The sequence below is a fragment of the Chelmon rostratus genome, chromosome 7 (assembly GCF_017976325.1).
Source record: "Chelmon rostratus isolate fCheRos1 chromosome 7, fCheRos1.pri, whole genome shotgun sequence".
NCBI lineage: Eukaryota > Metazoa > Chordata > Actinopteri > Chaetodontiformes > Chaetodontidae > Chelmon > Chelmon rostratus.
This window is the reverse complement of record NC_055664.1, coordinates 25,441,825-25,667,281: the sequence shown is the minus strand read 5'-3', so window position 1 is coordinate 25,667,281 and position 225,457 is coordinate 25,441,825. Positions and strand designations below refer to the sequence as shown.

The 225,457-nt window shown below is 41.6% G+C and overlaps 6 protein-coding genes across 10 annotated transcripts in view; 2 read left to right on the top strand and 4 right to left on the bottom strand.

Annotated features, from left to right (window-relative positions):
• Positions 1-19,418, bottom strand: part of LOC121609627 (RNA-binding protein Nova-1-like) — a 66,584-nt gene extending 47,166 nt beyond the window's left edge. The window contains exons 1-3 of one of the 2 annotated variants that reach the window (XM_041941308.1): positions 19,262-19,418; positions 16,623-16,691; positions 2,266-2,409 (exon numbers count right to left, since the gene is read on the bottom strand). In XM_041941308.1, the coding sequence (XP_041797242.1) occupies positions 2,266-2,409; positions 16,623-16,691; positions 19,262-19,418 (370 nt within the window). The remainder of the gene's footprint in view (positions 1-2,265; positions 2,410-16,622; positions 16,692-19,261) is intronic. The other variant, XM_041941309.1, reaches the window with a different exon arrangement.
• A 19,852-nt stretch (positions 19,419-39,270) lies between these two features.
• On the bottom strand, positions 39,271-83,196 carry gpr4 (G protein-coupled receptor 4). Its single transcript, XM_041940547.1, has 4 exons — positions 83,035-83,196; positions 45,844-46,588; positions 43,266-43,530; positions 39,271-42,493 (listed from the first exon to the last, which is right to left on the bottom strand). The coding sequence occupies exons 2-4, from the start codon at positions 45,970-45,972 to the stop codon at positions 41,772-41,774; spliced, it is 1,116 nt and encodes a 371-aa protein (XP_041796481.1). The 5' UTR covers positions 45,973-46,588; positions 83,035-83,196; the 3' UTR covers positions 39,271-41,771.
• An 11,464-nt stretch (positions 83,197-94,660) lies between these two features.
• Positions 94,661-120,087, bottom strand: eml2 (EMAP like 2). 2 transcript variants are annotated; one of them, XM_041940083.1, is made up of 22 exons: positions 119,992-120,087; positions 112,414-112,644; positions 111,668-111,785; positions 111,350-111,451; positions 103,458-103,486; positions 102,947-103,076; positions 102,646-102,795; positions 102,139-102,208; positions 101,845-101,955; positions 101,650-101,745; positions 101,422-101,556; positions 101,197-101,296; positions 100,730-100,884; positions 100,444-100,569; positions 100,197-100,328; positions 99,991-100,058; positions 99,320-99,408; positions 99,092-99,189; positions 98,648-98,735; positions 98,375-98,470; positions 97,332-97,462; positions 94,661-96,503 (listed from the first exon to the last, which is right to left on the bottom strand). In XM_041940083.1, the coding sequence occupies exons 1-22, from the start codon at positions 120,062-120,064 to the stop codon at positions 96,378-96,380; spliced, it is 2,454 nt and encodes an 817-aa protein (XP_041796017.1). In that variant the 5' UTR covers positions 120,065-120,087; the 3' UTR covers positions 94,661-96,377. The 2 variants fall into 2 exon arrangements, with proteins under 2 accessions (XP_041796017.1, XP_041796018.1); XM_041940084.1 differs by lacking the exons at positions 111,350-111,451; positions 111,668-111,785; positions 112,414-112,644; positions 119,992-120,087 and adding an exon at positions 109,569-109,649.
• A 3,145-nt stretch (positions 120,088-123,232) lies between these two features.
• Positions 123,233-128,507, top strand: rhbdd1 (rhomboid domain containing 1). 2 transcript variants are annotated; one of them, XM_041941012.1, is made up of 9 exons: positions 123,233-123,454; positions 124,060-124,141; positions 124,223-124,401; positions 124,804-125,083; positions 125,634-125,766; positions 126,249-126,337; positions 126,685-126,750; positions 126,901-127,044; positions 127,145-128,507. In XM_041941012.1, the coding sequence occupies exons 1-9, from the start codon at positions 123,413-123,415 to the stop codon at positions 127,249-127,251; spliced, it is 1,122 nt and encodes a 373-aa protein (XP_041796946.1). In that variant the 5' UTR covers positions 123,233-123,412; the 3' UTR covers positions 127,252-128,507. The 2 variants fall into 2 exon arrangements, with proteins under 2 accessions (XP_041796946.1, XP_041796947.1); XM_041941013.1 differs by having other exon boundaries at positions 123,399-123,454; positions 124,237-124,401.
• Positions 128,508-130,941: 2,434 nt separating this feature from the next.
• galnt17 (polypeptide N-acetylgalactosaminyltransferase 17) lies at positions 130,942-151,794 on the top strand. 2 transcript variants are annotated; one of them, XM_041940780.1, is made up of 12 exons: positions 130,942-134,421; positions 134,557-134,915; positions 135,981-136,164; positions 138,926-139,092; positions 143,758-143,932; positions 144,750-144,947; positions 145,544-145,661; positions 146,223-146,408; positions 146,660-146,797; positions 147,966-148,061; positions 149,459-149,620; positions 150,412-151,794. In XM_041940780.1, exons 2-12 carry the CDS (start codon positions 134,675-134,677, stop codon positions 150,544-150,546), a joined length of 1,800 nt encoding a protein of 599 aa, XP_041796714.1. In that variant the 5' UTR covers positions 130,942-134,421; positions 134,557-134,674; the 3' UTR covers positions 150,547-151,794. The 2 variants fall into 2 exon arrangements, with proteins under 2 accessions (XP_041796714.1, XP_041796715.1); XM_041940781.1 differs by having other exon boundaries at positions 130,942-134,915.
• A 5,486-nt stretch (positions 151,795-157,280) lies between these two features.
• On the bottom strand, positions 157,281-208,821 carry LOC121609577 (calcium-binding protein 8-like). The gene is made up of 6 exons (XM_041941244.1): positions 208,619-208,821; positions 199,928-200,049; positions 190,546-190,689; positions 185,356-185,468; positions 163,030-163,186; positions 157,281-157,408 (listed from the first exon to the last, which is right to left on the bottom strand). Exons 1-6 carry the CDS (start codon positions 208,819-208,821, stop codon positions 157,281-157,283), a joined length of 867 nt encoding a protein of 288 aa, XP_041797178.1.
• Positions 208,822-225,457: the final 16,636 nt, after the last annotated feature.

Here is a 225,457-nt window from a genome sequence, read left to right as displayed (position 1 = left end):
TAGCTGATTGTTAAAACTCTTTGTCTCATTAACTGACATTTTCAGCAGCTCTGTGTGCAAATGGCCACACAGAGCTGCAGAAAAAAAACACCTTGAATTTCCAACATGGATTCCAGGCTGAAGCTCTGAAACATATTTAAGAGCGGCACACTGTGTGTCCAACAAGTCTCTAGCAGCGCCGGAGAAACCTCATGCTGTGATTGGCTCGGGGGCAGCGATTACATCAGAGACTCCACGGGCGCTACGACAACACGGGGAAGTCGCCGGGAGTTTAACTGGAGGTGGGATTGTTAAGCACGACTGCTGACGCCTTGTCTCAGAATGAGCACGTGACTGTAATTTTATCTCTGGAGGTTATTTCACTTCGTGCAGGAACCCTCGAGGCTGTGAATATTATTTCAGAGAGGAAAGCGTGCATCGTAGTAATAGGCTTGGGTCACATAAACATGTTTCACCGCAATGAATCATTCTGCCACTGAGTACACACAACTGAACTGTATGCATATGAAGGCACTTAAGTCTGGACACAACGTTGTTTTTCCACGTGGTTTGAGGTTCTACAACGAGGAGGCAGAGAGCGAGTCAGACCACAGGAAGACGCACACATGTCGTATTTCACCTGATATTCTTCTCAGTTCTGGAAATGTCCGCAGGATTACACACAAATCCACGTGTGGTTAAAAACCTGCCAATCCGTCACTCTCAATGTGTTTTACAACAACATCCACTGCTGGCAACGAAGCAGGAATCAGATTTTATGGTTGTGTGTTTGGTTGAGGCGGCTCTAAGCACTTGGTTGAGGTTAGGAGAAGTCTTGGTTAAATACTGACTGACCAATCTTTTTCTAACTCACCAGGAATCTAGGTGGCCTAACCCTAATCCTCCCCACCGTCCTCTCTACTACCTCTGTTATTTATAAGGATGTATTTATGAGAATTACAACCAATAAACCGTGTTATCTTTAGTGTATAGATGTACTTGATAGCACACAGGGCAGCACTTTCACGTGTTTAGTTGGAAACATCGTGCATGCTGCTATCCATTTCGTCTTTTCCACAGCTCAAACAAACAACCCAAACCTTCGACTCACAGCAGGACAGCACGAGCAGACTGACACACACACACACACACACACACACACACACACACACACACACGCACACACAGATCACAGCCCCTCCTCACTGCTCCAGTCACATGTCACATCTTCACCTCTGATTCTGTAATCCTGATCTCTGGTAGACTGTGTGTGTCTCTGCTTGATACATAGTGAGGACCAGGACAAGGTTTAACCAGCAGAGTGAGGACAATTTGGCAGATCCTCACAACTTCAGAGAACTGTTTTTAAGGGTTTGGTTGGAATCATGTGCAACGAGGGTCTAGTAAAGGCCCCTCTGTCCACACAACCAGGGCGTGCATACACACACACACACACACACACAGACAACGTAGCCTTTATAAATTCAGAAATCCCACATTGTTGAAACAAGGCTCTAATTGTCATTTTAGTGCATAACAACAACTCACTCAGATGTCACTCAGCTTAAGACTTGTATTTTTCTATATATATATATGTATATATATTTATATACATATATACGGTGTGTGTGTGTGTGTGTGTGCATGTGTGTGTGTGCGTGTGAGTGTGTGTGTTAACTTTAATGAAAAGTTTCCTTAATGGTTCAAAACACTTTGCACTGATCCATCTATTCATCCTGACACATTCCCTCCATCCTTCACTTGCTTTAAAAGGATAAATGGATCGGTAGATGTTCTGCACGCATCTCCATCCATCCATCCATCCATCCATCCATCCATCCATCCATCCCTTCATCCCTCCATCCATCCATCCATCCATCCCTCCATCCATCCATCCATCCATCCCTCCATCCATCCATCCATCCATCCATCCATCACCCCCTCCTTATTGTTCTGCTGATGAAGAAACACTCCTCCTCATAGACACTGCTTAAACAGGGTTTCCTGATTCATCATCAGCTTGTTGTGTTATTTTTCTGTGTAACTGGTCAAATATGCACAAAATGACTGTACTGAGCAACATTTTAATGCTTCTCTGTTTTGGTCAGAATCTTCCAGAATACATTAGATTTACTAGAATTTGTCATTTCTAATGCCTAAAGAAAACAAAAACTTGATTACAAAGCCAGTGAATTAACAGTGTGTATAAGGATGAAGTGCTGCTTCACTTTCTGAACCCCTTCATCCATCCACCCATCGGAAGCGGCAGCAGTGGTGGTGTCTTACCGGGGTAGAAGTCTTTGGATTTGGACAGTTTGATGGTGGCTCCGGTCTCTTTCTGCAGCTGGACGATGGTCTGACCTCCCTTCCCGATGATCGAACCTGCCGCATAGCTGGGAATCAAAACCTTCAGGAAGTACTCGCCTTCCTCTGCAGCAGGAAACAGGAAACAGGAAATCAGAGAGAGCTACTGCAGGTTATGTTGGTTTAACTTCAAATAAAGCTGAAAAAGAAAAACATTATTCGTCTGTTTGAACCTTTTCCCTCATGCCCGCCTTGTTTCTATTTTTCCTGCGTTAGAAACAATTTCCAGCATTTTTACAGTTGGAAATGCAGAAAAAAAGAATTTCTCATCCAATGCAGGAATGGAATGAGCGTAAACTGTGAAGTGGAAGCTAAGTGTTTGTCAGTAATCACAGTCTGACAGAACAGATGTGAGTCGGTGCCGCATCACTACGCCAAAGCAGAATAATTTGTCTCTCTATCCCCCCCCCCCCCCCCCCCCCCCCCCCGCCGCTCCCTCTCCACCGGCCATCCAAGGCTTCCTGAAGCTGCATAAATCCACCCAATCACATCAAACGATGACTGATATCCATGACAACTAATTATTTCCATAATCAGATGATTCGCTGTCGGCGTTATCTCTCCCCTTTCTCTGCATGTCCATTTGCGCGAGCCTCTAAACACTCTCTCCAGATTGGTCTGATCTAATTTCAGCGCCGGGCACGAGGAATCTGGTCCTCGTCACTGCCTTGGCGCGAGGGGAGGGAGCTGAGGAATATGCTTCTCGTCGGTTTTGTTATTAAAGCTAATCAGATTCAACCAACGCTTGTGGATGCAACGCCTCGCGAATGCATAACACCACATGGCTGCCATGACACACACACACACACACACACACACACACACACATGCACTCATTAACATGTGCAGATCAGCTCGCATAAACAAACACAAAGCAGCCGAGCGCAGCAGAATCACATATTCTCATCCTGCTGACATGGAGCTGCACCTGCATTGAGGAACACAGTGTAAACTCTGGATGTGAGAGGAAGACGCCGTCTGTTTCATGTGGCCTCGCGCTTTGTTTTGACTGTTTTCAGCACTGAGCTCATCTAATTGGCCTGATGGAATAAATATGTCTCTGAGTGACTTCATGAGCCGAAGCTGAAGTCGGATTCATATAGAAAAATTATTTTGTGTAATCATCCCGAAGGAGGAAAAGGAGGACCTTGCAACAGAAGTGATGAACCATTCCATCCTTTAAAAAAAGTGCCAACATCTCACCACCTTTGTCCATTTTACCAAGACATCAAGCTTTAGTTTCCTCAAAACGCAGCTGCTAACCAAGAGAAGTAGAATTCATCAGTAACGTCTTTGCATTGGCTCTAGTTCTTTTTTGTTATTTGTTTATAATCTCTATCTCCCTTTCCATACTCCCAAATGTTGCCTCAGGTATTCAAGCACTGAACAATAAATGTGCGGATAAATTAAGACCAACAAATACGGTCTAAAAACTGTAGAACAGCATCTTTCATACTAATGAGTGGCAGCTTGCTGCACTTCACTGCACCTTATGAGTTTTAGATTTTTGATGCTCATTAAGAGCTCTTGAAGAAATAATCGTGAGCATCCTTAGCGGAGACTGTAGCCGTGCAGCTTCACAAACCATCCAGGCTAGTAAACATGAGCGCGTTCTCTCGTGGATCTCTGGAGAAGCTTCTGTATTTGCATATGAACTGAAAACAACCTCAATTACAGGTGTGTCGACTGACTTAATAAGGTTTGACATTTTCACGCCAATGCTCCGCTCCCTGGAACAAACAGCGTTCAACAGTCGTGCTTCAGGTTTTGCGAAAAACTACGAAGTGAAGAAAACTGAAAGGTCATTTTAATCATTTTGGGTTCATTCAGAGCGGAGACACATTCAGGGGCTTCAGTGACACGCTGACCTGAAGCAAGACTGGAACTGGACCCGCGACCTTTTGGTTGTAGCCTGCTGCTTCTTTAACAATACAGTGAGAGCGAGAGAGATGTCTGACCCTCGCAGGCCACTGCAGTTCTCTTCCTCCCACTGTCTGGCTCAGGAAGAACCACCGACCTGCCCGTCGGTGCAGAATCACAATGACTGAAACATGGAGGCGTTGTGTCAGAGGTTCATCAGCAGAGACGTATGGGTGTATGCATGTGTGTGTGCGTGTGTGTGTGTGTGTGTGTGTGGGTGGGTGTGTTTGGGTGTATAGCAATTCCACATGCCTTTGTTTCCATGGTGATGATACCAACAAGCCATGGGTCAAAGGCCAAATAAACTGCAGCACTACCTCACACTCAGTGCCTCATTCCTTCCCCTTTAAAGGGCTATTTCAGCTACGAGCCTGTTTGCTTCAGAAAATTATGGCAAATTATAGATCATAAGAGTCCCAAAAACTGCAAGAAATGAACCCAGTGAGATGTCGCGTCTTTCTAAATAAAATGCCATTATTGTCATGGTTCTGGGTTTTAGTTATTTCCTCTTTTATGTTGAAAGAGTTTCTCCTCATGTGTGCTTTGTTTTACTTCCTGTCTTTGTTTGTTTCCCGCCCTTGTGATTGTGGATTAGTTTCACCTGTCCCTCGTTAGTCTTCCCTCTCTTGGGTTTAGTCAGTGTGTTTCCCTCTTCCAGTTGTCAGGTCGTCTGTGTTTGTTCTCTTGTCCTGCATTTGTTTCCTGCTTGTGCCAAACTGGTTTGTTATTCCTTTGGTAATTTGTACTTCTTCTTTGTTTTTTTATTTTCCCCCTGCCTGCTCCTGCAGTTTTTTTCCTGCCTGTTTTGTTTGTCTGGATTCAGTTCTGGTTACTAAGGCTCGCTTTTTCTTCTTCGACCTGCCTGCGTGTTCAGCATCCAAAACTGAACCATTATGTACCAAAGTTAACTTTCTTTAAATTAAAGAACATCTTCACGGCTTATATTGAGGGCTCAATTCAACAGACCTGCTAAGAAACACTGCTTTTGATTTTTTTTTTCAGATATACTTTTTCATTGCTTTGAGCAGCAAAATAAACTTCCATTCACCTCCATTGTTTTGTGGTGGCATCAGACATGTCAGAGGTGAATACCTCAAACCGTCAGCAAATCAAACAAAACTACCTGCATGGCAGAATCCCACTGCCTGACCCTGTAAAGCCTTAAATCTTCAACAAAACCATAGTTTATTTGATAATTTTTTCACTGAGGAGCTTAAGAAAGAATGCCACCATGACTTCATCAGCGTGATTTAAAATCACACATTGTTTAATCAAAAATGAATTAAAATGAAATTCGACCAGACTACGCTGAAGATCTTGTGAGGACTCTGTGAGAAATCCTTAATCTCTTTAGCCTTGACATCAGCAATAATATATTTTTAAAAAGAATTTATTCTTTCATATAATTCTATGAAGAAACTGTTCCTGGAGGTTGTGAATCTAATAACAGCTCTTTGCACAGTGGTTTTGCGGTGTTATGTCTCTTTAAACTGCCACTGATTCACTGTGTCTCATCTTCCCTCCCTTGCAGAATTCTTCATATTTGATAATCCAGGACACATAACCTCAGGAGGCAGATTAAAATAGGATTATTATTACAGGGGCACACTTTCTCACAAGGGCAAGGCACCTCGTAACACAGCTGTTCCCTGTCTGTTACCCAGGTGAACAACTGGAGACACTAAACTGTAAAAACACACATGCATTAAAAATATCCTGCATTGATTGTGAACTAGTTGGATGATTTATGATCCAATAAGGTTGCACTGAGGATTACTAAATACCCTTTAATGGCTATAACACCCTTTAAATTACACTTACATTGCAACAAAGTGGAACTGAAGTGTTTGTGACACCTCACTATGAATACATTTAGTTTGCTCAGGTTGATAAGTAATTTAACAAAGAGATGCTGGGAGTTTGCCGAGGTCTCAAAAGTCACACACCTAAAAAAAAGGTGTCTGTACAAACCTCGAGTCCTGAGAAGATGTCTGACAAATGAATACTCCTGCATGGACAGAACATGGGTGTGAACAGGCTTTAAATATCTCTGACACACAGCGGCTTAAGAGCATCTGCTGAAACTTGAATCCCTGTTCTGACCAACAAATAGTGCCTAAAAGTCCCCAACTTTCCTTCAAGCTCACAGCTGATCTCTTTTTGAAAGACCTTTAACACAAATGTTGCACCCACACAGGTCTTTTCACTTATTTTGCATGGTTAGATTAGAGCTCCACTCAAGACTGCGGGTGTGTAAAGACTCAACTCAAGTGGGATAATTCCAGGTTCACGTCATGTGGGACGGAAAAGGTCCCCAATTCATGCTAGGAGCATGTTTGTGAGGGTTAGAAACACTGTGAATTGACAGTATATGATTAAATTATTATTATTTTTTTATGATTGGAAATATTGAAGAAAACACTAACTGCAAAAAAGTACACTCTGCAAACGTGTCCTAATGTTATGCAACTAGATAGACGTGGTTTCTTTCAAACACTGAAAATCTCAACTGATGACATGTCGCTCCTTCCATTCCCACCAAACGTTTGCTGTCTGTGCTCCAAACTGTTCAAGTTTGTAAAGGGATTGTAGCGGTACAGTGTTCAGAGTGAGAAATACTGGGTGGGCTCTGTTCTCATCTCTGAGTGTTCAGCCAAGTCAAAGCATGAGCACACAGACAGGAAAACCTGACACTCCCCTGCCCTTCCTCAGCTCTGCTAGTGATGAAACACAAGCTGCAGGGAGCTCAGAGGATGCAGAAACCAACCTTCTCTTACCCACTTTCTCATCTGTAACCATCCGTTGGCTCCTTCTCTCAATACATTGTAAAGATGTAGATCTGATCATGCTAGCAAAATGCTGAATGCTAACAAGCTGATATATTTAACTGGTGGTTAGCTTCCACCTCAGCCTCTTGCTCACTACGCTGGATTTCATCTGAACAACAGCTGAAGATGTGACACTTTGGCTGATTTAAGGATGCTTGTTGAATGTGTTTCACCCCTTCTTTCAGTTATTTTTTAGCGCTTTGTTTGCAGCAGACATACGTCTCCTCCAAACCTTGTGTTTGGGATGGATGTGGCGTATTTTTGGGGCCCAGCCCCGAGCAACTCATGTCAACCTTCAGCTGCACTGCGGCACGTCACCAAGCTCTTACAGCTTCCTGATGAGAAACATGACTTCATTTCAGAACAGGCTCCTAATCCTCGTTTTTAAAGTGCGAGCATGGTGACTAACTCTTGTCCATATTTAGCTATTTTTTCATTTTAGTAACAACACCCTTATCTTTGGGAACCTCAGGCGAGCTGGCTATCCCTAATTAGCTGCACAGTAACAACACTGATGTAATGTTTATTGTGCTGATAAAGTTTTTGCTCTGATACTAACATCGCTTACAGCAGCACTTTGTGTTTAAGCTTGAAAAAATGTCACATGGTTGTGGCCTAAAACTGTCTGTCTTCTCCTTCTTCTCCTCCTTCATCCTTGTTACCTCTCTCTTCTCCTCTCATTTCACCTCCTTTCCTTTCTGTTCCTTTCCTTTCGTCTTGCCTCCTTTCCTCTCAGTCCTAGTCACCTTCCATTTTCTCCTCCTCTCCTCTCCTCAGTGTGCTGCAGTGACCCACTTTAAGAACGAAGCCTTGGACTGACCTGCTTTAGATGGAGGCAAGCTAATTATAACCAGCCTGTATTAATAAGGCTGGGGAATTGGTAAATACGAAACACACACACACACACACACACACACATGCAGGCACACACAAACACGAACGCTTGTCTACAGCGGAAAACAGAGCGCACACACTCACAAACACCTCTTCGACAAACATAGCATTTCCGACGTCTTATAAACAAGCCTACACACCTTGGCAACATGAGTCATCGTGTATGTACGACGACCTAATGAGTGACTCGTGTTCATCGCTTGTGTCTGTTGCATGGTAACACTTGAATCTGTTACCATGGCGAGCATTAAAAAATGCATATACTGTCCTAGAACAGACGATTTCTGAGCCCCAGTGCGTCCTGTAAAAACGACTATCGATTATAGTCATACAGAAAATTTTTTGGAAACAGATGTTTATGCAAAACAAGGCTGTGAGATTCAATACCCTCCAACATCTGTATCATTAAAGACCACTGCAGACTTCCAGTGCTGAGTTTGTTAATATGGTTATGTAACAGACTGAATTATGCTTTGGAAATAAGCTTTTAGCAGGTTTGATAACTGCCATGACTCAATTTTCATAAATATGAACTAACTTAGAGGTATAAAAAAAGCTAAAACTATGCAGCACGATCTGCCTCTTCCTCCCACACTGCACTATGCTGGATGACACTGTTTACAGGGAAGATCTATCAACATTCCTCAAATTTCATCAGGTTTTTCTGCTTTTTTAAAAGCCTCTCACATGTATCAGTCCACAAAGTGATGCATCTTTCAAAGGTAAAGCTCTTAGTGTGCAATGATAAAGAGCTTTTTATCCATCTAAGACACATTAGCAGACTCTAAAGCCTGCTCTGTACTTAGGGATGTGATGTTTTGTGCACTTCATAGATTTGTGAGTCTATATGATCATACTAATATTGAAATTATAAGAATTAATAGAGAGGCTCCCATGGTATAACAGTTATTAACAGTCAACAGTAGAGTGGATGCATGAATTTTAAACATAATTGTTGCTTTCTGGAGTGAAGCTGCTAACTTGTTTGAGATATCTTGTTCACTATCATCCGTCCAGTTGTAACTGCTTTAATGTCACTACGGAGAACACAAAAGTAAAAACCTAATTTTGATGAATTATCCTGCCACCCATGTCACCGGTGTCATCCTGATCCAGTGTGGACCCCGTCCACAAAGAGCACAGTCGGGGTGCATTTCTACCAGTTTCAGAACAGCCAAGCCACATTTATCTACCTGTCACAGTTGCAAATTCTAATTATGTGCAATTATACCCCACACTCCCTTCGGCATGTCATCCCACGTCCCAGGGGTGCAGGTGATACTTATGCTTGCCAGTCTATCCAAGCATAATAAGCAGCCGGAGGCTCTGTTGGCCACGTCTGACCCATCAGTGTTAACACTAACCTCAAAATCCGATGGAGGTCACGTAGCGCTCACCCACGCAATATTCCCTCTCACTGCTGAGCACATCTAAAAGTGATGGTGAAAGAAAAAACGTCCCTTCTCTTGGGTGTTTGTGCGAAATGTCTTGGGGTAGCTTGAAATAATTCATTCTTTGGAGAAAAAAGCTGAAAAGACAAAGTCTTATTGATGCTTGGAGAAAAAAAACAAAAGTCAAACCATAACGTCAGGTTCATGGCTGCTTAGGCCAATAAAATAACCACAAATAACACACTGCTGTGTTAGCGGCAGAACCTGATGTCTTAGCATGATGTCAGACTCATTGTTCTCTGCAACTATTTTCTGCACTAGTTAATCTGAAGCATCATCAAAGATCCCGCGTCTCAGCCCCCCCCGTGTGCAGCGACTCTTTCATGCTGACAACATAATGAGCATGTAAACTTTCAGTCCAAATAAGAACAAGAAAAACACCATAATTACAGATGTGGTGATTGTTACTGATTACTTCTTAATGTTTTAGCTGTCAGACAGTGCTGAGGGAGTCTTTTGTGGGGTTCCTAAAAGGATGCAAGACACTTTAGGACACGGACAATGACCTTAATGTCATATAGAGAGCAGGAGGCTGTTGCACAAGAATAAAATGCTGGCATTGTACGACGGGTTAAATTTGTACATTTCATATGTTTTTTAGGTCTCTTATAAAAGAGGTTTTTATCTAAATGTGGCTTCCTAGTTACATTAAGGCCACCAAGGTCGGTTGGTGGTGGAGTATCAGATAGACCAGACTACTGCACCGCTGTTCAAGCCGTGTTTGTGGCTACAAACGTATATTTTTCTCAAGAGATCGGGACGTTTTCCAGGCGTGTGTGTTGTGACTAGAACATGATCTTTTCCTCGTGAAACCAAGTGGTTTTTGTGCCTAAACCGAAGCAGACCTCGACCACAGCCTTCTCACAACACACGGCTGAAGACTGAAATGTAAATAATCATAAAGGATGTAAAGAAATGTAAAGACATATCCGTGGCTTGCAGAAACGTACAATGCTAACATTTAATCTGGGTGGTGCACATGTTCAAACATTGCTGTGTTTGAATGTAGTACGGGAGTTAAGGCCTCAGTATGCTTCAGACAAAGGCTTGTTGGATCGTCTACCTCATTGTGTCGAGAGACACACAGAAGACACAGAGTTCTGTGTGTGTGTGTGTGTGTAGATGGTGTGTCTGCAGCTGAGTAACTACAGGGTTCCCTACTGGATGCTGTGATGAGGGTCTTTGTTTTCACTGCTCTAAGCAACACACACACACACACACACACACACACACACACACACACACACACACATACTGTCATGTTTTCAACACTTCAGAGGACATTGAATTGACTTACATTCATTTACCTGAACCCTAACCATAACCACTACTTGCCAAACCCGAACCCTGACCTTTACCTGAACCCTGACCTGAGTCAAAGCCTTCAGGCTAAACTCTAATGATGCACATTTAATGAGTCACATTGTGGGGACTTTTGTCCCCATAAGGAAGGAGATTTATGGCCCCACAACATGAGTAATATATGTCCATATACACACTGCAACTGTAACGGCTGTGTGTGTATGTGTGTGTTACGAAAACCAAAAACGGTGTCTGTTCACCTTTGAGGTTCTGTGGGTCAAAAATTTAGGATGAGGGAGAGCGAGACGTAGAGGTCGTTCACAATAAATAATAAATGGTCCTCCACCACGACATAACTGGATGAGTAAACAGTCCAATCTGTTGCTAAGGCCCCTGCGGACCCGCCAGGCCCAGAATAGGCTCTCCATGCTGGGGGATTGGAGGCTCAAATCCTAGGATCTGGTGTCCACAGGCCTGCAGGGGCGGGGCAGGGGGGCTGAAGATCACAAATCTTTTCTCATGTTCTGTTGCTTTTCCTCACACACTTCACTCTGACAAGCATGCCTACAGTCACTTCTTCACCGGGGAAACAGAGGAAATGCTCCGAGTACGCAGAGTTTTTAGAGTTTAAAGAGCTGTAGTTTGTGAAATACATGTGCAGTCACTTCCTTTTAGACGCAGTCTTTAGTCTATAGTATCTGCACATCATATAAAACCAGCAAAGAACGTTTGGCTGTGTTTAAGAAAGCTCTACTTCATTGTTCCAGACCACGAATGGTGGAAATCCAGATATTACACACCACCTTCACCAGCTGGCCAGAATTCAGAGAACCGTCATTACATAAGTAACTAGTCTCTCTGCTCTTTGTTCTATATAGGCCTATTACATATCTGGCCGGCATTGGTCTCTTATTAAAACAGATAACAACCTGCTATCAAACATCTAAAGAATTGGATATGGTGCATTTTTTATCATAATTAGTCAATCCACATGAGCATCAGAATAAAAACTATCCTGGTATTTCATTGGTCAGTCTCACTGTTTCATGACGGTATAAATGCTCTTTCAGAAATGTTTCCACCTTAACAGGACCATATATCTGAGGAAACCCCTGAACCGATAACAGAAATCAGCTCTCGATATGGTCAATCAGCAGTTTCATCCCAAAAATATCCCAATCCGTCTCTCAAACAAAATTGGGTCAGCTGCACCACAGCGGCCCAGACCAGAATCTTGAGCAGCTTTGTGTCGAAACATCAGACGCGAGTCCCACGTTAGGGAGAAAGTCTGAAGTGCAGCAGCGTGAACGTGGCCTCAGCTGAGGAAGGGGGGCTCTGACCTCTGGGGACTTGGAAAATATTCATCTCCCCTAAGCAGGGAGAGTTAAGGGGGGCAGGCTTTGTCTAACACACCCCCTCCAGTCCTCTGCTCTTTTGTTGGGAGGTAGCATTCACACACACACACACACACGCACACACACACACACACACACACAAGCATGTAAAGCTCTCCAGCAGTGAGGCTCTGACCAGCTGTCTTCATTCTGAAAGATGGGCGCCATCGCTCATAAACACAGAGAGCTCGCAGAGGAAATATCTCTAACTTCATCATTCTCTCCTCCGCAGTGTCTCAACGCTTCACTTTTCTCACACCGTTTATTCAGTGTAGATTAAAGGAGGTGACGTTCAGTGAGCAAAGGAGCTCCCATTTCTTCATCACTGGATTCAGAAGCTGCCAGCAGCCCCTTTAAATGATCAAATATTTGGAGAAGAATTGGTCTAATTCATAGATGCATGTAAAGCAACTTGAAACATCATTTTCATTTGGCCTGTTTTGCCAAATAACAGACAAGTGTGTTCTTAAAAAAAGAGCTTTTCTCCTCCTCAGTATCAAGGTGACTCATGACACCAGCAGCATCGAATGCTGTGCTTTGTTTTGATGCCAGCAATCGTTCTCTTAGAGAGGCTGTTTTTAAAATGGAGGTCATTTTGATGTGAAAATGACTCTCAACTCTTTATTAAGAAAAATAATAACAGTTTGTAGCAAAGATCAGAGTAAATTATGGACCTCTGAAACATTATTTATAGACCGGGTTGCCTAAAAACTGCAGAAATGTGGAATAGAATAGAAAAAGACATGAAGTTCTGGTCAGTAATAGACGAGGTAACACCTCTGTCTACTTATCGTAAACAGAAACCCGACAGAGTAATCTGATAGAACAACATCATGAAACAGACATTAATCTTAAAGAGAGAACCAATCAAATGCTTCCATACTAAAACGATGCCCATCATCAGGCCGTCTGCACAGAGATCGAAGCAGACATGGTGGCTACGCTAACAAAGATAGCTGAAGCAGCCGCCTCCTTTCTCTGCCTTCAGTGTGTGTGTGTGTGTGTGTGTGTGTGTGTGAAAACCGGTGTGTATTGTTCATGGACCAAGACTATTTCAGAGGAGGGGGCCCTTCCAGTCGTCCTCACTGCATCGGCCCTTTCATCACTCCCTTATCCATATTCATCGCCGCCCTGCTCTCCTCACCTATCAGCGACCAGCTAGCTGTGACTGGCGTCTCGCTCCACCAATCGCACGCCTCCCTTTGTGGAAATATTCCCACCTCTCATCCCCTTCACCCCACCCTGTACAATGGCTTCTTTTTTTTACTTTGACGCAGTGGCTTGAAAAAAAAAAAAAAGAGGAAGAGGAGAGGGTGGAGGAGGAGAAGGAGAGTCGCAGCTAGCACTGGCAGGGTCCCGCTGGCGGCGGCTGCGAATCGACCGACAGCCTCGGAAACGATTGCCGAGCGAGCGTTGTCAATGGCAGTCTGCGATTGATGGAGGGGGTGGGTGGAGGATGAAATGATGGGAGGACGGGGGTGAAGGAGGACAAGCGGAGGGTGCAGTCGTGATGGTTTGAAGTAGAGCATGATTAGTATGGATGAGGAGGAGAGGAAGGTGGAGAGAGTGGAAGAGAGGAGCGCAGCCCAGAAACGCTCGCGAATGAACAAAACAGGCATCTCACAGCAGAGGACGTCGTGTTCCACAAGATAACCAGAATAAAGCCGCGAACTCTGCTCATTCTCAACGTCTGAAAAATACAACTCTGTGTATTTTCTAAGAAAACATCTCAACAGTTCTGAACTTATCATTTCCTTCAATAAAAATATCGGGCTCATGCTGTTGCAGTTTTAGTGGTATTTAAGGCTCAGTCCTCTCTGCCTGGTGTCTATTTTTGAGCGTTCACAGCCAAACGTGGGGCTTCTTCCTCCTCAGCCCGGACAGCCAATCAATGTGAGGAAGGCAGCTCTCCTTTGTATGGATGACCCAAAAAAAGATGCTTCGCTCAGCTCCAGGAGCCGCAGAAAACACTTGGATCAATAGCATCAAAGGGCCCGTCTCACGCCGCCAAGGCTCTATACACAGCATGCACGTGTGTGTGTGTGTGTGTGTGTGTGCGTGCATGTCGTCCATCCGCAGCGCAATACATCAATTACACACCTCTTCATCCCACTCATTTAACTTCATCTCGGCTTTTTGCGAATAAAGTCAGACAGAAAACACAAAGACAACCACACACACACACAGAGGAATCTTCCGGCCTGCCGCTAGTCCCCTAATGTCACTTGGCAAGGGCATTTCAAGGCCCCCCTCCTCCTTCCCAACATCGGCTTGCCAGTCCATCCATTTGCTAAATGAATGCATTATATCTTACAGACAGAGGAGGAGAAAAACGAGAAGTGAATGCCTTTCATACGAAGTGATGAACGGACTAAAAGGTCTGAGCGTCCAGGTCTAAAACTTTTCCCTGACTCTTAAACCTGTAGGCCTCTACGCTCATTTTCTGGCCACCTACATGAAATAAAAAAAACACCCAATTTATTTAGTTTGCACTTACATAAGACTTCTTAATGGCTTATACAAGCAGGTTTTATTTTTCTCTGAGAGCTGCATTTGCTTTGAACGGACAGAATCTGAGTCATTTCAATTAGGCTGAGAAGCTGCTGTTGGGCACTGGGTTATCATTACTCGTTCTGCAGTACCCTCAACAAATATCACTCTGTCGTGTCAGTGGAGAGTTTTAGCCCCGCACAGTCTGAATGATGTTTGTTTTCCATCAGAAGACGTCAACACGGGCGATGAAAAAAGCAAATTATCATTTTGGGGCTTAGAAATGTTGAAATTTAAACACGATATTCCAAAATATTGCACATGCAAAAATACATGCAGTGCAAAAGCTGAGCATTAATTGTAAATGCTTTAACCTCTCAACCTGTGTGTTCCATAACTACTGTGACTGTATTTAAACTGTTGCTGCATGTCTGCAGCCACTACGGTACGGTTTTATGTGTGTGTGTGTGTTCTTGGGAAAAAATAATTTAGTAACAAATTTAAGGTGATTTAGGGAAATAAAATGTCTTATTTCTGCTCGGTAGCATCAGATATCCTCATACCCTGAACCATGTGACTACTCGATAGTATAAAAGTATTCAACACCACTCTCCTGAATAATATTCTGATTTTCTTTTTGGTTGTCTTTACTGGAAAATAATTCATTCTTTGTGGGTTTTTCTCTAAATAAATGTAGTTTCGTTTAAAATATAAAAGCCTACATAGTAAAAATACGGAGTCCTGATTGGCCGACAGCAGCATATCCTTAAATTATAAAATAAGTGCAGGACTTTTAGCCAATCATGAGCCAGTTTGGCTTTGAAAGTGATCTAACTTTAAACTTCTGATACTAAATGTATTAACAATGACCTCATTAAATGTCTCTAATCATATATGTGCACGATCAGAGGGGAATCTTAATTCCTTTAATGTGGGGGAGATCCCTGCTGGTCGGGGTGAGGCGTTGGTTTGGGGGTGGGGGTGGGGGGTGTGCAATAAGAATGGGTTTGGGTTGGTGGATTAAAGGGCTGGTGGGGGGTGCAGGGCTGTGAACACTGGCTACTGCAGCTAGTCATTGATCTTTTCTTCTTTAAGGCCTTCAGCTTTTCAGAAGATGTGTCTGTGATTTATGACCCTCAGGGGTTACAGTGGTCCCGTATCATCCCACTCCTACTGTCTGACAGCTGACCAGCTCTTTCTGTCTGATGTCGTGTTTTACACGCACACACACGCGCGCACACACACACACGGATAAGCGTCTACTCTCACGTGTTCATTTGTCTCAGTGACATGAATGGGAAAACCTTCGCTTGTTCCTTACATCTGGATATATTTTTAAACTGCAGCTGTTGGGTGATGCCTGAAAACTTTCTGCTCCAATAAAGAGAAAAATGTGTAAAATTAAAAGGCTTTCTTCTTCCTTTCAGAGCCCTGCATTAGGTTTTAAACTACCTGTGAAAAAGGAAAAACACTCATCACAGCAGTCATGTGATTTCTGCAGAGCAGCGGCTGCACAGTGCACACTGTAGCTGTCATATATCACACTTTGAGCACAATCGGAGAAAGAACATTTCAACAATACATCAGCAGTCATCAACCCAAATGCTTTGATGATATGGCTGGCATGAGGTCAAAGGTCATCAGGACTCATCTGTGCAGTAATGTTGGGTATCATGACAAAAGAAACACTGAATTTGTATAAAAAAGCATGAAAATGGATGTTATGGAATTGATAACACACAATATAAACAATATCAGCATGCATTATCCTGAACCATGAGTAGAATATGATGGTGTTACATGTTACTTTAAATCCTATTTAAATGTCAGGCCCTGCAGCAGTCAGACCTCATTGCCCTGAAATTTCGATTTCACTCTGCAGTTTGGCCATAGAGAAGACAACATGTATGTGCTGTCACTGCTGAATCAGTCCTGCATTGAAGAAGGTTACAGTAAAGATTAAAAAACAGGAAGAAGATCAAAATCAAAGTCTCTCTTACCATGAGTCTCAGTTTCTTGGTGAGGGAATACAATTCCTTCAGTTTCAAATAGGGGCTGCAGGAAGGCCACTACAGAGAGAGGAAGCACAGGGGTGGGGGGTGGGGGGTGTGGCGTAAACTAATCATACATAGAAACAACCATATGATCTCTTAGCAGCACTTTGACTTCTATAACTTTACAACTGCAACCTGAGCGCAGTTTAAAAATAGAAATACAAAAACATAATCTCAGAGAAAATATATGGCTTCTGAAAAGCAATTTGGGTGAAATCAACAACTACAAGGTGAATGTTTTCTTCTGCATCAAGGGCCAGAAATAGAAACAGTTCCCGCATTGTGTTATTAGTGAAATAAAAGAACCATTTGGGGTAATCTCATTTGTGTCAGCTGATTAATTCAAATTCTAAATATAAATCACAATGGAGATCACCAAGACCAAATTATTCACCCGTGTAATTAGTAAAAAATACATTTAAAAAGTAGAATTGATTTAACTGTCAGTGCAAAATTGTCACAAAAGACCTGCAACCAAGATCCGATTCCTCTTTCTTGTTTATTTTAAGGGGCTGTAGGGAAGTGTGTGTGTGTGTGTGTTTGTGTGTGTGTGTGTGTGTATGCGAGAGAATAACTTGTTCATTTTCAACCAAACGTCAGCTGATCGTCAGCCTGATGCTTCCGGCTGAGGGATAGTTGACCTGGTGGCACGGCGGCCGTCCTCCCTGCCTGAGTGAAAGCCTGGCTGCGCTCATCATCATCATCATCATCCCAACCTTTTCATTTGTCTAAATGGACGAGCTGTCTGACTGTAACGGAGGCGGGAGGATGGTCCCCTGAGGGGGAGCCTTGGGTTTTCACATACAGCGTGCAGGGGCCTTTAGTGCTCCGAGTGCTGCATCGATCTGCAGTTAAACGCTGCTCGCTAACCTGCAGCTCACCCCTCCTCAGCCGGACGCTCTCTCTGTTTAATAATTACTCCTGAAGATGGCTGTCATGTTTCCTGATGGGAGCTGAAGAAACTGTTAAAAATGACCGTCCTGTTTGTTTCTGTCCCGGCCTGGTCGCCCAAAATGTATTGATCTCAGGACTCTCTATGGTCTAAAGATTAGATTTTTAAATTGTGCCACTCACTGTGCACTAAAAGGAACAGACCACTCGAACTCTACAGGTCTGTTAACATTTTATGTTCTCAAAACATCAACCTTCATGTCCAGTTGGACTAAATCAGCATATCATGCAAAATTTAGAGCTTTGTGAGAGTAATCAGGTCAATAATGACACAGTATCTAATCTGATGGAGGTTCCTCTCTGATCAAACCTGCAGCAGGATCAATAAATGCATTTTCTTTGCATTTATTAGTCATTTAAATCAATCGTCAATCTCAGCATTAAAGGTGCAGGTCACCTAAAAATGTATTAACTTTTTTGTCAAAATCTATCTAAGGCCAAGACTTGAATGTTTGACTCTAAACTTCTCTGTACAGGAATATTTTCTCAGTCCCTACATTGACATATTTCTCTTTGTCCTACACACAGCATTATAGGCCGACGTGTCCACAGTGACAGTCACATTTAACAGTCTGCACTGGTCTAATTAGAACATTTCTAAGGGAGTCTTGTACACTCAGAATCTTTAGCTGCATATTAAAAATCTTCACCATCTCTTCCCTTCGTGCATGCAGCACACGTGTTGTGTAAATAACACATTTAAAAGTAGTGTATGTCCAAATGTCCATGATGGGGTGCATGGCCAGGATAGGCTACTGATGGTTGTAATGCTGGATGATGGGAATGCTTGGCGCATGACAGCATGTAAACAAAAACCAAATATGGTGATTGCCATGGTTACATATCCATATTTCATCCAACCAGAGAATAATGAAGAAAGATGATTGGACAATTTAGAGGAAAAAAATCTCTCCCTCCGAGCTGCAGGTAAATCAGGACAGCAAAGAATGATCAAAAATATAGAGGCACTGACATGCTGCAATAACAGAGACACTGTCGCATTCTGAGCTGCTCTGGATTCGCCTTGTTCTCTCCGGCTCGCCGCGGGCCTGCTGTTAATATGAGTCCGCTTGTTTATCCGCTTGTGTAATTGTACACAAAGCGGCAATGGTGGCTGATGTGTGAGATTATCACAAGGTCATCCGTCGACGGGATGAGAGCCTGCGATCACGCACCAGCCTGATCTGGCTTTCACTTGTTTACATCCTGATTTTGGCTCCAGCATGGCCGCTGTGGCTGCGCGTAAATCTTAAGACGCAATAAAAACACCCAATTCGGCTGATCTAAAGAGGCTAAAAGAGTCAGGATGTGCGCGAAGGGAACCGGCGGCTTCCCTCCAAATCCCCCTCTGTCCCTCTCATTGTTTCCTTTCCATCAAAAGCGGCGGCCCGTGATTATTTTCACGCTGATGGAAAATGACTGTCGGCTCATTAGAAATCGGACAATAAATCGTGCCATCTATTTTTGTATCACTGCGTAACTGAATCACAGATCTATGAATGTGCGGCTGTAACGTGCCGCGGCGTACGCTAAGAATCAGATCAACCTGCTCCGCTTTCTCTCTGCCTGCCTCAGGACGAAGCAACATTCACCGAAACCCGAACAGCTCCCCGCATCCCCATCGCTGCTCTTACCTCCCGTGTTTGTGCGTTTGGTGCTGCTGGCCTCCGTCGGAGTCTCCAGGGGTCTTTTACGTGAGTCCGGGGGATCGGACTCCATGTGTGGTTGTTGATTGTGATGGTGAGGATTTGAGAAAATCCCGTTTTGCTGTACTGCTCCGCCGGCCATCATTTTCAAGCTTGCTCTTGGATGCTTGGGCTGCGTTTGCGGTTAATTCCCCCCTTTTCCCGTTTTTTTTACGCAGCGTAGCCGTGCAGATGAGTCCTTAGAGGAGGCGAGAGCGATTTAGGAATTGGAAAATACGCCTGTTTCTTACGGACGGGGAAGGTTAGCTGCGCGTTTCTCTGTGGTGCGCCGTGCGTACAGAGATGCTGCGCAGGGACAGAAAGAAAGAAACGCTGGAGCGGCAAATGATCGAGTCAGAGGGGGGAAAATCCGAAACCTCTGCAGATGGAGAATGATCTAGGCTACTAAAAACGTGCAAATGAAGCGTCAATCTTCCATCAACCTTCTGATATGCGGGCTAGGATATGTGTGTCATTCCGCTGCAACCGGATAAAAGAGCGTACTCATGTCAGGCAGTGCAGGATGGTGGCGCTCCTCTGCAACGGCCAGCGAAACGGAACAATAAATAAAACAAAACAAAAAAACACAGCCGAGAGACAAAGAGGCGAAATCAACCGAAGAAAGAAAGGAAATTTCGGTGAAACAATAATAATAGAAAAAATCCGATGCGTTACTGGAGGGCTACTAGAATTTCTTTCTTCTTTTCCTGTCCTGGCTCCGATCGTGAAGACACCCAGAGGTGACGGGGTGTTCGAGGGGGGTCCGGGGACGCGGAGCTGAAGGAACACAGACACGGAGACGGTTTTTCCTGCTCGTTCTCTGTCGGTGAAGATGCTGCAGTCTTGCGTTCAGAGCATCCCTTCTCTGACTGGCTGCTAGAGGGAGCGCAGGGGAGCGGCTGACGTCACAGGGCCCAAGGTGCCTTCACCGACATCCCGTAAACAAAGCATTCAGAGAGTTTTATGGAAAAGTGGGACTTCTCTGTGTGTGTTTTTTGGTGTCGTTTGGTCAAGAAATAAATCCTACAATAGTAACTCGAGGAAATATGTTGTCTAGTTTGTTTCTTTTTGTTTACAAGACCGGGATATTATGTAGTGATTGAATTTGATTAACCTACAGTGGCTTCAACTATTTCATGCTACTCTTCACAAACAGATGTCTGGGTTAGGCACAAGATTTTGGTATCAAAACTGTTGTGGTTTCTGTTTGTAGTCCGAGAAATATTGACCAATCACGTTTCAGTGGCTTCAGGTTGCATGCAGGTAAATATCTGAATTTCCCCAGCTGGGGATTAATAAAGTATGTCTTATTTTATCTTATCTTGGGAGCAAGTGAGGCAGAATGCATTGGCTGAAATGCAGTCCTTGTACACATCGGCTATCATCTGATGACAATTTAGTTTTTAAAAATTTATTCGCATTCAAGGTTTGCTGAAATGCTGCCTGAAAGCTTCACAAGTTGCAATTTGGACCGTAAATAATAACCAGCACAGAGGTGAAAGTCTTGGCCTGGATATCATAGTGGCCCTGAAACACTGTTGCCACCAGAGTCTAAACTGTCCCCAGAAAATCTCTTGGCCCTGGCACTTTGCAGGTTGTCATGAAAAATATTTGGACAAAAGCCAAATGAAAGTAGCCTGCAGTGAAAGAGAAAGCATGTTGACGAGTCTAAGTCAAATACACATTTTATCTTCGGAGCTCAGTTCAAACATAAAATCCCGCCGTGCCACGTTGTAGTCACAACCAACTCATGGCTGCCTTGTTTTCGACGTCACCTGAAGGCATCACGAGAGAGAAAGCAAGAAAATGAGAAGGAGAGAGACGCCTCCGTCGAGACGCGATTGGCCGAGGCTGCATTTCTCCGGCACAGGACACAGATTTCTGCCGGTGGAGTCACATGACGGAGAGGAAAGGATGCGGCGGCGGGGCTTTACTCCGTTACAGCCGCGGCAAATGCAATTATGGTTTAACGGGAGCTTGAAGGTCCCGCTGCGGATGTTTGAAGGTCTGTAACGCTGCCTGCCAGCAGGCCGAGTCAGCCTTCAACACACCTGGAGATCTGCAGGAGAGCTCGCCCTTAGTCTTCTGGCTTGAATTGAAGTATTAGAAAACGGCAAGTGAATCAAACTGGTGAGAGTTTAATGAATGTGTTTTTATTTAGGTGGGAAAGGTACAGATCAGCTGCATTTTTTTTGAAAATCTAATAGACCTACATTTTTTGTTTATACTGGTGTTTTTTTCCCCCCTTACAACCTCAAATTTAAAAGATTTTTGTTTCCAAAGCACCTGAGCAACCCTGATGACCCTCAGGCCAGATGCCAGGCCTGTTCAGCTTCTACCTGCACCAAAAAAACAAAAACAAAAAAAAAACCTTTGATAGGTCTGGTAGTTTTGCATGATCATGACGCCGTGCTGAAACATCCTTATAACACAGGAAGCATGAAACCTGAGCACCCGGCCTGTCTCACCTGTCCCCTCAGCTGCTGTGTGACCCACCTGTGTGTGCTGCGCCTGACATCTCTGCGTTGCTCCGCCTGGATCTGAAGAGGGATCCTCCAGCACTGTGAGCTGTCTGAGAGAGCTATACCCGCCTCAGTCTTTCTCTCTCTCTTACACACACACACACACACACACACACACTCACACTCACACATTTGGCATATTCTCACACACACTCTGAGAGACACGCAATACCTTCTACTCCCTCTCTCCTCCTCTGTCCAGTGCCGTACGGATGCGATGCGCCCTCAATGCCTCCTGTAGATTGTAGTCAAGGTGACATTGTGCTGCCTGTGCACACACACACACACACACATACAAACACGCACACACACACACACACAGACAGACAGAGTCACACAGAGCAGCTCTCTCACACTATTTCACATCACCATGAGAAACGAAACATAGGTCTCCCGCTCTGGAAATACGTGGCAAATCGGAGGCAGATGGATCCCAAGCTGCAGTCTGAAACAGATTCTGCACCACAAATAGCAGACGCCGCTCAGAGGGACAAAAGGCCTGGATGCCGGCACCTAATTGTATGAGCTCCTCTGCATAGTCTGTAGAGTGTAGCACAGTTTCATCTGGACACATGTATTTATGCATTTGGAGCAGAGACAAAATCTGCTGGAAGCTGAACTGTGAGGGTCCCACACTGCCAGACCGTCCACGCTGCCGCTGCAGCATATGGAAAAAGTGAAGTAGCCCCATAAGCAGTAAAGCACACAGACTAGCAGCATTCTTGAGTTTTTATTAGGCTGGAGCTATGAGCAGATGTTAGTGAGATGGTTTTCAGAGATTTGGTTCTGCACACTCCTGTTCGAATGTGGACGTTGACCCCAAACAGTTAAAGCAGCTTTCAGAGTTGCCACAAATGATCCTGAACACCACATGCAATTTGGAAGAATAAGCAAGGTTAGAGCAATAACTCAGTTTTTCCCGCTATGTAATAATCTGAATGTAAAAGCTTCAGTTTAACCAACAGCAAATGTTATTCAGGATTCCACATGAGTTTTACACTCGTGGAATCAGTTAGGAAGAGATTTTACAGTTACATTCATTTTGGAACCAAAGTCCCAGTAACTTTACGAAAAATCTTTGGTAGAAGAGATGAAACTTAAGCCAAATGTACCAAATTTCAGACCTTCTATATAATCAAAGGGTTCTTACATGTGACCTGGTGCACAAAATGGGACAAACACCAGCAAACATTTCATCCCACCAGTTCATAATAAGCTTCTGTTACTATTTGTGTGCCCTGTTCAAATGAAGACTGTACGAAAGCTGCAGAAAGGAGCTTTCTTTAAGAACAAGGTCATTCTCAGCAGGTGTGACCTGCCCACACCTGTTTTCTCTGCAGAGTTCAGTACTGTACGTACAGTATTCGCTAACACAGGGTCAAGGCTGACTGCAGCTAAATGGATATTCAGGATGTAAAACCAGCTGTGCGGTTCACAGATGTTGGGCCTCTGCTGCCCCCTGCTGGTAGGTTGCTAGAAGATCAAGCACATAGTCTGTAAGAGTTCACTTTGGTTATTGTTTTCCCAGTCATCATTATCTTTTGGATTTCACTGGTGGAACTGACTTCTTCTCTTTACGTTTTTTGTCCTTTTCATTCACACATTGGCAAATAGGACATTTCTAACAGCTGAGCACAGATATACTGGTTTTGACAGGTACAGCATGTTTGCAGATATCCATTAAAATTGAAGTATATTAATGTTTTGTAGGCTGCAATTGTATGCCTTTTTACATAATTAAAAATGTAGCCTAATGTGTTTTTTGTAAATGCATTTTCATGTATTCTTAATTAAAAAAAAAAAATGATAAAGGATAGAGGCTGACATCTCTTACATTGGAATCATATAAAAAACGTGTCACTACTGGGCTGTTTGGAGAGGAGGAACAATTACAGCGACCAAAAACTCTTTCATGTACATTTGAGCATGTGAGTATTGGTCAGACAGACTTAAAAAACATGTCAACCTATCCTTTAAGTCACTATAACCTTTCAGGTGTATTGTTTATCTTTATTTAATATCCTGTGAAATAACAAACTTTAAAATTTAAGGGATCTTTAATGCAGTTTGCTATGATTTTTAATGTAATGTATATTACATTAACCACTACATGTTATCATTTGTTTATCTACTCTTAATCCCATGTCAGTATCAGTGCTGGCCTCAACATTCTGTCATCGCTGTGTAAGAAAAGCCATAACATGAAGCTTATTGTTTAGATCTTGTTCACGTCCAATGTTTAGCCAACCAGCCACCACTGCCCAGTCTGTCCCCTCCCACCTGCACTTTTGCATAATTGTCCTCTCACCTGGCACTCATCCAGTCCCAGGAATCAATGGATAAGTCGATGCACTCTGTGAGATTGGAAGGAGACAGATGTGATGTGTTCCTCTTAATGTTTGTTGTGCCTGACCACACTAAGATTTATGACTGACATCAACACGACGTGACTGCGACAGAGGAAACAGGATTACAAGTGTATGTTATTTAGAAAGATTATTATTTCAATCAGCACATGTGTATTTTTAGAAACGACTGTACCAAATGAGTGTGCCAGCTGTCTTTACAACAAAGCAGCCCCAGATATGATATCATTCTTTATCATTCACTATCTATGATCATTGAGAGAAGACCCAACCTATAATAATAAAGGGAAGTTCACCCAACTTATAAATATTAAATTATAAAGAATGTAATTGATGAATTAGCTGATTATTTTGAAAAACATAGTCACCCTCTGCGAGTCGCCTCTGGCTATATAAATCATCTCAGGTTTATGTGCTCAGGTGTTTAGGTCTGTTGCTGCCATAGCGATACAATGGAGGGGAGTGCATTTCACTCTGTGGTGCTTACACTTGAGAAATTAAACAGCAGCCTTTCTTTCCACAAACAGTCTCCTAACTCTGGCCAATACACAAAACACTGTAAAGACAAACTGCTGTTGAGGTTTGTGTGTAATTATGGTAATTGTGGACAGATGGCGGGGGGTCGTCTGGGTGAAAAACCCATGTTTCCACCACCGCTGGTGGAAGTTTAGGATTTTTAGCGTAAATCCACATTATTCTCTGCATGCTGTCTGTAAAATGTTGGTGTTCTCTGCACAGTCACATGATTGAGAGAGGCCGTTCTCCACTTTGTTTCTGTAGTGTTTAATCTTGGGTGAGTGTGAAGCAGAAGGTGACACAGTGAGAGGAAGAGATAACAGGTTTGCAAAAGGAGGAGAAAGAAGGATAAATTACATCTGCTTCTAAATCATTTGAATAACAACAATAATAATATATGAATTTCTTCCTCCTTGTGACCACCTGATGTGAATGAACTTGCACAGGACCAAGGATTTTGGTAGCAGAAAGCCAAGAAGCAGGTAAAACAGCCATTATTTCACAGTGAGATTGGAAAGAATAGGATTACATTTTCATATTAAAAAATGACTTTTCCATCTCCTCTCCTGAGAGCAGCTGATGAAGAGGAGAAGCTCCTGCGTCTGGCCAGCAGCCAGTCATTGTTCTGCTGCAGCAGACTGATACACACAGACTGACACACATCTGGTCAAGAGAGCCTCCCTGTGCTTTTGATATTACTCCCTTTGTTCAGTGACACTAAAATTAGGCTTGTGCTGATATCTGAGCCGGTTTCAGGATCAAATTTCGATAGAAGCTTTATAGTTACGTCACAAATCTCTCAGCGACCACAGCTGTGCAACATCTTGGGAATCCATTCGGGAATTGGCTGTGGATGGAAACATAAATGTCTCCATGCAGCAATAAAATTTGAAGAGGAGACACGTTCCCGGTGAGGAGATGAGAACAGCTGGATAAACTGAGTAAAGAGTTGGTTTTGTGTCAGCAGCCAGCAGGATCATTTTGCACAGTAGCTACGACCAGTAACTCCAGTGCCTCCAGATACTGCAGATGATATTAACTGTCAAAACTATGCTGCACTAACTAACAACCCTATCTTCTTGCTACCAGTCTGTCACACTTCAGCCATGTTTCACCAGAAAAGCTGTTTTGGATCACGTGGATTAATTCAAGTGGTTCTTTAATGACAAGTTGTTGTTATTGTTTCATATGTCACATGATCATGTGATGGATTATTTCGCACTTTAACACATCTCTCAGGATAGAAGCAAGTCAGGTTTAAGCATCAGGAGTTGTTGTCAGGGCAACAGTAACAGACAGGTGTGAGGGAACATGTTTTAGGTAAGGGGGGGCTGCCAATTGAACTTGTATTTTTAGTCCCCCCCCCCCCCCCCCCCCCCCGTGTGTTATCTTATTTTTTGTCACTCACACAGTAACAATTACGCGATAGTAACAACATGCAACCACTTGCTAGGCTAATAGCCTAGCACACACGCGCACACACAACAACTGTGTTCTCGTTTAGAAAAGTCTGTACAACTAACTTTGAAGATAGAACCCCTTAATGTTCCAACAGCCCACCCGTGGTCACAGGATCGTTATTGTTGTTTATTGTTCTTCTGTCTACTGACAAAAAAAAGTTACAGTCACATTTATGCTCATACTATACATCGCTGGAAAGCTTACAGTCACGTGAATCGACTGATGCAAACCGTCTCAAGATCCAATCACAACAGGAGGCACAATAAATGCCAACAGCAGACATACAGCCGTTTTTAACATTGACTCAACATTGAGGCAACTCACCGATTCCGTCTCTCAGTGATCCACAGATCCACAGTCTGGCAATATTGTCAAGAGAAGATCAATTCCAGTAAAAATATTCAGTAAAAAACATGATAATAATCTACAGAAAGATATTTTCTACTTTAGACGATGTGCTAGTCTTCCACTTCTACGTTTTCCTCTTTTCAACTTGTGGAAACATATACAGACGGGCGCCAGGTTTCAAATTACGGCTTCAATTATTATGTGCCTCTTCAGAGGATTATTTACAGCTCCAGACCCCTCAAGTCAAGGAGTTTAGTGCTAATGTGGATATTACACAGAGTTTGAAGTGATAAATATAGCAAATGGGCCCGATATAAAGGTGTATAGCCAAAAATATAGGTACAGATACCTTAAGTATGAATATAGATGAACAAAATTAACAGAGACATTCTGCTCATCCTTGCATGGAGAAGTGTGTGGGTGTGTAGTGTCTTTTGTCTACACTGGTCCCATTAGACCTGAGGCCTGTACTGAGCGCTATAGCTAACTGTCGCAACTGTGACAGTGAATAAGATAAGACAATTTATGTCATCCTTCAACATGGCTGATAAAATACTTAATATTATGGTTGAACTAGTAGATCGATAAAAACAGAAACATCTGCGCAGGAGAAATGAAGACCTTTAAAGCAAAGAGTGCAAGAGCAGATATTATAGCAGACAGTTGTAGTAAGAAGCCTCTGATGTGAGTGTGTGTAAGTGTACATGATTATGACTGTGACCATAACACTGTATTAAATGCTGAAATCTCTCTGTGACATCAGTAATTGGTAATATCTACAGTATTTTTATATCATCTATACATCAATCATTGTATTTATATTTTTTTTTATCAAGTTTGAACATGTTTATACTTTTATCCAGATTGAATTGAATGATAGCTTCAGATTATTCCATTTTTTTTTTTATTTATTTAAGTGTAATATTTGATCTGGTTTAACATTAGTTTATCGCCAGCTAGTGAGACTACACAGCAAAGATCATTTTATTGAGTACTGTCATTACTATGGAAACTGCTATATACATCAGCAGAGCTGCTATATCTACTGTTACTGCTCACCAATGACACTATAGTGCAATACTGTTACAATCCACTGCAAAGTCACTGAAACTAATACCTCAAATACTTCTATTGAACTACAAGTACTGCTGTTATTGTGCTCTGCAGACACCGGATGGTGCTCTTGTCCAAGTTTAAGTGAATCATGTATCCAAACTGCACAACTGGGTACAAGAAAGTTGCCAATAAATACAGATGTTTGGTGGTTTATTCCATCAGTATATGTTGGAGGATTCACCTAAATGTAGACTGAGCTTGTTTTAATGTTCAATAGAACACATCCGTCTTAAATTCCATTACTTTTCCTGCTCTGTTCCAGATGTGGGAGGTAAAGTGCTGCAGATCGCAGTGGAGAGGATGAAACTGTATTTTATTATAGTTCATGGGAAAGCAAAACTCAGAGCCTTATTTTTTAATTCTAAAGTCACAGTTTTACAGCCATTTAACCATTTTCTGTGAGTATAACTCCCTCAGATGAATGTAAAATGTGTTCAGCATGAAATTGATTCAGGAACGTAGTATTTTCTTATTTATATATCTTTTTTAACACTTTAACTCAAAGTAATAATTTAGTAAAATTTAATTTAATAAACCAAACAGCATTTTACAGATTTTCTGAATTATCTGTAAACTGACAGAGTAATCAGATTACAATCATCAGCCTGTTGTAATCTGACTCCTGTAATGGCCTTACATAAGTGCTGTTCATGCAGTGCCTGTCGGCCATCTTGTCTTCTGAGGGAAGGTAAACACGACGGTCACGTAGATGATATTCTTTTACCACTCCAGTTTGTTTGTTCAGCATCGGTCCAGTCTGGGTACCGTGAGAACGTCCTTTCTGATTGGTTCTTCACAGAAACACATAAAAAAACACGCATTTGTCCTATATGAGGCTGAGAGCCCCCTGCCTCCACTCACAGGCAACATTACAGTCAGAGTGCGTTTTCAAGTCACGATCACTTGCATGTTAAGATCCTTGAATAGTAAACTACATATATAAAAGTATAGATTTAAACACAAAACAAGGCCAAGAATGAATCTGCACTCTCAGAATTAAAGTGTTTCCAAACAAGTTCCAGCCATTTAATGACACATTTCTGAAAAAAAGGGAAAAAAATGAAAGAAAAATTAGATGATCTGTATTTTTCTGATGACCTCGCTTGTATTTTTTTATTTTTCTGTTATTAATAAAGCTTCTCCTCTTCTGTCTGTGTTTTACGTTTAATCTGCACTAATTTGACTTCTACTGAGGTCAAATTTGTATCAGCAGTATAAGATCATGTGGTGCTATTTTCATTTCACAAATCATCGTTAATGAATTTTAAGGAAGAAGAAAAAAAAGCCAAACTTAATCACTTAATGCGGGACTGAGCAAAATGTTTCTCCTCCTGAAAGCATCTCCACATCCAGAAATAAGAGACCGTAAAGCTGCATTGGCCAAACAATATAATTATATCACTTGCTGGAAATAAACCTGGTTATTGGTTTAGTGATTAGATAATTCTGAATAGAAAATAAACCAAAGCAGAATCACTGATCAGCGAATGGCTGGAGCCCTGTCTGTGGAGACGTGGGGGGAGAAAGGGGAAACTGTGCTTGTAAACAGACAGCGGGATGAGATTCTTGCCTGTCTCGCTTGCAGATGATGGAGGCAGTTTGTTTTCTCGAGCTGATGCAGTTTACTTTGGACATTCTCCTCTGTGCCTACTGGTTTACTCGGTTCCAGTCTGAAGACATTCGCGCTGAACCCTCTGCTCATAAACAAAGATGGCAGCTCTGCAGAGGTGAAACATCCTGGGGCTCAGATCCCGGCAGCGGAGAGGGATGCTGGGGGTCCTAAGTGAGACCTGAATCCCATCTGATTATCCTCAAGTTTATTCAGAGCAGATCTGTCTGGTAGATCATCCGTAGGTCTGTTTAAGATTACATCCAAAACTTAGACCCTAGAAAACCTCTAGATGGAGCTCAGAACAGTCAGCTCAAAGGAACTCGACATATTGGGTTAATTAGTAAAGAGGTGTTTGTCAGCAGATTTTTAACACTAATCTTTGTTTGTCACTTGAAAGGAAAGCCCAACAAATTGTTTTCAAACCTGATCTGAGACGGAGCCACAGAAAACCTGCTTGAGCCTAATGTTCACAAATTAATCTTTTGTAGAAAGAGACCTGGTCCACAAGGAACCCGCACAGCCTGACTGGCTGTTTCCCTCTGCCCACAGTCTTTAATGCTAAGCTAGGTTAGCCACATCCTGACTCCAGCTCTGTACTTAACGCAATGATATAAGATTATAAAAATCTTCTCAAATACAAATATTTCCCTAAATGTCGCACTATTGTTGCACTAACTATCTTGGAAATAGTCTGTGATTCATGATGTTCTGGAATCAGGATTCTTAGGACGTGACCAAACCTGACAGGAGGATTTAGATTTGGTCCAAGGATGGAGATGAAACACAGTCTGAACATGCGGATCTCAGTATTTCCTGCGTCATTTCCTGCCTTGGGAAAATGACTCAGCAGCTCAGGCAGGTTCATCTAACATAACTGATGCATCCTTTCTTACTTGTTTTGAGGGGAAAATCAATGGCAACGTTTTTAAAGAGGAAAGCTGGCAGCCAGGCTTCATTACACTACAGCCAGAACTGTATTAGCCATCGATCACTTCAGCCTGCGGATAAACCATCACTTCATCAGGTCTTTGTGTAGTTAGAGTTGACTTGAAAGCTAACTGCAGCTGCTTCACGCCTGCTGCTGCGTCCTTTAGCGAGGCGCTGAACCCTAACCTGGCTGATCCTCTGCTAACCTTTTTACCTCTTTGCTTTATTTTTATGAAGGATTATTTTGTTATGGCCATTTTTCAAAGCAGATATTTTTTATGTCAGACCAGGAGATAATAATAATAATAAGTGAAATGACTGGCCTTTAAATGTTAAAAAATATATGCCATCATAATACGAGTCTGTCGTGGTTTTTAGGTATTCTAGATTTGAAATATAAATGCCGATGACAACTGGAGCGCCCTTGAGGACTTTAAGGATCACACATTTCCTGTGTGTCTTCTGTTTTTGTTTTTGTTTTTTTGTGTGTGTGTGTGTGTTCGCTTCAGGAGGAGATGAAAATGGTGGCGTTTTCCTCAAAACTTGCTGCTATACATACTATAACACCGTTTTTTTTTTTTAGGAAAAACCTTGTATCTCCAGAATCTAAGAGTGCAGTGAGTGCATTCTTTAGTTTGTCTTAAAGCTGCAGCTTTTGCAGCTGTTCCCAAAGATTGTGGAGTTTTCTCATCTCACAGCTTGTGATCCCTCGAATGAAATAAAGGGGTTATGATGTTTTCATCCAATAACATGATGTTATAAAATCAACTTTAAAGAAATCCCTCAATCAGATTCTATTTTTAGAAGAGGTGTGACTCAGTAATGTTTCCGAACAATAACAGGGGCGTTCCCGTTGACAGAGTGTTACTGGATGAGATACCTTTGCAAAGTGCCACACCCGACCGTGTGTGTGTGTGTGTGCGCGTGTGTGTGTGTCTGTCTGTGTGTGTGTGTGCGTGCATGTGTGCGTTAAAGGAAAAGAAAACATTGAACACAATACTTCTTTGCCCACATATGTACGGGGAAAGCTTTGTTCGCCCCTTCTTGAAGCATTTTCAGTGGAACTGCTGTAGGTGAAATCCTATTTCTGTGCAGGATGTAGTTCCAAAGTTCAGCCAATACAAACATCAGGCTTCATCAGCGTGAGGTCGGCAAATCAAGCAGATGTCTTCCAAAGTTACGTTTTTAGTAGAAAATTCCCTCTTTTTATCACAGAAAGGAAACACCATGGAAACAAGCAGGAACTTCGGTGATAAAAAGACTAACTTTGGAAGATTCATGTTTGATCTGTTGAACTTAGACTGCTGAAGCCTCATATTAACCTCAGATGGGCGATACAATAAGATCACTTTAGGAAGGGATCTTTTGTTAGCACAGATAACCTGCATATGGGCGTATGAGTATACAGCCCTGCTCTGAGAACATGACAGCTACAGAAATTGATTGTATTTCTTTCAGTAGCATTTAGCATAGTTTCAGCATATTTGTTTATTAAATGTAGAACATTTATATCCTGAGGGCTGAATTCTTTTCTGTATTAATTGATTGATTGATTTTGTTGATGTTTTGTAATATGCTTTGAAGTAATAGTAATAGTGAAAAATGATCGTCACAATTTCCTTTAGCCCAGGATGGTGTCGTTAAATACTTTGTTTTGTCCACCAACATGGAAACTTTAAGATTATTATCATATTATCGACAGACAAAGGAATCCTGTGAAACATTTCAGTTCCAGTCACTGTTTTTCTGTCCTGCTCCACACTCAGTAAAAATCTAATTCTAATCTAATCCAAGTTTCTGTCCAATCATCAGTCCCTGTCACAGCCTCCTGAGTCCAGGTCTCCTGTACCTGCAGGTCCAGCCCTTAATCTCAGTCTCAATCCCTTGACCCCTGTCTGCTGTTCTTGTTTCTAATTTGAGTTCTTACTTCTTATCAATAATCACAGTCATATGTGTCCAGTCCCAGCTCCATCGCCAGTGTCAGTACCAAGACCACAGACCCTGTCCTCAGTGCGTGTCCCAGTCTCTAATCTCCAAAATTCACAGACCCTGTGCTGACACAGCTGGACTCTCACTCTGTCCCCACCATGGGGACTATCTGCTGACAGGAAGTGGGCTGGCTTTGCGCTTCAGGCCTCATTTTATTGTTTCCTCTCCAGGCCAACCAATCAGAGCAGGATTCCCAGTCGGGAACAGACCACCAGCTCAGCGGACTGTCGGGAAACATCTGCAGGGGTGAGTGAGGGTGTCGGACACTTTCTGAGCAAACCGAAGATAACTGGAGCTGCTGCGTCACAGCTGCTGACGGTCTGACCCCCCGACTCATACAGCGCTCTTTAAAAGACGCCTGTTCTCTGAACTGTATAAATTCTTTAGTCGTGGCTAAATGGTGTTGGTTTACATTCTGTGTCAACAAAACTGAATGTGTTGTTGATTTTTTTGACATTTGGCCCAGTTGTTTATGTGTTGCCACTGTGATAGATCACTGTGCTGAAGCAAAAGATGGAAAGGATTTTGGTAAATCTGAAAAATAAACACAGATTTCTATGAAAATAAATCAGGCTGTGCCATCACAAATGATCTTTTATTTGACTTAAAATGGTTTGTTTATTCTGCTAAATGAGGTGTGACAATGAAACGCCAAAGCAAACCGCCACATTTGGCCAAAAGGCAGAGAAAATGGATAGAAGTTGGGATTAATGTTTGGCTTTTTATGTTTTGTCCATTATTTCTATCAGTGATATTAATCACATTTTTAGTTGTACTGATCTGTAAACTATTACATCACCAAAAAAAAAAAAAAAAAACTAGAAATAAAACCCAAATTTTAACAAATCTGAATTATTCTTTAAGTCAGTAATAAATAGTAATCCCTACAATGATTTATTAAGAAGCGGTCAGGTCCATGGATCCCTGCAAAAACAGCTAACAACGAGCAAAAAGCCTAATGACCTCAATGATGACGTGACAGTCAAGGAAACGCATATTTCAAATTTAACCATTCAAACTTTTCTATAAGAGGCGACTGGGCTACAAAACCGATCTCAGGCAACGAGTCCAGCTCAGCCAATGTTCATTTCATACAACAAAGAAACCTCAGAGTGAAGCGTCTTCCCGTCAAGGAACCAGCTTTGACTGAGTCTGCAAGCCAGTTACCTCATGAATGTTGCTCAGAAGTCTGTGAGTTTAGTCGAGTGTAGTTATCTTAATGTTATTCTTTTTAATCTGCTTATCTTACTTACTATCTGTTCCTAACATGGGGGTTGCAATGAAAATTTCATTGACATGCTCAATGACAATAAAGACTCTTGAATCTTGAATCTACAGGCCACCTCTGGATGTTTCTGATGTTGGAGTGTAGCTTTCCAGTTCCTCCTCTGCTTACATTATTCACCTCCAGCTGGTTGATGGTGCTTCCAAACATTTAAAAGAATCTAGATCAGTGCGATGCAAAGTTAAGTAGCTTGCAGTGTCCTTAAATGTGGGGCACGTAACATGCAGTGGGCCTAATATAAGTACAGCAAGGCCAGTTTCTCAACATACATCCTCTCATATAAGTGAATTATTCTCATTTAACAGAGAGACAGTGGTGGCGTATTCTCTCTCTCTCTCTCTCTCTCTCTCTGGTTCATTGTTAAAGAGGCATTGAGGCGACAGAGGAGAGGTAGACTGATGTTTAACGCCAGACGTGAGTCAGACTCCAGAACGTTATGACTTCATGAAGCTAAAGCAGAAACAGCCATTGTTTCATTTCCCTTCTCCTTTTATCTTATCAAATAACAGCGTGACACGCGATAACCTGCACGACCACATAAGCCTGCGTGTGGGCTTATGTTTCCACACGTTACGATAAATGCACACTGCATACACACACTCTCGATAATCAGGTTTGTTTCTCATATCAGACCTTTAACACAGACTGTTCACACTGTTATTGCAAGATCGGATTTGTGTGTCCAGACAACACCGACCTCCTGTATCTGCACCGGTTGCTGTGGCAGCATGGAAAATGGAGATCCATCGTCTCGCCCTCCAAACAATCGTGCTGTAAAGTCACGGCGCAGATCTCCTCCGTCACACCAGACAAACTCAGCGGCAGGAGGCCGGTCTACGCTGCTTTGTGGCGTTGCAGGTGACTCAGAAGACACTTTGAAATCCAGTTTCCACGACCAGAGTTTCTGGACTGAGACTCTTCTATAGAAATCCAGCTGCAATCACATTTTAAAGCACCACCAAATGTGGCTTTGCTCTCATTTGCAAAAATTGCATTTCTTCAGTGTTTTGGTTGTTTTTTGTTTTTTGTTTTTTTTTTGCTGTCCAGACTTTCCAAAATCAATGTGGATACAATATGGATTCACAAAAAATGGATTTGGCTTTTTGCATATTTGCACATTGTTAGGACAATTTTAGCAGCTGAGCTAAGCTAAGTCCTAGTGTTTCCCCATTATCAATAAAAAAACCCCCAAAAACTGTAATTGACATACTGCGATCCCAACCCCACTCATCACAATTACCCACAAACCTTACCCTATGTCATGGTTGTGAAATCTTTGGTCTCCCTGCCACACATTTATGCTGTGTTTCTTTTGTTTCAGGCTGAAGCAGGAGAGGGGGGGCGGTGCTGATCACCTGACGGAGAGTGCTGAGACGCACCTGTCCCCAATTGGCTAATCACTGGCCCTTTATAAGCAGCCTCCGCTCTGGTCTCGTTGTTGGACTACTCCCTGCCTCTCGATTCGCTCTCTAGTGCCGCGCTCCTATTGATCTACGAACTTTGTTCCACGTTGTAAGTTTTTGGTTTTGGTTGGTACTTTGCCCCTCGTGGCTTCTTTTAGTTGTACTTTGTTTTTTGGAAAGATTTTTTGTGCTAAATAAACTTTGTTTCACGTCTCTGCATCTGGGTCCTGACCTCGCTCTTTGTGAACCGTTACACCCTAACCTCAACCTAAACCGAAGTCTGACTTTAATCCCTGAACCAACCTTCACACAGCTCTTTGAGGAGGAATATCCTTGCTTGGTCCTCACAAAGAAATTCAAGCTCTTGGTCCTGACAAAGATGGAACAAACACACACCGACACACACACACACACACAGGACATCACCCTGCCTCCTGTGAATCGTTGAGATTGCAGCTGCTTGGTGACTCACGGCTCAATACTCTGAGGGAAAACTGTAATTCACTGAGGCAATTTCACCTTGACATCGACACAGGTCTGTTTATAGCTGCAATCAGCAAGAATATATCGAGGCTTTGGACTTTTCCGTTGATGCATCCACTCTTTAAAAATATCTCTGCCATTTCTGCAGATATGGGACTATTAATTATTTCTACTGTCTTGGTGCCGTTAAAAAATAGATGGTGATGCTCTTTACTGTAGTCATTGCTTGCTTGTGATGCTGGTAAGTGACTGCACCAAATACAAAAGATCCACTCTTTTCTCTCAACACATGGAAATAATAGCTCTCACTGATGTTAATGGAAAGCGAGCCATCTTTAATCTCAGCCACACTGAGGAAACAGGCAGCCAGCAGCTAATCCACATCATCTGAGGATGGTTTAGGGGCCTTGTTCTTGCCGGTTGTTTCCTGCTCTCTGTTTTGGTTCCGATGTGAACTCAAGTTTCTCAACGACCACATTAACTGTGTTTGACAGCTGAGGGTTGTTCACAGTCATTCTGGGAAAAGTAAGGGATCATTAAAGTGGTAGTAAACAAGCTGGCCAATGGAAAGCTTGTATCACATAAAATTAACACGTTAAGAGGGTTAAGAGTATCTGCTTTAAGTTCCTGTGGGTTAGTGTGTTTGTCAAATGTTAGACAAACTAGCTAAATGCTAAATAAACACAGCTAAATTAAGACACAAATGTTGATGTGTTTAGTGCACTCGCCTGTAGATTCCTTCATGCAAATGTCTCGACCTTAAAAGCTGAGGAGCACAATCAGGTCTCAGAGCGCATTAATAATGGATGCTCATAGCACGTCTCTGTCTCTGTTTCAACTGACTATGAATCCAGACGCCAGAACCTAAAGCCTCTGTGTTATTCAGCTGCCATGAATTTGTATTTCAAATGCGCAGTGGCTCCGGATGTGAATTATGAGCTTGTGGATTATTTTAATAAACATGGTGGAGTTTATTGAGAAGCTCCTGAATGGCTTTGAAGAGCCTGATGTGTACAGGAAGCTCAACCTCACCTGACTCTTTGGCAGGTGATGTTCTTTTTGCAGCAAGGCAGCATAGAATATATACAGAAACCATGAACACATTACAAATACTAGACAAATGCATCTGAAGTGCTGCCATTATACATGCAATACAGATCCTTGCTTACAATAAACTGTGCAGGGATCCAACAGTTTATGGTTTATGTTAAAAGTAAGAGCATTTCTTGCACTTGAGATAAATTAACACTTAAATTCACTTAACTTGCCACCAGTCTCTCTATTTATATGGACTGAACAGCTTATATTTGTTGTTCTATAAAACTTCATGAATCTATTGTGGTGATTTTACACAAATTGAAACGAAAAACGTCTTTGATACGCCAACAAGGACCCTGAACGCCTCTCCAAACATGTGATGACATTTAAAAACATACACGCTTGTCAGTCAGGAATTAGGGCTTTTGTTCTGGACTCCTGCACAATTCATGATACATGATTTGCATCCAAAAGCAATGTGAGTCTATTTTTACAGTATTGCACTATTGTCTGGGCTGTTCAGGGGCTGGTGATCTGCTTCCTCTGCCAGGATGGAAATACGACTGAATGAGTTACTAATTAGATTATAAATAACATGCATCTTAAAAATGGATTCTAGGTCACATTGGTCACAGTTGTGGGAGGCATAAACAGCTCACCAGTGCTACTCAGAGGTAACATCAGATTGAAATTGTTTAAATTTTGTAGGAATGAAGGATTTCTGTATATTTTTGTGCCAAGTACTGAAATGCAGTAGGTACTGCGAACGCAAAGGCATTACTGTTATACTTGAAACATTAAATCATTTGATTTGATTTGATTTATGTAAATAAACAAACTTACATTAAATATAAATTTGTGGTTATTTTCTTTGACTGAGAGGTTTTGTGCATTTTGATAAAGCTTCTGTAAAGTCCTTTTTGCAGCAAGGCAGCAAAGTATGTAAAATATATAGAAAATGTAAACAGAATAAAAACACCAAGACCATTTACTTTAAAGGTGTTGCTAGTGTACATGCAAGACATATTAAGACAGTAAGAATACGGACAAGCAACAAGCTGTGCAGGGATCCAAGAGGCAGTTTATGGTATTTTAAAATCTGGTCTTATGGGTGAAAGTCATTTGACGCGCTGGCAGTGAGAACAGGCTGTCTATAGAAATCTATCAGACTCCCCTGCATGTTAAAAAATTACGCTAAATGAAATCTTAGTGCCTAAAAAATCAAGGGGTCCTGACCAGGCATCCATATGTGAGGAGTCTGGAATGAGAACGGGGTGACAAATCCGTGTTAAAGGCTGCAACTAAAGATTTTGTTGTGATTGATAATCTGCCTATTTCTTCTGCTTGTTTCTGCTGCCCCCATGTGGCCAAAAAGTCACAGCTTGTGCGAGCATCTGTCGCACAAGCTGCTGGTCTGATTTAACTAAATTATTTACAGCTGTTAGTTATTATTTTCAGTTACAGGGACTCTGTTGATAGATCCACTGACATCAACTCAATGAATAATTATCTTCCTGAATTTTAGATTTCATTTTAATTGTTTAAATTGAATGAGCTGTGAAACGTTTCCATCTCCATCCTCTGTTTTGCAGTTAGCTTCATACTGTGGAGGTGAACTGAATGCTCCAGTTTTTGAATATCCCGTGAAACTAACAGCACAATCATCCTTTATGTCCCGGAGGTGTTTATGTATCCTTACCTGGTAATAAATCAGTCTAATAATCAGGTGAGCAGCATTTGGTAATGACAGCATGGCCTCTGGTGAGCTGCTATATATAGACATATAGCAGAGGTGAGCAGTGAGGCGTAGAGGGTGACAGACAATGTTCCCTCAGAGAGAGCCAGTTCTGTCCTTTCTCTTTTCTCAAGAACATGAAGGCATGTGTGAGCACTCCCTTTTCCCCTTCGGCTTTCACACACATGCATACACAACAGCTCACACATACAGTCTACCTTTACATATCCTCATCCCTGTGTGTTATAAATGCATTATTTTTATTTCTAGCTCTCTTCTGTCTCCCTTTTCTCCCTCTCACACCTACACACACACACACACACACACTGTGCTGTCTTGTATAACACTGTGGAAACGTGCCCACCTCCATGAGACAGGTCGTAAATATAAGGTTCGCTCTAATGTACGGCGTGAGAATGGAAAATGCACAAGCACACACAGTGTTCCCATTGAAATACATGCATTAGACACACATGCACAGATCCTGCAGTTTGTCCTTCATGACATTCATTAGCTGTGTCGCTCTGGGAGTCAAGAATAGGACGAAGTGGAGATTGAGGAAGGTGACTTTGTGTTGGCAGCCTCCCAGACCTGCTCTCTCTGCTGGTCAGTACAGTGATCTGTAACCAGAGGATACTTGGAGTGTTGCAGGAATATGCAGGGCCTGTGATTTATAGCACTTAGCGCACACTAACCCAGCCTGGATTTGTCTGTTAGGAGGTGTTGCAGACTCCTAGTAAGAACAATGCACGAGCATTTTCCGTCACCTCGCTGATATATCTTTGGTTATGTTTAAGATCTCACGGTCCTTCAAACTTGGCATTACAGCGTATCATCCATCCCGTCTAAAACCCAAAGTGTTCATAGCTGTTCCGAATGGCCGCACCTGAAAGCGAGCGAACTTCCTGCCGTCAGGGTGCTCTCACACTTTCAGACAGTCTGTCCTGGAGTGAAAGCAGTAACTGTCTTTCAGACCTCCTCACACCTGACCAATCACAGGTCGTACAGGTCAGATTATCTTTTGAATTTATTTGAATGTAAAACTCAAAGTAAGCACATCCAGGATAGTCATTATCTGGTCATGAACTGCCCATTTGTTTCCATTTGAAAAGGCACCTCCACCCAGCTGCTGCTTCCATGCAGCTTTTTCAGCTTGTAGGTGCCAAACAAACATGTGTGGATGCAAAGTTTCATGTGCATAATTTATTTCTCACTGACATCGCTGATGAACAAATACACATTATGAAGCCTGGTACCTCCTCTCAGACCGACATACAGATCCACAACCAGAGCAATGGTACACAAAGCAGTGTTTAGGGCAACACTAACAAGCTGAAAGTGTCCAAATAATCTTCCTTAGCATCATTGCACTAAACAGGGGAATAATTTCATGCCAAAACAACATAAACATGGTTTTGCTGGGATCATCTAACAAACATTTCTCAGCTTTGACATAATTGTTGGCCAGCATGGACACTTGCTGTCTATCATCACGAAATCAGTGTCAGAAAAGAAATGAGCCATAATTCTCCACACAAGGATAGTTTGCATGTGGTTGTTATATATCTGAATATACACCAGGACGTTCTGTATGTAAACAGACAGTTTGTTAAAATGTGATTACCGCTGATTCAGCAAAAGGCTGAAGCTGAGAGCGACAAAGTTCACTTCAGAAGATGAACAACAGCTTTGAACGCTAAAGAAAGTGTGTTTGGTCACTTTGTGTTGGGTTTACAGTAAAAACAAGCTGCCAACTAGGAAAAGGACAATCGCACATGCCAGTGTAATGTCAAATTATGGTCAATATAAATATAGACTAACATTTTTTCCAGGCGGCTCTCACTTGACATCACGACTTCAGAAAATTTGGCAGCGGATTATAATCATCGGCGATATTTACATTGACAATCAGCTTCACGTACAAAAGGAGAGACATGCTTGCTGTACATTTTTAATGGTTGATTTTGAAATAAATCACGACAATCAGTGTCACATTGCTGTTTTCAATGCTGCCACGCGCCCTCTGACCACTGCGATGAGAAGAAAACGAACAGTTCGCTGTACGTGATTGAGGAAGTTCCGGACAGTTTAAGTTAGAAGGCATCTGTCTGAAATAGAGATGTAAACAGTATCAGGTCGACTGTGTGTGGCCTTTACTGAAGCCCAGCATGTAGGTTGGATCTGTGGAGGTCGAGAGACGCTGTCTGGCGACACAGTAAAGAACTTTTAAGCAATGAAGGTTTTCATTTAAAAAGTAATAAAATAACCATCATGCTAGTCACCCTACTTTAACTATTATTGGCAACTGCTGCATGCACTCACATTAAAAAAACTATGTACTGTGAGACTGTTTTCTGCTCCACAGTGCTCGCAACTGCAGTTAAAAGGCTTTGGTTTGGGATTTTTCTCTGCGATGTTGTTTTGCTGTCTGCACTAAAAATGAAAGAAAAAGACATTGCTCACATTACATAAGAGACACTTCTCTAAGCCTTCTAGCTATCACAGTTTATGAGCTGAGGTACTTCATAAAGCTTCATTATTACCTTCAAAAAAAAAAAACAAAAAACTAAGAAAACGACTTCCAACAAGCATTAAAAATGTTTTTGACCAACAACCGACAATCTTTTTATTAACCTGCTCTTCTTCCGTGTTCCAAAGTGATGCGTTTGGGTGTCAAACTCCAATCTCCCACATCGGCCCTTTGTCCAGTTGAATGCAACAGTGTCTCTTCTCAGACCACTAACAATACTCAGCCATGCAGAGTGTGGCCTGCTTAAATAATTCCACTTAAATATTCAAGGATTTCCTCCCAGGCATTGTAGAAGACTCCCAGAACAGCTGGAAATTGTCCAAATATCCAGTCCATCAAATTGTGTTTGATAAGATCCGTATTAGTCTCACCAGTGACATGACTGTGGGGAAGTCAGCTGGTCTGTTGACCTGTTGGTCCAACCCTTTGCTCCATCTATGGGATAGATTGGCATGGAATCTGGTAGACATTCATGGTCCAATGAGGCTGAATCCTGACGATCCTCTGACTTTCCATTCAGCTGCAGCAGGAGAGTAAAAAATTCCTCTGGTTCGACACTTCACTTCACCAGGTTCCCCCCTAAAGCTAACGATCGAATCCTTGTCAGCCACAGCTGCACTTTGGGATTAATGATAACATAGCAAGTTAGCATGCTAACATTAGCATGCATGCAGATGTGCAGAGGCTGACAAACCACAACTTGAAGTTATGAGAGTAGAACAACTGAGCCTGACAAGCCTTCAGTCTGAGATGTCCTAACAGGGTCACGCTATGATGGATTAACCTTTTTGATGACCTGTCTTCAGGTGCAAACTTCACACCTGATTTAGTGGTAAGAATCTAACAATAGCAAAGAAATCTCTCTTCATTTTTCGCTCACCTGACAATTTTGTTTTCTGGTGTGTAAGTATTACATAGGCTGCTACCATGGCTACAGATGATACGTCTTGTTTATTTCATCAGTCTCATTACCATTCTGGCTCACTAACATGCCGTTTACTGGAAGCTTTACTGCATCTACAGCCTCATAAATGCATCTGTTTTCAGGCTCTCAGGCCAGTGTTATAAGCTTCCTCCACCCACTGAGCTGAGCAGTTTGGACTTCTTGCAGCGGGCTCCAGGTAAAGGTCACTTCCTAACACTGAGGATGGTCATCTGTAGACACTCCTCCTTTAGAGCCACTAGTTCTGTTTTGTAACTGCTTGTCTTGCCTCCATCGGCATAAACACAAGGCTGCTTCTTCGCTGACAGCGGTGTTTCCATAGTCACTGAACCGGCGTTGAGTATGTCGGCATGTGATGGTGAGGAAGAGGAGCCCCTGTGGCAAGCTGCAGACAGTAAAGCAGAGAGAGCTCGGCCGACGTCGTGCCGAGCCCCCTCATTGACGAAACAGTACAGAATAGGGTCTGCAACGCAGTTGAGGCTGGTCAGCGCCAGGGATACATGGTACGCTGCAAACAAGCTCTCCTCTGAGCCGCAGTCACATGGCTTCCTTAGAAACATGACACTCCGCACCAGGAGGAGGATGTGGTATGGCCCAAAGCAGAGCAACACGATCAGGATCAGACTCAGCGCCAGACGCTGAATTTTAGCCTTTTCCTGACGCTCCGTTGAGACGTTGCAGCGCACTGCTGCCAGGATCCCACGGTAGGCAACGAACATGGCTGTCCATGGAGCGAGGAACCCCAGAAATGTCCTGTAGAGGTTCATCCCTGCCACCCAGTCCTGCATGGGATACTTCTCAAAGCAGAAGGTGTGGTTGAAGCGGTCCTGGAAGAGCTCGTCGTGGAAGAGAGGAGCGGAGTTGGCTACGATCTCAATGATCCACACCATGGCGCTGACCAGGATGGCTGCAGGACGTTCAACAGAGGAGAGGAAAGAAGAGGAGAGAGAAATATTAGACTTGGCAGTAACTTCCATTCCTGTAGCCTGGGTGAGTGCTGCTATAGACATTTGATTGATTGAGTGACACCATGTAACAACCTAAGTAATCATTTATTTCACCAACAGAAGGCCTGTATTTTATCCATGAGCACACTGTACTTTTTGAAATGGTATGGTAATTTTCTGAATTGCATCATCTTGTATTCAGTCAGTCTGGGGCATTGTTTCTGAACTCAATGTAAATTACATATCATTACATTCCATTAAAAGTGAGGACCTTTGCAGATATCCTACTTTAATTAAAAAGAACCTTCTTTTCACATGGAAGTGATCTTATCTCTGCACAAACTGAATTTCCTGTTGTGTCAGGGAATGTCAGATTTGAAGACGCACATCCTCTCTCAGCAGCAGCACAGTTTGGGAAAGTAATCGTCTAATGTAATATTTTTATCCTGCGAAAACAGGACGAGGTCAGATCTGACATTACACTGACCTGTTTTATTGGAAGATTACTTTATTTTAGACACACTTTAACCAAAACTTTACTGTATGATTGATTTTTTTATGGAGCAGCCTAAGAATGCTGTGAGCAAAGATTATATTTAACTCTAAGTTCAATAACAATTCCATAAATTAGATGCCTGATATTAACGACACTCATCTTTTAAAGGACCATGATTTGTTTTTATTTGAATGATATATATTTCAGAAGAAAAGCCCATCCTTAACCACACATACCTGTTTTGATTCGTCGAACCTTGGCGAAGCGCAGGGGATATGCCACAGCCAGGTACCTGTCCAGTGATATACAGCAGAGAAAGGCGATGCTGACGTAGATATTGGTGTAAAAGATGAAGCCGAACAGCTTGCAGCTCTCCTGACCGTGGATCCAGTCATCGTGCTGCAGGAAGTAGTCGATCCACAGAGGAAGAGTGGTGATGTAGAGGAGGTCGGCCACTGACAGGTTGATCAGATAGATGCCGAGCTCATTGCGTTGGCGGACCTGGAGGGACGAAGGAATGAGGAATAAAGAGGCGGGAGTGAGAGGTGTTAGGAGAGCATGATGAAGATGTGTGATTACAGGGATTTAAATAATCAGTGAAAAGAGAGTCTTTTTCCTTCATATGCAAACGTTGCAAACACTCTGTTGTCCGTGCAGCACTGATACTGCAGTGTTAATATTTAGACATGAGTGTTCTGGTAAATAAACTGCAGGCCAAGTGTGTTCATGCTTGGCACTCAGTTGAGGTGTCGTCATTAATGAAGCTGGTGGCTCTCAGTCAAACTGAACGTAGCAAAACAATAATCTAGAGTTGAACTGTCACTTTTAATAAAGTTGTGTCTGAAAACGTATGAGTTAGTGAGCTGGCTTGAATGAAAAGTCAATAGTAATCTCTCCTGCTGCTGCCAAAGCAAACTGTCAGTCTGTGGGAAATGCTGGAACTGTTTGATGCCGGATGGGAAAATATCCCCAGATCTCTGCCGACTGTATGTCACAAGCAGTGTCGGACGCGTTCCATCGAAAACCTCTCGTTAGCGAGGGACAACAGAATTATGTTACTTATGACTTTACAGTAACAGTAATCGGTTGCATAACTCGTTACAGGACTTGACGTTTAATGCGTCGATGTTTAATGAGCAGCCCGCCCACACAGTGAAGCTGTTGCCTCGCACACAAGCAGCAGAAATTATCAGTCACTTCAGTTTAGTTCAGTGTGACGACTTGTACACAACAACAACAACATGACTGCTCACTGCTTCTGTCTCTACTTCAGCATTGAACGTTAAAGAAGCGTAACGAAGGCTCATTTAAGCACCTTCCATCTAAATTCAAACCATTTTGCATCCCATATAGAAACTATTCAGGTTTAGCTTTTTACCGAAAGTCAAAATCATCTGAGAGCCAAAATGCATCACATTACTTATGTGGTGTGTGTGTATGTGAGGCTGGGGGTTGGGTTTTGGTGTGTGCTCTCTCTGACAGTATTGGTGTGGCTTGCGGGTTGGAGGAGGAGCTGGCTGCACACACCTGTGCCTGATCTTCATCAGGATCTTACTTAAGGCGGGTCTCCGGTGTTCTTGCTGCCAGATTGACACTGCTTTGTGGTAGAGTGTTCGCTAGTGCCTCAGAGAATTGCCGCTTGTGATTTCTTGTACTTACCTGTGTTCTCTATATTCAGGATCCAGCTCGCAACCCTCAAGCCACCCAACACCTGTACCTGTGCCACACGGCCAACCTTCCTCACCCTGTGTCTGGAGACACCACCTTAACCGACTCTTCCCCCTAACCTCAGCCTAAATAAACTTTTCACCTAGCCACATTTCCCACGTCTGATTGTCTGCATTTTGGGCCCTGCTCCCTAGCCGCGTCACAACTTATATGCTATTTGTCTAAATGCCAAGGTGAACATTTTTTTTTCGTTTTTCAGTAGAGAGAGAGACTCGTGAGATTAAGTTTACAAATCAGGATAGCACATTTACTCAAGCACAAATTTGAGGTATTTGTACTTTACTTCTGTATCTTCTTTTCAAGCCACTTTCTTCTTCGATTCCACTACACTACAATTATGTATTGCTACAGCTTTGGTTACTAGTTACTTTACAAATTACATTTTTTGGTTACAAATCAGAGTTAAAATACGATGTTTTGTTACAACATACAAGCAGAACTGAGATGATCAGTCAATTAATCCATTAGTGGACTGACAGAGAATGGCTCCAGGTGTGCTGAGGAGCATGTGGCTGAAGCAGCTGTTGATCATTTGCAGCCCGACCGGCCAGTTAGGAGGAGTGAGGAGTTGGCAGTCAGTACCACAACTTTTAATTTTGAGAAAATCAGCAAAAGAAAATGTGAATGAATGCTTGTTTTCATCCACTACTGTTCAGTGATTATTGATCAAACAGATCATATTTTGAGTTTGTCAGGTGTCATTTTGGTCTCTGGGTAATGGTGTTGCTATTTTAAGAATTTTGAAACAATCAGGTAAATAACAATAATCAGATTAATCCTTGATGAAAATAATAATTAGTTTGAGTCATAGTTCAGAATGTATGAATGAGACAATAATAATATAATGATATAAGTAACATGATCAGGATACGAGGACTTTAACCTGTGAGAGGGTATCTTTTACAGTGTGGTACTTGTACTTGTCCTTAAATAAGAGATCTGAAAATGTCCTCCACCGCTGTCTTGCTGGTGGCAGGTGTGTGTGTGTGTGTGTGTGTGTGTGTGTGTGTGTGCGTGTGTGTGTGTGTGTGTGTGTGTGTGTGCGTGTGTGCGTGTGTGTGCGCGCGCGCATGCGCCTCTCCTCACCTGCATGTAGGCAGCCCACAGAGCCATGCAGTTAGTGGGCAGCCCCAGAACGATGACGATGATGTAGAGCGTGGGCTGGAAGAACTGGTCCACCTTACTGTCCACATCACAGAACGAGATGTTGCACATTGTCCTGTGTGGAACGCTCTGATTGTGTTTGTGTGTATGCAGGTGTGTGAGGCTACTCTCAGCTCTGAGTGTCCCTCTGTAGTTTCACTATACTCCAGCTCCAGCAGTTTGACAGTGACATGCTGACTCTGGCGTCCTGCTCGGCTACCACACGGCTGTCCAACGCGGAGCGACAGAAGAAAACAGAGCTGTCATTTCCAGAGCATTTCATGGTTCCTCTTTAAAACACGGTCCTTCTCACCCAGGGGGCTTCATGTGTCATAATCCTCTCTCACACTTCAAAGCCAGCCCCCGTGTCCCTCAGCACGGAGGAAAAGAGGACAAGAAACGAAGGAATGAGGGATAAAATGTGGTGAAATGAAAGCTGCCTTATCGACGCTATGCCAGACCTCCCGCGCCTGTACAGGGCCTCATCAATCTTTTAGAGATTAGAGGTCTGCCAGGTCCATTGTGAGAGGGAGAGGCTGAGCATCAGTGTGTGTGTGGGTGTGTCTCACGGCCCTGATGACACATAAAACTCCTCTGGGATGCCCGCGCCGAAACACAGGAACGAGTTTGCAGAGCTTCAGCACCCTGCAGCCGACAGGCCGTCCATTTACTCTGGACTCCTGAGCATCTGCAAGAGAGAGACAGAGACGACTGTCAAAGCAACATTAAGTAACTCTTTCGCCTTAAATAACAGCTTCCAAATCATTTTCATCTGCCTCTTTCAGTTCCACTCTGCAGCCCGAATGCCTGTTTTGCAGTATGTACAGTAACTTTGGCTGATCTATTGCGAGAAGTGTGTAGTACTCTACGGCACTACGTCACATACAGACTGTATAAAGCATGGGTGCAGTGTCTGTGATGCCAGCCACAGGTTTCTGAAGAGCCACTGTGAAGCTCAGTGACTCCAGCCGTCATCTATATTTGCAACACCTGACTCCACCAAACTCGAGCTAATCCTAAATGAAGTCTGGGGGGCTTATTATTACTATTGTCTGACAGCATCATGTGTTCTGTATGAGATCAGTCCAGCTCCTTGTGTCAAGCTCTATACTAGAATTGGCCTCTAGTTACAGTTAGCCTGCAGGCTTCTGATTGGCCGACATGGCTTTCGGTTTGAGGTAATATTGCTGCCTGTTTGTTTGAAACGCTTCTGACAGCACTTCAATTGTGTTTTTTTTTTTTTTTTTTCATTTTAATTTGAACAAAGGAGGAAAAACCCTGTTTTAAGAAACACTCCTGTCCAGTCCTGCAGTTTTTAGGCATTTAGTTTGGCTTTTTGAAGTGAGAGGAATGCTTCTCTCGGTGAAAACAAACCACTCGAAGCTGCCTGGAGTGAACACACCCTCAGCACACAGTCAAACCCTTTTCTTCTAATATACTGAATGCTGCTGCTCTGGTGGGCTGACATACAGTAGAAATGGAAGAAAGGGGCACAGAGGGGAAGGTTTCATACAGCGAGCAGAATTTTATCTGGGTGACATTCGTAGACAGACTTTCTAACATCTGGTGCTGCACGATAACACAGAACATGCTGACACTGTACAGGCACAAAAAGCCTAACCCTAATCCCATGAGAGAGAAACTCCCTGCAGCAGCCCTGATGCAAGTTTAATGGCTGTGTGTTGTGTTTGGATATTTCAGTGTGCTTTTTTACTCACATTATTTCTGACAAATAAAGATACAATAGAAAGAAATCATCAAAATGCAAAAATTAAATTTGAGATTTCACTGAAAGCTAATTTTCATTTTGGTAAATGTTCAGGTATTTGAAGTAGATTGATGAAGTATTCTAATCTAGTGTTTAGCTAAAGGATATAAATATAATCCATTACAAGTCCTGCATTAATAATTAACACTACAATTAAAATTGCGTATCAAAAGTGCTCATAGTGAACTTTTTTCGAATCTGTGGTTTTGATGCTGGAATAAAAATCAGTACAATAATACAGCACTTGAGCGAATGCACAAACTTTTTGTCCTCATTTTGATGTTTTAAGCAGAGCAGCTTTCATTTGCAACATCATCCAAACAAAAATGAGCGTCTCTCTTCACCAGCCTGCAGTCACAGCGTGTACAAAGATAACACAACTGATGTTTGCTGCACGCTGGGAGACAAACCCATGTCACTCTGCGTTAGTCGTATTGCTTCGGTGAATGAGGGCCCACAATGTGCCCTTGAGCAAGACTCAACACCCCAAAACTGCTCCTCCTCTGTAGCTAATGGACAGGGTGCGGTCATAGCAATAGTTTGTCAAACATGACAAACTATTGTCATGTTTGACAAACTAAAACTGTTTTTAGCCCCTCAGGGAAGCTTCACTCCTCGGAAGTATTTAAGGGTCATTATTTGTACTTGTTGCTGAGTGTGTTGCTAATCCCATGAGAGAGAAACTCCCTGCAGCAGCCCTGATGCAAGTTTAATGGCTGTGTGTTGTGTTTGGATATTTCAGTGTGCTTTTTTACTCACATTATTTCTGACAAATAAAGATACAATAGAAAGAAATCATCAAAATGCAAAAATTAAATTTGAGATTTCACTGAAAGCTAATTTTCATTTTGGTAAATGTTCAGGTATTTGAAGTAGATTGATGAAGTATTCTAATCTAGTGTTTAGCTAAAGGATATAAATATAATCCATTACAAGTCCTGCATTAATAATTAACACTACAATTAAAATTGCGTATCAAAAGTGCTCATAGTGAACTTTTTTCGAATCTGTGGTTTTGATGCTGGAATAAAAATCAGTACAATAATACAGCACTTGAGCGAATGCACAAACTTTTTGTCCTCATTTTGATGTTTTAAGCAGAGCAGCTTTCATTTGCAACATCATCCAAACAAAAATGAGCGTCTCTCTTCACCAGCCTGCAGTCACAGCGATCCACCATCAAACAACTGAGATCACATCTGTCAGCACCGCAGACAGACCTCATGTCCTCATTAGATAAAACAGCAGGGCCGCATGCCAGTGACAAAATCACTACCTTATCACACTTAAAGTCTGCTCTATGTGTGAGTGTGTGTGTGTGTGTGTGGGGGGGGGTTCATGTTTGACAAACTATTGCTATGACCGCACCCTGTCCATTAGCTACAGAGGAGGAGCAGTTTTGGGGTGTTGAGTCTTGCTCAAGGGCACATTGTGGGCCCTCATTCACCGAAGCAATACGACTAACGCAGAGTGACATGGGTTTGTCTCCCAGCGTGCAGCAAACATCAGTTGTGTTATCTTTGTACACGCTGTCACCAGAAATGTGGTTCGTTCTGTCAATTACAGATATCTATCACGCAGCGTTTGCATGCGATGGCCCCACACACGCAACTCTCTGTTAGTGACGTGTGTGTGTGTGTGTACAGGTGAGTGAAAAGATGTGTGTGTTTGCCCTCCTGGGAGTTTCCTTTAGGCTGTCGGGTCAGTTAGCAGCAGCTGACGGGCTCCTCAGCAGTCAAACATTCAGCCTGTTTCTGAGTCATGAAGCTCAATCAGTCACAGAGGTTGTGTTACACTCACCTGCAGAGTGACTCGCACTGCCTCGCCCTCTTTAACTGAAGTGCCCTTCTATGTGATATAAATGCATGAAAACTATTACCTAATAGTTTTATTGTTGTCGCTGCTGCTGTTTTAATTATTTTGTGAGCTCCCACTTAACCAGCGATGACTTCGTCTTAATGTCAACATGCATTTAAAGCTTTTGCCCCTTGGTAGCACTAAGGTGGAGTCCTTGTGCAGGACTGCGTGGGTAGCATGATTCATATCCTGTCAAAGGTTTCACACTAGTCAACTAATGGAAGGTCACTTGCAAAGCAGTAACGCATCAACAAATTAAAAGGAAACTTACAGAATGCAAACATGGATGTAAACAATCCACAATTTAAATTATTTAAAAGATCAGCTTCAAAAAGAATATGCATTCAACACACAGTGTGTTTCGAAGTCTAACACTGAATGTAAAGAAAGCTTTTTTTGTTTATAGGGAAACTCCACAGGGCACCAAAGGCTGCCGCCCGCTGAGCTGCTTTGTTGCAGCCGTTCCTAAGAATATAATAACTGTTTTATTATCACTTTGAAATAAGCCCGTTTTAACACCTCAATGCTGACAACCACACTGAACGCATGGATCCTCATCACACCTGTCGCACTGCCTGCATAGAGTCCTCACTGCAGGACTGTTATCTGCTCTGTAAACCTACAAATGACACTTCTTCAATACAAGTGGCTGCTTTTGTGCTTGGAAGGATTAGTTTCTGCTAACAGTGTTCATCAGTGATATCCACATCTTCATAGTGTGACAGTGTGTTAGACCACGATCATATCAGCAGGCTTAAAGCAGGCAGGGGTGGTGCTGGTGATGGTGGCGAGTTCTGAGTAACTGTCACCTCCTGTGTTGTTTCGCTTTCAACTAACTTGATTTTTCCTTTGGCATTTTTAACACTGGCCTGTTACTGTGATCCAATCAGCCACTGAGGACGCTGGGAATCCTCCCAGTGCTCCTGGTGCTCCTGGTCCAGGCCTGGGTTGCTGGTCTGAAATATTGCCACAGATCTGCTTTCTGCTTTCTTTCCATCATGTCTTTCCATTAGTCTCCATGTGCATGTAATAAAGAGCTTATGTGCCAAAACGCACATAAGCTGTATATTTCTATGGAAAAAACAGTTTGTATTACATAAAATCCAGTTCTGCAGCAATGTACTGTAACTGATTCAATCCGCAGCTGGAAAGTGGTTCAAAAGGTTTATTAGTAATTAAGAATCAGGAATGTGTCTATGTGTGTGTGTGTGTGTGTGTGTGTGTGTGTGTGTGTGTGTACAATGGAGGCCTATATCAACCTGTTCTTTGCTGTCCGGTGCAGCACAGCAGTGTCTGATCTGCTGCCAGAGGAGATTAGGTCAAGGCAGCCGTGCACACATCATGTCAACACACACACGAATACACACACACACACACACATTTTCTCTGTAACACATCACACACAAACAGATGTTTTCTCCATCATTACAAATATCACACAAGTCCAAACACACACCCACACCCACACACATACACACACACACACACACACACACACTCACTCAATGCATTTCTCTCTGTCCTTCGCTGACGATGTACTTTTCTCTGTTTCATTTCTCTGCTACAGTCACCCTGTTGTTGAGACTTTTGCCTCTCCTGGTCTTGATCCAGCTAACTCCGAATATCACAGCTCCACCTGACTAAATCTCCAGAGCAACAAGGAACAATAAACAACATAATATGAGATATGAATGCAAGCCAAAGGTGCCTGAAAGATTTTCTTATTTGTACATTAGAGCAGCATTACAGGTCAAAATTGAGCTGTTATCGTCATTGAAAGTCATTGAACTCATGGTTTGATAAGGTTGAGATGAAGTTATGTGACTCAGCACAGACTTATTTATCATGAGTGAGTGACTGACATTTATTACCACATAATGTTCTATAACTTTGATGAAAAAATAATTTTAAAAAGAGTTTTGTTACATTATTCTCCTGTTAAAAGAATATTACAGAGGTGTTTCTTGTTATTTGTGTGGTTGTTTAATTCAAGTTTGTGGTGTTGAAAGCTGTGGTAAAAAAAAGTTATGCAATACAGTGTATTCAAGTTTTGCAGTATGTATAAAGTTACTGATGGGTTGTGTGCTTTGTTTCTTGGTGGAATGTCCCTTTAATTGTCTGGTTTTGTAAATAGTTCTGTGCCGGTGCAGAAATACTTGAGATTGTGGAGCCGAGAGGGAAGATAACACAAACAAGAGCCTGACCTGTGCTTAAAAAACGGAAACATCAGGGTCAGAAATGAAGTCACTGACCCTGTTAGGAAGTTGTCAGGAGGTGTGTGTGTGTGTGTGTGTGTGTGTGTGTTGTACTACTGTCCAAACTGAATTTCCGACCTTGCGAGCAAAGACATTTTTGGAATGTCATCTCCTCTTGTTAGGGCTGTTTGAGTGTTAGCTGCTAGTTCTGATTTATTCCAATTTTCATCCTCGTGTCCTTCAAGAACGAGAACGAGAACACAGTTTAGTCGGATTATCTAAACCTCTTTATTTCAGGTAAAACCCAAGTCAGTGTGAAATATACCTGATAATCTGTGTGGACAAACCTACAATAAGTACGGCGGCAAGTTGATCTGCAAACTGTGATGGAAGTTTTACGACGGGCAGTTTCGGTCACATTTCTACAGCTTCCCTTCATTTTCTCAAGTTTGTTTGTTTAAACCGTGTCTCATCATTGAACTGCTCGTGTTAGTTCAGTTGTGGAGCACAGTTTTACACCAGGTAAACTGCTGTGGAACTTTTTTAATGAAATTATTCTTAAAACTTTGGTTTCAGATGAGAGGTTCAAAATGAGGGCTCTAATTAGTATAGATGTACCAGCCTGTGTGTGTGTGTGTGTGTGTGTGTGTGTGCGTGCGTGTGTGTGTGTGTATTTGGGCAGTAACTGAATGGCTGTTTGCCAAACATTCCTGTTGACAGTTAAACAGAGGAAGCAGGAAGACAGTAATGCTACACTATCAAACATGTCAACACACCTCACACACACACACACACACACACACACACACACACACACGCACGCACGCACACACGCACACACACACTCCCGTAACCTCACTACCCTCATTTAAATCTCAAAACTGGTGAAGATGATCAAAACCAAAACAATGATAATCTTCAGCAGGTGTAGGTGGTATTATACTCGTTTCACACCCACTAACATCTGGCTTTAGTCTTCAGTGAAAAATGGGAAAAATCAGCTTTCATTTCCAGGTAAAATGACTTTGTAGAGGTAATTTATCGCCACCGGGGTGGACGCTCATTTTCGCCCCTTTTCTGGCACAATGATGACGGAAACGCCAGAAAACGCTTAAATATTGTTCAGTCGCTGTTGATTTTGAAAAAAAGCCTGAAGTAAAAGTAACTGCTGTAACATTGCCCTCCGTGCTGCTTCCTGCTGTTCCCTGTTTTCCGGCGCACCCCTGACCCTGAATGTGACACCAGTGAAAAAGCAGATGTGCTTTCCCATTACCAGCGCTGCCATCGTCAATGACCCTGAACGATCCTTCTTTGATATTTGAAAGCTGGATGCCAAATGATTGATGTTATTCTTTTAGCCTTGTGACCAAGCCTCATTAGCAGCACATTGACATCTGAGGGTCGAGCCCAGGGGGGGTCATCATTTCTTTCACTCTATATTTGAAGTTGGTTTGTTTAGATCTGCAATATGTGACTAAATAAACCAAACACAAGTCACATGGAGTCACAAACGTACCTGTCAACACTGGGATTTGAAAATAAGGGACATTTTCTGGGCTGTCCCACCACCCCCACCACTGCCCACATACCCCTTACATTAACACAACGGACGGCAGAGATGCTATAAATACAGTTGCATGTTTCTGTGCCTCTTGGGTGAGCTTATGTTTGGGAGATTTGTTGCTTTTCCTTCTGTGTGATGCACATATATTTCACAAAAAGCAGGACTTTGACAGACGTTGCTCTTCACATTTTTTTGAGACACTTGCCTCTACTCTGCCTCTTCTGTGGGAAAATATTTAAACAGGAGGACAGCGGGAGAGACGGGTAAAATACAGGAGAATCCTGGGAAAAACAGGAGGCTCGACAGGTGTGTTCACAACTCACTTCTTTAGGGGAGTTTTGGTAACTTGTTTGGTGTCAGGTTGGACTTTTGGCAGCAAAGAGAAAACAAATCTGATTACAGTTATTGCATCTGTACTGAACATGTTGGACGTGTCTGTGCTGTTTTTGTCTTGCAAATACTCAACTTTCACTCTCCCTTCAGGTCTCTGAAGCCCTTTTAAAAGTTGCTCTTGTTCTCTATGAGAAACAATAAGGACAAGAACTTGAGCTACAGCCAAGCAGTTATTAGAAAACAGGACAGCTGTCCCACCCACGGTCCTGACCTCAGCTTCCTAACATTTATAACATATTTTTGACATGTTTATCAGGAGTCTTCTCGCAGGTCTTCATTAAGTTTGTTATCCTTTAGTTTATGCTCATTTGCTCACATTTGCTGACTGTCACCTGCTCTCTGCTGACTGTAGTACAGTCAGCCTGAGGACACATCTGTTCACTGCACTGTTGGATGGCTCTGCAGGCTTCAAGCACACCAGATGACTTTAAACCTTCTCTACGATCCCAGTCTAAGCTCAACCCGATCACATTCTGCTTGTTTTATTTTAAGTTTGAGAGGCTTCATTGGAAAAGGCAAGCCTCACCCTCGCAGGACTCTGTTCATCCAAGCTGTGACATGTGCTGTAAATGTCCACAAATGATGAGATAATGATCCTGAGTGCTGTGTAACAGCCCACAGCTGAGATTAAGGTGCTTTAATTCAGTCAGCACCAATGGAACCGTTTTAAACTGTCCTGGGGACCAATAAAACATGAACTCATACTACTTTTTTTCATTCGTTTTTTATCAGATGTCTAGAAAATTCACTTCCTGAATTGTCAAGACCACTTCCACCTCACACCAGCTAGTAAAACATATACTGCACACCAGAGACTCAGATGCTTCCTCATTCCACCTAATAATAGGATGCAGTTTTATGTCCATCATTGTGACACCTAAGCTCCCTCTTCCAGTCGTATACACAGTTTCCTTTGGTGAAATATTGCATGTCTCCACCCTTCAAGACATCCTTTTTGAATTAAAGTTAAAGCTGAAGGTAAAGTAAAACTCCAGAGTCAGAACTGTCCCCGTGATGCACCACACAGACTCCTCTTTAGAGTAAAACTGGACTTTCTCTTTGAATTATTCACGTTTCCTTTTATTTGTATTTCTGCTTAAAATGATCCTCCACTCAACAAACTCCTCAAATGTTAATACATTAGTGTTCGAGGTAGAAGGAGAAAACTGTCTTGGATTAAAGGAACATATAAATATATTTTCATCCACATTTCAACACATGTACTCACCACTCACTCACCATATACACAAACTGAGGCAAGTGGGAAAAATCTGCAGGGCTATTTGTTTTGCACATGAAAACAATGCAAATATGCTTCACATAGTTAAATTAATATTCTGTTTTGGATCCTGTCTATTCAAATTATTCCGGCTACCTTGTCTCACCCATCTTGGCCTGGTAGTGTCCTCACAGGAAGCTATCCAAACTGTTTGCCTATGATTGCAGTACTCCTCAGAGGGCAGGAAAGACATATTCTGTTATTGAAAATGTCAGTTTAGTGGTAGTTGTTAATGATCAAAGAGGAGAATGATTTCACCAGCTCCTCTGGGGACTCAAACTGGCAACCCTCTGGTCACGAGCATGCTTCCCCTGGGGAAGAATGAAAGAATAAGAACTACTTGAGGACTTTTCGAACATCCGGAGGGAATTTAACGAAATTAGGACAAAGTTTTGTACAGAAACAAAGACCCGAGGGTGAGGCCTGCTCCCAAAGCATCTTATTTCCATCCTCCCCAACAATGGTGGTGGCGGTGACTAAAAGCTCAGAGAAGCCAGCAAGATTTCAGGTGTACAGGTATTAAACATAAGATAGTTTCAAAGCTAGTATCATATATTTGTAATTCCAGGCTGGGAGCTGCGGTTTGTTGTGTTCAGTTGACTGTGTGTCATTGATGATTACTTTTTAGGCAACTCTGGGTGCATATTTCACATCTAGGTCACAACCTGCACCTACAGCAGACACATTTTTCCATTAAATTGACAAATTTAATGGTTTAGAGGTGGACAGTGACAATAAAATACACTCACCCTTGTCTTTCACGTCCTCAGTCAATGATATCATTGTAGGGAACACCTAAAAAGCTGCAGTTTTCTAACATTTTTTTAAACCAAGCACAAATGGTCACTTGTAGCTATTGGTGAAAGGTCAAAAATCTTAAACTCTTAGCAGCAACTGCTAAATTTTGATTGCGACGAATTCAGTTAAAAGCAGAATGTGTCAGACTTCTAACAGCTTTATTGAGCAGCTGTGGCTCGATCCTCCTCACATCAGTCTGTGAGTGTGTGTGAGTGAGACCAAGTATCTATGGTAGCCTTTTGTCCCAGTAAACATTTTTACCTTTGCCCTACCTACCATTTGTGCCATCAAGTAAAGCAAATGTATGCACCCTAACCAAAATGTGTCCGATAATCCATCTTCCGATTTGAAATGGCCAATTACAATACAGATAACTAAAAAAAACCCTGATCCCTCACTGGCTTCCCACTCAGGCACACTTTTATGTTCACTTCAAGCTAAACTGGTACAAATTTGCAACTTGAACTATCCGAACCGTCATAGCTTTGAATGGTAAACATATTTGATGCAGCACACACATGATGTGGTGCATCTGTGAAAACGTATTCTCCCGTACCTCCGTTTGTGAGCGTGCACTAATCTATGTTCGAGCATTCAGGGTTTGATTTTCACAGATCAATGGCACATGTTCACGTCACATCAGTTGCTTATTTGCTTGTAAAAGCGGAGCACTGGCGGTGCACAGTTTGACTGCCATCCGAATGGCACAGCGGGGATGTTAAATTCATTTTTGAGGAGATAATGTGTTGTTCTGTTCCTCGTGGTCCGTAGATATGTTGGCAGTGAACAGCAGGAGGAAAGGGGTGGATGTGGGTCTTGGCTTCAGTAACCAGCTGCTGACAGCTACAGAGGGATGAAGCCGCCTCCACAGTTCTAGCTAAGAGCACGGACGGTTTGATTCCCTTCAGTGTTTGTTCTCTGTTTATCATGGCTCAAGCTGGATGATAATCATTTCCACAACAGCACCATGTACTGTACACATAGAATGAAAAATACTCCATGAGTTATTTTTTCCTACTGATTTAAATTACATTTAGTGGGCCGACATGACATCTCACAAATGTAGTTCAGCCTTTGAATTGTGTCTGTTTATGCTCATGCTGCTTGGTGAAAATAGCACTGAATGGCCTGTGCTTTGCTGTGTGCACGTTTTCTTGAGAGCATCTGAAGGAAGACCCTGTCTACACTGTTCAGACACAAAAATCATTTTTTAGCTTTGCTTTACACATGTACATGTAACTGCAGCAGTAGCACATGTACTGATTTTGGTATTGGGCTGAATAGAAACTCATGTTAGACCAGGAGTTAGTTCCGTCCATATCCAATATGAATGCAACAGGATATCTTACCGATTGTGACAGTCTGGCCAGTGAAATCTGATCAGTGTCTGTCAGCACTAACTAGTGTTGCTCAGAGGTTTATCTGCTGCCTCAATGAAATAAGCAATGATTGTTGTTAAGTTTCCGCTTACGTCTAGCTTTGCTCTTACACTCGCTCACTTTCTCTTGTGTGTGCTCTCTCTAGCTCTCTTTCTGTCACACTTTTTTCAAACGTTCCCATCTAAGAAGACAGTAATCGTGCAAGAGAGAGATTCTGCCTGAAAGAAAACATATGTGACTTTCAGACATGCAGTTTGCCAACACACTGCATCGTGTAATGTGCTGCCCTGTGTCCTAAAGGCCTCCGCGCACTGAGGTAAAACAGTGATAACAGCAACGTTGCAGGTTTGCTGCAACACTGCGTCGTTAAGATGGGGCTAATAAAATCTCGATCACAGGCGTGTCAGGGTGTTCGATTTCTCTGTTGAAGCATGTCAGATGGTGCCTGAAATGCCCGGAGGACCGCAGAGCTACAATGTAAATAAAAAACACATTTTCCAGCAGAGACAGATAATCGTCTCGCAACATTCATTAGCATGGCTCAACAAAATATAAGACAGCCTTTTAGCAATGTAAGTTTAACCATGCAGTCAAACTAACAGCAAGTCTGAAAACCGGTAAGGAAGAGAAAAACACCTCTGTGAGTATCTGTAAATATTTGTGGAATAAAAAAAGCAGCTTCACTAGGGAAAAGCACAGCCATCCTCTGTGCATCATCACAGAAACAACACAAAACATCCATATGAAACAGGCCTCCATCAGATAGATCTGTTCTTCTAACCCAGTGCTTGTATATTTACCCTCCATGATGCCACCAGACTAGTTTGTTATGAGATCTGTGTAACAGCTGCAAAGCAGAAAAAACAACAGAACAGTAGCTGCTGTGGTTTATGGGACATTTCTGAGTGGTTAACTACAGTAAGATTGTAACCGGCAACATCAGTGATGCTGCACTTAAAACACAGCTGTGGTCTCTCAGCTTTACACTTTTACTGACAACCTTTATGGAAAAGAAAACAGCAGTCTAACAGCCTTACAGCAGATTTTCCCATGTGGCTACACTGATGCAGCAGTAAAGATAAGAGATGAGATGCCATTAGATAAAACATAAACGATCTCTGTGGGAATACTGAGCTGTTACGGCAACAAATACGGTTATGACAGAGCACTGAAAAAGCAAAATATTACATCACAGATGGTTCATATACACTTGTTTTATCATGTTCACATGGTTAAACCTAATGCAGTCTAATACAGCAGTCCTGCAATAAAGTCTCCATCAAGGTTATAGTTTTTTGTTTTTGTTGAAGCTGGTTTAGAACCATGTTGATTCAACTTTATGGTCATTTTGCAGCTCAGGTTTTTATTTGTGCATTTCAGGAAATTAGAGACGATATATTGTAAAACAGTCGCAGTTGCCATCGGCGTCAGAGATGTCAGTTGGGCTGCGTCCTGTCCTTATGGCTCAGAGTTTGAGACGTGTCCCAGAGGACCCTGACTGTCATAATGAGTCGTAAACAAAAGGGAGGATGGCTCCGTGTCAGGTCCCATAAGTGTGGTGGGAAAAGCCCCAGCATCATCCTGCCGAACCCCACAACAATAAACACAGCAAGAGGAGAGGAGAGAGGAGGCAAGGAGAGCAGAGGAGGGAGGAAACATGGAGAGCAGAGGAGAGCAGAGGAGGGAGGAAACATGGAGAGCAGAGGAGAGCAGAGGAGGGAGGAAACAAGGAGAAAAAAGGAGAGGAGAGAGGAAATAAGGAGAGCAGAGGAGAGGAGAGAGGAAACGGAGAGAAGACGAGAGCAGAGGAGAGAGGAAACAAGGAGAGCAGAGGAGGGAGGAAACAAGGAGAGCTGAGGAGAGGAAACAAGGAGAGGAGAGGAGAGGGGAGGAGAGAGGAAACAAGGAGAGCAGAGGAGGGAGGAAACAAGGAGAGCTGAGGAGAGGAGAGGAAACAAGGAGAGGAGAGGAGAGGAGAGGAGAGGAGAGGATATAAAGGAGGAGGAGGTTTATTGAGGGCCCTTGTACTTCTATCTTTGTGAGGGCTAATTTGAGTTTTAGACCAGAGAGAGGACCGTTTTGGAAAGTGAAGGCATTTTGTTCAGTTGTCAGAGTCAAGTCTCTGTGTCAGGATTAAAGGAATGCTTTGACATTTTGAGGTGCGGCCACTTGAGGTTTGTTCACACCTGACAAGACACACAAAGGACAAGAAAATAAAGCGCACACACAGTTAAACTGGGAAATGCTGGCTATTGTATGTGTATGTATGTATGTACGTATATGAGGTATTGTATGAGGAGCGTTTGTTCAAGCACAGCAGCCTCCAGATGGCTGGTGCATGTTGTTTGTATTTTCTTTTCCTCCTGCGGGGCTTGTGGGAGTCTGCGCTGCTTCAATAGTTCTTACTGTAATTCCCCTGAGCACTCAGCAAAAAAAATATTAACGCACCAATAAACACCCACAGCTGAGGTTTATAAAGATGCTCCTCCCAAGCACTTTACGATAACCCCATCAAAATGTGGAACCGTACCTGTATTTTGATGTCATTAAAGCTGGAGTTGGTAAAGTTGGGGGAACCAGTGAGAGCACGATAGATTGTGAAACTGAAACTGATCCCAGATTCAGGCCTGCCTCCAGAGCTTCCCCCTCAAAACACATGACTGTGCTCTGCCTGATTCCTGCTGGAGGACGAGCACAGTGAGTGCACACAGGCAGGCAGGTGCGTAGGTAGACGGGTAGGTAGGCTTATTACAGGCCTGATACAGCCACAGATAGCAGATTTCTGTCCTTTTGTTGTTGTCAGAGCATTTTATCGATTGCTGTTGGGATGTAAAGAGAATAAATAAACAAAATGGTCTAAAACATCTGTGCAAAACCTCATTCCACCATCTCCGCAATATTTCAAAAGTCCGTCCCACTCTCTCCCTCCCAGCAGCAGAACAACTGGTCCATGCATTCATCTCCACAAGGCTGGACTACTGTAACGGGCGCTTCATCGGGATACCTGGCAAAACCATCCAGAAGCTGCAGTACATCCAAAACAGCGCTGCCAGGGTCCTGATGAGAGCCCGTAAATACGAGCACATCACCCCCATCCTTAAATCACTGCGCTGGCTCCCTGTTTCATCCCGGATCAATTATAAAATCTTGCTACTCACTTATAAATGCATCCATGGACTTGCACCCACTTACCTCCAAGAACTCCTGACCCTACAGTCCACCACCCGCACTCTCAGATCCACTAACACCCTGCTCCTCCAAGTCCCCAGCACCAGGCTCTTGCTCGGCCGCACCACGCCTCTGGAACAGCCTCCCAACCCAGCTGAGGGCTATTCAGAGCCTAGCTTCTTTTAAATCAGGCCTGAAAACTTTTTTATTCAGAAAGGCCTATGAATGTAGATTATGAACTGATTTTAACCTGTTTATTGTTTTTATTGAGCACTGCTTTAACTTTTTTCTTTTTTTGTCTAACTTTTTAACTTTGTAGCACTTTGAGATCGTGCCGATGAAAAGTGCACTAGAAATTAAATGTATTATTATTTAATATTATTATTAAAATGCTTCTAAAATACACAACATACCCGAGCTTTAAACCTGAAAATGTGAAAGAAATGACTGTGCTCCAGCGATGCGACTAGCTGCGATTAGCTGCAAGTGTTATCTAAATAAGTTCCAGCTCATTTAAGAGATGTTATTTTTGTAAAGAATCCAGAGAAACCAGTTATATGAGAAATATATGACTCAGTGTGTAGAAGAGGTGAGCTTACAGAGGGAAAGTCATCAGTTTAAATTTGGCATTAAGATGCAAAATATTAATGTTTTTGAAAGGGATGGTCAAAGAAAAGGAGCCTAAAGGGTCACATGGGCTTAAAAAAAAGATGTGAATGTCTCACCTGCACAAGCTGAATAAACAAAAACGTCCATGTTTCACTTAAACACATCATCAGCACCAAAGATTTCATGCATCATTGCTCCCAAACCGATTTCGTGAGTTTGTGTGGGTGTTGTTGGCTGCCCTTCACCGGCAGCTTGCCTGCGGCCTAAAAAAAAATATTCCTGCGACAGTCACAGCGTTAGCCAGTTTGGTGTGCTCGCGTAAACACAACATCTGTGGTGAGCTCAGACATATCTGCTGTGTCACATGGAAGCAGGCCAGCGGCTGTAACACCGGCGCTCGTATTACACAGAGACAAATGGCCGGATGTGGTGGGACTGCAGCTACAGAAGGGCGCTGACGATGCCACTGGCTGCAGTCCTAAACCAGCTGTAAAACATGTCACAAATCGGATTTAGACATGTCAGGTTTATAATGAAATTATCCTTATGTCAGTTATGCTGTAGGAAAAGCTGTACACCGAACTGTACTCTCACAAGATCCAATAAAATACAACATGATGCCACCAGGAACCATATAGTAACGCTTTAATATAGTCTGGTATAGAATGAGCTGGTTCCAATTGGCCTTTTCCACAGCAGGTATTTAGAATATCATAGCAGGAAAGGCACAGGTGTAACTACAAACAATGATGGCTGTGCTGCATGTGGTGAACCAGATGTTCTGTTTCAGTCAGACAGCATAAACAGCACCGGGCCCTGCCGGACACACAGGCGCATGAGAAAAAAACGTGAGGATGGAGCCTTATGGGCACATGCTCCACCAGGTGCTATCTGGGCACCCCTCACCTGTATTTTTGTAAGTGATGTTACACCTGTTTTGATCTAGTCTCATCATCTCTACCCAGCTCACAAAATTTGGTTCCCAAAACATTCTGGGAGCATTATTTTTGGTTGTGGGAACCTTTATTGAACATTCCCTCGATGTTAAAACGGCCCGTTTTTCTGCCGTTATAAACCAACGTTAGTGTTACGTTCTGGGAAGGTTAGTTGAACGTTTACCCTTAACGTTCTCTAGATGTTAAAATGGCAAAGAAGGTTACCTCAAAGGCTTCTACCGCTCACTGTATACCTCTGCTACTAATTCTACTATTATTCTTTTTGTCCTCCTGATATGCCTAAATCGAGCAAAGCAGCGCGCTGTGTTAGCATCGCGGTCCAGCTGAGGATGATCGGACTCAGTTTCAGAAACATCCTGTTATGAACTGAGGTCAGTTTGGACAGTTCTGATCTTGTGTTGACGGGAGTCCTGACATCACCATTATTTATCATTTGTGGACCATGGGGCCAAAGTCTCCAGTTCTTTTACATCTCCTCCATCCTTGTCTGATGCTGAACTCAGTCAAATTCAATCATTAAAATGTGATACCCTGCAGACACAAAATTTTCAAGGTTTGTATGTGTCAGCTGGCTAGAATAAGTACTGCTTGGCTGTGTTTTGTTGCTATGTGCCGCTTGCTTGCATGGCTAAAGTGTTGCTGCTTCCTGTTGTTCTGCATGGCTTCTGCACTGACTTGCCTTTTTTTTTGTTTTTGGTTTGCCGTTGCTGTCTTTGTGGCATCTTGTTGTCTTCACCTCACTGGTTTTCTTCTTGCCAAAAGACTGCAGCTGATAATTAGCCAGCAGGCTAACACTGTAACTATTGATACATATATTAAATGTTACAGTCCATTTGAATAATCTTGAAACTTTACGTAGTTTGCGACAGCTCGCCAGTCTAACCCGTTTTACCAGCAGAACACCGGGTGGTAAACGGTTAAGAAAGCTTGTTTCATTTGTATTTATTCTACTCAGATGAGTGAAATTTTCCGTAGATCTGTGCAGGTTTCTGTTTGCTGTGGTAATGAGATCACGTTAGAGAGAATTTTGAGAACTCCTTCTTTACTTCTTTAAATAAAGTTCACTCCAGTTTGAACACATTTTGCTAATCACACAGTGTGCTGATGATATAATTTGCTCCAGTTTCCATGATCTGTGCAGCACCTTGTTTAAATTGCTGCTCTGTTACAGGAAGTGCTGACAGACAGTTGTCACCAGCAGTGTGGCTACCGCCCAGGGTTACCGTTATTACAACGATCCGTCAAAGGTCTAATCCGTTTACAGGTGAGTCACAACAGACAGTGACTTCAGATTAGATTACAGTGAAGATGATTGGGTATATCTGGACCAAGCAACCAGACTATATTATTAGAAAGGCTCAGTCTCCAACAAGGTAATCAGTTTTTGTAATATCTTTGGAGTAAAATGCACTACTATGGCATCTGACTTCAATGTCCCTGCCGAGCATGAGTGCAGCAGTCAGAGTACGTCATGAGCTGAGACCAGAACATGTCTGTCACACAGTCTCACCTGTGTCATATTTGAAAAGCTCAGCAGGAAGTTGTTGCACACTGTGTCATATATACCGTGCTGGTCTGCAAGCTGACTGGAACATGTCACAGGCTGTAAGATGCGTCAGCCAGAGCTAGGCCTCTTCCTGGCAACTCTGATCAGTCATCCATCTGTCCCCCACCTACCGTCCAGTCAACCAGAGATTAGAACTGTAGATGTAGTGACAATATAGAGGAGCTGAGAGGAGGCTTTCTCTGCACAGACCGGGACAAGAATAGACAAAATCACAGAATCAATTACTGCCTAAATCTCTTTGTGTGTTGACTTAGTCGTTCCTAAGAAAACTGTTACGAGATATTCAAATAATAAACCCCATGTCACAAAAGACAGACAGCAGGAGACACTACTGGACAAAAGGACCGAAATCAGCACAGAAAGAGCACAGAGACAAAATGTGTCCAAATCTGACACAAAGGAAGGTTTAGATAAAGTCATCTGCAATGTTGTAATGACTATAAGCCAGTGGCTTTAACTTCAAATGTCATGAAATCCTTAGAGAGGATCATGACAGAGGTGCAGTTCATATGGAGGTGGAGTAACTGGTAGATCAGAACCAACTAGCTTACAAAAGAAACTACACCACCAATGATGCCATTTCTACAATACTGCACCTTTTTAAGCACTTTTTCTCTGCTGGTTTTACTTGATTTTAGTTCCACTTTTAACATCCACACATCTTGCTTAATAAATCAGTTCAGTTGAAGGTGAATCCTTTTTTGATTTAGTGTTGTTATTCTTTTGAATGAACTCAGCGCTCTCTGAGAATGAGACACAGGAGCTCCCTCACCCATTTTATTTACTCTGTATAAAAATGACAGTGGAAGCTCCATGAGCCATTCTCAGTTTACTCACAAGCAACACCAGCTATACAGTGGACGGGACCGTGGACTGGCGTGATGAGCATTAGTCATCGTTTGCACACCAGCGTACATAAAACAAAGAAAGTGTGTTAGATCAGATCAGTGGGAGATCATAGGTTCTGTTGCCTTACACGGTCCAAGCATCAGACAGGTCAGCGCCTCCTTTTGCTTAAGGGACTCAGAGGTTTTTAAATAGAGCTGCAATAGATGGTTTGGACGGTTGAGTTTAATCTTTAGCCTGGCTGAGACAGCAGAGAACATTCATGTGTTGAACTCTGACTACGTGCATATGAATTCTGGGAGGCACAGGATCTCCTTGTGAAGCACAATCGTTACAAACATTCATTTGTCCTGATATCAGTTAAACTGATCATCTCCGGGAGGACAGACGGAGGTCAGTCATGTGCATGTTTGGAGACATATGCCATTGATTTTTTTAACAGAGTAAATGGCTTTTGGGCTAATTTGCTTGGTATTTTTTATCACAGACTGTTTGTTATTTCTCACTGAATGTGTTTTATTGTGATGTTTGGCTTTAATGCGCCAATTTTCTGCTATGGGAGCCCCAACTGTTCGACTGACAGGTGATGCATCTAACACACAACACCAGGATGCACAAGTTTGAGAAGAAATGATGATAATCCTACATACGTGTTGCCACTCAGCTCTTCCTGTTAATAATCTGCGAAGAACAACAAAAGAACCTCTCCTCATGTGTTACTTTTTCCACAACAGCTCACCAACGAGAGAGTCAATGGCTACATGTCAGCGAACGTGTTACGCAACTACAATATCAGCGAAAATAATAATCAGGACAGGATGTGTTGCTGTTATGGCACAGCCCGAACACGACGCCTGTCACCACAATACAAGTTAGAGAAGATGACGGTGCTGCTGAGAGCAGCAGAGAACAACACGAGAGAGCGACCGCATGATAACAGCTTCCAGCCCATCATCAGCTGCTGACCTGAGTCATGAGACCGAAGCCCGAGGACCCACGCTGTCATCACATGGCTGTCCCACCTGTGTGTGTGTGCGTGTGTGTGTGTGTGTGTGCGTGTGTGCAGACAGAGAGAGAGAGTTTTGTTTTCAATTATAAAACCTGTATTAGTCCAATCTGATAACATTAACACGCAGACACATTATGAATAATAATAAAAACAGTGAGAATGAAAGAGTAAGAAAGGCAGACAGGAAGAGAAAAGATAAAGAAGGAATAAAAGAAAGCAAGATTTAAAAATACAGATAGAAATAAAAATAACACATAACGTCCAGTACAGTCGTGTCCTCCTCAACAATTTGTACAAACAAAGAATTTTGATTCCTTGTGAGGTAATTAATCAAGTTTGTTTGCACTAGTTTTTGACTGAATTGAAAATGTTTACATTTTGTTCTGATTTGATGCCGTCTTATTGCTTGGTCTTCACCAATTTGTTGCTTCATTTAAAATGTTCACATTTGAACTACAACTCCTGTTAATCCAAGTTAGCTATAAATAAAAATTCTCTTAATTTATATCTATGTATTCATAAATATTATAACACTCCAAAGGCCGTCACCCAGCTCCGGGTTTTCACAGTATTCTGCAACACATGCAGCAATGATGCCAAAAACATTCACATGGGAAGACATATCGCTCTCTATCCATCCCTTTGTTCCGTGACTTTCGAGCAACTCTTCAGCGCTATAGAGCGGACAAACAAACTTCCTGTGTGGCCGTTTTGTGAGTGATGCGTTTTCTCAGGGTCATCAAGTTCGCTGAGACTTTACAACCTTAATTTCATGGCTCCATGAGTCCATGTTTTTATTCACAAAATGTGCATTAATGTGTCTGTTTGTTGGTTCTTTATGGTTTTTTATACACTTGTTTTAATATTTGCTATGTCAGATTTTATGTCTTTATGATGTTGTTTTTATGGTACTGCACCTGCCCTTATATTTTCATTTTGTTTCCTGGAAAGCACCTCGGTGTTTAAACACGTGAACATGAAAGATCAGTTTTGAGGTCGTATATTTGAGAGAAACATTAGCTGTAACATGATGTTCCTGAGTTTCTGCTGTAAACAGGAATATGTGTGGAAACTGAATGTAAAGCACATTTTAGCAGCAGTGAGAAAAGACAGAAAGAGTCTCCAGGTTACACCTTCTCTAACAGGTTGTAGTAAATGAATGTAAAGCAGCTCACTTTGAACTTTCATACCTTTCCACCAGCAGTGGCTGAAAAGAAAAGCAGGTATGCAGACATAACTTTTTTTGCACTTCAGCACTAATTAGAATTTCCCAAACCTTCCCTGACTTTGCAGTTTTATACCTGCTCTTGTTCACAGCCCCAAAATGTTCGTCAGATGAATCACTCTGAGAAATATTTCAGGAATCTGAGATGCAGTGCCACACTCACTCTACAATGTACAGCAGCCCCTCTTTCATGTCTCACTTCCTGTTTCTATATTGGGCTCCAGGAAGCCTAAACTCAACCAACCAACTCCATTTTCACCCACAGCCCCTCTGCTGACAAACAGCCCGTTTACAGTAACACAAAGCCATGAAATGAAACAAAGAGAGCCTGATAAGCAAAAGGATATGCATCGAATGTGTGCTGGACACAACAGCTTTGATCCTTTGTGTAACTGTTTTGTTGATGAACCGCTAGAAACCATCTGCATTACGTGAACGTCTTTTTCTGAGTATTTGACCTTTTTAAAAAGTTTTGCTGCAGTTGAAAAGTTTTGCTGCTTCCAAAGCTATACTGGTTCATAGTAGACCTTCACTCTTCATGATGTTTTGTCTTGTGTTTCGTGTGATTCTGTCTTCATAATACAGTTGAGAAAGTGAGAAACAAGTCACAGGAAACAGTTTGGCTTCCATCATCCATCGAGAGTGAATCTGATGCAAATGCTGTTAGATCACAAATACAAAACTGGATTAGGAGAGAATCAAGTGTCTCTATTTTACTACCCACACAGGCTTATTAGGCAAAGTGGCTCCATAATTTTCATATACAAACACAAACACACATACACACTGTCAACGTGACCAACAGCCACTGCAGCACAAAGTGGGAGATTTATAGAAGAGCTGAAGACAGAAGTTCTTGTTCGCTTTCCGCTTCATCATTAACTCATCATTAACCTCCAAGTCCCATCAAAGATACTGTCCAGACTTACGATCAGTAGAAGCTGGAGCTCTGTTACATTAAACCTACACAGACGTTTCCTTTCCACCACACCATCATCACATAGCACTCTGAACTGCATGATCGGGTTATGATTCTGCCCTGTCAGCTTATTCTTAAATCCACCCACATGGCTCTGTTGTTAGCCATGCAGGGTAGTGTTATGTTCAGTAATGTGATTTGTTTTTGTTTCATAGAATTTCCTGACTCTTCAAAGATGTCGATGGTTTCATTTATGGCTCCAGCGTAACAGTTGATTTATAGTTCAGTGTTGGGTTTCTATGGAAAACACCAGTGAAACACTAGATTTCAGTGATGTCGATTATCAGGTGGTGCTCTAAATGGCAGCGGTTATTGAGGCAATTTGATGCTGTTTGTTTTGCTCAGACACCTCAGAACCATCCTGCAGCGCAGTGAAAAGGCTACCCAACTAAAAGTTAAGTTATGCATACAAAATATATATTAGCAAGCAAGTTCATTTTGCATACATAATTTAGCTTTATGGTTTCATCTGAATGTGGAGCCTCGTGTATTTACAGCAACGATCTTTGTCACAGACACCGTTGCTTTTGTTGACAAGAATGGATCATGTCTGCACACTGCACAATCCTCTACACATGTCCATGCAGTGCATTGTGGGACAGCTCTGGTGATTCCAACCAAACCAGATGACTTTTTTCTTTCATATTAGGGAGGACTTTGGATAAGGCCCTTGTCTTCCTTCCTCTCCTGCACATATCCATTTAAGTTTATTATTGTATGTCTTTAACCATGATTGTCTTCACAAACCCCTGCCATTACATACACCGAGGTAATTGTGTTTACATTCTGCTTTGCGGGATCACAAAATATGCTTGGTGTTACAGAAAAGGAGAAGAGCCTTCAGCGGTCTGTATAGCTTAGAGGTAAGACGCCAACCATGAACCAGAATGTCCTTGGTTTGAGACCTCATTCCTGTCATCTCGCTACAGTCTATAATGAAGGCTTAAAAATGCCAAAAAGATAAACTAACACTGGCATCAGAAACTAGCAGCAGCTCAAACTCTAGTGAAGCTTGATGTGTAGCTATAGAGGCCCTGTGCACAGCCTGCTCGCAATATATACAGCTTGTTTGTACTTGACACTGTCTGAAACTGTGGCCATCTGGTACATGGAGGTCAGTCATCAGCATGAAGGAGGAAAAGAAATGAAGACAAGAGTGTAGCGGGAGGAAAGAAGTGAGTTAAATAAAACACAACAGGAAAACAGGAAAGACAAAAGCAGCACAGGGGCTGCGGCAGAGAGACAGAGGGAAAGTCGAGGGCTGCAGGTAGTTAATCCTGGCTGTTCATTTCATGCTTGGGTGGCCGAGCAGCCGTCCAGGTTTCAGAGCCCTCGTAGGCTTGACCTGACGCCCTGCAGGGAAAATTAATGACTTCAATAGAAGTGCCACATTTTCCTGTGACATTTCCCGCATCGAGCTTTATTGGACAAATCTTAATTTGGCGCTGATCAGATCACCAGAGCTTGTTACTGTATGTCTGGAAAGAAATGAATGAGGCACTTTGTGTGTGTGTGCACGTTGTGTGGATGACTAACTTCTTTCCTCTCCGCAGCAGCCAGTACACTGGACATGATGTATGATACTCAGTCTTTTTAGCTCAGCACCTGTGTTGTTGTAAGGGCGGTGGATGACAGAGCAAAAGTAGTTTTTTCCAGAGAGTAATTTTTGTCCACTTGATCAGAGTTTTAGTGTCAGCAAATTAGATCTTTTTGTCCCTTTATTCCCTGACCTATGAAATAAAGCATTTGCGTTGTACATTGACAAATGCAAACTCAATTTGTACCACCAAGTTGTACAAAGTTGTGCTTGAAATTCTTTCCCACAGCTGAAACAAAAGAGGATTGTGTCAGTTTTCCCCAAACAGTCCATCTTCAACCACTAAATTCTGACCATATGTTGTTATGGCCGTTTTTGTGTTTGCTTTTGACCCTGTGGTTTGTGTGAGGTTGGCATTTTTTCATTGTTATCTTTTTTAACTAAAACAGCCGATCATTGATTCCCACCAATAAGTCACAACTGATCCTGACAAGTTGTATTTGAATATCTTTTAAATTCCACTCATAAAATGTGATCAGGGTGTTATTCCAGGAGCTTTCTGCCAATCATTTTATGTTACTGTATAAATCCCTTCCTGATTCTGTCTGATTGAACCGAAGAAACTGATCTATAACAGACCAAAACATTTCATCCCAAAAATCGTAATTTCAGATCATATTCACATTCCTTACTACTTCCACGCAACTCGCAGGATAAAATCATCCCTTTGTTTGCTGTCTTTTTTGTGCAGTGTCCGTCTGAAGTGTTGTGCACCGTGACAGCGGTTTGAACGGCGAGTCCTCGGCTGCTCACTGCACCTCAGACAAATGATATTTCAGTGGAGGTTTGGATGTGGAGGTGTCAGCAGTTTTAATGACAGGCTGCAGAAAACCTCCACTCATTTCTGAGGCGCTGCCTGCCAGACTAATCCCCCTGGAGCTCTGTGTGTGTGTGTGTGTGTGTGTGTGTGTGTGTGTGTGTGTGTGTGTGTGTGGGTGGATGTGGGTGTGGGTGTGTGTCAGAGGCACAGAGAGGGAGTATGCATATGATTGTCTGAATTTCTGTCGAGTCGAGGGTATGTGTGGGCGTCTAGATGAGTGAGTGTGTGAGACTTATGTGCATTGACAGATGGGATTTAACCAGAATGGCCACCCAACAATATGCACACACACAACTACAAACACATACACACAATTGAACACAAAACTTAAACAACAGAGGCCAAACCTGAGCCACTAAAATAATCATCTATCACAGTGTTATCAAAAAAAGACAACTATGCACATGGAAAAAAAATGGCTCGACCTAAAATTACACCTAAATTAAAGAAAACAACACCACTACACGATGCTGAGGCCTTCGGCCCACAGTTGAGTTTTATGTAAGTGTAAACACAGGAACAACAGGCGTGTGCCAGCACATGAACTCATCACTTTAATCATTTAATACAAAGAGGAAGAGAGAAAAAAAAAGGGGGAGTTATTGTGATCATGTTGAAGAAAACGTTTCACTGATTCACTTAGGTTTTAGTTGAATTAATAATAATACTGTGAGCAGAAAGTCACTGAAGCCTCTTTTTTTGTACGTATATGCTCTTGTACTTCTATCTTTGTGGGGACAACATCTTTGGACCTACAGAGTGAGGACATTTTTGAAAGTGGGGACATTTTGTCTGGTCCTCTTTTCATCAGAGGTCTGTGTGAGGGTCATGACTTAGTTCTGTGACTAAGGTCACACTCAATCGTTATAATAATTGTTTAATTGGTTTAGTTCATTGTGGTAACTTTGGGGACTAGAGGAAGTGCTATGCCAATGAGGGTTCGTTTGTGTACAAGTACAAACATGTGTGTATGATGATGTGTTTGCCTGCACCAGTCTGCTGCTTCCTGTGCCACGTCCTGTTTTGTCTCTTTCCATCTGATTGGCTGGTTCTATTCTGGTTAGTTGTGGTGAGTGACTTGAGGGCACAGAGGGTACAAGTCTTTTTCCTCTTTGAAATCCAGCTGTATATCTGACAATATTGCAATATGTGTGGTCCTGATTAATTGAACTGTAATAAACAGTTTTTACTAAACACTTTGTTCTATTGTTTAAATGATATAAGTCTTATAAAGGTCTGATAAGCCTTTTATAGCATCGCCTGTATCAAAACTATATTATATGAGTCTTCCAACTCTCAAATGCAAAGCTGTAATCCGACAATAACTGTAGAAGCAGATGAACTACTTCATCAGGTTTGTCCTACCAGGACATTAAATTCATTGAAATTATAAACACTTTTACACATCTGCAAGCATAATGTGACCAAATATAGAAAAGATACAAGGATAATTAGGTTGAAAAGAGAGAACAGCTGTGATGAAAGTCAAACAAAATCTGATTAACATTAGTACTAACATTCATATTCTGGTCTGAAACTAACTGCTAAAACACGTGTGGGGAAAAAACACATTGCTTATATGGTCTGTCTTCCTTCGGCATCACAGTTTAGGTCCTGCAAGCAAATATGACGTTTTTACATGATGAGGATGAAGATCTCAGCCTTGTCTTTTCATTTTTTTAAACAGCTTGACTCCTACACTGCCACTGCATTGAACAAGACATGATAATTAGACACTATAAATAAAACTGTTGTGTTAATAGCTTATTACCGTATCCATCTACTTCATGCAGATGCATCCTTACATCTGCTAGACTGCGGCACAAAATAAATAATGTGAACTTTGCTGCGATAAACTCAACATTGTTCAAAATCAGTCACTACAATGTTAAAAGGGGAATTTTCAGTTGAATGAAATGGACAGCTCATGGTTTAAAAACACTTTTAGATAATAAAAGCTTTCTTTAATGTAATCTCAGAAAAGTACAGGATATAAACAAAATAAAATTAAAGTTTAATAAAGTTTTATTGCCAGAACTGAAATCATGAAATCATGTTATATGTCATAAATGTGCATTTGCCTTCAGGCATCATATTGTTATACATGCCAGACATGGTGTAGCCAGCAAATACGATATAATATGAGTTATTTGCAGCTTGGTTATGCTGTTTGTCACATGAACACTAAAATAAAATCTGGCCAGAAAATAAAATGTGCAACAAAAAGAGGAACGCTTGAACCCTCTTCTCTGCAAAGCACAAAAGGTTTCTGAAAAATAAATGCTTCTCATACTATGCCTGAGTATATTTTCAGTGTGATTAAAAACAAACAGGCTTCTCTGTCAGCTCGGTTGAGAGAATAGCTGGCAGTGAGTCAGGAGCAGTGAGGTTAAATCATGAGCGCTCACAAATCTGCTGACTGCCTTTATCATTAAAAATATACAACAAATCAAAACTGACTTGGTAAGATTTTCATGCAGAACATTATATATATGATTATTTCAAGCACTTTTTCATTACTGTCACCTTTTTCCCCGTTGTCCACAGGACTCCAACACTAAGTATAACTTTTACACACCGACCAGGCAAATTCTGGCAGCCCGGCAGTCCAACAACAGAATAAATCCTTCAAAACTTTATGTGAACTTTTCTTGCAATGATCAAAAATAATCCATTTGCTTTAAATATCCCAAAAGTAATAACACAACAAATTTTCCTTGTGTCACTAGTCCTCCATCAATCTGTCAGAACGACTGGTCACCAAAACAGTATTTGTTTGTGCTGAGTGCGTTTTATGCCTCTCAGCTTCTTTAAAATCCTTAAGGAATAAAACCAAAAATATAAACAAAACAAGCTTTCTTTACTTTACTTCTGAAATACGTTTATAAATACTTTTTTATATTTGATGTATCTCCTTTCATCTTGCCACTGCAGCAATTCTGGTCTTTCTAATCATCTTTAATACTCCTGTATAAAAGCAGTCTATAGCTGCAGACCTGATGAGAGGCTGTGGAGGGAGAGAGGAAGATGGGAGAGAGACACTGATAGAGAGAGGAGGATCTCCTCTTCTTCAACAACACTTAAAATATCACCAGATTCCATCCAGACTCACTTTGGGCATCTTTAGCCTCTTCCTCAATAAGCCTAATCATCCTGACTGTGTCTCCTAAATTGTATTCATTAAACAGCAGAATATAAATAACTGTGGTAGCTTAAACAATAAGACTCTTTGTTCTCATGTCTGCATGTAGGTTTAAGAGCAAGACTCACATTTTTAATGACCGCTAATCTCATTTTGTACTAAAGCCTTTCTGATCCAAAGCTCTGTGCCCTCATACTAAGCAGATACGCACATTTGGTCAGTGCAACCGCAGAAGAAGTCAGTTCAACAGCACTGCATGAAAAAGTCAGCCCCTTCATTCATTTCATTGGGTTGTTGAAGCAGAACAGCTGAACTGGTGCAACTTCTGCTTAAAGTGTTTTGGCTTTGAATTCAAACCAGCAACTGGAGGGAAGAAATCGAAATCTGAAACTTTAAACCAGCTCTAACAGCAAGCAACCAGATTATAAACAAAGAGAAAGAAGAGTACAAATGTTCAACCAACTCACATCTTCTGCAAAAACTAAACAAGTAAACTCAGAGGTTTTAAACACAAGTGGAGAAAGAAAGGAGAGGAGAAAGGAAAGGAGAAGCAAACACTGAGAGGGAGAAATAAGAGCAGGAGCAACTAGAAGAAAAATATTGATCAAGGGAAAATAAAGAGAGGAGGGGTGAAAGAGGCTGAAAATGAGAGAGATAAGAGAAGTGGAAAGAGGGAGAGCCAAATGGATAGAGAGGGTAATTTTAGATCCAGGCAAAAAGAGAGAGAGAGAGAAGGGAGTGAAGATGAGAGGAAGAGGTGGAAAAAAGATCATGTGAGAGTAACACAGAGAGGATAAAAGAACAAGAGAAAGTCACTGATCTCAAGAAAAATAAAGAGAAGGAAATAAAGGGATAGAAAAAGGAAAGAGGGGAGAAGAGTGCACAGAGAGATAGGTTAGAGATGGTTATCGACCATCTGAAACTGCTTTAATGCTGGCCACAGGTGCTGCTGTCTCCACACCGGAGACGTGTTTGTGTGTGTGTGTGTGTGTGTGTGTCTAACAGGGCTAACAGTGTTTACAGACAGACAGCAGTGACCTCATCACGCCCTGGGTGCATTTAGACGCGGCGTCAGACTATCAGCAATTACACAAACACACAGACAGACACGCAGACAGACAGACAGACAGAGGGAGTCAAACACACACTTCTGGTCTCGGTGACCCGTCGTCTCTTTCTTTTGTTTAGATCTTCGTCTCAGTCTGCATCATTTCATCGGCACACAGAGATGTGCAACACTCCATTACAGTGAGAGGCTCACACTGCATTGTTCTAGGAGAGCCTTGAAAGCATGAGAGGACCGGGATAGCCAACAAACCGAGATCGTCAACAAATCTGGTGACAGTTCGCTTGAGAAAACCTCCACACAAAGCCCAGTTTGAGTAACAGATGAATACGTTTAAAGGTCGGAAGCCAAAACACTGCACAGCCGTTTGTAGAACTCAAACAAGGCCAAACGCTGTCTGAACGTGGGCAAAGCTGGCTACGTTTCAAATTCATTGTCTCCACTTTGGCTCTTTGTCCACACCAAGCGGACAGTTATCTCATCTGAAAACACAGCTTTTTGAAAATGGTCTTCTGAGTGGATAAATCTTCAAACACAGGCTTTGTGGTTTAATGTGGACAAAGACAACTATTTGAATTTTGCATAAAGAGTGACAGCCTGAGCACTTACAATCAATCTGCCTGCACCTCTTCCCATTGACTTTGTAAGCAACTGCACCACATCTAAAATTCATCTCAGTTTGAAAGAAAGAAAACACTTCTTGACTTTGCAGTCAACACAGGGCACTTCCTTAGAGACACTTTAACGCTATCAACAATGAACAGTGAAAACTAATTTAGTCTGGACTTTGTGAATCTGTTTAAAATCATATGTAATACCAGTCTCGATCTTAAGTGAATCAGTTTTTTGAAAAGAGTCCCAGCAGTGAAACAAGCTTTAGTTAAGTCATTTATACAAGGATTGATATTACGTTTGACAGCAAAGGAAAAATAAATTCACCACTAACTTTCTCTCAGCAAGGACAGTGGGTCTAAGTTTGAAAGATGTATTAGCTAAAAGAGAGCAACAATAGAACAACAAAGAAAATGTGCTTATCTAAGTTTTATCTCAAAATAAATGAAAAAAAATGTTTTGCATTAACTTCTGAGATGGTGAAACTGGCTTTAGAAAATCTAATGCTGTAATGATGCTAATTAAATATTTAATTCTTGGCCCTTTTGGTGTGATGAATTAGAAGCAGCTAATTATTTCCTTAACATGATTCAATCAATGAAGTGATGGAGCAGCAAAATGTCACCTCACAGATGTCAGGTCAGCTCTCCTTCTGGCAATGAATAGAACAGCTTTGCAGTGCAGAGTGAGATAAAAACACGGCAGAGTTTCAGAGTCAAACACATCGTCCAGAAAGTACGGCTGCTGTTTCTGATGTACTGTGAAGAAACAATTGTCTTGTCACCATGACAACAAACAAAGCAGATGTTTGCAGGGAGACATTGTTGCTGATGCAAATGAGCTCTCAACTCTGGAAAAACAAAAGCAGAGTCGCCCACGATGAAACACACCGGCACAAAAACAGCACTCTGCTCAGAGACCTCCAATTAAACTCGCAGCTATCCTTACCACTGGACTGTTTTGGATGTGTGCATGTGTGTGTGGTTGGATGGGTGCGTGTGACTCAAACCACTCTCACCTTCACTCACTTATGAGTCATCCCTCTAATTAACAGAGCAGAATTGTGACACCTCTCAGCATCTCTGCAACAATTATCCAAGCAGGTGAAGCGTGAGCCTGCAAGCTGAGCTTTCTCACTGCGAGCTGGATGAAAACAATCTATTTGTTCACCTCAGTGTGTGTAGGTGTCTTTTAGGTATAGGAAAAACTTGCCAAGAAAGCGTTGATTACTTCCCTGCTAGATCAGTTACTGTCGCACATCATGTCATCATGTCGTCATTTTTGCTAAGGTGCCATTTATGTTGAGGTTTGTTTCAGAACTTTGCGTCAAGTTTCTGCCACCCTGTGGTCAAACATTGCTGCATGCAGCTAAAAGTGTTTAAAGACAGTGGACAGCAACTTCTGTAGTCTTCAGGCTACATATGGACTTAAAGCTGGGACAGCGATAGGATGTTATTCATCATGAAAGGAACCTGGTGCTGCAGCATAGCACCACCTGCAGAGCTACAGAGATTCTAAGTTCCACTGGAGTCAATTGATGTTTAAGTTTTATCACATCGTCTTGCGCTGTACTGTATGAAAAGTTCCTTCTTGGCATTTTTCCCGCCTTTATTAGACAGCAGAAGCACACAGGAAATTGTGGAGGGAGAAGGTATGACATACAACAAAGAACGCCAGCTGGAATTGAACTGGCGACAGTGTGAAAGCTTTGTGGCCAAACGGTAACCAGTTGGCTACCAAGGTGCTTGATTTTCTTTATGGTATTTTAGGTTTGTCATTTCCTGGAAAACATCTAAAAAAAATGCTGATGACTCATCCCGCCCTCGGAAACGCTCTCTTGAATTTCAGAGTCTAAACCGGGGCCAAACCTCACTGATTACTGTCCAAAAACACAACTTCAAAACTTCGTTCACTGATTTGAGTGAAAGTGGATCATTTTATAGAGAAAATATTTTCTCCCTCTGACTGCTCTGCATCAATCCTCTGTGATTTAGGGAGTTTCTTGATGAACAGTTAGCTTTACTGGTTGCTACAGTAACTGCTAACTGTACCGGGCTCGACAGCCTCCCAGTGAACATGTCACGTGAGCGGGGACTAAAGGGGAACTGAACCCAAATGCAGACACACAAGGGGGCGCTAGGTTCAATTAATAAATTATTAAACTAAAGGAAACAAGACAACCAAACTCAGAGGGCTAATGGCTAACGACACACAAGGGTAACAGAATTCACACAACGACACAACGCAGGGAAAGACAACACATTAACACAAGACACATGAGAGCTAGGGACCAGACCATGAATAACTATCAAAGAATAAGATAACAGAAAACGCTCCCGAAGGAGGAAAAGACAAAGGCTATGGAAAACGGAACTGACTACTGAGAGAACTAGATAAGAAAAACTCACAACTCAAAAATACATTCCTAGAAAACAGAAGAATCTAAACAACAAAAGTAATCAAACAGAAAATCACTCTTACATGATCAACATGAACAATTCGGCAAGGCTATGAACTAATAAAAGAAAACAAACTAAGTTATTAATGTTTCAAACAAATAACACGCACAACGGAACTATGGCCTGGGAAACTAAACAGCTAGGGAATGGCAGACAACACAGGATGGGTACACTACATAAAAGAAGACATGAACACGAACGAAGACAAGAACAAGATGACAAACTAACTAGGACTGTGGCAAACTAAAGACAAAGACGAACCAAGGAACAACTCAGACATGAACAGAAACACGGACATGAACAAAGGTAACGCAACAAGAAACACAACTCGGACAGGACAAAGGAATCACAATGACAAACACTCACTTACTGGCTAGGACTGTGACAAAGAATCATGGGCAACAAGGTTACATGGACATGGCTAGGAAACATAGACAACGACCCGACAAAGACAAAGGGGAAGACACGGACTTAAATACACTAGGGAGGAACACTAATGAGACACAGGTGGAAACAATCTGACAATCACACGTGAGGGAAAACACAGGAAGTAAAGCAACCCAAAGACACATGACATGAACCTTCAAAATAAAACAGGAAGTAACCAAAACCAAGCAAAGACAAGACACAATGGGAAGCTTAACAAAATACAAACAAGACAGGGCAAGGATAGAGACTAATACAAAAACATGGCATGACTGAGACAACAGTAACTAAATGAGGCAATGGCAAGAATCAACAAGAGAAACTAAACAAAACCGCCGTGCATGGCACGGGTCATGACAGAACATGGTCGGACCAGGACCGAACACAGTCTAGACCGACAGAGACCGATTTAATGACATGAAGTACAGTACAGAGGTTGTTGTATGAAGTTTCCTGATGGACAAGTAGCTTTACTTGAGCTTAAACTGCTCATGTTAGCGTTCCCATTGGCTAAGTCAGCCACCTCGGTACTGTATTTCATCAGTCTTGGATGCTGTGTTCGGTTAACCTGATGTGGTAGATGGTTTATTCCACAGAACCGTCTGAGAAGACGTCTATGGAAAGAGTTTGGAAGAGGGCAGGCACTTTCATTTGCACTGTCGTCACACCTGAGTCACGCTGCCCATAGCTGCCAGTAGTTCCTATAGGATACTGATCTGTCTGAACGAAATAAATATACCTCACAAGGTAAATGTTCAATCCCAGTCCAGCCGTGTTCACTGGGAGCTGGCAGTCGGGATGAGTCAGCTAATAGGACCTCTGGTGGAAGGGAATAACACATTCAGCGCTATTGGCTACTGTAAATGCCAATAAATACCACAAGTCCTTCCCTAGCTGAACATTTTTACAGGAAAAAGGGAAATATGTGGAAACAAACAGAACTCTGCCATCTGTTTCATGAGAGCTTTAAAATGTGCCAAGTGGCGCTAAAGGGGTCAGTTGAGAAAGGTTAAACTTCCTGCGGTTGCCCTGTTATACAATACAGGCAACAACCACTCAAGAGCCAGTTCATTTAGATTCCCACAGAAACAGTTTAAACGACACCAGGAGCAAGGTGAAAAAAGACTGTCAACATGGCTTTTCTGTACACGGGAAACAAACTGCAGTAGGAAATGAACAACTTCCTCGTGTGTACAGAGGCTACAGCAGAAAACAACTGTCCAGTTGCAGCAGAGTGTGTAATTTATGAGCTTAGCACAACGCACTCGCAGAGGCCAGAGAGAGCCTACTGCTTTCATTCTGTGTGTGTGAATGCAGCAATATTGGGACCGAAATCTAACTCTCTGTCTTACATACACAGCATTTTTCTAAGCAGACACAAAAAGAATGAATGTTGTGTTTATTAGCCTATATTAGCATAAAGCAGGCTCCAACCAGGAAGCAGACAAAAACGCTCAGTTTATTATCTGGTAGGGAATGCAGCGAATGGCCAGTCTAGGGGCCGAGCAGTTTGATGGTGGGTCCACGGAGAGACGGAGTTGGAGAATAATCTGATTTTGTTGAATGTCTTTATGATGAATTACAGACTCTTAGGCCTGTTGCCAGCTTTGGCAAGCTAATCAACGATCACTCTCAGAGCAGACTGGACCTCTTCTACTGGTGAGTAACAATAATATTTTCTGAATTCATTCACATTCTGCAGCCTGGATGGGAAGCTCTGGCGGCCTGGATGAGGCCTGCAGGCCATTTAACAGTCATTGCTATATGGATTCTGTCATGTATGTTTAACATTAAGTATGTAATTTACATACATAGCACTAATTATGCAGGTATTTCCCACTACCAGACGACATATTCAGTCTTTTGTTTCAGCAAAACCACAAAAACATTATTTGACCATCAATCAAGCAACATCCAAACAGCCAAAGTCGATGGCATCACACTCTTTTACTACAATCTGTGGTTGTCACATTAAACAACGGTGATCTGGTATGTTTAGTTACGGTATAATGTGATAATGTAGTGCGATGGGTTGGTCATCCAGTCAGGCTAGCTGTTAGCTTCGCTCTCTAACACAGAAGCCATTCTGGCCCTTAATCACAGTGATTACTTAACCACAGAGGCTCTTAAGTGCTGCTTATCAGAACTCCTCTGGAGAGCAATTACACCATCACCGCTCTCTCTTTCACATTCCCCCCTCTTCTGAAGCTCCATTTTTATCCTCCTGTCCTCTCCCCCATCCATCATCCCAGCCTGTCTCCTACTGCCCCACTCTTGTCTTCGTCTCCTTTCTCCTCTGCTCCCCTACTTTACTGTCACTGGTTCTCTCTTTCCAGTTTTTTGGTTCTCTTCTTATCTCCTGTCCTTGAATTAGCTTTACTGATCCAATTTCTTTTATATCCATCTATTACATTTAGACATATTTCACAGAATAAATGAAAACTTTGACCTGCTGGTGGTGTTAGATGAAAACTTACAGGATCACCAAAGTTATCAGTATTCATCCTCTGAGCTCCATGGACATCTGTACATTTAGTGGCAATGCATCCAGTGGTTGCTCAGATATTTCAGTCTGGACCAAAGTGGTGGACTTGGCGGCATTGCCATCCCTTGAGCCCTTGGTAGCTAAAAAATCGGCTACTTTAAAAAACGAATTATTGAAAACTAGGAAAACAGACGACTTGCTGCTTAAATGTCCTGTTTGGTGCGTGCTCACGTTGGTGCACTTTCCAACTAACATGCAGTACATGAATAATACTCCATTCTGTTCCAATACACAGTGCAGCACTGCAGAGAAACTGATGATACAGTGAGCCGTGATGAAAAGTAAGCGTTCGTCTCCCAAACTTCACCCAAAAGTGAACACATTCTTCTAAAGGTTACACCACTGTCTGACCTCTGAGGGGCGCCGTGAACAAGGAGGGAGGAGAAAGACTTCTATGCGGGTTAGGTGTTGAGGAGGAGGAGGTGGTGTGTGTGTGTGTGTGTGTGTGTGTGATGGGCTGGGGAGTGGTAAGAAGAAGTGGTAGGTAAGTAAAGCTGGGCCTTTAGCTAACCACAGTCATCCTTCTGCCTTCAAGGTCAGAGCTAAAACAGCACAGATTATCTTTCCAGGAGTCAGAAATCGTTCAGTGCATGGGATGAGGAGGCAGGGGGAGGAGAGGATGGTTTACTTAGAATTTTGCAGTTGTTCTAAGTGATGAAGTCAAACAGAGAATAAAAACAAAGAAATTCAGTGTTGAATGTAAATCTTGCATTCTGCATCTGCCAGTTGTTGCTGTTTTACATAACTGGGTTGGAAACGTAAAAAGCTGGAAATTGTAAACACAAAAACAGGGAAATGGGAGGGAGGGAAGAGAGGAGAGAGAGGGAATGATGAAATGAAAGAAAAAGGAGGACAAACTGACTTGATCGTCATGGGAAGAAGGAGAAAGAGTGCAGACATACACAAGAGAAGAAAAGGAGATTCCACTCATTTTAATATTACTGTTGGAGTTGAAAGCAGGAATTCTGTAGGAGGAACAGCGGATTCATTGTGCCGACTGTTTACTAAAAAGACCATTAAGGTCTGCTGAAGCACTTCCCTGCAGCTCAATGAAGCACGATGCTTTCCCAGAGTCCCTGTCTCTCTCCCGGCCTGAGGTGCCTCATCTGCTCCGCCATTTAACGACAACATAACAAACTTACTTATCTATATGCAGCAAAACAAGACACTCCTTACCCCTGTGAACTGTCAGTTCATAATAAGAACTGAATGTCGTTCCTAAGCCAGCTAAACATTTCTCTCAGAAGAAGCAAGTGGCCGCCATTCATTCTTGTGCAGCATCAAAAACAGCTTCCATAGGGTGAGATAATCCATGACAGTAAACATGAATCCATCCATGCATCCTCCGTAAAGTTGTGTTTTCATATCCGAGCTGCAATTTGCTTCCCTCTGTTTCTTCCAGACATTCAGAAACAGACGACTCTCACCAGGAAATAATCCTTCAAAGACATGTCACATCATAAACTCTACTCTGCTCTACTCTCCCATCCATATCTTTAAATTCAGAGTGTCTGTGCCAGCCCACAGACCTGTGAATTTAATACTGTGACACGAAACAATTAAAGGTGAAACCATAGTGTAGAAGTTACCCAGCTTAACCTGATCAGCTTTGTGAGCCTGCAACCTCCTTACTGGCACAGTTTGCTTATCATCTGACAGAAAAGCACATGAACACAGCACTGTCAGGCAGCAGAATTAGGAGTCAGACATTTATCCGACTCCAAAGGCAAGTGAACGCAGCACAGCACTGCTGCAGCAAAACCTCTGGATCGCCCTCAAATTCAACCAATTTCTAAGGCAAACTAACTTTGAGCCATGTCTGTTTGTGTTTGAGATATCCCAGTGACAGGCAGACAGGCAGAGACTTGAAAACTGAACCTCCCTCATACTTCACTGGCAGAGGTAAAGATCTAAGATCTACAGATTGCTTTTCAGAATGCTGAAATGGCAAAATTTAAACTAGAAGTAGACAGGAAGTCAGCTACAGCTCTAACTAACTAACTAACTAACACAAATAGTCTCCTTTAACGTAAAGATTCAACACTTCTACATAATAAATTACGTACTAAAGGGGTTTTTTATAGCAGCAAAGCTGGTCCAGATATTATCTAAAAGAACAATCTCTGGTCTCTGCACAAAGTAAGACACAGTTATTTGTTCTGTGATTTATTAATTATCTGCAGTCAAAACTCCTGGAGCTGTGGCAAGGACACAAGTACCTCCTGTACTGTAACATCAGTGCCTCCAGCTCATCCCGTTTTCCATCTACTAATGCAGTTTGACTTGGTTCCTCAAGAAGTTGATGGGAGCAAAAAGCAGCCTGCTGTGCGAAGAGTGGAAGTGATGTCAGATGTAGAATACAAAGTGAGTTCAAAGTCAGGGGAAAGAGCAGAGGAGACGCTTATGAGCTGCGTGCTGTGACTTAATTTTCACTTTCTTTGATGTCATAAAACCCCCTTGACTGTGTATTATGTGAAGTAAGAACATTATGTTCACTTACTGTGGAGAACTTAATCCAGATCATAAACACTGAAGCAATGTGTGACTGAATGTTATGGGAGTTGAATACGCTGACATACTGACCTAATGATGCAAGTGCTGGGAATAATCCTGACAGCCACTGAAAAACTGGATAGATTTGTTAAAAAAATAGTTACAGTAATTCACATTACTGTTAATACACACATGGTTTTCTAGTATACGCTTATAAAGTACATGTTGCAGGTGAGCAATTAGTGAAAAAACTGCGTGTAATGAATGTAGGCAACACACAGCGCTGAATCAGACGTGTGTGTCTGCAGCAGGTGACGGTTTCACTTCTCTCTTTCCTCTGGAGAAAAGACACAGCAGAGTAAAAGCACAACGCTGTACTCACATTCACGTTCCCGGATTTCTGCTGTCGCCTCCTAAAACTGCTCCTATCCACCCAGAGACAATTCACTCAGGCACTTAATTTCATTCAGCCTCCGCGAAAAACGTTCAGCAGCGGCGGTGGTCGCGTCCAAGAGCCTCCAGAGCGCACAACAGTGCGAACAGTGCGGCGACAGCCGGCAGACTGAGAGACAGAGACTGAGAGAGAGAGAGAGAGAGAGAGAGAGGGGGGGGGGGGGGGGGGGGGGGGATAGGGAGAGAGAGACTGAGAGAGGGGGAGAGACAGCGAGAGAAGAGAGAGTGTGTGTGTGTGTGTGTGTGAGAGAGAGAGAGAGAGCGAATCCAAGTAAGTTGGACGCTGCATAAAATGTAAATTAATAGAAAGCATTCATGCGCAAACGAACTGTGTTTACCGACAGCGGTTTTACTAAGTGTTCCATCAATCCATCACATCCTTAACCCATAACTATAAAGCTTGTATGAGACGTGTTGCTGCATCAAATGTAGCGTTAACACATATTTCCAAATATCAGTGAAGCTGATGAGGTGAAACATTATTGTCTTTGTATGTCAAAAAGCATTAGATCACACTCTGTTGTATTTATAGTTTATTTCTGAATCGACCTCATCAACCAGTCTTAGAAAAAAATCTTTGATTTTCCAACAGGCTAAACAAGATGGATCAGCATCCCAATCAAAATCTAACAAGAGACAACGCAGTTTGAAGTTTTTCTGATTTTCCTTGTACCAGTGACTGAATGGGGTCTGTGCGCGTGCACTACTGTGCACGTGCATGATGAACGGCCGCAGAGGGCGTTCTGAGCCATGTCAGTTAGCATCAAGAGCAGCATGGCAGAGCTGAAGTATTTTGGGTTAAGGCCAGATCACAGCATGTGTTGCAGACTGTTGTCATTAATGTTTTGTACGTGTACTAGTAAAAATAATAACAGCCATTATTAATAGTCATGAATAGTTTGATAAGTGTTTACTTAATGTTAATATATAAACCAAAACAGGTCATGTGGTGCTTTTCTTACAGACTTATAAACAGTGCTTTGTGTGAAAGTTGCACCAGTCTGGACAAAGTGTGCTGTAAAAGATACACGCTGTATGTCATTCTAGTTACTATCTAAAAATACATGAACAATGAAAAATGTGAAGCAAATGTGATAAGTGATGAACATGTGTGTCATAAGTGTTATCTGGACAGCACATGAAGCTCTGTGGTGATAGGGTGATCTCCCTGGCTCCCTGAGATGGGAGACGATGGTGTCGTTTCAGTGGAGAAGTGATTTCCATTTCTCAGAATTAGTTCCATGTGTTTTGCATTTGATGATCACCCTATGAGAAAGCTGCAGGGTCTGGCTGTGGGCAGCTTCATGCGTTCTGCTGTGTTCTCTGTCGGGTAAATCACTGTTGTCTGCATGTTGAACCTCGAGGAACAAGGAGAGGGGTTTCATGTCGTTTTTACCTTACCTAATGCTGTAAATGTGAGCTGTGTGTATGTTTTCCATTCATTATTATGAATATTCGAGATGCACGTGTAATAAGTACTGTGTGTAAGCCTCCAGAAAATGAATGTAAGCTAATGTAATGTCCCCTGAAGTGACAGAAACACGACTGTGTGTGTGTTTGTACGTATGCATAAGTGTGTGTGTGTGTGTATGTGTGTGTGTAATCCTAGACAGCAGTCAGGTGAAAGCCAAGCTTGTTGGTGTAAAACATTTCCCAGCAGTGAACTCATTAAGTCCCATTAAAGCACCATCCAACTCATTTACTCAGTTTTTTATGGAAATTGAGCAGCGCAGACCCGCTGAGTGCTTTTGGCTTACTGCAGAGAAGCTGTCTCTGAAGCAGAGAAAGGGAACTTTGCAAGTGCTGGAGAGCATTTGGTCCGATCCGCGAGGTAATTGATACATAGAGTAAAGCAATTAGTTTACTTTATTTATTTATTTATTTATTACAAAAAGAAAATAACATAAAATAGTAGACTCAACGTCATGCGTCCCATTGATTTTACGTCATTGCATCCCGTCACCTAACAACAAAACGTGAGTAAGTGAAGAGTGTTGCACTTCCCAAGGTAAAAAAGGACAAACATTTAATTTCTGTTGTTATAGTTGAAGTAAAAAGCAAACCAGTGTGCTTAAGTTAAATGTGTTAATGTGCTGGCAGTGATAAAAAGGTTAATCAACAGAGTCATTACAGCTAAAGACATGCTAAACTGGACGAGCTGTGTGGACAAATGTGCTTGGATACAGTTCGTTAGCGGAGTTTGGATGCTCAGCAAGCAGCTTTCACAGACCACATCCAGTCAGACAGTGTTCTGTAGGCACATTTTGTGGCGAGTGCGCTAGTAGCTAAGAAGCTAAAACCTCATTCAGAAGAAGAATCTGTGCCTTGTTGTTGCTGTGGAGCTGCTAACACCAGATAACGTAAAACTGAGTGCCAGTTTGTCTGGAATAATTCATAGAGATGAAGGAAAACCTGTTGTGGAAGCTCAGTGACAGCTAGTGTCTGTGTGATTTCACCTTCATGGTGGACATCAACCTCACAGAGCTGAACCTCAAACTCCAGCAGCTTCTCAGCTCTCTGCTTTCAAATGTGAAATTGTTAGAGGTGAAATTAAAGCTAAAGAGGAAACACTGCGTATGTTCCTACTCAAACCCCCTTCAGGGATTTGGCGAGAGCTTTCAGGACATGAAATGTAACCAAAGGGAACTGAAGATATTTGCTACGCTGTTTGATGTGGAAGCAGCTGATGTACCTGACAAACTACAACACGAAATTATTGAGCTGCAAAGCAACGACCTGCTACTTAGAGCAGCACTTTTCAAAACTGACTCAGTTCAGCTAAAGACTGACGGACCCAAACCTGGAAAACTCGCTGCAAGTATCATCATCATCATCATCATCATCATCATCATCATCATCATCATCACTACCATCTGACGTCAGACGCCTTGCCAAAAAGAGGCAGGTCCAGCCATCGCAAAGGTTAGTGTGATATATGTGTTCAATAATCCTAATCAGCAGTTTGCTCGAGTGTGCAACTGTGTCAGTCTGCCTCATGTCACTGAAGTCTTTGCACGAAAAAAGTAAGCTTCTCCAAACCCCGAACCTTTTCTTTCACAGTTGTTAAGAAAATGGGTCTCACTTTATTTTATAGTACTCTTATAAGACTTAACAAACATTACTTGTCTGTCAAATTAGACAAAATCTACAAATACAAATTAGCATACACCTAACTGATGCTATAATTACACACCACATGTGATGCCACATTAGACCCAAAATAAACTATACTTAGACACTATTATACCACATTGTGCTGTCATTAGAAACCAAATATGAGTTCCTCATGCACTATTTACAAGATCATAGTGTAATTAGAAATCAAAGCCATATCAGATCCAAAATATGCAACAGTTAGACACTATTCTACCCTTACTATCAAATTATGCTATGCTGAAATCACATCCTGAATAACTCACCGCAGCGCGTCTACGTGTCCACACCCATCACCCTGAACCGACTCTGTTGAGACAGGTGGTGTCTGCTGAACACTGAGTGGATCCAGGCCAATGTGAAAAAGATGGAATCGACACCACGCAGAGATGAAAGATGCAGCTTCATCTTCATTTCTGGGCTACACAGCATTTTATGACTTTTTCAGGAAAACTAGGTAGACTGTGTGTGAGGTGGGTGAGCCTTGAACGCTACTTATAGTCATCTGCACTCCAGGACAACTGCACTGCTAAGTGTGAAGGTAGTTTAATCTCCAATTTCAACCTATGTTACGCACAGCATGTACCGTACAGTCGGTCCGTCCACCACTTTGGTCCTGACTGATACTTCACATACAACATTTGGAGTGATTGTCATAAAATTTGGTCCAATTACTGAAGTGTATGACCAAATACCAGCAAAACTAATGACATTCCCATCACCCTCAGCTGTACTTTGTGTTAGATGTAGTCAGTAAATTCTAGCATGTAAACAGGCTAAATTATGATGGTTAACATGATTAACATTGTACATGTTAGCATTGTCATTGTGAGCATGTTAGCATGCTGATGTCAGTATTTAGCTCAAAGTGCCACTGTTTTTAATTACAACCTCACAGAGCCACCAGCTTGTCTTGTTTAAATCTGTGCCACAGTGGTCAGTGTAGGTCTGTGTGAAGCTGTGTTGGTGCAAACAGTTTACTGAAGAAGTTTACTTTGTTGTATTTTTGCATTTAGTTTGTTTAGGTTCACACTGCTCAAGTTCAAGGAGGTCTGACCTCCTGGAAGTCATTAGAGATGAACTGCTGCCTTGACTAACATATTACATCATGTTGAAAAACACAGGCTATGCATCTGAACTCCTCTCAATATTTTCAGGCACCTGTGCTTTTTGCTGTTTGTGTTTGCAAGTTTTTTCTGGGTGCTTGTGAGTGATTTCTGTTGACAATGAAAAAAAGCCATAGTATAGATCCAGTGCTCTAAGGTTAAACACTGCAAATGGCTGCACCTGCATTTGTTTTTACCGCAGTACATAGCAGCTACACTGGAGGACAGCAGGCAATGGAAATATACTGGACATGAAATGATTCTCATGCAGGTTTTTTCCGCTCTGCAGGACGACTATCAGACAAACCGCTGTTATTCAGCAACACCCCATACATCAACACATTGCTCAACGGGCCATCGGCAGCAGCTCAGACACCCCGGTGGTACGGAGAACAGACTGTTAGACACAATCTGCGTTCTTGACCTTCTTCCTGAGCTCTTCCTCTCCTCCACTCCCTCTTTCTGACTTTTTATCCTGCTCTCTTTCTCAGCCCTTGGTTCATGCATTGAGGCTGAATGTTGCTTCTCCCAAATAACGCTGTGAACAGGGAGAAGTTAACACTCTTTCATAACTTGTTTGCAAACACTACAGCTTCTTCACTACACCTTGACCTCGAAGATTTGCCCTGCATCCCCAGTGTTAGCGCTTGTACTTTAAGCAACACAGAAATGGAATCCAAATTAAGAAGAACACCTGAAATTAAAGTATTTCACTGTCGCAAAAATAAATGAGTTTTACAATGTGATGAGATGTTACGTTGACGCATCCATCCACCTTAGCCTCTGTCTGCAGACCTTGTCATCTTTTTTTCCTCCCATTACTTTGGCTGCTAGAGGGCTTTGTCACTTGAAAATAAACTTAATGTCATTTTGGGGCATTTGCTGAAATGACTGATTCTGTAATTTTTCTTCAGTCTGTATACTAAAATATCAAAAATGTACATAAAAAGTTTTGATTTGATACATTAAAGCACATCTTGTCATACAGTGAGTACAACAGAAGTGTTTCCAATTCTCTGAAATTTAAGAATACTCGACTGCACTTAAGTGTATTATAGTGCAGTTTTTTAAAACTCAACTTCTCATTTAATCTTTCTTTGACTTCTCTCATTCTGCGCCTGATGTTGTTATGAACTTGTGTCCGGAATATTAATTGATGTTTGCATTATTCCAAACACAACATCTTGGCAGACGCTGTGGTGTATTAACTTAACTGCAACACATGCACAGATGATGAACTGCTGTGCGATGCCGACGTTCAGTGTGTGAGGTGCTAACACACCTCCCTCAAAGCAGGATAAAAGATTAGATGCTTGTGATTTAAATTCAAGTTACATAGATTTTCCTCGATTCCCTGTATATTGTATTTTAAACAGTAATGTTTGTTGTTAACTAAGAGGATTTTTTTTCACAACACCCCTGGATATATTTCCAAAAATATTATAATGAATAACTATGTGATATGTGTGTATTTACCTTTCCATAGCCATGTGTTAAATTGAGGAGAAAACGTCGTTATGATTGTGGTGACGTTAAAGCTTTACCAGTTCTCCAATGAAACCACTGTCCTCCATCACGTCTGCAGTGATATGAAGTCATCTTATTTCTACAATTAGCCATATTCATATAGGGCCAAATGCCTGATCTGGTCATTTTAATGAAGGTAAAAGATGATTCTTGTATCCGCCCAGTGATTTAGATCCACTCCAACATTTAATGCCTCCTTCCTTTGCACATGCAACACCCTTCCATCAGGTTTCATGAAAACCAGGCTTGTAGTTTTTCTCTAATCCAGAAACAAACAGCAGGAACTAAAAGCGGTAAAAATCAAACGATAATGACAAGACTAGCAGACTTAGTTTCTTGCTTATTTTATTGTGTTTTCCCAAACCAATCAGTATCAAACGTACAACCTGTATCTATCTGTGTGTGTGTGAGCCTCAGAGTTGTGGTTGGGACCCCACACAGTCAGAATATTCCATCCTGTGTTTTTTGCTGAAGTGTCTCTGAAATTAACTCGAACTGTTTTCTGTTCTCGCGACTCATCTCTCCTCAGAAAAAAACACAAATCTACAGCACTTTCACGCCGACATTTTCACATTTTTTTCCTTTAGACGAGATCGGGATGAAAAATGTGAAAGCTTCGTCAGCGCAGTATAATTTCCAAACAGCCTTTTTGTTAGAATAATTTATCATTGTAAAGTAGCGAGAGCGACATTTATTCATCTCGCATTTGCTTGGATCAATACTTTTGAAAAGATTAAGAGCTTGGGTGTCTGCTGCTTTGTCTACCCTTCAGTCCGCTCCCCTCCACTGAGCTGATTTATGCCAAGTATGTTGTTACTTCATTGGTCCCAGCAGAGAGAAACTTACAGCATGACTGCATTATTCTCCTCTAATATGTAGCCCACTCCATCATCCTGTTGTCTCGGTGAAGAAAATGCCAACCAGAGCAGACTGCTCTCTTTCAGTGAAAATCAATAAATTACAGCCCACGTCTTCACTGATTTGCATTAAATCCATTTCGCTGTTGAGTCTCTTCTTCAGTGTTTGGCAGGAAATAGAGCTTCTTCTTTCATCTGGTGCTACAGTAAGTTGCAACCACACAGTCTCCATCCCTCAGCTACAAATGGCTGCTGAGTGAAAACTTGTGCTGGAGCGATTTGTCAGTTAACTGATTAAGTTAGCTGACAGAGGTGTGCTCTGGTAGTTCACATGGCAGAGCGTGTACCGTGTATCAAGGCTGCATCCTTACCGCAGCGGGCAGGGTTTGCATTTACCAAGCAAAGATGTCTATCAAGATGTATTTACTTCAAAATCTAATGAAATTATATGCTATTACCGTTTTCTAGGTGACAGACTAGCAGAGCCCACTGCCTTTTTTTCAAACTGCCATGTCAGTAGACGCCACTAATTCAGTTTTTCTGAGTCGTCTTCTGGGAAAAAGAGATTGTCCATATCATGAATTCTGACAAGCTCTTGTCTGCGTAGTTTCTGAAGGAAAACGTACCCACTAATGATGGTATACTCAGTGTTATGTCTGATGGGCTGAGAGAGCATCGTGACTGGATGCAAGCTTGGAAACAGTTCTAGTTGGTGTGTTTGTATCCAGTTGTGTAGCCGTTTGGTATCTGAAGGGAATGTGGACAAACGTTTGTTTGCAATAAATCTCCCATAGATGATCATTTGTGTGAAAGCTCAGGACGCTGTGGAATGTGCTACTGCTGCTGCCTCTGAGTTTACTGGTTGTGCTCTAAAAGAAGTTGAAGTGAAACTGTAAAACTCCTGCTTGGACACAAACTGAACCATAGCAACCTTAAGCAAGACTTAGAAAAGCAACCTGCTTCTGTACAGATGAATTAACCCGGCCCTTCGAGGACATGCATGCTAGTTTCAAGCACTCGTAATTGACTGACTATGTGTTTGCTGCTGGCCTGTTGTTGATCGTTTTTACTGTGATACTTTGAATGTCTCTAGTTTTTTTCTAGTTTCTTCAAAGGGAAACGCTGAAGTGTCAGCCATTATGTTCAGCCCATTTTAAGTGTCAGCTTCAAAATGTATTTTACTGTGAATAACTGAGTAAAGTGACCTGATTTGAACAGCATAAAGATAAAGACAGCACAATTCAAGATTCAAGATTCAAGAGTCTTTATTGTCATTGCGCATGTCAATGAAATTTTCATTGCAACCCCCATGTTAGGAACAGATAGTAAGAAAGATAAGAAGACTAGAAAGAATAAAATTAAGATAACTACAATAAAATAAAATAAACCAACATGCAATAAAAATATTCGTAAAGCAATTAAAAATATAACAGAATGAAAATATACTAAGGCAATAAAATATACTAAACAATAAACAATAAAATATGGAAGTGAAATGTGCAAACAGAATAAAATATACAAGTTTTATTCATTAGTATTTCAAGCGAGATTACTTTTTATTCCCATTTTTTACAGTTTTAAAATAACAAAATGGAAAGGGGCCTGAAGTAAAGGCTGGGCACTCTGCATGGTCAGTACTTAGTAACACCCCCTTTGGCAGCTATCACAGCTTGTAACGGCTTTTCGTAGCCAGCTAGGAGTCTTCCTGTTCTTGTTTGCAGGATTTTCCACCTCTTTTCCTTTCAGAAGGCTTCTAGGTCTGTGAGATTATTGGATCTTGCATGCACTTCTCCTTTGAGGTCTATCCACAGATTTTCGATGATGTTTAGGTCAGGGGACTGTGAGGGCCACTGCAAAACCTTCATCTTGTGCCTATTGAGGTGGTCCTTTGTGGATTTTTAGGTGTATTTAGGATTATTTTTGTGTTGTAGAAGCCATCCTCTTGTCATCGTCCCCTTTATTTATTTATTTTTTTTTACAGATGCTGTGAAGCTTGATTGCAGAATTAGCTGGTATTTAATTGAATCCATTCTTTCCTCTATCAGTGAGATGTTCCCTGTGCCACTGGCTGCAACACAAGCCCAAAGAATGATCGATCCACCCCGTACTTGTGTATTTTAACTCCATCAGTCAACAGGACTTGTTTCCACAATGCATCAGCCTTGTTTAGATGATCCTTTGCAAATGTCTGACGCTGAATTTTGTCATCAGGAAAGTTTTCTCCTGATGACTCAGCTCATATTTGGCCCTTCTCTGGTATTTGATGCATCGTTTACGTAGACTCTATCCTCATCTAGAATCATTTCTGTGTTCTTGTATGGAGATATTCTGTAAAACAAAGGTCACATGGACAGATTTTATTTTTTCAAACCAATTTGGAAAGTATATGTTTTTAGATAATCTCCTTACACCTGTGGTCAAGACTGAGCTCCTAGTGATCCCAGCCAGCAGTCACATTAGCCTCCAGCTCAGCACCAGCTGTCCACAAGTCTGCCAGGAATACAGAACGTATTAAATGAGAAGAAGAAATGTGTGAAAAAAATGTCTTTAAAATCTGTGAAAAAAATATAGTTCTTGTGACTGAAAAATAAAATTCAAAATAAAAATAGTTATGTAAAACGCAAGTAGCCCACCTCTCACTGTCTCACCTATGCTTGAAGTATCCTCCACTTCTGTCTCTTTTGGCCATAATTAAATGACATAATAATCACTTGTGTACCTTACAGATGGAGGGAAGGAGGAAAAATGAAAGAATGGGAAACATGGAAGGGTAAACATGGTTGTAATACCACCTTACCACATACTGCTTTAAAATCTCCTTCCAAACCAATAATGATGAGAAAATCCATGCACTGTCCATGACCCAGCCCTTTAGGAGAGATATAGAAACAAACTACAGTTACCCTCTTAGTCCCAAACAATAAAGATATAGTTCAATCTTCCATCTTTGAAAAGCGTTAGCGTCCTTGTAAGAAGCCCCAGCGCTGCCTCCTCTTCGTCCTTGTCCTCTGTGTCACCCTCGTCCTAAAGGTTGATGTTTATTGGAATCATGTGTCTCGCACTCTTCCTTTGAGCTGTATAGACAGCCTGTTTGCTTTTGTAATGTTCGTGTTGTCGTCCTTTATTACAAATTCTTAACTGGTCAAAGTCTGTAATGAACAATGTCGGATAAATAGGACAACCTGAAGGAAATAATCATATGAAAAATTACACAAAACACAGAAATGAGCTAATAATTAAAGATATTTGAACAATATGAAATATAAGATTAGTTGCTAGAATGAGATGTCTTTTGAAGGTTTATTGGAGTTGATTTTATTCCAGTAAATTTTACTTTTTTACTTGTCATTTCATACTAGACCTACTCGTACTCATGTGTGTATGCTTTGTGATTAGTCTCTACACACCAGTACGGATCTACAGTAGCGTTACTTTTTATTGTTTGGCTACAAGTCATTTTGTTTATCTCATATGTGTAACTGGTCAATCCTAACCACTGTAATGTTATTTTTTTTTCCCCCATAGCGGCTGGTAATGTAACATAACTCTTGAATTGCACCCAAAACATGACACAGAAAGTTGACTTTTTGAGATCCTGTTTTGGCCTTTCCGTCTCACAGGAACAGTCATGCTACAAACCTCCTGACCACCTTTGACCTTCATGTTTTGGTTTATTGTTAGGAGCTCTGGGTTCTCCAGCCCCTCATCCTGACCTGTTGACAGTCAACAGGTCATCGTGACCACAGGACCATCATGACCTAACCTTGCTCACTGCCTGTTGAACATTGGATAAACACAGGAAACTTCCTCTTTGCCTTTGACCTCAGTCTCCCCCTTTTTGGACAGCTTAACTACAGTTTTAATGGGGATACTGATAAAGAGAGAGTCGTTGCAGCTCTAAGTGCAGCATTTTGCAATGCATTCTGGTCTACAGGCTGCAGCAGTTGTTGATGTATCCCTGTTGATGTCTGCCTCTTCTATAGAAGGTCAGATTACAGTGTCTGTAATTATCCTCATGGTTTTTGTTCTCACTAGTTCTTTGCAGTCTCATTATGGTACAATTGTTAGCAATATGTCAGTAAATGTATGTATTTTTCCAGTTACTCATGTGTTTGCATTCTTATATCCAAGGGAAATGTGACACTCGGCGCCCAGACGGTTGTGATTCCTAAAGTTACCAACTCTGATTCCCGTCGAAGCTGTAATAACTTCCAGTGTCCTTCAGGATCTTGGTTTGGTTTGCCCTCAAACATACTAGCCATTTGTTCTTTTCTTATCCACAGTACCATTTAAATTAAACACTATAACACTTCTGTATGAAATTGAAGAGTTTTCAAACAGGTGATTGATTCAGAAAACATTTTTGTCTGTGTCCTCTGTGGCTTTCTGTAAAATTCTCTGTGTTTTACTGTGGAATGTGGGTGAAAAGGTTTTTTAGCTGCTTATTTATGGAAACAGAGAGGAGGCGTCACACGTGGGATCTTCCGAACACCAGCGTCCTGCTGCAGGTCATTGAGCAAACCAAACCTGTTTACCATGCCCGCACCCAGATTACCCTGAGTGACCTGAGCATTTGAACCAGCAACCTTTGGCCACGCACTGACTCTCCTCTAACCGTCACACATTGACTGTCAATAGATCACAGAAGTGTCGCCACGACATCCTCCCATCAATTCACCATAAACTGTACCCGTTTTGACTTTTAATTTAAAACCAAAATATTTCTATAAATAATTTCCAGCTGTGTTAAGAATTGACAAAAAAACATATACAGTAAAACATAAAAAATCTGGATTATTACTCACGTATTGTAAACCTTACATCACCAGGAGTGTCTCTCAACATCAGGATATCTCTTTTCGCCTTTTTCCACCAATTTAAAGGAAGAAAAAAAGCCTCCACTGAGTGGTACCTGGGTAAAAACTTTATTAACAAAACAGAAGGCAAAGCACAGCTCAAGCTCACTTTCACAGCACAGCAGCCTACAATACCCTCTGTCAATCGCTAAAAGTGCCACTAGAATAATATAACATCCATCATTGTTACAGTTAATTATTAAATAACACAGCCACTCGGATATACTGCATAATACATATATTTACTTTATAGACCTTTGCGACATAAACAGCATCTACAGGAGGAGGGCAGCCTCGATCATGCTTTTTCTCTTGCATTGTAACGCCATCTAGTGCCCTCTCAGCAGAGTTACAGTAGTAGTACAATCAGGAACACTTTAGCCCAGAGGGGCGGGGGCGAAATGAGAGGCTCGGGACAAAACAGCCACTTCGTACCATTTACAATCTCCAGCAACAATCTGTAATACTTTGAAACAATCTGCACTTTAAGAGCTTGTAAATCAGGTGGAGGGATGTAAAAGTGGAAGCTAACAAGGCAGTGGGGTTATAGTCACTTTCAAGGGGAGTCCCACCCATTTTAGGATTCTAATACAATCTTCCTTTGACTGTCAGTTAGTTGTTCCAAACATGCATCACTTTTTCTTAAAGCTTGAAGCTAATGGACAGGAACACTCACTTAATATCACATCTTGACGAGGTTACATTCTGTTTTACTACATCCCTGCTCAAGTTTGAAGGCTTAAAACTGTGATTTCTGGCTTTGGGAATGCTCACGAGAATCAGCTACACTCACCTGGGGTGCAGAACTTACATGAACTTTTAAAAGGGTGGTGGTATTTTGCATGTTTTAACCCTGTTATTTCAAATAATGCATGCTTTACAACAGCTCAGCGTTTTGCAAACCGAGCCGCTGTTTTAAAGAAAGTTAAGTGTATTTTATTCTTTATTTTTAAGAATCCATTGGTTTCTATGGATTTAGTATAAGAAAATCTATAAGAAAATATTTCAGTTGTGTGGTCAGTTACAGTGAAAATCATTCTGGTTGGGTGGTGATGCTTTTCTAGTACAGGCTGATTTGAAAAGTCTGTACTGCATTAACCCATCTACCAGAAGAAAGTATCAAGAGTCTGCTAAATGATTCTCATACTTTATTGAAATGAATGGAAGCCAATAGCTGCTTGAAATTGGAGAAAATCCAACTTCCAACAAAAATCAAAAATCCAACAAACTCTAAAATAAAAATATATTACTATAACTGTGTAGCATGTACTCAAAAATGGCCAACAAAACTGAAGCGTACAGTACAGATTTGTAATTAAGGAACTTTTCTTTTCAAATCTCTCCTTTAAAATAGGTGGAATTCCCATTAAAGGGGGTTAGATAAATACAGTTCAGGCACAGTTAGTACTAATGATAAAATCACAGGTGTACTGTGTGGTCACCATCAGCAGCTTCTAGCTGAGTTGGTGTCGCAGTAGTTGATTTTTTGGGAACAGTTAGGATTCACTTCCTGCATGGCAACAAGTCATTTTCTCTACATTCTATTACAAAACAGCAGGACACTAAATAATATGTCATTTATTACAAGGATACTCGTCATCTCATCTGAGGGTCGGTCAAGTTGTGTATGTGGTTTTTAACTTATTTCCAGTAGGCACAGAGGAGATACTGCCCCCTGGTGGCAGGAGGATAAAACAGTGAAAAGGTGACAGGGGTCAGAGAGGATGCTGGCCCCTGACTGTGGGGATTAGCGATGCTGATGGCATGCATTGCCTAGGCAACCACCCACTGCAGGATGCTGGTGTCTTTCCCGCCGGTGGAGATCAGGTGACTGTCATCATGCAGGAAGGCAACATTGGTCACGTGACTGCTGTGGCCACCGTACTCGTGGCTCGGAGCCTGTAAATGTGAGCAGGGCAGAGGGGGGAAGTGAAGCATAGCAAAGTAATCAAGTTGTCTTAAAACGAGGCGATAGCATTAGAGTGACACTTCTTTCTCTCACTGATTTTAATAATTTTTCGAGAAATTTTATTGCAGAAATACATTTTTCTGATCTCATCTAATAACCCTTCAGATTTATCAAATGAGGAACCTTGGGTGGTCCTGACCCCAATTCTGGGCAACACTGACAGTACTCATAAAACATTTGATAGTGACAGAATTTTAGGAGAACCAATGTACAGTGTCAGTGTCTGCACCAGTATCAGTTTTTTTCCAGCTGTAACTTGCTGTTGAGTCACATAATGTGTGGAAAATGAGTTTAATTCCTTGAGAATTTCAAAGAATGTCAACTTGTAACTACTTGCAGCTTCTGAGCTAATGGCAGCCAGCTTGTCTCAACGGACAATTAAGTTTACAGCTCCAGTTTAAATGGCTTTGGCTGAAAACTTGACTTTGTAAACCTAAACCTAAACGTGTTTGTTAGCACAAAATAAACACCTGGCAAAAATTGTGTACATTATAGGTCTGGTGTTGATCCCGCAACACAAGCCTTGTGGCTGTTTTTTGTTTTTCTGCTGAGCTTTCATTATGTTTCAAAGTGTTCATTAACACTTAATGACAGTGTTGGCAGAGAAACACAGTGTGGCTGCTGGGCGCTGAAAGTGTAAACGTAGAGAGCGAATTTTAAAAAACAGACGAGCAGTGAACTGTTGGCTAGCTTCAGGTTATAAATATGTCAACAAAAAAGACACTGACGCTGATGTGCTGTGTGTGAACATGACTGACCCTTGGTTGAGAGCAGGGGAAGGAGAACAAGTGCACTTTGCCAAAGTCATCAGCAGAGGTCAGCAGGGATCCGTCATGTGACCTGCACACAGCGTTGATGTCTGTGCCGTCTGCTCCATCCGGCCAAATTCCTGAGAGAACGAGTGAGACACAGACACAGCAAGAGAAAGAGAGTTAGTGAAAGGGTGAGAAAGCAGTCAAACATTAAGATTCACGTCATGTTCTGTTCCATGCTGCATCAAAATGTGAAATGCTGTGCAGTGGCCTGATCAAAGGTCGATCTGGACGTTTCTCCACCAACAGAACTGAAAAGTCAAAATGTAAAAGAGAATACAAAACCTCGGGTGGATGCTCTGTCCACAGAAAGCTGGATTTTAGCAGATTAACACACAAAATATCAGGATGTTAAAAGAGTCTAAACTAACCCAAAAATACACAGTGTATACAACAACTGCATGAATTTGATAATTCAGGAGTAGTCAGCTTGTTCATTGCAGAGGTGTCTGATGTGAGATGGTGGAGATGAAGATGATGATGATGCCACTTGCAGCTGCTTTTCCAGGTAAGGGGTCAGTCAGCCAAGTAAAAACGAGTCTTAGTAAGTCTTAAAAAGAGCTGCTCACAGTCGTCGGTTGTCACAAACAGAGATGCAGACTTCAGTGCATGCAGTTCATAGAACTCCAGCAGAAGGAGGTTGTTGTACCTTGTTTTGAGCTCTTTGCAGCTCAGAGAATATGTTCAGTTCTTTTTGTTTGTTTTTCATGTCCTGAAACCTCTCGCCAAACGCCTGAAGCCGCTTTCACACTCAGCAGCATGATCAGATGTCATAGCAGCTTTTGTTCTTGCAGAGTAGGAACCGTGTTACCTCTCTCCAGTTGCCACAGTCTTAATTTCGCTTCAGATGATTCACATTTGCAAGCAGCGAGCTGAGAAGCTCGAGGTTCAGCTCTGAGAGGTACTTAGTAGAATCCACCATGAACCGCTGCTTTAGATGATCGACTCACAGATGGATAAAAAACGTGAGGTGACTTTTATCAACCTACCGAAGGTGTTGAAGCCCAGAGTGCAGGTGGAAGTGGCCCACTCCAGGTTGCGCACTGTGTCCATGTTGGTCACATGTTTACCACTGGATGCCTCCCCTGAAAGAACAACATGTCATCAAGCTCTTTCATGTCTGCAACAAGTCAAGATGTCACTTTAACGTTTTGTCTTGAAGCACGACTCGAGTTGACATATTTTAGCAGGGATTCCTATTCTGACAGAATGAAAGAGCAAGCTAAGAGTGTATGTGGACAGAGACGAGAGGGAGGACCTACAGAAGAGGATCTCGTAGTCTCCTGAGTTGGTGACGAGGTACTGGCTGTCTGCTGACCAGTCCAGATGGGTGACGAAGCTGGAGTGGCCCTGGGGAAAAGGGATCACACAGATTATGACAGTTTCATTCCGGACACTCCATTTTGGAGAAAATATGACTGAAATGTCTCAGTATGTTTTAGGTTAGTTCATACTGTGAATGAAATCTGGAGGAAAGCTTTTATTTCAGTGCTTTAAGTGAAAGTGGGAAGTTTAACAGTAAACAAAAAGAATAAAGTTATTCATCTTTTAACTTCAGTAATGTAATGGAGTTGGACATAAGCAGAAAACTGCAGCTTTAAACAGATACTGTCATTATTTTAATTTAATTCTAACGACATAATGCTCTTAGACATTAAAGATATGAATTGTGAAAGAGGGTGCTCATTGGACGGATGCATACTTACGGTGCATTTCCCCACTCGGCTGTACTTTCGGCCGTTCTCCGTCACAGCATAGATGTAAACAAAGTTGTCATGGGAAGCAACAGCCAGGAAGTTACCGTCTGAAGGCACACAGAGTCCAGAGTTAATACAATAGAAACCTGGCAGTTTCTGATGTTATACCAGCCACACTGGGCCTAGCATATGTGTTTTAGAGATCCAGGTGAGTGACCTGAACAGGTGATGTTTTACCTGGAGAGTATTTGACGTTGGAAATGATCTCATTGCCGTCAGTGTGCATAGAAACAAGATCCCGTGTGTCAGTGTCCAGCACCAACCACCTGCGACACACACATCAGAAATCCATGAAAAATGACCAACACAAGTTCACAGAAGCCAAGATTACATCTTTAAGTTGGTTCTTTTGTCCACCCAACAGTCCAAAACCCAAAGATATTTACACTGTTTTAAAAAGCAGTAAATCCTCACCATGGAGGATTTGTGTTTCATAAATGAAACCATTACTCCGTTATTGTTGTCCATTCTGTTGATGGACAAATTAACTAATTGTTTCAGGACTAATCTGATGTAACGTGTTTCCACAGTTTGAAAAAACACCATAAATTAACCAACGATGCTTCTGTTAATTGATTAGTTCTCATCTGATGTTTTTTTTAACTACAAATTTATTACCAAAGGTGTATAAATATAATAAGGACTGTTATCAGAGTAGTCGCCATGGCTACATAGGCTAGTATAGTACCATCATAGGTTGTATTTTTTTAATTTACTATTGCATAGTAGATTAGTAGATAACCTCAAGAGATTTATTTCAAATTGATTGAAATTGACCAGAAACAACAAACCAGGTCAAAGACTGTTTGCATGTTCTCAGCCTATAAATCTAAATAAGAGAGACCAACCTTCCAGTCATGGTCCCCACAGCCAGAACAGCCCCGCTGGGATGGAAACCAGCAGACCTCCCTGGATCCTGGAGAATGAGCTGGATTCAGTTATCTAATTTATGACTCATATTATTTGACTGAATTGTAAAATCTTCTTAAATTCTTTGCTAAGTTCTAGTGCTGTCAGGCCAGTTCTTCACACCCCGATGTTAAAGACCAGTCACCTCGATGGTCTTGCTCCAGAGGGGCTGATGGGAGATGGTGTCCCACAGGTGAACCTGTCTGTCCTGGGAGCAGGTGACAAACTGCTCCATGGAGGGATGGATGTCCAGACCCCACAGCTCATCCGTGTGACCCTGAAACGCATCTTATTCACTAAGCCTGACACTGATCTGGGCTTTCAAACTAAATTATGTGCTAGTCCTAAACCAGAAACATGCAAATTTTGTGTGTGTGTGTGTGTGTGTATACCTGCACAATAGGAGTTAACGTATCAGGGAAGGCAGCTCTGATGATGGCGTTCTTGGTGGTTCCTATGAAGAGTTCTCCAGGTTTACCTTCAGCCAGAGCCCGTACAGGACCAAAGGACTCGCCCACCTGAGCACACGCACCCACACACGCGCACACACATACACATTTAAATCTATAATTTAGGACTTTAAATTAATAATGCAAAAGTTTTTTTGTGTGTGGTAATTGATCATAACTGAAACTATAGCAATAGTTTGATGCACACAGGACACTTCACTTCTCTCACCTCCATCTCAGCTTGTTTTCTGTAGTCGTGGCCCCACAGCACCACCTTGCGGTCTTTCCCTCCTCCAGACACCATGGTGCCATCCTTCAGAACGCAAACGGAGAAAATCCCGCCCTCGTGGGCCCCCGACACCTGCTGACTGATGCGGTTACCACCTGTCAATCAGAACACAGAGCACAGTCTGATGGATCCTCTTACATTTTCAAGCTTTTGAATCAGTGAGAAAAACAAATGAAAACTGGACATTAATGTTAGTTAATGATGACACGTTTGAGTTTAAAATTTATGATGGTATGAGTGATCTGCTCTAAAAATAAAACATGTTTATGGAGGTAGCTCAACATTTCCTATGGCTGCATCATCACATGTTGCTTTTCAAACATCCACATTCTTACATGAAAAATAGCTTCAGTGAGCAACCAGTCTTTCAGTGTTCAGAGATTTAGATTGATTCATTTCTATTCTACCTTTGGCCCAGACGTAGATGTTTCCACTGGAGTCTCCTGTGATGGCGTCTCCATTCTCAGCAAACGCCACACACAACACATACTTTGGCTTCTCATGTTTCTAGAGAAAGAGACAATATAGGATTTATCGCAGGTTGTTATATTAGACTGCATTTGTTATCAAGCAAGCGTATTTTCACCACAGTGTGGGTTAATCTCGTTGACTTGATGTTGACGTGACTGTACCTCAAACAAGCCCTGCCTCTTGGTGAGAGTGTTGCCCTCCATGGTCCAGAAGTTGATGTGAGATTTTCCACAAGTGACAATCAGGTTGGCATCCATGGGATGAAACACAGCAGCCAGTACAGAGTCATTGGAGCACTGCAGAGACAGGAGACATGGTTCTCTACCAGATTCATTCATAATCAGCTGTACGAACAGGATCGGGATCAGGTAGTCACAGGGTCAGGGTACCTTGACCTCAGCCACTTGCTTCTCCTTCTGCCAGTTCCAGACCGACAGGATGTGATCATTGGCATCATCCACAGCGCAGAGGAAGGCGCCGCCGTTCTGATAGAAAAGCAAAGAGTTGGACCTTCATCAAGCAAAAAGACACGTATCTACAAACTGACTAAACTCTGAAACTCAGCAGGATGCGAAACTGCTTACCGACTTGGAGAAAGCCACGCAGGTGACCGCCCTGTCGAACACTCCCATCCCGATCACATGGAGCGTGTTGAGGCTCACAGAGTCCCAGACACGGACGTGAGGAGACAGAAGCTGAAGAGACGGGTGACACAGGAAGAAGCAGTGTTTCCATATGCAGAGACAGACATGTGGGATTAGATAAAAGAGTGAACTGTTTTATCCATTAGCCTGTTTAATACCTGCTGTAAACTGTGTCAACGTGGAGAGAGAACAGAGAAACTCTGTGGGAGGATGTGAGTGTGGTTTTCACAGTACCTTTCCATCCTTAGAGTTTCCAGCCACTTGGCCCGTTGCTATGGTAACCATGTCCGGATGCACACTCAGGCTGAGAAGAGAATATATAAATTGAGACTTCATTTGAATTATTTTCACACCGCTTCTGCCTTTTATGGAAAGACAGCGTGAAGTCGCAGATGAGTGTCCCACTGCAGATTCAAACAGCTGATTCAGATTCAAACAGTGAAAGCAAACGCATCAGTTTAAAGATGTGGCTCCAGTCACAGAGCTCATTCAGGATGTCAACTAGTGCTTATTAAGTAAACCAAAAATCACAATCAGCTGCAAACAAATGATAGACTCTGAGTCTGAGCGGTTTAAGCTCTGGTCTCTCTTGCCCTTGTCTTGGTGATAATATCTGAGTTTCAGGTTTGACTGAATAATAGAAGCATTGTGCACAAAATCCTTTCAGTAGATTGCTACAGAAGAATTGCATGAAGCATTAAATGTGTACTGTATATTAAAAAAACAACAGTGTTTTCTCACCATTTGACATCGTCGTTGTGGCCCAGGTAGTGCCTCTGCTGCTGCTCCTCGGTGTTGTACAGCACCACCACTGAGGCGTTGAAGTAGACGATCTCTCCTGTGGGCAGCAGGTAGAGGTTGGAGCGGCAGTCACGTCCGCGGTAGCCATACCTGGTCGACGCTTAAGTTAAAGGGAACAAGATGGGTGAAGCCGGCAGGACCAGAACTTTTTACATCCTTATTTTAGACATTTAGTTGGTGGTCGAGGTGACACCAAAGAAGCGGTTTCTCAGTTTGTGTCTCCCAGCAGTCTGAAGGATACACCCACTGCAGTTTGAGCTTGCGGTCAGGTAGCGCCACCTTGTGGTCGAGGGTGTAGCTCTCCCTCTGCTGATCAGGGATGTGCATGGTGACAGGACGACCTCGGAGGAACATCCTCACGTAGCCGTCCTCTGGAGGGAACGAGAGAGGGAAGAAGAAGAAAGATGGAGTGTTAAAAGGCAAGAACACTTTCCAGCAATAACAAATCATTTCTTTTACTACAGATTCAGATGATTCAGTTCCGTTCAGCTCTTCATTAATTTAATAGATGTTCAATACTTCCAAGGAGAAATATTTAAGATTACAGAATGACTAACAAAAATCCCTCAAGAGGACTTCAAGGACTCCTGAATGCTAATTAAGTTTCACACATCAGAGGCTGCTCATCCTCTTTACAGCAAATTAAAGTGTGCTAACAATGTGAGTCTTAAAGTACACACTCAGACACTCAGTCTTATACACAGATATAAAGCATCAGTGGCATCTAAAAAAAAAAAAAAAACTCCTCTTACCTGCGTTGAGGGTACATTCTTTGGATTTGCTGAAACAGAAGAAAGAAAAATTAATGAAATGTCTCCTGTGAAGATTGTTATGCAGCATAAGATGATTCACTCTTCAGTCAATATATACGTGTGTGTGTGTGTGTGTGTGTGTGTGTGTTTTGCAGAGCTCCTGAGCCTTTGTTCGCCCTGACGTTCCTAAACGATTCTGAATAATTTATTCTTTGCTCTACAAGACTGCAACCCTCACAGCTCAGTTTCACGTGAACTGGACAATAGGGATGTCAGTGGAGGAGCTGCAGAGCACAGAGTCAGCGAAAACACATATAATGAAGACATGAGGAACAGCTCTATCCTCCTGCAGTTCGTCTCTGAGACGACGGACTCTGGGGGCAGGTATGAAGTATTTAGTGCCTGGAAGTATTGTTTTCTAATTATTTTCCCCACTGATCGCAACAACAATTATTAGAAGACATTCGTTCAGGCTACAGAAAAATTACGACCACAATTTTAATGCATGTGTGATGCATTTTTCTGTCTGTGGCGTCATTTGTTTTTCTGTGAGCACCAACTGGGCAAAACAGGGGACTGCCCTGGGTGCATAAAAATGCCTCAGATTCACACTCTGGTTTGTGGTAATTTGATTCACTTTAGATCAGTTACATTACTTGACTTCACTCATCGCCTCTTTGGAAAATAATCTAGTGCAACAGCTCCAGCATTTTACATTAAATTTGAGGGCCTTTCCTGTGTCACAAATTTACAGCCTTTATTTATTATTTCTTGAGTTCATGCCAACAGTGCATAGTCCTGAATATATTTTCTTCTCTTCCTGGTAGAAAATAAAACTGTCATGTGTAGCTTGATTAACGTGAAGGACACAGTTCTGTTTGTCTTTGATGATTAGAGAAATGGGTCAGAGGCTAATGTGACTCTTTAATGTGACGTGTTCACAGGTTTAAAAAGAGGACAGTGTCTTTGATCAAGTCAGCAGACACAAAGTAAACAGAGACCTCTGTGATCTGAGTAATCACACATTGATGTCTATCAGTTAAACACAGTGGATGCTCAGTCAAACAGTGACAGAGGAGGATCAGAGCGGAGATGAGACAGTAAAGTGAGATGAAGAAGCACTGTTGTTACCAATTGTCACAAAGAAAAGCTGAATGTCTTTATATGACTATGCTGGATGATTACTTAAAATTCAAAATGACAAGCAGTGAGTCAGCCACTTTGCCAGAGCCCATAATTAGACCTGTCAATCAAAACCTGCACCTGCCTCATCAGTTTGCAGGAGCTGAGCTTCTCCTGAATCAGCTGTGTGTCACCAGAAACGCCTGCTGAGCTTTTCAGTGCATGCTGACCACTCAACCTAACCCATCAGCATGCTCTCAACCAATCAGATTATCAGGATGTTGAAGCACTGCCTCAGGTGACAGGTGGATGTCACCCTGGCAACAGCAGTAAAAGTAAGGCTGGATAAGATAAGAGATATTGAGGGCTTGTCGCTTCCTGCTCAGCAACAGTATCTGACTTTCCTGCATGTCTGCTTCCATTCAGGAAATAATGAACCATGTGGTGAGATGACATAAACTGACAGATGCGACTTCAGAATATACACCCTGGCCTATGGAGCGCTGCTACAAGTGGGTCCCTGCTTTCTTTGTATTGTGCATGCACAAGGATGCAGACTCATGCACGTAAATGCACCATTTTTGTGACTGACAGTTGGTGTCTGTATCGTGCAAAGTGAAGTGAAGAAGACAGCTGCTGAACAAATGGATGTAAACAAATAACAATTTAAAATATTCAAATAAATCGGCTTTACAGATGTTTTAAGAAGGAATTGCACGCATTCAACAGATTTGTTGGCTCTTATGACACAATGAACAATGTGAGCTTAACTTTTCCACAGCTAACAAGGAAACTGAACAGGACACCTTCACGAACCAGGATGAACCACGCGTCTACGCTTCCTGACATTTGTTTAACAGGGAGTAACCTGAGAAAAGCCTCAGACATCTCAGCATCATGTAGTTTTTTTTTTGTTTGTTTCACTAAGTAACGCAGTAAAAAGAAAAGAGAAAAATTATTGATCATAAAAAAAGATCACGCTAACACAAAGCAGCTGAAGAAGATCAAAAGACAGACTGCAAACAGGCGACTGTTCTAAAGACCTGACTGGCGTCTGTTGTGTCTCTGGGCAGCTGGAGGCGACCAAGCAGGCCACGGCTCTTTGAAATTACCACATAAAGGCCCATTTGTGTGTGTGTGAGTATGCAGGAAGATGAGGCGTGGCCCGGTTCTAGCCAATGAGAGAACAAGATTGATTCAGAGCCAGTAATTAGTGCAGGGCATGCTGGGCAACTACTGGCAGCCGGACAGGGCAAATAACTGGATCTAAAACCCATGCAGAGGCAGTCCCAGTCACCAGGTTTCCAGGGAGAGGGAACAAACAGAGCTCTCATTAACATGCAGCACTGAGTGTATTGTTGACCTTTTCTGGCTGCCTGCACCCTGAAAACACTGAGTTTTTGTAAGAACTAGAGGGGACAAATGAGCATCAAGACCCTTCAGGGTCCCTCTGAGAAATCCTGCATCATGTCAGAGTTTTTTAAAAGTGCCTTCAAGATGTAAGAGCTGTTTGTGGAGAGCTAGATTAAAATCTTCTTGCCTTTCAAGATCCCCCAATAGTTTCTGACCTGGTGCAGCCTGGTGAGAAAACATTTCTCAGTGTGGTCTGAAATGGCTCAACAGCCATTTGCCGCACCAATGGGCACGGAGATAGTTTGGCATTAGAACAGCCTTCAACCAGCAGGCAAATACCGTAATTAATGTGCTCTGCTTGTCTAAAGATGTCAATGCGAGCCCTTCCTGTAGCTCAGCTGTGATTGGGATTTGCTTCAGGTTTTCAACCCAGAAGAACAAGCAGATTTTACCAAAATTATTCAGCAAAGCAAACTTCTGAATAAAGCTGAGGTAAGAAAGAGGAGAGACAAACACTAAATGTGGAATAATTCATGTTTTTAGATTTCACATTTGGTGTTGAATCTGCATTAAAATTCAAAAACCAGTGCTGCTCGCGGCCCTGTATGTTGAAAACTGAGATGGGCTCTGGGAAGTTAGAAAGTTTCTCAAACACCTTTTCAAGTTTTGACTTCAACTGTTTGTATAAGGATTAAAGGACCACAGTGTGATTAAGTTATGAAGCTTTTATGTAATCTTGTGTTCGCTTGTCTGTTCATGAACGTACTGAACATGTTGAAAGATGATTTCAGTGGTTTTTGCTGGTTCTTCCACCTTAATTTGACAACTGAAAACATTGAGCCGGTGCCAGTTGGTTTGAAATGTTTGGATTGCTAAATACTTAAATATATAATCAATGAAATATTGTTTAAATCTCATGTGCACATTTATATTTATTAGGCCTTTAGTTTATAATTTTGTCCAAAACACCAGGTGCAATAATCCACTTGTCTTACATTACCTGATCACTGTTTTTCATTAGTAAGAGGAAGGTGCTTCATGCAGCTCGGAGACCTGCAGCAATGGATGTTTTTATGATGCAGACAGGGAGAAAATTGATGTTGCGGTCTGACTGATGGGTCGCAGCACCCTGAACTGTGGGAGTGGTCAACTGTCAGTCCATTTCCTGGTCCATTATGACTAAAGTACTGCAGTGGTTCAGTTAATGGACACAAACGCATCCCATCATCTTCAGCATCTTCACATCTTAACTCATAGAAAAAAACACTGAGAGAGTGAACTGTGTTATGTTGTTATTGCATTAGACTAATCTGAAGTAACTGTGTCAGACATATCAGACAAAATCCAAAACCGAGAGTGAAACAGATAATGAGAGAGGGAAAGAGACAGAGACAGGGAAAGAGATAATGACAGAAAGAGAGCGAGTGAGGAGGAGGAAGATTTGATTCATTGTAGATTTTATCCTCCATCAGAATTTGCATGGCTTCAATCTGACTGAGGGGATGTGGTTTATTCTAGCTGTTAAAATGTGTTTTTTTACTGTATGTCAAATATATACACATAAGTAGAAAATTAAAAGCAACCACATAAGATTTCCATCTGGATCAAAGCTCTCTGTTTCATGAGCAGATGACAGAGTCAACATGATAAAAATCTTTTCCTTATTCCTTCTGTTTGCATAGATCCAGACCTGTAAGCCAAAACTCAACTCTGTACAATGTCGTTATATTTAAAGGGTTGTTACTCTTACTAACTTGTTACTCTATGCTAAACTGTTTCACCTGGAATTTACACAAACAGCATATATGCTGTTGAACAGGAGGGCCAATCAGCGTTTTAATTGATTTTGTGTGCTGAGCAGAATTGGTAATCGTAACATCGGTCCAACAGCTGCGTCAGCCTCCTGTCTGTGGTCACAGCATCTTATGGACTGCTCTAAAGGTTTCAGATGAATTAATTAGAATCCCTTTGGAAAACCTGAGACTCAATGTTACAAGGTGCATACATCCTCAGATGCAACCCCACCCAATAACGCAGCATTAACCTCTTGCTGATGAGCAGGTAGGCGGAGGACAAGCGAAGTCAGCTGTTTAGTTGAGACAAAAGAAGAGCAGGCTGCAAACTATGCTCTGCTTAAATGTCAAGAGGAGAGGGGAAAAGTAGCTCCTCCTTTAACAAGCGATTTTAATACAACTTTGACAAAACCAACACAACGCAGAGTTCAAGGAGTTTGCTATTGCTAGCAGCAAGTGAGAGAGAAAGTCCTGAGACCGAACACATCAGAAGCTCTGACCCAGGACGCTGCTGTTATGAGCAGTAGTTATCAGTTGTAGTTAACGGGGGATGTGCCACCTTCTCGGTGCACCGGAGTCGAGGTTTGAGATTCCCAACCATCACATCACAGAAACCACATTACCAAACAGCCTCATCGAGCAGAAGCAGGCTATGGGAACATCTGGGTCTGAATACGAGCTCCCCAACAAACACTTCAAGAAAAAACTCCTTGTTCTGGCTCCGTTTGAGGAGTTCACCTGAAAAGTGAGCTCCTCTGATGCTTTGGCATCAGATGTGATTCCTGCTGCTTCACACACTTTTGACCAGAGAAACGCTCGAGGCCGTCGAGACATGGCAGTGACACAACAGTAACGATATTATGGTATTCGTGGAACTTGTATTTGGTCTGAAAGGAAAGCGGCATCGGTGCGTCCCTGTAACTTCAGTTTGTAGTATTAAACAGGAGCCGTCTGCTGTCAGACTCAGACTGAACTGACAGAACTGCTGAGCACAGTCTGACCGGTCTGCTGTCACTTCACATTTACTCATGCCATACATGCATGCGTGTATGCATGTGTGTGTGTGTGTGTGTGTATGGTTGCTTCACCATCATTAGAAGCCTGAAGACAAAAGACCCACTAATGACACTTAAAGAGGCGCATGGATTCATTCAACATGTTTGACAACGAGAGACCCAACACAGCACAACTCACATGTTCATTCCTTGTTTGAACAACACAATGAAACTAATTCGTCTCACAATGACATAATTCAGTATTTTTGTGTTCCTGTTGCCATCTGATCCACAGTCGGCTAACGCAGCTGGCTCTCGTTTCTGTTGTATTCATGTTGCTACGCTGCAGCCCCTCCCTGTAGCCACCCACAGCCTGCAGAAGGGGAAACTCACTGCATTAAAAAGTTTGCGTGACAACAAACCCCAAACTCAGTTCCCAGTTCCCTCAGAATGTTGTGCAGCCAGACCTTTTTTGAGATGTTTGAGAAAATAACCAAAAACTGAAGATGGTGACGCCTAAATGCATTTTTCCAAACCACACTGTGTTTCATTGTGCAACCTATAATCTATTTAAACTTTAGGCAAACAGCAAATGAGGGACTAGCTGGGTGTGACACACAAAGTACTTTTTGGAATTCTCCCATTTGACTTAAAACAGAGCACACTTGTTTTTAAAACTGCTGTTATCATGCAGTCATGCAAAGACTAAAGCTACACGTTTTCCTTCACAAAATACATATGTTAACTTCATTTCTCAGCTGTGAATGTTTAATCGATAAGCTTTATCAGCATATCCTCTCTGCTCACTCGGCTAATCATTAATTGTCAGCTGTAAAGCAACTGTTTACCTGGATGATCTCTTCATGGCTGCAAGGTTTCCGTTAGAGTAACAGCGGTGAGCAGTCAGAGAGGTTCCTGTCTGTTCAACAGCTACAGCAACACACAGACTTCCTCCTTCACGCAGCAAACTTTTAGCTCAGCCTGAGGACGCCCCATCAGCCAATCAGAGCGCATTTCCTGACTGTGCAGACCCATCCCGTCTGCCCGCTAACCACACCCCCCTTTTCACCAAGAAGAATTGGAAATATGATCCATCAGCAGAGAGACAGGCGAGAGAGGGGCAAGGAAAAGAAAGGAAAGGAAATGTGAATGTTAATTAGAAAAAGAACATCAAAGATAAGAAATATGGAGAAAAGAAGAAAGGAGAGGAAGGAAGTTTAACTGTTCATGACAGAGAAGAACACAGCACAAGATAAATCAGTAGTACTGAGGATGAAAACTGAGGAAAAATAATACAGCAAACAATGCAAGTCAGACAGATGGATGAAAAGAAAAACAAGAATAATGTGAGTGAGTATGTAAACCAAAGATAAACTTCCTCCAGTCTGTTTACTGATGGCCCACATGTTGTGACACGTGGATACTTCACTGTCTGCCAGGCTCCCAGCTGCAGCATCGCGAAGCCCGACAGCCCGTTAACTGCAAAACGTACCCCATGGTGACATCCAAGACTTACTACAGGAGAACGGGAAGTGCTGACTGTGGAAGTGCAACAGCCACAGATGATGATGAGACACATCAGATGACACTAACGATGATGGTGATGTGCAGATTCATCTCTCACTCTTCTCAAAAACACACTCTGGATAACTGAAGCCCCTCACACATCCTGAATGTGCATTAAACCTCAAAAACTCTAAACCATCAGCATCTGCAGCGGCCACACTGACGGCTGTAAATGCAAAACACCTTCAGCAAAATCAGATACAGATGCTGACTAGACTGGGGAGCAGAAGCAGTTCCTCTTTTCTTTTCCCATGTTGCACCATTTCTCTGTTTGCTTTACTCAATGTGAAGTATAAGAATTTATACAAGTGCAAAATAAAAGCATATATAAAAGAGCGAAATGTGGATAAACAAAATCAGCTGTGAGCAGGTGAAATTTAAGTACAGGAAATAACGACATACATAAACAAATACGATGCAAATATAAGAGATGATCTCATATACAGCACATATAAAGTGATGTCAAATAAAGCAAACAGAACGCCAAGAGAAGAAGAAACAGATAGAAGTGCAACATACAGCACTTGAATGATGATGAATGATGAAATAATATGTGGATATCAGACATATTTTGCAGAAGCTTTAAACAGCTGGTGTGATACGGTTACTTTGGCTTTGACACTAAGAAGATGCATTACTGTAGGTATAATGTGTGTGAAAGGTTTAAGATCCTAAAAACAGTATAATCTTGCCATTTCTTTTAATTGTCTGCACAGTGTGTTCAGACTGTCTGTGGTCGGACTGAGTCTGGTCTGTCTATAGAATGAAAGACAGTCGAGAGACAAGACAGCTCATTACAACAAGTGACCCAACGAAGTCCCTCGACGACCCTGCCGACCCGCGATACACAAACATGTTCTCTGAGCTTGTTAGAGGCAAAATGAGGCGTTTGTAGTTTGTTTTCATGGTAGCATCTGGTGCAGTATGTTCTCATTTGTGTAAAATGTAACTGATGATTGTTTTTCTTGTATGACAGAGTGATGAGAAATATGCCAGCTATGAGGAGGTGTTCATGATTTTTTTTTTTTTTTTTACACACCATCACGCCGGCCAAAGCTGTTACCTTTTGCCTCCGGAGGAGCTGCTGGAGGAGGTGGTTCGACTCCGACTCTCTGCTCCCATCTCTCTCCTCACCAGGGTGAGGCGCTCTGTGGACATACTCTTCCTGAAGGAGAGAAAAACTTAAGTGTGAAGCAATGTGGGAGGTTGAACAATCTCTACAAAACAGACCAACAAAAGGACACATTAGTGCAAATAAATGCATTACAGTCAGCACATGTTGTGTTTCCTTGCAGAAATCTGTGTTCATTGTAAATGCAAGAATAAAAATTCTAAGTAAAGGTGATATTTGTGTCTTTCCTTTCTTTCATGTTTCGTTTACCTCTTAATGGACTGTAGCACCTCCTTCTTCGGGGAGGAAGGAGAGGAGAGGAGGCGTTTCTGTTGAACGTAGCCGTTACTCAGAGGTCTGGAGGGAAGAGCCTGCAGGAGCTGACGCACTGAAAGGTAACAAATGATCACCAGCTTCAGCAAAAGAGGAAGTGACAGAATTTCATAAACTATCGCTGTACAACCAATTATCTAAACTAAATCTGTGACAGATACTTTGTCCTGCATGTGGGGTAACGTCCTCTGTGGCAGTATGTGCAGCAAAACTTTCATTTGCTTTGTTTCCAGATGCACAGGTCTACATGTCACCAGGTGTCTGCTTCACAACATGCAGCACACTGAGAGGACACCTACAACTTTCACTGCATCCATTTACTTTATTGTTTTTTTAAGGAGTGGTGGCTCATTTCCACTGCTGACAATGGGAATAAAGTGGAGCGTTGACAGGACGGCAGCTGCAGTTGTACAGTGACTAATTCTCCTTTTTGACAAACATCAAACAACAGCTACTTTGTTAGCTTTCAACAGCTACAGCTCTTATATGACAGCATCCCAGTGACTAAGACTCACGGGACACGTTTCTATTGAATGGTTCCTCAAATTTGACTTGATCTTAGAACATGAACACAAAAACTGTGGGAAAATGTTTCGGCTTTGCAGAAATCCTGATGAGAAAACCAGCTCGCTCGGAAAGAGAGCAGGACTTTCGCTCTCTTTTCCCCTGGCGACTTTTCTTACCTTTGGTTGGTGGTGCTGAAGCTGTGGTGGCCAGGGATCTCCTCCCGGTAGCATGGCCGCCTCCTGGTTGCAAGCCCAGGCTCTGCTCCTCGCAGTAGCCCAGCCGGCGAAGGGCGTCAGCCAGAGCTGATTTCAGCAGCTGGATCTCATCTTCCTGCAGCTGCAGCCTCTGCTCCAGGTGGGAAACCCGGTCCTCCATGTCCATGTTGCTGCTGGCCGACACCGTGTCATCTGGACATGAGGAGAGAGGGTTTAGGGTTTAGCTACCTGCTCCTAAAGCTGCAGCAGGTCGCATGAGGAGCGGTAACAACGTATTAGAAATAAGAACACAATGTGACAATGCGACAGTGTATAATCCAGCACAACACACACAGGCAAACTAAATTAAACTAAATTACAACCTGCAGGAGTCCAGGACAACACTGATGAAAGCAAGTTAGTTCTTTCCTCAAAAACATATCACGTGCAACCTCAAATACTGCCAATAGAAAAATACATCACACGTCAGCCCACAATGTTTGAAACACTTGATTTTAGGGACATGGAGTAGTGAGAGAAAACAGCGATGAGCACTCCATGTGTATGTGAGGGAGAGGAGATGATGAAGCTGTGGGTGTGCATCAGAGGGAGAGTAAGGAAGAGAGAGAAAATAAAAGAGAATGAGGAACTGCTGCCTGGGTATTTGAGCATCTGTGCTCATTTATTTGGATATAAACACCAACAGCTGCTTCAGGAGAGTGTTATGGATACGACGGCTGCTGCTGCAGCTTTGTGGTTCGATAGTTTTGAGTTTCTCGGGGCGCGTACAGGAAACTTGACTGGTTTTAATAATTCAGACTGTGTGTGAGTCAGAGCGTGAGAAGAAAAACAAAACAAGAGAAAAAAGAAAAAGAGGGGCAGAGACGGATTAACTAACAGAGAAACAAAGCTTTGTCATCCATGGTTTTGTTTGCATCACCCCTCCTGCCAGCTGCAGGGGGCAGCAAAGCAAAGCGAGAAGATCTGATCAAAGCGTGAATGCAAATGATGGCGGCTTTTTTCATGTGTTATGAGGAGGGAAATAGAGTCAACATGTTTGTTTGGCCTTGAGGACACACACAGCGTGTTCTGGTGAAAATTACAGATTGAAAACATAAATATTCACAAGAAAACTCTGCAGGGTAAAATGTCAAAAATGTTAGAATTCAGACATTCATAGAGCTACTCATTCCTCCTCCTCTTTCCTCTCATCTTGAGCTCCGTCCAGCCTAATCATCCACCATCCTCCCACCCATCACGGTGACATGACCAGAGCCCGGAAAGATTATGGAAGGCAAACTGCCCAGTGTGGATTATTAATCTGTGGCCCACATGAACAGATTACAACCTGATGGAGTCAAAACGTTTCTGGTTCTCGATTATTCGTGCATCCTAAATTAGAAAGTCAGCTCCACTACAGCGGCTTCCTTGTGATCACACATAGAGTTTCATTCAGAAAGAGCCGTGGATGCACCGTTTGAACATCACTCCAACCGAGACAGAGCAGGTAAATATCAAGACTCAAACAATCGTGTGTTGGGATGTTGGCTGCTCCTTGCTCACAGATACACAAATAAATACCTTGAACAGTTACTTTCTTTACACATGCATTTCATGAGGTCGCAAATATGAGGTGGGACATAAAAAGCTGCAAAAAATAAAGTTTTAATGTCCCGTCTCAGAGATTTTTCTACCCAGACAGGAAGGACACACTGAATACTCACTACTTTTTATGAAAAACGCCAAAATTGCTCGATCCTGTCATAAAATAGCTACAGTATCAGTAACTAAGCATATCAGTATCAGCCGTCAAACACTTGCAAGACTGATTGTGATTGTGCAATTAGCTTTACGCAGAAATATCACCATGTTAACTCTAAAGTTGACAGAAGCTTCGTCTCAGGCTGCTTGACAGATAAAACATACATTAGTTCAATCATTGAAAGAGACAAAGGTTAAAACAAAACTGACTAAACACACTAAAATAACTTAAAACAAAAGCACTAACTCAGCACACCTGAACTTCCTTGTCCTCATTATCTTTAATGCAAAGGTCACAATCATCATGTGTGCACCGTTCAGACAATTCCTTCACCTACAAAGGGGTTTTACAGGTCAGCTGGAGCCAACACAACACTCCCAGCGAGCATCAGTTCAGGGCTGTAAGCTGAGCCGCGGGACACAGGCAGCACTGTTACTGTTACTGTATCACATCTCGCAGTCAAACGAGACAGGAAGAGGAACACAAGCTTCACATTTACATACAGAAGTCAAGCTCGGGAGAGATTTGCATGGCAGCAGTGACCGATGGACTTGCAGATCACTTCTTCTGCTACTTTACGTGATGTAGTGGGATTAGACTGTTTATCCAAATGGTGTTAGCATTTTATTGAACGTTGTGTGGTCCACCACCAGACATGGAGGTTGTGCTCTGACCACAGGATTCACTAGACTGCAACCAAGAAAAACACTGATTTAACTGTTCATCATTTCTGCTTTTTACAGATAATAATTCATTTAAGCCTGGTACTGTATCCCAGACTTTACATTACTTTAAAAGGTGGGCTGGGTGTCCCTTTTTTCTGAATAGCTGCCAGCTTCTCATGCTTTTCATTAGTCTTCGTTAAGGTCTGAATGCAGTTTCAGAGCCATTAACCCATTTGAAAATGAAAAGTCAGATAATGTAAATTAATTAAGGAAAGCCAATTTCCCTTTATGCATTATTCCAATTGATTTTGACTCCTGAAGTGTTTGGGTACCAAAAACATTTGATCATCAAAGTGAAGTAATGTTACCATGATTACTCCTAGTATGTAACGTTCCCAACTTTATTTTCCCTGCGCGGAACGTAGAACTCACACAGACTTTAATATAAGATACATGAAATATAATAAGAGCAGATGTAAACCTGTGCTAACATTTAGCAGCAGAGTTCACCTTCACCTCTTCCACTGTCAGGACACCTGTTTAAAAACACTGCAGAGCCGGCTACTTTTCAGTTTGCCCTTGAATTATCAGACACACACACACACAAACACACACACACCATAGCAACGGCTACATCTCAGCAATATTACATTATTCTCCTTATACACCACACGACACACACACAAACACATTTTTTATTACAGGCTCGCTTCCCCCTCCATCCCAGCACGGACAGACAGGACTGTAAAGTGTTAGTTGCTGATGCATGAGGCTGATACAGACACATGGCTGCTATCAGGAAGCACAAATATGACCACAGAGAGGAAGGAGGACAAAAGAGAGGGATGGATGGAGAGGAGGAGGAGGAAGCCAATGAGGAGTTGGAGGGAAGACAGATGGAGCGATATGAATGATGAAATGCAGAGGGGGTGGGCTCTGTGTGTGTGTGTGTGTGTGATGCCGCCACAGAGATGGACAATGGGAGGTCGGCGCAGGGCAATAAGAAAACTGAAGGCTGCTGAAATATTCATGGTGAAGTGAAGCGATGATGAAGGTGGAGCTTGACTCGCCTACCTGCCATCGTGCCACGCTGAGTGCCTCCTCACTCCTCCTGTCAATCAACCAGTGTGTCAGTCCACAGAGTAAACACTCAGTCAGGTTGTCCACTCGCTCACACTCTTCCTCCCCTGGAGGCTTTCTGGACTCGGACTCCCTCCCCTCCCCGTCTGCGACCAGTGCTCGATCTCCCTCTCTCTCTCATGCACACACACACTTTCTCACAAACTCTCATTGCCCATCCTATCATGCTGGACCACTCCCTCCTCCACCTCTCTCCCTCACTTCCTGGACCACTCCCTCTTCCTCCTATCATCCACTCCCTTCCCCCCTTTTTCCCTTTTTCCCCTCCTCCTCATTCCTCTTCTTCTCCTCCTTCATTTCCATCCCTCCTCCTCCCGTCTTGTTCGCTATAGGCAGAGAGGACAGAGGCAAGAGGGGTGGAGCATGGCTCAGGGCCACACACACTCACTGCACCAGCATCTGTACAGCCAGGCACCACCAGGAAGAGATGCTGCAGAGCCGGACCAGGATCAATCACACACACACACACACACACACACACAAACACACACACACACACACACACACACACACACACACAAAGGTGACGCAGCACACGTGACCCACATGCTAACGCTTAATACACAACTGCATACGAGTAAAATTCAAAATGTACAAACAGGTCGACTGTCGAGACACAAAATATAAAGATGTGAAAACCTTCTAACACCAAAAATGCTGATGTATCCTGATATAACTTATATCTCTCTGTGTCAGAGAGCCGCAGTGTTAAAAACTCATCAGTGAGGGACACCATGACATCAGCTAACATGTTCTTTCAGCACAACAAACCACAGCCACACCGTCCTGCTGCCAGGAACACTCACTGCAGCAACAAATGTATATTAATCCACCGCTGAAAATAGTCCACAACAAATACACGATTTACTAGAATTTGAGTCACTCAAAAGGTTTTTAAATCAAAGTGTATTAGTGACGGATTTTAAAGATTTACATCTTCAGAAGGAACCAGTTGGTTCAGGCTGACTTCCTCAGACCGGCTGAGAGACACAGACTAACACGCTGTCGGTTTTGGTGTGTTCACGCCATTTGCTGACAATAAGAAAAATATAAAAGAACACCAGCGTCACCCTTTATCTTCTACTGAACGACCAAAAACAAAACCTTATTAAACCAAGTGGAAAATTGCTTTTAAATCAACAAAGCACTCTAAAGTTCTATAATATATAACATCCGTTTAAAAACCTCTTTAAAAATGGAAAAGAGGCTGTCTGACTGTTCCTCTGACAGTGATGTTTTGTCCCTCGTGTCCAGTAAATCACAGGCCTGTGCAGCGGGACAATGTGCTGTGATTGACAGCTCCTGTTGCAGCAACACTGCATGCACTTCCTCCTCATTTCATCTCAGTCTGCAGCTGAGAGAACAAACTGTACTCTGCATGTGCACACAATACATCTGAGACACCCTTTAAGCTGTAAATGTTATTTGCACTCTACAGCTGCGCCATATGTTGAAAATATAGTAAACAAGCTGAATCACAAAATCAGGCTTTAAAAGAAAAAACAAATTGCCTCCTGCTTTAATGAAGTTCTGGATGTGAGCACTAGTGAGACGTATTCACCACATCCTGCTGGTGAATGAATCAAATCTGAATAAAATACCAAGTGCACAGAGAAAACAGCAGCTGAGCCTGTCAAACCTCCTGCAGACACTGAAGACAGCACTTCACTGTGCTTTCATCATGTGGGGACACTTGCAGTTACCCCTGACTGCCACTTGGGGCTGCTGTTCTCATATGTCTCAGTGCTGATGTTGGGACAGTGAAGAAAACATGGGGTAATGGAAGCTTCTGATCCAGGCTACTCGTTTAGGCAACTGCCAGCACTGGAGCAGCTAAAATGTCTCGTTATATGGCCCCACAGTGCACGACACAGGAAATCTACCCTGCACCTGAGTACAACAAACTACAAAAACTATAAAGGCAGAATGTCTTTGGCTGAAGATGAGACCAGCTGGCCGAGGAGGAGGCAGATCGGATGAACGGTGGATCGCTGGTTGCCATGAGAGGACAGATGGCAGAGGAGGAAAGAGGGACAAACACAACAAAAAGAGGAAGAAAGAAGTTGGTGAAGCTCACTCGGCAGATGCTGCACTGCTCGACATGGCAGACGAGACAGTATCGGTGCGCTCTGTTAATCTATCCCCTGCTCTGCTCTGTCTACCTGCCTCTCACCTGCTGCCTCACCTGCTGCATGACTTCATGGCGTTCTCAGGTTTGGGTCACACAGGTCTATTTTCAGCATCAGTCTCAGCATCTATCATGGTGAATGGGTTTGCATCATAATTAACTCCACCAAGGAGGTTTGTTTGTCTGCAGGGAGATGGCTCTTTCATGAAACTTGGTGGACTTGTGGTCTGTTGGCCTTAGTTGAGGTCTGTGCTTTAGTCGGTTACCAGCTGCTCAACAGCCACCAGTGTCACAGTTTTACGTTTTCCAAATCTTTTAGCAATAGCAGCAATTCTTTTTCCAATAGGTCACGACCCAAAATGGCCTAAACTAGCTTCATAGCGTTGCGTCCCTGCATAAATGGCTGCAACATGTTGTTAGTGGGTCATTATGAAAACTGGTTGCGTGAGAAACCTGCAGACTCTTGAGCCTTGAGGACGCACAGAAAGGACGGTGGTCATATGAAGTAGGAAGAGTTCAGGCTGACGTGTCCTTGATAAGACGCTGAATCTCTTCCTGCTCCAGAGAGTTTGACCTCTGACCTCTGGGTGGAGGAAGGCAAGCTAAAAATTTTCTTCCCCTCAGGGCATCAACAAATATCTGGAAATGTCAGCGAACACATACAGACTCATCTTCATATACTTGTGCTGATGTTTGCTGAGACATTCACTCCCATTGATCTCAGTCTTAGCCCTAAATGAACCCTACATCAAAGCTCTGAGCCTAAACTCAACCCTCACAGATATTATTTTGCCCTTTCTATCGCCTGTGCAGATCTGCTGTGAAGCTCAGCGCGCAGAACCTGAGCTCAATCTTACAGTTTAACTGAAACCTTTGTCTTCTGGACCACAACGCTCAGCAGATGGTTTGAATGGCACCTGCTATGCACATCTTGAACATCACAGCTCTGATCAGACTCCCATGACCCCTTGCTGTCTCTGCACCTGCCACTCAATATGGCCGTCTGTGAAGTTTGGCAGGAACGGCGCGTCAATCCACTGACACTTCTCTTGATGAGAATAAGACGTGCATTCAACTGACCCCTTGATGATGTTGAAGTCTCTAGAAAACTGGCGTCGACTTTGCTTGAAACAGCTGGAAAAATCTTCAGTCCTTCATTCAGCTGACAGAAACACATCAGACTCAACCGCCCGCTGTCAGCACAGGTGTGATATGGCCTGTTATATTTGCATTCAATTTGTTAAGCAGGATGTGACAGATACAGAGAGGAAAGGAAACAAATGACCACCAGAGATAATCATGTATTCAAATCCAGAAAATGGATTGTGTTCACAAGTTGAAGATGGCAACACTGAAAACATAACAAGGTTTCTCACAGGGACAAATTAGTGTTTCAGGCCTCGAGTTCATTGTGTTTTCTAGCTTTGTATTTGGTGGATGTGACTGTCAGCTCGACACATTTCACGCTCTAAACCTGAAATATGACCAGAAACACAAGACAGAAAACAGCCTTAAATGTGCCTGGCGGACTGCATCACTACTTATTCCACAATAACATCAATAAAATAGGTGGAGAGCCAGTCAAACACATTCAAGACATGCACGTGCTCATCTGTGTTTTAAATTAGAAACATTTTCCAAAAATAAATGGCCACACTGCGTTAATATTTTTGTCTACTTCCTAAATGAAAGACATGTTCAGCGGATAAACAGCTGGATAATATTTTTCCACTCAGTAAACGTCTTTGTCAACACGTTTTGGGTTAATTTGCACATATTTAGCAGCACATGCAGGATTCCTTCCAGATTGAGCTGAGGACGTGTGTTGTGTTGCGCCTGCTGAGCTGAGAGGAGAAGCGGCTCACCGTTGTTGCAGTACTGTAGCAGCAGGTTGGTGCTGTCATACAGGCTCCCACACGAAGCTATCCTCTCCGACATCCTTCCCTCTCCTCTCACTCCTTCTGTCCCTCCTGCTCTTGCTCCTCTCAGTCGGGTCCTTTGTCCTCCTTTCACCCCTCTCCGTCTCTTCTTCACGCCGTCACCCCTTCCTGCCTGCCCCTCATTCATGGACAGACAAACACACACACACACACACCTTTACCTGCTCCTGCTCCCCCTCTGTTCTCCCGCTCCTGCCTCACCGCCAGCGTCAAGTTGCACACTGTGTGACAGGCTTCACTTCCGTTTTCCACTTTCAAAGTAAGAGTCACATCGAACGGCACCACTGACCTGACGGAAGAGATTATATTATGTTTAATGAGGAACATTCAAAAAAGAGTCTGCTTTAGACTCTGTTTCACACTTTTCCTCTGCTCCCACATGGAGAATTATTGCTTGACATGACATTAGACAAAAAACGTACAACTCTGCATCTGAGCTCAGTTCTCTCTATTGGGTCGATTTTGCGGATGTCAAATTGTAGCAGCTCAATATAACAGTCACACACTCTGCTGTAGATTGCATTTAATTAATTTCTTAATAGCAGTCTCAATTCCTTGCAGTTATTGACACTGATATATCTCAAATCGTTCTGTGCAATTCCAATTCCAGTTCCAATTACCTGAAATTAAGAATATCGTGATAACATTTGGCCTTCTATCTTTTGTGCTACAAATACAGCTATACACGCCTATTACCCTTACAATGATGTTAATGATTTCAGTGAAATATTTATTTATTTTTCAATTTATTTATACATTTTTTGTTATAACTAATGTGACAAGACTAGGCTTTTATTTTGAAGAGAGAACCGCCAGTTTTCCGGTAATAATCTACTTGACTGTCGTTGACCTGACAAAACATCCTCGCCTCCCGTTGTTGCTACAGCAACAGCCTCTCCACCAGCCCCGGCTGCTGATCATTGGAGGCGGGAGAGACACAGAGAAGAACATAGCTGTCCAAACTGCAAGCTTTCACGTGAATAAAGATGGAAGTTGTGGAGTCTGACGTCGGACTGGAGCTCAGGTTTCTGAAGAGAGGAAGGTGATCCTGGTTTCACAGGTGTGCTCCTGAATAATTCATTAGGAAGCGGTGCGCTATACTTGGTGCTCGTGTTCAAAATTGGTGCCAAAGACTATTTATGCAAAGCAGGAGGTTTAACCCCACAAGTGATTAAAGTGAAAAAATAAATGATTTCTTCACTTTCACTTGAATTAGTTTGAATTCCAAAAGATAGCGAGAGGTCACAGCTACGTAGATCAGTTCATGATCTTTTTCTGAAATTAATTGTAAATTGTCGCTTATTTATTTTTTTTTAAGCATTGACAGGAAGTCCTGACATGATGTAATGTCCGACTGGACATTTACCCTTGATGTAGTTCCTGAATGAAACATGAGGCCATCATCTGTAGACAATTAAACTGATATTAAAACAACTTTTCACCAAACGTCTTTTACTAAAACTAAACTTACTGTTTTTATCTGTAATAATCAAACTGATATGACTTGTACACATTCATGTTCATGAGCTTTGTACTGACGTAAAGGCTGTGTTGGTTTATACAGTCCCGCAGGTCCTCGCTGTGGCCACGGGAGGGCAGCAGAGAGCCATGTTCCTGATTAAAAAAAGCTATTCAAATGGTCATTTCATGATAGTTTATGCCCCAAACATAATTTAAGATTGTTTCAACATTGTAAATTCGTTTTCTTTAGAACGTATTTATTGGAAGTATTACCAGCAGTAGTAATAGTACTACTATTTTGTCATGTCAAACTTGACTTGATTTTATGTAATTCCTCACTGTGACCGCTAAAGGGCAGTAGATTTTAAACACTCAACTCCTCAGCACACACATGAATGAATGATCTCCAGTCAAGAAAGCTGCCATTAAAACTGCTCTTCATTAAATTCTTATTTTACTAAGGTTAACGTACGTTATTATTTGTAACAATCACACTGATACAACTAGTATGTATTGATATTAATAAGCATTGTACTGACAGTAGCGCTATATATATGTGTGTGTATATATAAATAATGTGTGTGTGTTTGTGTGTGTGTGTGTGTGTATAGCAACCTGTGTCAAGGCATTATTATTATATCATATTAGTAATATTACTAAAAGTCTCCATTGTGAGATAAATAAAGTCTATTATTATCTATTATGATTCAAGTTATATTGTCATTTATTATATTGTATGATATTAATTCTACTGGAGAATGTGGAGCTGGTGACCACTTGATAACAATTCCAATGGTAATTTCATGATCATTTCTATTAATTAGTTTATTTATTCGATTATTATTCGATTATTTCGAAAATATATGCCGGAAGTGGTACTATTATTTCATCATGTCTACCTTGACAGCTGTTGATTTTATGTAATTCCTGCCTGTGCCCACTGGAGGGCAGTAAATATTAAACTTTCACAAACTCCACAGCATCGAAGTTCACGTGAAAGAATGATTTCTAGACAAGAAAGCTTCTATTAAAGCAACTCTTAGTTAAAACGGGTTTCACTAAGGATACGCTTGCTGTAACTATTTTAATAATTACACTGCCATGACTAGAACATAACGATATTAATGAACTCTGTTGATTTATTGTAGCGCAAGTCCTCACTGTGACCACTGGAGGGCAGCAAAGTTCCTGAATACACAAATCAATCAGTTCATCCAGTGTTGAGGTAGATGGTACTACACTAATACTAACATATGACACTAAGCTGAGGACCACTAGATAACATTTCCAATGATGATTTCATGATGTTATGTTAATTTAAGATTGTTTCGACATGGTAACATTGATTTATTTAGATAGAAGGTCTAATTTGTTACATCTTTATTTTATGTTCTGCCTCACTGTATTGCCACTGGGGGGCAGCAATGAGTCATGTTTCTGAATACACTTGTCAGCCGTCAGTTCTATCAGTGTCAAATCAGACATAATTATACACTAATACTAACACTTCCGGTAAAAACTTTCAAAATAAAATGTTTATTGTATGGCTTGATTATTGTGTGTGTGTGCGCGCACAGAGTGTATATAAAGTGTATACATAAATATTAATTTGTTAATTTGATGAGGAGTGAACTGATAAGACTTCAAGAAGAAGATACACAATGCGCCTGCGCCTGCTACGTAGTTTGTTATTGTCACGTGACAGCTGACGCTACGCTACCACCGGCTGCCAAGTCACTAAAAGCTGCCAGAAGTGATGAAACATGAAGAAATACACTCACTGACCTGTGACCAAAATGTTTATAAGTAGAAATTCAAGACGACTGTGAACGCTAAGTCATTTGAAGCGGATTCGATGTACTAACCGGGTTAATACTCTCAACTAATGCTAGTGTTAGCATTAGCCGAAGCGTCACAGAAGGAGGAAGTAAGTAGTAGTTAATTTAAGTTATGCTGTGTTTTAAAGGTTAGTGTTAATAACAGACTTTATCTGAAGAGCAGAAACACAGATCGATGTAATCTAGAGAAATTTGACTGTCATTTTTAGACACGTGGGCAAAACAATGGAAGGAATTGTCTTGATGCCTTCATTTCACATCTCTAGAAATTCGTTTCGTTGCAACAAGCCTGAGACATTGAATTAACTGACAAATATGGATGAGTACACATGTCTTTCTTTATATTAAGACTTTAGGCAGAGCCCAAAACATCTGACTGTCAGTAGTTTTAATTGATATTTTTGCGCACATCCCATTTTTGCATAACTCATTTGTGTGTATATCTCTAACACAAATTTTCAGAGCCAACAGACTCAGTCACCAACTCCATGTAAATGGGCCAAATATAAAAAGTGTCACCTGATGACATAAATTCATTGATTTAAGTCTTGATTAGTGTTTTGAGACTAACAGAGTACCTACTGGACCCAGCTCATGGTCTTTGTTCTATCTACTCTAGAAACCCAGCAGCCGCAGTGTCTTCAGATACGTTTTTCTTTTTAAAACCAACATGTGCCCTGATTTGTTTTCTCAGACACAGTTTTCAGCCTTGACTTTGGAGCAGTCAGAAATCTGTGAGGCCTTTTCCCAGAGAGCAGAGGGCACAACAACTGCAGGTCTTCATTTGCCATCTGCCCTCATTCCTTCCACTGCAAATGTTCTGGTGATGCAGAAAAGACTGAAAAATAATCCTGCAGTTGTCTCTTCTCAGGCTGTTTTCAGCATGCGGAACCGACAGAGGGGATCCCACCTGGGCTTGCTGCTCCTGGCCTCCCAGCTGTTCCAGGTGGGTCTGGACAACATCCCCCCTGTCACCCTGGCTGTCCTGGGACTCAACGTGTACCTTTATCTGTTTCCTGCTGCTCCACTGAATCGGGTAATGCACTAACAAACCACTAATAATTGGAACATAGTTTATTATTTAGCTCATTTAAAAACACATACACAACGGTCACAATAATAATAGTTTGTAGTACAGTGTGGCTGAAATGATTCCGCTCACAGAAAAGTCATCAAAAACCATGTAAATGATCATAGAAAAGTTATTTATCAAGCAAAAATGACAAAGATTAGTTGTCTCTAACTTATATTCTGTGACATCCTGCTGCTTTCCTTTCATTAATGTAATAGAAAGTAATAGCTGAGACTATAATAGGTGAAAATTAAATGATAGATGTTTTACTTACTGACCCAGTCAGCACTTGGACCATCTTGCAGGAATGACAAAAACAACTGCTTTGTGTACTAATATGAATACTACTGTCTGTCCAATCCGTAGGCCTGTGTGAGTGTCCAGCAGGCATACTGGTATGAAGACTGGCGCCGCCTGCTGCTGTCTCCAGTGCACCATGTAGATGATTGGCACCTCTACTTCAACATGGTGTCCTTCCTCTGGAAAGGTATCAGGCTGGAGCGTCAGCTGGGTGGAGCCTGGTTCGTCTACCTGCTGTCAGTCTTCTCTTTGCTCACCGGATTGGTCTATCTGGGGCTGGAGGCGGTGTTAACAGAGCTCACCCAGGACCAGTCCTACAGCATGGCCTGTGCTGTTGGCTTCTCAGGTATAAACTAATGTATGAAACTCCCAAAGCATGTGCACTTTAATTGGTGGAGGAGATTTGACTTTTTATGCAATTCTGCTGGTATAACATTATGAAATGCCCACTTCCCTAAATGTCGAATGAATACATGGAAGTAATAAAGGCAGAAACGTCCAAATATTGCAAAACAAATGTGTGGAAAAATTGCCTAACAGGCTCAGTAAATCATTTTTAATTTGATTCTGCCTTATTGTTAACATTTAATGTTTTTTTTTCGTGGTGATATTTGATGACTTAGTTTCTTTTTGTTCTGTTTTCTCGAAGCAGCCTTGTTTTAGTCTGTCATCTTGGTTGCATCCATGTGTTCATTAACATCTCTTTGTTTTGTGAACTGATTTTTATTGCTTCTGCTTTTTCTTTTGTGAAGTTACAGCAATGTGATATTAGATTGCACTATATCAATCCATATAATGTATCTCCTCATACCTCATGGCCTACAGCAATTTTTAACCCTAATCTCACCGTGGTGACCTTTCCTAACCCACCTGTTTATTCATCTTTGTCTTTCTAGGTGTCCTGTTTGCTCTGAAGGTGCTCAGTAACCATTACCATCCTGGAGGTGTGACCTATGTGATGGGTTTACCTGTGTCTAACCGCTATGCTAGCTGGGCAGAGCTAGTGCTAATCCACATAACGTCACCTGGGTGAGTTACCAATCAGAAATCTGTAGAAGAAATTCACCAGGATTCAGGATTCACTAGCCAGACTTCCTGTAGAGACACCCTGACACATGTAGCAGGGCACCAGCACTGCAGGGTTAATGATTCTGTTTTCAAACCCAGGCTTAAAGGACCAGTTCACACAGATTGATCTACTTTGATCTCAATATATTAGCCATAGACTGACAAGCCTGTTGCATGCACCACTACAGTTGCCAGTACTGTCAGTGATTTGACAGCATTATAGATGAGCCAGACAACAGTGCCAGCACTTAGTAATCTACAACTGCTTCAGAGCTTTTTCAATTAGACAGTATTTGGTACCAGTCACTAACTACCAAGAATATGAGGAACCTCCATAATGTATAATAATAATTATGTATGTAACTGCTCACTACATGCTGTCCGATGTTATGAATTTAAGTGTTTCATTAGTTTCAGAGTTAATCTGTTCTCTGCTTCTTCAGGACCTCTTTCATTGGTCACCTGTCAGGTATCCTGGTGGGTCTACTCTACACTAGTGGACCTCTGAAGGCCATCATGAAGAAGTGTGCAGGTCAGAATTTATGTGAATGTGTGTTGCTATCGTAGCTTTAGCCTCTGTTACCTGTTAGATGCCCATTGGATGATTTTAAGAAGTCTTAAGATACATGTTTCCCTGATAAAATTATGTTTTTCATTAAGCCTTAAAGTCGTATTGCAGTTAGTTGTGATTTAGATGTGATTCAGGTCATGTACTGGCCTCATGGCAGCTGTTATTTTCAGTAACAATACAGGTTTGCTAAGTGACATAATGGAAATGAAACAACAATTCTAATACTGAGGATCGCTCTGAGTCCTCATTGTTAATCCATATGTAATTCTAAGTGCACATGAACAACACTCTGTACATATTTTCACCAGGGGCTGTGACATCAAACGGATATAACTCGCGGCCCAGCACATACTTCAACTCTTCAGGCTTTTCAGGTACCAGAGTATTCCAGCAAAGTTCTTGTATACACAGTAACAGCACAAAGGCTATCCCAGAATGGAAGAGGAACATAGAATACACCAGCCGTAACCTTTAACATGCTTCTTAAATTTAAATACGTATACCGTGTGTGTGTCTGTCTGCAGGCTACAGTGGCACACATGGAGGATACCAAGAATACCATCAGTATGCACCAGATCACACAACAAATCCTACAGAAACCTATACAGGTGGACTAACAGAAGAAGAGCAGATACAGGCAGCCATCAGAAACAGCCTGAATGACAGAGGCAAGTCAGAACTTTAAAACCTTTACCAATTAAAAAGTCACTGTAGGTAAGAGTCAGCTCAATCTAAAGTGCACAAATGTAATAACATTTTGTTTTGTAGGACAAAGCAACCCAAGAGGAGCCCCTCCTCCTTATGGTTTCCACCTCTCTGAGGAGGCCAGAGCCGAGGACATCAGGCAGAGGAGGCTGAGGAGGTTTGACAACTGAACGGCCAGAGAGGGAAGGAGTAGAAGGTTCAGGTGAAAAGACAGATGAGGAATTCCCTCCCGAGGCCTCGTCCATCTCTGCTCCCACAGGCTGAGGAAGAGCGTCCTGAATGGCAAGGTTCAACCACACAGTCTGACACATTTAACAGCTCTGACTGTGTGGACATTTATGTCAATGTTACGTTAAGTAAGCTTTGGAACGCTCCTTTAACGCTACTTAGATGCTGAAGTTGTCTCCCGATTTGCAGTTTCCTGTTGGAGAATTAAGAGGAAAGCTGAGAGGAATTTGTCATTTTTCTCAGGTAGTTTTCTTTTATTACACCATTTAAAGTTGTGAACGGGTATCAGAGATCACATCAGATGCTTTAAAACCCAATTACAAATTTGATAAACATGAATGAACAGAAAAAAAACAGTAATAGCACTTATTTTTCTCTATCCACCTGGTCCAGTTCCAAATATAAAAACCTGTCAAACCAGGACTAGATTCAAGATTCAAGTAGATTCAAGAGATGTAACATTCAGTTCCAGAAACCTGAAGGAAAAAGGCCATTCTCACTGCTTCCTCTCCAACTAGACCACGTAAGACCAAGTTTAGCTAAAACATCAAGAAACATGAGATTTATCAACCCGGGATTAGCTCGTGCCAGTCTAATCTAATGGAGTGTAAGTACAGTTGCTTAGACCTACACTGTATCGTATGTGGTCTGTTGGGGAAAAAGCTGTGAAATCAGCCTTTTTCTGTTCTCACAAATAGAATAAAGATTTTTCTCATTTTAAATTGGTTTTTAATCTGAAAACTAAAAGCTAAACCAATGAAGTGGTTAGAATTAAGTGCTATTAGCAAACTTCAGATGGCAGTATTGAGAAAACTTGAAGTGAAGCTGGAAGTTACATTTTTATTGGGGTTGCAAATTCATCAACCCACGATGACACCCATGTTAACTCTGAACCATCCAGTATTTTCAAAATGGGCTCAGCCAATAGACATCAGCGATACCAGAATGATGCTTTTGTGCTAGATCAGTGCTGTTGCTCTCTCTATGCTCTTTGTGATGTCCTGACTGATTCCCTTTTTCCTTTCAAATCTGTTTATATCATTACCAAAGCACAATACTCTATAGTGCCTAATAGTCTTACATAACCCATAGGCCACTGCTATAGCTGATGAATGTACATGAAAATGTCACACATCTGGTTTCAGGAAGGCCCAATAAGCTCATATATTTGTAATAAAAGTTCTTCGGAGCACAACAAGTTCTGTTCATGAACCTGTTTTTGAGCTGGTACAGTCTGTGCTGTCCAGTGGTAAACACATTCACCACCAAACACATGGCTGAGTTTCATCATGTATTATTAATGCCATAAATAACCACCAAACATGGAGTCAGGAAAAGCATGAAGTTGTGCGTAATCTCCTTTTTTATCAACCTCACCATCATATTACTCTCAACTATCCGAAAAGTCACCACGCGAAAGTGACACTGACTGTAAGCAAAGTTGCAAAAGCAGCGTCAAAGAAGTACATCGCTGGCCGTGTTTCCCTTAAAGCCCTGAGGCATGATGGGAAGTAGGAAGGCTTAAATTAGAGCCAAGAAACCCGACGAGCCATCAACCCACGTGGGTCTAAAACCATGCAGCGGTAGATCTGATCGAACTGCACATCCCTGCCCCTGACGTGCCAGCTGAAGTAGGAAGAAGGGGTGAAAAGGTTGCGTGCTAATTATCCAGACTCAGTCACAGTAGGTGGATGTGTAACTGTTGTGACATCAGACGGATCTGACAGTTTGCATAGTTCGGTTTTGCATTCTGCCAAGGGGAGCGTAGGAGCTGAGCGGAGCACAGGACCCTGGCGGGACATGAATGGGGGAGGATGAAGAGTGATGGAGGGGATGACAGGATGGGGACAGGAATGACACACACCGGACAGCAGATGCTGCTGTTGAGGCCTGTGTGTGTGTAGCATGAGTCCATGTCAAGGGTGTCTCTTGGCATGATGATGTTTTTATGTCTTTTTCTGTCCTCGCCTGTCAGTAAAGCTCTATCTCAGTTTGTCATCTCGCATCACGTCTCGTCCGTAAACCGATCCGACCGATTGGCTCGGTGAAGGGGCCCACCTGCTGTGGCACTGTCAGCGAGCGTTAGAGACGGAGCTGTAAGAAACACTCCTCTGCTGCACGCTTTGGAGGCTGACTTCATTTGACCATTTAAGGTGGCAAGGAGGTTTAGCTGTAAGTCACTCTTCAGCCAAAAGATTCTGGTTCAAGCCCTTTTGACAGGCATCAGATCTACTTATGTGCTCTTGAATCCCTGCTGCATACTGTAGCTGAAGCTCTGCTCGTTGGCACACTCATCTCTTAAAGTATTTTTCTTATCATTTTTGTTAACACGGGACTAAATTTGAATGATTAGTTTGCTTGGTTATTTCAGCCGTTCACTAATTGGACTAACTAAACAATTTGCTACTCAGTAAAAATGTAATCTGTGATTGATTACCAGTGGTTACAGAAATATGTCACCTCGGCAGAAAAATAAAAACTGTAAAGAGTGTAAACGGTCGTTTTATAGAGCTCTGCTCAGTAAACTATGATTTGATAGAGAGAAGACTTGTTAATGTTATGACGTTTGATTAGAATCCTTCCCACATGGTGACCTTTGGCACCGCTGGTACCAAACACACTGTGACAGGGCTGTATTTCAGTTGGGGACATACAGTATAGGTGGGCTGAAAACGTGGTAGCGGTTGACCCAAAGTCCCCCTTGGCTCTCTGACTGAGCTTAGCAGAGACATGCCACCCCACTGCCATGCGCCGCATACCCACACTTGATCCCTCCACAATCCGACATGAAGGTCAATTTGTCTTTGCATCTGCCAAAGCCAGCTGAGATCACAACAGACTCCCACAGGAACAATAAATGTACCATTGCATAAATGAAACGAGCGTTCGGTAAAAGACGGAGCCAGAGTTTGGGATCACATTTTTTTTCCCCACAGTGCAGTGATTAACTTAGTCATACTCAAATCCTGCTCAGCAACTCATAAAGTCTCGTGGAGAATGGTATTAACTTGTGCAGAGGTACTTAGCCCAGGGCTAATTTTTAGAGCAGTTTATCACTCGTGTGCCAGAGTTACATACTGCCGCTGATGACTAAAGAAACTCGCCACACTATTTATAGGATAATCTCATGAAATCCCCCATCACTCCCAACCGACCCTCACCCTCCCGTTTATACAGTAATTATCCTGCCGACTTTGTTCTCCCCTCTCCCTGTTCTTCCCTGCCTCATAGTGGAACTTAATGGAACTTCCTGTTTCACTATCAAAGGCCTTGCAAGCCCACACGGGTGTCTTCAGTTATTCTCGTTGATTACGGCTCTGTTCTAATCAGCCAGAATGACCAAACTCACTATAGCAACAACAGTGATAAAGGTGTAAGCTGTCCCGTCTCGAGGGCGTCAACAGGAAGATGAGGGAGTTGTCGGTCAAACACACAGTTTTCAGATGAGGTCTAATGAGGCAAAATTAGCGTAGAGTAAAAGAAATGTGAAGGTTTGCACTCCTGAATCCAGGCTTTTTAAATGATAGTGTCGTGTGCATGCAGTCAATAACAGCAGGCCCATTGGGCAAAACATCACCTGACGAAAAGGTGGAAGAGACTCTGAAGATGCAAAAATGTATTGCATGTGCAAAAAGTGACACGATGTGAATACGCTGTGACAAAAAGTGAGCATTTTGGTCAAAGTCAGCACAACTGGCTAAAGTGAGCACAAGTGTCAGGGCGTATCAGGGCGTTGTTTTTATTTCTTGGCTGAACTATTCTTGCATTTAGTTTAGTGTTGGTCGTACGTTTGCAAATTATTTCTGTGTGAATGTCCAGAGCTCAAAAACTGACCAAGTAAAATGTTATTTCATATTTTATTACAAGTTGTCCTAAATTTCTAGGAGGCTGAAAGTTCCGGCCATGAACCATATTTTGCATTATAGACTGCAGGAAACAACAGTCATTCATCTAGCTGCTCAAGATGCCAATGCAGATAATAATATGCAAATATTTATAGATATTTATAAAATGTATTTTGTTTTTTGCTGAAGGCTCTGTAAACAATCGTACCAACCTCCTCTGTCATCAGATGGTATGCAAAACATCACGTATCCTGACACGGAGCCAAAGGGGGATTTTCACAGCTACAACTGTGACCTGAAGTTAGTGAACATAAAAACACAGTCCAACAGAGCAAGACAAAAAGCTGAGCTCATCCTCCACCTGTCACATCTCTGATCGCTTGTACGAGTCTCATGTCTCGCCTCGTGTCCTTTCATTCAAAACGCTGCATGCACAAAACATCAGCAGCTGAATGTAGTTCAACTTGCCTGCTTCACTCATGAACTGTCCGCCACTTGACTAGCTCCTCTACAGCAAGCGGAGGGGTTGACGAGAGCGCTCAAGACTATCACGTTCGCCCCTTCAACAGATATCAATTCAAATCTACTCTTACACTTCTTTTTTTACCCACTTGTCTTCTGTGCTGCTGTCATGCAATCTCTCCCTCTTACATTTCTCCCTTTTGTTCTCTCCTGCATCTCAGAATGTCTCTCGCTACTGCTTGAGGAATTTTCCTTCCTTTGAATTTTGATTCCTCCACGGTGTCTCGGCTCTCCTCCCGCCTTTTCTAAAACTCTCTTTTCCCCTTTTCTCTTGGTATCTCTGCCTCCTTTTGTGCGTCTCACTGATGCTCTCCTCCTCTCCCTTGATGTTTCTTTTGGTTTCTTGATTCGTCTCACACAATCTAGCGCTGGTTTTGATCTCACTATGCCTCTTTCCCTCAGTCTTTCTCTTTCTTTCCCTCACACTGTCTCTTTCCACCTGGGTTGCCTGTAGATCACAGTTGGCATGTCTCTCAGTAAGCTGCAGAGTTACTGAGCTCCTTGATTCATTCCAGCTATCTGGGTGACCCATTTCTGCACAAACTCACACATTTTAATCCTGTGAAATGAAGCACTAATTCAACAATATACCTCAACATGTGATTCTTTCTTCTAATCTTTAAATTTAGCCTTTATACTTTAAAGAGTACCACAGACGTCCACTGTGTAGGAGCAGGTCTCCATACTAAACAGACATTAAGCCAACCAAAACCCAAGCAGGAAAATACATTTTCCTTCAACCTCTGGTACCAGATAATTAAACTCCTGTCTTTGCCTGCAGGAGATCAATCACACTGGCACCAGAGCTCTGCTTACAGCATATAATATTCTCACTGGTGAAAACATTACAAAGTTTCTAGCTTATGGAAAGAGAAGGTTTCATCTTAGTTGAATCCCTTAACTTTATACTCTAAGGAAACATAAGTGAGAAGAACCTTAAGTTACACTAAATATGGGATTACTCACCTGACGCACCCCCAAAAAATATAAAGTATACAGAAGTATCTCCTAATAAAATAGATTATAGGATCATTGAGTTCTTTCACGTGCAGGATTTTAATGATAAAGCTATTTATAGGCATTTTGCTTCATAGTGATGACATGCTGCAAAGTTTTATTTCACAGCATATAAGCTGCAGCAGCGGAGACTCCCAAGCTCCTGTACCCGATTAATACACCGAAACACAATTAAGACATACTGACCATTGTTTGCAACTTGAGTGTGAGATCCTGAGCTTTTTATTCATCTGAGGTCTTAGTTTCTCTGCTGATAAACATACCGGTACATTTCTCCATGAACAACATTTATTGAGCTCATTAAATGTTGTGCATTGCTATAACCGAAACTACCCAACTGAACACGATATAGCATATTAGTCGAGCACCACCTGCAGTTACAACATTAAGATGTTGCTTACACCTTACTGCATCAATTATTTAGTGCTTCACTTCTTTACAATGCCTGCTTTTACTTTGATACTCAAGTTCAATTTGCTGTTAATAGGCCTACTTGCATGCTGTACTTAAATACAATTAAGAATGAGGAACTTTTACTTGTTCTAGAGTATTTCTATGTTGTGGTGTGACTTATGTCACTTCTGTATAAGTAAGAGTACTTCTTTCACCACTCGTTTAGTCCACCAGATTCCAGTAGAGGATAAAGACAAACCACAGGATGTCACATTAGATGTTCTCAAACTCTTCCTTGCAACCTTAATCTGATGAGCTTCCTCCCTATGAGGAGGAACACAACCTGAGACAGTGTCTCATACCAGCTTTGTGAGGGTAATGACATTTCTGAACAGACTACTGTATGTTAAACATTATCCCACTGTGCTCATGGTGCCTGAAATAACACTGAATGAACTATAAACATTTTCTTTGCCTAAAAGGGACAAAAAAAAAAAAACTTCACCTTAAAGACCCCTCGTGGACCCAAGAACCCCCCTTTGGGAAGCCCTGAGAAATATTTGAATATTCTCCTAATTGTCGCTAATTGGGTGGCGGTAAGCAGACACCCCACCCACCACCCCTGACCTACTGCGAAGCAAAACGTCGCCGGATCCACTCCACGTTTTTCTCTGCGCCCTTATTAAGCGCCGTGTAGGTTAAGGAGAATTAGAGGAAATAACAAGGCACAACAAACAAGAAGGGCGTGTAGCATAACAGGAAAACGTTGGTATGTGCGGGCTGAAAGAGATAAATGTGACGGAAAACGAGAAATCAGGACGCATTTCTCTGCCGCTGCTGCTGCCGCGTTCCCGGATCATCGGTACCTTCAGCGGAGGATGCTGCGTCTCTTGAGCCGCTGCTGTCTGCTCACCATCCGCGCAGTCTCCTCAGCGGCATCTCACCGTGAACATTAGGCCTGAAACGGGTGGAAGGCGATGCGTGAACAGGCTTTGGGGGAGCAGAAAGGTTGACTGAACAGCTGGAAGGTTTTCCCTGAGTTGTCTTTCTGCGAGGATTTTCCTGCGCGCAGCCCTCTCAGTCGCATCACTGCCGACTTCTGTGAGACGCAAAGGAGGAAAAAAAAAAAATCGGACTTGATCATCTCCTCACTGGTGAATTATTTAGGAGTATTTGTTCCTCAAGATCATATGGTGGAGTCTTTGTCTAACACCCTCCGTGCATGATCTTAAAGCCGGGCTTGAAGTCGCGGTGACACGGATGACAGCCGATGGCCAGGCGCCCCAAATTTCCTCAGAAGGGGGATGCAACCTAAAATAACCCCGGTGCCAAATGGTGAGAGCAGATTTATGACCAGGAATCAGTGCAATGGCTAAAAACTGCAGTAATGTGTCTGTTGGTCGTAACTGTTTCTCTCTAAGGTTTGCCTATTTCACCTGAACTGTCGTTACTGCTGAATTATTCCTGCAGCTTTCCGCACATCGCAAGCCGAGGGAGCCCTGAATCTGTGACACCTACGGCTTCTCCGGAGACTCTCCCCCCTCCTGTCCCCCCCACCATTCGGAGCCCGGACACGGGCGACTTTTTAATGGCTTTTGTGTTCAGAAGATGGAGGGTTTTACTGGTGCTGAACGTGCTTGCTGTTGCTGGGTTCATGACTTTCTGGGCCAAGTGCAACACACGCAGCGTCCAAGCCGCCGGCCCGGAGGCTCCGGCTGACGGGAAGAGGCCCCGGGGTAACGGGACGGCGCAGGGGCCCGGCATCAGCCATGAGGTGCTGCTGAAGAGGCTCAGCTCGCTGGAGGACGTGGTGTACAGGCAGTTAAACGGTAAGAGCAGTGTAGCACAAAATGTGACAGCACTGAATATGACGTTTCTTAATGTTATCTAAAGTCTGCAGTGCAAACCCCTCAGAGCTCATTTCTGGGCCCCTGAAACAGCTGGTACATTATCTCAATCTGTTTCAAGCATGTTTGATAAGATTATGTACTACCTGCTCAAAATCTGAATCCACTTCACTGATCTGCGAATAATGTGTCACCAACTTTTACCCATATATAACAATTCATCTCTGCAGATAGGAAGCAAAGTTCAACAAATGCTAAATGATTTCCAATAAAACACTGAATGTGAAATACCTTCACAAGTGCAAACTTCGGGTTTAAGTGGATAAAGTTAATGGTTGAGTTTATTCCACATTTCTGGAAAAAGGAAACATTTGAGCTTGAAGCAGGCAATTTCCTGCTAACTTTTTCAGTTGTCTAAAGTGATCTTTAAGGTAAAAGTCATAATGCAGATGTCTTCTAATCATGCATTGTACCAAATTAAACCCTGAAGGAGTAACATGTTTCTAACAGCAGGGAGGTCAGAGGTCAAGGTCGACTGCAGAGCAGGAGCGTTTAGGGATCCGGTGCCTTCAGGACACTTCAGCAGTATGTTTGCCAACACAGAGGCTTGAATACAGCTTATCACGTATGGGGATAGTCACTTTAATCACTCTGCCACCCACAAACACACACAGTCACAGTAAGGAGAATCTTATTTGATCCCTAATTTGAAACCGTGAAAGCCTTGAAGTTTGCAGCTTGCAGCCTAGAAATTGAAATGTTTTTCACTTTTATCACTGAACATCGTGTTTGAAATTACTGACCTCAGTAAGAGTAGGAAGCCTTGGAATAGGCCTGCACTTCAGCACTTTTCATAATGTGAATTGAGCTCTGACGTTCACCTGTTTTTACAGCCACTGCGTTCTGCATGTTCACGTGAGGTTGGAGCTGCGACGGGGGAGCAGGCTATCAGCTGTAAACCACAGAGTGCGTTACTGAGAGCAGAGCGACTCAGCCAGACTAAAGGCTCCTGACATGTAATCTTGTCATCTTGTTTGCCTCACCCAGGTCTGTCCAAATCTCTGGGTCTGATAGAGGGCTTCGGGGGTCGGGGTAAAGGTGGCCTCCCCGCCACGCTGTCTCCAGCTGAGGAGAACGACGCTAAATACCTGAGGGAGAAATACGGCTACAATGCCTACCTCAGTGACAGAATCTCTCTGGATCGGACCATACCGGACCACCGGCCTGGCAAGTGAGTACATGAGTGGATAAACTTTAAATTTCACTTTCAAGGTTGATTCACAACAATTACGTAACACTCATTTCTCATGAACCTCTAGTGGTATCTACCCATGACAGAGTTTTGGTTTTGAGATGAGATCTGTCTGAGGTTTTTGCCTCCAGCCACTACAATGTAGATTAATGGAATTTTGTTTGTGGTGCTGTTCAGTAAAATCACATTTAAAGTACTCTTATCTTCACACGATGTTCCCGGCACTGTGGTTCATGCGCTGAGCACACTGTGAACCATTTAGTTACCATTGGAACTACCAAAAAAGTAGTTCTAATGAAAACTGTTCACAATGTGTTCTGTAAAACTGGGATACTGGTTATGGAGAGACATGTTGCTGATGAATTATTTAAATGGAGCGTAGCCATAGTTCAGGCAGAGCACTGAAGTCCCTCTTGCATTAGCTGATTGGAATCAGCTGGTCCATTCATGCTTCACAATAACTGGATCATTCACAGCTATGTGGCAATCAGCAGACGAGTCACATCCAATCATATTTATGCAGGTGTACAACACTGCCAACTTGACACTTCTCACTGCTACTCTGCTGATACGCTCAAAGCAGCCCCCTCCAGCACCCCAACCTTCTCCTTATGTGCCATCTTTTAGGTATTGCTGTTTTTACTAATATTTCATATTCACGTATGTGTTTATCAAAGGATCTGGATGAAAGTTGAACATGCACCGTCTATATGAAAGTCCAAAACTTGCATGCAGAGTTGCACAAAAATTGAAAAATTTGTTTTGGTGACCGTCTTCGTGGCATCAGCCACTTTTCACAGCACACATGTAGTGTTTGTTTGGAGGGATCTTCATCTGTCCCTTTTATTCTCTATCTCTTTCTCTCTCTGCCTCTTGCTAATATGTGAGGTAGTTGCAATGGCTGGCTAGCAATCTCCAGGCATGCATCATGCATGGACACCTAGTTCCAACTGCACACACACACACACACACACACACAGAGAGAGGCAGTCCTTGGATTAGCAGGTATGAAAGGTACACTTTGAATTGTGAGTGCATATGATTGATTAATGTGCACATCCTTGTGTATGTCGGTGACTGTGTGCATATCAACTCCTCCACGTAGCTCTGTGCAGCATATTGTATGGCCCTGCATGGTACAGGTTCTCTATAAATGCTCCTTTAAAGAGTATCTCTGGCCCACATTGCTGGTTAATTGAGTAACAGCCCTTCCATTTGAAAGTCAGTGATGATGAGAAAGCTCTCAGCCCATCGCAGCCACCAGCTGCATGTGTGTGTGTTGGGGTGATGGAGCGGAGGCATCAGAATCCAGTGCTCTCATTTGTCACTCGGGGGGGTCTTTTATGTTGCCGGGATCAAAGTGGCGTGTGAAGCGTGTTAGGGTGTGATTTCTTCAGGCTTAGCAGCAGCATGTGAGCTGGAGTCTGAGGAGTCTCCTACGTTCGGCTGAAGGTCTCTTTACACAGCACAGCCGGAGGTGGTGGTAAAAAGAGAGGGAGGTAGAACAAGAGAGGGAGATGGAAAGAAACAAAGATCAAATGTCAAGCTACAAATAGTATAAAGAAAAAACATCATTTTTTGGATGAATTTTAAAATCTGCTTACTGTCTTTTCAGGGATATTACATTTATTTACACAAACCTGCTTTTCCCAACATGTTACATATATAGTAGAAAGGGTCGACTGATACACAGGGGCAACGGATTTTAGCTTATCACAGATATGTCAGTATGGGCGTATATATCAGCTGATAAGTAACAAGAAATTGCAGTACAGAAATGCTAAAAGAAGCCATCAGCTGATGAGCTGACTCCTACAGTCACGATCACACTCACATTCAGATTAGTCAATGAAGCTGTACTTGTAATGTGACAAGTTCACACTCTTCACACTTGTAATCGTTCATGCTGCTGTCTTCTCTCTGCTACATGCTGATGTTACTGGTTTCGCTGATTTGCACCATCCCTGCCTCCTCCTGTTTTTACCTCTTATTACCATAATTGGCATGGAACCTCTTGCTTTGTGCATTATGCACATATATCCTCTGTATCGGTGTGATATCTATCAGCTGCTTTTTCCTCTGCAGAGCCCCGGGGGGCCCTGGCATACAGTGCCTTCTCTGCAAGTGTACGTCCTTTTGCAAAAAGACATTCGGTCTCTGAATTAAATATATTTCTAACATTCATATATTCCATCATCACATAATATGAACAATTAAAGCCTTTGTCTTCGATTTCCGACCACAATCCTTTAAAAAAAGTGTCATCTCATCTCCAATTTTCATGAACCCCTTGATTTATTATAGAATTTCTTCTAATTTAAATTGTAATTGTATATGGTAAATAAGATTATTGATTGAATAGTAATAACACAAGACATGGAGACATGTAAAGGAAGGCCTTTCCTCTCCCACTCTCACTAAGCTTAGCCTCACCGTGCTTCTTTCCTCTTCAGTGGAACTCTTAAAACAAAACGACAGTGAAAAAAAAAAACAGGCCTCCTATCTGCTGCAGACACACTATGAATAGGCCAATCTGGTTGGTTAAACAGGAAGTGGCATGTGCTTTGCCTTTCAGCCTCATCGAACAAGATGTCAGCAGCTCCATGGAGGCAGTTTGGTCTTTTAAAGCAATAATGGAGGATGAGTGGAGCGTGCAAAGCCCGGAACGCAGGCTTCACAGGCATGTGTGGAAAGGTTTCATTTTACAGATGGTGTGGTGTTTTTGCATGTCTCTGTGCAGATGCAGAAAGGTCAGCTACCCGAGAGACCTCCCCCAGATCTCCCTCATCTTCATCTTTGTCAACGAGGCTCTGTCAGTGATCCTGCGCTCGGTCCACTCAGCTGTCAATCACACCCCGGCTCACTTGCTCAAAGAAATCATCCTGGTGGATGACAACAGCGATGACGGTCAGTAAAAATGGAAGATTTCCTTTCCCAAATCCCAAATGAGGACAATGGCAATGTGTTTTTACTTGTTTGGACTTGAATCTCTTGGTTCTTAAGTGAAAATACAATATTTGTCTGTAGAGGTGGAACAACGAGAGGGTGAAAGAAAGCTCCCAGCAGCCTCTCAGTTTGATTCGTGGCCTGTTCTTTCCTTACAATAATGGGGGAAGTAACAAACCAAAAGTCAAGTAATCATTCAGCATCCTTGTAATAACATTAATTTGTGCCATCAAATACTCAAAAAGGTGACACTAGACTTTGAGAAATAAAGGATTTGGATTAGTTGATAGGCTGTATCATGCAGGTATTAAAGTTTGAATACACATTTTGAAAGAAATTCTGTTACTCAGTCAGCTTCAGAGGTGGCAGTTTTCAGGTTTTCATTGCTTCTGCCAGCGATGCTATGTTTTGATTCTGTTTTTTTATTTGATTTTGGTGATTCTGTGAAGGAGATGCTGTATGCAAATTGAAGTTATGAGTAAACTGAACGATATTGCAGCATTTGAGGAAAAGATTTGTTTTGACTTCGGTGTGACAACTTGGTGGCTGCTAATCTCCCCAGGCTGATCCACTGGGATGAAAGGGCTGAAAGCAGCACACAGATTGCACCAATTTTTACCCCGATTGTCTCATTTTTCTACAAGGCTGTCAGAATAATGTGAGAGATGCTATAATCACACAAAAACAAAATCTAAATGGCTTCAAAGGAAGAGTTTGAAGAGTTTGCCAAGAGCGGGTTGACACTGCTCTCCTGTCAACATGAAGACAGGGAACAGGGTGAACAGCCAGTCAGCTCTGTCCAACAGTAACAAAATCCATCTACCAGCACCTCTAAAGCTCACTTGTTGTATCTTGTTTGTGTAACGTGTACAAAAACCCAAGTGTCAAAGCACCAATTTGCCGTTTTAGAGGGTGTCTGTGCCAGGCTGTTCCTTGGCGCTGAGCAGTTGCCAGGCAACTTGCAGAGCCCCAAGGAAGTTTCTGGTCCTGGCCACTGTCAAACTATTCCTTTGAGGCCTCTTCACAATAACTAACAAAGTTATTTCCAATGGACAGTATATTGTTAACAGCTGTACTGTAGGAAATAATTTAAACATTATCAGCACCGCAGGTAACCTACCTGCTGAATCAGCATCCTAAACTCTGCTTAATCTCATCTCTTGCGTACAGAGAGTAGGAATAAAAACACATACAAACATAACTCATAGTCTGTGTTTGTACGTGTTGCTTATATGTTACTCATCAACATACCGATACATGGCTGTCTGAAGCGTTGTTATGTGGGATAAAGGCATCAAACCTGTAGTGTGGCTTCGTTGGCCTGACAAGGTGATGAGTATCTCCTTGACAAAAGCCGTGGTCATTGCTTTTGAGGAGCGGGGTTTGCTGAGGTGACTGATGGTGTCGAATTTTTGCAGGGCAGACGAGCAGATAGAGGCGGAGCGCCACAATTGGATGTCACGGGAGAGATGTCCCTGTCTTATTTATTGGGCAGCGCTGCCAAGCTGGGTTTTGTGAGATGAAGGGACAGAAAGAAAGACGAGGGGAGGAGATGAAACCAGGCAGAGCGAAAAGGAGAGAGGAGGTGCGGTAAAGAAAAAGAGCAGGGTGTTGGAGAGAAATTAGCTAAGACGGAGTGAAACTAAAAAGATGGAAAGAAAAGGTTGAGGAGTGAAGAGGGATGAAGGGTTAGGCATAAGAGAAAAAGAGGGAGAAGGAAGGAGAGAGACACGGCAGTGAAGAGGCATCAGAGAATGAAAGGAGAGGCTGAAAGAGCAACCAGGCTATTAGAGAAAGTGGCAGGAAGAGAGACGGGGAAAGAATGAGAGATATAGAGGCTCTAAGATGAACGAGGTCGGAGAGACAGAGAGAGAGAGCAAGCTGATGGGAATCCGGAAGAGAGAGACAGAGAGAGAGAGAGAGAGCAATCAGAAAGAACAGAAAACAAAGAAATAACAAGGAAACGGGAAGAGAGAGATGAGATAGTCGAAGCGTTAAAGGCTGCTGTTATTCCATTTCTCTTATTTTCACAAATCTCACAAAAAAAGACCAAAACCAACAGTCGATCACTCAAGGCCGTCTGACTGCCCTACCTCGTCTGTTTCACTCAGCCCCTAGCCCACTGGTCTCTGCTGAAGACATGATCATTCATTAAAAAACTGTCACAAATACATGTTGTTTTAAAAAAAAAAAAAAAAAAAAAAAAGGCTAATTTTACTCAGAAAATAATGCATTTGTTTTGGACTAGTTTCAGCCATGATTAAGGATCCGGATTTATTATGACTGTTATTCCCACTGGTAAAATGACTTTACACCGGCTGTGTTATATGCTGAGATCTGGCGACGTAGCAAAAACAGCTGTCTGATGAGGAGATAAACACGAGCACTCAGACGATCAGACAGGTAGATATTTTTTTCGGAAGAGAAAACATAAGGGAACGGTGAAAGCATTACCCACATTGTCCGCTGTAAACATCCATCACGCTGACTTTGTGGTTCTGCTCTTCCTGCGCAATGAGCCATTATTAACAACATTACGAGTGCACTCACTATAAGTTTTACCTTTAAATGAAGTAATTTAATTTAACTGTAGGCTTGTTTACAGCCTGAGTGCAGTTCTATCAAGCAAGACCGTGGTTGCAATAAACCAGAATTTGCCTTTAAGACACATTTGGTGTTGTAGTGATTCTTTTTGATTGCAGGATGGTGCATGTGGGACGGACTCAAACTGTTCATTGTAATAAAGGATCATGTGGAGGAACAACAATGGAGGCCTGTGGCTCAAAGGAATATGCACACAGAAAATACGTGTTGCAGGATCAGTGCTCTGTTGGTTTTGGTCTTTTCATGGGATTTGACAATAAGAAAAATAAAGAGTATCGCCAGGCTTATCCTTCAAAACAGTGTTTGAGAGGCATGGCGGGGGGGAAGGGATGGCACAAAAGGAAAGAGAGACAGCTGAACAGCATCACTCCTCTCTCGCGCAAAACTGCTGGTTGGCTGAGAGCCAGTTACCCATCACAGAGGGGACGATGTTGCAGCGGCACACACAAGACGGGGCACGCAAACAGTCACACTGCCTGCACAGGTCAGCCGGCCTCACGCTGCACATACCCGAGTGTGTGTGAGAGAGAGAGAAAACACAGCATGGGAAATGAGTTTGTGATCAAGAGCGTCTGTTATTGAGCAAGGAATGAAAAGAGGCGGAGAGAAAGAGATGGAAAACAGAGAGCATGAGAAATGTGTTTTTGTTTTAGGGAATTTTTAAGTGCATGTGTGTTTGTGATGCAGACGAAGAAGGGTTTCAAGTGTTTGGGTCTGGGGGGGGAGGAAGGGCTCATGAGTTGATCGAGAGATCAAAGGTGGAGCAGTCGGTGATGCTGAGGAAGCTGCAGACTGCGTGGCGTCTTTTGGAGCCCCGCAGGGACCTGAGAGAACAGATTTATGTCATCTTTCTGTTTCTGTCTGCGCCTCATTTGTGTGTTTTTCCTTCCATAAAAACTAATCAGTGTGTTCTGGTGGTGGAGTTTTTTGTTTGGTTTTTTATGTCTGTGTCAGGCCTGGGCGATGTGGCAAACAGCGACAATAGGTGGCGTACATCACATAGTCCTGTACAAGGGTTCTGCATGTCTGAGGTGATCCAACTGTTTACTGTGCAACAATGATGATTTGTGTTTAAAATGTGTGAGCATTTTCTAAATGGAGCTTAAGAATGGTCCTCTGTGGACTCTACTCTTTACTAAACCATATTGATGTGTAGTCCGCTATTGGTTAAATGCAATTAACTAGTAAAGAATGCACCAGTTTTCTTCATTGATTAATTATAATTTATTAAATGATGTACTCAGAAAACATTTTTCTTAAGTAAGTCCCCTTTATTCATTCCTTTATAGTATTTTATTAATAATTTTGAAACTTTTTTTCCCATAGTTTTATAAATACCATAATTTAAATGTAAATGTAATCACTTTGTAGAGCTCAGTTTTTTTAAAAGCATCAGTAATGTAATTGTTTATGGTGACCCACTAAAAAAAAAAAACAGGCTCCTTATTATAACTCCATACATGGTGCACAGGTTTTTAACATTTCTTCAACAATCTAAAAACAAAATATCCAGATTGGCTCATGACACATGAATATAAAGTTGTAGGTGTTGAAAACTTAAAAATTGACGGACGTTTTGCAAATTTTAAACATCCAGTTCAGTTGACACCAGCAGGAAGGACGATGCCGATCTCTCACGTTTACCTGTCGTTTTGTTTGCTGTGTAATCCTCGTCTCGGGCCAGAGATTTACTTGCTTTTAACAATGTGTTCACTTGTGCATGATGGCTGCCTCACGTATCCTGCGTCCAGTTGGAGCTTTGATTGTGTCTCACAGTCTCAGAAATCAATACTACAGGTATACTTTGCTTTTTCTGCTTTGATCTCAGAATAACCTCCTCAAGTGTCGCCATGTTTATTGTTTACATCATGCAAATCTATAAGTTCTGTGTGGTCTGAGTTCTCTGGTGTGGCCTCCAGTGGTCTCCTCCAGTAACTCATGTAGCACATATGTGAACAAGCTGGTTGTCTACCTGAACGGACGGTTAAAAAGCAAGTTTATCTCCGGCCTTACTGACTGCAGAGCAGCTGAAAGGACCACTGGAGGAGTACGTGAACAAGCGCTACCCCGGCCTGGTGAAGATCGTCAGGAACCAGAAGAGAGAGGGACTGATCCGAGCCAGAATCGAGGGCTGGAAGGTGGCCACCGCCGAGGTGACGGGATTTTTTGACGCCCACGTGGAGTTCACCCCATCCTGGTGAGTAAGTCTGGCATGCGTATGGAATAACTATGTTCCAGTAGTTGATTAGGTGTCAGTGATGTCTGGAATGAACAATCTTCTGAAAACATTTTAGGATCCCGTGTTGTCTTTCCCAGGAGAATGAACTTTACTTAGACACATTTATGAATATTGGTGTTCCAAACCAAATAGTGTGGGACCCATTGAAATACGAATCATGACAACAGCAATAACAATAATAGACTTTATGTTTTACTTTTAGAACAGAGTGTTCGCTGAAAAGGAGAGGACAAAATATAGCAGAGGAACTATAAACCGAACTCACACAAACCAATTTCACACCTGAGAAGTTTTAAGATAAAGAGCAAAGGAGAAAGGTAGAGCCTGTAAAATCAGGATTAAAAGATACCATAGGACATATAGCTTGTCAAATAACAAACAAGACATACAGCAAGCAATAAAATAGGATATTGCTCAGAAGCCTGTTCATAAAAGTACATTTCAAGTAATCGTTTAAAAGATGAAACTGATTTGGCCAAGACGTAAATACTTGACTCTGACACCTTTTTGTAGGTCTCCTATTCCTTCTCCAGCTCACTGTGTACTTTAGAGTATGTACACAACCCAGTTCACTCAGCATAAATAGACACATGGCCTCCAGAGCTGCACTGAGCGGAATCAAATAGAATTTGTAATAAAGTTGGTACAACTTGAGGGACTTTGTGACTGACTGAAGTGGGTGAGAGTGGAGATGTTAAGAGAAGCTCTGTGCCGTCTGTCTTTTAGTTTGTGTCTGGAAAGTGTGTACATGTCTGTGTGTTTACACTCCTGTCAGGGCCGAGCCGGTTCTGGCCAGAATAAAAGAGGACCACAAGAGGATTATTCTGCCCTCCATCGACAACATCAAGCATGACACGTTTGAGGTGGAGCGTTACGAGAACTCAGGCCACGGCTACAACTGGGAGCTGTGGTGCATGTACATCAACCCGCCCAAACAGTGGTGGGACGAGGGCGACATATCCGCTCCCATCAGGCAAGCCCACTTCTCCTATATAAACACACACTTAGATCAAAGTCAAAATGCAACAATGGACATACATGTTTGCTAAAAAGGACAAACGAGAATCTCTCATTTCCAAGGATGCAGATTCATTCATGCATTTGCACATTCAAATGCACGGGCTTATCTTTATCCGTTTGTGTCCTCACATTATCAATAGTTCTTAGGGACATCCTCTTGGGATGAGTGAGGAAGAAATGACAAGAAAACAACAAAAAAGCTACTGATAGTGCTAGACTTCCTCAAAGTAATTTAAAAAAAGTATAGTGTGTAAAAAACATGCTGTAAATGAGATTTTTGTAATCTAATTTTCACCTGGATATTTGTTTTAAATCCAATTTCCATCCATTATTTGAAATAAAAAATAAACCCTGATAAATAACCAGATTTTTTAAAAATACAAAATGAAAATATTTGCTGTACGTTATTTTTAAACATGCACCAAATTGTGCAGACTCATATATTGAACATCTGCATGCATACTGCTTTCAGACAGACATAAAAAGCCACACGCACACCAAATATTCAGTGTCACTTGATTTCATATTGTTGTGTGTTCTTCATCGCAGGACTCCCGCTATGATTGGCTGCTCCTTTGTGGCCAACCGGGACTACTTCGGCGAACTCGGCCTGCTCGACTCGGGCATGGATGTCTACGGAGGGGAGAACATCGAACTGGGCATCAGGGTTTGTGTGTCACCCAGTTTCCTCTCGTTCCTGCTCCCTCTTTACCCCTGCAGGTTTAAGTGGAGCAGTGGCCACCGTAGCGTGGCACTGCTGATAAATGAGGCCCCATTAGGAGTCCTGGAGGAACGGTCCTGTGTGTGCCGCTCGCAGCAGGGCAATGGAGATAAATAGGTCGCATAGAGTGGGAAGGTTAGGCAGTGTGTCGCTGCATATCTTGAGAGATTGGAGTCAGTTGTTGTTGCAGGGTTATTGTGGGAAGAATATCGACATTTTCCAAATCTCTCTCTGCGTCGATGTATGAGTAAGTCAGTAAGTCAGATTACGGGCCGAAGTAAACAAATGTGAAAGGGGACACCTGTCGTTCCCTAATCAGAAAATTAATACCCAACTCTGCACCTAAAAAATACTTTTTATCCATCATCAACTTTATAATTTGGGGGACATCATGGCGGCTGTGTATCTGTTAGCTTGTTTTGATATTTTCTGCCCTCTAGTGGCCAAAAAATGATTATTCCTAGCTTCAAGTTAATTTCCCTGTTCTTTAACACCGTCTACCTGCAGGTGTGGCTATGTGGGGGCAGCATGGAGGTGCTGCCTTGTTCCAGAGTGGCTCACATCGCACGGATGAAGAAACCCTACCACAGTAACATAGCTTTCCACACACGGCGTAACGCTCTACGTGTGGCTGAAGTCTGGATGGATGAGTACAAGTCCAATGTCTACCTGGCCTGGAATATCCCCATGGAGGTGAGACAGCGTTCCTTTACTGTGGTGGCTGGTCATGCTAACCACTGTGCTGTTCTTTTTTTATTGCACATGAACTATTGGTGCAGTTGATGGAGATATAATGAGCAAACCTCCATGTGTACCACATACGTTTAATCATTATTGTGCTAGTAATCACGCCAAAATGTTTTAGATCAACATTTCAGCTATTTATGTTGGAAAAAAACCTCAGTAAAGCAAATGCTTCCCATAATGTCTCCTTGTTCTTGCAGAACCACGGTATTGATTACGGAGACATCTCTCAGAGGGTTGCACTGAGGAAGAGTCTGCAGTGTAAAAGCTTTGAGTGGTACCTCGACAATGTTTACCCAGAGATGAGGAGGTACAACAACACGCTGTTCTACGGCGAGGTGAGTCAGCAGTCAAACTGACATTAAGGAGAAAGAGGCCGGAAAGAGAAGCTTGTACATCTAAGGTCTGCTGCATTTGTTCAAGGGGATGAAACCACTGAGAACAGATGGGGTGAGAGATAGGGGGGAAAAAAAAAAGTCCTGAGGGGTTTCTAAAAAATATCTAAACCCCAAACAAAAAGACAGCTAGAAAGAACTCACAGAGCCCGTACCTGCACACTGCCAGAGCTGTGTTGTTGAAAATACTCTGTAATAAATGTTAAATCTGCGTTTGGATGCAGATCTTTATCTTAAACACTGATACTGTGAGATTTTTTGAGAATACCTAAATACTGTTTGGGAATATTAGGACTTTGTGTTAATTTAAACACAAGATACTTGTGCTCAAAAAGAGGATTCATTCTCAGTGAAGAACCTTGGAGCTCTAATCTGCCTCTATACCTGCCAAAGAGCAGTGATTCCTAACACGTCTCTGGGGGTCATCAGGTGGAAACCTCCCTTCAACAGTGTTTCGCCTACTTAGTCCCACTACACCTCCAGGAGGTTAGGCAGTGAACTCCGGCGTCCCAGAGTCACCCCCCCTAGTGCCAGTTCACACTGCTCCTACACAATCCAAACAGCACCGCCACGTTCAACTGACCCAGAGATGCTCCAGGTAGTGGCCAGTACCGATGCTACCATTTAACTATTGCTAATGCTACTGCTAACCGCTAGGAAGAACAGAAGAAGACAATACAGTTCCGATGCTACCATTTAGCTAATGTTATGTGCTAACCGCTACCTGCTAAGAGGAACAGAAGAAGACAATAACGCTAGATTCACCTATACTGTTAATGTTAATTGCTAGCTACCAATACTAACTGCTAAGATACTATCATACTCTCACCGCTTTAGCTATTGTTAGCTGCTACAATGCTACCACAGGCCTAGATGCCACATGTAACTGCCGATTGCCACACTACCATCATCTACCCCTGCCTCTCACCAACTGCACCAAGAAAAAGCGGGGTGGGAATACAAACCCTGGTTCGGGTAGGGGATAGAAAATAAAGAGGTAGAGTCAAAAGATGAAAGTAGGGATTGGATACAGACCCTTGTTCGGGTAGGGGGTGTTCGGTGTAAATAACTGTGAAACTGCTTTGTTTTCAAAAACTCTTTTTGATTTCAGATTCGTAATTCCAAAGTGAGCCACCTGTGTATGGATCAGGGCATGAAGGAGAACCACACCGCCACCCTGCACCCCTGCCATGGTTGGGGTCCTCAGGTACAACATGGACACCTGATGCTCAACAAGAGTGCATCTCTCACCGCTATCTTTGCCTATCTCTTGAAAACACACACACACACACAACTCATTAGTGTCGTTCACCAGTGAGGTGATTTACAGCTGTGTTTCTCACACGGGCTCAGCTGAAATCCTCTTAGGAGAGAGTTCTGCTGTCGGGATAAAAATGTTTCTGTGCTGCACTTTTTGTGCTGAGGTCCTGAGTCAGCCAGTGTCAGTTCCTCAGCCCTTCAGCGCACGGGGCATCTCTTTTTAGCTCGCAGTGATAAACAGGTGCTTCAGGGAGCACAGGTCTCCGTTCCAGTAACAAAATGCTAAAAGCTAGCAGAGCTACAAATAACTTAAAATCTGTGTAGCTCAGTATCTTTCCTCAAAACATGCACTTCAGTTGCATTTTTACATTATTCATCTGAGGAAACAATCATTCAGTTTTTATTAGTGCAGCAGTTTCTCACTCACATTTTATGCAGGTAACTATGGCTCAAAGTGTCTTAAGAAGCAGCAGTGACCTCTAGGGACCGCAAGTGGGATTTTTAGGATTTTAAGATCAAAATATACCTTCAACACCTGGACTTTGCACATCCTCTGCATGTGCTTTAACATTTCTGCAGTGGTATAGAACCAGAGCCCTCAGGGGGGCAACGCAGGGAGAGACTGGGCTGCCTTGACATTTGAAGACTGGATTGAAGCACAAGTCAAAGCTGTGACAGCTTCATCTTGCTGTTGATAACTTTTGACCGCAAAGTGAGAAACTGCAGCTCACGCTTTGTGTTCACATATCTGATCAGTCTTTGCTGTTGACTCACTGTCAAAGCCTCTTTAAAGCTGTAGAGCTGTTTAACGCTAACAGAATAATTGCTGTTTTGCCTTAGTTAAAAACACAAAGTGCTCAGATTTTCCCATTCCAGTACAGAAGCAGATACTCGTTTATTTTGGAATATGAACACCAGTTTCCAGACAACACGAAATTGATATGAGCAAACTAATCTCTAGAATCTGATTGGGTTTGGACATTGTTGAAGCAGCACTGTAACTGATAAGACGGGTGTGGTTTTACAGGAAATTCTCATCTACAGTATAGCATTAGGTCGAGTGCAAAGACATGTTTAGCCTCTCAGCACAACATGTTGGAACAACATGCAAAGTTTCTGCCAGATTCCCAAACTTACTGATTCTGAAGTGTACAAGACTGTCTACAACATACAGATCATTAGCGCTGTGTTGTTCACTCAGGTGCTTCTTGAGCTCAGTGTTAATATAAATCTCAGGCACAATAGGTTTGTTATAGAAATGTGGGTACCTGATGGGAAACTTGACAGTAGACACGCATGTTTCTAATCCTGTTGCATGTGTGCTGTCTCTACGTTTTTCCTCAGCTGGGACGTTTCACCAAAGAGGGCCAGCTGTTCCTGGGCCCTCTGGGCAGCACCGGGGAGGACACTCGCTGTGTGGTGGATGATCAGATCAGCAGCTTTCCTCAGCTCCTCAACTGTGACAAGGTGACCAACGTGAGGCAGAAGACATGGCATTTCTCTCAGGTTAGAAGTAAAAACTGTTCATTTTGTGTTTGTTCATGAGAAAGGGCAAATTTCATTGATTTTTAAGTGCTAAATGAAGTAAACCTGATGTGAACATTGTAGAAGAGCAGAGGTGAGAATAAGAATGTAATTGGTGGGATGAAATCTGATTAAATCGTTACCTTGTGAGGCTGTTTCAAGTGAATTTAGAAAAAAATGTTCTCCCACCAAAATGTTCTCAGGATCTTCTATATCTGGTACTTTTAAATACCAGTTGTCAAACTAATTTGTCATTTTTTGCGGTGTAATTACCATAAACTAAACTAATTGGCCTACATTTGAGCAGACACATTGCTTCTCTCCCCTTGTCTGGCATTTATTTTCTCTTTTTCTTTACTGAAGACAAAACCCCCCAAAAAAGCAGTTTTTCATCAGTTCCGCCTTTGAGATTTTAAAATCGAACCTTTTCAGCTGTATTTGCACTGGAAGAAGAGAGCTCACACAGAGAACACAGCAGACCTTCTGCCACGTGGATCCTGTGTCACCCAGCAGGAAAAGCAGTGCAGAGTCCAGCAGGAGCAGGTTTTCTTTTCCTGTGATGTTTGTAGTAGTAGCATTTCTTTCTTTTGGGGGTGGGCAGGTTTTTGAATTCATTTTTCAAAATGAAAACACAAATACCTGAGAAGATGAAATGAGAAACATCTGTCCACATCAGGCCTGGCTCTTGTCACACCCTGTCACAGTCACCAGGTTCACGGTCCACCTGTTAAACCTGATAAAAGCAGAACGCTGTCTGTCCTCCTGCCCTGCAGAATGAATCCATCATAAATCGAGCCACAGGACGCTGTCTGGAGGTGGTGCCGGCTAACGTTTACTTCGGCCACCTTCTGGTCCTGCAGCCCTGCTCCGGGCAGAGGTGGGCCATCAAGAACACCATGAAGCAGTAGTTGACGGGATGATTTCACTGGGACCAATGACACCAGAGGCCATTTTCAAGAGCTCGCGCCTGACCTCAGATTGGCCGAGGGCGACTGATGAGGCAGAGGCTCCTCGTCTTCTCAAGAAAAGACTGAGATGGATTAAAAGAGTGAACATCTCAGAGATAGAAGTTTTATGAAAAAAGGTTGTTTTTTACAAACTGGACATTCAAAATGATGCAAGTTTAGCATGAGGACTGTTTTTCTCCATCTGAATTTGACGAACTTTCGATGTAACGTTGCCATAAATCTTATCTGTGCCACTTCTCTATGCTGTGTTTAGGTTGAAGGATGGAGATCTGATCAGCAAAAACTGTGTTCTGTCTTACGTGGGGAAAAATTAGGTTTCAGTCTTCATCCTCAAAATGTTTCTGCAATAATTATTTGATCCTGTACCATGTTAGGTCTTTTAAGATGAATAAAAGAATATAACACCTGGAATTACATTTTCAGTAATATGCACTGATCAGAATACTTTGGTAGTTTGTAATAGGCTTCATCAGTGGTTTGACATTTTATCTTAAGATACCTGAAAATGAAGGTGTGCCTACTGACGACAGGCATAAAGTGAGCTAAACATTAATGCCCAAAAGTGTTTTTATTTTTCTCTCAGAAGTCTAAACCCTGTAAATATTAATAATTTGAAGAAAAAGGCATTAACAATAAATATTACTTGGTGTATTGGAGCCTATTTTTTTGCAGTTATTGTAAATCATGTCAAAAATCACATTGTCGAGGGCTACTGGGCTAAATCATGGTTTAAATGTTGTGTGGATGCATTTGTCTTTTTTTTTTTTATTATTTTTACTCAAAGCATTTGGTAGCACCAAATGCAGTAGCCTACATCTTGTAGCATGATTGTAAGTACTGTATGCACATGAGGACAAAGTTTAGTTGAGCTGAGCCGATTTAGTCTGTCACCTGCTGAGTGCCATAACTACTGCAGACGGCCAAAAGTAACAGGCTGCGGCCTGAAGCACTTTTTAGGACACAGAGATGGAACTGCAGTGTCTGAGAGGAAGATTGAATCAGTAATGGGAAAGTGTACGAGTACGTCAATTGTGGAAATGCTGGAGGCCTTCGAGGCTGGTATTGTTAATGTACTGAGATGTATATGATGTCATATATTCAATTAATTCAATGTTATCAGTTCTTGCTCCCAAGATTGTCTTCCAATAAACAACTGGTTTCCTGATTTTTGCACGGTTACTGTTTCTGAGGAGAGAATTACACTTTTTTTTAGGTCTTATTTTGATTGAGTACAGTAATCATTTTGTATATTTGAGTTTTATGCACTAAATTATTGAGTCGCTCTCAATCAGTAGATCAAATTGTCCTCTTGCAAAACTGTTATTTGATTCCAAATAACAACAACTGCCATGCTTGGCCACTTTGTATGTAACTGCTCCACCATCTGCATGGTTTTGGTCAAAATGTTTTCCTCATACTGTGAGACTTGCCCTTTAAATCATCTCTAAAAATAGACTACTTCAAAAGAGATTTCACCCTCAGCTCCCAGCCGCATGTCATCTGGTGCAACTGTGAACACCAGCTTGGCTTATGAGTAGTTTAATCACTTATCCTTTAAAAAAAAGGTGCTTCACCAAAATATTACACATCATCTGAGGCAGCGAGGTGACCCGACATTTAAGACCCTGTCCTATAAAATGAGGAGTTATGGATTCAGTCCTGAAGCAGCCGTGTGTCCTATGAAAAGTGTCCTTGAACCAGACGCTGAACTCCACTGCTTACCCTCACTAAGCTGCTGTGGAAGAAGCATCAGCTCAACGCTTAAGATGTAAATGAAACAGGAGGAGCCTGCTGGGAGCACAAGGGCCTGTTTCTAGCAGAGAGCTGGAGAGGGTGGTGTGGCTCTGGAGGACAGAGCCTGCATGATAACACAACACTGAATGCTGATCAGACTTTTAAACAACAGGCCTGCTCCTCTCCTCCTGGCATTAAGATTCATATATGTTGGTTAAAATCCTGCTAAATGTCAGTCAGCAGTTACTGTAAATAACACCGAGGGCAGTCTGATCAAATGGGCTCAAAAGACTCTTGCTATTTTACTCAGGTACTGTCTGAGGTGGATCCTACAGGGACAGAAATCGTCTACTTCACAGATTTTAAAACACAAAAAAGGATAATTTTAGATCCTGATAAACTGTTGAAAATTAAAATGATTTGAATAACTTCTCTCAATCTCAGTTTTGTGAAATAACCATGCTATTGTCAGTGAAATACTTGAAAATAATCAGTTATAGTATTGTCAAGTTATTAGGATACACAGAATACTTCTGGTATTGTCTAAAAGCATCTGTATGTCCATGTGAGCAGATAACAGAATCTGGTTCAATCACAGGACAAACAATCCAGAGTTATCAGACATGACTCAGGTGTTTGGTTACCTGAGTGTCCCTGCAGCAGACCCGGCAGCCCTGCCTGCTCTCTGCTTGCATGTATCTGTTGATGAAGAGTTGCAGTTATCTGTGTAAAATGGCAACATGGACATGGTTGTTAGGCAGAAAGTGATGCTTCACAACACAATGTGACAATTTACTTCAACCCACTGCAGCTGGATCAGACATGATATTGTGATAGAAATGTTGAATTTGGTTTCAACATAAGATCTTTGGGCTACAAAATAAGAATAACTTTACCTGCTGGATCCTCTGTATGTGGAGGTACTGATGAATTTATAATGTACAACCCTGATTCCAAAAGAAAAGTCACTGTGTAAAACATAAATAAAACAGAATGTGATCATCTGCTAATCCTCTTTGATACATATTCAAATAAAAACAGTACAAAGACAATGCATTTAATGTTTGGTCTCTTCAGCTTCATTCATTTTTTTAAATATCTGCTTATTCAGAATTTGATGCAGCAACGCCTTTCAAACAAGTTGGGACAGGAGCAACAAAATCCTGGACGGGCTCAGTCATTCACAGCAAGGCTCACCACTTTTTGAACACATGATTGGATAAAGGAGATTAATACATGGACTCTGGAACACTTTGTAAGACTGTTGTCGGTAAACACAGTTTTACACAGTGTCCCATCTTTTTTGGAAATAGTGTTTGTTGACAGCATGTGGCAGATTTAAAAGTGCACTGTATCAGAAACTCACAAAGCAATTCAAGGATCCATTTATACAAACCTGCGAAGGAATGTTAGTTGGAATGTCTTTAACGATAGAGACTTATAATAAACTGACAACTGCCTCGATAATGAGCATACACAAGAGCAGTGATAAATAAAACATAGAGCACCATTTAAAAAACACAGTTTTATTGCCTCAATGCTTAATTCTTTGACTTTTGTACAGATTTCCATATTTACAATTCCATAATTATTATGCCTCTAATAAATAGTACAACTGAAAGTCTTTCTCTAGTCTACATGTTTAAATATTGCACATGCAAAGTATGTATAGTGTGCTTGTCTAATAGATATGCTGTCTCATTAGCCATGTACAAAGTTACATAACATAAACAAGTGGGATCCAACCACCATGCTACTGAGAGACACTACGCGGTTCCCCTCTAAAATAAGACTCTACTTCAGCAATCAAGACATGCAGCTTTTCAGCAGGGGCAGAGGCGGTTCGATTACAGCCAAACTGTAACCAGAGTGACTGTAGCTCAAATCCAAGCCCCCCTCACCCAAAAAAATCTAATCAAATCAAATTTAAAAGGCAAAGTTCTTCTCAAAGAACAAATAAATGATAAAACACTTCTCCAGTTAACCACTACGTGGCAGCAGTGAGTCACTGTGAATTTGGTGGGACATTTCCACCAATACTGCAAAAAAACAAAACACATTTTAATCAGTGTGACTTTTTCCCAATTTAAAAAAAGAAAATTTCCACCAGTGTGACCTACAAGGTTTTGTAGACTGCTGTTACACAAAGAACTCCAAAATTAATATTGGCAAATCATCTGTGATTGAAACCTTTCAGTGGTTCAAAAGGACTTTTTCTGCCATAGGCAAGAAATCTATTCCTAAAAATACACTGTGTTTAAATATGTTCATATACAAGTGCTGCCCTACCTGCAGTGTTGGTAGACCAAAGTCAACCCATACATTATACACAAAAATCCTCATATTTCAACATTTAAGATCAACAATTGCCAGACATTGTGAATATGATGCTCTGAGAGTCCTGCCTGGCATCACATTCCCATGGTGCTTTGAGAGTGAGTAAAAATACACAAACACTGTGTTGGGAGGAGAACAGCATGGACGATGTGATCTCACTTCACCTCTAGATGGCATTCTTGTACATAACTCCAGCCCTCCTTGTCATTTTACTGGATGACAGGTATGGTGCAAAAACAAGAACAGGACGAAACAAATCCTGTATGAGACATATTTCTGCCAAAGAAGGCCAGTTTGATCGTACGTTTCCATGAAGGAAGAGGGGAAAGCAAGCATCTATATTGTGTTGTCTGGTTCACTTCTGCGGAGTTCTATGGCTTTGGCAAGAGGGTTGAGAGGAAGCAGAAAGGGCCTTCGCCGCCTGTGTCTGACGTGTTTGTGATCTGCTGATCCCCCTCCCTGCACCTCTGTACCCGAGTGAGCAGAGAGCACCGACAGTCATGCACACACAGAGATATTGTACACCTTCAACAGACACTTGAGACACTTCAGACGTGGGATACAGTATTTACAGAAGACACTGATTTGATCGCATGCACTTGATAATATGGGTGTTTCTGACCCTCGGCTGGGTCCACATGTGGAGATGAGAGCTGGTGCAGGAGTTCAGAGCTGACTTTAGCGGGAGGCAACATGTCAAGAGGTGTTTTTAAATCAGTTAGTGCTGTGAGAAAGTTTACACCCCCAAGTTTTTTACAGAATTGTTCAAAATGATTTAAAATGAAATGAATAGATTTCTGTATCTGTGGACTGTAGAGTGATTTCTATCATACGACGAGACACGTTTAAAAACGTTCATATGAATGACTTAAGATATTCAGTTCTTTAAAGGAATTTTCAAGGCAGTTGATCAATAATTTAAGACCTACAACCAACAAAACCTAATTTTGCTTACAAGATGGCTTCAACTTTCGAAAATGTGCCAAACTGTGACACATGGAGGGATGAAGATCTATTTTTATGATTAAACGTACGATGTGAAATGTTGATAAAATAGAGGATAAATCAAACGGTGCCTTTATTTTGCACCCTTTTATTCAATAAAATTCAAATTAAAAACTAATCAACTTATAATGTCAAGGAAAAGGAAACAAATAAGAAAAAAAAACTTTAATGTAAGACCTTCTGCAGGAAACTTCAGGGGATTCAAATTTTCACAGCACTAAGTTAGAATTTGTTAGCTTAATTCATGGTGATTTAAAGGACTAAAAAAAATAAAATCCACCCTAAAATACTTCAACAATCCTCTGTTGGTGTTCATACACCTTCCACTCATAAGCCAATTTCTCTTATTTGATGATGTGTTTCCAACTAGTGCTGCGTTTGAGAGCAGAAAAATGTTCAAGGATTTAAAACATCAATGTAAGGTGTTAGAGTCAGTCCCTCAGGTTAAAGGAGCAAAAGCTTCATTTAGCAACGGCACCAACAGACGCACAGGTAGAAATCTGTCAGGAAGCCAGAATGAATAACAGCCGCAAATTCAGTTTTTCAGTTTTGTCAGCTGGAAAATCTCTATTTTGCTCGTACCGTTGTCCTCGCTCTTTCCACCTTTCCACCTGATTGTTCAAACTCTTTTGGGAAATGTACAAAAATTCACCAACTGAGTAGACAAGGCAGACTCAGAGAGAGTGGGCAGTGCGTGAAAAAGTGGAATTAAATCAACTTGCAAAATAACTCCTGGAAGGCCCTGAACACCACGTATGGATGAGGAGCATTGAAAGGGTGGATTCTTTTCCTTTAATAGGAGAGAGAAATCTCTTCTTTGCACTCTGAACACTGCTCATGCAACAGTGTCCAAAAGCAAACTTTCAGATTTTCTGTATTCACTCATGAATCACAAGGCCAAAATACAAGCCTGGAGTTACCATTTAACATTTTACTCACTTGACTGCTTGGTTTGTAGGGCTGATGAACTGATGCCAGCACCTCATACCAGCCTACAGACGCAGTAGTTAAAAATAGAAAGTTGGAGAACTGAAGTATCGTAGCACCATGAGAGCTCCAGGAGCTGTGGCCTGACACGTACAGATCCTTCTACTTGAGCGGTGACGAGTCCTGCCACCATCTTACCAGGAACTATAATAAGAGGGCAACTGTTTCCCTTCCTCTCGCTCCCTCTCGGGGCCCAGACTGCAGCCCCGGTAGCTCATCAGAGTCCTGGTCGGTGGCAGATCTGCAGCCGCACGCATCACATCTCGCCTGCTGGAAAAGCGAGCAGCTCTGAACTCGTGCACTCTGTGTTTTTTGTCACATTTTTTATTGCATCAGGGAAACAGACACAACAGAGTATTATGTGTAATGTCAGCCCTTGAGTGTCCCTGTCAGAGTAAAGGGGGAGGAGTCCTGCATGACTCCTCATGCTGGCTTCACGGTTTCACTGGGTGGAGGTGCCACTCGTTCAACTAAGATTAATTTCAGAAATGGATTTCGGCGATTATTATTTTCAGTGTTATTCCTCGTTCTTTTCCCATCAATATGATATGACCTCACCCACTGGCATGCACATGCAGGCTGGCTTGTTCCCCCGCTCACAGTGGGCGCAGCTACTCCATGCCATTCCTCAACATCTGATTGGCTGCGATGAGCATGACGCTGATGATGAAGGCCATAGCAAAGGCGCAGATGAGGCTCTTCCTCACGCACGTCTGACGGTTCTTCTTTGAAGGGTGAACTGAGGAGACAAACAGAAAGACAAAGACCATAAAGAAGAATAAGTTCTTCAAGTGCCAGTTTAAAAGATGATAACCCTTCTGTGCCTGACACATCTTTGAATTTATCACTTTCTGCACCCAGAGGAAGAATATAATGAAGACAAACCGAGAGTGCACTGAGCCCAAGCACATCTGGACTGTTTTTTACACTGTTCATTGGTCAACTGCTCTACCCCAGGGGAGAAAAATGCCATTCTAACCTAAATGCAATAAAATGCAAGTCTTGCTATTCTGTCAAGAGATCTGCTTTGTGGTTGTTTGGAGAAGGAATTTACTCAAACCAAGTGCAGAAAAGGGGTTTGAGTTATCAGAAGATTTATGCTGATGCTTTACATGAGAGGAGGTCTGGACTGGAGCTCATTTCTTTAATCTTTCATATATTCTTCAAACCTGATAAGACACAAAGCTGCCAAACCTTTGCTCGGCAAGCAAGTTATTTGTGCGTTCAGGTGACCTTGGCTCACAGATGCCAGTCCACTTCTGATTGGGCCATGAACCACACAATTACACTGTGAAGTGAAATTTTCCACTGTGGTCGGGACCAAAGGAAATAAACTTGAGGTGTCATCTCACGTTAGTGTTTCCAGGCAGAATTAACAGCTCTGTCCTGGATCCCAGCTGAATGAGCAGCGGGTAACTGGAAGTGATCAGCAGAGAGGGACACTGAGGTGAGCGTCTCGGTTTACAGCAACAGACGAACCTCAGAATAAAAAGCGCCGGCTAGAGCATGGGGATGTTTAAACTGTGAAATAAATAACACATTAGTGCAGATTGTTTCAAATTGAATTAAATTGTTAAATTAAATTAAATCTACTCTGTTGAGTGCTAATTTTAAGGGACACTCCACTGATTTTACGCATGAAGTTCAGTTTACCTGTTATGAGGAGTACTACTCTTTGAAAACAGCTGTATAATGTCTGCTGTCTTTAGAGGGAGCTCTGATAATGTCATCTCTCCTCAACGTTTTCAACAGAAATCCTGCGTTACAAACTGGAGGTTTGAAAGAAATACATATTTAGGAGGCAGGTAAGATCTGAATCAGAGCTGCATTACAGGAAATGTAGGCTCTGTTTGAAGCTTGATTAATATCAAAGTAATATCAAGTAGTAGCATATAGCTAAAACTAAAACTGCAGTCTAATACAACTTCCCTGCAATGAGTCGTACCTTCTGAAAAGTCTTGATGTTCAGTTTTTGTTTGAGTGCAGTTTGTGCTGACATTGAATTGCATCAATCCTTAAGTTCATTAATGAGGTTAGACTAAATGTTAAAAATGCATCATTGTCATGTTTCCTGCACAGAACTTACATACCTGACAGTAAAACCCACCTCCACTATACCTCCTTTAAAGACAAGAGATGTGAGAGTGCATTGAAGTACATGACAGCATGTAGAACTCAAGGACATTATATAGAAATCCAAGCTGAAATACACATTCACACAAAAGCAGCCTGGACTTTCTCTGTGAGACCCTTTTCTGGTTCAGTCAACGTCTGGCGCCAACCGGTAACTCAGCAGCTCTTCCTCCCCGCAGCGGGTCGACGGACTGCAAGATGATTTTACCGAGCCACGGTAATTAGGGGAGCAGGGCCAATGACCCACAGCCACATGGCTCAAACTCTCACTCACTCTATTTTTAACTCTCAATTCAAAAAGCACCGAAGTCATCAAAAATGCTTCTTGACTGCTGTTCCAAAGAAAATGCAATGTGGAAAGTAGGACAGCGATTGCTACATCTTTCTTCTCTTAGGCGTTCAGACAGCGTCATTAGCAGGCAATCTCCACTTGAAAAGTACTATTCCACACTCTCACATCATATAAAACTTGACGTGAGGTGACTGTTAGCCAAACGGATTATCTAAGAATTAGATTTCAGCCAATTACCCAATGTTACGTAACTCAACACTGGACGAATGTTGAGCTTTTATAGTATGTTGGTGTTTGTACAAAAGCCACACCCGACAATGTTTTTTTTTTTTTAAACCTGAATTTAACAGGAAATTTAACCAGTAAAAGTCTCTTCCTCAGATACGCTCACATTCACACTTTTCAGTCCAACCACAGTCTCACCTGCTGAAATAACAAAGGAAATGAAAGTGCAGTTAAAAAGGTTTCACTTTCTCCACTCACTTTCATCCTGGGGGTCTCTGGGAGCTGAACCAGGAATATTCTGGTCACAAGCTGCTGTGACACAGCACAGAAATGTCCCCCCACAGAGTCAATCACTCCGAATCAGATTTCCTTAAATGAAGCCAAACCATCTTTCAGCAATTCAAACTATTGCAAAGTGTCTTATTCTCTTTAAAGACAATGACAATCATCTGAGTAAAACTGTATGAAAATATCTTTCAAAGGAAGGCTGAATATGAGGATTGAGCTGTTAAATAGTTTTTGCAGTTCAACCGAGATTTTAAGTGTCTATCTATTGTTGTATAAGTTCGGGTGAGTTGAGGGTGTCAATGGAAAGACCATGTGTTCAGCTGCTGGCAGACTGTGACGATGGGAGTCGAGTTGTGGTCTAGACATTAGTTCTCAGTTCAGTCGCCTGAACTTGCTGTCAGCCTCATAAAACACCTCCTCAGCTGCCCAAAGTAACTACGCCACTGCCAAATATCCACAAAGGATTTTCTTCAGTGGACCACTGTGGTCATGAAGGTAATGAAGTGTACGCTGGTTTCCAGGCTGCTGAATTATGGCTGTCTACATTCACTTGGTTTCAGAAATTATACCAAAATCCTTAGTAGGATGTCTGGTGTAAAGGTACAGGGTTCATTTATTTATCATTCTACAACACAGTCCCTTTAATTATCCAGGGCTCTCCAGTTGAAGCTGGAAATGTTAAACACACGCTTGCATGCTTGCTAGCAATGGTAAAATTTATATTGACGTATTTGAAAAAGTCAGTAATTACAACCTCATATGATGCAGATGCACATCACAAACATGCGCTGTATGAACATATGGCTAAGATGGGGGCCCTCACACCTGTATGGCAGCTGTGACATTCATGGATCAAAGTTGATTTCCACGCCTGCGTCTGGCTGCCGGGCACTCCCTCGACAGCTGCTACTCCAGCATGTTTCTCTGCGCTTCACGCCATTGGTGCAATTTGTTCAGCAATGAATCAGTGCTTGGTGAACGTCTATGGATCAGTGGTTACATTCTTTATTCTGTTGTTTTTCAGCTCCACATCATATTGATTCCAGAGTGAGGTGAAGCCAGAGGGAAATCAAGAGCCTTTTATGCTACCTCGTATATCAGCAGGCTGAAGCAATAAGTACCAGAGTAGCATGATGAATTGTACTCAGCATGAATCGCACAGTGACACAGTGTATTGATCAATCCATGACTGAGCACATTTTGGGGTCCCTGTGTGGCAGGTGGTGCTCATGGACCTTGGGGCCAATAGCCACGACGGGTCTGTGTGATCCTGCAGCGGTCAGTCTTCATCATAAACCCAGTCGTCATTACTCCACAGCAGTTTTAAGACCGCGATAAAGTGCTGGTGAAATCTGTGTCCATCCCCATTGACACCCGTCTCAGACAAGTATATTCCGTGTAGAACAGACCAGATTCACAGGCAGGTGGTGTCTGGTAAAGAGGGACATTACAGGATATTTGGCTTCTGACCATCATTTTAGCCTACAGAAGAAATATACACAACCTTGACTAAAGAAAAAAAACCTCTTACATACAGTATTGATGTTGCAAGCACTTTTGGTGAGGACGGCTCACTGCACAAAGCAGGTTGGGACCCTGCTCTACCATGCTGCCTTCAGGACATGTGGGAACTGGAAACTGCAAGACTCACAAATTCATGTGATTGGCGCTGCAACAAAATGGACATCAGTGGGTTTTTTATGATAATGTGTGCTTTCAAAAAACACACCTCATCAGTCAGGGTACACCCACAAAATCAATAATGTCACATAGTACAACGTTTACATTTTTCAGTATGACATTTCTACTTACACATTTGTCTGAACAGAGCATTAGTCAGTTCTAATAAAGTCACAAATGGCCTGAAGTGTGCCAAAAGTTCTGTTTTGATCTGATTTGACTTTGGACTGCAAAGACACTGAAGATTTTCAATCACAGCTCACTGGCAGAAAACATGGCTGATAGCACACTTTAAACTGGTGAAATTCTGTCCACTGGGTTTTGAAGTACACATTTTTGGTATTTGAGCGCCCCCTATGGGATGGCCTCAAAGTGCTTCAGTAGGCCTATTTCCCAAGAAGAAGATGTGTGCTCAGATTTATGATGGCCATTTTCCTGCTAAGCCCCGTCCCTTGTGAAATGTTCTGAATGACGGCGGCCATGTTTTTCCACTGATCTTGCTCATTATAATAGAAATATGTCTCTGCTGCCCCGATGCTGTATACCAGTTTTGGTGTTGATACAATAAAAATCTGACAAGTTCTTTTCATATCACTGATTTTCAAAAAACTCAAAATGGTGGAAAATCCATCATTGTGGACTTTTATGGTCAAAGAGGTTTTTTTGTACAGCACTGTGAGCTGGACTCGTGTTGAATTTCAAGTCAATTGGACTGAGGGGCATACTCTTTCCAAAATTGACATTTTGGGCCTTAATTACAGCGCCACCATCTGGCCAATTGGGCTCAAATTTCTCGGGAAGCACTTGCACATGAGTTTCAGTTAGTGGACCGAGTTTCTTGTTTCCAGCTCATTCCAGCTCACAGAAATTTGAGCTGCTGCAGCAAAAAAAAAAAAAAACCAAAAAACTCCTAATAAAAAAAAAATGACAATAAATCAGCACAAAGACAATAAGGTGTGTCCTTTCAGTGTTTGAACCCTAACAAGGCTGAACAGTGATTGAACAGTGGGAGCATGGATATATTAAGAACGCAGTGAGATGAATGAAAGTGACAATATTTACTTGAATGCATAAGGGCTGTTGCTTAACAGCACCAAGCATCTGCTCAGCTACAGCCAAACAGATGCCCGTTAGCACACAGGCCTGCACATATGATGGTAACACGGAACTGTCTGGACTGCATATTGAGTGCTGTGGCGCTCTGTAAGTTTCATTTTCTATTAAAATGTAAATGTTCAAATCCAACAGCTTTTAAGGCTTGTTCTCTGTTCAAATTGTCTTTCGATCAAGACCTCAAAAAAGGCTGAGTCACTGAATCTGAATCCAAACCAGGTGTATGAAAATACTTTAAAATGGTTTGAAAGAAACAATTACATTTCCATTTTCATAGCAAGACAGTGACAAAGTCCTAGAATAGCCTCTGCTGCTCTCCATAAATCTTGGATGGCTAGTTTTGCAGAGCGAGGTCATGCATATTTTATCCATGCCACTTCTGAACTGGTGACCAGCTGATGCTAGTCCCCACCACCAGTCCCAAATCAATAAATCAGCAGGTGAGCTGTGACCCTGTTGGCTGTACATCTCAAATTCTTCCTGACAGCATGGATTACTGTCACTACACACCCAACACAGACTGTATGTCTCTCACACACACACACACACACACACACGCACGCATGCACGCACGCACGCACGCACCAAAGTGCTTGTGCACGACGTAAGCTCAGGGACTTCTTGCTCACCTCCCTCAAACTCTGTCTGGCAGTTCCCAGAGTTTTCCTTCAGGCTCTCTTCTTCGTTGGTGATGATGTTCTCAATGTCCTTCATGGTCAGGTGGTCGCGGAAGGCGTAGAACAGGATGTGTTTCAGCTCCTCCAGGGTGATCCTCTGCATGTCGAACTGCAGGAGGAGAGAGATGAGACGATGTTTTCCAAAAACAGAGACCATTTTCCTTTCACATGAATAACATATTGTGCTGTATTCTTGGCAGGATACCGTATTAACTGAACAGGTACTAACTTGTGTGCTCGGGACACAATTCTGCTACCAGCTTCAAGAAACACCATCTCACAGTCACACTAAGCTATGCAGCAAAAAAAATTCTAATTGAGTTTCTGCTGTCAACAACTTAAATAAATAATTTGCTTTGTAAACACAAACATGTTCCATAAATTCTTGCACATCCCAGTAACTCCTACATATGTCGCTCTCATGCATTCACTTTAATCAGAGTGGCGTCAACGCGTTGATTAAATTGAATGCACTGGAGTTATAGGCTGAAAGTGATTGATTTAATGTTCAGTTTGAGCATTTACACAATTCAATCTGAAAGAAGTCTCTCTCACATGCACACACACACAGAGAGACACACACAACTTGTGAACAGAGGTTTGAGGGTCTAACTGCTGTTGTTTCAGATGTTCAGAGAAACACACAAATGCTTGAGTGCTGTAATGAGAAAAGCTATTTAATTTTCTCTGTATTAGTCTGGTTAAAAGCAGCAATGCACATAGCCAAACAAGAAAAAAGTGAGAGAACTGAGCCGCCATCAGATATCTTCACAAAGTCCAGAAGCAGTTGAAAGGGCTGACTTCCTCTGAATGCTGGCATCAACATACCCATAGTCATATGTACTAACTTAATGAACACAACTCATTTTATCAGGCTATTGACAACACACTGTTTAGCTGATTATTTCATCTCTCATAGTTTAACTCTCATATTATTTTATCTCTCTAAAACTATAGGCATGACAGAAACCTCTTTGACAGATTTAGTATGAGGGAAATAAAGACCAACAGGGCATCATCTCAGGTGTCTGACTCTTGATTGGCCTGATGTCCTTTGGAGAGACATGAAAAGGTAATTTGGGGTGTTCCAATCTATCCCTGAGTGGCTGCACTCTGTACCTCTCTGCTGTGCTCCCACAGTGTGAAATACCTGTTTCAGTCCTTGCCTTCCACCCAGTGCATGCTGGGATGGACACTACCCCCTGCAACCCTGAACAGGGTACACTGTACAGAGGATGGATAAGCACAATAATGACCAATAATGACAGGACAGTCTCACGGCCATTGCAAAAATTAATAATACAGCTACATGAATATGTGAGCTATATGTCTCACACTAAATCGCAAATTTCAATCATTCTAATGGCCTGATACCAATTTAAGAACTGCTGCCTGCTGTCATAGACAAGCAATCCTGTTACAAAGAAAATGGAAGGCTTTTTTCCTTCCTTCCTCGACCTTGTGTTTTTTTTTAGCCTGGACTGAACCACAGGATAAAGTATCTTCCACAGTTTGAAATAATGTCAGTCAATCTAATCTGTGCGATCAATCAATCGATCAATCTTTCAAAGTTACTTTAGAAAATAAGGGAAGAAAAATGACAAACTGCAACTCAGAGAACTATTGCTTTTGAAATCCCTTTTTTCCAGGGTGCAAGCAGAAGTACTTCCGCTCATTTCCAATAAAGCAGCCCCAGAGTGAGTTTACACAGACTGAAATGAATTTGAGAGACAAGTTGCTGATAGTCTGAGTCACAGGAAGCAGGCTGGTGGAATAAGTCTGGCCGGCTATTTCAGTCGGCATTCTGCTCCCCTCCTCTTCTCTACGTGTTACTATTATGCAAGGACACCGTCACCGCATCCTGGGCTTGGCGCCGCCCGAGACGATTGTGATTGGTCTAAAGAAACACACAGCATTTTATCCCTAAAACCAGAACTGTAGTGGGTTGAGCCACACCTTTCTACAGCAGTGACACAGCACAAAAAAAAAGTGTGGAGAGTTCTTGTTATGTGAGACTAAACTGGTGATTATAACCCCGATTATAAGAAAGTTGGGATGCTGTGTAAAACATAAAAAAAAACATAATGAGAATTGACAATTGATAAATGATAATTTTGCTATTCCTTTTTGACATAAACTTAACTTAAACCGTACAAAGACAATATATTTAATGTTTGACCTCATCATCATTGATTTTTGTAAATGTCTGCTTATTCTCAATTTGATGTTAGCTAAACGTTTCAAACAAGTTCGTAACAGGTGATAGTATCATGATTGCAGTCAGCTTGAAAAAAATCTTTTTTTGCAAATGACTTCACACACAGCTTCCCAACTTTTTAGGTATCTGGGTTGTACATGGATGGAAGCATAGCCTTGACATTTTTACGTGTGAGAAACTCTCGACTACTCTAAAACACATCATTCAATTCATTTTGATCTTCATTTGTAAGTACCAGAGTGTATGTGTAGCATTCAGCAATATTGCAATGAATGATGCTCATTCAAAGAGAGACAAGGATAACATCCACCGGAGTCCCTGGCAAGCCCACTGGGTAGATAATTACATAAATCACAGCATAAATCACATTCGGACATACCGTAAATCACACTAACCATCAATGCCATTTGTTATCTCTATACCTCAGAGTGAGCTGATGAACACTCACACCAATCACACTCCAAATGCTAATCAGCTTCCATAAAGATTCATTATCAAAGCTAATTAAGAGTTGGGGGTCAGCATTTCAAATTTTGTGTGTTGGATCATTAATCAAAAGACAAAGTAAATGTAAATGTTGGCAGGACAACAGCATTATAAAAGCTACATATTAATAGAGTAATAAATCACATATGCTTTAGTGAAATGTAAATTAAGAGAAGAAGAAGTATTTCATTTATTATGTCGGCTGTATGAACATGCATATATGGAAACATTAAATGGGGTGTTGCAAAGTGCATCAGAAAGGACTGAGTGTTTTGTTTTGACTCGAAATAAAATGCTTCTGTAGGTTGTTGCAGAAAAAAGTAGGGAACATTCAAACAACATATGATCATTACTCAATTCTGAAATAATAATACTGCAATATTAGGTACTTCTACTGCTACTACACTTCAACCTATTAATACTGCCACTGTTGCTACATGTTTTCTATAAATTCTATTAACTCATTTATCTACCTACAGTGAATCAAATTATGTAACTGTATTTTGTATTTCTCCATAAAAGCACTTTGGTAAACATGTGTTATTAAATGCTCCAACTGATAGAAAACTATTAAATATAAGGAACTTTTTACCACTATAGTAAAGTAAAAAATGAGCAGTGCTGTACCAAGGTTGAGGTTTTAAACAGCTTTAATATAAATTAATCAGCCATAATATTTGGAGGTCTTGCATGACTGACTCCACTAATGCACACAGGTCCTAAAAACACACTTCAAAAAATTCAGAAACTATGATGACTGATGGTTGAACATTGCAGATCCAGAGACGTTGCTGTTAATCATCAAAGTTAATTTATTTAAGACTTTACGAAAACATTGCAAGCTTAAATCACAAGATGTCTAATCACCAAAGCCAAAGACTATTCAAGTGAATGAGCTGATGCTAATGAGCTGCAGCACACTTTTTCAAATCATTGCTTTTCCATGCACATGCAGCAAAACTCTCTCACAAGTCTTTGTATAATTGCCCATCTCTATCTTATATCACTATCATGTGCAACAGCATAAAACAGATGTTTTGTTTTTTTGCAGCAAACAGTTGAGATGTCTCACAGACAAGAGAGCTCTGTTCATTCCTCCTCTCGTCTCCCTCTGGGGAACAGAGAAAGAATGAAACGCTCTCTGTCCTAAACAGACAGATCCACCTGGAGCACTCCTGCAACATCTGCCACTACAGTTACAACCAACTCCTGTGTCACTTCTCCCCAAGAGAGACGGGTCGGCGGCCTAATTGTGTTTACTCGACCTTCGTGCAACCTTGCTGATCGTAATGACGCCATCGCTGGCGGACATCAAGAGACTGCCGGAGCTTCATTTGCCAGTGAAAAGAGAGACGAGCCGGAGGATAGATTCTTCACTCAGCACTGCAGTGGCAGATAAGAAAAAGCCATTTTATTTTCTCTTTCCACATTCCATGACTTCCTCAGACTACATTCAAATTCAAGCATGGAGTGACCTTTATCAGAGAATATGAGGAAAGAGAGGGGAGTCTGTGGACCTGAAGTGACTCCTACACAAAAAAGATCTTTAGTGGGACACCCAGTGTTATGTGACCTACATGTTTATATTGAATCCCATGCACAGAGAGGAAACCTTCAATCGTGTTCTTTGCATCACAATCTTCACAGAAGTTCATTCTGAAATGTAATCACACGCCTCGGGCAAAAGAACCTTTAATGGAGGCTCTGAAAATCGTTGGGAATATCACACACTGTTCAGACCTGCTGTGGTTAAAGCTCATGAGCAGCCTTGCAGTGAAACGACACAATCCCAGACAGCGATGATGGAGATCTGAGTGGATGCTAAAATCTCTCTTCTCTGAACTGATTTTCTCATTAATCTGTATGAGAAAAGCTTCCAAAACATCAACAAGATACATAAGACTCCGACTCTAATCTGGGATATCTGAGACGCCACTGGTCTGATTGATCAATCTGTACTGGGGCTGAATTCTAAAGAGCTGCATTTGGTTTCTTGCAGAGTCAGTGAAACTGTAAACAAACACTATTGGCTAGATATATATTTAGCTGAATATGAGTGGTCAGCAAGCACTGTGCTTCTCAGGTACAGCACCTAAAGAAATAACTAGATTGTTAGATCGATTAACACGAAGATTGATTTGTAGAGCTCTGTTTGGTAAGAGTTGACTGGAATGATGATTCGACTGGGGGGATTTTTACAGCTTGTTTTTCATGACGAAGCTTGTAAAAGCCCACTGTTGGTTATAATGTGACTTAAAATGAATAAACAAAATATAATAATACTGCATTGGCATAATTTACACCTCATTAAAAGAATGCACAGTGGCACTAGGAATACAGAATCTCACTGACAGATGAACAGTTTCTATTCCACGATCTGTAACTTATAGTGTTGTTTTACTGCATTAAGTGCTTTGTTAGGCTCTTTGTCTGGAGACTGTGGGAGCCTGTGATACGAGATAAATTTCCATTAGAACAGATTATAGAAGAATTATCTTACATTATCAACTAAAATCATCTCTTCATATGGGTATCAGCAGAATTCAATAAAATTATAATTACCATGAGTGTAATCAACCTCAATCTGAGGATGTGCATTGAGGATGATTTTCTCAGCCTGGCAGGTACACTGTCCTTGGATGAAACCATGAACCTTTGCGATTCTGCTCAATTGATCACCCGCCTATTCTTCACACTGCAAAGTGGATTTGGGGATGAGCAAGGGGAGTCACCCTGAGGACAAAGTGCTGTTCTTCCCTTCACTCGTAAACGAGGTGTGTTCAGCTGCTCTCACACACAGGCGGTGAGAAGGTGCCAAGAGCCAGCATCCATCCATCTGCTGAGTTCAGCCCTTTGCAGTGCAGCCAAATTATACAGCTACAGATAATACTCTGCAAACTGTAGAATCCAATTACATGCATTTGCTAATCTAAATTTTAACACAATGAGCTGGCAAGTATTTTGTTTTTAAATGGCAGAAATATTCATGCATTTGCAACACGCTGCAGCTGGGGACAAGCTTGTCCCCCAGATTCAGTGGATTTGAATGCAGAACCATGTAGAGTAGCCACAGACACAGCTGCAGATTTTTATAACCTCTGCTCTTTTCAACAAGCCCTAAATATTATCTTCATTGAATATGCTGCTCTTTAAATCTGTCACTTTCACTGTCAGTGTCACTTCTGGAACAGTGTGAAGTGGTGTTTAGCAGGGATCTGACTGCACCTTTTTTTTTTTTGCAAGGCATCCTGACTGACTGTAACTCAAACTGATAATACAATCTGTAGATACTGTTGCTGTGTGTTTGAATGGAAAGAAAACACAACTCTGAAGCAGAAGACAGGATTTTACACAAGCTTGACAGCCTAAGCTACAAGTGTGGCACAGACAGAGCAGATTCATAAGCAAACTAAGGTTTGCAAATTACCAACACAAACTTACAATGACCTGGAAAGACCTCTGAAGCTGCTCAAATTCTGAGGTAAGTTGGTCTTCTACCACAACAACATCAAGTCTGCACAGTGTTGACAAAAAAAATCACGCCGACAATACTGAGATGAGATTTAGATATGAACCATACATGTATATATAGTTATGCCTTTACAATGCATAGAAATGCAATTACATTACTAGGCCATGAATAAAATGGATGGTCGGAAAAAAAGTTTGAAAAAAAAACAAAAAACTCTTGCCTCCGAACAAAATTGCATCGTCTTGCACTTCGGGAAGTTGCAGCTGTCAATTTAACAATTTCAACATTTTCTTTTTTGTGCAGATCTTGCTTGCATCACCACCCAGTCAGGAGTGAGGGGGGAAAATACAGTTCAATCCACCTACTGAATATTTGTACATGAACTTGGGAAAAGGGAGGTCCGACCCACCATCACTGTTGGTGACAATGAAAGTCAACATGTTGAGGTTTTGACAGCTATAAGCCAGTAAGCACTGACTCGATCACCTGCTGTATGTGAGAGAAGTTATAATGAGTAGACAGCTAGCAACCTCTGAGCCATCGCTCTTCAGGACATCCCTCTTGCTAACCTTTCTACTGCACACGGCTGCTAATATTTATTGCCGGAACATTTATTATTTACAAAGCAGTTTATATGGGCACTTGCATTATTCACAATACAATATCTGAATCTGCTCCAGAGTTTTCCCATGACAACACTTCTCAGTCTGAAGAATATTCATGTTCTCTTACATTCTTAGCTTTGCTTTCTGCTTGGTCAACAGTTCTTACATTTAAATCTTATTTTCATATAATGACTTTCTTTTTGTAGCTTTAATGTAATTCACGCAGCTAGTTTTGTCTACACAGTGTACTCATTTTTTCCTCCTCATCTATGATAACATGGTGCAACAGCAACAGGATGTCATTAGGTTGTTATTATATAATCTGCATCACTGTCAACATATTCCAGCACATATTACTGTTATTTTTAAAGGATTCATTACTTCGTAACACCTGTATTAACCTGAATTTGTATCTAACTCAGAAGTTTACTCAGTAAATTAATTTAAATTAATGAAAAAATGCTAACAAGGGTGCAGCAACTGACAATTACATGACTGCACATCATGCATTGTAAATGTACAGCATTTCAATAGGCTTTTCATAGGATAAGCCACAGGTAACAAGGCAAGACTTACTATATTCATTATGTCCTCCCCTATTCTTGCTTAATGCCTGAATCGAACATGCACACAGCCTTTTCTTTGTTAAAATGAATGCTCAGCATCTTTATCAATCTCTGCCTATCAACCCCTCTGAAAGGCCTGGAGCCTTCAGGAGAAATGTATGTCTCCATTAGCACTACGGTACCCAGCCGTCAAAGGGCAGAAGATTAATTGACAAAAAAGAAAACCAAATATGGGCCATGCGAGTCAAAACAGGTGGAAAAATGAAATGGGGCTCATATCTCAAACCAGTCACCAGTGCTGGAAGTGACAGAAACATTGGCTGCATGGAGCACTGATGAAAATGGACTTCAAAAGTACTTTGATTCTTATGGACAACACCTTTACACATTCAAGCCCTGAGGAAATCAGCCAGAACTGTGTTGACGTTGTGCCCAGAGAACACTTAAATGTAGTTGATGCCCTGTTATCAACAAAAGCTAGACACAAACAACTTATCATGCAGTCACACACAACTTCATCTTAAGTATTTTTGTGGCTTCTTCAGACACAAGCAGACAACAGAAAACTGGACTGAATGAAACTTGGATAAATGCTCACATCAGGTATTTAACAGTCTGTGACTCCTTCACGGAAATCTATTTGAATCTCAGTACAGAGGGTATTACTTTCTCTTGAAGACGTTCACTTTACATTTGCTTTTCATTTGCTGCAAGCACAATGACACAATGTCAGCGCCAGCAACAAATCAAAACAACAGCAGACTTTAGCCGGCTTAACTCGGAGGCAATCTGAGGAAGGTAAGATAAGAAGGGGAACTGCCTAAAACCACTGAGCAAGCTATCAATAGCCAATTACTGTTGATATGATTAATCAAGCAGAAATTACTCCCATTAACCCCTGGAGAAGAGCAGGCTAGAGGAGCTGCCTGAGGGTCATGGTCCTCATTAGTGGGATTCAGTATATCTATATGCCCTGCCTCGTGTAATTCATTGCCTTTGCTGAAGAAGAAGGAGGAACAGAAGAGGCAGAAGGCAAGAAAGATAGCGAATAGAAGAATGAGTTGAGGACAGAAGAACACAGTGGGCTCAAGAGATGGAGGGGAAAAACGTAGGAGACCAATTTAATTCTAAGCACAATTTTTCTTGGGGGTTTAACATTCGATTGCAGCTTGATCCAAACCTGAAAATATTCAGCACACAGTTTAATTAAGCCCAAAGGGCAGCAGCAGCATTTGACAACAGGGCCCATACTCAATCCTAGAACTGATTATGTAGCATATTTCTTATCTTAAAGCAGTCGAAAGAGCACCAGATCCAGTTGGCTCGCAGAGCAGGGTTGAGGCATTAAACACCAGGCTCTAAAAGTAAGCTTATTCACCTTCGTTTTCCCCTCCTTCCTCTTAAACAACACCGGAGTGATGAGACTTCCCTTGTTCTGCCATTTCTTTCTTTTCTTTCTAAACAAAGGCCTGCAAAGCAGCATCCAGCATGAGATGCAGGGAAAAGCGGATAAATGCGTTGCCTCACCTGCTTACTTGCATATTGAAATTAAAATCGTTTTCACAGAAGTGTCACATCAGGTGCTCTGTTTTAGTATGTCGACGACTGCATCACTGAGGATTCAAGGCCTGCACAAAGGGAAAGTTCATCCTTGAAACCCTGAACTCCTACCATCCCAGGAGATGCTGACAAACTAAAAACCATCTACGGCTCTGATGAGACTTTCAGGTACAGCTTGAAGAAAAAAAGGTTAAACCATCTGTTACTACACCAATCTTTGCTGTGAAATGATGAACAAGGAGAAACGGACCTGTCTTTTCAGTTGCATTAAGCTGACAAATCACTTTCTCCATTCATCTAAATGGGATTCTACACTGTGATTACTTAGTGGATAAAAATGAAGAAGCACCTCTCTAGGAAAGAGGCATTTATTTTGATTGACAGATACTGTACATCATTAAAATTCTGGGCACTCCAGTGCACAAACGTTCCGTCAGTGCGTATGGGTGTGTGTGTGTGTGTGTGTGTGCGTACATGCAAGTACGTGCATTTTAAGCTAAGCGACTGTGCAGAAAATGCAGTAATGTGTTGCTGACAATTCACAGAGCTGTGGTCTGCATGAGAAAGAGCTGTAATGAAGTGAATCACTGAGGTAGCCAAGCTGACTCACATGTAATTAAAGTAACACGGTGCATAAGGAGGAGGGGTCGGGACCAAAATGCTGCATAATATATGTGAGAAAAGGCTCTTCTAAATTATATAGGGAGGCCTCATATGATACAGAAAGCAGACAAAAGGAATACACAAAGTGCTTTTACTTCTCAGGGGGTCTGAGTTGTTCTCTCTGCGCCGGAATGAAGGAGAGCTCAGCACTTACTCCAGACTGACTACATTTACATCCACTCTGTGTTCAGGACAATTCCTCAAAAGCTTCAGGTTTTAATCTGCATAAGCCTCTTACAGTGCACACAGTATATTTTGCATTATTTACCTGCAGTAAACTGTCTACCTTCCATTGTCTTCAATCAACATGAGGCGATATGTCCTGGAAGCAGTATAGGTGTTGTCAAGATGCTAGGTAATGTTATCAAATACAATGCATTCATTAGCATACTATGCTAACACACAGCTGTATCCTACTTCACTGCCGTATGGTAACAGAAGCTGCAGTAGTGTATGATGTTTAGAAGCATTGTGTCAAAGCCAGACAGTACTGGTCAGTTATAACGGCAACAGCGAATGTTATGGAGAGTTTATATGTGTGTTACTAATGCAAATAAGCATAAATGCAAATTCTAGAACTTAAACAATAATCAAATTTGGCAACAAAGACAGACAAACATAATTTATTACTTAAACTATATGTACAAAAATGCATGATTTTAACAGACAAAGTCATTTCCTTCTTTACCTTTTAGCGTCATGATAATTTAGTTGTTTTTTTTATCAAGATGCTCAGAAGAACAGCAAAAACAACACTGCACTTTTTAATGAAAAGCAACCCCAAATCTGATCCGAGGTCTGTTTCTGGTATCTGTATATATCCAGCCCTGACCAAACCATCGCAAGACTGTACAGGACCTTGTATATGGCCAAACATTCAGAATGTGCACAGGTGTGGTGAATGTTAAGCGGAAATGAGACATGACAATGAGTCAGTTCTGTAGAAAATTCATTACAATGACATCTCGTGGGATTCGTTAACTTCAATATGAATTTTTCTGTTATATTTTTAAGGGATAAACTTTTAACCCAAGTATAAAAATGAAAATAAAAACCCAAGAACCTGAGAAAACCTAAACTGGAATTTAAATATTCTATGTTAAACTAATTAAAAATGACAATGACAACATGTAAAACCACTCCATGCTGTAAAGACACCCAGGTCTAGTTCAAAGTAAGCACTGTAAAACTCATCTGGAGGTCATCATAAAAAGCCCTGTTCTGTCTCACAGCGAGAGAGAAGACCTCCGAGGAGAAGACTCTGGCCAGGGATAAAAATGATGCTCTTTTCCGGCATAATAGCACCGTAACGCTTGGCACGATTGAGACAAATCGAGTCATTTTCACTTTGATAATCCTCCATAATTCACCTCCCAACCTCTGAGCTGGAGTCTGAAGATGGCCACATTAGAGGGACGGTACTCCAAGTGGAGCTGACTGTTTGAAGGAGGGTGATCAGGTACGTGGAGGGGACGGGAGGATGTGTGCATGTGGGAGTTGATTAACTGTAACGTCATGTCTCTGTGCCACCTTCATTGCTATTCAAGGCCATGCCTGAGAAGGGGAATATGATTTTTCTCCCTTCTGTGCCTTCCCAGTAGACATGTGAACGCTCACAGTGTGTTTACATCCTGCGTGGCGGCCTGGAATCCATCATGCACCCAACAACCGCTTGTCAGAGAAGTACTGGCTCCCCTCATATATACCTGGGGCAGGACTACTGACAGTCTGCAGTTCTTCAGTTTCATCAATTCAGTGTTTCAGTTTGAGAAACTTGAATAACGCCTTCATCGCTGTGACCACTGAGGTTAAAAAAAGGATAATAATTGCGGCCATTTAATCAAAAGTATCATTGGGTATTAAATAGGCATATCCCAAATCTTGTCACATCTTTTACTCGGTCAAGGAGAGAAAAATGCTGTGTAACCTTGCTGTGATACTGAGAGATGGAAATGATTTGAATCTGAACGACTGCAGGGAGTAATGGATAATGTGGAGCTAAATTACGCCATTCATCTACGTTAATGTACATTATGACGACAGAATAATAGACACACACAACGTTTATTATATTATTTTGAGAACACCTGCACATTAACATTACATTAAGTCTACACTGATAAACTATTTGTGCTGGTTTCCTTGGCAGGGTATAAATAACACCAGAAGCAGATCTTAATGTAGAATAGTCTTAAAAAGTGGCCTTCTGAAACATATGTGAGATTTGGATTAGTTATTTCTTGTATATAAGGAATCCTGAACTAAATTTAATTTGATTAATTGCTGTATGTGTGCACAGCACTGATATACCGATATCATTTATAATGTCATAATAATATGTCATATCATGATATTAACAATATCAACAAAGTAATCACATACTCAACATATTAAAAATACACGCAGTATATACAGTAAGGGTTTGAAATGCCTTTATTAATGACTTATCGTTTCCTGAACATGCCTTTTTTATTCTGGGGACGAGGACATTAAATGATACTGCATATATTTGATCTGTATTCTCTACAGAGAGCTGAAATGATTACACATTTACTCTCATTTTCCACTGAATATCAGGCTAACCCCTCCCCTAACTGCAGGGGCCAACACAAATATTAGCCTACTCTCACTTCTCTCTACAAAAATCATGGTGGCCCATGTATTATTAATCATAGATGAGATGTTTCAAAGTCATTATAAATCCAAAATTGTGTCCTGGCACAAAGGACAGAAAAAAACAAGATTAATGAATCTCATGATGGGGATGAAAGTCCACATTTATAAAGGCTGAAGGAGGCAGAGGCTCAAATTCAAACAGCACTATCAGGGGCTGGGATTAAAAAGACCCCAGTGTGTAAAACCTGATCCTTTCATGCTACAGGTAACCTGAAAGATTCACTTTGGAACAAAATATAAAAGTTTGTCTAACTAATAATACGTGACACAACATGCTAGTTAAGAGCAGCAGCATTTTATGTTTCAGTGATGGAAAAATTTCCATTCACATGTCCCAACTTCATGCTGCTAGACTGCTAAAAGCTGCTGGAACAGCCAGTTTGCTTAGTTCACCAGATTTGGAAAATCAGTACCTGAATAGATGAGCAGGACTAAAATCTGCAGTGCTGCAGGACCAAAGAACAGCTTCAAGTCCTACTGAGCTGCACTCACTTTCTGTTCCCAAATACACAAATTTCAGTAGTCAGCAGAAAAGGTCTTGTGATAATTTGATGAAAAGGAACTGAAAAAGTGTCTCAACTCATGGAGGAGCATGTTACCATTCAACTTATTTGAATGCATTCAAATCATCAGAATTGAATGAAAGGAGTCCTTGTGAGCTGAAAGTAATGATTGTGTGTTCATTAGGCAGGGCTTCCTCACACTGCTTACTTCACAGACACTCTCAGAGAAACCACCTCCAAACTCTCTGCCCCGTTTTTCCTTATTATCTTGAAAAAAGTTGTATTTCTGGAGGAAGATTTACACACATTTATGCAGTTGGAACTATTTTAATTACACTTATTTAACACAAACACAAACTTTGTGACACATCCTGGTAGGAACTGCCCAGCTGGCCTCCAAAATCTTAAGCATTTAAGACAACATAATTATTTCAGAAAGTACTGCATGATACATAACTCACTGGTCTGCTGTACAATGAACAAAGGAACAAACAAATAAAAAATGGCAACCTCATGACTTGTATCATTGAAATGTAATATGACTATTAATCATGCATTAATTAGGGGAAGCACTGAGTGGGTCTCACATAACATTTTCATATGAATCTTCTGTTAAACAGTGAAGATACATTTTTCCATATAGGGAAAATGAATGCAACTTCAAATTTTGTTAAGTTTTTGTTTTACATTTAATACAGTTTGAAAATAATAATCAATAGGGACACATGTGCTTTAGTTATAGCATTAACTTAACCAGATGGCATGTCAGTGTTCCCTTTTGATAGGTAGGCATGTAACAAGATCATACTGCATGCTCTCTAAAAAATGGAAATAAAGTGAGATATTTTCTCCACTATACTTATAGATTATAGATATCTTCATCTCTAAAGAAGCATGTCAAAGTCTACTGAGTATGAATGCAGAAGTGAAAAGAGCTGTATAAAGCCTTTTGAGCTACGTGAAGCCTGCCTTACGTGAGACTTGTGGAGTTGGACAGACGTGAGCTTACCAGGCTCCTGTAGCCTGCTCCTCATCTCTGCTAATGCTAGCAGCTCCATGCTCCTGATACAAAAGCTGCTGCAAGTACAACACAGCCTCTTCAACCTCTTGAGAGTCAAGTTACATTGTGGGTAATGCAGGCACTCGGTTTTGACAAGGAAGAAGAAAGCATGAAATAAAAAAGACAATATCTCTGGTCCTGCAGCATCGTGAGTCTGACAATTTTATAGGAGTGCAATGATGAATTGGTAGAGAACTCTTTTAAGTACATGTCTTCAAGCAGAGTAATCAGGAAACCCAATTTGATATCCACTTACACAGGGCAATGATAGGATGTAAAAGAAAATTCTGAACAAGTCTCAGTGAAAGGCTTACAGCTACAAGAAATGTCTGCCAGCCCCCATCCTCTGGCTGCCAGGAACACTGATTTTAGTGATGATTGTCATGCATTTATTGCTCGATTTGAGAAGATTAGTTTGTGAATATATGTGAAAAACCAACAGAAACTCAACAGCTTAGGCTGTGCCAGAGGGAGTTGGGGTGCTGAGACATATTTTCAATATGGTTGGCACATTGTCTTAGCAATAATAACAATGATAATGTCTTTTTTGAAGCTACATTCATTCTGCACTCATTATGATCTTTTGTGGTTTTAAAATGTTAAGGACAGAGACCAAAGCAAAATCCAAAAAAGCACTATAAGCCAGAGAGAACACTTTGCACGTTGTTCAAATTGAGAAATAGGTAGTACTGTGTATGAACCCTTCTTGTCAAAAAGTAAAATGTGTTAGACTGAAGCTACTATCAGTTGAGAAACTGCCATCTCTAGTGTACTCCTCTGTGATGGATTCCTCTCTGTGTGATTGCTAATCTTCGGAGTGTAACATGATGGGTTTAGAAAGCAGCACTTTGGTTCTATGTTTGGTTCTTCGACCAAAACATGCTGCTGGTTGTGATGCTGGCCTTCTTCTCCTGTAGATTACATTTCTTTACATCTTATCATGTATGTTAATTTTTGGAGTTTCTGGAAAACAACCACAAGCCTGGCACACTCCACTCCCGAATCTGCTCTTGTAGAAAAAAGTCCTCGTACATTTTGTATCTCTGCAAGCAGAGTACAGTCCTTGAGGTGATGACAACCCTTTTCAACCCTCATCCCTTGAGTGCTTTGTCTTCCTCATCAGCACAGACATAAACTGATAATCCAAGCTTTCAAACCACCAGGCAATAATAAACAAGACAGTGCTGAGAGGATACCAGCTACTCCAGCGAGCCTCACACTTCTGCACAGACAGAAACACAGGTCTCCACAGAACAATGCACATTTGAAAGCCCATTTTTCAAACCATTGTGCTGCAAACCCATCCCAACCTCACTAGAAAAACAGCCATATAGGTCATCCGTGTAAGTAGAATATTTACAACTGAGTGTACATTAATTAATAGGTGGCGACCTCTAGCGGTCATAGAAATTATGATGGAAGCAAAGGGAGAAGTCAAGTGATGTAATATAAAGAGCAAGAAAGTCCGAGTTTGTTCGTACTGAAGTAATGAATGAAACATTCACATTTTTAACCATGATCCTTTCCTAAACGTAAACATTAACCATGTGACAATGAAGGTGCAGTACAGCTATCGTTGGTACTCTCTAAAGGTCATATATATAGACATATGTATATGTCAGGTCATATATATGTATCGACCTATTCAGTCGATAGGACGTGTTGCACAAATCAGACCTGCAGTGCTCAAACATTAAAATGTGGTGTATATTAGTGTATCACAAACTTTGCTGAAAGGCTTGTGACTTTAAGAGTTAACAGATAAATACAGTCAGCTGTGTTCAGTATTTTAGGATTTGCCAACATTTGATAAACTTTAACTTCATGTTTAAGTTATGAGCACAAATTTGCAGGTGAGGAGGAAAGTATGAGCCTGTGTTCAAGATATTATTCTTTAAACTGCTGACAGCTAAGACTAATACAGAACAGGTTGAGGCAGCATTAAGTTTTGACATCATGGAATAATTGACTTGAGGAAAATGTAAGGAACTACACAGATAATGTGAAAAACTGAACATTGGATAGGCTAAATCAGGAGAAAGGATGAAGTTGATCATGAATTATAGAGCAGCATAAAAGCAGGTTTCACATCATTTTTGACAGCAATAAAGCAGAGGCACAAACATACACATTCAAGTATTAAATAATTATGTATATGCATGAGGTGGTTACATGAACATAAAACACCTTTAAGTACAATGAGTGAATTTTAACTGTATGGACTGTGGTACACCATACTTAAGGTCCTATGATTTTCATGAAGCAGAAAAGATATCACATTACTATCACAGGAACCCAACTTGTTCCAGAATGCCGCTCTCCCTTTTGGCCTTTTGTCATGACAACAACAATCTGAACACTTATGTGTAACCCGTTTCATCTGGGATTACCTAATGAGGAATGAGTGAGTCATTACTAGTGCCGCTGGTTCTTTATCTTTAACGTTTCACCAACATAGTCTCTCCCATTCTGCTCTCTAGTCACTCATCCTCTATTCCCTGAGTTGGATTTAATCAGGAACTACTAATTAATGATTCATCAGGTTGCTGATTTGTTCCTTAGCAACTAGCCACATTTTTTGTAGGGTATTATAAAGTGTTGCCAAATTTCATGATGATATTCCTGCTTGCATGGCTTTTAACACATCAGGAAGCTTCAGCTTCGGTGGGTTTATTACTAGACAAACTGTCTAACAGGTGGAGGACAGTGCTTTGCAACAGTGCATTGCACTGAATGAGCTCCCAGTATTGATTTTGGAACAATGTGATGGACACAATCCCTGCCATGAAAATGATGTTAAACTTTGAAGAAAAGCCAAAAAAAAAACAAAAAAAACAGAGGGAACAAAACAATGATATAATGATATTGTATTTTAGTGTCTGAAAGAGAGAATAGCAGCATCAAATGTTTACAAATGCTATATGATATCAAATAATAACACAAATACCAACTTCACCATCAAACTAGCTCAGCTCACTCCGTTCTCTACAAAGGAAATCAAATCCAATCATGTGATAAATCTCAAGCAGACAGAGATGGCACACACTGTGTTTGACAAGTTATGACTTATGACTATTGACAAGTACTGGTTTATGAGTTTGAAACGTGTGAATAATGGCAGCACCAGGAATCAGAAACACTGAAGCAGGATTTCATCAATCTTATGTACACACTAAAATAATACTGGTAAATGTCGTGTGTGAGACAACTTCACATCAGGCTTAGAGGTTACTGTAGAACTATGGACAGCCCATTTGTAGACAACTTTGCGACCTTCCTGAGGAGTAGGAATAAAGTTTCTAGACACTACCTTCTTCAACCAAAGAGGAACTGACTCTTTGATCCTGCAAAGGCATCATCTTCTGACAGACTGTGAGTTCAACCCCTAATGATATCAAAAGCTCATTAACACTTCGCCTCAGTGTGGTAGTGAATCACAGAGCTGGTTAAAACATCACTATTAAAGTTTAAGATATTTAATGCCATCCATGCCTTGATGTCCTTGAGGTCTACCTGTGGGTTTAAAGAGTTGTGTCTTTCTGTTTCAAAGGCAGGTAAATTTGTGTGTTGGCTGCGTAACAGTGGAACGAAATGCTATAATTTCTGAGAATGGACCATAAGGGGAGCATATAAAGGGAAAAGAGGATTGGCCTGAGAACAGAACTCTGAGGAACTCCACAAGGGAGCATGCAGAGTCACCAAGATCAACAGAAAAACTTCCATCAGATAAGTAAGATCTAAACCACTCCAGAGCAGTGCCTTTAATGCCAACATACTGCTCCTAAAGTAGTCAGTGGCCTTAATGAAACAAAGATGCTAAGAAACTCTCTGTACCTATTTTAATGGACCTCGCAACTGCCTTTCACACAACAGACCATGAAATCTTAATTTACAGGCTCCATGACACCATCAGATTATCAGGCACAGCTCTATTCCAACCTCAAATGCAAAGGCTTCTCTATGTCCTTTCACAACTTTAAATCACAAAAGCTCCAAATTCTCTCTGGAGTACCACAAGGGTCAATCTTTGGCCCACTACTTCTTAATCTATACAAGATCACACTTAGAAAAATCATTAAGAATCATAACGTATCCTATCATTCATATACAGATAACACAAAGATATATATATATATATATATATATCTTCCAATGACCTTAGCCCAATTGACAACCTGATACAATGCATTGAAGACAGATAAATGGATGGCAAAACACTTCTTACACCTTAACATGAATAAAACTGAAAATCTTACTCCTGGCCCCTGAAAACAGTTGCAGGAAATAACAAGAAAACCCATGCTGCCTAAAAATCACATATCAAAGAAGACATCATCATCATTCCATCACCTGAGAAATACTTAAAAAAAAAAAGAATTTGGATCAGAAACCAACTGATAAACTGGTCATGCATTCATTTTGAACAGATTAGATCACTGCAATGTTAGTTTCACTGGATTATCACTATCATTCCAGAAAGACTTCAATTTAAACACAATTACAGAAGCTAACTTATGTATTTATGAGAAATATAAGCAAATCTATATAATAGAGGTTTACTAATAGAGGTTACAGAGACAAAATCTAGCAATCATATACATGTCTTTATGAAAGTGTGAAGCCCTCTCTTTGCAATTCATGCTGATGATTACCAAAACAGAGGAAAATAAAATGTTTGCAGTTGTTCAATTGCAAGCTCATAATTATCCAGACGGGATAATTAGATACATTAACAAACTGTTCAAGAGCAGATACGAGTGAGTAGGAAGGTGAGTGTGTGACAGCAAATGAATCATTATCCCATCACTCCAGCTGGTGAGGATGTGACACTTTTCCTGACATTAGTGGAATGAGAAAAATCTCTCAGCAGACAGGAACTGAACTGCTGTCATGGTTCAAGAAGACCGAACCAGAACATAATATGTGGTTCATACGAGTTAGCCGGTCTGCGTGTATCACACTCCTGCTGAGTGAATCCTGCTCTGCTCTGATGGAGACAAACTCTGACAACCTCGGCTGGGGAAAAATAAATACTTAATCGTAAAATCCTACAAAATGCCAGATGGAGGAAAATGTAATCTGTGAAACACTGTCAAACGCTTTGATAACTGTGGATTTTAATAAGGGTTACATGAAACCCCTCCAGCTAAATGCTTTCAGCGTTGCATCGTTGTTGTGTGCTTGTCATGATTCATGTTTTATGGAAAACGTTGGGTATTCAGACTGACTCAGATTTTGCTATGAAGAGGGCTGATCAGTCATAAAGCTACATAGGTTTGTGGATTATTTAAACAGCTTCAAGCATTTTGTTCTTACTCCTTAGTGGCTGCTTGGCTTTCTGTGATGAATACAAAGGCGACTACAGCTCTGAAATGGAACAAAAACAGAAATTACTTGCTTTGAATCTTCAAATAAGTCTACAATGCACTGTGGCCGATTGAGTCATTCCTCAAGACGAGTTTATTGGATTCTTATTTTTCAAAGGTAGATTATTAAAATTAGATGTGCTCAATGAATGTACTGCAGTTAAGATCAAGAAAGATTTAAAGACGATGTTAAGCAGATATTGACTCTTCCATTATAAAAAATATGAAAACCATTTCAGTATTATTGCAGAGTTCTGGAAAAAATACTTAAACAAAATCAGAAACTACTTTACTTAGTTACTAAAAGTTCCTCCCTAGTCACCAACTATTTTCTTTACATATAAGCTAGTTACGCACATCATAAACAGCATCTGTTTTCCTGCAAGGTCAATAATATACAACAGAGCTATATATCTGCACTTGAAGCCAATGTCATGAAAATTACTTAAAAGGTTTGTAATGTAGCTGAAAAGAATTTAACATTCATTAAATGATAATACAAATGATGAGCAACTTGATGACAACGGCAGTAAGTCCAGCTTCATGTAAATATTCAGTTCACTCGTTTAATCATTGTGAAATATTTTGTTTACTTTGTGTTTTTAAGGCAGTGGTCAGTCCAAAGAACCATGTTCATGTGTCAGTTTCTTCCCACTGTTACCACAACTTTAAGCTGCATTAATCACTTTTGGGCCACTAGGGAACAGAGGAACTCAAAGCCAGCTGATAAACCCACCTAACATATTATCATCTGGTTGTTATGGCTAACAAATAACTGACTGTTTGCACACCAAGCAGATGCAGAGTAATATTAATAGTAATTTTTCATCTGTCCAACAGATGATTACTGTATGTGTCCACTCTGTTCGCTCATGTTTGTGTTGTTATACTTTCTTAATCAGATTTTTTTGGTAAAAGCAATGAGCTAAAAGCGGTTAAAAAAAAATCTCTTAACATGTGGAACTGAGTGATGATTTTCTTTGGGTTCATCTCTACAGACCTGATCATATTACACATGACATTACATGTTATTAACAATGAACAGTGCAGGTTTAAAGAATAAAACCAAAAAGCAATAGATAATAATAATAACAATAATATTAAAATTGTAAGGCTTTTATAAGTTTGGAGCAACAAACATTGTGTATTCTGTTACATATCATTTACATATTATGCATATTCTCTTATGTCCTATTAGCCAACAGAAAGGAAAAGTCAGTTTTAAGAGCATGCAAGATTTGTTAATTGGGAGTCGACTGTAGTTTCTGAATTTTGATGAGTGGGACATAGTGAGCCAACATCAACAGTTGTCCTGGTAGATGGTTTATTCAGTGTTTCCTGAACTGTTGGGTGGGTTTTTGAGCGGATAGTGTTATTTTCCCTCATGTATATTTGCATTGCTAAGATCATTTCCATTCTTCTATTGTCGCACAAAGGTGACACCACATTTTCTTCTTGGTTGAGCAATTCTGAGGATTAGAAACACGTTTACTTCTCGACAGATATTCAAGCAGGCTGACAGAATGCAATGAATGCATAGAAAGAGGCTGAGTCGCGCACCACAGCCCATTAACAAACTAAAGTAAGCACAAAACTGTAAAACCTTAAGCAACTGATCATCAGTGGTGGCGAAATATTAATAGATCAACATTTGGTTAATTTTTTTAACTTTCAATATGTTCCACACATCAGATGAGGTGTTTGCTGCTGATTCCTGCTTCTAGGCATGAAATGTCTAAATGTGGGATTGTAAGAGTAGAAGTAACACACCTCAACCCACAACCACCAGTTGTCAGAGCCAACCGCTCTCTTACACAAGCCAAGGTTACTGCAGCGGACAAATGGGGCTGGCAGCACATTCGCCCAGCCTGCACTCATACCTCCAAAGACTTGTGTCCTCGCAGTGTAAACCACAAGGCCCTGCCCCAGAGAAAAAGCCCGGGTCAGGCCCATGATTACATCAAGAGACAGGGTTGCCAAGTGTTACTATCAATGCCAAATGTCCCGTTCTTTCCCACACACCTGCTCAATTTGTCATCATTCCCATTCATGCTCTCTCGCTCTTTCGATTGTCTGCACATTCATCATTCTCTGTCTCACTCACTCAAAGTCAGTCTTGTTCACTCCTGCACTGACATTTTCTCTCATCTTTGTTTCTTACACCACCGATTCCTTTGTCACTCTGAGTCTCTTCAGACTCTCCAAACCCTTCAGAGTGTCTGACGGCACATCTGTCAGGGTCACATATTACCACCATCAGTCACAACACCACTCAGAGGATGGAGATGATGTATATTAAGCATTTATTTTGCACTGCCCTTCAAAAGAGCACAAAAACAGTGCGAGTAATGGAAACTGAATTAACCAAAGAAGTCCTTCCTTTAATGTGATTTATGGACTGCATTACTACAGACAGGTAGAGAAGACTCCGGATACTTGAGTCTGTACCCATGACAGCTTCTTCTTCTGAGCACAAATATTCTTTTCCAGCAACATAAAATCTTTTAAATAAGAGTGCGAAGGATATCTGTTTAAATGAGTTAACCATTTGTGATTCCCGAGTTCCAGAGTACATCATTTTCAGGAACAGGAAACCCATCTTTACACCAGTCTTTAAGTCGACATTCTTTCTCAGATTCAAACGGATTTTTCCAGGTCAGCATGATTTGCACCGTTCATAATTATGCAATACTGAATATGAGCATCTAAATGACATTCATTTTCTGGTGTGTGTGTGTGACCCTTACAGTTTTCACATCTTGTGCAGGATACAGTAGAGTTACACCTGAGTTTGTTTGAAGTCAGCCCCTGACCACAGTTTACGGCACACCTGGAACTGCTTCTTGAACCACACAACAGGACACAACAACAGTTTCATTTGACAAAGGCTCTCCAGTATTTTGGGCATTGGTTTCCAGCAAACAACTCTTAGTCTGAAGAATGTAATGAAGAATATAATATAAATAATGTAATGATTATGCTTTTTGCTCTGCTTTGCAGTGATTTATCTTTCAACCAAGAGATACAGCGTCCATTCATCTGGCTCAGTTCGTACCTTGGCAAAGTTAACAGAACAGATGTGTTCAAGAGAACAAAGTTTTACCTGCCAGAAGATGGTATCTATTGTGCTGCCCAGGAAGCCTTCTCTCGTTTCAGACGACAGGAGTTTCGGTCCGAGGATTGTCATGAACTCGTTGAAATCGACCTGTCCATCACCTGGCATGATAAAGAAAGACTGATTGAAAATGACGCATCCCCAATGGTGATGTCAAACCAAATATAACTCATGTCAACTCAGTCTTTATCCATCTGATAATCTGATGAATGGCTCTTCTGTGAACTGCAGCACACGATCCAGGCTGCAACGGAACACCAGCTTTTCTTGTTTTTGGGTCTGGATCTGTGAGTGTTAGGCCAGTTTTCTTGTTGTTCAGTCTTAACTTTACCATTCAGTACAGTGGAAATGATTCAGAAACCATGAACACAATCTTGCTGGTATCAGTACATTAGTTTGGAGTCAGAGGTGAGGCACAGTGAATGACAAATGATGTTCTTGAACAACTAAGGCTGAAGAGCCCCTGAGTAGAGCACCCAGTAGATAACACTCCACATCTTAATGAGTTTAACTGCATGAAAGTGAAGCTGGCTGCTGAGGGAAAATGAGGACATGGCAATGAAATTTTCCTGGATTAAATAGGTGTGCAGCACAGGCATAATTGAAGCCTTTGGGTTGCAAAAGGTTTGTGTTTGAAGAAAAGTTATTACACCCTGTTTGGGCTTAAAGGGAAATATGGATGATGTTTGTGTCTTTGTTGTTCTAATCTAAGGCGAGCATGTTTCAAATCACACAGCTCTGAGACAACAGACAGTCAGAAACATGAGATCTGACTTGCTTTATAACGCTGGATATGGAGCAGATCAAAGATTACAGCTACTGTATCACTAACAACAAGGAGTTCCTGCTGTGCACATTGATATAAAATGTCATCACTGCACTGCATTTTATCCCATGAGACAATTCTGTGAAATTGTGTCATAATTAGCACAAGAACACTTGAGGTCACAGTGACCTTTGACCGCCAAAATCTAATCAGTTCATCCTCGAGTTCAAGTGGTTATATGTGACAAATTTGAAGAAATTCCCTCCATGAATGCAATACTCCAGGGATGGGATGGTATGGACAACCTGACTTCTTTACTTTCATTCTTTCAAAACCCAGTTTTCTGTGTGGACTGTTTTTCATGTCCTTGTTGTAAACTCTTATTTTACTTCTCTCATCTTCCCACCTGCTTCTCCTGTATGTGCAGATGTCAGTGGAAAGTTACCACTGCACCAACAGTACCTCTGCTCCTGCTCTGACTGTGGAAGCCGCTCTGGGGCATGCTGGCACGGTAACGTTAAATGCTATTGACTGCATTTTACTCGCGCATATTCAGCAGGGCAAATGCAGGGCTACAGGCCAGATGAAGCAGTGCTGAGATCTGGGGATGTCAGGATGGATTTATGACAGTGGAGATAAAGGTGGACTAGGTGAACGGGTTCAAGGTAAAACGGGATGATGTATAGCAGTTATGTGTATACTAGGACCAGGCTACAAAAGACGAGTTGTTTAAAGCTCCACAAGTGACATTTTTTTCCAATTCTGCTAAAACAGCAAACAGCTTTTGAACAAAACAACTGTACCTGCCCAGAACCTAACAGCAGACAGAGAAAGTTAGAGACTAGTTGGTGAAGAAAGTGTGAGATAGCAGCTCAAGGGCCAGATATATTTCTAAAGAGACTGGAGACAAAACTAGCACTAAAAAATGAAGTAATATTGAAATTCACATTGATCTGTGTCTGCTCGATGTGCAGATTAGTCATAGAGACTTGACAATACAATAATATCTCAGGACTGTCTTTCTGTGAGTTTAACTATTACTAGTTTCATAGTTGTTCATATGACAGAGTGTCATAATTGGTTTCGTGCAATGTGAAGCATGCTGACAGAGGCTCTGTGAGCTGACGTGTGTTAATATATCCAAGGTGGGAAAACATTGACAACTGAAGTAAAATACTGCCTTTATTTCACTGCAACCAGGAAAGTTTTATTATACAGGTTCAATAATAAGACATTACTGAGCTGCTGTGCCGATTGGTTTAACAGCATTCCATACCATAAAAAACAGCAGCATCAGTTGATATAGAGTATGTACACTTAATATGCCAAAACTTAAACTCCTTTACCCCCAGATTTATTTTCATCATTACTTCATATACCAGACACACAGTGCAAAAAAAAAAATCCACCTAAAAAACAGAAACACCCCTCAAAATTAGGTAATGCTGTGGAATGTTTCAGTTTCACCTTAAAATCCCTGTTTGCTTTTCCATGCCGACTCAGTCATATGCACATAATGCACAAAGTCAGTGAGTCACTTTCTGTGTCTGTCACGTACAACAGTCTCTTCCTGTGCTTTGCCACAACCAAACATCCTGTTTTAGCTTGAAACAGAACAATGAATTATTGAAGGAAGACGTAAAATCCTGCTCCCCTTCATTAAAGACAATCTAGATAGATAGATAGATAGATAGATAGATAGATAGATAGATAGATAGATAGATAGATAGATAGATAGATAGATAGATAGATAGATAGATAGATAGATAGATAGATAGATAGATAGATAGATAGATAGATAGATAGATAGATACTTTATTAATCTCCAAAGAGAAATTTACAAATCAAATCAGATTAACAAAAATATGGGATAAAAACTAAATATTGGTTGCTGTTGGTATTTAGATTTAGATACTAGGAGTCAAAGTTAGAGAGACACATTGCATCAAGGTCATTGACAATAGAAGAAAAAAAGTAAAGCGTGATCTATATTGAAAGACAAAGGCTGGTGCAATGCTGCGATCTGGAACAAAGAGGAGTAGTCATACCTCTCCATGAAGGGCATACAGAGCATCGAGCTCAATGGATCACACGGATCGGCTTGACAGCAGAGATTAGCAGAGCAGATAACCTATCGGTACCTTCTAGATATCAGCTGGACTCGGCCGCTGGGCTCAGAATTAATGGCTGTGACCGAGGATCCAATACTCACAGCTGCCCACTTGGCCAAGATACAATCACTATCAAGCATTCTCATTCATCTGCTAATGCCTCTCCTCCATGCTGTGTCCCTTCGATCACTGGCTCTTTGTCATTGTGTCAACACACATGAATATGAGCCGATCATTTCGCTAACTGCTCTGTAAATTACCACAAAAACAAAAAAAAAAAAAAACAGGCCAGATTTTTCACACTTCATATTTGTCAGTTTATCAGTATATTGTGACAACCTGTTCTCACATTGTTCTCTGTGTGCTGGAGCTTGTTACAGCCCCACGTGTTGCCATGTGGGCCAAGTGAGGAGATAATGAATGAATAAAAGAGTGAATGAATGAACTAACGAACTAGGGTTACACCTAAGGATTAATTACATTAATCTTCCAATGTACTGCTTGACTAAATTGATTATTTAATCTATAACAAATGTGCAAAAATACAGAAAAGGATAATAAAGGTTACTTTAGGGTACTGTATTACATTCTGGTGTCTTATTGCGTAATAAACTGTCAGTAAAGCATTTATAGAATTTTTATTTATTTATTGCATATTTCAAGCTTTTCATCAGGCATCATTTTTTTGGTTTGTGCACTCTATATTGCTTTCAGCTTATTCTCAGAACTACATGTGGAGTGTTTTCAGTGTGTATCACTGGTTTTCAAAAAAAAGTACAGAATATTGTACACATACCAGCTTTATGGATTCTGTTTTTTAAGGACAGTGTCTACGATAAGCTTTAGCCCTGGAATAACAAAGCCTGTGTGTGAGAAAGAAAACACAGTTTACTGACACACACCATGTTAGATCTGTCACGCTTTCCCTTTCCTGTCATCAAGCAGATCCTTTGCACCTGAAAGCCGCTCTATACATACACGCCTTTCTTTCAGTTGTTTACCCTGTTGGATCATGTCTGAGTGAGCTGTCTTCTTCTGTTCTGTCCTCAGATTCAACAACGCCTAAAAGAAGAAAACCCTCAGTATTTCGCTAATGACATAAATCATACAAATAAGTTGACCTGAGGCCATTTGACGGGAAAGAGGTTTTCCAAACAACAACAGAAAAAATGTTGATTCTGTGCAGAGGCAGAAAGAACAATGAGATCCAAGTCAATAAATAAATAAACAACATTACACTTCACAGACTTCCTGAGACAAAAGCTGCTGTGACCTTCATCAGCTCCGAAAGCAGCCTCGCCTGCTTCTTCAGGTCGCAGCAGACGATGCAACAAGACCCGCCCTGAGGCACAAAAGCAGCTACAGTCTCCTGAGATTCTGAAGCAGATGAGTCAGAAGAGGAATAAAGACAGTCTAACTTCTTAAACTTTTATATTCAGCCTTGAACATTTATAGTATTTTCCTATTCACTGTGAAACTGAAAAGCACTTATCAAAGGCTGTGATAACAGCATGAAGAATTTTCCCAGTGATCTGACATTTGCATATTGCAGCTTCCCATCCCCGCCTTATACAATTTTAAGAGTCTATCCTTCATAGAATGTCAATCACAGTTAATGCAGACAGCTTTGTCTGAAACCAGGGTTTGCACAAATGCTGTCTGCGAAACGAGGGATAGTTTTTCCTCTCCAAGGACAGGACCATCGTCACCTGCAGCGCCAGGTAAGGATGAAATGATTCAGATCTTATTGTTTTGAGAGCAGGAACCATCAGCACTCTGACTCTTGTTCTGCCAGTTGTGATGCATTCAATACAGATTCAGCTGATGCAGCGAATGCAATGATACAGTTTAGTTTAGGTCGCGTTGAACAACCATTATGAAAACCCAGTTTAATCTACAATAACCAACCCTGTGTCATGTGGATGCTATACATTTCATTAATCTTACATCTCTCTTCAGTTATTCTATATTCGGTTATTATCTCCCAGCATCAGTGTCACTGTGGTACAAGTAAGAAATGGTGACTGACTGAGATTGACATTAGAGCACACTCAGGCATGCATGAATTATTGTATGCAGGAATATGTAATCTGTGCATCTGTACAGGAAAGAGTGCACAGAAAAACTGTTATTTACTGTGAATCTTTTCAAAGTTGCCTGTTGATGAAACCATGCACCTTATGGTATTTACACTGTTTTTTTGTTTTTATTTTTATGTCCAAGCATGATGTAACACATAAGGGGATCTGCATCACACAGGACATTTTTACACCTGTGCTTGTGCGTGTACATGTGACTCACCATCCATGTCTAGTCTCTGCATGATGATGGCCAGTTCCACCTCACTGGGCATGTAACCCAGAGAGCGCATGGCCATACCCAGCTCCTGTTTGGAAATGAACCCGTTTCCGTCACGATCCAGCACCTTAAACGCCTCCCGGATCTCTGCCAAGATAAACAGGAAATCGACTTAGCATCCATAAACAAAGCCAACCCTCCTGCTTCCTCAAACATAAACACGTATTCATGTTCATTTACAGCACTGTGTCCAGCAGACATCCTTGTTATTACTTCCTCACATTGTCCTCTGTATTTTTTGGTATTGCTTTCTTTGGCAGTCACACGGTTCTCACAACTCTGAATTCATCTTGCATTTAATGAAATCAGCTGGCATTCCACCCTTCCCCCTCGTTCGTCATCATTTGCACACCTCTCTCTACCTCCCTCTCTCTCTCTTCCTGTCTGACCCAGCTTTGGATTGTGCATTATGCAATTGGTCTCGCACCACTGCCTCAAGTTAACAGGATCAATTCCACCCATCGACGATTTTCTCCACCTGCTGTCACAGCCTCTGTCATCTCTCCTCGCTTTCGTAACCTTTCAGTGTGTCCTTTATTCTTCTTCTACTGTGTTTCTTCCTTCATATTTTACAGTATATTTTTAAGCTTTCAATTACTGGTGCTTCATCAGCCAAAGTGACATTCAAATAGTTAGCAAGTTAGATGGGTAGGGTTTGCTTAGGAGCACTTTGCCTGGGTGAAGCCTATGACCTTCAGGATGATGGAACTGTGAATGAAAGGTGTAAGGTAAGGTAGAATATCGCTCCTACTGGTGTTGCTCTCTGCATAACCACTCCTGGTCTGTACAGTTGACAAGTTCAGAAATCTCAGTTCTTATTGGTGTTGCATCATTTCTGCATACATGGATGAGTTCTCACAGAGGAAGATTACGGTAAAGCTAAATTTATCTGTCTGGTGGAGGTTTATTACTACTGTTTTATCTACAAGATATGGTGACAGGTTCCACTCAACTGTTGTACTTTCACTATCATAAGAGGCCAGAGATCATAATGTCTTCTACATCCCTTGAAAAGAAGAAGTCAGGTCAGGTTTTATTTATGGAGCCCAGAGTCATAAATTTACCTCAGAGAGATGTATCAAAGCGAGGATTGGAAAAAAGTCAGAAACACCCTTCTGGAACAGAGACATATTTTGTCAGCCTTCCCATCCTGTTAATCATCTTGTGAGCCCTCAGATTTATATTGTGACCCCTAAGGGTCTGATCTACACTGCAGTTATAACTTCACTTGATGAAATTACTTGGTCTTTGGCTGCAGTGTGGAGCAAAAAGGCACCTCTGTGGTTTTTCGTATTTTCACTTTTCTATTGACCAATACTCATGAGAAATACTGCAACTGCATGAAAACTAGGGTGCAGGAATGAACTTATTAAAAGACCTCTGATATTTTCACTGCTCCACGACGTTTTAATAAATTAGAAATATATAATGATGTAATGTTAAGACCTTAGCCAAAATGTTATAGCACAATGTAGTTACTTAATTAGTAATCAAACATTTCTGCAAAGATATCCAGTAGTCCCAATATTTGTTCTCCCATAGTTACACATTCATGCAGAGGCTGCATTGGACCATGAAAGCGCCTTAACGCAACATCTGCAACTTAGTGAGCTAGTAACAATTGGCCAACCCAACATGTCCTTACTTTAGAGGGCACAGAAAAGCAAGACAGTGACTTGTCATGTGTGTAAAGCCAATATTCTGAGAGGTGGAAGCTGTGCTGCAACGTCTCACTATCGACAGATATCCAAATTCAAGTACTGCAATCAGGTCGGAATTGAAAAATGCAGACACAGTAAACATAGGTTCGCTGTATTAAAGACCCACGCACAAGCCATTCAGGAACAGAAAACTAGCCACATCACAGAAGTAGAAAATCTCAAATCATGATGTCAACACTTGAAAAGCTTGTCTGAGGAGCAATGATCAGGATATCAACTCAAAGGTTCCCTATGGAGGTTCCCGGTGAGCTACATTTCCTTGGGTTCGTTGTTTTAACAGCGGTGCATGTGTGTGTAGCTGCTGAAGCTGCATTTTACTAAACTGACTCACTCTCAAAAATGCCTCACTTGTACACAGTTGAGTCAGCAGCTGGTTCACTGGCTTCCTAACGTGTGATCAAGTCATCAGTTGAAGGAGTCAGCAGGCTTCAATGTGCTTTAATAAATGCATATTTCATAAGAGTGCCTACAGACAGCAGAGGGTGTATGGCAAGAAAAGAGAGAGTGACTGACAGGCATCTGGTGTTTTTAAATAGAGGTGGAATGTCACTTCTCTGAAGAACACTATGACTGCATGACATGCATGAGCACACTGTTGAGCAATGAATAATTTGAGACTGGAAAGTGAAATAGACGGTTTAACTCCATCCTTCCCAGAAACGAGACAGGCAGAGCTTTAGTCTCTCAAGGGACATATGGAGGACATGCCCTGCATATCTCTGCAAGTGTCTGCTCCAATGGCAACAAAAACTGACAAGCTTTCAGTTATATCACAGCCAAGATTCAAAATCCAACACTTAAAGACCAGGAAAAGCCATGAATTTATGGCATTATATTATTGTAGCATCAGTAAGAACAATATCAGAGAATTTAAGTACAGAGGGGGAAAAGATCCATTTTAGCAGAGTGGGAAATGTATTGTTGAGCTTTCCAATATTTTTTCAGGGAACAAACAGCATTTTCTGACTCCCTGAACCAAGAAATTACCAACTGAACCAAAACCCATTATTACACATTAAGAAATGAGCTCATCAATCATCTTATTATCAGCTGCACTGCTGTCATTCTGATGCAGTCTGCTGGCAAATCATTTGAAACAACAAACCATAAATGGAGCGTAAATTATGAATTGCCTCATAAAACTGAGAACAGTGTTTTAACTGTGTTGAGTACGTACAGTAGATAATAAGAGGTCACAGTCTCCGACCTGCATCAACACAGCATGTTGTGCATCCACAGACAGCTGGTCCTGAGCAAATAAGGCATCATCATCATTTGTAACAATGCAAAGTATTGTTTTAGAGATAATATCTTCCAGGGTGTGCACATGCAAATGCTGACAAATACGCATTCAAAGCATTCACATTCTTTTCCCTGTGTTCAGATGAGCGTCTCATGAATACATCTAATGATGACTCAGGCCTTTGTTGAACACTTTCCTGTGTCTGGAGCGTGTTGGAACAGAACAGCATGGAGACTAGGTTTATACGTTCAAATGACTCAGTCCATTTCATGCACAAATGCTCCTATCCATCAAAGCTCACGGCACGGCACGGGGAACGCTGAGCTGCTTTCCAACTCAAAATCTGACATCTGGCACACCAATATTTCGACCGAAAGGACGGAAGTAACAACAGGCGTCGTAGCTAACTCCACTTAAATGGAGCAGAATCCTAAAGGGGTAGAGCGTGTTAATTTTGTATGTAAATTATGTCTTGCAGTGTTAAAAGGTTTATGAGGGTCTGTGCTTATTGTGAGTGTGTCCATAACTGTGCATGCTTGAATAACTGCTGCCTGCTTACTTGCATTACTTGTAATCTGTATTCATTTTTGCTTTAAAGTTGTGCACCTTTTGTCACCAGAACTATCACTTTAGTAACATTACTGGAACATAAATACAAGGGAAAAAAAGACATGATCACATCATTACCATCCAGCAATCTTAGGTGTCCCAAAGTGTATTTTTCTATGAATGTGTAGACAACCTGGAAACACAAGAGTAACACTCATCCCTATTGAGACATAGGTATTTTATATTGTTCCATTATATTAAATGTACCTTCCATCACGATGCGTCAAATCTTTTGAGCCAATATGACTGCAAGCCCTCTTCTTTTTTAGCATGCAAAGAAAGGCAGATGGTTAGACAGTGACACACAGAGCAGAAACTCACCATACCACATTTGACGCCTCAGATGTTTTTTTCGACTGAAAAATGTCTTCAATAACACCATACCAGTGCAATGTCCAGGCTTTGAAACCAGCCAGAGATGTGTATTTTTGCTGCATACATCTAATAAGGCAGTGGTTCACACCAACATATAGGGAATAATTATTTTCAACATTGATTAAACTGATTATCTTGCGATGAACAGATGAATCGTTTTGCTTTTAAAATTTCAAGCAAATCCTCAAATGTGAGAGGCTGAACTGGAAATTATTTTTTACTGTCAAAACAGTTGCCCATCAATAACCTGTCCATCAACTGATCAATTAATCGTTTTAGCTCACTAGTAAGAACCACATACAGGATAAAGCCAAAAAAAGGACCAGACTTATTCAATACACTGTATATCTAATAATTGCTTTTTTTGTCTGTTTTGATTTTGGCATGTATGCACACACTGAATGATTTTTGGATTTGGATCTCAGGATAATACTGTCAGATCTGAAAACAAATTTGTACCATGTTTGGCTCCTGGCAGTCAGCAGCCAGTGTAATCAATGATTTCAGGTGTTTAGGCATCCCAGTAGGATTGAGGAGAGGGAAGAGACAGTCAGCACCCTGGACAGCTCTCAAATTCCCGCTAAGACAAGTTGTTGTACTGTACGTTGGTGTGGTTCTGCCTGTGTGCTGTGTACCTGGATCCTATGCCGTTCCAAATAGCTTCACTCCCCGTACCAGTCCTATAGGTAGCCAAGCCTCTCAGCCCAAACACAAAACCTGCCAAGTGGGAACTGCTGGTTATATGCCCATGGAGCTGGAAACAAGCTGACTAATGCCGGTGGCCATCAGCCTCCCTGTTCTTTCTCCCTCTCTCCTTCAAGGAAGGTTCGGCACTGGTGGGCTGAGCAGACACAAACCTCCCTGCAGGCTTACTGCTGTCTGGTTCAGCTCAGCATGCTTAGTGAAAGAAGAGCCTGAGAGCTGAGGAGGATTTCTTCCCCTGCCCTTTCCTTAAACCCTTAATAAAATAGCCTATTTTAGTTTTTGGTGTAAAGCCTGTCTCCACAACCTCTTTATTGGGAAGTCTGACTGAAATTCACCCTGGACTGCCACTGTGGATACAGATTGAGTTCAACATGTGGAGGAGTGTCTTAATACTACTAGACTCTGTTGAATATTATGCTGACTGCAGCACTCTGCAGTTAGAGTCAAACTGGAGCTCACGCTATTCCAGTATATAAACATTCCAACAATCCCAGTATACGGTAGTGAGTGTAAACAGTACACCCTCTGGAAAATACACTGATGAAAGCTGTACAACACACAAAAAAAGTGGAGTGATGTTTGTTCCCAGTCACAAAGCTCCCTAAAATCTATTCATGTGCTGCTGTTCCCAAGGCTGAATTAATTCAAATTCTGGCTATTTTCACCCAGGCTGGCCTGAGGTCATAGAAAATGTATTTAACATTTGATTTGCATAAAACTAAAAGAAAAAAAGTTCCCTAAATGCACAAATGTCATCAAAGGTCACTGGACTTCTGCAGTTCTTGGCATGATGTGAAGCACTAACTCATGAGGACAAGAATGAGACGTTATTGGCTAACTTCTTCATGTCCATCATTGTCATGCTTATTATGTAAATCACATTTTAATGTCTTTATTTTAAATTATTTATAGGCAGAGACTTAAAAGTAGAGATTATGTTCAGTTTAGTAAAACCTGACATCCCTTAAATTGTTGCACAGGAAATCTGACATTACATTGAGTCTTTGCACAAGCAGCTCAGTTTTTTATTTCAGGATATAGTCTGGCATATGATTTCTCTGCAAGAATGTCATAACAGACAAGACAGCAGTATAAAGGTGATTCTTGAGACCTGCACTTTGTCCTTGCATCCAGTCAAGAGCACCCTGTTCTCCTGCACTGTTCTCTTGCCTGCACCGTACTGTAACCCAATTTGCATAAATTTGCCCATGAGTAAGACAATTGTCTGCTCTTAAATTAACAGTTCAGCTGCAAGATATGACGTATAAATTGCTCTTAGAGGGCACAAAGGATGCACTCATGTCATGAAGCAAGGGCAGCGCATCTCTGGAACAAACCTACAAGAGGGCTGTAATGCATGGCATCAACTGTGCTACACATTTAGATGAATAAATGACAGCAGAGATGATGAAGATGTGAGCGAGAGCAGTCATTATAAATTTGGTTCGTTACGTTCAGAAGGAATCGGGGATGTTGTTGCTGAGTGTTAAGAGAGAACCACGAGATTAACTCTGACACTTGGATGTAAATGCTCAGACTAAATCTTCAAAGTCAGTCTTCAGTCGAGTGACAGTAGCAGTTCTCGTCTTTGACTGGATCACAGATCGGAGTGAGGCTTGGCAGGAAGTGTGTCCATGTTCACACATATTGACTGAAATTTCTATGATCTATGGAACATCTTGTGAAGCCTGTTTGAAAGAATGAAATACCAACCCTACAAGCTATCAAGTGACATTTAAAGACCTTGTACTGGTTTAAAGGTCACACAACACATTAAAGTCTCCTTCCTGCAGCAACTCTACAGGCACAACATGGGGCAAAAAACACAGGTCAGGAAATAGTCATCCTTTTTTTTAGTGTTGCAAAGAACTGTTACCTCAGCGGCTAAACTGGTGGTGATGCAAAGGATTTGTCAGTGCTGCTAACTTGAGTATAATTTCACAAAAATCCAAATGAGGCCAACAATTTCGCAAGTAACACTGACATTACAAAGCTGGAGAATAGCTACCTGCTGCAAATCAATGCTAAGATAAATAAAGATAAACAGCCAACTGCCTCTGAATGGCTGACTTATGTTGTTGTCAAATCTTAAGGCATCACCCACACAGTAAGCTGTAGCTTCTTCTGAGAGAAGAAACAGAAAAAAAACACTCCAGCTGACTGATTCCATACCCCGAGCTGTGTGACAGCTTGGCCCGCAGCTATGAGTTTTTTAATGGCCCAGGACAAATACAGTAAATTGCTTATTTAAATATTGTGAGGCAGAAGTGTTGAATGTGCACAATGAGGAGGCTGCGTAAGCTGCACTGGGAAAAAGGAGTCGGTGGGACACATACAAGAGTGGTTAATGATGCCTAAAGATGATGTTGGTCTATGATGAAAACCTTGTATGTCCAAATTGCCTGCATGAGTGTCAAACCTGTCATTGCTGTTGCACTACTGACCACAATCCCCTGTATCTGCTGGCAAGGCTGTTTTTGTTCCATACACTTACAGATTTATGCTAAAATCACACTGTGTTTGGTAAACATGCCCAATATTGATTCAAAGTTAGGCTACATGTTGTAAGGGAGTTAAAATAATTAAATTATAATGCAACATATAATGCCAATCCAATAAAAAAAATATGTTGGAAGGAAAGGACAATCTGTGCCATAGTGCAGTCACTAAATAATTGTGTAAAATGAATATTTTTCATGCAACACGGAGGGAAGTTAAACATTGTTCATTAGCATATTACCCACATTCTCATGACACAAAACTGTTTGAAAATCAGCAATGTTTCCTTTAATTTGATATTAATATGCTTGCAGTTTTGGTGCAACAATTCCCATGCTTCGTAGGACAAACAGGAAGCATAATGAGTAATGTGTCCCTTCCTTTGGCCTAAATACGGTAAAGTTACATTTAGCATCAGTTGCTATGGCAATTTCTGTTTGCACTGCAACTGACTAACATTTGATCACTATAAGGCAAAATATAAAATAAATATAAAGTCTATAATGAGGATCTTTATTGGACTTTTTAAGTCTATTCATGAACATTTATTATCAAGGGACATCACTGCAGAGAGAAGTCTGTGATGATCCCAGCAGAACGTGGATGTGTGACATCTGTGCACTCTGGTTTGACTGATTTATGACACTGAGAAAATGAGTGAGATGTTTCATGGGTTCAGTGTGTTGGTGACAAACACTTCTTAACTGTTAAGGTATGAATGACTAATTTCTCCCACTCAGTTCTCAGATAACTAGAGAGTCAAAACATCTACACCCTCTAGCTGCTGTGATACCACCACTAACCCAATATGGAGTGTAGAGTAAATACAGAGTAGTTATACAGCTGACAGGCTGCAGTTTCATGGCGTTTAGTTGACCTCATGAGGACCCTCTAAACACAAGTCATTTCTTATTCACCAAACATCATGAACCCATTGAATAAGGAATGAGAAATTCAGATGCTGCAAATATCTCCATGCATATTAAAACTCCACCCTGACAGAGTATCTGGCTATTACCATGCGCTGTGCAGCCAATTTTCCAGGCGGCGGCTTAATGTTGCATCAATGGATTAATATTTTGGAGGTCTGGGGGAGTGGAGTTTGTTTGCCGCCTGTGAGGCAGCCACTGCTGACTCCGGCAGACTGTAATTGATCAGGTTTGTGTTCTACAGGCCCAGGTGATTACTCTCCGACAGGTTCCGAAACAAAGGGTTCATAAACACAGCCTCAGCCACAGCACTGCCGCGAAGCCAGACAGAGAAGCCAGCAGATGTGAATGTTCCTGGTGAGATAAGCCACCTAGAAAATAATGCATTACTATGCTGTGTTGGTTCAGCTGAGGAGGAGGATGCTGGGTTATGTAGCACTGCATTATCTATCAAAGCATTATTGAGTGAAAAACTGACTCGGATCAGCACCTGTCCTTTAAAACAAACCTGTCACCAGTCTACCTACTGTTTGCCCTCCCCCTTGTGGATCTGCTAAGTAACTGGAAATGTTTTCTGAAAAATGAAGTTCCATATGGGATCTGCAGTGAGTACAGGCTTATTGCCCAAAAATAGTCCTTTTTTTTTTTTTTTTTTATAAATGCAGTGACTCCCACTGCTTGACCGTCTGATCCGACCGTTGTTCTTCTGTTGTCCTCTAGTTTATTACCTTTGTGCACACTTGATTTTTTCCACTATACACAGTATAGTCAAACCTCTTCTACATCTCCTGTTCTAGCGCAGTCAGTATCTGTTTACCTTAGTTTTGGTTCTGCATCTACCTCAAGCTGGCATGGCTAAACATAAAGGTGCAGTGAGTTTTTCACAATATGTATGCAGCACCATATTGCAGGCGCGACAACTTTAGACTAACTATTCTACCTCTAGCACATATTAAATTATGCAATTTTTCTTCCACTGTGTTTAGATAATGACTCCAACAGTTACTGAAATGCTACTAAATAAATGCATAATCTCAATAGAAATTATAAAAAGTATGTATTGCAGATTGCAGTAACATCATTCAGTTGATGGTAAAATATAATCTGCTCGTCTTCATTTGTAGTAAAATGTTGCCAATGATTATGGGGTGAGAAAGGTTGGCGGCAGCAGCAGCCAAATCACTTTAAATAGACATTAAGAATAAGGCAGGACAGCAGCCAGGCGGTTTACTGAGAAGCCTTACCATCAAGCTCCTCCACAGAGATGCTGGCCAGCACATCGCTGTCGCTGTCCGACAGCGAGCGGCTCAGGTAGTTCCCCTTGTAGAGCAGGCCTGCCGTCACATGGTGGAACGGCATCTTCTCCCTGAGACAAAACGGAAGGAAACATTTAGACAGCAGTGACGAGACGAGAGGAGCTTAACAGATCCCTTGGTTTTATTTTTGAAGATTATGAGCACAAACACCAATTAAAATCTCCACACATTAAATGTCTCGCAACATCACTGTTATCAGGCATTCAAATCAGCCACTTAAAAAGAATAAGTTATGAGAATTGACCTATGAGGTGCATAAATCCTCTTTTCAACCAAACTTTAAATGAAGTCAAGTGTCAGAAGAGAAAAACATCAAATGTAAACCCATAATCAGAAACAGGGAGCTGGTTGGCCCATATGTGATATTGGTGAAGCTAAAACAAATTAACGTTCAAGGGGCACAGTATAAACGAGATCCATAAATGAAGCAGAACTCATTCTCTAAATGGGAAGTGACACAGTGGGGGAAACTCATAACTAGAGGTAAATGTGTGACAGCATGCGCGTGTGTACTGTTCTGTATGTGCAAATATGACGGAGGCAATCAATTATTCAATAAATCGAAGCCTAAGGGCACAGGAGGAAAATAAGAGCACATCGAGCAGAAAGATCTGGGTGCCTCCTTCCTTCTCTCTAATTGGATTTCATCTCGGTGAGCACTTGGAGGAGATGCTTCTGAGACAGAAGGAGGAGTTCAAACTGGGCTGAGACATTACAGCGAAGGAGCAGTGCAGAACGATGGACTGCTCCGAAGCAGTGCATTAGTTGATAGCAAAAAAAAATCTTGTCTCGTTTATCCTCCTCTAAAAAACCTTTAGCTTGCTCTTGCAGGATGGAAGCATGTTTACAGCACTGTTCTGATGTACAACCTGCTTTTACAACAAAAGATAAAAGTAACATAAAATACAATCATGTCGTTGGGCAGTTGCGGTAGCACATTACTTAAATTCATAACTGCAAACCTGAGGCTTTGTAGAAATAGACCCTTTATAATAGACTTAGCCATTCTTCAGTTACAAATGTGATGTTGTTAATGTGAGTCATTAATAAAGGCAGGGAATTTTCCACTACTTAGCAGGCGTATTACAGAGCAACATAAAAAGTCAGAGCAATTAGCAACAACATTAAAACATACAAACTTTTTTGCTTTGTCAAAATGAATGTGCAGATACGAATACTGTAGGCAAGACCGAATAGCGCACACACACACACGCACACACACACACACACACACAAAACTGTCATGTGTTGTACATCATACCTGAGATCAAAAAATATCAGCAGTGAAAGGACATTATGTTTGAATATCTGTCCAATAACTGATAAAATAGATCTTAAATTTTAGTTTCTGCCTCCATTAACCCCTTTTGGAGGTTTTTTTCCTCTATGTCCAGCACCTATCAATGCTCATGTTTCACTGGTTAGCTGTCAGCCACCTGTTACACAAATTGAAAAGTGCTCCCCGCATTTTTCTTGTTTGTCAGTTTAATAAGCACACATATCAAGACGTCTGCAACTATGCCTAAAGCTTTTATATGACCGCCTTTCCTTGTTCATAATGTCAGGATTTTTCATTCTATAATTCATCAATTATTCAGTCATCTCTCAGCTGTCATTATGAATATTACAATCATCGCTCTCGTCCGTTCTCTTCACATTATTGCTACGTTACTGCTGTTCAATGCAGGCGTGTGCTATCCTGGGTTTAGTGATCAGAATGATTCATCATGCAGAGACAGATTTTACATACATGTCATTACAGTAAATTTTTCAGGACCAGACTGTGCAGTCAGTGTTAAATAACTGAGTGACTTGCTTTGAAAACATGAATTATTTTGAAAAGCTGAGAGTGGAGGGAAAAAACCGGGGGGAGAAAATGAATGAAAGGTAGGAACGTTATGCAGCTCAAACTTTTGCCCTCCAGCTTTGCAGTGGCAAAAGTCCACAATGTGTTCTGTATGTGTACTCTGAGCATTGTGAGTCTTCTCACGTTTCTGTCACTTTGCCTCTGCATCCTTGAATAATCTGCTTATACAGCTAAAAGCTCACGCTAACCGGCACTGAACAGAGGACAGACATGGGTTTTAGCAACAAGGACCAAAATGTTGTTGAACACAGAGACAAGTAGAACAACAAAAACAAGGCCCCTTCAGGAGCTAGTAACAGGAAGTGCAACGTGTGTCAGTGAACTTTGCATTTACCACTATTGTTTATCAAAAATGCATCTACAAAACAAGACAACAGTCATTGTTGTCAATTTTGACAGCGGATCAGTTTGAAATATTACAGAGAGTAATTGAACAAGACGGTGAAGCCGCAGTGAGCTGTTAGATGAAGCGCTGCAGGTGACAGGCTGTACACCTCCAACTTCTCAGTAAGGCAACGAGCTTCACTGTGCCCTTTCTGTCTGCAGAGTGATGCTGCGTGCAGCATAGAATCAGATCATGATTGCTCAAAGAATGATGGAAAAAGGCCAATTTTTGTCTGACAACAACAGTTTGTTTTGCTGCCATCAGAATTATGAGAATTGTAATATTAAACCGCACTTGCTGTTACCGCCAGTAACAACAGGTGTCAAGATCGCCACTTTAACTAAGATGTAATGTTCATGAATGTTTATTAAAAGGTGATTAATTTTTCCAGCAGAGTTGTCTTTACTGCTACGAGAGCTCCCTCAAAGAGCAGAGCCTTTTCCACCAAATCAGATTGTTCTATTTAACAGTTTGCTGCTTTGGAGCTTCGAAAGCCGCACACGGCTTTGCAAAGACGACTTCTTAGAGACCATGACACAGAAACACCTTTTGTAACACTCAACAACACCAATTACATGTACTGATGTATTTGCTCCTTCAAAATAGCTCAAAAAAGCGAATGTACCAAGCAGTCTGAAACCTGCCATCAGTGGCAAACAAAGAGGTAGTCGAACCAACGAGCACAGAGAGAGCATGGCACATTAACAGGAGATGAGATTTTACAGCAATCTTTTACTATAATATCTCACAAGGATATAATGTTTATTAATGCAGTAGATGAGCTGAGCTGTGAGATAATGTGCTGAACCAGTAAAATACCTGATCTCCAACCCCTGAGGAAGACAGTGTTGAACAGAGCTGTTCGCATCCTTAAGCATCATTACACTTGATTAAATTGATCAAGGTCTCAGATGAACAAGCTAATTTGCCCTTCAGGAGCAGAGCAACATACAGTAATCACTTAATTCAGGAAGTTATCACCATAGCTTCAACCTGTTTTAATCTTTTTTCCTCATCAAATCGCTATTCCCTGCATACTGTGATATATCAGTTCAATAGGAAAAGAGGGGAGGATTCTGGGATTTAATAGCCAGATTGACTAGCTGATAAAAATGAACCATAGAAATGACTTAACGACGGTCCCTCCTCCTCAGTATATTACTGAGGAAGCCGCTTTGATGAATTCCTCCTTCCCAACTCTTCGAGCATATAAATGAGATGCAATGAGCAATTAGTTTAACTGCAGATTCATTATTTGACCAATCAATTCATTGTTTATTCTTTGAAACATAAAATTTTGACAAAATGCTCATCACAGTTTCCCAGATTCCAAACATATGCCTTAAAAGTGCTTGTTTTATAATCATATAAAACTCAGAAAAGCTGCAAATCCTCACATTTGAGAGCCCATCCACTGATCAATTAATCAACTAATTGTTTCAGGCTTTAGTCATTACCTTTAAATGGATAAAAAAAAGCTCTTGTGTGAAAGTATGGATGCCTAAACAGGGTAAACAGTTCCAGTGGAGCTGTTGCATCCAGGCTGGCAAGAACAACGAATGAATGTGTAACATCACACATGAACGTGACACAAAAAGCAGAATAAATCTGCCCCAGGTTTATGGGATAGTCACTCAAATTTTACATCACTTTGAGGCCATTAGCTAATGCTGTTACCCAAAGGAACAGTAAGTCGGCACAGGCGGTTGTTGATGGCTGCACTAGCTATGATTGGGCTTGTGGAATTTAATCACAGGGACAACCTGACACTCAGACGTTTAAGCCTCGGTACGCTTCCTCGCTGTGATGAACCTGTCGCCAGGTCTGTTCATTTCTTAGAGCCGAGTTACGGGAATGCACAATCAAGTTTGACGGCTGAGAAAAAGGTGCTGGCAGATAAAGGTCAGAATTCTGTCATTTAATTTAATCAGCACCAACAGTACACCTAGCATGTGGAAAATAAACTCTTTACTTTTAAATTATTTTCATTTTCCTGCATTTTCCCCCAAATACTAAATATTCAGACAATATATACTGCCAGTATAGAAATCGCCTATTGCCCCATACTATGCTCTATTGTTTATTTCATTGTGTCGGAAATCACACACTCTCATATTTTTGATAATTTGAATGAGGCTTTGCACAGCCCACAGCAACGCAAATGAACAGGAGGAGGGCGCCAACCAGCCGAGACAAAATGAGGAGCTCATACCTCAAAGAGGGACTGCTTCTGTCACATGGACCTGGTTCAGGCATGACTAGTCTGACATGTGCCAAAGCCCGTTCTTTATATATCTGTATATGTTTTATTACATGCTTAATTGGAAATCTGCACAAAGGCTTTAAATGAAAGGAGAAAAATAATCAAATATTAGTAAGTAGCTTTTATTTTGTTGTGTATATATTTCAAAATGTAATCAGAACTAGGTCTTTCAGTGTGGTGATTTTATATCAACTATTCATTCATTGAATCAACAGAAAATGTGCACTATCATGCTATGTATCATTATCTGGATATGAAATGACCAATGTTGGGATATGAGGTTTTGGTCATATTACAGCCCTACTACATATAACAATATCCACCTGTGACACAACGTCAATCAAAATGATCTAATTACCTGATAAAGTCTCAACACATTGCTCCTGATCAAAATACTCTACGTTCATCAGACAGCATGCAGAAATGAATATTTTTCATTTGATGGATTAGAGGGACAGCTAGAACATAAAAAACATCAACTACACATACGGTGGTGTGAATGGACAGTACAAATTTCTTTTCAAACTGTCTTGTTTTAAAGACAACTTCTGCAAGAAAATGGCAAGCTTGAGAAAATAAAACCTATTCAGAACAAACAGAATCCTGTTTTCTTCTTTAAGTGTATTTCCTCCCACCCACAATAAAACTATTTCAAGGTAGCCTGGCAGTAGACAAAACGATTACTGCATCATTATAGCTCTTTTAAGTCTTTCCACTGTTGTTAAGACTGGGTCACGGCAAAACTGAACCCAATTACAGCAGAGACATAAATAAAACCACCTCCACTGAAGTTGTGCGCATGCCTTTCAGGGGAAGCACTACTTGTACTGACACTTCAAGGATAAGACAAAGATGACATGACTAATAAAAACACTTTGACCCTGAAGGGAGAAGCACTAAGCCGCAATTATGCTGTTGCCATTAAAATGCTGCATGTCCTCAAAGAACCAGCGAGAAGGTGTGATGAACTCATTGCTCTTCTTGTGTCCTACAACTAGATTACTGTCACATCTTAGCATACAACACAGAGGTGTGGTGAAGAGATCAGTGTCAGGACACTGAGAAACAGCAAGGCATCGGATAAATTCATATTTTCTTTTTTTTAATGTAAAAATATCACAAAAATACCGAAAAATGCAAATCAAAATGCCTGAGAATATGGAATCTCTTCAAATCACACCTAAAGCAATTCAATTTACAATAAAACAAAACAGAAAAAAGCAGATAATCCTCAGATTTGAGAGCCCTGAAAGAGCAAATGTTGTGTTTGCTTGATAAATCACTGCAGCAATGAATAGATCATCAAAATTGTTGTCACAAAATTTTCTGGCAGCTAAATAAACACTGGCATTGCACATGCCTATAAAAAGGTAGCATTCATGACGAAAGTGTTTGTAAATTGTCCAAAAACAGACAGACAATCACAGAGTCTCATAGACTTCCAGTTGGTATTTTCCACGGGGCTGGGCAGACAAGCTGTTCAAAGAGTATTTAATATTGTCCCTTTGACATCCTTAACAATAATCATCTGATGATTTTTGTCCAAGTAGAGACTGTAATGACATCAAACGGACTATTTACACATGTTGATTTTCTCCTCTGTATTGAATTTGACATGTCACTCAGACCTGCGAGAGCCAAACCTCATAACTGAAGACATGACTAATCAAACCACAACCACACCAAAGTAGCAAACCAGTCCTCACTTCTGAGTACTGACTCTTGGAGAGATTGCAACCTGATGAAAAGAGCACAGCTTTACTCAAAGCTTTCTGCATGACAAGGAGGCCAGATGGCAATTTCTCACATCAGGCCCTGCAGCACAACAGCCAATAGCAATGGGCCGATGCTGAAGGGGACACTGTGGGAACATTATGTACCTACAGCAGACCCTCCAGCCACAAAATCAACTGTGTAAAGAGGACTGTGACACAGTGACATCTTGTGAGTATGTCCAAAGATGTACGGGAGAAAAAACACCAGTTCTAGTTTAAATACACCTATCAGCTATCAGCAGGATGTCATTCCTCTTTCAAAGTCCAAAAAGACTCGATTTCTATAACACTGAAGAATTGGTATTCCATCCCATCACTCTGAAAAACTGCTGAACTATAATACCAAAAGAAAGGTGCGCTTTGCTTTAAGTGCAAATCCACAATGAATTATACACAGCAGTGAACACCTTCTGCTCTGCTCTCAGCCACTGCAAATTTCCTTTTGATCACATTATCAGAGATGTGACAGCAACTAAGAAAAACGCCTGCCAAGACATCACAGACTGAGGTGTGGCCACATTAGCAGAATACTTAAAGATCCCCTCCAATGAAAATCATGTTTTTGACCTTATTAACATGCCCATATCATGTTTTTTAATGTGCAAAATAAACAGTCAACGACATGCCTCAGGACGTCTGTCTTGAACTGCAGTGGACCAATGACAGTCTCACAAACATGGGTTCAGAGAGCCAGGGTTTCATACATAACACACCTAATGAACCAATCCTGTCAACTTTCAGGGTGGGGCTACGGTGAAAAGGGGGATATCAGAGGAGAAGCCAGGTGTGGCTCTGTATTTAGCAAGCTAAGTTTCCCCATTTTCAAAATAATGGCAGAGACGTGTTCCGTTTCCGGTTGCAATGTTCCAAGAGAAGAGATGGTGAGCCTTCATGTATAACCAAAGGAATCTAATAGCCAAACTGCAGCCTGCAGTAGCCTTTTCCCACAGCACTGCTTCACCACAAAACATACACTGAAGCCCAATACTGTTCCATTTATCCTGGGGACACAGAGAGCACCAGCCACCATGTTGCTAAGTCTGTTTTTCTCGTGTTTTATCCGTTGACTGTCTCCAAACAAATCTGTCGTGTGCTACTTAATGCAAGCCAATGTTAGGCTGCCAGGTTACATGATGATTCAGGTCAAATGCTGACAGGATTTTGTATGTGGCTTGAGGGTGCTGATGAAGAAAGCTATGACAAACTTAATTCCAAATAGTTTGTCAGATAGAAGCTGCTGCTGATGGTGTTTGATCAGCAGAGTCAAAGCTGCAGGCGAGCGGCGAGGGGTGGGTGGACTAAGAGGCGGGACTGCTTAGATCCACGCACATGAAGGCAAAGGTGTCGACTCTACACCTCTATCTACACAGTAGAGTTACAGATAAGCCAATGTAAGGCATGAAGCGATTTTTTCTTCATGGAAAAAAATTCAAAATCTGTAATATTGATGAACAGAGATGAGTTTTTAGAAGTTTAATCAGCGCCTAGAGAGAAACTTTTCCCATAGAGAGAAGTGCAGCAGCAAGTTTTCGATGTGATTTCACCAGTTTTACCATTTTCTCCCACTGCTACAGAACATACAAACAGCAACTGGTGATAAAAAATGACTAATTGGAAAATAACAGCATTGTTAAAACCCAGCCAAGATGATGCTTTTTGAAGAATCTATAAACTTTATATCAAGTAAGAAGAGGTATTCTGGTCACACTTCCGTTTATTGACAGTCTTGGTGCTGTTTCCATATAGGGAGGCAGCTTGGTGCCATTTGATGACTCTGTCCACTGATGGATCTGTGTAAACACAGCCAGCCTCACACAAAACTGTACACTGCTGCAGGAAACACACAAAGGAGATGCTGAAAATCATTAACGCAAAAACCAGTTCCATCTAGCTAGTCATGATTAAAATGGATTAATTAGCAACTGCTTTTGATCACTCAACCATATCTGTTCTGAAGGCGTGCAAATTGATGTCAAGTTATGCAACACACACAACAAAACAAATGTGTTAATCAAAACCTGCGCCTGTAATGTAAATAATGTGAAAATTATTATAATGCAACACATGCCTGAACCTTCTGTAAAAGCAATTTTTGGCTAAATGACTTTCCAGCGCTATGGGCTGTACAAGGTGCTTCAAAACGCAGCCAACGGGGCGCAAAGAAAATTCATCAAAGCGTCACTGCAAAACAGGAGTCAAACGCTCCTCAAACTGAGAAAAGAGAAGGGAGCGTCCCACAGAAGTGCCACCTCTCTGCACACATTACCGGCTGCTCCCGCAGCAACAGCCTGTTTCTCCATCTCTCTGTCTCTCCCATGCTGAGTCTTACCCATACTGGTGGCTTTGACTGTACTCAGCAGGATCCTGCAGCACAACAGGCTCCCTCACCGGACTCTCCATCACGTCCAACATCCCGTCCCTCAGGTATGGGTTGCCCGGCAAGTCTCCATTCACCTCAGAATGTGTCCCCGGTGGCGCCATGCCGGTGGGCTCCACTGTCTGAGGATCGGGCTCTGTGACCTCCTCCTCCATCAGACTCTTAGATGCAGCAGTGCCTCCAGCAGCAGTGGGAAACTGCCTGTCCACAAACCACTGAGCCCGGGCTGCCTCCACAGTTTGGGCTTGTCCCAGAGCAGCGGCATCGGTTCCCAGCAACCCGTTGTTAATATTTGAGCAGTGAGAGCAGCAGGTACGACAGCTCCTCTCATACTCCTCTCCTTGGCTCCCGACTTACTCCCTCAATCCCTCCCTCCCTCTCTCTCTCTGTGACTCCCTCTCCCCCTTTGCTCTCTCACTCATTCACCAGAGCAAACATTCCTCCACATGGGGAGACAGAGTGGAGGGCTCATTAGTGAGTCCCAATGACAGACTCAGCCCTGCCCGCCTGCCTGCCTGCCCGCCTGCCTGCCTGCCTGCGGCTGTGCTCACAACATACACAGGGAGAGGCTAGGGAGAGAGTGAGAGGTAAAAAGAGAGAGAGAGGCTGAGACTCAAAAGAGAGACAGGGTAAGGACAGACACTAAAATAAGGAATGACAGACCAACGGGAGCTGACAAGAAATAAAAAGACAAAGAGAAAGTGGGAGGCAGGATTGACAGATAAGGTGAAAGAACAAGAGAGCCGGCTTGTGAGTGTGTGTGTGTGCAGACGGAACACACACATACACACCGCCGTTATATCCCAGCGGATTATGCTTACAGTGCGCTCTGCAGGTCAACACTGGGATGCTGTGAAGGCACATCACACAGAGAGCGACACATCTCCGGGAGAGCGCGCCGTGCGTAACAGCGTGCGCCAACGTGCGCAGCAAGAGCGCGCGTTGGACGCTGCGCAACGGGAGGATGGTGACAGTGATGGTGGGTGGGAGGCTGCCGGAGGGGGGTCTACAGTGAGAGCTCTGCTGAGCCCCTTCACAGCTCCGGTACATCACATCGACCTCCAACGCGCGCACAGACTTCCTGTGAGCTGCGCGTCATCACTGTGACAGAAACTACATTCGCGCAACAGCTACTACCGTCGCCAACAGGCGTTCGTGTCGGTGTGCTCATAAAGACATTTTGCTCATTATGTTGTCTTTCGGCAGAGTAGAACGATCATGATGCTGGTTTAAAAGAATCACACAGGCTTATATTTGCCTCTGAAAGCAGCCTGTCGTGTTGCAAACGCGGGATGTCTCAAGACGATTCATCTTAAGCAGGTCAATGATCAATAATCAATTAAAAAAACTTTATGAAACAAGAACCAGACCATCGTGTTACTGTGTCTCATTACACAAAAAATGCAAATGTTTTATCACCTGAGTCTTACATATTCTCCACAGCATTCATCATCTGCTTAAAGGAACGAGAAGTGTAGCAGACATTAAGACAGACTCCTCTGAGTGGACCCCCCAGGTCCTGACTGATCCAAGCAGGTGCGGGCCTGCAGGAGCACTTCACCACAAACATCAATAGGCTGGAATAATAACCTCCACAGAAGTTAATTTATTGTCTAATTTCCCCAAACTTACCTTTGAGGGTGTTGAGTGTCTGAAGGTGATCAGTCAAATCCGTTGATCGATGGCCGCAATGTAGGATCCAGTTTAGAGATTTGTGGTGGACTCCCCAATCAGCCTCGTTGATCGATCCGGGTTGCTCGTTGTGTTATCACAGAAATAATCCTTTATTTTGGGAATGCAGTGCAATAATTTCTTCCCATCGTTGAAAGATGAAGAGCCACACCGGTTGGTTTGATGTTTTTTTTCTTCTGATTTAAAGTCCAGCAGGAGCAGCGCGTCGCGGATTCAATCGAGTTGCACTTTTCGCCAAACTCTCGTCAAATTTTAATGTCTTCTCTCATTCCACGTTGGATCCGGTTATATCCACGAGCACTGAAGTCGAGCCAGAGAAGAGCCTTTAACTGCAAACATCCGTTGACTCACACTGAAATTCCATGAATTGAAGATCCACACACGCACACACACACAGACACACACACAGGTGCAGAGCGTCGGTTAGATTGATGAGAGCAGCCCGGTGGTTGCAGGAGACGCTCCAGCACCAATCAATACGCAATCGAACAGGACAGCAGCGATTGGCTGCTTTTACGGCTGTTCACGGTGTCATTTCAACCGGTGAAACTATACTTGCTCCGTTCAGAAATAGTTAACCGGGCACATTTCTTCACTCACTGTGATTCCGCCTCTTCCTCAGCTCCGAATTTCAAAAGTGACTCTGTGTCAAACGAGCCAAGACATGATAGTATTTTCCGGTTATAACTTTCAAAATAATGCCTTCTGTCAGCCACAAAAACACATTATACTATTGTTGTGAGAAATTAATGCCTCCCTTCATAAATTGATCTAAACTGAATCCTTTCTCATATTTATTTGCTCTTAATTTTCACACAGTTTGGTTTTACAGTTTCATTTCCAAACTTAAATCTCAGCCTGAATAAATCAGAAAGCTGCAGGTTAGTGTTTCTCCTGCAATGAAAGGGCCTGTTTGAAACTGGCGGCACCGCTGAAAGTGATGAGGGATATTGGACATAATGTCAAAAAGTGACACTTGCTCTTGCAAAAATAAAAAGTTACCTGAATAAGAAGCCAAACAAACTTATGAACAGGTGGTTGTGCTGCAGCCAACAATCACACATGTCCCTTTTTTGTATACTGAGTATGTTCCTGAAATTTGTTGCACTTTGTTGAAAAAAAAAAGCAAACAGCTGTTTTTGGAGCATTCCACAACTTTCCCAGGCTGCATCAAATTCCAAATGAGCAGATATTTACAAAAATCAATTATCAGTCAATATTCTGTTTGTGCTCTTTTTCAACTGAGTATATGTCAAAAAGCTTTAGCCAGTTATCACATTCTGTGCTTTACACAGCATCCCAACTTCATCAGAGGTCTAAACTGAAGTAAAATCAGTGGAACTGATCTTGTGTGAAATGCCTAATTTCTCCTGAAGGCTACAAGGCTAAGGACAGAGCACTTTCTGCACACCTACTCTCTTTCTTTATTCCTATTCCCATCAATTAAATCCAATGAATGCCTATGTCTATCAGGGTATTGTGAGTTCAGCGGTGGTAATCTAGATTCAGGGCAATGTGCCCACTAGGAATGCCAGAGGACAAAAAAGGCCATGCCAAAAATGCTACCCACTTTTTACTGTTAAGGTTACAACAATTATTTTTCACATTCTATGGCATTCAGAGGGTTCTCAACCAGTGTGAGTCAGCATGTAGGAGTCAGACGTCTTGGGCATGGACACATAACACGGTTGTGACCTTTTGGTTATTGTATAGTTTCAGACACGCTGGACATACTGCATCTTCAGTACCTGTAGTTTTCTCCAATAAACACTAAAGACCTTTTATTGATACAACACAAAGCCCAGTGCATTGCAAAACAGTGGCTCACTGTGGGAGGTTATTTTTCTACAAGCTTTAAGAGTGCCCCAGTCAAAAGCACCACACAGAGAGAACACAGAAAACAGCAAAGACCCTGTAAAAAAAGACTGTGGATTTACACAAAAAAGTCTGTGAACAGTTCATAAAGGAAGGAGAACAGCTGAAAGAGTTCCTGTAAGGTATGATGCAAAAGACAGAAAAGTAGAGAGGAGTAAACGTTTTCATATTGTTTTAATGCTGTGACACTTATGTGCTTGGTGTGCTGTAAACCAATTATCTGCAACATTATATTTTTACAGGGCACTGCACAAGGTAATCAGAGCTGCACTAGGAAAAATCTCAGCTTCATCTGATTGTAGGTCACAATCACTCAGACCTAGTATTCATATGCAGACTGATTTGGTCATGTGACCCTCATCCTATTATGGCTGGGTATGTGTACATTTTTGGTCGCAACAATTTGCGACTTTGGAGCTTAGCTTCTTTTCAACAAATGCACAGTTTGCAGCTTAAGTGCACTGTGATAAGAGAGAGTGATTTACCCAGTGGCGCTATAGACACATTCATTTATAGGAGCCTGAAGTATAGGAGTGATGCTGGTTCTGTGGATGTTTGAACATACTGTAAGTTAAAAACTCATTTCAATCAGAATTGTCTTCATTTATAAATTGTTTGTATTGCTGCATAACAATATAACATATAATAGAAATAAATAACAACATTGTACATAACCACAGTTGGTTAAGAGACAGTGCTGTAGAGAAACCCTGCAATAAGCAAACAAGTGAACTTGATAAACCTTACTTGAGTCATTTCAAGAAAGAACTTTGAAGTAAATTGCAGTCTTAGCAGTTTATTCAGGATTATTGTACCTGCCTCGTGCAGAGAACAGTGAGCTTTATGATCTTTTCCTTTCATACAGACTTCTACACACATACACACACACAATGCATCAAATATCCAATCTGTGCTCAGTTCCTGCACCAGTTCAGCCTTGGAAAGCTCATGCTCTCGCCATGAGGAGTGTGTATGCACATGTGTGACTGTGACTGCATGTCTGAGCAGTGTGTGTGTGTGTGTGTGCATGCGTGTTCTTAATGGAATGAGTCACAGTGTCTCTGTTTCTGCTGTGGCTTCATCTAACTTTTTCAAAAGGGAATCCAATGAGTCAATACGTCTGTTCTGGATTTGCTGTAATGAAATTGAAGTCCTCACTAATACATCTGACAGCTGCTGAGGACCACGAAGCTTCTGGCTGCTGACTGTCTTTGTTAGGGACAAATAGAAGGATCTTCTGCTCATAACTGAACCAACACCGCTGTGATAGATACACACACACTGAACATTAAATGGTTATTGTCAGAGCTGTGATCCTGGCTGCCACATACATTAGAATATACTCTGAAATAAAATGAATCCTTAAAGACAAAGTCAAATTAATTGCTTGCTATCTTATTTGTTTGTTGTGCAATCAGTTAACATGTCAGTTATAACATAACTATACTGCCATGACATTTATACAGAATAAAGTAAGAGATCCCTGCAATCAAAGTTCAACGTTCAAAGAATTCAAAAGAGAATGAACCAATACCAAGCAAAAACATTAGAAAGTCCACATTACGGTCAGTGCTGGGTTCTAAAAAATGGTAATGGGTAAGCAAGCATTGAGGAGAGGCAGGAAACACAGAGAACAAGCTGCTGATCCACATGCAGACAGTCCAACACATTCACACTAAGATTCTCACCTATGGCCAGTTTAGAGCACTCAGTGTCAGTCCTCCCACAGCCCAAAGACAGCCTCCATTAACGGGCAGCGCTAAACAGCCTGCTTTGTGATTCTTGCTGTGAGGCAGAGCAGATGTCTAGGAGAGAAATGTAAACATAAAATATAAACCAATTATAAAACACTCAAATTTTTTAAATCTAGTAAGGAGGTGAATATGTCTGTCTCTGCAGCTCAGTTGATAGAATAAAATGTTGACATTCTACATTTCCACAAACCTGCATAGGATAAATTTGCACGTTTCAGGCAACTTCCGAGCAGCGGACCACTGTTCAAAGTAAAGTTTCAACATATCTGTAGTAAAATAAACATAAATTTCAACGTACCCTTGTTGCAGAAACACACAGTGCCATCATTTATTCTGGTGACTGGGTTGGTGACTGAGGAGCACAGTGCTGCCAGCTCATATCCTGCAGCCACCCCGTTACTGACAGAAGACTTGGGACCAAAACAAAGTTGTCAGATTCACATGGACCAGGTGGCAGACGAGGCCTGATACCAGGGCCAGCATGTGGCAGCTGCCCTGCTGGAATACAGACAGGTAGATTTGAATAATTCAAAATAGTTTCATAATAATCTTATTGGATGAAACTAATGCGCCATCAGGGGAGAAAATATTCATATATTGTCTTTAACTGTATGTTATATAATACAAACATGCAAAAGAGAGTTCTTGCTGAGCATTTCAGTGAACCCACAAGTCAGTTTTTCCAAAGCAAACACTTGAATGTTATATAACTTTTACATTACATTTGAGGACTGTGTTTTGATCTTTGTGTGGTTGCAGGAACATTTTGTTGCATTCCTTGTTCAGATTACTGTTTGTTTGATTTTTTTAAATTTATTCCCTAAAAAAACAAAAAAGCATTCAGCAAGTAGGCCTTGTAATTCCATCAGAAAGTATCAGTGTAATACTTTTAGCAATTCCATATTGTGCATAATCTTTCAATTACAGTGATTGTCACTAACATATATAGAGACAAGAGAGTCAAAGAAAATCACTGCATATGAGTAATGAAAGTCCTGTGAGAACAACCTTCACAGGTGGAGTTACAGCACCATCACTACTGTTACCCTCCACTGAGAAGACAAATATGTACAACACAATACTATTGCACTGATTGTTTTAGAGGACTGTTGAAACACAGTTCTCACACATTTCACGCTTTCTAGCTACCACCTTGCCTTGTTTTTCAAAGTAAATCTAGAAGCTAGTAGATAAGATGTAACCGACACTGCAGCAGGTTCAGAGAAGGAAAGGTCTCCTCAGTCTAGCTGCTCCATGGGTCGATGCCCACAGCAGCCACATTTAGACAAAGTTCTTCTCAGCTTTTGTCCAGTTGGTATGTTATTCTTTCAGTTGTCTTCCATAGAGAACTGTAAAGGTACCAAAAGCCTTTTTCATGCATACATAAGCTGTCACAAACTAAGAGCAGCTGGACAAACCTCAGGTCTCAGGTGTGCAGATGGAGAGGTACAGGTGTGTTCTGACCTAAATAACATAAATAAGGTGCACAAATAAAATGACAAACGTCACCTGGCTTGTACAATTTTGAGCAAACACACTGTTTTTCATGGACATACTTCCTAGGACTTATTTTATTACACTTGGTCTGGTACTGGACTTACACCTCTGATGAATCCTGAATTTCTATTATTTCAACTCTCTGTCCTACGTTGTAACTGCCTTTTCCCAACCTACCTCATTCTTTTCAACAATCAGTTGCAAAGCAAATACTCAACTCGGCATATTTCAGAAGAGTTTAGGGATAGGTTAGTTAATTCCCACGTGTAGCCTTTTTTCATCGGCTTTCTACCCATAGCATGATGTGTACAAGCATGTAATGAATAACAAAGTAGGTACCATGATAGCTGTACTTCCAATGCAAAGAGACATAACACCACATATTTTTGTGTGCAGTGTTCCAAGTGTTCTTAGAGATTTTGGACTGAGTCAGCAAGCCCAGTAAGTGTCAGGCCTAGTGACACATTGTGACATACAGTACTATCCACCTGCAGGGACCACATCTGCATCCCATCACAAATACTGTAACCATTGTGCATCCTTACAAAACAAAACGAGCCCCACACATGAGTCTGCACCGACATCCATACACACACACAAGCACACAAACCGCTGGAATAAATTCAGTGCTTACTCCTGCAACCAATGCTGTCATTTCTTACAAGGGCTTTTAACTCTGTAGGATGACTTTCATCCTATGTTGAACTGTGCTGCCAACAGAAGTGCTGTTTTTTTCTAGATTGACTGTTGCCTTTCAACATGTTGAAAGAGCTCAGAGTATGTTTAGCAGAAAATGTCAGCAACTTCATCTGTATGCTGCAACAATCACGATCGAAGCTGTAACATTTCAGTAGATTGGGATGATATCTAAAATAGCTTTGCCTCCTGTCACCATCAGGAGCCTTTACCATACTGACATTTCCTCTATACTTTCATCACACCTGGTAAATTGCATTCACAATCACACAATCCTCCTGCTCCTATATGTGGTCAATCAATTTCTGCAAAGCTGGCTGCTCACAGACGTAGCGCATACAGCACACACAGTTTCTCTGGACAACAACCAAATGTGAGGAATCTGTGCTTGGTGACTGCTCACGTGTTTAACATTGTGTTTCTATGCAGACCTACAGTGTTAGAGACTGACGGCTATCTGTAAGCTCTACACACACAAAAGCTCTCACCCATTCTCAACATCCATTTTTGTTTTAATGCAATAATGAATTACAGCATGTGAAATGACATTTTACTAAATCTACTGTAGCAGAGTCAGAGCCACAAATTTAGGAATCAAAAAGATGACATCCACCTTATTGCTGCACCTTCGCAAACAAAGAAAAGGATGCAGGTAAATTTGCAGTGGAGCACACTGACTATTAAAGAGATTCATTATGCAAACAATTTGCTCCTACTAGACTGTAATAAATGTCCTTGTGCTGACTAATGTCTTTACAGATTAACAAATGTATTCTGTTTACAGGTCTGCATGGTAGTGAGAGAGTATTTACATACAAGACACACATTCTCATCACTGGCTGTCTACTTGCTGATCAAAGTAATGTAGGTGGAGAGATAGACCATAGCTTCTTTAGTGATGACATGTGTCTTCCCTTTTCTAAAACACACTAACTACCTGACCTGGACCAGGCTTTGTTCCAGGTGCAGGTGACAAGAAGCATCCTATCTTGCATTTTTGTTTTCTCCCCACAAGTTAACATGTTTGAGGATATTTTCCAGTTTGAAAAAAACTCTAGGCTGTGGCAAATCTATACAGAGCTCAGCATGTTTTAGACAGATTCAGGAAAGGTTAGCAGGAGTAAAGGTAATTCCCATGTGAAGTCATCAGCTTTCCATCCATACCATAATATGCACAAACATGTATGACGCAGTAACTGTTATATATTGCATAACAGTTGTATTTCTAATGCAATTAGACATAACACCACATGTCGCAACATTATACAGTCAACTAGTTGCACATTTTCATCTTCATGGCATCAGCTATTGCCAATTTGTAAAAACTGTGTAAATTATGTAAAGTTGGCAGTCACATCTTTCAGCCATTGCCTCGTCAACTGTGACACTGAATACGTCTTTTTTTAGTTTTTCTATGGAATTGATCAGCAGAGTGAGATTCAGCTCAAAGGCCAGGCTTTTAGCTTGGCAACCTGCCTGACATACGTATATTCAATCATGTACAGCAGACTGTGTGCCAAACCCCAGGCAGCAGGGGGAAAAATCAGCTTCAGCCCAAATGTTCATGACTTTTTACAGCTGGAGATCAAGCTATTGTGGGCATGTACGACTGGCAGGAGACCCCAGAGCATATACAGGGCCCACTGCAGGGACTACATATCCCATCTGGCCTGGGTGGGATCCCCAGGAGGAGCTGGAGGACATGGCTGGGAAAAAGAAAAGGCTACTCTGCTTTGCCTGCTGCAACTTCTACCACAAACGGATAAGAACTAAAAAAAACAATGGATGGATGTCTTTATGCATGCTTGTGAAGGCTAAAACTAAACAGCTGTGCTAAAACAACAACAACAGCAGGAAAACAGATAATCTAGTATAAGGCTACTACATCTGCCTCAGATCAACCTTTAATCAATTATTGGCTGCTTGGGGTGAAACAACTTCACAAAATGCTGATGGACACAAAAGCCTGACAACTTCTTGCTTTGTTTTGGTGAATGTGTTAGGAAGTAATAGCCTATTTACACATCCAGAGGAAACATTAGCATCCATTTGAAGTCGTGTTTGTGTCCAACTGATGAATTTAAGTCCAATATTGACTCTCCTTTATCTCTGGTTTGGTCTTAAATACCAGAGAAGAATATCTGGCTCTAGGGCTGCTAAATGTGCCTCTATGTTGACCAACTGTCTGTAATTTGGTGCTGAGCATGAACAGTCCAGTACACACAGTTTACCAGAGGATTTTAGCCTAAAACAGTTTCCTACTGCTGGAAAGGGTGTTGATGAAGATAACATACAGTAAATGTGCTGTCTCACAAAAAACAATGAGCTAAATGTAGACAAAATGATAATAATCTGTGGGTTCATCACTAAAAGCGACCCCTTTCACGTTACATGCTTTCATTTGATTGATTATTAGTACAGGTTTCAAATTTCCCACTGGAGCACTGGAAACAGATCTGCGCTTGTTTTGGTTTGCTTTTGGTGTGTTTCATTTTATTCCCTGTGACTGACCAGGAAACAGCTTTGATCACTGATGTGTGGCTAAAAATGTGCAGAACAAACAGTTCCTATTGCAGCAACCTTCCATCAGTGGCATATGGGTACACACATGCACACTAACTCTTTAACATTGTGTTATAGTTGTGCTTTACACAAGAGGTTAAGTGCAGAAAACATCACACACCTGTGTATTACACAACCGGTGTAATACACAAGTGGTATAAACAGATTTTCAGTGTCAGGGTTAAAAATAAAAAAAAATCTCTCACTTCCAGCCGATTCAAGTGTCACAGGTCTATATTTCAGTCTGTCTGTGTGATGGTAATAATCAGCTCGGTGTGATTCAGCTCAGGCCGACCTGGCTTCTCGCCTGCTAACCTGCCTGCGGTTCATTCATCAATCAAACACTCAGCAACACACAGCCGACCACAGGACACAAAGGTTAGAAGAAAAAATGCTTCACCCTATACCCACCAATGATCTCACTCACACATGCACACACATCACTGTCTCTGTGAGACAGTAACATCCTCAGATTGAAGTATTTGATTTCTTTCATTCACCTCTTGAATTTTCTTGGTGTCGTCCAAACGGTTTATATTTCTGTGATCCTCTTTTTCTCTCTAAATGTTTCATCTTTCCAAAGATAAAGATCCGAGTGGACACAATAAAATTCTGATGTTAACGCCCATGGAGAAAAGTGGTTATTCTCATTTTATTCTATTTTATGTATTTAACAGGTTAATCAATTATAATCCAGAAAAAAAATCATGCTATTTATCATTTTTCAAACATGGTCATCAGTGCACAGGGCTTACTTCTTCATTGAACTTATTCATAACCAACAACTAGTAGTAAATCCTGCTCAAAACAGGAAGCATCAAACAAAGCTGATTCCATTTCTTTTGCAAATATGCTTGTTTGTTATGTGTGGACTAAATTAGCAGTTGACAACTGGTTCATAATACACATTGATTAACTGTGCGGCCACAATCCTTCCTTCCCCTTCAACACAATGACAGGAAAGTCAGATTATGGTTTTAAGTGGAATCTTTTATGCAAACAAATTTTCTCTGTGCTCTTTCAGCACATGTATGCAGAACTGTCACTTTGTGCTTGTTGCCACGGACGTCTCATGAATACCTCAGTGAAAGATTTAATGCACCCTGAGAACCCTGTCAGTCATCCTTACACAGAAATGTGCTACGTGTGTGATGGACATAACAACTTGGATTTTCTGCCTATAGATCTGGTCATTTTTTAAGCGGTAGTTTGAGGTATTTGGATTGTAATGTTGGACACAAGGTGTTATAAGGTGGACACAATACCAGAAACATCTTTTCTTACTTAATGAATTACTTCACATCATCGAGGACCGCACTCACACGGTAACTTTTATTGTTTCTAAACATAGAACTTGAAAGCAGTTCAATACATCTGATGAAGTTGATGTACTTGCATGATTCTAGCAATTTTGGATTGAATCCACATTTATATAAAAGCGTCAGCTGAATAAATGTAGTGCCATCTAAAAATTGCAATATAACTGAGTCAACAGCTAAACAACTATGGTAATAATTCTTTGCTTCAGGTGGTGATCATCGCAGGGCCATTGTTTTGCACTGCTTCATATCATGCAGATGTTTCTATTTATATGCTGGTTATTAAACAATGCACAGAAGATAGTGAAGCTTTAACCTTTAAAGCGATCATTTAATTGTTAATCTCTGTTTGATGGTGTAAAACCTTTGCATGGTTTGTTCCCCTTTTTTGGACGAGTTGAGAAACAGACCAAATGACAGCTGAGCCTGAGGGGGAAAAAAAAGAATGATCCAGGACACACAGCAGGCAGTTTGCACATATCTCTCCTCATCACTCCGCACTCAGTACACATTTCAACACTCATTATTGAGACAGATTTTCTATGATTCATCACATTGCTGTGTGATTTACCACCACTCAGTTGTCAAGCAAGTGTTCATTACGTCATTAGAATGCAAATCCTCCTTCAAAAATAAAGCATCAATATGCAAGATGATGCCTTCGTTAGACGGTCATTTGGTTAATTGAGTCACTTTGTTTACAGAGGGGATTAGCATATGAGCTAATCAAGGTCGTTCCCCACAGCACCTGTCTCACACAGAGGCGTGCTTGCAGGCAGAAAACGATGCCACAGCTTAACTCTTCTGGGGGCAAATGTCACTTTTGAGCCAGTTGTATTTTTGAATAATGTACAACAAAACCAGTTGATAGATGACAGAGGTGAGCAAGCAAAATTAATGAAATTAATTAATAGTGAACTCCCACAACACAGGAGGTCGGGTGTGTTTGTCTGTTGACAGAACATTTGTGTTGCTGGCTTGTAATCACAGCTGAGCTCTACTGATGCTTCAAGTGGTGTGAAAAATGATTTATGGTCCAGGAGGAAGAGGCATCAATACAGCTGGAGCAGAAAAAATACAGATCGCAAACACTCAGCATGGGAACCGTGTTTTTCTGCTACAGTACCTCAGAGATCGCTTTTATTACACCACATCGATTATTTACCACATTATGGTACAGGAAAACATTATTAGGATTGAAGAAAAATTGAATTAAACTAGAATGATAAATGGTTCAGTGGTAATGTAAGCATTAATAATATAATGTAACAGAGTACTGTGATACAAGTAGTTTTCAGATGATGGAATATAAACCTACAACAGGGTGCAACGCCCACTGCATCCACATTTTGCAATTTCAATGAAACAAGGACCAACAAACTCTGCCTCTGTCTCTGCAGTGTGCCACTAGACAAGGGTGTCCATTGTATTCTAATTTGTTTTGGGCTGTAGATGTCATTTTCAGCAATTTCCTCTTTGGCAGAGGGCAGCTTAGCATTTGGTCCCTGCTCCCCTCAAATCTGTCGGTTTGACAGAGTGCCGACAAGCTCATCCCTGCATGCCTGAATGAATTCATGTACAGACAGAGGCAAAGCCTTGCACATTCACACCAGCATCCAAAAGTAGAGGCACAGACATAAACACATGTGGATGCAGGCAGTTCATCCAGTTTCTAGGTCAGCATTTTCAGATGTTTTACACAATAGATACAAATTCACATACAATATACTGTATTGCCCCAAGAGTCAAGAAGAAGAAGATTAGTCCCAAGATATTGATATACAGAAAATCATACGGTAAATGTAAAAATGAATAAAAGATCAATCAAGATCGCATATAAAATAATCATTGTGATCAACTATGTCCCTCTGTCATTCTTTAACTAAGAGAACTCCCCACACAGGTTGGACAACAAGAATAATTTTGTGTGTTTTAAATTAAAATGTGCTCAGAATCAACTGAATTTTGGACGGCGTGATAGCACGTTATCATATTTTGTCCCATAGACAGCCACTAAACAATAACACTGAAGTAGGACCAAGCTGTTTGCTGACAGTGATCCTACTTACCACATCCAGGAGCAGGTTATGAAGACAACACACTTCAGTCTGGAGGGTTGCTGGGTTACAGGCGAGATTCTCTGGGCATCTGACCCAAACTGGACACACACACAGATGCACACGAATACATGGTCATGAACAGTACATGCACAAACAGAAGCTGAGGGGAAGAAGGGGCATTGAGTACTGGTTTAAACTGGTGGTGGTGCAGTATCCCCACATCTCTATCTGACAAACATGAAATCGCACAGATAATATCCACCAACACATTTACCAGCCATCTGTAAGAACCATTAGCACACTCACATCCCCTTGAGTTTTGGGTACATTATCATTAGGCACGACTACGGACGCAAACTTGAGGACATCACCTTTATACATAAAAAAATACAGACTATGCTTGGAGCTGGAGAGCTGAGCGGAAGCTGGCGGGCCGCATGACACATGGACTTGCACACAAACTGTTTACAATCTTGCCATCACAGGCTGACTCTGATCTTGTACACGCTACCAGCAGCTTATAAATGGATGAGAGAGCCTCTGGGAGGAAGGCAGGGAAAAACACCACCACCTACTGCTATTTTTCAACAGTCTCCACAGAGCCAGCGACCGATTCTGAGCTCAGCGGACGCCTGCTGTTCTAATGACAGACGACCAAGTTGACCTCTGCTCAGCAAACATATTACCCTGAGAATATTAGGCTTATACTTTCTGGGCACATGTTGAACTTTTAATGGATGTCCTGTCAATATCCTGCATTATTTTGTAGGCCTCCAGAGAGGTATCTTGGACTCCAAACTTAACTGGAAATATATTTCAAAATAAGTACACAGATGCCAAAAAATATCTCCTTTGTTTTGGGTCCTTGCTTTCAAATCGCAGTTTATAGCGCACCAAAGGAACCACAGTGCAACGCATTTTGGATGAACTGAGGCCATTTGAGTTCATCCACTCCATCTGTCATTGTTTGGGCACAGCCAAGTATGTGTGTGTGTGTGTTTTAGCTCACATATGTTTTAGCTAAATGCTGATTAAGTGGCTTTGGCACTTGGGCACCAGTTGTTAAGATACAGGATTTTTAAAATGTGTGTATGATACTTGATGAAGAGAAACACTAACATTTATGGAAGACAACAAAATTGGATGGTATCCCCTTTCTGTCCCCCTCTCAGCCCTCCCACAAAGCATGCAGACTAAAAACAATTACTCTAATCTTTTATGTTTCAGCTGGTCTCAGTTATTAATTATTTGCCTCTTTGGTGTTAAGGGAGGATTTCTGGAGGATGATAAAAACAAATTTCTCATTCAAAAATTATCACTGCATGCATTCACATTATGAAAAATTCATCTCAAGCTTCTGGGGGCTGTGGTCTGCGCCCAGAAAAATGTTTGGATGATAGAGCCATATTCTGTAACAGTGTAGTGTACCGTGTGACAATACGAGAGAACAGAGTGAGGCCAAGAATATGTGATGCCATGATACACTATTCTAGTATTTAGTTTTATCTCATCTTTCTCCCTTTTCCTGTGTTGCACTTTATTTCTCTGACTGTGGGAATGCTTTATTCTTGTCCAATTACATTTTCATTGTTGTGTGTAGTTCAGTGGCCTCCTTGCAAAACTCAGTCTCGGTCTCTTGACTTTCTTTGACAAGCTTAAGTAGACATATTTAGTGAATGGCAATGGAATCTATTTCACAACCGTAAATGCTTTTTAGCAGATGTTGTGCAAATGTGGCTGCAGAAAGAAAACATGCTCAGCATTAGATACACACCATATTTTTAACTTCTATTGGTCTACAGAGGTGAACTGACCAATACATTAACATGCACAACTGAATCCATTAATTACTCATTTAGCTAAAGCATTCGAGAAACTTTAACTGAGTGCACTGCTTAGATAAGCCTATACTGCAAGGATACCAAGCATTGCATGAACACACTAAGAGTGCAGAGGTCAGAGTCAGAGGACAGATTTCCACTGGTCTAATGTCCATTCCTTGTGTTTCTTGGCTCTTCTTGAACTTATGAACTTTGCAGCAGATGTAACTCTCGGTCTTCCTTTCATGAGAGCCAGTGTCATCACAGCATTTGATGGTTTTTGCAAGTGCACTTGAAGATGCATTCAAAATTCTTGAAATTGACTCACTTTCATGTCTTAAAGTAATGATGGGCTGTCGTTTCTCTTTACTTAGCAGAGTGGTTCTTGCCATAATACGGATTAATACAGTGGATGAACCTGACTATTTACTGTATACCTACACTGCCTCTGCACAACACGACTGATGGTCTCAAACGGGAAGAGGGGAATTCAACAAAATTATCTTTTGACGAGGCACACCTGTTAACAGAAAACCATACACACACACACACACACACACACACAACATCTAAGGAAGCAGAAGGCCTGACAAACTAGCTAGATTTAAAAAAAATACAGGCAACAGGTATAGGATGCAGCCTTCTGCAGCCCATTACCTGGTGTTCCCTGGAACACAAGCACCCTTACCCATCATCCCCCTGGGCCTTCTCTCCATCTGCTCATCTCTCTAATCTGCTCCTTGTACTCTCTATACTTTACTACACACGATGGGATATGTAGAGTGAAACAAGCACAGCTGGAAATATCTGTGCGTAAAGTGGCAGTAAGGTTAATTCAAAGTGACCTCTTTTTAAACTCTTTGCTCAAAGAGGTTTTGCATGTTTGTTGTTTTGTTGGCACAGCGGTTGAAGGATCAGTGTGTTACTCATCAACTTTCCAGCTTTGTTTCCACGTAATAAAAGCAGCAGCCTTCCCGCTACATATTTATAGTTACTTGACTTCACACCTGGCAACCTCAATCATCTACAGTTAAGCCACTGAGGACTGTGTTCTCTCTTGAGCTTTCTCACATCACTAAAAACTCAACTATCCATGCTGACGTTTTACAGATTAATTGTTCTGTTCAATAGCTGTTTGTTACATTTGTTCTGCAGCTTTATTTCCTATAAGTAAGCCATTGCTTCTTGTTGCATAAAGGATGCTAGTACTAGATTTGTCTACGTTTTTTTTTTTTTTTTTTTTTTTAATATTACCAAGAATAAGAGCCATTGACAGGAAATACCTATTAGGATTGATTTAAGATTTTTGCATCATGGGATAGGGAGTGGAAGGTTTTATTAATGGCAAAACAAAACAAATTTCCCATTTTGTGCAGCATAGCCATGCATCAACTCTCGCAGGAGGTGGCCAACCAGACAATTGTGATTTCTTGTTTTAATCAATCTGATGGAAGCAAAGCTCAAGTCACTGCTGTGTCTTCCTATTATCACTTGAAATTAAATACTCAAAAACATA

Excerpts from the sequence above, each read along its gene's own strand:
- eml2 (XM_041940083.1), bottom strand. The coding sequence starts at position 120,064 with ATGTCGGAGAGGATAGCTTCGTGTGGGAGCCTGTATGACAGCACCAAC. Across the intron at positions 100,059-100,196 it reads TCTGGAGCAAGACCATCGAG|GATCCAGGGAGGTCTGCTGG; the intron begins GTGACTGGTCTT and ends CTCATTCTCCAG. Across the intron at positions 98,471-98,647 it reads AGACTACGAGATCCTCTTCT|GGGAGGCATCCAGTGGTAAA; the intron begins GTAGGTCCTCCC and ends TTGTTCTTTCAG.
- galnt17 (XM_041940780.1), top strand. The coding sequence starts at position 134,675 with ATGGCTTTTGTGTTCAGAAGATGGAGGGTTTTACTGGTGCTGAACGTG. Across the intron at positions 139,093-143,757 it reads GGATGACAACAGCGATGACG|AGCAGCTGAAAGGACCACTG; the intron begins GTCAGTAAAAAT and ends TACTGACTGCAG. Across the intron at positions 145,662-146,222 it reads ACATCGAACTGGGCATCAGG|GTGTGGCTATGTGGGGGCAG; the intron begins GTTTGTGTGTCA and ends GTCTACCTGCAG.
- rhbdd1 (XM_041941012.1), top strand. The coding sequence starts at position 123,413 with ATGCTAGTGTTAGCATTAGCCGAAGCGTCACAGAAGGAGGAA. Across the intron at positions 126,338-126,684 it reads CATCATGAAGAAGTGTGCAG|GGGCTGTGACATCAAACGGA; the intron begins GTCAGAATTTAT and ends TATTTTCACCAG. Across the intron at positions 127,045-127,144 it reads AAACAGCCTGAATGACAGAG|GACAAAGCAACCCAAGAGGA; the intron begins GCAAGTCAGAAC and ends TTTGTTTTGTAG.
- LOC121609577 (XM_041941244.1), bottom strand. The coding sequence starts at position 208,821 with ATGGAGGAGGAGGTCACAGAGCCCGATCCTCAGACAGTGGAGCCCACC. Across the intron at positions 190,690-199,927 it reads CTCTGTGGAGGAGCTTGATG|AGATCCGGGAGGCGTTTAAG; the intron begins GTAAGGCTTCTC and ends TTATCTTGGCAG. Across the intron at positions 163,187-185,355 it reads TAGATACCATCTTCTGGCAG|TTCGACATGCAGAGGATCAC; the intron begins GTAAAACTTTGT and ends CTCCTCCTGCAG.
- gpr4 (XM_041940547.1), bottom strand. The coding sequence starts at position 45,972 with ATGTGCAACATCTCGTTCTGTGATGTGGACAGTAAGGTGGACCAGTTC. Across the intron at positions 43,531-45,843 it reads TGTGGGCTGCCTACATGCAG|GTCCGCCAACGCAATGAGCT; the intron begins GTGAGGAGAGGC and ends TCGTCCCTCCAG. Across the intron at positions 42,494-43,265 it reads GGTTCGACGAATCAAAACAG|CCATCCTGGTCAGCGCCATG; the intron begins GTATGTGTGGTT and ends AACGTCCTGCAG.